At 43.4% G+C, this 243793-nt stretch overlaps 9 protein-coding genes and 1 pseudogene across 15 annotated transcripts; 6 read left to right on the plus strand and 4 right to left on the minus strand.

Moving 5' to 3' along the window:
- Positions 1–22506: 22506 nt before the first annotated feature.
- Positions 22507–29167, plus strand: Znf263 (zinc finger protein 263). The gene is made up of 6 exons (XM_051181295.1): positions 22507–22998; positions 24103–24283; positions 24725–24798; positions 25019–25142; positions 26647–26763; positions 27166–29167. Exons 1-6 carry the CDS (start codon positions 22618–22620, stop codon positions 28329–28331), a joined length of 2043 nt encoding a protein of 680 aa, XP_051037252.1. The 5' UTR covers positions 22507–22617; the 3' UTR covers positions 28332–29167.
- Positions 29168–94663: 65496 nt separating this feature from the next.
- LOC127219605 (olfactory receptor 15) lies at positions 94664–95752 on the plus strand. The gene has a single exon (XM_051181296.1). The coding sequence runs from the start codon at positions 94690–94692 to the stop codon at positions 95626–95628; it is 939 nt and encodes a 312-aa protein (XP_051037253.1). The 5' UTR covers positions 94664–94689; the 3' UTR covers positions 95629–95752.
- Positions 95753–101355: 5603 nt separating this feature from the next.
- Znf174 (zinc finger protein 174) lies at positions 101356–107207 on the plus strand. Its single transcript, XM_051181297.1, has 3 exons — positions 101356–101773; positions 102719–102941; positions 106392–107207. The coding sequence occupies exons 1-3, from the start codon at positions 101372–101374 to the stop codon at positions 106949–106951; spliced, it is 1185 nt and encodes a 394-aa protein (XP_051037254.1). The 5' UTR covers positions 101356–101371; the 3' UTR covers positions 106952–107207.
- An 11905-nt stretch (positions 107208–119112) lies between these two features.
- Positions 119113–123860, minus strand: Znf597 (zinc finger protein 597). The gene is made up of 3 exons (XM_051181298.1): positions 123712–123860; positions 122864–122990; positions 119113–120868 (listed from the first exon to the last, which is right to left on the minus strand). The coding sequence occupies exons 1-3, from the start codon at positions 123742–123744 to the stop codon at positions 119757–119759; spliced, it is 1272 nt and encodes a 423-aa protein (XP_051037255.1). The 5' UTR covers positions 123745–123860; the 3' UTR covers positions 119113–119756.
- Positions 123861–124143: 283 nt separating this feature from the next.
- Naa60 (N-alpha-acetyltransferase 60, NatF catalytic subunit) lies at positions 124144–152718 on the plus strand. 2 transcript variants are annotated; one of them, XM_051181300.1, is made up of 6 exons: positions 124144–124283; positions 143936–144051; positions 146577–146706; positions 148934–149030; positions 149726–149960; positions 150933–152718. In XM_051181300.1, exons 2-6 carry the CDS (start codon positions 143942–143944, stop codon positions 151087–151089), a joined length of 729 nt encoding a protein of 242 aa, XP_051037257.1. In that variant the 5' UTR covers positions 124144–124283; positions 143936–143941; the 3' UTR covers positions 151090–152718. The 2 variants fall into 2 exon arrangements, with proteins under 2 accessions (XP_051037257.1, XP_051037256.1); XM_051181299.1 differs by lacking the exon at positions 124144–124283 and adding an exon at positions 134435–134602.
- A 1895-nt stretch (positions 152719–154613) lies between these two features.
- On the minus strand, positions 154614–157472 carry CUNH16orf90 (chromosome unknown C16orf90 homolog). 5 transcript variants are annotated; one of them, XM_051181308.1, is made up of 4 exons: positions 157456–157472; positions 156421–156608; positions 155671–156024; positions 154614–155112 (listed from the first exon to the last, which is right to left on the minus strand). In XM_051181308.1, exons 2-4 carry the CDS (start codon positions 156464–156466, stop codon positions 154955–154957), a joined length of 558 nt encoding a protein of 185 aa, XP_051037265.1. In that variant the 5' UTR covers positions 156467–156608; positions 157456–157472; the 3' UTR covers positions 154614–154954. The 5 variants fall into 5 exon arrangements, with proteins under 5 accessions (XP_051037265.1, XP_051037266.1, XP_051037262.1 ...); XM_051181309.1 differs by lacking the exon at positions 157456–157472 and adding an exon at positions 157299–157410; XM_051181305.1 differs by lacking the exons at positions 156421–156608; positions 157456–157472 and adding an exon at positions 157299–157426.
- A 407-nt stretch (positions 157473–157879) lies between these two features.
- Positions 157880–188862, plus strand: Cluap1 (clusterin associated protein 1). 2 transcript variants are annotated; one of them, XM_051181302.1, is made up of 13 exons: positions 157880–157994; positions 160091–160202; positions 162174–162258; positions 163272–163451; positions 166343–166438; positions 168203–168286; positions 172222–172355; positions 176188–176329; positions 177632–177704; positions 180911–181018; positions 185123–185178; positions 185454–185510; positions 188427–188862. In XM_051181302.1, exons 1-13 carry the CDS (start codon positions 157973–157975, stop codon positions 188574–188576), a joined length of 1299 nt encoding a protein of 432 aa, XP_051037259.1. In that variant the 5' UTR covers positions 157880–157972; the 3' UTR covers positions 188577–188862. The 2 variants fall into 2 exon arrangements, with proteins under 2 accessions (XP_051037259.1, XP_051037260.1); XM_051181303.1 differs by lacking the exon at positions 185454–185510.
- On the plus strand, positions 173687–173777 carry LOC127219920 (uncharacterized; annotated as a pseudogene).
- Positions 188863–189420: 558 nt separating the features above from the next.
- Nlrc3 (NLR family CARD domain containing 3) lies at positions 189421–219814 on the minus strand. The gene is made up of 19 exons (XM_051181301.1): positions 219691–219814; positions 211100–211245; positions 209716–209908; positions 207880–209629; positions 207094–207180; positions 204363–204446; positions 203814–203897; positions 202284–202367; positions 200815–200898; positions 200131–200214; positions 199538–199621; positions 198987–199070; positions 198409–198492; positions 197933–198016; positions 194758–194841; positions 194072–194155; positions 193429–193512; positions 192999–193082; positions 189421–192755 (listed from the first exon to the last, which is right to left on the minus strand). The coding sequence occupies exons 3-19, from the start codon at positions 209882–209884 to the stop codon at positions 192665–192667; spliced, it is 3189 nt and encodes a 1062-aa protein (XP_051037258.1). The 5' UTR covers positions 209885–209908; positions 211100–211245; positions 219691–219814; the 3' UTR covers positions 189421–192664.
- A 2996-nt stretch (positions 219815–222810) lies between these two features.
- Slx4 (SLX4 structure-specific endonuclease subunit) lies at positions 222811–242802 on the minus strand. Its single transcript, XM_051181310.1, has 15 exons — positions 242350–242802; positions 240443–240670; positions 237071–237260; positions 236058–236270; positions 233963–234165; positions 233512–233834; positions 232712–232919; positions 232264–232349; positions 231288–231437; positions 230046–230212; positions 227457–229651; positions 225298–225400; positions 224530–224703; positions 224287–224400; positions 222811–223908 (listed from the first exon to the last, which is right to left on the minus strand). The coding sequence occupies exons 1-15, from the start codon at positions 242693–242695 to the stop codon at positions 223557–223559; spliced, it is 5052 nt and encodes a 1683-aa protein (XP_051037267.1). The 5' UTR covers positions 242696–242802; the 3' UTR covers positions 222811–223556.
- Between the last annotated feature and the right edge of the window lie 991 nt (positions 242803–243793).

A 243793-nucleotide genomic window follows, 5' to 3' on the forward strand; every position in this document is an offset into this window, starting at 1 on the left:
GCCCATATGAAGAAAACGGAGGATAGTCACATTAGAGAATTAACAGCACAACTGAAAGCCTTAGAATAAAAAGAAGCAAACTCACCCCAGAGGAGTAGATGCCATAAATAATCAATTTGAGGGCTGATGATTTCTACTTAATTGATTATTAAGTAGAAACCAGGAAAGCAATACCAAAAAAAAAAAAAAAAAATCAATGCAAGAAAGATTTGGTTTTTCAAGAAAATCAACAAGATAGACAAACCTTTATCCAAACTAAAAAAAAAAAAAAAAAAACCACAGAGAGAGAGAACATGCAAATTAACAAAATTAGAAACAAAATGGGGGACATAACAACGGACACAGAGGAAATCCAGACAACTTTCAAGTCATACTTTGAAAACCTGTACTCCACAAAATTTGAAAGTTCAAATGGAATGGACAAATTTCTGGATAACTACACTTACCAAAATTAAATCAAGAACAGATAAGAAACTTAAACAGACCTATAACCCCTAATGACATAGAAGCAGTCATCAAAAGCCTCCCAACCAAAAAGAGCCCAGGGCCAGATGGTTTCAGTGCAGAATTCTACCAGAAATTCAAGGAAGAGCTAATACCAATACTCTTCAAATTGTTCCACACAATAGAAACAGAAGGTTCATTACCAAACTCTTTTTACGAGGCCACAATTACCTTGGTATCCAAGCCACACAAAGACACAACTAAGAAAAAGAACTACAGACAAATATCCCTCATGAACATAGATGCAAGAAAAAAAAACAAAAACAAACAAAACAAAAAATAATAAAATACTGGGAATTGAATCCAAGAATACATCAGAGAAATCATCCACCATGACCAAGTAGGCTTCATCCCTGGGTTGCAGGGATGGTTCAACATACAAAAATCTATCAATGTGATCCACCATATAAACAAACTGAAAAAGAAAAACCACATGGTTGGTCATTTCACTAGATGCTGAAAAAGCCTTTGACAAAATTCAACACCCTTTCATGATAAAGGTCTAGGAGAGATCAGGGATAACAGGAACTTACCTAAACATAATATAAGCAATATATAGTAAACCAACAGCCAACATCAATCTGAATGGAGAAAAGCTTAAGGCGACTTCCCTAATTCAGGAGCAAGACAAGTCTGCTCTCTCCATATCTCTTCAATAATGTACTTGAAGTTCTAGATAAATCAATAAGACAACAAAAGGAGATCAAGGGGATACAAATTGGAAAGAAGTCAAACTGTCACTGTTTGCAGATGATATGATAGTTTACATAAGCGACCCAAAAAACTCTACCAGGGAACTCCTACAGCTGATAAACACCTTTAGCAAACAAAAGGATACAAAATAAACTAAAAAAAAAATCAGTACCTCTACTATATACAGATGGCAAACAGGCTGAGAAAGAAATCAGAGAAACATCACCCTTTATAATAGCCACAAAATATCTTGGGGTAACACTAACCAAAGAAGTGAAAGACCTATATAGCAAGAACTTTGTGTCATTAAAGAAACAAGTTAGATCCAGAAAATGGAAAGATCTCCCATGATCTTGGATAGGTAGAATAAACATAGTAAAAATGGCAGTCTTGCCAAAAGCAATCTACAGAGTCAATGCAATCCCCATCAAAATCCTAGCACAATTCTTCACTGACCTTGAAAGGATAATACTCAACTTTATATGGAAAAACAAAAGACCCAGGATAGCCAAAACAACCCTGTACAATAAAGGAACTTTAGGAGACATCACCATCCCAGACTTCAAGCTCTACTATAGAGCTATTGTCCTGAAAACAGCTTGGTATTGGCACAAAAATAGACAGGTAGACCAATGGAATCGAATCAAAAATCCTGATATTAATCCATACACATTCGAACATTTTTTTTTTTTTTTTTTACAAAACAGCTAAAAGTATACAATGGAAGGAGGAAAGAATGTTCAACAAATGGTGCTGGCACAACTGGATGATGGTGTGTAGAAGACAGCAGATAGACCTATGTCTATCTCCATGCACAAAACTCAAGTCCAAATGGATCAATGACCTCAACATAAATCCAACCACATTGAACCTCTTAGAAGAGAAAGTGGGAGGTACCCTTGAACAAATTAGTATAAGAGACCACTTCCTGAACATAACTCCAGTAGCACAGACACTAAGATTGACCATATATAAATGGGACCTCCTCAAACTGAGAAGTTTCTGTAAAGCAAAGGACACAGTTGACCAAAAGGCAAAGCACAGACTGGGAAAAGATCTTCACAAACCCTACATCTGACAGGGCTGATTTCCAAAATATACAAAGAACTCAAGGAACTAGTCACCACAACACCAAATAACCCTATTAAAAAATGGGGCACAGAACTGAAGAGAGAATTCTCAATAGAAGAAATCAAAAAGGCAGAAAGACACTTAAGAAAGTGCTCAGCACCCTTAGCTATTAGGGAAATGCAAATCAAAACAACTCTGAGATACCATCTTACTCCTGCCATAATGGCTAAAATTAGAAACACCAATGACGACTTATGCTGGAGAGGATGTGGAGAAAGGCACTGCTCCACTGCTGGTGGTAGTGCAAACTTGTACAGCCATTTTGGAGATCAAAATGGCAGTTCCTCAGGAAAATGGGAATCAGTCTACTACAGGACCCGGCAATCCCCTTCATATCCATGCAACAAAGACATCTGTTCAACTATGTTCATAGCAGCATTATTTGTAATAGCAAGAACATAGAAGCAACCTAGATACCTCTCAACTGAAGAATGGATAAAGAAGATGCGGCACATTTACACAATGGAATACTACTCTGCAAGTGGGGGGGGGGGGAAACAATGGAATCTTGAAATTCGCAGGCATGGATGGAACTTGAAGAAACCATCCTGAATGAGGTAAACCAGTCACAAAAAGAGGAAATGGTATGTACTTCACTTATATATGGATTTTAGATACAGAGCAAAGGATCACCAGCCAATAATTCACACTGCCAGAGAAACTAGGATACAAGGAGGAATCTAAGAGATTCATACAAGGTTCCTCACAGAATGGGAAAGGGACAAGATCTCCTGAGCATATTGGGAGTGGGGGGGCCAGTGAGTGGAGAGGAGGCTAGGAGAAAGAGAAGGGGATGAGAGGAAAGCACATGGAACTAGGAAGATTGAGTCAGGGGAGGAATAGACAAGAGAAGAGAGAGAGAGAGAGGTACCATAAAAGAGGGAGCCATTATAGGTTTGAAGAGAAAACTGACTCTAGAGAAATTTCCAGAGACCTATAAAACTGACCCCAACTAACAATTTGAGCAACAGTGGGAGGGCTTCTATAAATGCCTTCCCCTGGTAATGAGATTGATGACTAACTTATCCACTATCATAGAGCTCTCATCTAGTAGCTGATGGAAACAGAAGCAGACACCCACAACTAAACACTGAACCAACCTCCTGGAATCCAGATGCAGAGAGGTAGGAGTGATAAGAAAATGGGGACAAGACCAGGTTACAGAAACCCACAGAGACAGCTGACCTGAACAAGGGGGAGCTCAGTAACCCCCAGACTGATAGCTGGAAAACTAGCATTTGACCGACTTAGACCCCCTAAACATGGGTCTCAGTTAGGAGGCCTGGGCAGTCTAAGGAACCTCTGATAGTGGAACCAGGATGTATCCCTGGTGCATGAAAGGACTTCAGGAGCACATTCCCCATGGAGGGATACTCCTCTAACCTAGAGGCAGAAGGGAGGGCCTAAACCCTACTCCAAATGACTTGACAGATTTTGATGCTCTCTTCTGAAGGCATCACCCTCCCTGTGGAGTGGGGGTGGTGGTGAATGGGATGGGAGGGTGGTCAGGGAAGAGATAACTGGGATCAATATGTAAGGTAAGAAGAAGAATATATAAAAAAAGAATAAAATAATACTTTATTGGGTGAGTTTCTATACATTAAGTGGAAAAAGTGTGTGGGAGTGAACCTTCTGTATACAATCCTTGCATGGAGGCTGAAGTCACATGTATGGAGATTTCCCTGAGTAAAGATGGATGCTTTCCTTGCTCCCTCAGAGTTCAAGTCCTAATCATGGAGGACAGGCATTACCATAGGACTGAATTCAGTAATTTGAGTTATTTATTCTGAGGAAAGTCATATAATGGCAGAAACAGGCACAACCATGAGCCTGGAGTTGTCAGTGGTGGTTTCTGGCCTGTTTGGTTGAGGCAGATCCTCATTTAGGACAGGTACATCTGGAATTTGTTATGTGGTGAAGATGACCTTGAACTCGTGATCCTCCTGCCTCTATCTTTCAAGTGCTGAGACTAGTGCTTGGGTCACATCACCACTTTTGATAGGTTGTTATAGGTTTTCATACAGCCCGGGTTCTCCTTGAACCTGTTATCCACTGAAGGATGGCCTTAAGCTATGACCCTCCTATGCCTCCTAAATGTTGGGATTACAGTGAACACTGCCACTTCAGGCTTATTGACTTTGTTAAAGGGATGGTTTCTTTATTTTGAAACAGGTTCTCAAAAACTGGGAGAGTGGGGAGTAACTCCCAGTCTTGAAATGCTGGAAAATTACACTTTGCAAGAAACTTTTCTGTAGGTTTACATTACTCAGAGAAAATATCTCCCCTTGCAAAATAAACTAAGTGAAACCAACCAGAACTTTTCCAAGCCCTTATTGAAAAATATTGAGTTTAGTCAGGAGGTCAAACAGGACAAAAAAGATTATCCAACATCCTACCCTCTCTTACGTAGGGTTCCATTGCTGTGATAAACACCATGACCAAAGCAGGTTGGGAAAGAAAGGGTTTATCTGGCTGACACTTCCACATCGCAGTCCGCCATCAAAGGAACTTGACGCAGGAACTGAAAAAGCCATGGAGAAACACTGCTTTCTGGTTAGTTTACTCAGCCCGCTTTGTTATACCCCAGGACCACCTGCCCTGGGATGACACTGGCCCACAATGAGCTGGAACCTTGCACATTGATTATTGGTCAAGAAAATGCCCCTCACCCCTCATGCCCACAGGCCAATCTGGTAGCGCCATTTTTTTTTCATTTGAGGTTCCTCTTTCCAAATGACTCTAGCTGTGTCAAATTGACATAAAACTTAGCACACCACATCCTCCCAACAGTCCCTTAATGGTTTTCATATTATCTGCAAGTCCACTTTCAAAACACACCTCTACCAATTGGCATTTTTAAAACTATAGGCATTGTCCCTTAGTGTAGACTTGTATGGCTGGTTCTTGGTGAGTAGATTGCAAGTAATATTCAACTATCCTCGTGATCTCTTTAGTGTCAAAGGATATCTTTCCTTTGTAGTTACCAATTGACCTGAGAGTTTGATAATATCTTTCACCCAGTGGTTCTAAGAATTCATTGATGAGTCTTTGAGTCTTTCCTAAATAAATTACTTCAAGTGATTGAGAAACATTGATATTTCCATTTTGTGTTTGTATTATTTGCATATCTTGGATTAGACTTCTGTTTTTTGTCTTTTGGTTTTTTTTTTTTTTTATTGTTGTTGTTGTTGTTCCCATCAAAGTTTTGGCTTAAAGTTGTTTTGTGAATAATACAGTAAACCCTTCAACAGCATTTATTTTATTACAGGCATACTGCTTGCTCTGTTTTACTCTCTCTGTCTCTGTCTGTCTTCCCTCCTTCCATCCCTCTCTCCTTCCCTCCCTCTCTCATCCCTTCCCTTCTTTCCTCCCTTTCTCCCTTCCTCTCTCCTTCCCTCCCTCTCTCCATTTTTTTTGTGGGAATGCAATTGCACCCCTGCCAGGGCACTCATTGTGATCAGAGGTCAGACAAGGTCTCATCACCACTTTACATGCCAGAAGGGCTGGTGCTGCAGTTTTGGTGGGTTGTTCTGTGTCTTCCATCTCTTCATAGGAACTGGGGGATTACAGACAGGCATGCTGCTGTAGCCAGATGATGGCCGATATGTACAAATTCTCAGGTTATGCCAGAAGGGTACTGAGGGAAGTCTCACTGGGAATAGGACCTAACTAGACTCTAGGAGGCTGCTACCCACCCTCTGATGCCAGGCACTTCCTGCTTCTGGTGGAGAAGTGGCGAGCTTTTGTGGTGTGCAGGGTATTGCAGGTTCCTAGGATCTGTGACTCCTTCTTGACTCATTATACAGAACTCCTTGGAGAACTAGCCACAGAAGCAGGCTCACTTTGGGGATTTCCAGCCTGTGTTTTGCAATTGTAACCACTTGGTTTGTAACAGGCAATTCTGAGTCAGACTCCTGAAAGGCAAGTTGTTTTGATGCCGCAGGGTCTTCCTAGGTCAAGAGCCTCCCAAACATTTCATTTTCAGGGGCTTCTAATAAAATGTTAAAATATGATTAAACTTTGGTGATATATTTTAAGTGTTTAATTTAAAAATGAAAATGGAATGGTAATGAGTTCTTTATTTTTAGTAGTATTTTAATTATTCTTTGGTAATTTTATACATGTATACAACATTTCTTGATCGTAACTACCCCTTCTACTTATTCAAGATACTCCCCAATACATCATCCTCCTATCTTCCTCTCTCTCTCTCTCCTCTCTCTCTCTCTCTCTCTCTGTGTGTGTGTGTGTGTGTGTGTGTGTGTATGTGTGTGTGTCCCTCCCTCCCTCTCTCCCTCCCTGCCTCTTTACTGAGTCCATTTGGTGCTGCCTGCTGGAATGTTGACTAAGCTTGTTGGCTTGATCTTGTTTAGATCTTGAGTTCATGAATGCAATGGGTATGTCCTGATCAGAATACAGCATTTCACAGCATGCCTCCCACCATCCAGCTCTTTCATTCTTTCCTCCTCTTCTCCAGAATGCTCTCTAAGTTACCTGGAGTTGATATAGATGTCAGGTTAGGGCTGAGCAATGAGGTTTTCTTTCCTGACCTTCTGAAACCAGATGTGTGATCTTATTTGGTGTCAACAATAAATGTAAACCTAACTCATGTGCCTAAAGGGTTCACCCTCGGCACTTACCCCACAGTAATGCACACCTAAGCTGCTTGGGCCCTCACTCCTCCACTCCTAGCCACCAGATGTTTCACAGTCTGCAATGCAGAGGATCAATCACACCCTGAGCCATATGCATATAAAGAAATAATGCTTCAGAGGTAAAAAGAAAATAGTCAAGTATTACTTGTATAGTAAGAAAAAGAGTCTTTTGAAACATTTTATTTTATTCATGTTTGTGTTTGATTGTATTCATGCATATCCTGAGTGTTGGGGTGCTCAAAGAGAGGTCAGAAGAGGCTATCAGATCCCCTGGAGCTACAGGTGGTTGTGAATTGCTCCATGTAAGTCCTGGGAACCAAACTTGGTTCCTCTCGAAGAGCTTCGAGTGCTCTTCACTGCTGGTTCATCTCTCCAGCTCCAAAGGGTAGTCTTCAAATAATTTCTAATTAGCTGAGCCTCTAAAGGAATATCTAGCCTGGCCTCCAAAACATCAGGATAAAGGATGCTACTTAAATACATCTGTAATTGAGTCAATAGAAAGAAGGGCTGGGAAGGTCTTGGAAGATTTCTTAGGTTTTTCTGGAGCCAAAGATAAATGGGTCTCATTGTGAGTCAAACGTCCACTCTCCTCCTCCCATTATATTTTTAACCTTTTATTTTATTTTGTTTTGTTTTTGAGCAGGGTCCTAAGTAGTCCAGGCTTGAAATCACTAAGTAGCCAAAATAAACTTAAACTTCTGGTCTTCCTATCTGCTCTTCCTGTGTGTGAAGATTATGGCAGTGTGTTGTCATGCCTCTTTGTTCCCAGTATATTAATTTTAAGGAACACATCTGTGACACTGAGAGGACAATCATTCACATTTGAAGTGAGATTCCAGGCTTTGCTTGGTTGCTTAGCAGCATTACCAGGGTAAGGAATCTGGCAAATGTTCTATGATCATTAATAGTTTGTCCACCAGCTGAATCCCAGCCCCAAATGTAGTTCTCAACTTTAGTATTGAGATTGTGCTTTCTAGAGTACTTTATAAATAGAAATTTATGAATTTGGAACCTGCAAGGTTCGTGCGTGTGTGCGTGCGTGCGTGCGTGTGTGTGTGTGTGTGTGTGTGTGTGTGTGTGTGTGTGTGTAGTTTTTTGAGCTCTGTGTGTAGCCCTGGCTGTCCTAGAACTCTCTCTGTAGACCAGGCTGGTCTACAAGATCCATCTGCCTCTTCCTCTTAAGTGCTGGGATTGAAGGTATGCACCACCTCTGCTGCTGGGCCACCTAATGATATTTTAGGAAGCCAAATATAAATGTATCTGTGACAAATGAGATTTGTCAAAAGTCACAACATATTTGGTATACCCAAACAACTGTATCAAAATGACCAGAATGGGGTGTTTACTGCTCTATAGGTGGTGAGACTGGAGAATGGAGCCTATAAATGAGTTGGGTTGAAGTCTTGTGCAATAGAAAATTTATTCAGAGCATCAGACAATTGATTTGTATACTCTGAGGGTTAAGAAGAGTCACAGAAGTCAAGTATATAATCAGAAGGTAAGCCACCCATGATGGGCAAAAGCCAAACATGGCAAAAGCATGTTTTTCCATAAAGGCAAATGATAGAAGCCAGGCAGGAGTCAGATACACCCCTTACTCCTACTGTTGGGAGTTCCACAAGAACACCAAACCACACAACCATAGCTTATATGAGGAAGACCTTGCTCAGACCCATGCTCCTCTATCAGCACTACCTGGGAGGAGCAGGAGAGCATAATCCAAGAACAGTTCCGTGTTCTAGAAGAAACAAGTCACAATCTAGTCTTGGTTTCTTGGCGTTTTCTCATAAGCACTCAGAAAGCTCCTTATACAACTCCATTCTCCGACCGTGTTTCAAGGGACCTGCAGTTGGCTTGCCGCACCAACGTTCAGCAGCTTCTAAATGCCTGTAACCAGCTCCAAGAGAAATCTTGCTCTCTCGGCCTTCACAATACCTACTGTTATGATAATGTGAGTGGGGAACCTTGGCAGATTCCATAGCAGGCAAGGGTGACTGAAGCAGAGGGACAAACTGACAGAGCTTAGTGAGAAGTTTTATTAGAAAAGGAAAGGGGGGAGGGGGAAGAGAAAAGAGGTAAAAAGACACAGAGACAGAGAGAGGACAGAAGAGAAGAGGGAGACAGGGAAAGTCTTGTCTGCCCCAGGGGAACCATGGAGGAAAGAGAGAGGGAAAAGGGGGGTGTATAAATGGGGAAGGTCTTTCTTTTAAAGGGTCCTTTGCACCTGTGTCATGGAACCCTGCGCTGACCAGAGTACAGTCTGGGTGCATTCTGCCAGGTGACAGGGCAGGCCAGTATAATGCCTGAATCCTTGCTCCTACACATATTGTATGTAGCAGATACACATATATACATAAATAAAAATCTTTTTAAATAACAACAACGAAATGGTGACTTGAATTTCTAGACTGAATGATGGGCACAAGTGTGGATCTGGAATCAGGAGGTAATGCAGGCTGTCTGTCAAAACACACAGTTCACTCTGACAAAACCTGGGATGTGATATTTTATACATGTGTTTTTTTCTTTGATCATCACCCAATTTCATGAGGAAGACACTTTTTTCTTTTTCTTATTTATTTTTGTGGTGTAGGTATCAATAAGGAACCATACAGTACTACTTAATACTCTACCATTGAGCTACAAGCTTTTGGTGGCTTTTGTTTTGGGGGGATTGTTTGTTGGCTCTCTCTCTCTCTCTCTCTCTCTCTCTCTCTCTCTCTCTCTCTGTGTGTGTGTGTGTGTGTGTGTGTGGTGTTGTTTTGCTTTTTCTTTTGAAATAAGGTCTCATTTAGTCCGTGCTACCTCAAACTTGCTAAGTAGTTAAGAATGAACTTGAATTTCTGACCCTCCTGCCTTCACTTCCCAAATGCTGTAATTACAGGTACAAGGAACCATACCTACTTTTCCTTGTTTTTTATAGATGAGGAAATCTTGATCTAGAGGGAAGATGACAGAAATGTTTGTGGGACCAAAACACAGTTTGCTTAGTTTAGCATGGGAAGTTCTCAAGTAAGGTATTCTTAGAACACCTTCTGTTCTGGGAAAACTTTAGAAGAGTTATTTGACATGTTGAAAACTTAGCAAGGAAGAGATATCCTGAGACCACATAGTTACTGAGAACTTGGCACACACTGAGTATCATTCTAGGTACTATGGGCACAAATACAAATAAAGCCAAGATCCTCACAGAGTTCACATTGTTATAGGGAAGTGTGGACAGACAGTAAACAAAAACACTTGCATGACTGTGATAAGGAAGTTCACCAAACCACAGCAGAATACAAGCTTTGTGAGTGCAGGGGATGGCTTGGTATTCTGGGCAAGTGTTCTGCAAACATTGAGCTATATATCCCCAGCCCCTGGCATTTTCAAGATACTGTAGAGAAAGGCCTTTATGCTTCAACAGATCCCACAGGAAGTGTAGGGAAGAGGAGGATGAGGAGGCTTTGTCTACTCACAATGAGTGCAAAGGCACTGGGGTGACTGTGCTTAGTGTCTGAGAGGAAAAGTGCAGCTCGAGCATCGTGAAGGAATGTGGAGGGACAACTGGATATGGCTGAGCACTTAGTAATCACTTTGGAAGATGATCCTGGAGCATCACTAGCAAAGTCAAGGGCATCCTGGGCTACATAATAAATTCTAGATAGCTTCAGAAGCATCATGGCATCCTGTTTCCCAAAACAAAACAAGAGAGAACCTGGTGCTAGATCAAATAGGGCTTCTGAATTGTGGCAAAAAAATGCTATTATTTCCTGAGATGAGGGGATACTGGAGGATTTAAACAGCTACAGGAGCTGACTTTTTGTTTTTTGATATTATTATGAATGGCTCACCAGAGATGACCATTCAGACACAGTTTATAGCTAACTGAAAATCTTTGTTGCAGCCAACTGGGACTATACCTTGGTGTAGCCCTGAGTATCCACTTTTTTTTAAAAAGGCAAAAACCACATTCTGGTATCTCACTCAGCAGTGTGAGCTGGAGGGGGAGGTTTGCACAAGCAGGCAGCTTAACAGAAGCTAAGATAAATTAGCTAAGACAGCCTGACCTTGGGTTCCTTGAACAGAGTTGGGTAATTTCCTATGGGATTCTCCATCAGGGAGATCAAGTTCTAGTAAACCCTGAAATGGCCTCAGCAAGAGTATAAGATGGAGAAAACTCTGTAGTGTTGTCCCCTGTCATAACATAGAAACTCACATAACCCACAGTGGCCTTCAACTCTGCATGCAGTTGACGTTGACCTCCAATGCTTGATCCTCTAGTAACTGGCTTGGTAGAAATAAAAATGTTCTAAAGAAACACTTGTGTCTCTCAACTAGACTATTGAAACAATGGACCCCAAAGAAATTGGAATTTCCCTAGGAATCTTCTGTCAAGAGGAGGAAATGGTGTTAGCCAGAGTCCTGGAAGGAAATTTACAGTATTAGAACTCTAGGAAATCTCTTTCCAAGTGGTTATATCACCTCATAGGATATGCTTGAAGCCAAGACAGTGAGGGGTCAGCAGTGGGTGGGACCACATCTTGATGGTGGCTGCTTAGAGGTGTACATTTAAACTATAAACTCACTTCCGTTCTGAAAAGTAGACTGAATCTCATTCCCTCTTCTCATTGCCACCATACTGAATACATCTCCCCTCTCTACTTTTTACTATTAATTTGGCTGTTTTAATTGGGTTAAGACCAGGTAGCTGAACTTGGCTTCCTGTGTTAGACTGTGACTCCCCCCAATTTAGTAGCACTTCAGTCTCCATGTCTCAAATGCTAGAATAATAGACATGTGCCACCATTGTGGAGAATTCACCAGAGAAGACTGCTTGCACATGGACGTGCTGGTGCCAACACTGAGTTTTCAGTTTACCAGCATAGCCTTAAGGTTTTCTTGGGGTAGGATTTTCAAGCCTAATAACCATACCCTGGGTTGTCATACTTCAATTAACAAGAATAGTTAGCCAGAAACAGAACTACAAAAGCCAGAAAACATGGTTAGTCCATTTAGAGATTTTTCCCAGAACTATGAACTTTGATGGGTTAGATCTTTGCTTTTGTTTTAGCAAGTGGTGCTGTCTACATACCAAGTTGTATAGCCTGAATGGTACTTCCATCATAGAGTCAGTTGTGCCTGAATGTAGGGGCCTGTTACACCATCACACCTGACATGATCTGACTTATGCTTTAAAACTTTATCTTCTAAGATGGGTATAGCAGTACATATCTTTAATATTAGCATTTGGAAGGTATAGGCAGTTGGATCTCTATGAGTTCTAGGCCAGTCTGACCTGTACTTTGAGTTCCTAGCAAGCCAAGGCTACATAGTGTGACCTTGTCTCAAAAGACAAAAACAAACAAACAAGCCCCCCCCTAAAAGAAAACCCATGGCTTCTGAGGCTGGAAGATGACTCTGGAGGTAAGAAAACTTGTTGCTCTTGCAGAGGACTCAGGTTCAGTTCTCAGCACCTAAATGGTGGCTCACAACTATTGGTAACTCCAGTTCTAGGTGATCAACAGTCTTTGCTGATTTCCTTGGGTACCAGGCATGTACGAAATGCACATACATGCATGCAGCTAGCACACACATAAATCTAAAAGAGGTCACATATGGCTTCTGTATGAAGAAAAGACAGCAGAGGAGGAACTGAATACAATTTGTTAATTTAGGGTTGCTTAATGAACTTATAATAGTGAGTCTTCCATTTAGGACTATGGAATATTTCTTTAAAAATTGCTTTGGTTCTGAGATGAGGTAAAGAGCTCATGACAGAGGTTTCTCATGTCATGATGACTAGAAAGCAGATATTCTGATAGAGAAGAGCCCAGGATGAGATAGGGACCTGATACTTTCCCAGCTTCCCTTTCAGACTGTGTATGTCACCTCTGCTCCTATAAGGGGCCATATCCCATCTTCTGTGGGCATTTTGGCCTTCTACACATATGAATGACAAAAAAATGCCCTTCACCATGAACAAACACGGTCCTACTTAAGGTCAGACCAAGGTTCTCTTTCTTTCTACTGCCGTCTCTCTACAGCTACTTTTAACAATCTATCAGTCTCTTCCTTTAACTAGGCTCCACCTCTAAAAGGATCCATGAACTCCCAATAATGCTATCAAATTATAAATCAACTAGTAGATTAATACATTGATTTCTTCAGAGTGCTCATGATCAATCACCACTCAATGATTAGATCTACCAGCTGGAAGTCAAGATTTTCATATCTGAGTCTTAGGGGTTGTTTATCAAATTTTTTTCATACCATATATTTTGATCATGATTACCCATTTCCAGATTTCTCCCAGATTCTCTCCACCTCCCTATCCACCCAAGTTTGTTCCTTCTCCCTCTCTTTAAAACAAACACTACCAACAAAATCCCAAAGAAACAAAACATAGAAACCAAGGGGATGCATTTTAACCAAACCTTAACAATATATATATTTACTTTATACAAAAGATGACTTTTAAAAGATAAAGAGAAGGAAGGTTAGTTTGTAAATGTTGTTGGGACTATTGATGATCTATTAAGAAAGAGACACTTCGGTGTCATGACTGTCTTAGGATTTCTATTGCTGTGAAGAAAAACCATGACCATGCAACTCTTGTAAAGGGAAACATTTAATTGGGGCTGGCTTACACTTCAGAGGTTTAGTCCATTGTCATCTTGGCAGGAAGCATGGTGGCATGCAGGCAGGCATAACTGAAAATTCTACATGTGGATAGGAAGGCATGAGGAAGAGAAAGTGACAGTGGGCCTTACTTGAGCATTTGAAACCTTGACATCTTCCTCCAACAAGGCCACACCTCCTAATAGTGCCACTACCCATGAGCTTATGGGGGACTTTTTTATTCAAACCACCACACACCATGTACACAGATAAACAAATAGATAAATTCAAGATGAGTCAGAACAAAGCAATGTTATCAACTGCTATGGGATACTACCCACTTCAGATTTCCACAAATTCATGGTACACACACACACACACACACACACACACACACACACACACGCACACACACACAGGCACACACACATAGACACGTATGCACATACACAGAGGCACATACACACATACACACAGGCACATACATATACACACATACACAGAAGCACATATACATAGGAGTAGGGAGGAGAAGAAAGGAGGGAAATAGATGATAGATACCCATAAGACTATATGCTGAGTCCTGTATGGCTCCAGAGATTGACTTGATTATGGAGGTGATGGAATGAAGAAAAGACAAGAAACAGACACACAGAAAAGCCTAAGCAGGTGGATCATAGAGAAGCTGAAGCACTCTGGAAGCTCAGTGTGTTTATTATACATATTTGAACAGGAAGGAAACAAAAAGGAAGTTGGGTCCTTACATGCAAACATGGAGGTAGGGTTATTTATACAGCTGAACAAGGAGATAGATTTGGATAATCTTAGTCTCTGTAAGGGAGCTGTCTTTAGGCTGTAAGCATCTAGTGTGGGGATGAGGTGGAGGAAGTTCTAGTAGAGATTTTCTGCACACATTGTCAACATTAACAGTTGGACCAAAGGATGGCTTTGCTGCTCCCATGAGTCTGAAGCAGTGGGATCTTTGGCATGGCCATGCCAAACAATACACTTTGTTCACTCCTTAAAATTATGAATAGGTTTTCTTGGCCTTAGCACCATAATTCTTTTCGAAATTCCTGTGCCATGAAAGCAAAGAGGAGAAAAAAAAAGTGTTTTGCAGGGTGAAGCAAAAGGGAAGAGACAGAGAGACAGGCCAACTAACTAAGCTTGTGTGTCCCTGGGAGCCACAGGAGCAAACATAAGGAAGGCTTGGTGTGCGAAGTGATAGTGTCACAGACTGCTGCACACACGCCACTGCTGGCAGTTTTTCTCAGTGGGTCTGCAGTGTCCAGCACTGTGTGACTACTGAGGCCACCTCTGACCTGCTGAGTTGATATCCCAAACAGTTCCTGTTGCTTCTGCATTCAGGACTAGTTCTGTTTTCAGTTCTGTCTAGATGTAACGTGTACAAATCATCTCTTTTAATGTTTCACATGAAGAAGTGAAAAAAAAGACAACAATATGCACTCAAGATGGGTGTGAGCATCTCATGAGAATTGTGCAGTGTTCTGACAACAGCTATATATGATATTGTGGTTTTCTAAGTTATTTTGTTCAAATGATATAATTTACAGTAGGATTTAAAAACCAAGCGAAACTTTAAAAATGTATGAAACATGGTGCTATATATTTATTTTTAGACATGGTCTTTTTTTCTAACTTTTTTAAAGATTTATTTATTTATTATACACACAGCATTCTGTCTGCATGTCTCCCTGCACACCAGAAGAGGGCACCAGATCTCACTATAGATGGTTGTGAGCCACCACGTGGTTGCTGGAAATTGAACTCAGGACCCCTGGAAAAACAGCCATTGCTCTTAGCCATCTCTCTAGCCATCTGTAGCCCTTAGACAGGGTCTTATGTAGCTTGTTTCCTGTGTGTTAGGATGAGTTAATGGCATGTGCCATCATGGCCAGCTTCTGTAAATTTTTGTTTTATTCTGTTTTGGTTTTTTTTTTTGTTTTTCAAGACTGGGTTTCTCTCTAATGCTTTGGAGCCTGTCCTAGAACTAGCCTCGAACTCAGAGATCTGCCTGCCTCTGCCTCCCGAGTACTGGGATTAAAGGTGTGCGCCACCAATGCCTAGCTTGCTTCCTTTCTTCCTTTCTTCCTTTTTTTATCAGCTGTGTTGAGTTTTCTGACTTCTATCCAGATCCCAGTATGAGAACTTCTCCCCTCCTTATGACCCCTCACTTTCCCATCTGTTTTTAGTCCTGATTCAAGACCACTGTTCCATGAGCCACAGATCTATTAGCACTTTGTTTAATCTTTACCCCCATGCCAGGAGGTGGTATAATATTACTCCAGAACAGGAGAGAAAACTGAGGTTTATTATCCTAGTGAGAGTAAATGCATTGCCTGAGATCACATGGAAGATGCTAAGGAGAAAAACAGCTTCTAATTTAAAATCTATAGTCCACTGAAAAGGGAATATCTAAAAATACATGAAAATGATCATAGGGGTTGCTTGACTTCACAGGTCTTTTCTTAAAAATAAGATGTATTTTTATGTATATGATTATTTTTGTTAGACCAAGATTGACTGAGGCAGCACAGAAATAAAAAGGAGACCAACCTCAATAGAGTCAGAATTGTCCTCTGCTCACAGTTGAAAGCCAGCAGTCCCTCCTCAGGAGTGGAGACCGTGCTCAGGAGTGGAGGCAACAGGTTTTATAGGGCAGGGAAAGGACCTTTGATGGTGGAAGATTGTATCTGCAGGTCAGTTGGCCCCACAGTCTGAAAGTGGTAAATGTAAGGGTTACAGGTCTGATGAAAAGGCATCCTGGCAGTCAGGAGCCAAGGAATGTCGCAAAGTCACACTGTTGGAAACCAGCAGTCTGCTGACCCCGCCCCCTAATGATGGGCAGAACACGCATGGCCATGTCATCGTTACATCACTCATTAAGGGGCTGCTTAGGGGACTCAGTCATGCTCGAGTTTCTCTTTTAAAGCAAGCCCCCCTTGCTCTCTCTCTTGCTTTCAGTTGGCCACAGCTACCCCCCTCTTCTCTTCCCCTCTCTCCTCCCCTCTCTCCTCTTCTGTTTCCAGTGCCTCTATGTCTCTTCCCTTCTCCCTCACTCCCCTTTCTAAATAAACTCCTCATTTAAGCTCTATCTGCCTGGCATGTTATTCCCTCCCGCTTTGGTCACCCTCACCTGCTATGGAACTTGCTATGCTCTACCACGTGGTCCCTTACCTTGGGACCCCACACTCACTTGGGACCCTCACTCGGGACCACCCCCACCCCCTTCTCCGGCTTTTATTCTTATAACTGTAACAAGAGAACAACACACACCACACAACAAACCTCACACAAAAGATTTATTGGGAGGGAAAACCAAGGAGGGGGCTGCCTCTGCTCCAGTGAGACAGCAGAGAACTGAGAAGGCAGGGCTTATACAGAGTTCCTTGTGGAGGGGGATAAACTTCAAGGTGAAGCTTTCCAGGGTAGGCATTGGTGCTGTTGTTCTTTGCTGTAGCTTTGAGTGATGAAACATGATCCACCAAACTCAACAAATCCACATGGAGTTTACTGGGAAAGGGAGCAAAGAGAGGGGTAGGTGTTAACTGATCGGGAGCAGAAATGGAAAGAGAGAACAGGCCGGAGGTGCTTGCTTATAAAGGGAATAGGAGTGGTTTAGAACAAGGCTGAGCAGTTGGGGTCCTTGAAACTGGAGTTATGGAGCTGCTGTTGGCCTAAGCTCCACATGGTTTCTGCATGCAGAGTCCTTATGCAGTCACCTAATGCATGCACAACACAGCCATGCAACCTTTGACAGCCTTTGGGCTGTCAGTGAGGAGTGATCACCCATCAAAGATGGATCTCTGTGTGAGGGAAGGTAGCCAGGAGAAGACTGATCCCAGGGCAGGGAGAGAACCTGAGGACCAGGAAAGGCTCTCTAAGGAGAACACAGGCCCAGGAGAGGGCTGAAAACAGAGTGACAGGTGGGTGCCAAGGAGAAACCACGGGGCAGGAGGAGAGGAGTTGGGAGCAGAACAGAGCCAGGTTGCCCAGGACCAGCAGGGAGGGAGAAGCCAGGATATCAACAGGTGGGATTTCACATCCAGAGCTTGGGCTTTCTACTTTATAGGGTGGGAGCAGGGTCTAGCCATTAGGGCAGTTAGTGTGTTCTGTGGGTAGCATCTGGCAGTTGGAGGTGGGAGGGGGCTGGCCACTTGTATGGCGCAAGGGGCTCACTTTCCCCACTTTTTGGTTTATTATTGATAAATAATCCAGATATGTGAAAGAGGAGTGATGTTATCGTTAGACTACTTCTTGCTAGATTGGGTTATTAAAGTCCTTTGGGTGAACTTGACCTTCACCATCAGGGTATAATTGGGAGTCACTGGCTTTTGGCTTTGTAGCTAGGGACTGGTAAACCTGTAATAGCAACTGTTTAGTCTTGTTAGAAATATTTTGGAACTGTCTGGTTAGAAATCTTTTTGAATCTGTCTGGTTTGAAGTCTATACAAGAAGTTTACAAGGCAGGATGTGACCAGCATGATTTAAGAAAAGGAGAAGGGGATTAAGAAGGATAATAGATGTTGGAGACCATCACCATCCTCACAACCTCAGGTCTCTTAGAAAATTAATGCTTCTTAAAGAAATAAACAGAATGTTCAGCAGAACATTCCAAGGTAAGGCTTGCAGTTTCACAGCCAGTTAAAGAACAGCTCAGGGCTATCTCTCCTGCTGCAGTTTAATAGTCAGCTAAATAATAGCTAACCAGCTCAGGGCTATCTCTCCTGCTGTAATTATAGCCAATTACAGGTTAGCTAAACAACTTAGGGCATTCTTTTTACCGACCTTCTCACTCTGCCTACGTGCCAGTGCCCATGCCCTGGCTGCGTGCAAACCCTGCTCATATCCTGCCCACGGTCCTATATAACCTCCCCCGAGAAAATAAAATCTGTCAGCTTGATCAAAATACTGTCTTGCTGTCCTCCTTTGTATCCCCTTGTTCTCCATTCCCTCCTAGGTGTTCACTTGTTTGTGGTTGACTGCCCTGCAGGTCAAGGCAGCCAATTCCATATTGAACTGTCAATGAGCCCTTGTCGAGAGGCATCCAATTGTTTCTTACATTTTTTTTTTTTAAGATCTGTCTGGAGTTGTTAGATTTTGTCTTTCACTATACCTGATTGGTTAACACAGAAGCAGCAATGTTCCTCCCCAAGGAAGAGACAAACTTCTCTGCTATTGGTAAATCTAATCCTCACTGATTTTGTAGCATTATGGTAGCCAGCAAGTCTACTTGGCCCTGCAGTATAAGGATGGTCTGAGCCATCCAATGGAGAGGCTGGATGAATTTAGAGGAAAACTGATGGTAAATAGCAGTCCTGCTGCTTGGCCTAGCTTAGGCTCATTTCTGGCTAGCTCTTTTAATTTAACCTGTTTCTCTTTATCTACTTTTTGCCTCTGGGCTGTTTATTTTTCTTTCTGTATATTTTACTCTGTGTTTGTTGGCTGATGGCTGCCTGGCTTCTCTCCTCTCTTCTTCCTCATTCTTCCTCCTGAGTGATGGGGAATGGTTTTCTGTACATACGTTTCTCTTATTGGTTGATAAATAAAACACTGATTGGTCAGTAGTGAGACAGGAAGTATAGGTGGGGCTACCAGATGAGAATTCTGGGGGAGAGTTCTGGGGAGAGGACACGGAGAGTAGTGGCAGGGAGATGCCATGTAGCTACGGGGAAGATAGGATATGCTGGATGTTCTCTGGTAGGATAAGGCCATTTAGAAATACATGGATTAATAGTTATGGGCTAATAATAAAGACAGAGCTGGCCAGTAAGAAGCCAACAGCCAAACAGCTTATAATTAATATAAGTCTTTTGTAACGAGTACAGTTTTTCCGCCTGCCGCCGCCCGGTCTTGTCCCACTGCCATGCCGCCAGCCCCAAATAACACACAGAGACTCTGTATTTGGTACAATACTGTTGGCCCTGTTACTTGTTTCTTATCGGCTAGCTCTGCCTTAATTATTAACCCATTTCTGCTGATCTATGTATTTCTCTTACCGGGGGAGCCGGCGACATACTGCTTTCTCCAGACTCTCCATCTTGGCTCCTCCCTACTACTTCCTATTTCCTCCTTGTCTCCTAGTCCCTCCTATCTTCCTTTCCTATTGGCCAACAGTGCTTTATTATTAACCAGATGAGAAACATATATACATAATGGCATCTCCCATCAGTCTTTGTGTGTTTATTTGGGCAAAGTGGTTGCACCTACTTATTCCCTTTGCCTGCCAGTCCCACCTAGCTATTTCCAATTCAGCTTTTTATTAGACCAATCGGGTATCTTAGGCAGTCAAGCCAGTATCTGTGGCTGTTCCCATGATGCAGGGAGGACCGAAAGAGGACCAGGCTGTTTTGTGGGTCCACACTCATGGGGGTCAGGGCATAGCTTGGCTAAACCAGAGGACAGGGCTCTCGTAGAGGCCAGAAGGTGAGGACAAAATCCTGAGAGCATCTCATCCATAGGAAAGGGTCAGGAATGGGGTGGAAGAAGTCACAAGGGCCTAAAGGAGCTATGGGATTATGGGCAGCTCCAAACTGGGAAGGTGGGATAAGAGGGAAGGAAGGGGTTTAATAGCCCAGTTGGACCTAAGGAAACCACAAGATTGCAGTTCCAAGGTTTGGAGATTAGGTCAGGTGAAGAGGGTCAACTGTAGCATTAATGACTATGGCTGAGGATACCTCCACCTTCAAGAGTACCAAAGGGGTGATGGCTACTCAATAGTCACTTCTTCAGACTCATAGAAACATTTACACCGATCAAAGGGAAAACTTACCTAATTGCTGCTAGTGGATGGGATGCTAAGCAATTGGTGAATCAGGTGAGTCTGTTGCGGGTGAACTAGAAATGAGGGAGAAAAGAGTCCCAGTGCAGCTTAGGCCTCCAAAGGAAAGGCAAGCACAGGAGAGCGTAACCAAATGTAAGGGTTAGATCTTAGATAGAAAGGCATCCTGGCAGTTGGGAGCCAAGGAATACCAGAGTCACATGGCACAGCACATCTCACACTCTCACACAAGAGATTTGCTGGGAGGGGAAAAAGACAGGAGGGTGGCTGCCTTTGCTCAGTTGACAAACATCAGAGAACTGAGCAGAAGGCAGGGCTTTATTTCTTGGGGAGAAGGGGTGTGGAACTTTTCAGGGTGGGGATTGGTAGGATTTCAAGTCTAGAGCTAGAGCTTTTAACTTAGTAGGGTGCTAAGTAGTCCAGCTGTTAGGGCAGTTAAGAGTATTCTGTGGGCAGCTGGAGGTCCTCAGGGGAATAGCCTGGCTACTTGTGGAGGGTTTACAATAAATACCAAAGGTAGTTGATCTTAACAGGTCTCTGGATCCTAACAGCCTACAGGTGGGGTGTTATCAGCCTAGTCAACTATCCTGTCTGAAGCTTTCTGGTTATTAACCTTTCAGTTTGGGTTGCAACAGCATATATATATATATATGCTTAGCATGCACCAGTGCCTTTGGAGGCTAGAAGAGGGTGTCAGATCCCTGGAACTAAAGCTATAGAAGGCTGAGAGCCACGTGATTGCTGGGAGCGGAATCCAGGTGCCCTACAAGGGCAGGTTAAGTGTTCTTAACCACTGAGCCATCTCTCTAGCTCAACTTTACAAGCTTTAACAAGGTTTTCCTGAATGAACCTATACCTGCCCTTCTGTGTCTGGATAAGCATGTGCCATGGTAGCCTGTGGGCCTTTGTACCTGTGATGAAATCAGGAAATACTCAGGACTCTACAGTCATCCAAAACAGGTGATTTTTATTTCCACAGTCTAAGTTTTTGCGATAGAATAGCTGTGTGATCTTGGGCAAAAGGCTTTTAACTGACACTCGATGCCACAATCACATATCTTATAATAAAGCCTACTTAACACAATATTGTTTTATGTAAGCATGTGTTCAATAAACAATTACTGGTTTTCGCCACACACTCCTAGGATCTGCGGACTCCATGAGCTGTAACAGACACGCTCCGGTCTCAGGCCTAGGCAGTCCTCTCTTCAAAAGAGAAGAGGGTCCGCCCTGGTGTTTCCTTTAGCTTTTTCGCTCAGGATGACAAGTCACAGCTCTTGCAGAGCTCGGCTATAGGCCTGCTCTGGGAGAGTAGCAAGAGAACAAGTCATACCCAGTGCGTTCCTCTGGGTCGACCAGCCACCTAAAGTTGGAGGGTGAGGGTTAGGGACCACTGCTAAAAAGGAAGCTAACGAACAAGCACCTAAACACGGTTTATTGTGGTAGCTGGAACTCTAGCTGCTTTGGGATGCTTGGATCCACGGCGCAGGCGCAGGAACAAGGGCGTGCCAATGACTACATTTCCCAGCAGTCACCGCGCAGCTCGAGCCCTGTTAGCTCAAGGCTTCTACCTCTGCTTCAGAGGCCGTAGTTCTCTCGGGGTGGGATCGACCTTCAGGAAGGTTTTCTTTATGGAGCTGTTAACAACGGACATTTCTGGGTCCCAACATGACACTCTAACGCAGCTGGATTCTAGTTCCAGCGCAGCTCAGAAACTTAGCTTTTGGCAAATCTAAGAAAACCTGACCCAGGTGATGCCCGGCCAGACCCGCCCAGGGATTACCACTCCTACGGCTTTCCACGTGCTACCACGCCCACTCTGTAGCCCCGCCTCTTATCAACAAGTGGACAGTTTCTCCTCCCGCTCTTTAATGCAAATTTTCCCTTGTCGTTGGCCAGCAGTGAGTACGTGGCGAGACTGGACCCAATGGGAGACAGAATAAGCAAGACGTGAATCGGAAGTCCGTCTCGACTAGGCCGTTGGCTTATGACGCATAACTCACGCGCTGAAACTTCCGCCACGGGCGCCGAGGGCTAAGTTCTGTGCGGGCCTGAGGAGCCGGTCAGGTGGAGACGCTGCAGAGCCATTATTGCCTAGTTGGGTTTTTCCGGCAGTATTTGGAGCCCGGGGCCTCTCGACTACTGCAGTCGTACTCTGCTGTTGCACGCAACCTAGGACTTCTTTCAAGGCGGACGTGGCTGATTTCGGGACCTAGGCACTCTGGGGGCATGACCATGGCTGCTGGCCCGGGCTCCCAGGAGCCGGAAGGGCTCCTGATAGTGAAACTGGAGGAGGACTGCACCTGGAGCCAGGAGGTTCCCCCGCCGGACCCAGAGGCCTCCCACCTGCGTTTTCGACGGTTCCGCTTTCAAGAGGCCGCTGGACCCCGAGAGGCCCTTAGCCAGCTTCAGGAGCTTTGCCATGGGTGGCTACGACCGGAGATGCGCACTAAGGAGCAGATACTGGAGCTATTGGTGCTAGAACAGTTCTTGACAATTCTTCCCCAGGAGATTCAGAGCAGGGTGCAGGAGCTGCGCCCAGAGAGCGGCGAAGAAGCAGTAACCCTTGTGGAACGAATGCAGAGAGAACTTGGGAAACTGAGGCAACAGGTGACAGAAAGAGCTGTTTTATTTGTGGTTTGGCCCAGAAGACTAGGTCATTTTGCTAGTCTAGTTTTGTAGTCGAATATACTTGATTCCCCTGAGTAGACTTTACATGAGGAAGAGGGATTTTTGTGGTTTATCTGAAACATTTTCCTTCCATATTTTTCCCATATGACGGTAGTGGGCACGAGGAGGACTTTATTTCAACTTGTAGGCGTCTCTCCACCAGTAGCTAGCCCTGTTGTTAGTACTATCTTTGTGACTTTGGGCAGACAAATTTATTTTTTCCTGTTTTTCTGTTGGTAAAATGAAGATGCAAAAGTGCTGTCTGGGAACAATTTCAGGGGTCAGGAGAACAGTATGTTTGGATGACACTACTGCCACTCTTTGAGGGTTTTTTGTCCGTTTATTTTGTGACAAGGTCCTATATCCCAAGCTGACTGTGACTCAATATGTAGCACAGCTTGGCTCCAGACCCGTGGTGATCCTCCAGCTTTAGTTTCCCAGAATTCGCAGTTCCAGGGTTACAGGTGTGCGCCATTGAACTTGGTGCTGCTCTTTTCTTGTTAAAGGCAGATTCTAGCTAGGTAACCTAAGCTTAAACTCGAGGCAATCCTGCTTCAACCTCCCTAGGTCTGGGATGACCACAGGCATATGCCATCACCCCAGGCTTATACTTAGTGGTTAATACCCAATATTTTAGTCAGCAGTCTCCGATGCAGCGTTAGATCTCTGTTAATTGAACTTTGAAAGACAGCTAAGCACTGAGGCTTTGTGGTCTTTGCCTGATAAATTCACCTTATCTAGTAGTGAAAAATGGACATATCTAGGAAAAGAGCGAGCGAGCAGAAGTGAGGTATCAGAAGAGTATATTGCACTGGCAGTAGATCCTCTTTTTTTTTTTTTTTTTTTTTTTTTTGTTTGCTCCTATCCCTCCCATTTTCTCTATTTCACACAATCTAAAAAGCCTTTAAGCATTAACTATCCTCTTGGCCAAGACCAAAGGGATGGTCTGTGTTTCTCTGTTGAAGGCTTGTCCTAAGAATCCTGTACTGATTTCTGTTTCTGTCAGCCCTGTTGTGATGATGAGTGATGTGGGTTGGTTCTCAGGTCACAAACCAAGGGCGGGGAGCAGAAGTGCTTTTGGAGGAGCCTTTGCCACTGGAAACAGCAGGAGAGTCACCGAGCTTCAAGCTGGAGCCAATGGAGACTGAGCGAAGCCCTGGCCCCAGGCTGCAGGAGCTGCTAGACCCCAGCCCCAAAAGGGACCCCCAGGCTGTAAAGGAGAGGGGTGAGGGGAAGTTACCTGGGCAGGCGGGATGGAGGAGGGGTTTTGGGGTTGTCTCTGACCCTAGTAGAATGTAGTACAGGTGCTAAGGAGAAAGAATTTCTGAAGATAAGGTTCTCAGGTGTGGGCTCTATGAGGGTTGGTGGGGAGGAAAAGGGCAATCTTAGTAAAGAAAGCCCTTCTGTGTACAAAACTGGCAGTCTATAGTTACATGATTGATGGGGATGTGTGTGGTTAGAACTGTTGACTGGGATGAAAGACCGCTTACATACCTTTACTGTGGCCCCGTTACTTTAATCACCTTATTACATCTTCTGCTACCTTTTGTTTAATGTCAATCCTAAAAGCTGAGACTGGGTATTGGGGAATGCATATTGTGTTGTAATAATCTGTGGGTTGCCAAGATAATGTTACTGTTCTCATTATGATTTCTGTCATCTTCAGCATTATCTGCTCCCTGGCTCTCTCTCTTTCCTCCTGAAGGGAATATGGAAGATAAGGATATGACTGGGTCCCAGGTGATGTGGACGTTCTCATTGCCTCTCCCCAGATCCACCTTTTCTCCTCTCCTTTTGGGGTGGGAGGTACCCATGCTACCAGGAGGATCTTTTTCTCCCTTAGCGTCTTTGTGTTTCCCCCTGTGACGTGTTCTTGGCACTCCTAGTTTTCCTCCTTTAACCATAACTCCGAATTGTTCTTGTTACATTTGATGCTAAAGGAGATCTTGTGTTATTTCAGTTGCCTGAGAACTTCGAGGACGTGGCAATGTATATCTCTCAGGAGTGGGGCCATCAGGATCCTAGTAAGAGAGCTCTCTCAAGGGATATGGTGCAAGATAGTTATGAGAACGTGGGCACACTAGGTAAGAACTTCTCTTTCTGGGATGATGGCATTTATGACCATAGTGTCCTCCTTGGAATACATATTTCTTCTGGACATGAACTCTTGAGTTTTGTCAAGAGACACCCTGACACCCCACCCCCTTTGCTCTAAAGTTCTCCTACTATGGTCAGTTAAACATCTGCCAAGTGGCACAGTTGATAGACTTAATGGCATCCTTAGACTTTATTTCCGTTGCTGGAATTTAAGGCAGAGTCTGGGCTGTAGAGAATGTCCAAGGGCAGGTGCTGCCCTTGGACCGTATGCAATGACCACAGGCCCACATCACACATGTTCAGTGCTCTGCACTCCTACTTGCATTCTTATTTCTGCCCTCTGTGCTCCTTTGTATTTCTAGACTTTTTTACCAAAGACAGAAAAGCCAGGGGTGCTGGCATTAATATGCCAGTTTATTAGCTCTCTTAGCCTGTAAAGATCCAGGAAGGGAAGGGGAACTTGTACAGTTGGAACACCATGCAGTCACAAAGTAAGCTAGACAATACATTGATTAAAGTGCATCTGTGTGTTGAATAATTGTTCGAAGGTTAAAAATGATGCCAATAAAAAAAGGCAAACTAATAGCTGAATTAAATGAGATATATGTAAATATTACATAGTTTCTCAGTTTTTCTGTGTATATGAAAATTCTCATAAAAAATTGGAGGCACCAGGCAATGATGGTACACCTTTGATCCCAGTACTCCAGAGACAGAGGCAGGTAGATCTCTGCATTTGAGGCCAGCTTGGACTACAGAGTGAGTTCCTGTAACGGGGGCTGTGCACAGTAGGATTGGTGATGCTGAAGCACACACCAGGAAGGCATTGCATTGCAGCTGTTTTCATACACCATGTTTGCATAAAGCCAGTTAGGACTGTGAACTCACTGGGACTGCTTGTGCGGCATTATTTTGCTTTTGATTTCCTTCATCGGGAGCCCCCTCCTGGCTTTGCACCACTTTCCATTGTTTTGCCTACTGAGAAGACATTGGTTTGTTGGAAATAAGCTCCTGGTTAAGTCTGTCTGTTTTGCTGGAGACAGAGTGAGCTGTTTGCTTTTCTCTTTAGCACAGCACAGGAGGATTTACATGTTTTAATCTCATTGTTTTCTAAGAGCTTGGGTCCTTTTCCTGTTGATTTCATGTTTTCTTCTAGAGTTTTACAGTTAAGTTTAGCTTAACTGTAGTTAAGTAGCCAACTTTGATTCTCAAAGAAGTGGTCATCTTGTGTTTATTTTGTAGTTACTTGAATTGCAAATTTATATTTGCATTTAAAAAAATTCAGGTTCTTTGAAAATATTTTTAAAAAACCCTATAGTCTTCTCTAATTTCTTTTTTCTATAGAGTAACTACTGGGAATGGTTTGGTGTATTTCCTGGGTAATATATGTCAGGCTTTGGACAAGTTTGTTTCTCTGCTGCTGGCAGGAAACAAGACTTGTTTTCTCTGCATGGTAGAAGAATGTAGTAATGTTTCTCTCATTGTGAACAGAGTCTTGCATTCCTGGCCAGGAGGTCTTAAGCACCCAGGCAGAACAAGGAGGAAAGCCATGGGACCCTAGTGTGCCAAGCTGCAAGGGAGGCAGGAGCCCCAGAGACCCATTTCCAGGTGAGAAGTGAAGATAAACAGGGCTCAAGAGGGCTTCCAAGGTGTGTGTGACATTTGGGGACCCGAGTACACAGCCAGCAGCACACTGGGGACAACTAACTGCTCTGTCTCCTGCATACCCAGCAAGGCAAGTGAGGAATGTATGCTGTAAATTTGAGGAGGTTCTAAATCTCGGACTGACTCATACCAGAAGAGTAAAAGCTAGTTGGAAAGCAGGGCGGGGCCTACAAAAGGGAGTTCTGAGATTAGCCTGAGCTCCACAGGCTTCTCCTCTGGCATGCTTTGCTGACGAGGACAGGGTGGGAAACTGACCTAGAACTCTTCTCAGGGCCTCCCACGTGAAAAGCATGTAGAGATTTTTTTCCACTGTAAAATAAGGGTTTGCTTTCTCTCTCTTCCTAGGGGTAGAAAAGTTTGAGAACTCAAAAAGAAGTGTTGAGTCTGTTTCTCCTGAAAGTGCCCATCCTCCCGTACTGCTGCCTGGCCAGGCCAGAAGGGAGGTGCCCTGGAGCCCTGAGCAGGGAAGACCTGATGACAGAGAAGAAGGACACTGGGAATGTCCTCCAGAGGACAAAATAGAGGAGTCCTTAGTGGGAACCACAAATTGTAGAGGACTGGTACAACCAAAGGAACAGCCCAAGAAACTCCATTTGTGTCCCTTGTGTGGCAAGAATTTTTCTAATAACTCAAACCTCATTAGGCACCAGAGAATACATGCAGCAGAAAAGCTGTGTATGGATGTAGAGTGTGGCGAAGTCTTTGGTGGGCACCCACATTTCCTGTCACTGCACAGAACACACATAGGCGAGGAAGCCCATAAGTGCCTTGAATGTGGGAAATGCTTCAGCCAAAATACCCACCTCACACGCCACCAGCGCACCCACACAGGTGAAAAGCCCTATCAGTGCAATGTTTGTGGAAAAAGCTTCTCCTGCAACTCCAACCTCCACAGACACCAGAGGACACACACCGGGGAGAAGCCCTACAAGTGCCCTGAATGTGGGGAAATCTTTGCTCACAGCTCCAATCTGCTTCGGCACCAGAGGATCCACACTGGAGAGAGGCCCTATCGGTGTAGTGAGTGTGGGAAAAGTTTCTCCCGAAGTTCACATCTTGTCATTCATGAAAGAACTCATGAGAAAGAGAGACTTGACCCTTTCCCTGAGTGTGGGCAAGGAGTTAATGATAGTGCCTCCTTTCTTACAAACCACGGAGCCCACAGAGTGGAGAAGAAACTCTTTGAGTGTTCGACTTGTGGGAAAAGTTTCCGGCAGGGCATGCACCTTACCAGACATCAGAGGATACACACAGGGGAAAAACCATATAAGTGCACCCTTTGTGGGGAAAACTTCTCTCATAGATCAAACTTAATCAGGCACCAGAGAATTCACACGGGAGAAAAACCCTACACCTGTCACGAGTGTGGAGACAGTTTCTCTCATAGTTCCAACCGGATTCGTCACCTGAGAACCCATACAGGAGAAAGACCATATAAGTGTTCTGAATGTGGAGAAAGTTTCTCTCGGAGTTCACGCCTTACAAGTCATCAGAGAACTCACACCGGTTAGAAACAGTGGGGTTTCTTTTTGCTCCAGAGTGGCAGAAACTTGTCTTATCCGGAGCTGGTATTCTTTGTCCATGTAGTGTATTTTGCTGGAAATTAATATAAAGAGAAAGTGAACTTATTTTTAGGGAGGTGCGGAGGTGAAGAACTAGCTTAAAACTGAAAAGTTGAGTCTCCAGAAGTAAGAATTGAAGTAGCTTGATCTACCGTGCTCAGGGCCACTTTCTATGAAGTCCACCTGCTTTCAGGTGCACCTTCTTTATTGTTTGACTAAGGTAGGGTTTTGGGTACTGTACTGATTCTAGTATTCCAACAGTTTTTACATGTGACTTCAATTCCCTCCTTATTTGTGACATTTAGCAGGAGAGTTTGGACTCCTGAGGCCCTCGAGATGGAAGAAGGGCTAGGTCTCCTGGGAGACCAGTTGAAGGTCAATAAGACTGATTTTAAGTTGCTTCTTTTTGAAAGGCCCTAGCTGGGAAGTCCAGGGCAGTCTAGTTCTGCCACTACAATACCCCTGTGAGTAGTTTGGCAGGGGTGCACATTGACATATAAAGTGACCTCAGAAAAAAAGGGAACAAGAGACATAGGAAGTCATAGGTAGAATCTGCAGATGAGCCCAGGATTTTACAGATTAGATGGGTATGTGGCTACAGTCCACCTTTCCAGATACCAAGATTCTTCCACCTGTCAAAAGGTGCATAGAGCTCTAGAGACATGTTTCTGGGTGGAGGGTTCCATGATTCCTCAAAAACAAAAAGCAGATCCTAAAAAAATTAGGAATTATGTCTTTCCCTGTTGAAAATGTTTGAAAGGTTATAATAAATATCTCCCAGGAAACGTGGTATGTATGAGTCTTCATTGAGGACCTTTGTGTTGGTACGTTTCAGACTAAGTGCTATTTCCTTGTGTAGGTTAGACTGTTCTTTGCTAACATGGTGAGGCTGAAATGAATGGTGGCTGGGGTAATGAAGGGTCTTCAAAGATTATTCTTTCCCTTTCTTTTTATAGTATGGATCTTTGCAGCTCTGTTTAGGATGCTGTATTCCTGTGAAGTGGGTTGTTGGTTGTTTTGTTTTGTTTTAATGTTTTAGATTAGCATGCAAAAATAATGATTTCACCATAGGAACTTAATAGATTGGGCTTTTTAAAGACAGACTGTGTCTTGCAAAACTGGTTCCCAGGAGGGAATCGAATAATGGTCTTGATACAACAGCCATTGATCATTAATAAAATAGAAGGGCAGAATTATTCAGAAGTAAGCATGTTTTAGACAGGGGCTTGGGATAGGAACCATAAGCCTGTTTATCTTTTGAGAGAATTAGATCCCAACACTCTGGGAGTAGGAAATCAGATACCAAGAAGCCTTCATATCCTCTCCAGAGGAAGCTATTAGACTAGCTGTTCTTTGGAGGACAAGATGATTGAACAGTCTTTTAGCAAGAGTCTGTCAGAGAAATCCTTATTCTCACCCCAGCTCTTGGCTATATTAGAGTGTACAAAAGCTTGGCTTTCTGGACCAAATTTTAGAAAATCATTTTTGTGTTTCTCTTTATCTTTCAGGACTTTTCCGCTGGAGGTGAGCAGTGGTAGTTTGAAGGGAAAGTGAGGGAAGTAATGTGTCTAGAGATTAATGATCTACCGTGGAGCAGGGTCCTGGTCCTGTGGAATAGGACAGCACTGATAAGGTGGACCCCTGGGGTTTTCTGGCCAATCAGCCAGCCAGCCTGCCTAGCCTAAATGGTAGGTAAGCTCCAGGCCCCCGTGAGAGTCTCAAAGTGGGGGGGGGAGAGTTGGATGGCTCCTGAAGTATGACATCATAGGGCCTCTGGCCTCTAAATCCCCATACAATGTTGAGAAAACTAGGCTCAGGAAACTTCACTGACTCACCAATCTTGACATGGGTTGAATTCTTTCTTTAGTCTGCCATTGGTACCCATCTGGGTGACAGACATTTTGTTTGCATCTGTCCAGGAAAAGGTACACAGTACATCAACACCAGTTAGACCATGTAGTATCTGCATGGGTGATTTTATGGGTGGGTGTGTCTGTCTGTCTGTCTTGTCTATGAGTCAGTTCTGTCCTTATGCTTTGTAAATCTTGGGGATCAAACTCTGGTTGTCAGCTTTGACAGCAAGTACCTTTATTCACTGAGCTATCTCCCAGCCCTTTTTTTTCTTTGAGAATTCCAAACATGTATACAATATATTTTGATCACATCTAGCCCTCATTCTCCCCATATACCCTCCTCAGCATGCCCCCACCCCAAATATAATTCCTTTTTTTTTTTTTTTTTTTATAACACTCCAAGTACAGCTAGTGCTGCCTGTATGTGCATAGATTTGGGGTCATCCAACTGGAGCATGGCCAGCCACATCCAGCCACATCCCCTCCAAATATCTCCCTGCCAGTGGCTGGGTATCACTAGTACCTTCTAGCCATACTGGAATTTAACCATAGCCACAGTGAGTGCATGAGTGAGTTTCATCCACAAGACAGCATCTTACAGCATTCATTCCTACCCTTCAGCTCTAACTTTCTTTCTACCCTGAATCTGGGAAGGGGGGTTGACAGCAGATGGCCTGTTTAGGGCTGGGCACTCACAGGTGATATAAGATCTTTCAAGTTCAATTGGGGAGTAGGTAGGCCAAGAATGTTGAGTCTTGAATCAGTGCAATGAGTAAGCAATCACTTAGCCTAGCAGTACTCAACCTGTGGGTCACACATTAGACATCCTGCATATATTTACGTCTTGATTCATAATGGTAGCAAAATTACAGTTAGGAAGTAGTTACGGAACAATTTTAGGGTTGGTAGTCACTGTAATGTAGATTGTATTAAAAGAGCTGCAGCATTAGGAAGGGTGAGTCCCATTGGATTAGCCCCTTTAACCTTTCTGAAACATTGAGTGTCAGGCCACATGGAGATAATTTTAAGATCTTTACTTGTCAAGTAATGCTCAAAATGACAGCCAGGGTGTAATAAAACTATATAGACTGGGCTGGGTGGTGGTGGCGCACACCTTTAATCCCAGCATTTGGGGAGCAGAAGCAGGAGGTTTTTATTAGTTTGAAGCCAGCGTAGTTTACAGAGTTGAGTTCCAGGACAGCTAAGGCTACACAGAGAAACCCTGTCTCAGAAACAAAAACAAAAACAGTATGAACTGAGGGAGCTTGAGATGAATATTAGGACAGTGACTACCTTTGGAACCCTGTCTATTTTAGCGGCAGAATGCCTCTATCCACTGGTTAAGGCACTAGGAGTAGATGTTTGAGTCCCTTATATGGAGATACGAAGTCTATTTGTCAGTCTTCCCCAGCATAGTTACTCTATGCTGGACAGTCTGTAAAATAGGAAGGGGTTTCACTTACATTCTTTTCATTCACTCTCCTAGAGTGCTCCCCCAGCCTTGAAGTAGGGTGTATTCTTTCAGAAAGAGATTCAGTGAGGATTTGGGGGCACTTGAAACCCCCAAATATGTGGTTGGATAAAACTTGTCAAGGATCCAGGGAGCAACAGCTTGTGTCCTGAGCTTTCCAACCATCCCTGTAGTAGGTGGCCTAGTGAAGTCCAACCTGCTGAGTTCCCTGGGGGAAAATATAGCTAGGACAAAGGAGAGTGTTGAGGATTAACACAGGCCAAGCTGCCTGTGTGGCTTGTTGGTCAAACAAGTTTGGTTGTTACCCAGAGTAACAGAGTATCTTTTTGGTGGGCCTTGCCACCCGGATTAGATGCCAGGTGGCTTCTTGGCATGCTTAAATGAGGTACTATGAGCAGTAAAGAGGCCTCTGTCTCCAGGTAGCTATATGGGTGTTAGTCACGTGGAAATGGTGAAGCTGAAATTAAGAGGGGGAAGAGAGAGGGAGAGAAGGGGGGGGAAAGAGAGAGTGGGGAAGGGAGGGAGAGAAAGACAATATGTTTTTGATGTGCACCATGTGATACCTGTACCCAAGGAAGCCAGAAGACAGCGTCAGATCCCTTGGGACTGGAGTTACAGATGATTGTAAACTGCCATGTGAATACTGGGAATTGAACCCGGGTTACCTAAGAGCAAGCAGCCAGTATTCTTAAGCACTGAGCCATCTCTCAAGCTATTTTTATAATACTTTAAATATCTTTGGCTGTACTTTCCTATTGGGTGTTAAGACTATGTAGGTGGCTAGAAATTAATCTGATTATGGTCTATTTAGGCTCCTTGGGAACCTTTTTACGGGCTTAAGTCTTTTGCTCATTTAGATTTCTTTTGCCAGCTATGTTACCTAGAGGGATGGATCAGGGTTTTGATGACCATATGGCTTTCCCTCTGTAATGACCCCTTCCTTTGTAGAATGCACATCATACAATCTAGGTTCCCATGGCCTTACTAATCAAGAGGGTAGGTGTCTTACTGGAGCCATAACTTCTGGAGTTGTCTCATTGTCCAGATTCTCCTAGAACATAGCTGACCTTGGAGTCATAGCAAGGACTACTTGGAGTGCAAGGGCCAGCATATTGTGTGCCATCTTTGCCCCTTTGTCCTTACTGATTTTGGTTTCTAGTATGGTTGTTGAACACCCAGGTCAGTTACCAGGTCTCAAAGAACAGTTTAGAATCCAGTTGTATAACAGAAAATTTGAAAATAAATCTTGAGTGTTTAAAAGTAGCTAGGAACATGGCAAACTCAGTAGAAACTACAGGGAATTATCTGTTCTAAAAGCATCTTTAAAAAACTCACCAGGCACACATCTTTAATCCAAGCACTCAAGAAGCAGAGACATGCAGACATCTGTGAACCGAAGGGCAGCCAGGTCTACACAGGAAGACCCTGTTCAAACACAGTCAAAGGAACAAGCTTCATGCCTGTTTAAAGCCAACTTTCACCAACTAGATTCTTGTGATATATGTTAACTTTCTAGTTTTGCCCTGTTCTCTAATTTTTAAACTATTCTTTAGGGACAAACTAACTTAACTTGCAAATTTCTTGCTTGTAAGCATTCCCTTTTTATTAGAAATATGTTTCTACACCTATAACCTTTCATATTTCTCACATTTGCTGGTTCCTTTCTTTTGTGAAATGTTTGTTGTGAATGGGCTTTGATGGGAGGATGTCCTTCTGTATGTATTTCTCTTATTGGTTGATGAATAAAACATTGTTTGGCCAATAGAGACAGTAAGATAAGCAGTACTAGGAGACTAGGAGAATTCTGGGAAAGAGACAGAGAGGCCCCACAAGGGGATGCCATGTAGCCACAAAGGGAATAACAGGTCCAGGCATTCTCCAGTAAGCCAAGACAATGTGAAAATACATAGATTTATAAAAATGGGTTAATATTAAGTGATAGCTAGCCAATAAGAAGCCCTAGCCATTGGCCAACAGTTTTATAATTAATATAGCATCTGTGTGCTTATTTAGGGCTAAAAGAGCAGCAATGGGAACTGGCAGGACAAGTAAAACTCCAGCAACAGGGTTTTGTGCTTTAAAGGCACAAAACACTGGACAGACACCAATTCTGATCAATTTTTTTTTTGTGTTTTACAAAGCATGGTATTACAGCTTAAATTGTTATTGGTTGGTTAAAAAAAATGTTTTTCTTGACACAGGTCTCTCATATTCCCAGCCTGGGATGCATACAACAGCTGTTTTTAAAAACATTTTTTTTAAATTTATATTACAAACAATCTTGTTTTATATGTCATTCCAGTTCCCTCTTCCTCTCCTCCTTCCCTGCCCTCCACTGCCCTCCTATTTCATCCCCTTTCTGCTCCTCAGGGAGGGTAAGGCCTTCCATGGGATGTCTTCAAAGTCTGCCATTTGGAGCAGGGCCTAGGCCCTCCCCCATGTGTCTGGGCTGAGAGAGTATCCCTCTATGTAAAATTGACTCCCAAAGTCCCATTTGTACACGAAGGATAAATACTACCAAAGGCCCCATAGACTGCCCAGTCCTCCTAACTGACACCCACATTCAGGGAATTTGGGTCGGTCCTGTGCTGGTTTCCCCCTTGTTCAGGTCAGCTGTTTCTGAGGGTTTCTCAGCCTGGTCTTGACCCCTTTGCTATATACAACAGCTTTTATGTTTTATGTGGCATACATTCTTTTAAATTCTGGAGAGTGAAACTGGAGATCTTGGTTCATACTAAATATGTGCACTACTAGTCAACTACATGGTTAAATTTGAACTAATATTGTCCACATAGCCATTACAATTTAGATAATTTGGGGTGATAATTCCTCATTATTCAGATCCTTGTCTTCATAAATACAAAAAATTCAATATTCATACATTTAAAGAAATGTAAGTTTATTTTTTTTCAAACCAGTATATAAGTTGGCATTGATATGAAGAATTATGTGTTTGATTAAAAACAATGTCAATTAATAGTATGTTTGCATCATATAATTACAACTGTCTTTGCATAAACTAATTAGTAGAACCAGAAGTTGCAGGCATATTGGAAGTATCCTTAGTATTATGAGGCCTGTTTTTCAAAAACCTACCAATTCTCTTAGGGATTTTACTCTTGAATTCTTTCTTGGCTATATTTTGTTGCATCTCTTTTAGTGTGAAATGAAATCTTTGACACTTAGGTGTTGTTAAAGGGTAGTTCAAACCGTCTTTCACAATTGATAACTCACCAGTCTGCTTTTCAGCTCCCCTGTTTTAGACAGCTTCCTTTGTTATCTAGCCTTATGTCTTAGGGAAACAACCTTTTTCTTTATCACCTATGTTTAACCATACCCTGTCATATCCAGCTTCTTTCTTACTCTGCACTCTTCTCAAGAATTTCCCTAAAATCTCCATTTTATAATCCTTGAAGGTCAAGACAGGTTCTTTTTTTATAAAGGTTTTCTCATGCATTTGCTAATGTTATTTGTGTTACTTCACCCCAACTTTTTGCCCAGTTAGAAATTGCACTTTTGTGGCTGGAGAGAAAGCTCAGCAGGTAAGAGCACTAGCTGCTCTTCCAGAAGACACAGGTTCAGTTCCCAGCACCCACATGGTAGCTAGTAAATAACTGTTGATAACTCCAAGATCTGACACCTTCACACAGACATACATGCAGGCAAAACTCTGATGCATATAAAATAAAAATAAATTCAAAGAGAGCCACAAAACCAAAAAAAAGTTTAAAAAGCGCACTTTTCACATTTTAAATCTTAATCTTAGAAATCCCATTTTCTCTTTTAAACTGTTCATCTTCACTTTCTCAAAAAATTGCAAGCCTCTCTTCAAACTGTTTCCATCCATAAAGTCACTTGCAGTTCAAGATCACACCTTGATTCACTGGGTAAATCAAAATTAAGTATTGGGGGCAAGATCATGCATTTTATTCCTCCATCCCCATCAACTAATGGTTCAGCAGGGAGGTGAACTGGAGAACTGCCCAGAAGTGACAATGTCCTGAGTCTTCATGAAGTGTTAAAACATTTAGTTGAAAATGCTGGACCTCTGGAACAAAAATTTTGAAAGAACCACTCTGAAAACCATTCTCTCATGAACCAAACATCTTTACTAGGTTTATATATCACAGACAATGGACCTGTGTCCTCTTTTACACTTTTGGGTACCTTAGCTCTTCCAATAATGACTGACTTTAGTTTATAAGATCCATCTGCATTTGCAGATGAGGGCAGACAACCATTCTTTGTTTTCCTCCCTGGTAGGCAGCTATGCCTGGGTGTTCTCTGGCATTGACTTCCAAAGGAGGACAGTCTCATCCTCAATGTACACCTGGGCTAGTTTTCCTCTTTCATCATCACAGACAATTTTTGTCAAAATGGCTCTGTGCGTTTTGACGCTGAACCTAGGACATATCCCATGCTTTTTGGTTCCTTCTGTAGAATATTCCTTTTGTACACTGTAAAGATGTTTTGCTCTCATTGTTTTAATTAGGAGCCAAGTGGCCTATAGCCAGCAGAAAGAGGTTAGGCAGGAGAACCAGACCAAGAAGCTGCTGGGAAGAAAGAGGGTAAAATTGGTAGCCAGAAGGGGAGGAAGCAGGAGATGAACATGCCATGCAGGAAAAGGTACCGCCACATGGTGGAACATGGACAAGAAATATGAGGCCGAGCAGTGGTAGTGCACGCCTTTAATCCCAGCACTCTGGAGGCAGAGGCAGACAGATCTCTGTGAGTTTGAAGCCAGCCCGGGCTACAGAGCTAGTTCCAGGACAGGCTCCAAAATAATACAGAGAAATCCTGTCTCAAAAAACAAAAACAAACCAAACAAAAAAAGAAACACAAGTTACACAAGGGCATTTGCTCAACTATGTTCATAGCAGCATTATTTGTAACAGCAAGAACCTGGAAACAACCTAAATACCCCTCAACTGACGAATGGATAAAGAAAACGTGGTACATTTACACAATGGCGTATTACTCAGTGGTTAAAAAAAAAAAAAAAAGACATTTTGAAATTTGCAGGCAAATGGGTGGATCTAGAAAAAACCATCCTGAGTGAGGTAACACAGACCCAGAAAGGCAAACATGGTATAATGTGGACATAAGGGAAAGGATAACCAGGCTACAATCCACAGCCCCAGAGAAGCTAGGTAAAAAGGAGGACCCTAAGAGGCACACACAAGGAGGGCCCCGAGTAGGGGGAAATAGTTAAGATCTCCTGGGTAAACTGGGAGGGGAATAAAAGGGAGGAAATGGAGATGGGAACATGAGGGATCGAGATGCCCAAGATGGAGGGACTGAGAGGGAGAACAATGAAAGATATATCATGGTAGAAGGATATTATGGGGTTATGGAGAAACCTGGTGCTAGGGAAACTCCTAGAAATCCACAAGGGTTACTGACCCCAGCTAAGACTCCTACAATAGTGGAGAGGATGCCTGAACTGGCCTTCCCCTGTAATTAGATTAGTGACCAACCTAACTCCAATCATAGAACCTACGTGTACCTCTCCCAGGTACATGAACTGGCTGTTTGAATCCCATTACCTATGGTGGGATACCTTGCCCAGCCTAACTAGAGGGGAGGGGCTTGGGCCTGCTTCAACTTGGTATCCCAGACCTTGTTGACTTCCCAAGGGAGACCTTATCCATTCTGAGGAGTAGATGGGGGAAGGTGGGAAGAGGGATAAGGGCAAGGAGAATGGATTGAGATGTAAAAATAATAAATAAAAAAGAGTTCATTTAAATTGAAAGCCAGTTAGTAACAAACCTATCAGCCAAGCATGTATAATTAATATAAAATATCTGTGTGATTATTGGTGGGGAGCTGGTGGCCCCAACGAAAAACCCACTCTGCCCACAGGTCCCCAATTGTACATCTATTTCAAAATCTAAAGAGCCAACCCATACAGGCCTTAAAGTCTGTTTGTCCAAGCACGGCAGATCTTTCTGCAGCAGCCTGCAGCCCCACACCTTTAACAGGGATACCAGACAAGCACTTCTATTGGTACCACATGTAAACTGCATCATCTACATCACCATATTTGCCTCCTATCATCCTCTTTCTCTTTTCAATCCCTACTAATGGCATATCCTGTTTCAGCACAAAATCCAAGATAAATGTTTGCTCTTTTTAATGTCGTAAAATGTTGGTGTACTGATACCAAATTTATCCACCACACTTTCAAGATGTAGCCCAGATTCAGTCCTACTTAGAACCTTTGTTTTCTCCTCCCAATTCTGTGTAGCATATTTCCCTCTCCTAATTATTCTGAATTTGACTACAGACAACAAAAAGGAAAAATGGGAAACAGCCTTAGAAAACAGAGGGAAAGATTTGTTTTGAACAAGAAATCAAAACTCACAAAGGCCTTTTGCAGAAGAAAAGTAATGTCTAAATTGCAAGCTAGAGAGGTAAGGACCTGCTCAAAGCTGCCATTGTCCAAGAACTGTCTGGTTCTAACTATTGCAAGGCAGAGGAAGTCAGTCTTTGGAGCTCTGTGCTTATTCCCCCAGTCAGGAATAACAGGGATACCTGCATGTTTTCCCTAACTCAACACAGGGAAAGTGACAAAGCAAAGAAGGAAGCGACCAAGAGGCAGGCATTCCCACAAGAACGGATGAGGATGGGATGCAATGCTTGAGAAAAGTGTGGGAGACTCAGAGACAATGATGGAGTTATTGTGTTTAGCAGAGCTGCAGTGTCATTCTACCTCTTCCAAAACCTGATCTTACCTCACTGTTAGAAAAGATAATGGTGAGCTGGGCAGTGGTGGTGCACGCCTTTAATCCCAGCACTCTGGAGGCAGAAGCAGGCAGATTTCTGTGAGTTCGAGACCAGCCTGATCTACAAGAGCTAGTTCCAGGACAGTTTCCAAAGCTACACAAAGAAACCCTGTCTCCGAAAAAATAAATAAAAAGGTGTTTGTGTTGCTCTAAACAGCATTTTCCGAGCAAGCTTATCTATTTAGTGAGACTACAAACCTGAGGATCCTGGCACTGGAAATCTGAAGAGCAGGAACTTGGTTGGAAATAGTGTGGAATCCTTTAAGTGAAGACAGGTTAGTAGTTGTACACATGACTGTAATCTAACTTTCCTTTCAGTCAAGATAGCTGTGTTTCCAAAGCAACCTGTAAAAGGCACTTAGCATTTACTGGCACTTTTCCATTCTCAGATCCTCTTCCTTGAGTATTCCAGATATATTTTCATGAAATGGATTCATATTTGGGATCTCATCTAATATTCAAAATTGTGCAATTCTTACATAGAATCTATAAGGCTTGCAAAATATTTTACTAGAATTAAATAAAAAAATCTGCCCTTTTATTTGTTTTTCTGAATTTACTGAATTTCTGAATTTACTGAATTTTCTGAATTTCAGGGTACTACATGACATGTTTTATATTTCAGAGTTTAATTTTTCTTCAGTGTAAATTTTACTTAAACCAAGATTCAACTGCCTGAAGAATTCAAACATTGGTGTTTCTGATCAACTTATCTCATAAGTTCTTTTTTAATTATATAAACTTTATTGTTAAAAATTTACAAACAAATAATACCCCACACCAAAATTAACCAGACCCTAAGCCTATACAACTCAAGGAACTTCTTGATGATCCCCTTTAAGTTCTTCAGAAGGAAAATTCTTCTATAGCTCTGTGGAGGTTTGAAAGAAAATGGACCTCAAAGGGAGTGGAGAGGAGAAAGGGGGCACCAGGAAGTAGAACGGAGCTAAGTCCCATGTGCAGGGAGAGAAAATAAACATTAGGAAGTGGAATAAAGGGATTGGTGACCCCAGGGCAAGATCCTACCCAGCCAAAATTCCAATTAGTGAAAGAGAATTAAAGAAATGCTTAGAGCCAGTTGTGGTGGTGGTATATGCCTTTAATCTCAGCACTAGGAAGGCAGAGGCTGGTGGATCTCTGAGTTTAAGGTCAGCCTTGTCTACAGAGCAAGTTCCAGAACCATCAAGCTTAGGAAGTAAAGGAAACCATGGAAAAAAGAAAATTGGTGAAGGTGTAATTGAACAAGGGGCCATGTTCTAGACCCAGCAAGCAGCATTGGTCATGTGGTTCTGGAGTTAAGGATAGAAGAAAGGGGCTATGGAATTTGTCTCAGCCACTAAGGAAAGCCTCTGAGGCCAGGGCTGTGTCAGGGGTGTCCCTAAATGGAGGCCTAGTAGAGGGGCCATTGCATGAAGCTGTGAAAGTGAAGCCTGAATTGCCAGGGTCTTGGTTACCTGCTGAGGAAAGCTGCTAACAGGGAATGGAACCAGCTCAAGAGAGAAGTGTGCTGCATTCAACAAAGCTGAAAGGAATTGGAGATCTGACGACATCAGTTTTGACATCAGTCATGGAGATGCAGAGTTTAAAGTTTGCCCAGCTGGGTTTTGGTCTTGCTTTGTTCTATTTCCTGACTATGCTCCCTTCCCTACATTTTGGAATGGTAATGTATATTCTGTACCATTATATGCTGGAAGTATGTGATCTGGTTTTTGATTTTGATTTTTACAAGGGATTACAGTTAAGAGACTGCATGGATCTCAGAAGAGACTTGGAACTTCAGACTTTTAAATATTGTTAAGACTGTTACATACTATGGGACTTTTGAAGTTGGATTGAATGCATTTTTGTGTTATCATATGGCTACAAGCCTTTGAGGGCCAGGGAGTGTAATGTGGTGGTTTGAAAGAAAATGGCCCCCAAAGCCAGTGGCACTATTAGGAGGTGTGGCCTTATTGGACTAGGTGTGGCCTTATTGGAGAAAGTGTGTCACTGTGGAGGTGGGCTTTGAGGTCTCATATATGCTCAAGCCATGTCCAGTGATACAGACCACTTCCTGTGGCCTGCAAGTGAAGATGCTCCTCTTCCAGTACCATGTCTGCCAGCATGCTACCATGTTGCACTGGGAGGATAATGGGTTAAAGCTATGAAAATGAAAGCCATCCCAATCAAATGTTTTTCCTTTGTAAGAGTTGCCATGCTTGTGGTGTCTCTTCACAGCAATAGAAACCCTAAGACAAGTTCTGTGCCTTCAACATTCCTTTTCAGGTTCTCCAGATGATGCTGAGAGCCACTAAAGGTCTTCTGAAATGCCTGATTTAGATGTCATGGTTTTCATTCCAGATACACAACTTCATGGGATGCACAACTATCACTATAATCCATTCTAGGTGCTATAGAAAAAAAAATGACAGAAAAATAAGGAAAATGATTAGTAACTCAGTTATTTCTCCTTTAGGTCAGTCTGACTGTCCCATTTATGTCCTTAACTACATGAAATCCTTCATTTGTCACATCTACAGACTCAGGAGAGGCCATCATTGGTCTTACTCTAACTCTGCGCTGTGGAGCATTACGGTGATCATACAAGAATGATGGTATGGAGCTCTTTAGTAGGTAAGGGTAAAGCTCCCCCTTCCTTTTGAGATAGGGTTTCACTGTGCAGTTGAGGCTGGTCCTGAACACATGACAGCCACCTTGCCTCAACTATCCAGATGTTGTGATTACAAGTATGAACCACCATGTCCAGCTTACAAAACAACTTTTTTTTTTAAATCCCAGCTTTCTAGAGGCAGAGACAGGCAGATCTCCCTGAGTTTGAGGCCAGCCTGCTTTACACAGTGAGTTCCAGGACAGCCAGGGCTGCATAATGAGAACCTGTCATAAAAAGAAAGAAATAAGGAAAAGTAATTATAGTTGGAACAATTAAGTAACATCTATTATAAACAGGAAGAGAAAAAAGAGCACTTGTTAGCCAATAGCAGTACCAATAACTCTGGACAGTCTGCATGTGATCCAATATGAATTCTGTGGGTCTTTCAGAATTAACTCAAGGTGTTTGCTTTCACTGTTTCCCAGCTGCACATAAGTTACTTTTAAAGCAGAGCCCAAACAAGGGAAGGTGAGTTCAAAAGGTGCAACTTTTGTAGCCCCACAGGAAGGATAAGCAACTATGACACCAGACTTTATGCCAGGAAAACTATCATTGGTCTTATTTGCCATTTGTGCCCTGCTTTGCTTCTTCCCCACAGGTCCCTTTAACCAGAATTCCCCTTATGTTATCACTAAGGCTTATTAGAGATATCTAAGCACAATACTGGGAGCATTTCATTCATTCAGTTAATAGTGTTTTTTAAAACTTGTTTGGTTTTTTGGTTTGTTTGAGACAGGATTTCTCTTTGTAGTCCTGGCTGTCCTGGGACTTACTCTGTAGACCAGACTGGCCTCAAACTCAGAGATCCACCTTCCTCTGCCCCACTGAGTGCTGGGATAGAGGGTGTGTGCCACCACTGCCTGGCTTAATGGTTTTAATTAGATGCTCAACACTGGACAAAGCAACCTGCATCTTAATACTAAAGGCTTTACTGTCCACTGGTTCTGAGATTAGCATTAAGAAAGTAAGTTGCAAATAGATTGAGATTCTAAGGAGAGTGTTTTTTGTCTGTTTAATTGTAATGTTTAAAAAAGGATCAGGAGCTATGTCTCAGAGTCATATAACGCCCTATCCCAGAGCAAAAAGGAAACAGCATCTCATTTCATTCTCAGCTTCAGCTCACCTCCAGAAAAACGTCCCTAGAAAGCTCACAAGCAAAACAAAACCTTATTTCCTTTCTTTTTTTTCCAGTTTTCCTAATTTCTTTTTTTATTAGTTTTTTTTTACATTCCAACCCCAGTTCCCATTCCCTCCTCTCCTCCTGTTCCCCCTTCCCATCTGCTCCACAGAGAGGGTAGGACCAAGGCACCTCTCCCCCCCAACACTCCTGTGTCTAGGTTGAGCAAGGTGTCTCTCCATATAGAATGGGCTCCACTAAGTCAGTTTGTGCATTAGTGTTATTTCCTTTCTTAAATGCAATTTTCTCTTCCCATTCTAGACTCCAAAATAAGAATCGCATAATTTTTTAAAAATTCATAAACTCCTTCTTCCTTTCAATGTAGTCCATCCAGCTCAAGGAAAGCATACTCCAAGTCTTACAAACTCCTAAGTTTTCTTTATGGTTGGCATGTGTCCTGAGTCTGCTGCCTATGATAATTCCCGAAACCCCAAATCAGCTTTTTCCTTTGAGTTCTCAACAGGGTTATTTATGCCTTTTTATTGCCTTGTGTTCTCCATAGGAGTGAACTGGGCAATTCCTTTAACTACACTGTTGAAGTACAGGCTTATTGGACATTGATCTGGCTACATACAATTCATTTAATAAGTAATCCCTTTACTGGTATACAAACATTTGGAGATCAACAAGAATCCAAAGCATATGACAGGTACACATTTAGGGATAACTTCTCTTGCGCAGTTGACTATACTTAGGGATTGCTAGAGAACACGAAGACAATGTTTTCACCTTCAGGGAAGTACGATGATGGAAAACTGCAGACCTTATGACAACAGGAAGCCTCAGTCACCCTTGCCTGCCATGGAATCCATGCAAGGTTCCCTTCAAGCTTTATTATAACAGTAGGTGTTAACCAATTTGGAGCAGGAATGGAAAAAGAGAGAACAGGCCGGAGGTGCTTGCTTATAAAGGGAAAGATTAGAACGAGTCTCAGCAGTTGGGGCGGTTGAAACTGGAGTCATGGAGCTGCCCTTGTTCCCAGCTTCTCTCTGTCTCAGCTCCACCTGGTTTCTGCATGCAGAGTCCTTATGCAGTCACCGAACACATGCAGGACACAGCCATACAACCTTTGACAGATCCCAGGGTGAGGGAAGGTCGCCCAGAGAAGAGTGATCCCAGGGCAGGAAGAGAGCCAAGGATTAGAGAGGCCCCTGACCAAGAGAGGTTCCCTAAGGAAAAGGCCCAGGCCCAGGAGAGGGCTGGAGCAGAGTGACAGGCGGGTGCTAAGGAGCGGGACAGGAGAAGGAGAGGAATTGGGAGCAGGAACAGGTCCAGGTTACCCAAGACCCAGGGAGAGGGAGAAGCCAGGATATCAACAACCTCCACTGATAAATGTGTGGCTTTGAGCAAATCACTTATTAGGTCTCAGTTTCTTTGTCAAGGAAAATATGAAAAATCTATTTAACAGATTAAATCCTATCTACAAAAAAATGTAAATAAATAAAATTCAAAACAAAAACTAACAGTTGACTCGGTAGGCATTCAAAACCCTCACAGTCCCAAAGGAAGGTTGGAAGGGCTCCCTTGGCACAGCTGGAGCATGAAGAAGGGTCCAGGCAGTGAGCACAGCATACAGAGGGGCAGGCACCATACCACGGGATGACCCCAGACACTATCAGTTCAAATATCTGCTGGGATGGCCGGGAGGCGAAAGGGCAATGTCTTACTGTCCATCCGCACTATATGGCCACTCTAGGCTCCCGCAGGCCCGGAAAGTAGGGGGCGTTAACCCCCAGGATGCTCGCACAAGCACAGACTCATAAGCGCAGGCTTCACTCCTTGGTGAAAGGGCCAGGGGAGACAAACCGAAACCTCGAAACCTTGAAAACATTTTTGCTCTCCATAGAGCGCGCGCTCTAACTCACTCGAAGAAAGGGAGACAACTGTCTCCGGGAAGCCGAGCGAGCACGGTGGTGTGCTGTGCTGCACTGACACCTCCCTCCTCCGCCCCCACCCCACCCCATCCCCGCCGCTCAGTTCGCTCGGTTCTCACGCTGCCTCCGGCTGGTTTTCGTGAAAAGCTGTGCAACTGAGGGTGGTGGCCCGCTGGCGAGCAAGCCAGAAGCAGCTTCCCATGCAGGGCTCTCGAAGATAACCAGGATGCTGACTCTCTGGCCGCCTCTGCTAAGAGTGTAAGCCGGTACTGGGAGGCAGCTGACCCTAGGCTGCTGCGTTTTTACCCGTGGAGGAAGTGTCTGAAGCGAGGCAGTGGTCAAGCCCGGAAGCCCAGCGTTGGCATCCTCTTGCAGGGGAAACTAAGGGCCCAGGCCTTTGATCTCATGGACCTGCATCTTCACCTACACCTGCAATGGGCCGACGTGGGGACCGCAGGGCAGCATCCACCGTGACCCTAGAGAAACATCCCTGCCTTCCCTGATGCTTTTATGCCTGGCCACTGTTAGCATGAGAAAACTGGCCAGTGTAGTCTGAGAAGTAGCTTATGCTGATGCAAAGGCAGGAATGGCTCGCGCCTCCAGAACCACAGTGGACAACAAGAAACTGACCATTTATTTGAATGCTTGTGGCATGTTGGGCAACATTTCAGTTTACCTCAAGGAAAGAAAGCCCACTAAACCTCACTTACAGGTCTAAATAGCGCTCGAAGAAATATGTAAAATCAGTAAAATGACACCTTAATCATCAGCTCTGATCTCTCTTGCTTTCTCTCTTTTTCTTCCACCGAACATCCCCATCTGACAATGTCTCACTGTGTAGCTCTGGCTGGCCTGGATTCGATTCCCAGCATCCACAAAGCGGCTCGCAATCATCTATAACTGGTTCCACTGGGATCTGACACCCTCTGTGGGCACCACGTACGCAAGCGATAGAGACATACATGGAAGCAAAATACCCATAGACACAGAAAAGAAACCAAATCTCATAATTAAATTGTTTTGTTGTTTTTTTTAAGATTTGCCTATACAAGTGTGTGTATGCCACCTGCGTGCCAGTGAGGTTAGAAGACGGCATCAGATCCCCTAGAATTGGATTCACAGACAGTTGTGAGCTACTCTGTGACTGGTAACTCTGGGCCCTTCTGCTATCGCCGCAAGTGCTCTTAACTGCTGAACCATCTCTTTAATTCATAGTTGTTTACATTAAAAGGGGGGGAGCAAGTCAGAACCTTTTCTGTTTTCTTCTGTTAAGTAGCAAATCTTCAGATCATCATGACTTTTTATTGACGTGTGCTTCCCTTACCCTCACCATCCTGTCTTAGGTGCCTTCAGGAAGAAGATTCTTTCATTGAGTTTTATGCCAGACCAGCTTGTGCTTCCGCTGTCAAGGGTGTCACCTGTATAGCGTCCAGCATAGGAGCACATCTGGTAAAAGAGCAGAATGGTGATGGTGAAACTGGAAGTGGTTGAGTATCTGGACCCTCGGATCAAAGCTTTATGGTATCCCAAGGAGCCTGACACAAAGAGGGTCAAAGTATAAAATCCGTTCCACAAAAAGGCAGCCCTAAACCTAAGAGCTTTGGCTGGCAATTCTAGAACTTTAGTTTTCACAAAGCAGCTGGCCTCCCCGAGGCTGTCAGCCAGCTTCGAGAATTATGCCATCTGTGGCTAATACCAGAGATCCAATCGAAAGAGCAAATTCTGGAACTGCTTGTGTCAGAACAGTTTCTGACCATTCTGCCGAGGGAGGTACAGTCTCAGGTGGAGAAACAGGGTCTGCAGAGCATGGAAGAGACCGTGACCCTGGCTGAGCTCCTGCAGAGGACCCTGAGCAAGTGAGGGACCGGGTGAGAAGAAACATTGCTGTCATGTACCATGAAATGAGACGAAATGGAAATCATGGGGATAGGGAAAGTTAGTTTAAATTATAGGTTAAATCACTTCTGTTGTTCTTTAGGGCACTTAAGGTAGAATCTGAAGTATAAGCATATAGGAAAAGTCAATCTACTGTTTTAGAGATAGTGAAGGACGGAACACACTTTAGGAAAAAGTTGCATTTTGTCTTTGGAGCTATGGTGAATGAAGAGTAATGGTGTTGTCTAAGAAGATAGAAAGCAAATTTTCTTTTTCAGTGCTAGAGATTGCAGCTAGGGTGGAACTAGGCCCTTGGGTTTGCTGGGCAAGAGTTCTGCCAGGAGTGTGTGTGTGTGTGTGTGTGTGTGTGTGTGTGTGTGTGTGTGCGCGTGCGTGCATGTGCACACACATCATGTGTGTTCTAGCACCCAGCTGTTCTTGTTGAGATCAGATATCAACTTCAGATGTCTTCCTCTATTGCTTTCCATCAGAGTCCCTCACTGATCTTTACTGAACCTGGAGCTCCCCATGTTTCTCCAGACTGGCTAGCCAGTGAGCCTTCCACCATCCTTCATTAGACTATAGGCAAGAGCTGCCTGGCTGTTATGGATGTGCTGGGTATGGAACTCAGGTTCTCAGGCTTGCACAACATACACGCCACTAAATGAGCTACCTGTCCTACTTTTAAATTTGCAATTATTTTTATTAATTAAATCTTTGACAATTTCTTATAATACATTCTGATTATCCTCATCCCCAAACCTCTCACTCTGTCAACTCTCCCTAAAACTCTCTTTCCCACATTCATGTCTTCTTGTTTCGAACCCTGTTAAGTGAAATCAGGGCTGTGTGTGTAGACATGGAGTTGGGACTATATACTGGGACCTTCAGAGTTGATACAGGAGTTCACTGTATAGTCCACATATCCCTTGAATGTGTAATTCCCATGCCAAGCCTTTCAAGTTACTGGGATTGTAGGACTGTGCCACCATACTAAACAGAACCTAAATTCTTACAATAAAAGGCAGTGAAGGGGAGGAGGAATATACAAACTAAAAGACTGTCTTAGTTATGATTTCTATTGCTGTGATGAGAAACCATGACTATAAGCAAATTGAAGAGGAAAGGGTTTATTTTGCTTACATTTATTTTCACATCATAGTCCATCACAAAGGGAAGCTTGGGCAGGAACCTGGAGGCAGGAACTGATGCAGAAGCTATGGAGGAGTGTTGCTTACTGGCTTGCTCTCCATGACTTGCTCAGTCTGCTTTCTTATACCGTCCAGGACCACCAGCCCAAGGAAGGCATCACCCTCCTACATAGTTATCAATCAAGGAAGTGCACTACAGGCTTGTCCATAGGCCAGACTGGTGAAGGTATTTTATCAATAGAGACTCTCCCTTCCAAAATGATTCTAGTTTGTGTCAACTTGACATAGGTCTAGCCAGCACAAAGACTTAAAGATGAAAGGAGAGAAAGAGCAGTAAAGAAAAGCAGAAATCATACAACTAGGTGAAGACTGCATAGGAAAAGAAAAACTAGAAGAAAAGGCTAATGGTGCTGGAAAGAAGACAAGTCCCAACGGCTATGAGAGGAAAGGGAGCGCTAGTGTTCTCTTCCCTTCCCGGGGTTTAGTCCCCTGCTTTGCTGCCCAGAGCTACAGTATTTCTATGGGCAGGTGATAGACATCTGCTAGCCTGAGGTCTATTATGAAGAATAAAGAATGTGTTAAAATAATTGGCACGTGCATTAGCAACATTCTCTTTTTTATTCTCTATTCTATCTGCATTCTTGGAATAGCTTATCCTACACTAAAGAAAACATGGCCAACAGGAGAAATTTTATTTAGTTCCTTAGTTTTTGGAGAAAATTAAACATACTATGGAGAGAAGGCCCTCATACAATCCTTCCTTTAGGATTTCTCCACAGTTAATTTTCTTTTTTCTTTTTTCTTTTCTCTTTTTTTTTTTTTTTTTTTTTTTTTTTTTTTTTTTGAGACTTGCTCTCATTATTTACCCCTGGCTGGCCTACAACTAGCTATAAAAATGTAGACCAAGATGACATCAAACTCTGTTTCCAGAGTGTTGGGGTTAAAGGTGTGTGTCACTACACTAGGCTTCTACAGTTAATATTTAATGGAGGAGAGAGACATTTTTTTCAGTGGTATAGCCATTGGCAAGATGCCCATGTACCTGTGACTCTTAGGAAACTTGTTGGTCATTTAAAAAGACATGAAAGCCAAGAGGGACAAGAACGTGTAATGGAGAGGAACGTTGAATGTGATCAAAGTACATCATGCACATCTATTAAAATATAATAATGAAACCCACTAATAAAGACCTGTAAGAGTCTGCCAGACAAGCAGTGTGAGAACAGGTTATTGCCCAACCTCGCCAATGGCCTGAAGTAGACCATATACAGTGGTGAAGGCTGTGTTGAGAAATAGAAAAATGCCAGCTTTTTTCCATTTTAATTTCCCAGATTTCTTCACAGCTTCCCTTCTTCTCTTCCTTCTTTGCTTGTTTTGAAACATTGATGGCCAAATATTAAGGTCTTGTTATTATTTTTTTTCAGTGTCTTATGCTTACTATAGTTTGGGTGCACGTTTGTTCCTCCTCCCAACTCTACTTCTCCATCTAAATTAAATATCATATTAAGGATAGGGATTATGTCTAGGTTGCAATTCATGCCCCCAGGGAAAGATGCAATGCTCTTGGGAGAAACAGAAGGCAGCAGAGTCTGAACCACAAGGTGTGTCTTGGGATGAAGCATTGTGGAATATATACAGGATCTACCAGAACAGCTGAACAGAAGCACTTATAGACAAACAGACTCGTCACATGAGAGGGGTAAGGGACTTCAGGAAAATGTCTTTCTGAGAACCCATAGTAATTTTTGAACCAAAGTGTCATAGGCAATTTTTGATACCCAGCTCTGTGGAGCTATAGAAACAGCTGTGATGACAGGTATGATGTTTCACAGATGCTGTATCAACTGCAGTTGATTTGGCCTAGGGCAGAGAAACATCTGTATCATAGAACTCTGAAAACAACATCAGGAATTCTGTTCCTTAGAAAAGTGGAGAGGAAGGGAAGGAATGAAGCAAGGAGATTTGTGGCCACCTCATTCTCACAGAAATATTCACAAAATTCTCACAGTGTAAGGAACTGGGATCTGAATTGGCCACTAGAGACATGAAATACTCTAGGTGTTTAATGAAGGGAAATATTGTGTGTTAGTGAGGACAATTATTTCTTGGGAGTGGGGTGGGTAGAAGATTTTGTTTTCTAACAGAAATAAAGAGTTCATTTACTAAAGTATACTAGAGTCCTCAAGTACTTCAATTTGATATCTTTTTTATTTTTGTCTAAGAAAAAAATATGAGAAAAAAATGAAAAGGATTTACAGACACTCCCCCATGCCAGCAACTAAGGAAACAACTAGGGAACTGGCTCTACCAGATACTTTGTTCTTAATTACAAGAAGACGCTATGAGCACAGCCTGATAACTTGTAAGAATGTCAAACCTCTACTGACAAAACCAGGACCCGTGTTTTATAAGTGAGCTCAGGGCATTGATAGGAATGAGAACTTTCCTCTGATTCTTCTACGCTACCCACAGCCATGTCTAGCCAACAGATTCTAGCCTTTTCTGAGCAGACAAGCACCAAAGACTGGATATTGGTACCTGAGCTCATTTTGCCCGAGTCCCAGGTGAGCTGTGCTTTCTACATGCTTTGGCCTCATTTCTCTATTGCCCATGGTTCAGATTGCCCAAGGTGGGCTCCGAAGTGTGTTAGACCCAGTTTTTCTAACCTGGGTACTATGTACCTCCTAAGCTAATCCCTTATTCCTTTTGGCCTTGTTGCTTTTTAAGATGCACTCATCCCTTAGGGGATATTTTCTGGGAAATTATTTTGCTTTTTTTCTTATAGTATAAACATAAATTATACCACAGGAAGAGTGGTTGTGAGTAATTTGATGAAGCTAAGATTGTGTTTATATACGCGTAGGTGGTAGAAGTCAGTTTCTTGGGAGGAATTTAAGGTAATAAAATTAGTATAGTATAGTATATATGTAAACCAGAAACCATCATTTAAGGATCATACGCTGGATGTAACTGTACTTATATAGCACTAATGTCACAGGCTTGTTTACGCCAGAATGAAACATGAGAAATACATTCTAAGTTAAGTCACTAGGCAGTTAGAGTTGTAGCTCCTTGGTGATCTTATGGGCCTTGAGGACTGTTGTTGAGAAAACATTTTTATGCAGTATGTGACTGCCGTTGCATGCTGTTATCTCTTCTGTGTCTGTTTCAGGTTGTAGCCAGGTAGTTGAACTGCTTATGTAGGGTTCAAGTTCTGAGTTGAAATCCATTCTCTTCATTAGAGCATGTTAAAAATGAAAAATGTAGGTGTGTATTTTTCCCAGGAAGAGTGGCAGCTACTGAATCTCCTTCATAAGGTTCTCTACAATGGTGTGATGCAGGAGAACTATGAGACTGCCATTTGTCTAGGTAAAGATTTTTTTCTCTTCATTTTGTAAAGTTTAATAATCTGTCCTCTTGCTTACTAAGAATGAAATCCCATGGATCTCACTTTCAGTAGCTTGTTGGCTGGTTCAGACCTAGATGGGAGGTGTGATGTGCAGCTATACCCAGGTCCCTGAGAGCATGCTTCAAAATCACATGCTCACTTCTTACACTGAAATTCTTTATCCCTTCTAGACTCCTATATATGTACTCTTCCATGTCTTTCCATCTTGATAAAGGACACCACCCCTTAATGCCATAGGCTGCTACCCTTTACTTTGATCTTGCCATCTTTCACCAATCACAACCAATTAAAAGATATGTTCTTAATTCTACCTTCAAAATACAGCATAAAGTGGAGGGAGGAATGGGATGGGAGGGTGGTGGGAGGGTATGGGAGGGAGGGAGAGGGAACTGGTATCGATATGTAAAATAACAAAAATAAAATAAAATAAATACATCATGAATTCAACCATGTCTTGGCCTCTTGCACTATTAACATTTTGGTCAAAGCCAGCAATTCCTTGAACCAGGTAGCTTTCTGGCCAGCACTCCTAATCCCATTCTTATCCTATTATAGCTTTATTTTTTTAACTTTATCATATTCTATGCATTGATAAAGTGGATAAGTCCTGTTGCGATTTTTTTATATTGACAGTAAAATCCCAGGCCTTTTCATGACCCTCACAGCCTTCACGATCCTGCTCCCCTCCACCTTATCTGCTCCTTGTGACCCTGTGTTCCTGTCATTGCTTGCACTTGCTGTGCTCATGTCTACCTCCTAGTTCCTATACTCAACAGTCTGGAGCCCCTTATTGCTTCACTTTCAGACACCTTTAAATTTTGCCCTATTCAGAACAACACTCAACGGGGAAAATGCTACCATATCGTTTATTAATTCACAAATTCATGGAAACGGATTATAGTTACCTGGGAAACTAACAATTCTAGGGACCGATAGGTTCTTGATTCTTATTTACAATAAGAAAGCCATTTCTGGGAGCATATTTGCAAAGGTGTCCCTTCTCTAATGAGAGAATAAATATGTTCTATATTTTAGGAATGTTCATAAGCAAAACAAGAAATTTCCCCTGGCTCTTTTCTGCCCACTCTGCCTGCTCAACATACTTAGCCTTTACTGAGCTGACAAGCTCTAAAGACTAGAGACTGGCATCTCTGATAGTCTTGCCTGAGTCCCAGGAGAACTGTGTAATGATCACTCTTTCCCACCAGCCTGGTCCCATAGCTGCCTTGCCCCAAATGAACACACAGATGCTATATTAATTATGAAACTGTTGGTTGGTAACTAGGGCTTCTTATTGGATAGCTCTGTCTTAATTTTTAACCCACAACTACTAATCTATATATTTCCACATGGTCTTGGCTTGCCAGAGAATGCTGGACCTGCAACTCCTTAGCCTGCTACTTTGAGACTGTTCTCTGCCTACACTTTCCCAGACTTCTCCTCTCCTAGTTCTGCCTATCTTCCTGCCTCATTGGCCCAACAGTGTTTTGTTCATCAACCAATAAGAGATGCAGAACAGCATTTCCCATCAGAACTGTGCTTTTCAGTTATGTAGGGTTCCCTGAGCTTGACCTTATCTTTTCTTGGAGCTCAGTCAGTCAGTTGCTTAAGTCTAGTTAGTAATGAGTTGAGTTGGTTTTTGCAAACTATCCCAGGAAGAATGGGAGCTATTGAATCCCATCTAAGGCTCTCCTCTACCATGATGTAATGCAGACAAGTGTGAGGTTGTCATCTGTGTAGACAGAAGCTCTTCTTTCTTTAGTGAAGTTTCATAACCTATCATCTGGTTTTAGCTTATTGAGAATATCCCCTGTCAGAGCCCCACCCTACCATTAGCTGGCTGTTTCCTTAGGTAGGAAACTGAAGAGGAGGGAGAAAGATGTATCCACGTGATCTGGGGAGCTTTTTCCAGATTTGCATATTTATCGATCACTCTCTGTAAAATTATTGATCTATTCTGCTAATAGTTCTTTTTAATAGGAATTACCAAGTATACATAAAGGCAGTATAAGTAATTTTCTGCATATCTCAAAAATTACATTGACATTACACCCTGTCTCAAAATTATCAACGTTTTGCAGTCATGTTTAATTTATCCCCTTCAATGCTATGGTTAGTTTTAGTTTGTTGTAAGAATGTTGTTTGCTTTGTGGTATTTAAAGCAAACCTCAGACATTACACTGACCTGTCAATAGTTCCATTTATAATTGAGAAAGTAGTGTTGGCAACCCCTTCCTAAACAGTCTTTGAGAAAGAGTTCCCACTAGGCAGAGCCATCTTTCCCAAAGGGACAAGATTGAGAACAAAGGCAGCCTTTCTCTACCCTAGAGTGCAACAAAACTTGACCTGCAACTTCTCAAGATGGCTTTGTAAGAGGACCCTCTTGGCCTCCTGTCTGAGGTATTCATTTATGAGACATCTGGGATGCCTCATAATGAGGGTTTCCCAGAAGGGATACTAACTGTGTAATGATCACCAAAGTAACTTATTAATGACTTGAAACTACATGATCTACTGTTGTACTTTTAATGAGCCCCGGAGTGATTCATTCATTAAGACTTCAGTAGCATTGGATAATTGTTGGTTTCCTGGAAGCCTAAAGAACAAAATAATGACATTCACCCTCCAGTGTACATAGAGCAAGTCTCCAAGAACTTAGCATATACTCAGAATAATTTCTCATTATCCACTTACATTGGCTTTAAGTATTGTTTAAAAAATAATGTATAAATGAATATTCAAAAATTAAAATTTCACTGCAATTCACCTCCATCTTTATACTCCCCCCCCCATTTTTTCTTTCTACTATCCCCATTTTTACATTTGTCTGTCATGTTTGTGTGACTTCTTAGAAGTAAGATGCCCTGGAAATTTAGTATCTTCATTCTCAATGAGGAACTCCCCTATCCTTTAGAGTTACTGTGAATTTCAGCCCTTAATCCTCTTTCTGGAATTACTCTGAATTAGTCTGTACTTTAGCACCCAGTACCCTGCTAGTCAAGAATCAACACACGAACAATTCTAGAAGATTATTTATGCCCAGTCAGTACTTACTATAGTTTATGATTTACCATTTTAAAAACCCTACTTAACCAACTAAGAGTTCATTGCATCCTGAATTCCTGGTGTGAGGATTCTATATCCCCTGGAGCTGCAGTTATGGACAGTTGTGAGCGGCCATGTGGGTGCTGGGAATTGAACCTTGGTCCTCTGGAATAGCAGCTAGTGCTCTTAACTACTGAACCATCTCTCCAGCCCCACAAAGCAAACTCTTAAGAAAATTGTAGGCAGTTCAGCTGACTAGTAGTTACAATCTCTCGTCTTCTAACAGTGGAGATAGGTTCTAAGAAATGCATTGTTAGATTACTTCTCATTGTGCGGGACTTAAAGGTGGCTGTGATGTGCCTAGATTGTATAATCTTATGGGACCACAATCATGCAAGTGCTCTGTGATTGGCCGAAGTACCATGTGCTGCATGGCTGTGACTCTACACTATGATTCAAGTGTTAGTTCCAAAAGTTACACGTGCCACTGGTTGTTCTGAGGCAGGAGCTAATTAGAGATAATGAGACCACAAAATCATCAGGTCTTAGCCTCCTGCCTTCCCTTTATGTGAGGATAAGGTGTTCCCTCCCTCTCAAGCATGAATCATGAAGGCAGCATCTTGGAAGCAGAAAGATACCCTCATCAGATGACTCAACTTGTTGGCACTTTGATCTTGTGCTTTCCAGCCTTGCAGAACTGTGAGAACATCTGATTATGTTGTTTGTATATTAAAAACAAAAGATAAAAATATACTTCTCACTGAAAGGTAACATATATTTATTTTTCCTATGTTCAAGTAAAATATTTAAAACGCTATGACGGGCAGAGGATGTCATTCAGTGGTGGAATGGTTGCTTGGAGTGTGCAAGGCTCTGAATTAAATATCTAGCACCCTAAACAAAAAAGACCCAGTATGAACTAGTCTCAGTAGTGCACACTCTCAGCTTGGGAAGCTGAGTAAGGAGAATCACAAGCTCCAGTCCTACCTGCTACAAAATTCAGTCCATGTTGGATAATCTGACAACATCTTGCCTCAAAGGGGGATGGGGTAGAAGGGACACAAGGTATAGTAATTCATTGGAAGAGCACCTGCCTAGTGTGCTGAAGGCCCTAGTACCAAAAAAAAATAAGCAGAAACTATATGAAGAAGCCCAATAACAATAGGCAAACCAATTTTCGACAGAACATAATATTCAAATGATTAAAAATAATACATAAAACTGCTCATCATCACACAGAAAGACTCAAAATCATTAGCTACCAGAAAAATGCAAGCCAAGTCATTGAAACTTCACAGAAACTAGACTAGTATAATAAAAAGATAATAGAGTGTTGGAGAAATTAGAACCTTCATACACTGCTAACCGGAATGTAAAAATGGTGGAAAACAGTCTAGAAGCTTAAAAGGCTAAATATAGGGGTTAAGGGATGTGTGGCTTCAAAGTGAAACCCTTGTCTATTGTGTGTGAGCCTCTGGGCTCCATCCCTAGCACCGGGGTGGGGAGGAAGCCATTAAATAAGAACATCCTTGTCGGCTAGCCCGACTATTCCACTCCTCTCCTCAAACTAAAACATATCTTCATGTTGGTCATTGTGGCTTACACCTATAACCCCAGCACTCATGAGGCTTAGGTAGAGACTTCTGTGATTTCAAGGTCAGCCTGGGTTATAGAGTGGTAGTATGTCTCAAAGAAAAAACAAAATTATTTTGTCCCAAAACGTAAGCAGCATTATTCACACTAGGCCAAAATTAAGTATCCCTCAAATGTTCATTGATTGCTGAATGGATAAATAAAATGTAGCATATCACATACAGTGGAACATTATTCAGTAGCTACTGCCATGAATTTGAGATGCATGCAGTGTTTTCTACTTAATGAATAAAATGATATGCTATGTGTCACATTCTGAAATTGTTTTGCCTGTTACTTTTTTTTTTAGATTAATCATACTGATACCTACAAAGTTTATCAAGGACACAATTTTTATACACTACAACTTAATCATTTCCCATTAACTTGACTATGTCTACGTTGTTGTTATTGTTTTGAGACTATGTAGCTTGGATTTGTCTCTTTTTCCTCCATGATCCTCCTGCCTCAGCCTCCTGCTGCTGTAACTTTTTTCTTTATAACCATGCAGTGATGTTTGCCCAAACCTTCCCAGGCAGATCCAAAGTAGTGAACTGAGTGAGTCTGAGCATTGCTTAAATTCTGGATCCAGTTTCCTCAGCTGTAAGACAAAGGTATGTTATGTGCCTCATTCCATTCTATTCTTAAGGTTAAATGAGGTAACATAGTGAGGTGCTTCAAATATGCCTTATAAACCTTAACTTAGATTTATGATAGCATATAGCTAAGCATCAATTTTAGCTTATACTTGAATACACCTAACATATCTCTTGCATTCCATGTGTAAACTTGCAACTTAGCCTTGGATAACTTTGACCTTCCGTGTATCTTGGATTGAACTGGCTTTCCTCCCCTCTTTCTAACCTATTATTGTCTTCCCTCCTGCATTTGCTATTTCACTGATGCTACATTTCAGTTCTTCCAGTTGAGAGTCCAGGACCACTAAAACAGTCATCCCATTGCCAAGAGTTACAGCCATGCAACTCTCCCAGCTGCCTTCAACACAACATCCAGCAGCAACACAGTATCCACAGTCTGCTTCAGCGGTCGGGACATCTGTGGTGTAGGAGAGACCTGTGCTACCGATGTTAGTGTTACCTTGTGGTTTAATGTTAGCTGTGGTCCCTGCTTCCTCAGTTTCTTTGTCCTGCATCTTTTCCAATTCAGATTTCCATCAGTGAGCAATTATATTCTCCAAAAAACATTTCTTTTCTACTTATTTCAACCAAAGTTGTTTTAGAACTTAAATCAGTTTATACGCCAAGTACTGTGATGCCCTTGTGTATTTGTAATGGATGCTCAAGACTGTGGAGAAATGCCATTTACTAACTTGTTCAGCCTGTGTCTTAGTTAGGGTTTCTGTTGTTGCAATGAAACACCATGGCAAAAAAAGCAAGTTGGGGAGGAAAGGGTTTATTTGGCTTATACTTTAGCATCACTGAAGGAAATCAGGAAAGGAACTCAAACAGGGCAGAATTCTGGAGGCCATGGAATGGTACTGTCCACTGTTGTGTTTAGCCTACTTTCTTGTAGAACCCAGGTCTAACAGCCCAGGGATGGTACCATCTACCATGGGCTGAACCCTCCCCAATTGATCACTAAATAAGAAAATGTTTTACAGTGGATCTCAAGGAGGTATTTCCTCAGCTGAGGCTCCTTCCTCTGATGACGCTAGCTTGTGTTAACTTGAGACAAAACCAGCAGTACAGACTGCTTTTTTATACACTTCAGGACCACCTGCCCAGGGGTGACGTCACACACAGTGGGCTGGACCTTCCTACATCAATTATCAATCAAGAAAATGTCCTACAGGTCTGTCTTATGGGGGCATTTGCTGGGAATCATGGAATTGGTTTGGTCTAGATACCTTATGAGACATCAAAGGTTTTCCAAGTTAGAGTAATGGCTTCTGGGGCACTGTGTGTCTTTCAGTTCCTGAGAAGCCAAGACACTTCTCCAAGTAGTGGAGCATTCAGGCCACTGGTGTATCTCTATATTCCCTAGAAGTCATAGAGACTTGGCAGGACAATTAGTCTTCTACATTAATCTTGTGTACCCTGTATGGCTTGCGAACATCCATATATTCTGACAACTGCAACGTGTTCACCCTGGCAACAGCCATTGTACTCTGTTTCTCATAAGGGTGTAAAAAGTTCATTGCTTACAATAAACCTGTCTCAGCTTCAGTGTTGCTGAGGCCCCTCCAACACAGTCTGGTCTTAATTCCCACCGGTCATATCAGAAGACCTTGGTTCAGTAAGTAAGCTCTAGTGCTTACAGGCATTTTATCAGCTGATTGTCCCTCTTCCCAAAGACCTAGCTTGTGTCAAGTTGATCAAAAGACCAAACCAAACAACAACAACAACAACAAAAAAACAAAAAAAAAAAAAAAAAAAAAAAAAAAACCTAGGGGCTGGAGAGATAGCTCAGTGGTTAAGAGCACTGACTGCTCTTCCAGAGATCCTGAGTTAATTCCCAGCAACCACATGGTAGCTCACAACTATCTATAATGAGATCTGGTGCCCCCTTCTGGCCTGCAGGAACACATGCAGGCAGACTACTGTATACACAATATGTAAATAAATAAACCTTAAAAAAAAAAAAAAAGTATCACAAACATCAACCTCAAAGTAGTAAAGCTATCAGAAAGGTGTAAGTAAAAGCTTGTAGCAATGGCAAACCTTTCTTTTCATGTGCCTTGTAAATATTAACTTTTGGTGAAAATTAATCACTTTTTAGAATAGAGGGAATAAGAAATCATGCCTTTAAAGGCTTAGTATGATGTGATATGTATGACTGCTATTTGCTGAATGGTCATTATCACTCACTATGTACATGGGTTAGGTACCTATCCAATATTCACCTTTTTTTTTTTTTTTTTTTTTTTTTGGCCTCCTTTGAACAGAACCCTGACTTTTTTCAGCTTCTTGGAAGAACTAATTATATATTTTTTAGTTATGCAGGAAGGACATATGGACCAATCACCACAAGTAAGAGTGTGTAAAAGCTTCTGGGGAAAATTCTTCCTTAAAGACAAGCCTATGGAAAACACACTCCCTCTTTATTCAGACCTGAGCATGCACCTGCGTGAGTCTGGGGCCGCTGTAGCCCTGGTACTATTGCTGCGTGAGCATGGAGAAGAGCAATAGAATCAGAAAACAGTGGCTGCAAAACAGGTCCTGAACTGACTCAGCCTTCCTCTACCCAGGTCTCCCATCATGTAAAATAATGTATTTCTTTGTGGTTTAAGCTAATCTGAGTTGGGGTTTATGTGACTTGCTTCTGAAAAAAATCTTAATGAATTCACACTCCAAGACCATTATGTTGATCCTAATTTTAGTGATAAACAAGCTGACTTACTGAGGTTACATAACTGACCTTCACTCACTAAAATAAATAGAAGAGGGAGTAGGGCTAGGATTCAAATTCACCATTCTACTTCCAATTCATTCTCTTTCCCTACCTAACGCAACACTATTAGGCAGAATTAAGTGTGTTCGCTTACTGCTTCCATACCACTTACATGTATGCATGTATTTATTTATTTATGTGGGGGGGTAGGTGTGTGCAAGTATGCTCACATGAAGTTCAAAAGACAACTTGCAGGAGTCAGTTCTTTCCTTACACTATGTGTGTCCTCAGGGACTCTTATTACCAAGCCATTTCACTGGCCCGCAATGGCATTTAATATCACTCAGCTAGATGAGAAAAGTGACCCCAGGAAATTGAAGTCCTGTCATAAGCCCCACTAAGATCAGCATGTTTTTAAAATTTCAATCCAACCTGTCACCTGGTAAAGATTCTGTGTCTGAGAGGCTCCAACTCTTCTATCACACCATCAAGTGTGTGGAGGTATGCATTGTTGGTGTGTTTATCAAGGTTCTAACTACTCCCTTCCTTCTAGGTGACAACAGCCTAGTATCTAGTTAAGTAATAACTGAATTCAACCAATGACCTAACTCCAGATGTTCATGCCCCAGTGTAAAACACAAATAATATGAAAAACCAAGCCAACCTAACTCCTCTGAAAGTTACTAATACATCAGTATTATTTAATTCTAATGAGAGTGAATTAGGTAAAATTCCAGAAAATAAATTAAAGTTAATAATTATAAATAAGTTCAAAGAAACCAAATGAGAAATTAAACTCTTGAAAGACTCTCAAGAGGATGTGAATAGCTGAATGCAATAAGGATATTGATACAAGATATGAAATAAGAATCCAATAAAGAGGTAGGAATACCAAAGAAAAGCCTTGTGCAACTCCTGGAAATGAAAAACATGAATCGGATTTTAAAAACCTGTGGGAAGTGTCAGCAACATAATGAATGAAGGGAAGAAAGAATACCTGATCGTGAAAATGATTTGGAGGAACTGGATCATTCCAACAAAGATAGAGATAAGGTATGCCCTGAACTTTCAAGATAGTCAGGACACTATGAACAGATCACATTGAAGATCTGTGAGCATAAAGAAGGATAATAGTTCCATTACAAAGGTATAGAAAACATTTTCAGTGAAATCATAACATAAATCTCTAATTTAGGGAAGGAGATTGCATAGATGCAGGATCATTTGAAACACCAAGTAGACAAGACCAGAAAAAAAGCTCCTGCTTTATATTATAATTAAACTAGCAAATATTAGAACGAAGAAAATATACTGAAGGTGGTAAGAGAGAAACACCAAGTGACATCGAAGGCAGGCCTGCCATAATAACAGATCTCTCCACAGAAACTGTTTTGATCTGCTTTTCATGGCTAAACACCATGACCAAAAGCAACTTGGGGAAGACAGGGTTTATGTATGTAGGGTAAAAGAGCCGGCCAAAGAAACCCACTTTGGCCCTGACATCAGAGCCAACTCTACTCTGCCCCTGACCAACTGAAACAGGAAACCAATCAGTCCCTGAGGCCCTGACTCTGAACTCAGAGCTGGTGAAAGAAACAAACCCAGGATCTGAGACCTGAGACACTGGAGGAAACACTTTATCCCTGAGCCCAGAACCAAAGACTAATATCCCGACTTTGAATCCAGTGCCAAAGAAACACACTTTGTCCCTAGAATCAGAGCCAGTGAGAGAAATACAATCTGGCCCTAAAATTAGAGTCAAGAGGCAAAAAAGGACCAGTGAAAAATATAGGAAAAGTAATCAATTCCTGAGCAGAAAAACTCCCTGGAAAAACTGTCCCTAAAAGGCCCTATATAAACCCCTCTGTTGATATCCTCTCCCTTGGTCCTGGGCAATCTGGCCGTTTCTGCTCCCAGCTCCTCTCCTGCTGCCCTGGTGGTTTCTGCTCAGCACCTGCCTGTCACTCTGAGCCAGCCCTCTCCTGGGCCTGGGCCTGGGCCTCCTTAAGGAACCTTCCCTGGTCTCAGGCCCTCTCTAATTCCCGGGTCCTCTCCCCACTCTGGGATCACTCTTCTCCGGGCTACCTTCCCTTGCCCAGGGATCTATCTTTGACACGGGATCTTTCCCTGCTGATAGCTCAAAGGCTGTCAAAGATTGTGTGACTATGTCGTGCATGCATTAGGTGGCTGAATAAGGACTCTACCTGCAGAGGCTGTGTGGACCTTGGGCCAATAGCAGCTCCATGACTCCAGTTTGAACAGCCTCAACTGCTGAGCCTCTTTTCCCTTTATAAGAAAGCGCCTCCTGCCTGTTCCTTTTACATTTCTGCTCCTGATTGATCCATCAATTAACACCTACCCCTTCCTTCACTCCCTTTCCCAATAAACTCCATGTGGGTTTGTAGAGTTTGGTAGACCGTGTTTCATCGCCCAAAGCTGCAGCAAAGAACATTTTTGGTGCTGCAAAACTCGCTCAGGCTCTCTCTGTAACTTCTCCTGCAGCCTACTGGCGGGCAGCTGGAGACAGCCCACTTTCCATCTACCCATTTGCTGGGATCCCTCATCACACCAGTACAGCATAAACATTTCCTTGGACCTGTGGGAGTGACTATTGATCATCCACTACCCTTCTGGTGTTCCTAGAAGTGGGGGCACTCCCAGCCACAGCCTTCAAGGCCACAGCTGCCACAGCTGATCCCTCTCGCTGACAATCACCTCCGGTAAACTTCCCACAGGGAAACAGTGCCTTGGACTTTTGACTTCACACCTTCAGCGGTTATAGATTACTGCTTTTGCTCAGACAATGGTGTTCTATCAGGCACTATTTTGCTCTCTGCCTCTCCCATGGGGAGTAAACCCCATCCGCTCCACTGGGATGCCTGTTAGAAAATCTAAAACTAATGTCGTTTGTGAAGGCACCCAGACTCACTTACCTCAGTACCTAAATACCCGCTAGATAATAAGTCAAATTGGCCATGTAATGGCTCTTTAGATCCTAATGTTTTACAGGACCTTTCAAACTACTGCCAGTGGACAGGTAAATGGAAGGAGTTGCCATATATCCAAGCCTTCTTCTACCTCTCTGCTAAGCATTCTCTTTCTCTTCTCCATCTCATGTCCTTCTAGCTATGAAAGCTGAACCAGAGAAGCCCCGATGGTAGATCCTGCTGATGAACCTCCATGATTTCATCTTCAACATCCAACTACATCTCCTGCCCCTCCTGCCCCTCCTGCCCCTCCTGCCCCTGCTCCTCCTGCCCCTCCTGCCCCTCCTGCCCCTCCTGCCCCTCCTGCCCCTCCTGCCTCTTCTCCCTCTCCAGCGTCTTCCTCCCCAGGACTGGGCCACTCCAGCCACCCAACTCTTGTACCTACTATCACCCCCCACTCCTGTTACCTGCTCATGTGCTGCTATGTGCCACAACCTACCAAAGCCCACCCGGCTACAGTTCTCCCCATTTAAGAAGTGGCTGGAGTAGATGGCCTGGTTGAAGTGCATGTCCCCTTCTCACTATCAGAACTTTCTCAAATAGAAAAGAAACTGGGTTCCTGTACCTCTAACTCCACTGCTTTCATGAAAGAATTCCAGTACATCACCAGTCTTATAGCCTCACCTTTCATGATATATACATGATTTTGATCAACAGCCTACTACCTGAGGAATGCAGACAAGTTTGGGAGCAGGCTAGAGCCCAGGCAGACATAGTTCATCAGACTACAGGAGCCCCATTGGGATTATAATACCCTAGGGGGCATTCTAGCTAGGGATCAGTTTACAACCTGCCTCACGGCTTGTCTTCCCAAGGCTGCCCTCAAGCCAGTCAACTATGATAAACTTTTGGAGATAGTTCAGGACAAACAGGAAAATCCCTCTCAGTTTCTAGAATGCCTTACAAAGGCCTTCTTACAGTGTACTAACCTAGACCTTGAGAACCCAGAGGGCGAAAGACCTGCAGAGCGTGGACCTTCACGCTCCCACACAGGAAAAGTGACTCCCGGAATCACTCACGAGAAGCGGTCTTGATGCAAATAGCATGAGGAGTTTTCTATTCCAAGTGCACTGGGGTCCAGTTATATGCCACGCAGGGCTAGAGAACTGAGGACCTCGAGGGCAGAATTGAGACAATTTTTATAGGGCTTACAACAAAGCCCACACATAGGTCACTGGGGAGGGGTTTCACAAGCAGTTTACAAAGTCGGATAAGCGGTTAGCCAGCTCATTTTCTGTTATCTTACTAGGCTAAGATTAGTACTCAAGGGCCTGTCTGCTGTAAACAGCAAGGAGTGTGACCTTGCCTATTTACTGGCAGAGGACAGGGTCTGGAATTTGAGGTTTTGGGGGCTTTTTAGATAATGTTTCTAAACTTTTAGCTTCCTGGGGTCATTGCAGAGTTAGGCTGTATTTTTCCATCCTTACAAGGGAAGACAACTCCTTATGACATATTTTCTCAGAGTTCCCCTGACATTAGGGTTAAGCTTAGGCATCTGGAGAGAGGACCACTAACCTCACAGGCAGAAGTCTTAAGGGTGGCTTTTAAGGTGTACCATGAGAGAGAGGAGAAAGCCCTTAAACACAAATACCAAATGCTGGCCAAGGCCATTCAACCAGCCTCTGAGTTTGCCTGGGATCCCTTGCCCTCTAAGGCTCAAGGACCACAGCGTCCATGTTTTAAATGTGGTCAGGATGGGCACTGGGGTGGATGGAGCTTGTCTTAATCCCTGTGTGCCACTCAAACTGTGTCCAAAATGCCAGGAAGAGCAGCACTGGTCAGGGGACCTGGTCATTGCCATCTCTGAAAGGGAACCCCAGGTGGACATCAAGGTATCAGGGTGATCCATCTCCTTCCTCTTGGACACCAGTGTCACACACGCTGTCCTGAGGGAGTTTGGGGACCCAACTCTCCTTGTCTCCTATTGTCAGGGTAGGGGGAACAGCCTTATCTACCTCATCAGACCCCACCACTCAATTGCATGTTCAGGGGGATTTCCTTCACTATTCATTTCTGGTTATCCCAGCCTGCCCTGTGCCCTTACTATGAATCTTTTAGCCAAAATAGGAGCTTCTATTTCTTTTGACCCCCCCCCCATTTGCTTAACTCCAGACTCACCATCGGCTCCTCTTCTCTCTCTCTCCTAGCTACCCATACCACTGGTTCCAACATGTCATTTTCTTTGCCAGCCTCTCAGGTGGACCCCCAAGTCTGGGACACCCAAAACCCTTCTGTGGCTAGACACCATTCCCTCATTGTCATTCAATTACAAGAATCCTTATGGTACATCACCAAAGTCCACTACCTACTCCCACTCCAGAGCCTCGGGGGACTTAAATCTAACATCTCTGACCTCCTATGAAAAAAACCTACTACATCCTACATCCTCTCCCTTTAACACCCCTATACTGGCAGTTAAAAATCCTATTGGGACCTACCACCTAGTTCAAGACCTCTGGCTCATTAATTTGGCAGTGGTCCACCTCCATCCTGTGGCACATACTTCTGTCCTTACGCACTTTTGTCCATTATCCCCTCAGGAATCTCTCAATTCTCAGTTTTTAATCTTAAGGACACCTTTTTCTCTATCCCTATGTTATGAGCACTTTCCTGCCAGCCTGGCACCCGTGCCACATCAGTCCCAAATAACACACAGAGACACTGTATTAAATATAAAGCTGTTGGCCGGTTACTAGCATTTCTTATGGGCTAGCTCTGTCTAAATACTAACCCATTTCTATTAATCTAAGTGTTTCCACGTGGTCTTATCTTACTGGAGAGAGGGTCCAGACCTCTTCTCTCAAGTGCCTACATCTTTAATCTTCTCTACTACATCTTCCAGCATCCTCCTTGTCTCCTAGTCCTGCCTTTCTTGCCTTCCTGTTTACCAATAGTGCTTTATTCATTAACCAATAAGAGAAGCATATTTACAGAATGACATCTCCCATCATCTCCTCTTTTTTGTCTAAATAAAAAGAAGGGTTTTAACTTTGACATAGTAAAATACATAACAAAACAAATAAGAATTATAGTTAACAATATTTAGTCCATTATCATTTAGCAAGATTTAAAGAAAATATTCCATCATCTATCCTATCTTTGTGAGTCTAAAGTCTTATATGTAACTTAATCCTAAGGAAAACTATAATCATAATTATCTGTCTTCAATTCAATCAAAGACCACAGAAGAATAATATACAAACTCTAGAAATGACAGAGACATCTTGCTATGTGGTCAGTTATCTGACTGTAAATGTTTCATCTTCAGCCCATAGGCCATAGTGTGTCTGTCAGACTCTTCAGCAAAGCAGGAAACTTTAAACTGTTCACCTGTATTGGCAGTTTGTCAATCATTTTTCTCTGTGTCCTGCATAATGTCTGGCAGGCTTCTTCATGAAGCAGGAACCCTTCAGGACTGTCTATCGTGTTCTGCAAGTTCAACAGTCGCTTTTCTGTGGGTCCTGCATGTCTAGTTTATACAGCAACAGTCTAACAGTCCAGGCAAGAACAGTATCTTGCCCAAATGGCTAGTTTTGCCACATAGGAAGTAAATTCCATAACAAGTTTTTCGATGCCCATTTTCCTCTCAGACGTAATTGGTTTTGCCAGGAGCAGTTGTGTCTCATAGTCATGAAAAACCCTAAACCATTTTAAATGGCATTTTTCTGAAAGTCTTTGAAAGTTTTGAAGACTATCCATTTCAGTATATCTCCGTATATCTAGAAATCCTAACTAACGTAACTATAAGTTTTGACTATTATAGGTGATTATGTAAATCTGTATTTAATTATGCATTACATTTTTAAAAGATCTATATAAACAAAATACCTAAACAAGAGGAGAATTTTACATATCACAAAATTAACCTTAAATTTGAATCAGTAAATGAAAATCCATACCAATGCAAAGTCCTTTTTTTCCTTTAAAAAAAATTAACTGTGATCATTACTGTTTATAATGAACTACTTTTAAATGAAAACACATTTATAGACAATATTTGGGAATTTGGATAGACAATATTTGGGAATTTAGGCGCCGTTCTTTCCAGACTGCTTCCTGTGGTAGGGGGCGCTATCATGGGGATTCTAAGAAGATGTAGAAATCCTGGCTGTAGTCTGCAAGGCTGCCTTGTGCCAGCTGTTTTAAATGTTGGATCACCTGGGACGCTGTTTCAGGGGGTATGGCTTGATCAAACCACGTTAGTCTGGAAGGAATCCATAGCTTTTCATTTTCTATAGAAACAAAAATAGAAATCCTTTTCCTCAGTAACCTGTCCTTAGACTTAAATTTTGAAGTCAACTCATTTTTAAAATATATAAATTGGATTAATTCAGCAGCATTGACAATCCAGTGCATTTTAGTAGTTATTCTTCCTTCCTTAGCTATTGAGCAATTCAAAGACAACACAATAGCATACAGTATCCAGACTCTCTGTGTATTTTCCATTTTTATGTAGCTTTTTATTACTCTATTTCTTTTACTTCTGTTTTGTTTTTTGTTTTTTGTTTTTTGTTTTTTTTTCATTTATTGAGACAGGGTTTCTCTGTGTAACTTTGGCTGCCCTGGAATTTACTCTGTATACCAGGTTCACTTTGAAATCACAGAGATCTGTTTGCCTCTGCCTCCCAAGTGCTGGAATTAAAGGTGTGTGCCAACACACCCAGCTACTCTCTTTCTTTTGATTTTTTAAAACCATTCTATCCTGTTTCTTTTTCTCTCCCAAGCCTACGTATATTTTAAAACACACTGTAAACCTTTAGAGGTTTTTCCTTATCTGAAACTGCACTGAGAGCTGTGCTCACCACCTTGGTCTATTCTGCCGGCTTGTAGATGTGGTCACTGTCACTGCCAGTACACACCATTCAATTGTTAGCAGGGTCTCTTAAAAAAGAGCCATGAGATTTTTTTTTCCACTTATGCCAAGTCAGGAAGCCACCCTTAAAGGAGCCGCGTGAGTCTCTGTTTACAGTCTGTAGCAAAACAGAGTCCAACCTAAAAAATGTTGCTACCAAGAAGACTTCCTTGTCTCTGTTCTTTTATTTCTAAAATCCCTTTTTATGCTTTTGTCAAGTTTAAGTGGAAGTTCTTGGTACCCACATTGTAGGCACCATTTTGTTACGAACACTTTCCCACCAGCCTGGTCCCAGTGCCACATCAGCCCCAAATAACAAAGAGAGATGCTATTTCAGATATAAAGATGTTGGCTGGTTACTATCATTTCTTATTGGCTAGCTCTGTCTAAATATTAACCCATTTCTATAAATCTAAATGTTTCCGGACATCTTCTCTCAAGTTTCTACATCTTGAATCTCCTCTACTACATCTCCTCCTTGCCTCCTGGTCCCGCCTATCTTGCCTTCCTATTTACCAAAAGTGCTTTACTTGTTAACCAATAAGAGATACATATTTACAGAATGATATTTCCCATCATCCCTCTCAATGTTGAATCTCAAAGTATCTTTGCTTTCACCTGGACTGACCATGACACTCATGCCCTCCACACAGCTCACCTGGACCATCCATCCTCAGGAATTCCAGGACAGCCCACATCTATTTGGCCAGGCTCTGGCTTCTGGCCTGCCCTCTCTGTGTCTCCAAATCTAAACTCATGTAGTATGTAGATGATATTTTACTTTGCAGCCCATCCTTAAAAGTTAGCCAAACTGAACCTCTGCTCTTCTAAATTTCATGTTCAACAGGGATTATAGATTCTCACCTTCCAAGGTCAAACTGTTCACTCCTCAGGTCACCCCATTACCTTAGACAGAAAAAAACCTAATCCAGTCTCTTACAGCCTTGCTCCAAACCACCCCCTTTCCCTTATAAGCAAGCACCTCCTGTCGGTTCTTTCTCTTTCTACTTCTGCTCCTGATCAGTTAAAATCTACCCCTCCCTTTGCTCCCTTTCCCAATAAGCTCCACGCTGGTTTATTGAGTTTGATGGATCATGTTTCATTGCCCGAAATTGCAGCAAAGATCAACAACTGTAGACACATCAAGTTGACAAAAAACAAACAAATAAACAACAACAAAAATTCCAAAGCTAACCAGGACAGAAACTTAAAGTCAGGAGGGTCTGGAATGGTGTTTTGCAAATTTTGAAAGACAACAGCTACCAACATAAACTACACCCAGCAATGCTATTTGACATAACTGGAAATAAAAGGAAACATTTCCATGATAAATACAGGCTTAAGGAATTTATAACTACTAAGTCAGCTCTATAAATTCTTCAGGCAGAATAGAAAGACAAATATATCCATGGAGGCACAGGGGAAAGTAAACCACTCTTTACTAGTCAAACCAGAAGAGAGAATAGAAAACCACCAAGCATTACAAAACCAACAGTGACTACCTTTCAATAGTAACTTTGAATATTATGGCCTCAATGCTCTAATCAAAAGATACAGACCAATTGATTGGATTAAAAGGCAAGATGCACCTATTTGTTGTGTTCAAGAAACACCTCAACATAAACAATTGAAATATATTTTTAAAAAATGGAACTATGGCCGGGCATTAGTGGCGCACACCTTTAGTCCCAGCACTCAGGAGACAGAGGCAGGCAGCCTGGTGTACAGAGTAAGTTCCAGGACAGGCTCCAAAGCAATATAGAGAAATCCTGCCTCAAAAAACAAAAACAAACAAACAAACAAACATAAAAAGAACTATGAAATAAGCAGAAGTCTGTTCTAAATTCTGACCAAATAGACTTTAAACCAAAAGTAGGCAGAGAGATAAAGGCAGGTAGATCTCTGTGAGTTCAAGACCAGCCTGATTACAGAGTGAGTACCAGGACAGTCAAGACTTTGCAGAGAGACCCTGTCTCCAAGCCACAAATAAATAAATAAATAAAAATGAAGGTTCCATAAGAAAACTCTTAGAACTTTGATAATCACTTTGAGCAAAGTGGCAATATATAAAATCAATGTGCAAAATCCTATAGCTTTCCTTTCTATATACACATGCAATACTGACTTAAGAAAAAAAGCCTTTGAAATAATTCTAGCCAAGGAAGTAAACAACTTGAATGAAAACGTTGAAAAACCAAAGAGAGGGGGCTAGAGAGATGGCTTAGTGGTTAAGAGTACTGGCTGCTTTTTCCAGAGGGCTGGAGTTCAGTTCCCAGCTCCCACATGGCAGCTCACAACTATCTAAAATTCCAATTGCAGGAGATCTGACTCCCCCATGTAGACATGCATGCAAGCAAAACACCAATGCACATAAAACACAAATAAATAATAAATTAAAACACAATAACAAAGAGAGACCTTGAAGATGACAGAAAGCCCCCCCCCCATGCTTTAGGTTGGAAGAATCAATATTATGAAAATGGCTGTCTTACCAAAAACGACCTATGGATTAAATGTAACACCCACCAAAATACTAACATCATTTCCATCAACAAAGAGCAAACAATCTTAAACTTCATTTGGAAGGACAAGAGGCCTTGAATAGCCAAAAATGCTAAGCAGAAGACTAATGCTAGGGTGATCATTATACCCAATTTCAAGCTATATACAAAGCCATGGTAATAAAAAATAGCCTTAGTCCTACATTAAAATAGATATAGTGATTAGGGGAACACAATAGAAGAACCAAACATAAACTTTCACATCTATAGCTACTTGATTTGGCAATGACACTGAAAACAGTCACTGGAGGAAAAAAGCGACTCTTTAATAAGTCATTTTCCATTGGGGGTTAAACTTTCCCCCTCAGAGCCACAACACCTCCACTGGGGAAGCCTTTCCCCTCAGAGCTATAAACCTCCACTGGGGAAGCTTTTCCCCTCAGAGCTGTAATACTTACAAAGGTAGCTTAGCAATCATGAGCCAAGAAATACCATAAAGTCACACCATGCAACAAACCTCACACAAGAGATTTATTGGGGAGAAACACAAGGTGGTGGCTGCCTCTGAACTGGAAAAGAGACAGCAGAGGGCTGTGCAGAGAAGGTGGGCGCTTATAGACTTTTTGGAACATGTACAGCATAGCCAAACATATTGTTTGGTCATTAAAGCTGAGTCGCAGGGGCAAAAATTTCCAAGTCTGGGGCATTCAGGGTTTCTTTCCCTGGCCCTTTTCCATACACACATGGCACACACAATCACACACACACACACACACACCAAACTTTTAAAAAGTAAAATCTAATTTAAAGGGAAGGGGGCTAGAGAGATGACTCAGAGGTCAGGAGTGCTTTTAATTCTTCCAGAAGATCCAGTTCGGTTTCCAGTGCCCACAGTGCATAGATCACAAACGATTGTAATTCTGCTACAGAGCAGTCCTCTCTTGCCTTCTGGCCTCTGTGGGCTTCCACACACCCATAGCAAACATTCACATAGACATATACATACCCATTAATAGAAATAAAAAGTAAAATCTAAAAGAAAAAGAAATTAGATCTAATTAGACAGTAGTGACAATAAAGGCAGATAGGCTTCTGTTGACAAGACAACAGAAATCTTAAGCTAACACTAATTTTAAAATAAGAGCTATGACTTCTGTCTTTTTGCATGTATATGTGGTGTGTGTGTGTGCTTGAGCACGTGTGTGTACAAGCATGCATTTGGAAGGCAGAAGTTTGTTTCTGGTGCTGTTTATCTTCTATTTTGAGTCAGGTTCTCTTTTTGCACCTGGAGACTAAGCAGGTCTGGCCAGCTAGCTCCAGAGCTCTTTGGCCTGCAGGATAAGTACTTTATTAGCTAAGCTGTCTCCCAACCTCAGATCCATGGTCTCTTGTTTCCATTGCTGTGTAACAGTTTTCATCTGTGACCAAATACCCAGAATAATTTAGAGAAAGAACAGATTCTGCCTTAGAATTCCAGAAGTTTCCATCCTTGGCTAGCAGCCACTATTGTTTTCAGGCTCATGGCACAACAAAATATCAGGGTGGCAGAGCATCGAGCAGTAAAGACGTTCACTTCATGTCAGTTAGGGAGCAGAGCCAGGAAACTGCAGGGGAGGTTAAAAAAAAAACTGACCTACTTACCCCACCTTCCAATAATACCGTCATATTATAAACCCTTCAAGGGATTAGGACATTGATTAGGTCAGAGGCCTTGGATCCATACATTTTTGAAAACCCTCAACCCATGAGCTTTTTGAAGGACATCTCAGATTCAAACTATAATAATGCTGTGACAAAATACATTAGCAAATCAGCTTATAAAATAAGGCTGTTATTTGGTTTCATGTTGTCATAGGTTTCTATTTGTGGTGATGTAAAGTGTCACTTTAGACCTACGATGAAGCAGAACATCATGGCGTGAACAAGAAGCAGAAAGATGAAGAAGGAAAGGGAGTTCCAGAATTCCCTAAGGATGCCATTTATTTGGGGGCATAGGGAGCTCAGCCAGAGGTTTCAGGCATGCTGGTCAGGCACTCAACTTCTGAGCCACAGGCCTGATCCAAATAACCTCTTTAGAGGAATACTTCAATATCCCTAGTTCCGTTTTATCACCGTCTGTTTATTTGGGGGAGGTATGGTGGTGTGAATAAAAATGCATCCCCCTAAGCTCATATATTTGGTGGAATTGTTGGGAAGGATTAAGAGGTGTGGCCTTGCAAGAAGAGGTGTGTCACTGGGGTGGGATTTGAGGTTTTAAAAGCCCATGCCATCACACACACACACACACACACACACCCCCGTGTGTAATTTATCTCTACTGGTGGTTTTGTCTCAAGATGTCTCTCAGTAACTTTGTCTCTCAGCTACTGCTCAGTGCCATGCCTGACCACCTGCTGCCATGCTCCCCACCATCATGGTCTTGGACTCTAACACTATGGAGTCATAAGTTCCAAATTAAATATTCTCATTACAAGATGCTTTAGCCATGATGTTTTATCATAGCAATAGAAAAGTAACTAAGACAGTAGTGGGGTATACAATCAGAGGAGAACTGTTTGGAGTAATTTCTCTCCTTCCACCATGTGGTCTCAAGGAAACAACTCAGATTGTCAGTAATGACAGTCTTCTTCCTAACCCCTTCTACTAAAGTTCCCCCACTTAGACTTTCCCAATGGTGGTATTACAGGTGCTCAAAGTAGGTTCTCAGTCAACATTATTGGATGTTCTAGCTAGTATACTACAACATGAAAACAAATACAATATGTATGGAATGGAAAAGCGAGGTGGGGGTATTGAAGTTTGAGTTCTGGGTAAGAGAGAGTGCATGCTTCCATTGTCTTTGCCCATACAATAAAAATAGCTATAACATATAGACAACATGCAGCATATCACTAATCTGTCAGCTAAGTCTGAAAAGACACTCAGTGATTATTGGAAGAACATCACAATTCACCTCATCTTAACACAAATCTCAGAAAGGATGTAGTGAAGGAAGAAGAAAAGAACAGCTTTTATCTAAATTAAATTGATTATAACTTTCAACAAGGGCCTAGAAAGAAGATTCAGAGGTTAAGAGCACTTTCTGCTCTTTCGAAGACTCAGGTTCAGTTCCCAGCACCATATTGTGAATTGCAACCATTTGTTAACCCTAGTACCAGGGGATCCAATACCCTCTTCTAGTTTCTATGGGCACTGAATTCACATGATGCAAGTACATACATGCAGGCAAACACATGCATGCAGCAGACAAATAAATAAATAAATAGATTTAAAAAAGTACTTGAAGTAACCTCAGAATAGAATGGAACATTTCCAACCTATAAAAGATCTTCTATGTCCAGACTAATGTGGTTTGATCACACCAGACCGCCTGAAACAGAGTACAAGCTGAGCCTACATTCAAAACAGCTGGACAAAACAGCCCTACAGACTACAGCTAGGATATCTGAATCTTCTTGGAATCCCCCAAGACAGCACCCCTTACCAGCAGGAAGTAGTTTGGAAAGAACGACGCCCAAATTCCCAAATATTGTGTATAAATGTTTGTTTTCATTTAATTGGACTTTGTTATATAAAATTAAATAAAAAATTATAAATAAAAAAAGGATCTTCTATGAAAAGCTGTAGCTGACATACTTTAGATCAAAGATTTGTGTATCCTCTCTGATAGCAAAACCCAACCTTATTTATTCTTATCATGGTGCTAGATGTCTTAGATAATTCAAGGAGAAGCAAAACCAGATTTTAAGGGGAAAAGCTAAGAATGTATCTTTTTACAAATGACATGGTTGTCAAGGTCTTTAGACCCTACAAAGATTGCTATAGTCACATTAGCCAGAATATAGAATGCATGGGTAAAAAAAATACAGTTAATTTCTGTATACTAGAAATAGTATATCTGTAATTGTTTCCAAAAGAAGAGAGTCATAACTATAACATGAGAATGGATCCAGCAAGAACTATGAAATACTGATCAGGGAAAGCAAAGAGGCTGTGAATAAACAGAGATATAGATCATATTCAGAAATGGGAAAGACCCAACATTGTATACATCAGTTCTCTCAAGAGTGATCAATATATTAACAGCAAGGTGAAAAGTTGAAATAACAAAAATAGCCTAAATAGTTTTGACAAATAAGAATTGATTATAAGGAAACCTATTACTTAATGATACTACTTTTTTTTTTTTTGGTTTTTCCGGACAGGGTTTCTCTAAGTAGCCCTGGCTGTTCTGGAACTTGCTCTGTAGACCAAGCAGAGATTCACTTATATCTGCCTCCTGAGAGCTGCCATTAAAGGTGTGTGCCATCACCATCCAACACCACTCCCATCACAATCCCCTTCTGGCTTCTCTAATGCTACCTTAATCAAAGCACTGTGGTATTGTTTAGGCAGACAGGAATTGAATTGAAAAACAGGTCATTGGAGCAATCTGAATAAAGGGTCTAGAAACAGACTTGCATATATATGGTCAATTGATTTCTTTTTTATTTTATTTTATTTTATTTATTTATTTTTTATAACTAAGTCCATTTAAATGAAACAAACATTTATAGACAATATTAGGGAATTTGGGCGTTGTTCTTTCCAAACTACTTCCTGCTGGTAAGGGGCACTGTCATGGGGGATTCTAAGAAGATGCAGAAATCCTGGCTGTAGTCTGTAGGGCTGCTTTGTCCAGCTGTTTTGAATGTAGGATCACCTGGTACTCTGTTTCAGGTGGTCTGGCTTGATCAATCCACATTAGTCTGGAAGGAATCCACAGCTTTTCATTTTCTGTGGAAACAAAAATAGAAATCCTTTTCCCCAGTAAGTTGTCCTTCAACTTAAATTTTTGAGTCAGAGCATTTTTTTTAATTTATTATTTTACATGTTGATCCCAGTTCCCTCTCCCTCCCTCCCTTCGTCCCTCCCTCCTTCCCTTCCTTTTACCCTCTCTGCCTTCTCACATGCACTCTAACCACCCTCCCCTCCCATCCCCCACCCCAATTCCATCTGTAGGGGAATGCCATCCAGTTGGGGTCATGTAGATCTGACAGGTCATGTGAATGAAGTAGGGACTAGGGCTTCTCTCCTGTCTCTAGATTAAGGCAGTTATCCCTGCATGGGGGATATGTTTGCAAAGTCCTTTTGTGCACCAGGGATACATCCTGGCTCCACTGTCTGAGATCCTTTAGACTCCTCAGTCCTTCTGCCTGAGACCCATATTCAGGAGGGCCTGAGTCAGTCCCATGCTGGCTTCCCAGCTATCAGTCTAGTGGCCATTAGCTCCTCCTGGTTCAGGTAAGCTGTCTGTATGTGTTTCTGCCGCCTGGTCTTGTCCTCTCCATCTGCATATGAGTTCTACTTCAACTCAGTGATTATGTATGGGTGTTTGATCCTGTTTCCAACAGGCATTAGTTGAGGGCTCCATGGATAAGTTAGTTGTTGATCTCACTCTCCGGGAAGGGCATTTATGGTAGCCTTTCCATGGAAGCTCAAATTGTTAGTTGGCAGCAGTCTTATAGTTCTCTAGACCTTTCTTTGTGTTCAATTTTATCTTCAAACCAATATTGGCTCCCTCTTTTATGCTCTCTCTCTCTCTCTCTCTCTCTCTCTCTCTCTCTCTCTCTCTCTCTTTCCTGTCTTCTATCCCTAACCAGGCTCAATCTTCCTGGTCGCACATGTTTTCCTTTCCTCCCCATCGTTTTCTCCTACTTCTCTCTCCATTCGCTGCCCCCCCACTTCCCCTGAGCTCTGGGGGACTTGTCCCTTCCCAGTTCTGTGAGGGACTTTATATGAATCTCTTAGAATACACCTTGCATCTTAGTTCCTCTGGTGGTGTGAATTATAGGCTGGTGATCCTTTGATCTAGGTCTAAAATCCATATATGAGTGAGTACATACTGTGTTCCTCTTTTTGTGACTGGGTTACCTCATTCAGGATGGTTTCTTCAAGTGCCATCCACTTGCCTGTGAATTTCAAGATACCATTATTTTTTTCTGCAGAGTAGTATTCCATTGTGTAGATGTGCCACATCTTCATTAACCATTCTTCAATTGAGGGGCATCTAGGTTGCTTCCAGGTTCTTGCTATTACAAATAGTGCTGCTATGAACATAGTTGAACAGATGTCTTTGTTGCATGGATGTGAATCCTTTGGGTATATGCCTAAGAGGGGGATTGCCGGGTCCTGTGGTAAACTAATTCCCATTTTCCTGAGGAACCGCCATTCTGATCTCCAAAATGGTTGCATGAGTTTGCACTCCCACCAGCAGTGGAGGAGTGTTCCCCTTTCTCCACATCCTCTCCAACATGAGTCATCATTGGAGTTTCTAATTTTAGCCATTCTGGCAGGAGTAAGATGGTATCTCAAAGTTGTTTTGATTTGCATTTCCCTGATAGCTAAGGATGTAGAGCATTTTCTTAAGTGTCTTTCAGCCTTTTTGATTTCCTCTATTGAGAATTCTTTCTTCAGTTCTGTACCCCTTTTTTAATAGGGTTATTTGGTGTTTTGTTGACTACATTCTTGAGTTCTTTGTATATTTTGGAGATCAGCCCTTTGTCAGGTATAGGATTGGTGAAAATCTTTTCCCAGTCTGTGGGCTGCCGTTTGGTCTTGTCCACTGTGTCTTTTGCCTTACAGAAGCTTCTAAGTTTGAAGAGGTCCCATTTATTAATTGTTTCTCTCAGTGTCTGTGCCCCTGGAGTTATGTTCAGGAAGCGATCTCCTATACCAATTTGTTCAAGGGTACCTCCTACTTTCTCTTCTAAGAGGTTCAATGTGGCTGGATTTATGTTGAGGTCTTTGATCCATTTGGACTTGAGTTTTTTGCATGGCAACAGACATGGGTCTATCAGCAGTCTTCTACACACCCTCATCCAGTTGTGCCAGCACCATTTGTTGAAGATGCTGTCTTCGCCCCATTGTATAATTTTAGCTGTTTTGTCGAAAATCAGGTGTTCATAGGTGTGTGGGTTAATATCAGGATTTTCAATTCGATTCCATTGATCTACCTGTCTATTTTTATGCCAATACCAGGCTGTTTTCAGAACTATAGCTCTGTAGTAGAGCTTAAAGTCAGGAATGGTGATGCCTCCTGAAGTTCTTTTATTGTATAGGGTTGTCTTGGGTCTTTTGTTTTTCCATATAAAGTTGATTATTATCCTTTCAAGGTCGGTGAAGAATTGTGGTGGGATTTTAATGGGGATTGCATTGCTTGCTTTTAGCAAGATTGCCATTTTTACTATGTTTATCCTACCTATCCAAGAGCATGGGAGATCTTTCCATTTTCTGGTATCTTCTTTAATTTCTTTCTTTAGAGCCACAAAGTTCTTATTATATAAGTCTTTTACTTGTTTGGTAAGCATTACACCAAGATACTTTATGTTGCTTGTGGCTATTGTAAAGGGTGATGTTTCTCTGATTTCTTTCTCTGTCTCTTTGTCGTCTGAAAAAAGTAGGACTACTGATTTTTTTGAGTTTATCTTGTATCCTGCTAGTTTGCTGAAGGTGTTTATCAGTTGTAGGAGTTCTCTGGTAGAGTTTATTGGGTCACTTATGTAAACTATCATATCATCTGCAAATAGAGACAGTTTGACTTCTTCCTTTCCAATTTGGATCCCCTTTTGTTGTCTTATAGCATTAGCTAGAATTTCTAGTACAATATTGAAAAGATATGGAGAGAGGGCAGCCTTGTCTTGTTCCTGATTTTAGTCAAATTGGCTTAAGTTTCTCTCCATTCAGTTTGATGTTGGCAGTTGGTTTGCTGTATATTGCTCTTATTATGTTTAGGTATATTCCTGTTACCCCTGACCTCTCCAAGACCTTTATCATGAAAGGGTGTTGAATTTTGTTGAAGGCTTTTTCCACATCTAGGGAGATAATCATATGGTTTTTCTTTTTCTGTTTGTTTATATGGTGGATCACGTTGATAGATTTTCGTATGTTAAACCATCCCTGCATTCCAGGGATGAAGCCTACTTGGTCATGGTGGATGATTTCTCTGATGTATTCTTAAATTCGGTTTGCCAGTATTTTATTGAGTATTTTTGCATCGATGTTCATCAGGGATATTGGTCTGTAGTTTTCTTTCTTAGTTGTGTCTTTGTGAGGCTTGGGTACCAAGGTTATTGTGGCCTCATAAAAAGAGTTTGGCAATGAACCTTCTGTTTCTATCTTGTGGAACAGTTTGAGGAGTAGTGGTATTAGTTCTTCCTTGAATGTCTGGTAGAATCTTCATTGAATCCATCTGGCCCTGGACTTTTTTTTGGTTGGAAGGCTTTCGATGAATGCTTCTATTTCAATGCGGGTTATAGGTCTATTTAAGCTGTTTGTCTGTTCTTGATTTAATTTTGGTAAGTGGTAGTTACCCAGAAATTTGTCCATTTCCTTTGAATTTTCAATTTTTGTGGAATACAGATTTTCAAAGTATGACCTGAAAATTGTCTGGATTTCCTCTGTGTCCATTGTTATGTTCCCCTTTTTGTTTCTGATTTTGTTAATTTGCATGTTCTCTCTGTGCTTTTTCATAATTTGGATAAAGGTTTGTCTATCTTGTTGATTTTCTCAAAAAACCAATTCTTTGTTGCATTGATTTTTTGTATTGTTTTCCTGGTTTCTATTTTGTTTATTTCAGCCCTCAAGTTGATTATTTCCTGGCGTCTACTCCTATGGGGTGAGTTCGCTTCTCTCTGTTCTAAGGCTTTCAGTTGCGCTGTTAATTCTCTTATATGACTATCCTCTGTTTTCTTCATATGGGCACTTGGTGCAATGAACTTCCCTCGTAGCACTGCTTTCAAGGTGTCCCATAAGTTCGAGTATGTTGTGTCCTCATTCTCGTTGAATATTAGAAATTCCTTAATTTCTTTCTTTATTTCTTCTTTGACCCAGGAGTGGTGCAATTGCACATTGTTCAGTTTCCATGAGTTTGCAGGCTTTCTGCTATTTGTGTTGTTGTTGAATTCCAATTTTAAAGCATGGTGGTCCGATAAGATACAGAGGACTATTCCTATTCTCTTGTATCTGTTGAGGTTTGTTATGCCACCTAGTATGTGGTCGATTTTAGAGAAGGTTCCATGTGGAGCAGAGAAGAAGGTATATTCTTTTGTGTTTGGATGGACTGTTCTATAGATGTCTCTTAACCCCAGTTGAGACATAACTTCTGTTAGTTCTTTTGTTTCTTTTTTGAGTTTCTGATTTGTGGTCCTGTCTAGTGTTGAGAGTGGTGTATTGAAGTCTCCCACTATAAGTGTGTGAGGTTTTATATGAGCTTTGAGTTTTAGTAGTGTTTCTTTTACGAATGTGGGTGACTTTGTATTAGGGGCATAGATGTTCAGAACTGAGACTTTGTGTTGATCGATTTCTCCTGCGATGAATATGAAATGACCGTCTTCATCTCTTTTGATTAATTTTGGTTTGAAGTCTAACTTGTTAGATATTAGGATAGCTATGCCTGCTTGCTTCTTATTTCCATTTGATTGGAAAATCTTTTCCCAACCCTTTACCCTGAGGTAATGTCTATCTTTGAAGCTTAGATGTGTTTCTTGTATGCAGCAGAAGGATGGATTCTGTCTTCGTATCCCTTCTGTTAGCCTGTCTCTTTTTATATGTGAGTTAAGACCATTAATGTTGAGGGTGAGTAAGGACCATTGATTGTTGATGCTTGTTTGATTTAGGTTTGTTGCTGGCAGTGGTATTGTGAATATATTAGTTCGGCTTTACCCTTGGTTTCTGGTGTAGTTGGATTATCTGTTGCCTACATTTTTGTGGGCATAGTTACCTTCCTTGGGTTGGAGTTTTCCTTCCAATACTTTCTGTAGGGCTGGATTTGTAGATACGTATTGGGAAAATCTGGTTTTGTCATTAAATATCTTGTTTTCTCCATCTATAGTGATTGAGAATTTTGCTGGATATAGTAGCCTAGGCTGGCATCCGTGTTCTCTTAATACTTTTAGAACATCTATCCAGGACCTTCTGGCCTTGAGGGTTTCCATGGAGAAGTCAGGTGTAATTTTGATAGGTCTGCCTTTATATGTTACCTGTCCTTTTTCCTTCACTGCTCTTAATATTCTTTCTTTATTCCGTATGCTAGGTGTTTTGATTATTATATGTCGAGGGGTCCTTTTTCTTTTGTCCAGCCTATTTGGGGTTCGGTATGCTTCTTGTACTTTCATGGGCATGTCCTTCTTCAGATTTGGAAAGTTTTCCTCGATGATTTTGTTGAATATGATTTTGGCACCTTTGAGCTGGGCTTCCTCACCTTCCTCTATGCCTATTATTCTTAGGTTTGGCCTTTTCATGGTGTCCCACATTTCCTGGATGTTTTGTGTTAAGGATTTGTTGGATTTATGATTTTCTTTGGTCGATGAATCTATTTCTTCTAGTTTATCTTCTGCACCTGAGATTCTCTCTTCCATCTCTTGAATTCTGTTGGTTATGCTTGTGTCTGTAGTTCCTGATCGTTTGCCCAGTTTTTCTAAGAATTTCCAGCATTCCTTCGGTTTGTGTTGCCTTTCTCTATTTCAGTTTTCAAGTCTTGAACCGTTTCCTTCACCTGCTTGATTGTTTTCTCTTGGCTTTCTGTACTTTCCTTAAGGAATTTGTTTATTTCTTCCACTTTTTTGTTTGTTTTTTTTTTCCTCCATTTCTTTAAGGGATTTTTTCACATCTCCTTTGAGGGCCTCTATCATTTTTATGATGGTAATTTTTAAGTTGTTCCCTTCTGCTTCCTCTGCTTTGTTGTTGTGTTCCGTTCTAATTGGTGTAGATTCCCTAGATTCTGATGGTGTCATGCTTGTCTTTCTGTTGTTAGGTGTTTTCTTGTATTGCCTTCTTCCCATAGCTTCTTCCAGTAGGTGTTGGTGGGGTCTCTCCTTCTCTCTATGTTACTTCCCCGGTGGGCTTATGTGGGTCAGAGATTCAATATCTGTATCTCTGTGTGGTCCAAGCTCTCTAGGAGGTCTCTCCGCAGATAGGGACCCAAGGATGGGATCAGGGCTGAGGATCCAGTAGAAGATGCCAAGAGCCAATGGCTCTAGCCAATGGCTGGCAGAAGAAGACAAAGGCTGAACTGAAACTTGGGAAGGTTTTGCAGGATAGTGGGATCTCACTGGAAACTGGAACTCTACAGCTGAGGCCTCTTTCTTTATCAGAGGCCCGGGTTTGGGGGTCAAGGATTTTGCAAGCAGGAACTCAGAGTGGACCTGCAGAGATAGGCGGATCTCTGGGAGGGGCCCGGGACTCCAGCAGAGGACTGGAGGTGGGGTCAGAGACCAAGCAGGTGGAAATTATGGGTGGTCCCACGTGGATAGGCAGGTCTCCTTTGTTCAGATTTGCTCCGAGAAGTCTCCGAAGTAGGGTGGACTGTTGGCTCCACCCTCTGTCCCAGTGCTCAACCGAAGCAGCAAGACCTTGGGGCAGGGTAGGGCACAGGGTGGGGGGGGGGCTCACGGTGGGGATGGGTGGGGGTGTCAGAGCTCCAAGGGTGCTCTCCATGGGGACAGGACACAGGAGCAGCAGGATCAGGGGACAACCCAGGGAGTTCGGGGGGGGGGGGTGTAGTAGGGGAGAGGCAGCCCTGATTGGTCCCAGACTCACCTCTGGCCAATAGCTGGCAGAAGAGGACAAAGGCTGAACTGAAACTTGGGAAGGTTTTGCAGGATAGTTGGATCTCACTGGAAACTGGAACTCTCCAGCTGAGGCCTCTTTATTTAGCAAAGGCCCAGATTTGGGGGTCAAGAATCTTGCCGGTAGGAACTCAGAGTCGTCAATTGATTTCTATATGGAACTTTTTATGAGATGGATTGACATAAAACAAAAGTAACTATTTCAAAGTAAACAATTTAATGACCTTATATTCAATATGTTGTGTGACCATCTAATTCCCAAACATTTTAATAATCTGTAAAGAAAATTCCATGCTCACTAGAATTACCCCACACCTTCAGTCATAGTTGGCATTGGTAACTGGAAATCTCTTATTATTCAAATGGACAGATATGACATTTCTTGTTCCAGGTTCTTTCTCTTAGTGCTGTGTTTGTGAGGTTCATCCACATTGTAGAATGTGACAGCAGTATTCCACCCTATTGATGTAACATAATTCGATTATCCTTCACCTATTGATACATTTTCAATTGTTTCCATCTTGTAGCTATTATTTATGGCATTTCCATAATCATGCTTGTGGGAGTATTTACAATTTGTTTAACTACATGTAACAATTCCATGCAAAAAAAAAAACAAAAAACAAAAAACAAAAAAACTGCTGAACTGTTTTATAGTCCCACCAACCATGGATGAGGTTTATGATTTCTCTATAGTCCTGGTAGTTATTGTTTTCTTATTTTGTGTTTTTTATACCATTTTATGTGACTTTTCTGTTTTATTTCCTCATTCCCGGTGATGTTGGACATCTTTGCAGTGTCTGATGGCTGTTTTTCTCAGTTTGAAGAGATTTCTATCTAAATCAAAATCAGTTGCCCATTTCTAATTTTTATTACTGTCATGTTTATGAGTGTTTTGTGTACATGCATGTCTTTGCACCATTTGTAGGCCTAGTACACTTAGAGGTCAAAAATGGGCATGAGATACACTGGGACTGGAGTTACAGGTAGTTATGAGCCTCTATGTGGGTGATGGAAACTAAACCTGGGTCCTCTGCAAGAGTATTTATTGAGCATCATAATCATTGATCCATATTTCCAACTCCTACATTGCTTAAAGGAAGGAAGAGAGAGAGAAAGAAGGAGGGAGGGAGAAAGGAAGAGAGGAAGGGAGAGACAGAAGGAGGGGGAGGGAGTCAGGGGAGGATGGAGCAAGGGAGGGACAGAGGAACAGAGGGGCAGAGGAAGTTCATGTATTCCAGTCTGGCCTTGAAATCACTAGGTAGCTGAGGATGGCCTTGAACATTTGATCCTTCCATCTCTACCTTGTAGGGAGTACCCCCCCCACCGCTGGTCTTGTCCCGCCGCCCCAATCCCAATTAACACACAGAGACTCTGTATTAGATATAATGCTGTTGGCCTGTTACTTGTTTATTTTTAGCTAGCTGTCTTAATTATTAACCCATTTCTATTAATCTAAGTATTTCCATGTGGTCTCATCTTACCGGAGAGGGGCTGGCATTGTGCTCTCCCCAGTCTCTCCATGCTGACTCCTCCTTACTACTTCCTCTTTCCTCCTTGTCTCCTAGTCCCACCTATCTTGCTTTCCTATTGGCCAACAGTGCTTTATTTATTAACCAGTATGAGAAACATATTTACAGAATGACGTCTCCCATCACTACCTCCCAAGTAAAGGATAAACCTGGGCTATATCACCAGTCACTTTGCTAATTTTTAAGTTGAATTTCACTTTACATTTTAAGGAAAATATTTTCTGGATTTTTTTTTTTTTAGAAACAATCATTTTACCTATAAATCTCCCCCTTCCCTCTCACTCCTTCCTCCCATGTCCCCTACCAACCTCCCCAACCTACTCCCCAAAGACGGTGAGGTCTTCCATGGGGAATCATCAAAGTCTGTCACATCATTTGGGGGAGAGTCTAGGCCCTACTCCGTGTATCTGGGCAGAAATAGTATCCCTCCATAGAGAATGGGTTCCCAAAGTCCTTTTGTGCACTGAGGATAAATGCTGGTTCTACTATTTGAGGCCTCATAGACTGCCCAGGCCTTGTAACTGATACCCACATTCACAGGGTTTGGTTCAGTCCGATGCTGGTTCCGCAGCTTTACAACTGAGGTCCGTGTACTCTCACTAGGTCAGTTCAACTGGTTCTGTAGGTTTCTCCAGCATGGTCGTGACTTCTTTGCGCTCATCTCTTCTCCTCTCTACAGCTGGATTCCCGGAGTATGGCTCAGTGCTTAGCTATGGATGCCCGTTTCTGCTTCCATCAGCTACTGGATGAAGGCGCATGCTTGTCTTTCTGTGACTGGCCTTATCTCATTTAGGATGGTTTCTTCCAGTTCCATCAATTAGCATATTTCAAGATTCCATTGTTTTTTTTTCCTGCTGATGTACTCCATTGTGTAAATGTACCACATTTTCTCCATCCATTCTTCAGTTGAGGAGCATCTAGGTTGCTTCCATGTTCTGGTTATTAAAAACAATGCTGCTATGAACATAGTTGAACTTACGTCCTTATTGTATGAATGTGCATCCTTTGGGTATGTGCTCAAGAGTGGAATTACTGGATCATGAGGTTGACTGATTCCAATTTTCCTGAGAAAGATCCATACTGATTTCCAAAGTGGTTGTACAAGTTTGCACTCCCACCAGCAATGGAGGTGTGTTTCCCTCTCTTCACATCCTCTCCAGCACAAACTATCATTGGTGTTTTTTATTTTAGCTATTCTGGCCTGTGTAAAATGATATCTCAGAGTTGTTTTGATTTGTACTTCCCTGATGGCTAATGATGTTGAACATTTCCTCTATTTTAAATGTATTTTGTAGTCAGGAACCCAGGGCTTTACATATGCTACACCAGCACTCTACCACAAAGATAAACCCCCATTTATTTGTTTGTTTGTTTATTTATTTATTTATTTATTTATTTATTTATAGGGACAAAGAGCCCAATAAGTTATTCATGATGACTTTGAACCTTCTCCAAGGTTCCAGCTGGTCTTGAACTTGTGATGCTCTTGCCTCATTCTTCAAGCTTCTGGGATGAAAAGTGTGTGCCAAGAAAACTATGTTCCACACTTCTAATTAAAGGCTTGGCCTTTCTTTGTGTCTTAGCTACTGCTTGATTGCTCTGAAGAGACATCATGATCAAGCAACTTATAAAGTAAAGTTAAAAGTTTAAGCTACATGAGACCTAGTCAAAAATTTAAAATAAGGTGAAATTCCTGACAGACAATTCACCAAAATGAGTGTGGTGAAATAAATAGGCACACAATAGCTTGTACCATATCATCAGTAATTGTGCAAATGTAAACTTAAAACAGGATGAACTATCTGTTATGAGCACTAAGATTAAAAACTGCAATACCAGATGGTAGAGAACATGCAGAACAGTTGGGAATGTTGTACACCTCTGGCCGGCTATAGAATGACACCCCTCATGGGAACCAGGTTACCAAGTCTCCCATACAGTGAGTCATACACCTGCAGTGACCTCTGCTGTCCATCAAGGCCTTTCTGTTAAGGGCTTGTTGCCAGTTGATGGGTTTGGGGAGATGAGTGGAACTTGAGGATGCCAAACCCATCAACAACCTCATAGGTGAATAGGCTTAACTCCAGCTCTGAGGATCTGAGATCCTCCTCTAGGCTCTGTGGAACAGCACTAATATGTGAGCACTGCCCTCATCCCAAGTACATGTAACTAAATGTTTAAAAACATTTTAGAAGAAAATATTAACCATTACAGCATAATTGTTTTTTAAAACAAAATGAAAAAGTGATGGAAAGGGCGTTTGAAGGTGGGAAGCAGAAGGGAAGCAATGACTCAGTACTGTTCTGATAAATAAAAACATTTGCAAACACAGAACATTATACATTTTACCACAGTACATGTTGAGATAGGACCTTCTTGTTAGACCTTATTTTTCCAAAAAATGACCCTGAGAATTTTTATTAATTATGAAAGTGTGGCCTTTAGCTTAGGCTTGTTCCCAACTAGCTCTTCTAAATTAACCAACCTGTGTCTATTAATCTACACTTTGCCATGTGACTTTTTACTTTCCTATCTATATTCTGTATGTCCAACTCCCTCTGTGTCTCAATGGTATCTCTTTCTGGTGCTGGATTCATCCCCCTGAGTTCCTCTCTCTCCAGGAAGTCCTGCCCATACTCACCTGGCTGTTCAGTTTTTTTATTAAATCAATCACAACTTCACACAGTGTAAACAAATATCCAACAACAACATATGTATTGAAATACTGATATGCCAAACACATGCCATGGAGTAGATATCCAAGAGTGAATACAGAAGAATGAGAGTAGGAATTGGGAATAAGGCTGAAAAAATGGCATTATTATTCCCTAATAAATGCCCTATCTTGCAGAGAATAATGGCAGTGTGCACAAGATTATGTACAAGTGTCATATTTTAATTTCCTCATAATGGACATAGACATTTGCCAGTTTCTTCTCAGTATGGACTCTCCAATCAAATGGATCTACTATTTTGTTTTTCATCAGAGTCTTGCATTGAAGCCCAGGCTGACTGAAAGCTTACATTCTTTTTGCCTCAGCTCTCTGGGTGCTGGCAATATAATGTGAACCATCAATGTATGTATGTGTGCATGTACTGTATGGTGTGTGTTCATATATACATGCATATACAAATGTAGTGGACTGACTTCATGTGTCTTCCTTGATGGATCTTCACCTTACATTCTGAGATAGTCTCTCATTGAATCTGGTCCTCACCAATTGGTCAGGGCTCCCAGGATCTACGTATCTCCACAATCCTTCCCCCCAGGGTTATAGCTGCATGTAACCATTGAATTTTTTTTAACTTGAAACTTTATTATTATTATTATTATTATTTTAGTTTGGAAACAAGCTCTATCTTTGTAGCCCTGGCTGTCCTAGAACTTGCTTTGTAGGCCAGGCTGACCTCTAACTAATAGAGACCCACTTGCCTCTGCCTCATGAGTGTAGGGATTAAAGGTGTGTGCCACCATGCTCGGTTTGACATTTTAAATGGATTTTTAAATATATTTCTTTTATTTCTTGTGTATATGAGTGTTTTACCTGCATGTCTGGTGTGTTTTTCCCATGTGTGTCTGGTGTCCATAGAGTCCAGAAGAAGCATCAGGTCCCTTGGATCTGGTGTTGCAGATGCTTGTGAGCCACAATGTAGGTGCTAGGAACTGAACATTGGTATTCTGGAAGAACAGCTGCTCTTGGCCTAAACTCATGAACTATCTCTCCATCCTCCACATTTGGCTTTCTTTCTTGAGTTTTTTTTTTTTTTTTTTTTTTTTTTTTTCTGTTTGGTTTTTCAAGACAGGGCTTCTCTGCATAGTCCTGGGACTTGCTCTATGGACCAGGGTGGTCTCGAACTCACAGAGATCCACCTACCTCTGCCTCACCAGTGTTGGGATCAAAGTCTGTGCCTTGCCACCCTGCCACACTTGGATTTTAACATGGGTACTGAGGATATGAACTTAAGTCCTCATGCTTGCATGGCTGGCACTTGTCAAAGGAACCATATCCCCAGCCCTACAGACCTTCTTTTAGTAACTCTGTCACTAGCCATTTGCCTTTAGACGAGTTATATACAACTGCCCAGATTTGGTTCCTCTTTTGCACAAAAGGCTGAATGATGCTTATCTGGTAATGTGTAATTGTGATCATGCTTGCCAGCTGCTGAGCACATTTGACAGTGACAGCTAACAGATATTGTGTAGGATCCTGAAATGCTGCAGACTGCCACAGGGCAGTGATCCCACTGGGCATGCATCAGGCTATTCCTGCTTAGGCTGTAACTCTCCCACTGTATATTCAATATTCTTAGCATTGCCCCCTCCAGCATAGTGTTGGGATTGTCTCCAAAACCTTCCAAAGTCAGGGTAAGTCTGTGTCAATAGCCTGCATCCTCAGCCATCTGTCCTGTCCATTTCTTGAATGAATGAGGTTTCTCTACTGTTTGTGGAGTAACTCAATTTTTATAACATCTAATGTTCTATCCATGTTCCCAGTTACACCCCAAATGTTTCTGTGTTGGTGGTATTAAGTTATTGCTTTTCCATGGCACAGTATACAAGTGTAAGTTTCCTGGCCCTGACTGATCTCAAAAGTGCCTCACAGACATGAAGGCTTGTTGTAAGACAAGCTTGCACTGAGTAGCACCTATTTAACACCAGTCAGGCACATGCTTACTTTATGCTTTATCTGTTTCTCTGCAGTGGGATTGGATACCTGCCTCCCTTTGCCATATAGAGTGTTTTTAAGTATTAGCATGAAAAACAGAAAACAAACACTACAAATCACTAATCATTTACAGGACACAGTTAGTCTTCCTTGGGCTCAATTAGTTCTCTGTGTTTGGGGAGAGAGGTCAGAATAAAGACTAAGCTGGTTCTTCAGGGACCCTTGTTTCCTGTGTTCTGGCCACACAGGCCCTATGTGCTAATTGCCTGAGGTGGGGGTTGCATGGATGAGAGGGGACTAAGGCACTGGCCCCTGGGTCCTTCAGGATCAGCCCCATGAGTCAGTCCTCTGGGTAGAGATCCAGGCTGCTCAGAAGGTCAAGACAAGTGTCAGGTTAAAAGGCAAGGGCTCAGTGTAGAGCACAGTGGACAACCCACACTGTGCTCTGGACTCACGCACTGGTCCTCTCTGTCCACTGAGCCCCAGGCAGAAGAATGGGGGATCCTGAAGGCACAGGTATAGTTCCACAGACAGTCTCTCATTGTTTATTATTAGAGAGCCAGAGTATAAGAGAGCAAAGAGACAAAAGGGAAGGAGGAGGAACAGGGAAAACTGGATGAGAGAGGGCAAGATTGATGAAGGCTTTTAAACAGGCTGTGTTGTTTCCTTTAGGAGAAGGCTAGAGGTATAGTGGTACATAACCTCTATCAACTAGGAGAGACATGAAAGACAAATATTTGAACTGAAAAGGAAAATTTTTAACATGGCTCTATTCAAAACCCTTTAGCAAAATTCATCTGTAGAAACCAGGAAACAAACAAAAAATAATAGCAATTTAAAACAAAAAAGAAAGAAAGAAAAGAAAAACACACAGTAGTCATCCACGTCCCCTCTGATTGTAAACCCCCGCCCTTGGTATAGAGTCCTCTGGCAGCAAAGAATCCAGGGCAGGGTACAGCACCTCCTGGCAGGCCTGTGACTGAGCAAAAAGAATGTCTGCTCTGTTAGCAAGTGGAACCTCAGAATGTCCAATCACAGATTCTCCTGATTCTCAATGTGTTGTTGTTACAAAACAGGAAGGCAGTGCTCAGCAAGCTTGGGTCTTTGAATCACCATCATAATAGTGAAGACATTCCCAGGACAAGGAGAAAACAAAACCCTCAATGGGCACCTAACAAACCTTAACATCTGGCCTCTCTTCCAGGGCTGTTCTTCCTCCTCTCACTTCTCTTAGAAGAGCATTCTCCATGCCCCCTCCCAAATGGCAAACCCAACATGACCCTCTGAATAAGGCAGTGCCAAAGCAACACACAGTAGACACTCCCAAGGAACAATCCTGGTTTTCTTTGGGGACACCCTTTGCAACCTGCTTACAGTTTAACCTGGAGACCTGTTCCTGAAGAGGCAAGATTTTCCCGGCTTTGCAGAGCTGAATGTCCCTAGTTATCTGGTGCACTGCTGCGCATTTAATCCTTCTACCATTAAAAACCCCATGTTCTTTGGACCACTATGGGGGCTAGCTCATGGTCTCTTCAAATACAATTTTAAAAACCTGACCTTTATTTTATGTATATGGGTGTTTTTCTTGCATTTAAGTACGTACACCACATGCACCCACGGTGCCTGCAGCAACCAAAAAAGTATGTTTGATCTTCTGGAATGGAAGTTATAGTTGGTTGGGAGCCACCATATAGGTGTTGGGAATTGAACCTAGGTCCTTTGGAAGAAGAGACAGTCCTCTTAACCACTGAGCCATCTCTTTAGGCCCAACTTTTATTTATCTATCTATTTATTTGGGGGAACACATTCTACTGTGTGCATGCATAAGTCAGAGGACAACTTGTGGGAGTAGATTCTTTTTACTATATGGGTCCTAGGGATCAAACTCAGGTTACCAGGGTTGGCAGCAAGCCCCTATATCCACTGAGCCATCTTGCTGACATCATGGGTTTTATCATCCACAGTAGAATAAAAATATGAATTTGAATGGAAGTTCACTAGTTTTCTCCACCAAACAGGCTGACTCCCTTAACTACTCATTGTAACTACTGCTTAAGTTTAAATATTAAAATGGAATGTTTCTAGTGAGGCTTCACTTCTATGAGTTTACTATTAATAATGAACTTTATTTTCTTGTATTGGTCTAAACTGGTCTAAGACCCAGAGTCTCCCTTCTCTAAGATTTAGGTAAGAAAATTCATGTTTACTCTGTTTAATATCTAAAATCTTTATTTATAGAGTGATTGGTATATAAAGTGAGGACATCACGGCTCCGAGATATGGTTGAGAGTGTAGCCAGAGGCATCTGGGGAGGGGGTTCAGAGCAGGGAGAGAAAGTACACTAACAGTGGCCAGAAGAATAAAGGAGGGTTGCAAGCAGAGAGATGGGGGAAGGAAGGAAAGAGAGGGAGGGACGGAGGGAGGGACAGAGGGAGGTAGGGATGGTGGGCAAAGAGAGGGGAGGACTAAGAAGGAGGATCACGAGGGCCAAGAGAACACATGGCTGAAATGGCAGGGTTATATAGGAATGAGAAGGTGGGGAAAGCAGCCAGGGAGCTGGAGAAGTTTAAGGTAAGGGCAGGGTGAGAAGAGCTGAGAGGAACCACTAACACTGAGTGAGCCTGGAGGCCAGCATGCTATGCTAATAGGTACCAAGGTTAGACATTTTCCCCAGGTTCCTTTTGGACCTGAAAATTGGTTGCATTCTAATGAAGACTTCATTCTTCTAGAAAAAAAAAAATATTTTGTTTTGTTTTGTGATTCTTACCTGCCTTTCTATCATTATAGGAATGTATTTGAAAGACGTATTCATTCTGATTTAGACTATTTTATTAAAAATAGGTGCAAGTAAGTTATTTGAAACTATCACCACCATCCATTTCTTAAATAAATAAAATATTTAAAAATAAGGCATGCTTTAAAACTCTAGTGGTCCTAGGAGTACAGATTAGGTTGCTTGGTTATGTGTTTGGTTTTGGTTGTTCCCTTTCTTATGCAAGGTCTCTACAGCAAGGTCTAGCCTTGACCTCGCAAGGTAGATACAGATGACCTTGAACATCTGACCCTTCTGCTGACACCTACCTAGTACTGGGATTACAGGCATTTGCCACAACAGCTGCCTATGGTTTTTTCTCATTTTTTATTTCTATGATTTCATCACCTTTCGCTCAGGACAATGTCAGTGCAAAGTCAGAACTTTAATACCATCCTACATTCAGGAAATGCTCACAGGCCACAAACAGCCTCTGCATATCATATAAGAAAGCTATGCCTAAAAGTCAGGCCTAAATGTCAGACTTGTAGGTAGCTAATCCATAGGTGGGCAAAAGAGAGTTGTAAAGTTTAGAGAAAGAAATAGGTGGGAAGCTGGGGAACAATTATCCCCTGCTATTCTGGGAATAGCATCCAGAGATTTGTGCATGTTAGGCAAGTACTCTACTACTGAGCTACATTCCCAGCCCCAAAATTCTCTTGAAGAAGCAAATCTTGACTGCTTTTCTCAGCACATGGCACTTTTCTTATTTTAGTTTCATTTCTATTTTTAATTGTTTGTGTGTATGTGTGCACATGTGTGTGTTTGTACATGCCTAAATGTGTGTGTGTGTGTGTGTGTTGATATGTTCATATCCATGCAGGTGGCCTCAGATGCTAGAGAGGACATTGGACCCTCTGGAGCTAGAGTTGGGAACAATTGTGTACTATACTCAGTATATGACAGAGTATGTGACCTTTTGAAACTAAATTTACAAACAGGGACATCTGTGTTCCATGTAAGCTATTATATATCTACCCTGATAGGGTCCTAGGATGTATATCTGTTGATAGGATGTTTTTTTAGCATGCATGAAACTCTGAGTCCAAGCCACAGCACTGCATAAGACCATAAATGGTAATACATGCCTGTGATCCCAGCACTCAGAAGGTAGAACAAGATTTCAAAGCCATCTGTGATTATATAGAGAGTTTTAGGCCAAACTGGGCTATATAAGACATTGTCTGTACTGGTTGTGGTGGTCCATGCCTTTAATCCCAGCATTTGGGAGGCAACCTGGTCCACATAGTGAGTTCTGGGACAGCCAGGGTTACACAGAGAAATCCTGTCTCAAAAAACAAGCACAAAAGAGGACTGTCTTAAATACAAAACAAAATGAAAACACCTGTAGAACATCCTTTTCTGGATGGAGAGTTCACTATTATCCTCTCTAGGCTCTTCCTAAATGCAAATAAGTCTGGATTAATTTAACACATCCAGATAAGAACCACGCATAGGAGTCCATGCCTATAATCCAAGTACTGGGAGCTAGAAGCAGAAGGACCTAGAATTCAAGGCCAACATTGGCTCTACGATAAAGTGTGGACAACCTGTGCTACATAAAACAATCTCAAAAACAAAAAAACAAACAAACAAAAAAACAAAAAAACCACTCCCAAATTGGAAGGAAACCAAGAACCAAAAGAAAATACCCCTGATGGAGAGGGAAAGGCCCTGAAGAAAAAGCCCCCAGATGCAGCCCTGGAGGCTCCTTCCCTAGCTTGAGCCTTTGTCCAACTCAGGCCAGGAATCCAGCCAGTCCAGTATTTCCTTTTGAACTTGAGTAGCTTCTCCACTCCATCAATAGCCTTTCCTTTTTGTCTCTTTATCCTGAGGCTGAAACTGCTCAGTAGGAGAAGAGTAGAGACTGGAAGGAGCTATTATGACAATTCCTGAGCAGCCACAGTCCCCACAGACTGAGTAGCAGAGCAATGGCAGGGAGCAGGGCCCGTGGGTTCCTCTCCTGGGATGTTGGGATATTCAACTTGAAAAGTGTAGGGAAGGAAGCCTCAGGAAGAACTACCAAACAGAGAATCAGGATAACTTAACCCCTCAGTTCTCTTAGCCATCTTTTTTTCTAGATGTAAGCACAAAGGAAGATGCTCTGACATCCTGCCATCCCTGACCTTCCTCTGCTCACCTGGAAAGCAGTTTTACAAACAGTCCTTCCCTGAGGCTCAGTAAAGTGCTCACTGCACAAACATGAGAACTGGCTCTGTGAGTGTAGAGGCAGGTGGCTCCCTGGGATTTGCTGATAACCAAACCTAATCTTACCAGTAAGCCCTGGGTCGAGAAGGAATGATACGTAAGGTTGTCCTCTGGCCTCTGGATACATGCTCACATGCTCTAGCACACACACACACACACACACACACACACACCCTGCATGTACACACAAATTTACAAATTTCTCTTTGACTCCTGGGAGGATTCTAACACCAGGATTACCAATATTTTTTGATATATGTTTGATTTTTTAAAAATCATTTATTATTGACATTACTAAAATGAATCAATACTGAATACCTAACATTATTTCTGATTTGATCTTTGTTTCCTTCTTTACCTTTTCTTGGTTAGGCTATGTGGAGGCACAACAAATGGGAAAATAATGAACTCAATTTTGTCATGTTTTGTACAAAGAATCAGATCTAGGAAAAACTTCAGTCACATCTCAGAATTCCAGTAAGGGCATCTGCAATCATTTTGTTTCCAGACACACATGATAATCCAGTTCTTTGCAACTGATCTTAATATAATGCTCCATGTGAAATTTTCTTTCTTTCTTTCTTCCTTTTTTGGCACTATTTTTATTAGTTTATTTATTTATTTATTTATTTATTTTTGCAATCCAATCTCAGTTCCCCCTCCTTCCTCTCCTCCTGCTCCCCACCCCTAATTCCAGGGTCTTTACTCCAGTGGCCCTTGCCTCTTACAATAACAGCAGCTAAGCACACCTGCACACTTCCCTTAAATAATGTCTCTTCTGGTTGGGCCAGTAGCTGAGGCTCCCGTGGAACAGGAAGGTCACAGTCCATGGAAAAGAATTCTCTCCCAGTGCTTGGTTTCCAGGTGGCCAAAGGATTGCTTCTGTTTCCTTTTTGCTCTGTTTACTTGGCAGGCAAAAGAAGAGAAAGGCTCTTGGTTTGTTATTTTCAGAAATGATGGTATCTCGGAACTGGAGAGAGAGTTCAGTTGGTAAAGTGCTTGTCAGCCAATCATGAGGACCTGAGTTCAAGCCCCATTACCCAAAGAAAAAAATCAGCTGTGGTGGTGGGAAGAGGCCAAGTGTAATAGCACACCTGCAATGCAGTACAGGGAGGGGGCGAAGGGGGTATCCCTAAGGCCAACCAGCCTAACCTAATCAACAAGCCCCTGGTCTCAATAGGAGACATTGTTAAAAAAAGAAAGAAAAACGAAGGAGGACCACTACTGAGGAATGACACCTAAGGCTGATTTCCGGCCGTCACATTCACGGGTACACACATAGTCCAAAGAAAGAAGAGATTAATTGGCCAGTTACTGACAAGACTTTGTCTGTGTTCTGTTCTGAGATATTAAGAACTATTCCTCACTTTAGCAGTTACCATAGCAATGGTATACCAGGGGCAGCTTCCAGTATATCTTAGTTTCTCTTACTGTGGACACATGGAAACTGATTTAACACCTGTTTAGAAAACCTACTGCTAAGAGCTGGAGAGAAGGCTCAAAGGTCAGAGCACTGGCTATTCTTCCAGAGGTCCTGAGTTCTATTCCCAGCAACCACATGGTGGCTCACAATCATCTATAGTGGGGTCTGATGCCGTCTTCTGTGGTGCAGATAGAGCACTCATATACATAAATAAGTGAATCCTGTAAAAATAATCCTCTTTTTATATTTTGAAGATGTTTTACCTGACCTTTTGGGGCATGTATTGAGTTTTGTTTGTTCTATATTCAGTTACTCTTCACTGATAAATTCTTATTTTTTTGTATATGGAGAAAAATTAGTCTTCTCATTCTTTTTCAAAAATTATTTTGCTGGGCAGTGGTGTCATACATCTTAAATCACAGCACAAGGCAGGCAGAGGCAGGTGGATGTCTCTGTGAGGCCAGCCTGGTCTACAGAGTGAGTTCCAGGGTAGCCAAGGCTACACAGAAAAAACCTGTCTCAAAAACAAAACAAAACAAAACAAAACAAAACAAAACAAAACTATTTTGTTTGTGTACGTGTTTTGTCTGCATAGAGTGCCCATGGGAGGCAGAAGTAGGCATCAGATCAACTGGAACTTGAGTTTCAAACAGTTGAGAAACTACCAGGTGGGTGCTAGGAATTGAACTCTAGTCCATTGGAAGAACAATCAGTGCTTTAACTGCTGAGCCATCTCTCCAGCTCCCAGTCATCTCATTGCTTTTGTATTTGATTGACAGGTGATGGTCTTTACAGACTAAGAGTTTTAACTTGAGAAGGGAGGACTATCAAAGAGAGAGAAAATAAAAATTTTAAAGATTTGATGTATTTATTATTTTTGATGGACAGTTGCTATAAGAGGATGTCAGATATCCTGGAGCTGCATTTATAGGTTATTGTGAAGTGAGGGTACTCCAAACCTAACCTGTCACCTAAAGAGCAGTATGATCTCTTACCTGCTGAGCCATCTCTCCAGCCTGAAATAGAAAATTATCAGAAACGTCTGGGGAAGATTTTCCAAATTCAGTGTGTTTTCCCTGACTCAGACCATGTAAAAACTTTGCAGAAGGAATTTATGTTTTGGGAATGTTTGGGATTCTAACTTGCCAGTTCCTTTCTGTCCCATCATACTGTTTCTCCAATCTACAGAGCCCTAACCATTGCCTTCACAAAAGACTCCCTTCATCTCTGTTATAGGTTCCTTATGACATCCCAACTATGACATCCCAACTCATCTGACAACCAGGGATCGCATGAGAGCTGTGCCCATGAGAGCTGGATTGGTATCAAACCTGGAGCTTGAAGAAAATTCTGAATGCAGATTGCCCAGTAGCTGTCTCTTCCTTTATTCCCCCTCCCCCCCAGCAGTTTTCCGGATCAGGCTTCCAGTGACAGAGGCAACCAGCGATGGAAGCAGACAGCAACAGCTCCTCTGGGAGCTTCATTCTGATGGGTATATCTGACCATCCCCAGCTGGAGATGGTCTTTTTTGTAGTCATCCTCCTCTCCTATGTGTTGACTGTGCTTGGGAACTCAACCATCATCCTGCTTTCCCGTCTCGACGCACGGCTCCACACACCCATGTATTTCTTCCTTAGCAACCTCTCTTCCCTGGACCTTGCCTTTACTACCAGTTCAGTCCCCCAAATGCTAAAAAATCTATGGGGCCCAGACAAGACAATCAGCTACGGTGGATGTGTAACTCAGCTCTATGTTTTCCTTTGGCTGGGAGCCACTGAGTGCATACTACTTGTGGTGATGGCATTTGATCGATACGTGGCTGTTTGCCGGCCCCTGCATTACATGACCATCATGAATCCACGGCTCTGTTGGCTGCTGGCTGCTATCAGCTGGTTGGGGGGTTTAGGTAACTCTGTGATTCAGTCGACGTTCACTGTGCAGCTCCCATTTTGTGGGCACCGGAAGGTGGACAACTTCCTGTGTGAGGTGCCCGCCATGATTAAATTGGCCTGTGGAGACACGAGTCTCAACGAGGCTGTGCTCAATGGTGTCTGTACTTTCTTCACTGCCGTCCCACTCAGCACTATCCTGATCTCCTACTGCTTCATTGCTCGGGCAGTAATGAGAATCCGTTCTGTGGAGGGACGACGGAAGGCCTTCAACACATGCCTCTCCCATTTGGTTGTGGTGTTCCTCTTCTATGGCTCGGCTATCTATGGGTATCTGCTTCCAGCTAAGAGCAGTAACCAGGACCAGGGGAAATTCATTTCTCTCTTCTACTCTGTGGTCACACCCATGGTGAATCCTCTCATCTACACTCTGAGGAACAAAGAGGTGAAGGGGGCACTGGGAAGGTTGCTGGGGAAAGGAACACAAGCCAGATGAGGAAAAACAATCTTCTTTCTTCCTTACTGCCTCTTTGCCCTGCATAATTTTTCTTATGAGAAGCTCTGTCCCCAGTGAAGTCAAGGAATGTTCCTGACAATATCACACTTTTGGAAGATGGTTAGTGTTATTGAGATATTCTGTGATTATTTATGATAAATACCACTGGGAGCGATAGATAACAGGGCAGGTATGTACTGCTAGGGTCAGAAGGTTATTGATCTAGCACAGCCCTATTTCACTGTCTCTGTCTCTGATGTCCATGCTAATTATCATGACATGTTTCTACTGAATTTTTTATTTTTAAAGGAAAGAAACAGGAAGTTTCTTGGATAATTTTACTAAACTCCATGAATTTGGCCTGCATTGTCAACTGCAGACGAAAAGAGGATTCATCTTTATATCTTAGGCATCCATCGTCTTGGTCCAGTGCTCTTCTCAATACTACAGGCTAATTACCCATGCTTCCCACCTCTGGCACCTGATTACCCTCTTGTGCATGTCCGTTTACAAATTTCCCTTCTTCCTTTATAATGATTAGTGAGAAAACCTAGGCAAGGCCACTTGCTCTTCCATGCTAGCCCCAAATGCCTTAATTAGTCTTTATCTAAATCATTCCAGCTAACAGACAGAGCCATCAGATTTGCTACCAGTCTCCTCAGTGGATTGTGGACTATGCCATGATTCCTCAAGCAAGTTTAGGAGCCCAAGGGGAGTCCATCCATAAAGCATGTCCTATGCTTGGAGTTTCAGTCTCCTAGCACCACTGTTACAGGAGCCCAGTGATTGGTTTAGGACAAAACTTATCTCAAGACACTTGTGAATTGGAAACAGCACCATATGGTTCTTCCCATTATCAGAGTGGTCAAAAGAATGCTCATCTCTCAACACCATTCACACACCCTGTACCCAGACAGAAGCCAGGATGATATGGAACAGTTGTTTAGCAGCCACATTACCAGGAAAAAAGGAAATCAGTCGGTCTAGAAGTCGTTTCAAAGTGTCTTTGGCTTTGTTTCCACCTGTGAAACACACACCTGTGACAAAGTCTGTGCTCAGTAAGTGCTCAGTGAATGAACTTAGATTATGACTGTCAATTTCCTTTTTATGATAAGAACTAAATTTTCCATGCAGACCATTTTCACAATTTATGGTTTGGGTTATCTTGTCCCTTGGATATAATGGAACAATCGGTGATACATTTTTCCTTTCCACATTTTCGTAATTTCCCTAAAGAAACTCACAATATTATCCTGTCCTAAACTTGTGTTTCTAGCCAAGATCAAAGCCACAAGCTGATTTTTTTTATTCTGTCCATAACAATAGTCACTATGTCTGCAGAATGAGCCAACTAATATTATTTGGTGACTTTATCAAGCTATGTCATCTTGAAGGCATAAAATATTAATTGGCACACTGGAGCAGATCACATTCTCAGAGAGGAGCTTACAGTGTCCATGCTCCTAAAGTGAATCTACGAAGCAGAATGTGGCTGATACATGGGAGTATTAACACTAAGGAGACAGGGAGTAATGTTCTCTGGCCAGTATGGGATGTATAGGGAGAAGACAGAGCAATTCTTCAAATGTTTTGGAGTTCTGCAGAACTTCCTTCTGGAAAGGATGGGGCACCTTAAAACTGACTTGGAGGTAGGCAGTGGGAAGACACAGGATTGGGGGAGAAAAACTTAACTGGATATAATTGGGAAGTGAAGTCATCATGGGTCTCTGTTTTAAAGAATTCCTAATGATTTTGTCCTTTTGTTGTTGTGGTTTTGAGATGGGGGTCTCACACTGTAGGTCATGGTGGCCTTAAACACATGGAATCCTACCTACTGCCTCAGCCTTCAAACATATGGATTAGAGGTGTGCTCCATTATGCCCAGTTGTTCTCCTCCCTTTAAAAATGATTGGCAAGTGAATATGATCATGTTTCATTGTCCACAGTAAGAAGTTATTAACACTAGGGTTGAAGAGCTGGCTCAGCAGTTAAGGAGCTGCTCTTCCACAGGACCTGGGTTTGGCTCCTAGCAGCCACATGGTGACTCAAAATTATCTTTAACCCTAGTCCCTCAGGATTCAGTGACTTCTTCTGGTCTCCAAAGGCATCAGGCATAGATGTGATGCACAGACATAAGTGCAGACAAATCACCTGAATATGTAAAAAGTATTTAATTAAAATAAAAAGAAATTCTCAACTAAGTAGTGTAGGGCAGTGCCTTTAATCCTAGCTCTCAAGATTCATAAGCAGGTGAATTTCTTGATTCAAGGCCAGCTTGGCGTACAGAGCCAGTTCTAGGACTGCTAGGGCTACCCAGAGCAACCCTAAGTTGAAAAACCAAAACATATGAATATATCCTAAAGAAAAATATTATTAAAGTATAAAATGATTGAAGTTGGGTATAAAGCTCAGTGGTATAATAGAACACTTGCTTGGAATGCATGGGGCTTTGGCTTCAAACTGTAGTTCTGCAATAAATAAATAAATAACATTGTAGTTGCCTTTTGGGCTAGTGTTTGATTGCCAGCTTCAAACCCCTCCATCATAGCCTCTGTGCCTGTTTTGATAGAACCCCACAACTATGGGGGGGGGTGAGTTGGTGGGGGGTTGTAAACATTATTGCAGCAGCTCTTCCTGAAGATCCTGCAGCAACTATAACTCCAGTATCCTATTTGCACTGAGAGTGAGGCAGCTTACTAAGTCAGCATTAAATGACCCCACCTAAGAACATCATAGCTGTCCCTGCTTGGGAGCAACACCTTTCAGAGCCACAGGGTCCCTGGAACAGCCACAACTAAAGCAGTGTCTCCCAGGGTAAAGAGAGACTGCGGCTGTCTGTGGTGGTGACAGCAGGGCAATGTCTAGCTGTAATGAAGTCTTTTCTGAACATCTGAAACTCAATGGAAGCTTCCATGGATGGTCCTTGACTGGTTTGGAGATTTCAGAGCATTTGTGAGGTGTTGCTGTCAAGAAAGTTATGGCTGTCATGTTGACAACTGGAAGAAGTAGCTATTTGATTGGCAGCTGCCTCACATTTTAGTTCCATGAGGTTCCATTTGTCAATAATGAATTTCCCGAGCAACTGGGGTGTTCTCAGAAACTGTGGCACCTATGCCTACATCTTGGCATATCTTCCCTTTCTTTTCCTCTAGCATTGTCAGTTTCAGTTCTTATGTTAAGGTCTTTGGTCCATTTGCAGTTGATTTTTTCTGAGAAGTGAGAAGTAAGGATTTATTCTTATTCCTCTACATCTGAATTCAGGATTTACTTAGCAACCAACAGAGACATTTTTCAATTAAGTAGGTAAGTCAGGAATGGGGCTTTAAGGCTGCCTAGAAAGATATCCAATCAAATTGCTTCCTGGAAAAAGATATACATGTATAGAAACATAGAACTTTGTTCTACCCATACAATGGAATGTTATGAGAGGACAGGTAAATTCAAACAGAATGGAATCAGATACAGTACAAACTTTTCTTTTAGGGCAATGAGAATGTCTTATAACTAGATAAAGTGGTTACATACCATTGCAAATAATGCTGTAATTGTTCACTCAATATTTGTTCATTTTATGTTATATGAATTTTTAGGCAAAACTTTCTGTGTGTGTCTGGATTTGAAGAGTTCCTGTGGTTCACCTGCTTTCCCTCTACTTGCCCCAGCACTGGGATTATAACAGCTCACTATCACATCCCGTTGATTCACAAGGGTCCTCATGCTTGTGTGAAAATCACTATACTGACTGAACTATCTCCCATCCTCACGTAGAAAAAAAATTAAAACAAAATTGAAATGTTTTCTAGCACATCCTGGCATGTGCCTATAATCCCAGCACTGGGGAAGCTGAGACAGGAGGATTATAAACTGGGCTACCTTTGAGATCTTTTCTTAAAACAACAACAAAAAGCTTTTTATTAAAAAAGTAAAAAAAAAAAAAAAAGGAACTGGAGATGGCTCAGCTATTAAGAACACTGGCTAGTCTTCCAGAGGACCTGGGTTTGATCCCCGGTACCCAAGTGGCAGCTCACAACCATCTGTAACTCTAGTTCAGGGGATTTCAGTGTTCTCTTCTGGATTTCATGGGCACCAGGCATACATGTGGTGCACAGACATACATGCAGGCAAGACACATACATAAAAATAAATTTAAAATAACAGAGAACTGTGTAAGAAAGCCCCTCCCCCCAAAAATCATAGGAGAAATGCATTTTGGAAAGTTTAAGCTGTTAATATGTGAGGAGAAAGTCTAATGTCTTCAAACATATGAAGAAGTTTGTAAAAAAAGGTAATGTTGACCTTCAATAATAGAATTAAATTATAGTTGCCTTACACCTTCTCGCATATCCTATGCCTGTGGAAATGTAATAAATGCTCTACTGGTTTAATAACTCCCCTTGACCCCTTATGTTCCTTTCATCACTAACTTATTTGATTATTTGGTTGTGGAGACAAGGATTGAAATCATGCCTTTGCATATCGTAGATGTTGCCAGGTTGTTGGCCTTTACCCCACACCAAGAAGACAGTCCTCGCAATGAGCACACTACTTTGTTTTCCACTATTAATCACTCACTGTGTCAGTGTTAGAGTTAGGACACAGAGAGTAGGAAAAACCCTAGAGGTGACGTCAAAGAAGGTCAAGGTCTTGCTCTGGAGTGAGAGTTTCATTCGTTTCAACAACAGAGTCCAGCTTCCCAGCACCCCAAACACAGGTCCTGAGAGGGAGGGCCTCCTGGTCATTGTGAGACCTGACCTGAAGCTTTCCACACCGCGAACAAGCAGGCAGAGGATTCGCTGTCCCTCCCCATTCCCCCCTCAACCCCCCCACACTTCCTGCTCCCAATTCCCCCAACCAAGTGTTACAAAGTCAACTGTCCAACCAAGTGTTACAAAGTCAACTGTCTGGGCATTAAGCAGAACATTGCTTTGCCTGGACGATCTACTGGACTACGACTCCCGGGAGGCACTGCGTTCAGGCGGCCCAATCCGGTAGGGTAGAGGCGGGTTTTCCCGTTGTGGTTCTCGCAGCCAGTGGGCGTCTCCGCGGCCCCGCCCCCAGCCCTGCTCTAAGGTTCCCGGTCTCCAGTCTCTGGAGAGGTGGGTCTCCTGCCGGCGGTGGCTCCTTGCCTCAGTTCGTGGTGTTGCAGGTGGCTACTGCTGCCGACACTCAGCACTGCGGTGGAGCTGCGCGTCCCCTTGCTGCAGCATCGCCAGAACTGACTGGGCCGCGGGGCCTTTAGCGCGTGGTGGCCTCGCTTGGCTCTGAGCTTGTGCTCTCAGAGGTACTGGGGGTCGGAGTCGGCAGGGTGCTGGAGAGTTGGTGCGAGCCACTGACAGGGACAGTTTGAACTTTCCTGGGGATTCCTCTACCAGCTCATTAGATCGTGTCGGGCATTTCTCCAGATACCAAAGTAAAATTTTCCTTCCAGTGCCCTTTTGGAAATATTATGACTTCTTAAAAACGGACGAAAAGACCAACTCTTCCCACTGTCTGGAACTATCTTGTCTTCAGAATCTGAGATAAAGGCTAGCAAATGAGAAAGTTAAGTCTTTGCGGACACTTCCATCCTTAACACTCCCAGAGGAGCTTCCTTTCTATCCTTTTTTTTTTTTTTTTTTTTTTTTTTTTTTTTTTTTTTTTCTTTTTTTCTTTTCCCTTAGTCTTCGGAGAGGTTTCTCCAGAGCAATGACTCAGAGGACTTGATCAGTTTACGATTAGTGACATTGTTTCCCGAGCCCCCGAAATGGCAGCTAAAATGGAGATAACTTTGAGTACCTACCCCGAGGATTGTGGCAAACAAGAGAAACATATAATAATGGAGCTGGAAGAGAAACGTGGCCCCCCTCAGCAAAAAGCCTGCCCGGATCCGGAGCTTTCCCGTCAGAGCTTCAGACACTTTTGTTACCAGGAAGTATCTGGACCCCAGGAAGCACTCTCGCGCCTTCGACAGCTCTGCAGACAGTGGCTGCAACCCGAACTACACACTAAGGAGCAGATTTTGGAGCTCCTAGTGATGGAGCAGTTTCTGGTCATCCTACCTTCAGAGATCCAGGCGCAGGTCAGGCATCGATATCCAATGAACAGCAAGGAGATTATGACTCTGGTGGAAGATTTGCACAGAGCATCCAAAAAACCAAAGCAGTGGGTAAGGAGGATCCTTTTTCTGTGGGTCCCAAGATTTCTCTGTAGTCTTTTGAGGTAATGTTTTGTCTCATGGTCCCTAGCTAGTTAGAGATTCCAGAGGAATGGATGACTTCAAAAGTTGCCTCCAACCTCCAGGGACTCCCCTACCCCCTAAAAAAATTGTAACAGGGTTTTAGAAAACCCAACCACTGGCATCTAGTGAAGAGGTAGAAGACTACAGTGTTCATTCCTTCATAGGTCTCAAGACCTTAGAAAAGGAGTTTTATGGTTCTGAAATCTCTGTCAGATCTTCCCAGACCCAAGTTTGCCACAATCAGGGTTCTTGGCTAAGAGGTGTAGCCTGTTGGATAGGAAACTAGTTTTGGCTGAAGTTTCGTGAACTTCGGTCCATTAAAGAGTCTACCATATTATCTTTGAATGGGGCAGTTTCCGCTCAATTCCCCTGCTGTTGCTGACCACCCCCATCCCATTCCCAAAGCCCAAAGTCAGATGTCCTTTGGAAAGTGGCGCTGTGAGGCAACAGGTGGGTTCTTTTTAGAACTGAGTACCTTGGACAGAAAAACCTACCAAGTTGGAATGTTTTTAGAGGCTCTTTACCTACTGTAGCAGAAGCAGAGAGGGTTAGGGTGTGGGGTGGGAACGGTGGGGGGGGGCCTGGGGAGGACGACATTGTCATCACTGATTCTGATAGTTTTGCCAGCTCTCTTCTGATGGTATGAAGAGCCCCAGCTTTGGACACCTACTTGGGAAGTACAGGCTGACTGAAGCAGCCCCTTTCCTATCATTCCCCATGTCAATTCCTTCATCTCCTCTGAAGGTCTTGGTGGTATCTATAAAAGTTGAACGCCAGGTTGTTACCAGGACTTCCCAGGGTAAAGAGGTCACTGTAATAGTGTTCCTCCAGTCTGTCAAGGAATGGAGAATTAATGGATAGCCCTTTTCTTAGGTGGCCGTTTGTATGCAAGGGCAAAAGGTGCTCTTGGAGAAAACAGGGGCTCAGCTTGTAGAACAAGAATTTCCAGATTTTCAACCCCAAACTCCTAGCAGAGATACTCAAGAGAACTCCCTGGAAGAGCCTTCCTGGGAAGGATCTCGTGACAAGCTGAGTCCCCATCATTGGGAAAAATACCCCTTCTACCAGGAGCCAGTCCCCAAATTGACTGAGACAGGTAAACACTCTTTATCCTTGGACCCTTTCATTAGTCCTTTATTTCTATCATAATATCTCATGGTTCTGCAAATGCAAGTTATGTTACATATGACCACCTTTTAATTATTTTTGTGTGTGTATGATATGTGTAGGGGCCTGTGTGCCACAGTGTACATGTGGATGTCAAAGGACAACTTTGTGAAGTCAAGCTCCAGGTGCTGAGCTTGAGTAATAAGTACCTTTACTTACCCAGTCATTTTCCTGGCCAGTTTCCACCTTTTAACATTATATTTAATAACTAATTTATTATTTTTTTTGAGACAGGGTCTCATTGTGCAGCTCAGGCCGGTCTGGAGCTCATTATGTAGGCTGCATTAGCCTTGAGCTCACACAGATCCACCTGCCGCTGCTTCCCAAATGCTGGGAGTAAAAGCCTGCGTGACCATGCCCAGTCTGTTTGGTTTTTTACTTGCTTGTTTGTTTTTGAACAATGACTGGATTAGTTTGCAAAGTGGCTGTACCAGTTGAGACTCCTATCAAAGAGTGTGAGTGTGCTTGTCCATGTCCTTGCAAGCACTTATTCCCAGTACTTTTTATTATGATGATGTAATATCACCTGAGGTTCTGATTGTCATCTCCTTAATGATTTATGATGTTCAGCATTAATCACATTTATTAAATTATATATCTTGGCCAGTGAGCTGGCTCAGTAGGTAAAAAAGCACTTGCCACCAAGCTTGACAACCCAAGCTCAATATGTAAGGTCCACATGATAAAGGAGAGATTCACTCCTACAAGCTGTCCTCAGACTACTGCACATACTTCGTCATATAAGCAGCCACCCCTAACACACACACAATAAATATAATACATTTTTTAAAGGAAATTGTATATCTTTTGTTGGTTTTCGGGTGTCATGTAGCCTAGGCTGGTTTCAAAGCATTACTTAGCTGATGCTGAACTTGAACTCCTACTATAGTCTCCAGTCTTCACTTCATAAACCTTGTGATGACATACCTTTGCCATCACTCTCAGCTTATAGAAAAATTTTAGTCATATACTTTGCCAATTTCATTTTGGGCTATTTGTATTTTTATTATTGGGGTTTAAGAGTTAAAATACGTATTCTGGATCCTAGACTTCACAGATGATAATTCATGGATGTTTTCTCTCTCATTTTGTAAATTATCCTTTCAGTTCTTTAATGATGTTCCATGACGCACAAATGTTCTTTAAAAATGTTCCTACATTTTTATTTACTTTGTGTGTATCTGTATGCATGTGGAGTGCACATGCCCTGTGCACCTGGAGAAGTCAGAAGAAACTTTGGATACTTGGGTCTCTCCTACTGTGTGGGTCCTGTGGGTCACACTCAGGTCATCAGGCTTGGCCACAGCTGCCTTAACCCACTGAGCTGAAGAGTTAAGTTTAGCTCTTGTGTTTAGGTCTTTTGTTCATTTTGAGTTAGTTTTTTATATGTGACATTTTGTATATGTTACTGAGGTTATTATAACAAAATCCCTTAGGCTGGGCAATAAATAACGAATCTATTGTTAACTGTTTCAAAAATTAAGGCCAAGGTTGCTGAGGAGTTGACTTAGTGGGTAGGAATGTTTGCTGAGTTCAAATCCCCAGAACCTTCCCCCCAAAAATCAGGCCTGGTTGTGTGCTCCTGTAATGCCAGTGCTTTGGGGATGGAAGGAGAGAGGAGGATTTAGACCCATGGCCTGACAGTGATGAACAAGACACAACATCTTCTGGTCTCTTTATTTGTGCTTTACAAAGTGAAACACACAAACATCTGTACCATACTCACACACTGTAACAAACATACAAACAAAAAGAAGTCCAAAGTTGGTACCAACAGATACAGTGTCTGAGGATGACCTGTAGCACCTGCCATGTGTCCCCACATTACTGAAAAGAAAAACGGGAAACACGTTTTTTGTCTGTTTGACAAGGGCAATAATTCCATTCATGATTGCTCCATCTTTATGGCCCAGTTACTTCCCAGTTCTACTATGCTGGGGATTGTCAACACATAAAGTTAGGGGTAGGCACCCAATCAGACTGGAATCTAACTTCAATCCTTGAAACTTAAGAGAATCCAGTGATTCCAGGGTCATATACTGAAAAATGACTCTTTTCTTATTGAATGGTTCTTCAGAACCTCAATGAAGCCAGGCATGGTGATTCAGGCCTGTAATCTCAGCACTGGGGAGGTGGAGACAGATGAGCACCCTACAATCATCTCAGTTATGTAGTGAGTTTGAGACCAGCTTGGGCTAAATGAAGTCCTGTCTCAAAAAAATGAGCATGTCAAAACCTTGATGAAAATCAGTTGGCAATACCTGTTTGAGCTCCTTATTAAATTATAAATGAATTAAAATTCAAAATTAAGTTCCTCAGCCACATTAGCTCTGTTTCAAACACTCAACAGTCACATCTGCCTGGTGGGTACCATGTTAAATGGTGTATGCAGTTCATGAAAACAAATTTTCCATTTTAAGTTCCTGCTGGATAGTGATGTTGCTGATTCTCCAGTTTCCCTGGTCTGTTCCAGCTCACATCCATATTGATCCTCAGTCCTGCCAGAAGGTGGACAGTTTCTTTAATTAGGGTACATATCTACTTTATTTCAGTTTCTAAACCCTGTAATGAGAAAAACACCATAGTCACTGGATTTATCATTCTTTTGAAGTGAAGGAGGTTGTCAGTCCCATGTAAGGAAGGGAAAATTTTCAAATAATTACTTTAAGTATTGGAATTTTACCCTTCAGCCAAGTGCACCAGTACATGTATGTGGTCCCAGTTACTGGGAGGGTCACTTAAGAGTTTAAAATCAACCTAAGCAATACAATAGACCCTGTCAATAAGTAAATAAATATATCAGCTGTCTTCCTTCTTCATTGTTGACACTTCATTCTGATGCCTTTTGTTCATTCCTTTGTTCTTTCTATTCCTGTTTTCCTACACCATTTTCTAAAGATAGGAAGGACAGAAGGAGAATTTGGTTCCTAACTCTACTATAAATTTATTCTCAGGAACTAGTTGCAGATTACCAGCCTAACCCTTGGAATTCTGATTCACTAATGTCAGAGGTGAGGAACCCCTTGTTTATGGGTCCAGAGGAGTCTGATGCTTATACATTACCAGCAGAAGGCTACCTGCCCTGACAACCCTCACAACATACTTCATACAGAGGCTGCCAACCCCAACAACTCTCACAACATACTTCATACAGAGACCGCCGACCCCGACAACCCTCACAACATACTTCATAGAGAGGCTGCCAACCCCAACAACCCTCATAGCATACTTCATATAGAGAGCACTGACCCTAACCCTCACAATATACTTCATACAGAGGCCGCCGACCCTGACAACCCTCACAACATACTTCATACTTCTTTTACTGAAGCTCTTTCTTCTAAGTACAGAAAATGAAGCACATTATTTCTAATTATAGAGGCCTGCAGGATGAGAAGTGACAAGGAAAACCCACAACAGGAGGGGGCCAAAGGAGCAGAGACACATACAGTGTCATCCAGGAGATCTAAAGTGAGTGAACCCGAATTGTCACAGAGGCAGGCCAGTCCCCCAAATGCTCAGAAGGCATTTGCTCACTACCAGAGACATTGCAGAGAACTGGAATATATCAGCAACCCCTGCAGAGGCCACCCGCTGAGAGAGTTAAAGAAAAGCCAAGGAGGCAGAAGCAGCCTGAGCAGTCCCCAGCAATGTCTTAGTCAGCAGGCAGCCCACTCAGCAGAGAGATTGTATAAATGTGATGACTGTGGGAAAAGCTTCACGTGGAATTCAGAGTTGAAACGACATAAGAGAGTACACACAGGAGAGAGACCCTACATCTGTGGGGAGTGCGGAAACTGCTTTGGGAGGCAGTCAACTCTGAAACTGCACCAGAGAATCCACACTGGAGAGAAACCATACCAGTGCAGCCAGTGTGGCAAAAGCTTTCGCCAAAGCTCAAATCTTCACCAGCACCACAGGCTCCACCATGGGGACTAAACAGATGTTAGATCCCAGGGAAAGCTTCCTGTCTCTATTTCCCTTACTTGCATGTAAATCACAGAGTGTCTTTTTGATTTACAAAGGAGCAAGTGGCCCTTGGGGAGTAATGGGTGAATATTCAACTGGTAAGGAGCTCAAAAGGTGGCTGTCTGCAAAGATGGCTGATCTGGGTGTGGGGCAAAGAGAACTGCAATCTCTGCAGAGTGGGGACTAGTTACTGAGGAATAGTTAGGATGAGCCACAAGTGGTTTTAATTAATGCTTAAATCTTCTTGGTGCTTTGTTTTATAACATATGTGTTTTCATGCATACACTTGAGCAGTTCACCAGAATTCCAAGGAAACTCACTAGGGAGATCTCTAATAGTCTTTCTGCCACTAACTTTTTTGTTGTTAGTGTTGTTGGTGGTGGTTTTTAATTGATTTTTATTTTTGAGACAGGCTTTTTTCTGTGTATCCCTGGCTGTCCTGGAACTCACTCTGTAGACAGACCTTAAACTCAGAGAAACTGCCTGCTTCTGCTTCCTGAGTGCCAGAATTAAAGCTGCCAGGCTGTAGATGGCACTTTTATTTAAAAAGTTGTGTTTGAGGGAACTTTTTATATCAAAGTACTTTTGATTTACAAAAGTTGTTGCAATTCTAGCTCAAGATATAAGGAAAAACTACAGGGAGAAGTAAATACTGCTCTGGTAGATAGGGGAATTCTGCTTGTTCTTTCTCAAATAAGCCATTGGCTTTAAGACCTGTGACTGACATTTTCCCAGTGTTTACAGTTGAATTATAGTGATGGTTACACAACTCAGTGACTCCAGGAAAATTACTGAAACAGGTTAATTTATGATAAGTAAATTGTACCTCCATAACATTTTTTTCCCAATGACAGAATGCTATATTTATCTAAAATATTAGGGTTTCAGAACTGGATCTGGAATCCTATGCCAAACTCTTGTTTTTTCAAAGTAGAAAGTAGGACCCAATCAGTATCACTATAGGCAAGGTGTCCTCTTTCTCAGTTTAGGCAGATAAGATGTATGACCTTGTGTACAAATAGTGGGAGGTGGTCATTCTCCTGAAGGCATCAGTACTGTCTTTATTTTCAGTATTCAGCCTGTCCTTATCTCTTCCCCAGCCTAGATCCTTTATAATTCTCACCCCACCACCACCAAACACACATGCCCTTCCTTCTAGGCCAACTTCACAGTGGTCTCTTGGTAACTTCTGAGTCTTAGTTGTTTGTGTCTGTATCTGTTTCCTATTGGTGCTGTAACAAATGACTGAAAACTTGGTGACTTGTCATAAAACTTCTGTTACACCACTGGAAGTTAAAATCTGAAATCAGTTTCACTCAGCCAGAATAGCCAGAATTACCTTGGGTGGGACTTTCCTTTTGGAGACTCTGAGAGATAGATCAGTTTCCTTGACTTTTAGCTTCTAGCAGCTTCTTGCTTTCTTGGACTCATGGCCCCTTCATCCTCAAAGTACATTCTTTGACTATCCATCTTGCATAATCTTGTTTAACCTTGGTCCTCTTCAATTTCTCTTAGAAGGATGCTTGTATTGGACCTAGCAGGATAATCTCCCCATCTCGGGATCCTTAATAACACCCACCAAAAATTCCTTTTGCCATTTAAGGTGACATTTGCTGGTTCTAGGGATTAGAATGTAAATGTATGTGGAAGACCACCATTTGACCTACCTATCATGTCCTGTGTATCTTGGGTCAACTTGGTCACCCAAAGGGGAATTACCAAAAGAAAAGGAACATGGAGTTATTTATTAGGGTTGGCAAAGGGACACTTGCTAGAGTTTTGTTACTTGAGATATTTCATAGACCTAGTATGTTTCCTCTCTTCAGATTACACATTAGTGATTATTTGGTGTCTTTGGGTACCTGTTGGACTATAGACTTTGTATGACAGACTCACAGTCGACATTATTCTTTTCCAAAGGGTATCAAGACCATGATGCCACCTTTCCTCTGTGCCTCTAGTTGAGTTTTCCTTTGCATAAGGTTACCTCCAGACAACTAATGACAGAAAGAGTCCAATGGCACAGAAGGCCATTGGATGCTGTGTTCAAATGTAGGGGTTCCCTCATCTCCTTTGCCTCTGCATGCTTCACCAGAGCCTCGGCATAAAGTCTTGACCTATTTTCCTTGCATCCAGCTTCCCAAATAAGAAAATTACTTTTCTCCTTTCACATGCAACTCTTGATCCTATGCATTCCATTGGTCCTCCCTCATATCTGCCTAGCACATATTGGTATCAATGTTTGATTTCAATGTTTGAACCCCAAGTTACCCCCCCAGGGAAACCCAAGGAGAAAGGAAGCATTGAAAGATAGTGGGGGTCTATATTAGCTAAAGAGCATTTCCTATCTATAGCAGATAAGGTGTAAACAAATCCCACAATACAACTGTCCCTCTCAGTAAAATTGGCAGTGACTCCTCACAGTATAGTAGACTGCAAAAAAAAAAAAAAAAAATACTTCCTTTTTATTGCTTCATTGAAGTATTGCACATACCAGAGAACGTGTGCATTTATATATAAAGTTTATAGTTCAGTGGTTAACAATATGGTATTCAAAGCTGTGCAACTGTCATCACAATCTCATTTTAGGGCATTATATCATTAAGTACTCTTAAATACTAGCAATCATTTCCTGTTCCTATCACACCTTGTGCCTCTGGAGTATAGTATCATAGGATCTATACACATTGTATCACATATCAGGGCATTATTCTTTTTATTTCCTAGTAATTCTGGCATTCAGTTCATTTACTAATTGTGTACTTGTACTTTAGCTATTGTGGATAGAAATGCTGCTATGAACATTGATATTTAAGTTTTTACATTTCATTCCTCTTGGGTACATGCCTAAAGACTGAATTGCTAGGTCATGTGATAATTTTCTGTTTAACTTTTCTAGGAAACACCAAATTGTTTTCCAAAGTGGAGGCACCACATTTTACATTTCAACCAGCAGTGTACAAGGGTTCCAGTTTTTCCACACCTTCAACGTAATCTGTTACTTTGTTTTTTGAGACAGGCTCTCATGGCTGGCTTAGAACTCACAACCCTACCTGAAGATGATTTTGAATTCTTGATCCTTCTGTCTCCACCTCTCAAGTGTCAAGATTACAGGCATGTATCACCATGTCCAGTGTTTTTGGTATTTGCCATTTGATTATTGATGTCCTGTCAATGAGAAGTGGTGTATCATGATCTTCATTTTCTGTTCTCCACTGACTAATGATGTATTTGTGTATTGTATGTATATTTGCTTTGAAGAAATGGCTATTCACAACTTCCCTCCCCCATGGTGTTTTGAGACAGGGTCTTGCTGTATGGCCCTGGCTGACTTAGAACTATGTAGATTAGGCTGGCCATGAATTTGAGATAATGCTGCCTCTGTTTCCCAAACCCTTTGATTTTTGTTGTTTTTGAGACAGTCTTGCTCTGTAGCTGGGCCAGCTAGGCTTATCTTGAATTTGTAGCAATCTTCTTGCCTTAGTCTTGAGTCATGGGTGAGTGAGTCACCATGACTTGCTCTGTGGCCCTTTTAAAATGGATTGTCATTTTTGTGGCTGAATTTTAAGAATTCTTTAAATATTCTGGAATGATATCCTTATCAGATATATGCCTCGCAAACAGTTTCTCTCATTGTTTTGTAATATATATATATATATATATATTTTTTTTTTTTTTTTTTTTGTTTGCTTGGTTTTTGTTTTTTGAGACTTTGTGTAGCCCTGGATGTCCTGTCTGTAGACCAGGCTGGCCTTGAACTCAGTAATCAACCTGTCTCTGCCCCACTACTACCCAGCTTATAATACACTCTTGAACAATTGTTGTTGTTGCAGTTGGTTGATACAAACTCCTGTGTCACTCAGGATAGCCTTAAACTTGCAATCCTCGTGTCTTAACCAGTGGAATGCTGGGATTACTAGTGTACATTCATGCCCAGCAGTACACATCTGTAATGAAGCAACTGTCACTTGCCAAAATCCAAGGGACCAAATTCTCAGTTTCCTAATTGCTAGGAAAAACAGCCTGACATTCCTGTGAATTAAGAAGTTTAGGATCCTTGGAGCACAATTTATACCAGTTCCTCAGACTTCCCTGTGCCAACCCTGTGTGGCTCCCAGTTCCTAAGGGAAATTTAAGTATCTGTTGAAATAGTTCTGTTTAGGCTTTAGAATAAACATGTTCCCACTGAAATAAAGATGGTATTGGTTACTTCTTAAGCAACAGACGTTGGTAAGTACTTGAGATTTTTTTTCTCAGTTACGGGGATTGAACTCATTTAATCTAGCAGATTTGGAGACTATTTTAGGGAGAAGAAAGCCACAATGTTCAGAATTCAAATTCTAGACCACATCTCATAGCCTTCCAGACAATTAGGAGTAGGTCTGAGTTTGTTTCTTTACTTTATTGGGTCTTTGGTTAGAATGGCGTGATGTTTTGAGATGGGGTCTCTTTGCATTCCCTAGACTGATCCCAAAATCTTGGGCTCAAGCAGTCCTTTTGCTTCAGCCTCTTGAGTATCTGGACAACAAAACACTTGTTACTTTATATTTCTCTTGGGTTTCTGTCTTAGTTACTGTTCTATTGCCATCAGGAGACACTATGATCAAGGAAAGTTATAAAAGAAAGCATTTATGGGCAGTGATGGCCTTTAATCCCAGCACTCAGGAGGCAGAGACAGGCAGAGCTCTGTGAGTTTGAGGCCAGCTTGGTCAGCAGAGCTAGTTCCAGGACAGGCTCCAAAGCTACAGAGAAATCCGGTCATGAAGGAAGGAAAAAGAAGAAAGGAAGGCCTGGTGTTGGTGACACACGCCTTTAATCCTAGCACTAAGGAGGCAGAGGCAGTCAGATCTCTGTGAGTTCAAGGCCAGCCTGGTCTACAGAACTAGTTTCAGGACAGGCTCCAAAGCAATACAGAGAAACCCTGTCTTGAAAAACAAAAAACAAAACAAAAAACAGAAAGAAAGGAGAGAGGGAGAAGGAGAGAGAGGAGAGAGACAGAGGCAGAGACAGAGAGAATGAGAATTTAATTGGGGGTTTGTGTGGAGTTTCAAAAGGTTGGTCCATTTTCTGCATGGGGGGAAGCATGGTAGCAGGCAGACATGGCCTGGAGCAGTAGCCGAGTTTACTTCTAATCTAAAGGCAGCAGCAGAGAGACAGAGGCAGTCAGAGAAGAGTGGACCTGGTGTGGGCATTTGAAACCTCAAACCCACTACCAGTGACACACCTTCTTCACAAGGCAACACCTCCTAATCCTTCTAAACAGCCTGCCAGTTGGAAACCAAATATATTCAAATATATGAAAGTTTGGGGGCCATTCTTATTCAAACCATAACAGATTTTTAAACAATCTCATATAATCCAGATGGGCTTTGAACTATGTAGCCTAGGATGATTCTGAATTCCTGATTCTTCTTTAACTCATAAACCAATTACAGGTGTGTGGCACTGTACCTGGCAATTTTTAAAACACTGTGCATTAGGTAATGTTCTCAGTGAAGCTGCTGAAACCCTGAATACAGAAGATGCCTCTAAGAAGCACATCAGAGGAGTTGACTGAGGTACTCTGGGATGGAGGAGTGTCTAGAAATCAGATGCTGATTCTAGGTGGGCTTTTCTGACTTAGGTCTGTATTGAATAATGCCACTTGCAGCTTGACTCTTCCAAGCTGTATCATCACATAAAGATTTACAGGGTACATAGTACATACCCCAAGAGAACACAGAGAGAATGAATAGACAAAATGTGGCCCTTCCAGGGAGGAGTATATTCAGCCATGAGAAAGGAAGTACTGATACACTACACCGTGTATCAGTGATAGAAGCCAAGGGACAAAGCTTGCACACGTATGATTTCCTGTATGTGGGATGTCTGGTTAGGCAGATACTAAAGACAAAAATAATTAGTGATTGCCAAAGGCTATGGTGAGGTGGGCTTTGGGGGGGGTTGTTGTTGCACAACCTTGTGAATATTAAAAGAAAAAACAAACCTTAATGGGTACTTTAAAGGATGAATTTTATTATGTGAACTATAATTCAAAGATGAAACAACTTCACAGTTAAGTCTCTACTATAGGCCCCAGAGCCTGCTGATCCAGTGCCCAGCACCAGGATTGTAGCTCCTCCAACTTTGGGTATTGAAGAATATCCAAAAGTGAAAGTTACACATAAGGCTACCAGAGATAGTAGGGATGAATGAGGACATGTGCATGTCTGTTGACCTAGGCTTGTCCTGAAGCATTCCTCCAAAAGGAGCAGACTTGCACCGTTGATCCTCCATTTCAACTCTTTTGAGTTTGGGTACAGGGTCTTATGTAGCTGAGGATAATCTTGAGTTTCTGATATTCCTGCCTCCATTTCTCTGTGTTGTGTGCATGTGGAAGTTAGAGGACAACTTTGTGGAGTCCATTCTTTCCCTCCTTATTAATGTGGGTTATGGGAATCAAACTTGGGTCTTCAGGCTTTCACAGTAAGCACCTTTACATACTAAGCTATCATTTGGCCCCTTTTGTTTTCTGTATCCAATGAAACTCTCATGCTCAACTCTGTGAGACTAACTTCCCTTTGACATGTGGTTTCTATAAATAGTGCTTGAACTGAGAATGCCTGCCTAGCTATGTATGAGGTCCCCAGCACTGCCCAACCTCTCCTCCCCTAAGATATGTACAATTCCCAAGGAAGAAATTGGTGCTGGCAAGGAAGTAACAGGAATGGTTGTATTGAAAACCTTATATGTTATCCTAAGGACAGCAGAATGTCAATGGGAAGTGTTAAGTTGAATGGTGACATAATCAGATGTTACTAGACTATTTTAGTTAATTAATGGATAAAGTTCACTGGATGGATTTAGTTACTGTTGGAGAAAGGTGAGGGCAGTTAAGTGGAGAAACAGGTTTGGGAAATATTTGGGGGTCTTCTTTGGTTTGGTTATTGCTTTGTAATTCTAGGACCCAACACAGGGCCTCCCATATGCTAAATAATCATTCTAGCACATGGTTATATCCCCAGCACATTATGAGAAATATTTTTGAGGTATCATTCACAGAAACTCATACCAGAATGGATGAAGAGTTGGGGCAGCTTATAAATAACAGATTTGTTTTTCATATTGCTAGTGCTGGGAAGTCCAAGACTAGTTAGTGTGCTGGCAGGTCCCATATCTAGAAAGGGACATTTTATAGATAATGCCTCCTTCCCCCACTGACCCCCCATACAAGGCTTCTCTGTGTATCTCTGGCTGTCCTGGAACTCACTCTGTAGACCAGGCTGGTCTCGAACTCAGAGATCAGCCTGCCTATGCCTCCTGAGTGCTGGGATTAAAGGCATGCACCACCACCGCTGGGCAGATAGTGCCCACTTGATGGTTCCTCATATGGTGGAAAGTGCTGACTAGTTCTCTAGTTTTTTTTGTAAGGGAAGTACATAAGGGTTCTGTATTCATGACCTAGTCACTTTCCAAAGTTCCTCACCTTCTAATACTATCCCCTTAAAGCTAAGATTCTAGCATATGAATTTTGAGAGAAAAACATTGGAACCATAGTGGGAGGGAAGAAAAGGTGTAATTGTGTGGATGGAGAACCATATACTGGAGGCAAACGGGCCAAAGGCATGTGCTGTTTTGGACAGGTATTTGGATTTCTCAAAACTGTTCAAAGGAGGACATCTCAGGTACTTGACTATGGGGATTGAGTCTAAAAGAGAGGAGAAACCTGGACTAACATCAAATAAGTCAGTGCAGTCATAAACGTGACTTGGGAAACCATTACCCAAGGTAAGCCAAGAACACACTATGACTACCCAGCAGCACATTAGATAGAAAAATGCTGCAAGGAGCTGTGCTTCTAGTCTCAGGTACTCCGGAGGGGGGATTTGGGAAGATCAGTACTCCTTAAGGACAAGAGGTAAAGGATAGTATGTGCAACATATCAAAACAATCAGAGTCAGTGAGAGTCAGTGAATCAGCAGAGTACTTCAAAAGTAAGCTGCTGAAAGGTTCCAGAGGAAATGCTCTACACAGGGCAAGCAAGAGACAACACAGCTTCCTCTGGTCGAGCACGGTCGGTGCCTCCATCACTGGAGAGGTCTTCATAGCCTCAACGCACTACTCTCGAACAGATACACTTAAGACTCAGTCTGGAGTAACAGGGCACACAGCCCATAGCCCAGTTTCTGCTGAGACCCTAGAGGTAGCCATGGGACAGATGATGCCTCACCAAACTCCACCGCTAGATACACAGCTGCAACAGCCAGAGCAGTGCACAAAGCACAGATGGAAACGGACACACCGGAAGTGGCCTCAGCTTCCGGCTTCCTGCACGGCTGCCAAAGCAAACTGTACGACTGGTGACTGACTGGCCAGCCTACAATCATTCTGAGGCCACGGGAAACCATAAAGAACTACTTACCATATTACTTCCCAGATGGGCCCATCTGGTAAATAACCGCTGCCCGGTGGAGCTAGAGGTCCTTGGTCCTGTACTGCTACTCTGCAGCTAAGCCTGGCAGGTAGGTAGATATCTAGTGCTGTCTTGGAGTAATGCTGGAATTTTATACTGAATTCCGGGGAACAAGACATGTATGTATGTGATTTCCTTTATCAATTTGGGTAAAGTAATCCATTCTCATTCTCTAAACTATTATCCAATTAGCTTTTTTGAACTTCAGTGATACCTAGAATCATTGACGTACATTTTAAAAGTTCACAACCTTGCCATCTTAAAATAACATTTATTGGATAATAAATTGCACATCAGATACACACAATTACAGTTGAGAGTTCAATCTAGAGCTAAGACCAATGAGAATGGTAAAGGTGAAACGTTAAACAGAAGTGCATACGGAAAACATTAACTAGGCATCAAGATAACTAGACATGGTAGAATATTTTTAGGTTCATATAAATAAATATTTTGTATTCCCTTTTCCCCTACACTGTTCTTGCAGACAAGGATCTCAATTCAAAGAGACAAAACACATGTAGTTAGCCTTGGAAAGATAGATAATAGTCATTTTTGAATCACATAAATATCTAATATACAAAACTAAAACAGTTAAAAATGCACACTTAAATAAAATTATCTTTTTAACAAAATCAAAGCAAAAGCAGTTTCCTAAGAAGATCCCTGCAACATTCAAAATAGATTATTTTTAATAGAAGCTATAGCCTAGACCTCCCTTTGAATACATATATAATAAATTAGAGATTTAAAAGAAAATCTATCATTTCATATTGTTTGGCATCTTACATTATAGTCACCAGAACACTGCTACTTAATTTTATGGAACTTCAGGTGTCAAAACCAAAAATATCATTTAACTGCCTCAGTTACTGGGCCAGCTGTCTTCAGGGTTACAGGGACCTATGAAGAGATTGTTAATCGTAGCAGCACAATTCTAAACAAAATATTTGAGCTCAACTTCAGCAACAAAATCTAACACCACTTACATACAAAGTGCAAACACTAGTATCTAAATTCCACTGGGAAATACTGTGTCATCATGATGACAGTTTATCAGTCATGCTAAAGAACTGCTTTATTCCCATTTCATTCTCAATACCAAGTTTCCACACTTCTCGGTGTCATCATCCCCCCTACCATTCATGGTAATACACTCTTACATTCCACTTTTTAATCCCTATATTGACTATATCCAATATTTTTATTAGCACCTAACATGACTTGCTAATATCCTGGATTAAGAACAATCTATGGAATTTATTCTAGTTTGCAGTATAGTTAGGAGGATGAAAAGGTCATTATCATAAAAGTAGCCCAAATACCACTGGCAGACACAGCTCTTCATTCAACTCCTTAGGGACACAGCAGCTTGAGGATAACATATACTGATGTTTTTAGGATCAAGTACACAATAACTAAGAATATGCCTATTTCACAGTAGCATTCAGTTTTTTTCCTTTTTTTCTGTATACCAGTCACCAATAATATACCGCGAGCCATTTAATTACTCTCACATATATATTATATAGTAATGATTTTTGTAAAAGTGCCTTTTTCCTAATCCTTTGTGGGTAATCTTTCAAAATCTGGAGAATGCAGAAAACTACAAACACCGAGAGGTAAATTGTGAATCGAGCCCCAACTAGAAATGTGACTTTCCATGTTCAGATGTGCAGCACGACTGCAGTACAAACTTACCGTCTCTATTTCCTTAGAAGCAACTTCATCTTTTATGTCAGCCACATTTTGTCCAAGTACCTTCTGACACATTTCCCTTTTATTCTTTCTGTACCAACCTTATTAGTACGCTTCTTTTCCACTTTCATTCCCCATTCTGTAACACTTCAGTCTTCACTGAAATATTAGAGCATTAGAGGCACTATACCATTTCCCACCTCTGAGAAGAGTAGGAAACTAGTGCTCTTGTTGCTGTTTAACAACAACCATTGTATCTCAGAGGTAAAGACTCGAGACTACCGTTCTATACAATTCAAAGCCATCTCTGACAAAGGGCTGAAGAGACCAGAATGCCATTTCAAATGTGATACCCCAACTCCCTGACAGAATGACCCTTTATATCCTAAATGTGCAGAACAGCCAAGTCTGACCTTGACATACATATTACAGTCTGAACTGTGGACAAGTTGAAATAGTGATCTCCAGAAGAGGGCAACAGATGAGGCAAGGCTGTCGACTTCAGTTTTTCTCAGCAACAGTGCTCTTCCTGTCTATAGTAAATATTAAGAGTTTAGTGGCAGAGCTGTTACCTTTTTGTACATAAAATCCTCACCTGCTCTTCTGTAGAAAGAATAATTCCCAGGTACTGTCTTTTAGACCCTGTCCCTCAAGAGGGCTTTATTTTTGTGCATAAAATTCCCTAGCAGTAATTCCATTTTAGTAAATATTCTATTTTTACAATCCATTTACACAAAATGAAATCATTATTTGCATACTAGCCAAAAGACCATGTAGATAGGTTTACTGATAGGTATATAATCAGTTTGGTTGTAAAGTGTAGTTCTGTAAGAATGTGTAATTACAACATTCTTTGGTTCTTTTAATAACCACACTATGGAAATATTTTGTTCTAATATTTATCTGTAATACCAGTACCTAAAGGCATATTTGTCATCAACTATTTTGGTTAAAAACTCAGTAATCCTATATGTATTTTTCTTTGGAAATGGACATGAAATGTTAAAATTTAATTAAAAAAAATATCTCTAGCTGGTTGGTGGGGGTGTATGCCTTTAATTCCAGCACTCAGGAGGAAGAGGCAGGCAGATGAGTTCGAGGACAGCCTGGTCTACAAAAAGAGTTCCAGGACAGCCAGAGCTACATAGTGAAACCCTATTTCAAAATGGAAAAAAAAAATCTCTGATTTGATATAGTGACAAGAAATTCAAGCATGAACCATAGTCTTCTGTGGCCTTTTAAGAGTAATGAAATCAAGCTTTGGATGAAAATAAGGATATATATATATATGTATATATATATATATTACACACACATACATACATACATACATACATACATACATACATACATATCATGGGCTTCAGGTAATTAGTAAGTGCCAGGGTAGCCTCCACGATGACTGTTGTTCGCCTTCCTCTCCCAGCATCCTTGTCTCCTAGTGTTAACTTGTAGCACAAATTCCAACAGACAATGAAGTATCATAAAATGCAAAGCCTTAAGAATTACAACACACCTGAATGTAGATGTCAACCTCATCACAGTGTGGTGTTTTGTGTGCTTAGCAAAGTATTGATTTTACCTGAAGAGTCCTTTTTCTCAGAATTTTTGGAAAACTAAAATAATATACCCACACTATTTAGCACACTCTCTAAAACATAGTTCTAACTATTCATACTAACCAGGAATGTGCTTCAGAGGAGATCTAGAGACATTTCCTTAGAGAGGAACAAGTACTTTCCTTAAAATCTAACTGTTAGAAAATGTCAGGACCTTCCCCTGCCATCAGGTCTGAAAATGGGCTCCACAAATACTGTCTTCCAGCTGTTAACTAGCTGGATATGATGGTATATAGCAGTAATATTACCACCTGGGAGATGGAAACAGAAAAATAATGATTTTGAGGCCAGCCTGAGCTACATAGCAAGAACACACTCACACACACACACTTTAAAAAAACAAAAAACAAAAAAAAAAAAAAAAGTTGGCTCATTTGGTAGCTTTATATGGAGTCCTGAACTAGAAATTCACATTAAAACAAATATTCTATACAAACATTACACTGAAATAGTTTTAACAAAAGTATAAAAAGAAATATAAATACATTCATTTTCCTAGATACTACATGTACAAAACTGACAAAAAATAGTTTCTTCTTCCTAAAAAAAAAAATTAGCAATAACCTTCATTTTAACAAAAACTAAATTATTTTGGTTTTTGAGACAGGATTCTACTATGTAGCCCTGGCTATCCTGGAACTCATTATGTAGACCAGGCTGGCCTTGAACTCACAGATATCCTCCTGTTTCTGCTGCTTAATTTCTGAAATTAAAGGTGTGTGCCATTGCATCCAGCAGTCAAAAGCAGAATTGTAAAGTTTCATGTTACTCTGGCTCATATAAATGGAATTTGATCAAGTAACTGGGTTCAAATCCTGGCTTCACATGCTATCTATGTAACATTGATTATGTCTCCTCTGTTCTAAATCAGATGTAATAAATAATACTGCCTGCATTACATGGAATGTGTGTAAAGTGCTTGCTTATCCTGGTGCCCCACACATAAGCAGTGTTTCCCATCATAGATATACTGAAAAGCCCACACAGTAGCAGCAAAAGCTTGTATTTACTTGGTGTTTCTCCTATGGGTTCGTTTATGAGTGATGAGATGCATATTCACTCTAAAGCTCTTCCCACATACTGTACATTTAAAAGGTTCTTCTCTTATGTGGGTCTTCTCATGGGATGAAAGTTCTGATTCTAAAGCAAAAGTTTTTGAACATGTTTTACATTTATGAGGTTTTTCCATGTCATGAATGGTTTGATGAGAAACAAGCTCCGAGAAACAAGGAAAGGTCATGTCACAATCAAGACATTGTAAGGGTTTGAATCTGGAGAATGAAAAAAAGTCTTCATCATCAATACTGCAGTTCTTAGACTCATCCTTATGGTCCTTCTCAGGGAGAGCAGGGTATGAGGGCTGCTCCAAGCTCTTCACACACTGTGTGTGCTGGTATGGGGTGTCTGATGAGCCTGTTCTTTCAGGCAAAGCCAGATTTGTTTCTGGACAATAACGTTGATCACGGTCAGCACACTGATAAGAATTTTTATCAGTATGACTCTTCTGATGTTCTGCCAATCCTGGGAGCCACATAAAACTTCTCCCACATACATAACATGTATATGGTTTTTCCTTTATATGGCTTTTCATGTGTCGGGACAGGTGTGACTGTTGCCGGAAGCTGGCAGCACACTTGGTACACTTGTAAGGCTTCTCACCAGTGTGGATTCTCTTATGTGTCCTGAGGTTGGTTCTGTGACTGAAGGTCTTCTCACAGGTACTACATTTGTACTTTTTCTCTCTTGAATGAATTTTCTGATGCAAAACAAGGTATGTATTATCACTGAAACTTTGGTCACAGTCAGGACACTTGTACACATTTTTGGCTTCTTCCCATGGAACTTCAATAATATCAGAAAGTGTTTTGACTCCTAAACATTGAGATAATTCTACTAGTGGGGTTTGGTTTTCAATGGTAACCAAGAGGCTTATAACCTTAGTCTTGCAAGTGAAAGTTCCACCTGACATTTGGCTTTCATGTGTTCCAACATCATCCTCAGATTTTTCAGAGAAATGGACAAGGGGTGCAGCAATGGAGTACGTTTCTAGGGACAGCTCTTCAAGTTCCATAGACTTTAGGCTTAACTGCTGATTGGTCTCAGTCTTGTCTTCCCCTCCTGTTGATAAAAGCAAAACAAAGGAAAACACAGACACCACCTTTAGCTAACACTAGAGAAAGAACAAGTTAAAGTAGTTACACTGAAGACCAGAAACTGAAAATGGGTTAGCTTATTACCCAGACACTAATAAATATACAAAAATCAGGAGCCAACAGGCTCTCTTGACTTCCCCAAATCAAAAGTCTATCCGTGTGGGTGGACTGCAAGGTTCCAGGTCAATCTGCAAAGAGAAGGAGCAGAGAATGACTCTAAGACAGGGTTTGGTGAGATGGGTACTGAGGATAATCTTGGTAGGCAGTGCCTAGAAAGGTAGTTTTTCTGTTTAGCCTATTTAAGTTTTAGGAATATTTTGTTATCTCAAATGAGAGTCAAGTAGTCAAAACCACAATGGAGATTAGACATACTTATCAGAAAACTATTTTTATACTCTAATATCCAAATTATTAAAAAATAGTTCTATATCCTAGAGTGTCTCTAAAACTTCATCCTTTGTAGAAGAATGATCATGATAAAGGTGTTGTGTATACACTACAGACAAATGTTGACTGTCTTATCTCAAGGGCTAACAAAACCTAAACCTAGCATAAAGAATTCCTTTTAAATATTTTTCCTAATATAGCCATCACTAAATACCCATAGGTGAACAGCTGCAGACTCAACTAATTGCAAGTTAAAGATTTTCTTTCCTTTTTAAGTCACATCTATAGCGCCTAGAGAGATGCAGAGGATCTGGGTTTAATTCCCAGCCATATGGCAGCTCACAAGCATTTGTAACTTCAGCTCCAAGGGACCCAACACCCTCTTATGATGTTCTCAGGCACCAGGAATGCACATGGTGCACAGACACATGAAGACAAATGTTCATATACACAAAAGTAAATTTTTATTTACTTTGCAAAGCATGTAAGGAATAGTAATTCACAACTCATAACAAGGAGAAAAAAAATCAATCAATAGAAAAAGATCTAGAAATGCCTTAGGTTATTGTAATTAGCATGTCCACATGCCTTTAATCCCAGCAATCGGGAGGCAAAGGTAGGTGGATCTCTTAAGTTCAAAGCTAGCCTGGTCTACAGAGTGAGTTCCAGGACACTCAGGGCTGTTACACAGAGAAACTCTGTCTACAAAAACTAAAACAAATATACTATATGTTTATTTATACTATAATACATTTATAAATATAAGTATATATAAATAAACATACTCAAGAGAAGGTGGAGAAGAACATGAACATGGCAGAAGTGGAAAATATGAGTCATGAGTTATGAAAAATAGTTTAGGTACCCAACTCTGGACAAGACAATGTCTATTCAGGCATAGGGATACTGCATATGGTTACCCTTAAGTGAGAGAAGTCAGGATACCCCCTTAAGAGAAAATATATTCCCAATATTTAGCAAATGACAATAATCTATACTAATGAAGTTTTTCAAATAAAACTAATTTGACTCCCAACAAATATTTCAGGAGATTACAAGGTATTAGTACATAGTGTATGAGACCATTGTCACAATTGTAGACTGGGTTGCTTTTAAGAAATCATTTCAAGGCTCAGGAGATGGCTCAGCAGATAAAATGTTTGCTGTGTAAACTAATGACAAGAGTTTGGATCCCAGCACCCAACAAAAGCCAAATAGATGTTGTGGTCCACCTGTTACCCCAGCACTCAGGATGTGGAAATAGGGGATCCCAAGGCAAGCTGGCTAGCCAGACTTCAGTGAATAGTTGAGAGTGATTGAGAAAGAACACTTGACATCAACCTCTGGCCTACATGCACGCACACTAACACTCATATGCTCACACACAGGAAAAAAAAAATCAAATCATAGACTTTGAAACTTGTCTCATCCAAATTCTTGCTATAGTCATATAAAATCATATTATACATACATATACATACACACAAACATAAATCACACAACCAATGTGGATAAGTAATAAAACTTCACCCTAGAACTGATGAAAGTTCCATACGCAGGAGAACTGTCATACCTGTCAAGTCCAAATCCTCAACACACTCCAGTGGGGCGTCTCTGCTGTTGGTCTTCTGGGCAGGATGTAGACTCACACATTCCTCTTGAGAAAAATACACGTCCAGATCTTCAAACAACAGTGGTCCCTGAAACAGGACAGCCCTATTAGTACAAGAAGCTAGCAGGTCCATTCTAGTGTTAATATAGGAACGCTGCAAAAAGCTAAAACCTTTCACATAGCAAAAAAGAAAAGGCTTGGTGTAAATATTCCTCAGCGAGGGATTCTATGAGTAAGGTCAGGAGGGAAAACATAAATTTTGAAACAGTGGTGTGAGAAGACAGTACACCGTGAGAATGTAGCCTTTCCTGAAAAGATGAGTGAACAATTCTTGGGGAGTTGGGGAGAGAGAAGAAAAAAAAAAAAAAAAAAAAAAAGGACTGGCCAGCCCAATAAGAATCCTGAGATAGCTTTAGGAGTTCCCTACAACCTTTGTCTGTCTTCCTCATCACCATGTTTGCTCAGCATCTCCTATCGCCTAAGTTTATCGTTCCATTATAAACCCTAGAGCTTTTCCTGTGATTAAAAATCACCTGGGCTTTATTAACATTATTCAACAGGTGTAGAGCCTAGAAACCTGCCACTTGGAGAAGCATTCCAGTAAGACACTTTAAGAAAGTGTTACAGACCCCCTTGCCAAGGGCTCTCCTCCCCATCTGGTAATTGTGAAAAGAGGAAGTTGGTAAGCCTAGGAACGAAGACAGCTTGGTGAAGGGCTTATGTGAGGAGGCACACGCGAGTGATGACCTGCGTGTCTAACCCTCCTGCGAGAAGGTAGGGCACGTGTAGGAAACGGCGACCGAATTCACCTGGTCATCTGATGTGGGGAGCGTGGACGCCATCTGGGAGAGCGAAGGGGCCCTTCTTCAGGTCCCCACGATGGGACAACACTTCGAGTGGAGATAATAGTCTCTAGAATCTCCGACTCGGCTGCCAGGCCTTTCCACTGCCCCCTCAGGTCCCTCGAAACCCTCAAGCTCCTTTGAGAATCTGAGGTGACGGCTTCTTTCTCCAAAACAGCTTTGAAATGGACCCACTCACCAGCCCGGGATCACTGACAGTCTCGCCCTACTCGGCTGAAGCGGCACGAAGCCACGCCCAGCCGAGACGCGACAAAGGAGGCGGAGGCCTCCACAAAACTCCCACGCTCCCATGCTCCCCCACGCAGTAGCTGTGGGGGAAACCGCCGGAAGCGACGCGCCCTCCGGCTCGACCATCCTGCATTCTGATTGGCCAGCGTGCTCCCAAGGCGGCGGTCCCTCTTCAATGGGCCAATTGAGCAGCTTCCTGAGGACAGAATCGCACCTAGCAAATGAGAGACATAGTTATTCCTGAGCTTCGAAAAGCGGCTACTTCCGGTTCCGCTGGCTGGGTCTCAGTGGTGAGTGCCCAGCCTGTTGATGGGGTCAATTGGAGCAGTAGAATGGCCTCCGAGGTACATGATGATTTCAAAACTGAGGCGGGAGCAACCTGGCTGGAGTCGGTCATGGAATGCGGGAACACACAGGTGCTGTGGCCCTGAGGTTCTTATCGGACGGGCTGAGGTGAAATGAGAGGCCTAACTTGGGCCCAGCCCTGTGTCTCAGATTGTGGGACTATGGTATGTAAGAGGTTGTGTTGTGCAATCGCAAGTTCAGGCCAGGTTAGCCTGGTTGCTTGTTTCTGACCAAAAGTATTCTAGGGGCGTGAGGGTAAGTGTACCCCACAGGTGCAGTTCAATAGAATGATTGGGACCCATAGCTGATACCGAGATGATTTCCTTCACTGGACGTCCATTGTTTTGTACCTCACACTGGACCTGCACCTGCATGGCAGATGTAACCATCACGAGAGGCAAATTGTACATTCAAAATAAAAAGGTTGAGTTCTTTCCAGAACTGTCACTTATAGGATGATTGTGCCAAAATTTTTCCTTTGTTACTGAAGGGTACTATGGCTTCACACATAGACGCTCTACCACTGAGCTGTATCCAGGCCGGCCCACCTTTCTTTTTGAACTTTTTGTAAAACAGAGGTTGACCCAGGCTAATCTTGAACTCACTCTGAAGCCCCAGCAGGCCTTGCACTTAGGAGCTTCTTGCTTCAGTAGTTATCACCCACCGAGACTGGACAGCTTTTAATTTTGGTTTCCTCAGCTGCAGAGAGGCCAAAATGTTTAGCTTTGATAATTTAGAGGATAATTTAAAATATAAAGTGTCAAACGAATTGCCAATTTGAAGGAGTTCTGGGGAGGGGGGTGACAAACAGGATTAGTACCTTGAAAATTCTGAATAAAGCCAATTCTCACTTTATTTCTTACTCTATGGCCTTGACTGCTCTGAAACTTGCTATGTAGACCAGGCTGCCTCCCAAATTGCTGGGATTAAAAGAGTGCACCACCATGCCCAGTGCCAACAACATAATTTCTTTTCTTTTTTTTTTTTTGGTTTGCTTGTTTTTTTGAGTCAGGATTTCTCTGTGTAATAGCTGAACTCACAGAGATCCACCTGCCTCCGCCTCCCAAGTGTTGGGATTGAAGGTACAGAGCCATCACCTCCTGGCAGCCAACATAATTCCAGTTAGCATGCTGATAATGGCAATGGAATACAGATAATCCATGCTAACTTTTATTGTGTCATGTACCCACCCCAAGCTTATCAAGAATTAAGATCCATTAGGGTTTGCCCTAACATGTTTCAGTACAGTGCTCTGGCACAAGAGAAGGATCTATATATACCATGCTTTGGGAAAACTAAAAATTGGAAGTAGAAAACTTTACAAATCACTAACATTTATTACAAAGGCCATCTGTCTGCTGGTAGCCAAGCTGTCTGGAAATGGATCAGTAGAGAGACTACCTAAGGGACCCAAGATAAGAGAGAAATGTTTTAGTGACAGGCAAAAGAATAAGAACTAACTTTCCTATAGATCATTTCAAAAGACACTTATTGAAGAAGAGCAGTGTGAGGAGCTCTAAAGCAAAGGTGTGTTTAGCATGTCTTCATGTGACTCATGTGACCATTTTTCTCATCTTGTTTTGTGCTTGCCATTTTTCTTTTTTTTTTTTTTTTAAGGATGTCTCATTTGGGCTAAGAATCTTGCTACAGAGCCATGATTCTTTACATTGAACCTTTTTTCAATTATTACAAAGATATAAGCAAGTTCCAATAACCAGGAACTAAGTAATAACTTAGTATCTAACCAGAGAAAAGGTCAGCCCTGAAGTGGGTAAATCAAAATTATCCTCAGCCTTCCTGGGTGGTGGTGGCATACATCTTTAATCCCAGTTCTTGAGAAGCAGAGGCAGGCAGAACTCTGTGAGTCTGAGGTCAGCCTGGTCTACAGAGTGAATTCCAGGACAGGTAAGGCTACACAGAAAAACCCTGTCTCAGAAAAAAAAAAAAAAAAAAATTCCCCCTCAGCCTTGTAGGTGTTAAGTACCAAGCAAACAAATGGACCATGAAACATGAAAGCTTGGGACTTTCTTAAAGAGCTGAGATAAAGGTCTACGGTAAACAAAGATGAGAGTGAGTTAATAGACTACTGGCCTAGTATAGTTTGAGCCCCAGCACCACATATATATATACTGGTGTAGTGTTGTGCACGTCCTCCACTAACTGAAGCATCACAAACTGAGGTGGAGGCAGAAAAACCAGGAGTTCAAAGTCACCCTTGGTTCTATAGCTTGAGGACAGCCTGGGTTATAAGAGATCTGTCTTAAAAACAAAACAAGCATTACTTCTTGATACTTTTCACTATTACCTGACATTTGTAGTGTTAGTTACTACTTACTGCTTGTCTTGCTTTTTTCTACCACAATTTTCTGCCTTGTTTGTATTAATTAAATATATTAATCATTTTCTTCTTTCCCCATTATGAATTATGTTTCCTTCATAAACTTTTTCCTGGCTACCTAGTATATATGATTAAAAATGAATCCAAATTTACTTCCCATAACACCGTATTTCTCTTGAGATGCCCAATACATTGTAATGGGAAAATACTCTTGTTCTGCTGAGTTTTTATTATAAATGGACATTGAATTTTTCTCTTTTTAATATGATTGTGTTCTTTAATAAAGTATTAAGTAACTGTGACATAAAATGTTAACCCAAGTTTATAATTCCTGAAACAAAACAAATAAACCCTTAAACATCCTTCCATGTATATATGCACTCACACAGACACATATACAAAATCTGAAAGAGTCCCATCATTTGCAAGATTTTCCATTTTCACCTTTAATGGTAATATCAATGGCAAAAGTAAAATCTATATGAATGGAAGTTTTCTCTCTAGCTAAGTGTCTTCTTTCTGAAGATATTAAGATCACATCCTATTTAGTTAAAAATAACTTAAGACTGGTGTGGTCTGGCATTGTGGCATAGGCCTTTCATCTAGCACTCAGAAAGCAGAGGCAGGCAGATCTCTGAATCTGAGGCTAACCCAGTTTTTCATATTGAATTCCAGGCCAGCCAGTGCTGCATACTGAAACCCATCAAAAAAAAAAAAAAAAGAGAGAGAGAGAGAGAGAGAGAGAGAGAGAGAGAGAGAGAGAGATAAGAGACTGGTATGGTGGTATATACCTATGACCCCAGCACTCAGAAGAATGAGTTTGAGGCAAACTGAAGGTATATATCAAGAGCCAACCTCTCTCTCTCTCTCTCTCTCTCTCTCTCTCTCTCTCTCTCTCACACACACACACACACACACACACACCTTTTCAATTATAAAAGTAGTTCATGTGTTATTTTTTAAATTGTTATTACTGGAAATAAAGGGGGTTTTAAAGACTATTGGAGGTTAATGAGTATATCCCTTTGTTGAATAAAACCATTATCTGAGTATTCTAGTTACTCTGTCTATTAAGAAATAAACAAGTATTTAATATATGCATCATCTTCTGTCCAATTGTCAGGCGGTCTCAATGTTAATCAAGAACCAGAATGCCCTAACATTCTGACACTAGACACTCTGTGGTCACACAGTCAGCTTATTCCACCTTTGGCCTTGACTCTAAAAAGTGGTATTGTCCATGGTGATCCATCTTATATGTATGAATGCTTTGCCTGCACATCTGTCTGTATACCACATACATGCCTGGTGCTCAAGGAGGTCAGAAGAGGGTGTCAGATCCCCTGCAACTGGAGTCACAGTGGTTGTTAACCACTGGAAGTGCTAGCAACTGAACTGCTAAGCCATCTCTCCAGTCCTACTTGTATTATTTCATAACAGAAGTTTTTCTTTGGATTTTGGAAGTACAATATGTGGCTCCTGTTTTTCCAGGATTGGATTTTTTTCTTTTAATGAACCTATGGTTGTGTTTGTGCACTCATAAACATATTCATGTGTGCATGAATGCATATGCCCATGGAGGCCAGACAATAATTTTGAAGTGTTACCTTTAGGACCACTGTCCACCTCCTTTGAGATTGTCTCTTATTGGCTGGAGCTCATCAATTAGTCTAGACTGATCAGGAATGCCCAGGGATCCTGCTATCGTTGCCTCCCTAGTCCTGGGATTACAAGGACCTAGCATTTTCATGTGAGTTCAAGGACTGAATTCATGTTCTCACACTTGCAAATACTTTACTGATTGAGCTGTGTTCTCAGACCTGTCCTGGTTTTGATCAATGCCGATACTAATAAACCTTTAGAAATACAAGCCTGGCCAATCTTCTCTTACCTCATGACAGACTTGTGGAGCCATTCTTCTCTTCTGAGTACTTCCAACATCCAAGTAGATGCTGATCAACAAACTGTCTGCTAAGTTTACCATGAAGCGGCTTATTCTTTAAATCTTGTTTACAAGGTTCTAGAAAGGATGTGTTTGGTGTTTCACTAGAAAACCCATGATTTTCCTCCAGTGTGCCAGGTAAATTGTGATCCAAATGAAGAACTTGTGGCTTTTAATGGTGACCCACTTGGTGTCATTGAAACCAATTTGTTTGTTAGCTTTTGTCCTCAACAGTTGGCATACTATAAAGGCTGTGGGTGGATGTTTCATTGTAAAATGAGGACAGTACCTTTCAGTGTTGTTGAGAAAATAAAATAATATATTTGAAGGACTAACAGATTATTTAACATGGCAACTATATATTCACTCATACTCAATTCTAAAAATTGTTTCCACAATAAACATGTGTTGAAATCCTTCTCTCTCTCTCTCTTTCTCTCTCTCTCTATCTATCTATCTATCTATCTATCTATCTATCTATCTATCTATCTAACAGACACACACACAATCAAATCTTCAAAGCAGTGTGTTCTGAATCCATAGTGCCTGGTTCCTCTGTAAGTGAGGAAAAGAACTGAACTTCAAAGTTTGACCCTTGTACTTTGTTTAGTGTGTCTACACTTGTGTGTTGGAGTAAATATGAATATGGAGGGCAGAGGACAACCTTGGATGTTATTCCTCAACTGCTGTCCATTGTTTTGTTTAGACAGGATCCTTTACTGACTTGGAACTTGTAAAGATACCTAAGCTGGCTGGGCATCAAGTCTATAGAGATCTACCTTTCTCTGCTCCCCAGTGCTGGTATTATGGGCATACCACACCTTTCTTTTTGGTTTTTGTTTGTTTTCTGTGACTTCTAAGGGTCAAATTCAGGTTCTTGTGCTTTATATTGGTCCATTTCCCCAGCTCCACTGTTTTTGAAATATGGTCTCATGGTCTTCCAGGCTTAAGCCTAGAACTTATTATTAAGCTGAGGCTGGTCTCAAATTCCTGGTTACCCTGACTCAGAAGTCCTGGAATTACAAGTGTTTGTCATCCCAGTCAAGTACACACTTGGATTTTATTTCTGAACAGACTGTTTTACTCTGAGAATAAGATCCCTGAAAAGATGCCAGGAAACTGGTAAACATTACCTGAGACTTTTAGTACTAGAGTCAGATAGAGGAAAATTTTTCACTAGGAATCTCTTAATTCTATCTAAAATGTTTGTCACAGATATGCATTGCTACTTTCTAAAAAATGGTTTAGTGTCAGAAAATCACTTTGTGGGAAGTCAGACTCAAGACATCTTGGACATGTTAGTAGAAAGGTTAAGTTTAAATATGATGGTTCTTCTAAACTGAAAAAAAATGGAGCTGGACACATTAGCAACTATATAATACTAATACTTAGGAGATAGAGGCAGGAGGATCAGGAATTCAAAGCCAGCCTTGGCTAGATGACAGCTCAAGGCCAGCCTAGGTTGCATGAGAACCTGTCTCAAGAAGAAACTGAGAAAAATGATCAAACATACTAAGGCTGTACACAAAAGTAATGTGGTCCTTTCCACCTCAGTTGTCTAGGCAAGGGATTGGCCATGTGCCCTGGTGGAGCCTTCTCATTCTTAGAACCTACCTAGCAGGCAATTAGGTTTGTTTCCAAAGCTAAAATGTGGCGAATTAAAAACAATTTTAACCAACATTCTAGGAATTTTTCCTAAAGAAATATGCATGGTTCCCAACTTAGCATACCTCCACATAATAGTTTTCCAGCTTTCCAATAATAGATCATTACACATTTAGTGGGAACCATACTTCAACTTTTAATAGTTTTCAAAGCTAGCAATATGTGGTACAATACATTCCTGAGGTGTTGGGCAGTTGGTGCTACAGCACCCAGTCAACCCTATGAGCTGAGCAATCAATCATCCAGCACTCTACAGTAAACTATGTTGCCAGGATTGTTTGAATATAGGTGGCCAACAAATTACATGAAATGTCAATATTCTATTATAACACAGGTTTTGTGTTAGTTGGTTTTTGCAAAATTAAGAGGCCTATGTAAGTGTTCTAAGCACATTTAGAGTAGGCAAAGCAATGATGTTTTGGAGATTAATAATAGTAATTCCATTTTTTTATTTTTTGAGAGAGGGTCTCATGTAACCCAAGCTGGCCTCAAATTCACTATGCAGCTAAGGATTGCCTTAAATTCTTGATTCTCCTGCTTCCAATTCCTAAAGTTCTGGAATAATAGATATGCACCACCACAGACAGCTTTTAGTGGTGTGTGTGTGTGTGTGTGTGTGTGTGTGTGTGTACAGATGAGTACATGCATGCTTGTGGAGACTAGACTCTCTACCCTTTTTTGTTTTGGGTTTTTTGTTTGTTTGTTTTTTGAGACAGGGTCTCTCACTGAACCTAGAGTTTGTCTGCCTGTCTCAGAACCCCCAATGCTGTGGCTATAGGTTTGACACTGCACCAAGTTATGTGGGTGCCAGGAATCTGAAAGGCCTTTATCCTTGCACAGCAAGCAATTTACTGACCAAACTTCTCCCCAGCCCTTAATGCATTTTTAGCTTGTGATATTTTATCTTATGGTGGGTTTATCAGTGTATCATTGTGTGTGGAGCAGCCTCAGTAATCAGAGTATGTAGATGTCTTCTGACTTTCAGTATTCCTCATCATTGCCTAAATAGTATTAGGGTAACATGATCATCTGTCTCTGCTCTATAGTCCATCTACTGACTCCCTTCCTCAGACAGGTCAGAGGTAAAGCCATGGGCTGGTTCCCTCCAAAAGAGGTTTAGTATCACATAGGGATGGAGTAAGAGACCAATGTGGGACTCTTCTGGTAGGGTCTGGATAGAGCATGAAGATCATAAAGATGACTACAGTGAGTATTAAAATGCCTCAATTTCTGGAAAGATTCTGACTTTGGAGATTCTTGGTACTTCAAGAAGAAGGAAAGAGCCTACACATGTAGTTGAAAGCTTGTTGCTGGTCCTGGGCTAGAGAAGCCTGATTCCATCCTTGTCTCCAAGGCTAGGGAAGCGCTAGGGAGCTAAGGCAGAATGAAGAGTTTCTCTCTGAGGGCCATGCCTGGCAGCTTGCTTCTGCCAGCTTGCCCTCACTGTAGTACCTTTAGCAGTCTGACCCAAAGCCAGAGGAAAACAATCAATATGCCTGATAAAGTCCTTAGGAGCCAAAGGGAAAAGAAACAGAACTCAGCATTTAACGGCTCCTGATAAGAAATCAACAGAGGGAGATGGCAGCTTTGTTCAAACTGAAACAGACTCAATTCCGTAGACTGCTGGAGGGGGTGGTCAATACAAAGCTAGTAGCCTGTTGAATTGAAGTGGAGGAGATACATTAAAACACATCAGAAGATAGTCTTGGATGCTTAGTACTGCACTGTGCTGACTCAGATTAATTCCAATGACCAGAAGACAGCCCCTTATCCTGCTTAGCTTAACTAACCAGTGAGCCAAGGGAGAACAAAATGACATTAACTAATTAAAACTTGTAGATGACTTCGAAATGGAGGCTCAGGTTAAGAATTGCTTTTTAGGGGTTAGCTATCTTTACTGTCATTGTAGTATCACAGTGCTGAACTTGTCCTGAGGATAAATGAGACTTGCTTAACACAACATCTAGTAATAGGAAGCTCTAAGAAAATAATAATCACTTTCTCATCTCATTTGTGTTTAAAAATAGTGGTTTCAGGGCTGGGAGATGACCTAGTGAATAAAACACTTGCTGCAGAAGCATGAGAAATTTAGGTCTCTGGAGCTCACAATTAAGCTGGGCAGGTATTGCAGCCTCCTGTAATCCCAGCACAAGGGAAGTGGAGATGGAATCCCTTTGACAAGCTGGCCGGCTGGCTTATCTGGGATTGGTGAACTCCAGTTTCCTCAAAGGACCCTGCTTCAGTAAAATGGAGATGCATCAAGGAAGATAGCTATCTGACATCAACTCTGAGCCTATACACACACACATCTGCACACATGTGCCCACACACATTCACACATGTATGTTTATGACACATGACCTTATCAGACACCTTTGAATTTCTCAAATTTTTGCAATCAAGGCTTTGTCAGTTTATTTTAGAACCTTGGAAGTCAAAGAATGTCTTTACTCTTGTCATCACCCAGGATGTGTTCAACCCTTTCCATTCACCCGTGAATCCTGTTGGATGCCACTTCTGACACTTAAATACAAATTCTTACTGAGACAGTCTGAGAGGGTCTTTATTTTTAACAAGTTCTAAGGTGATGCTGATGCCGAACCCCAGCCCAGATAAAGTAATGAGGATGCAGGTAGGGTTTGCCTCTCCTCTGCCACTGAATGAGTTTACCACTAATTTCTAGCAGGTAGAAAATGGGAAGGGGGTAGAGGTGAAAGGAGAGTAGGCAATTTCCTTTTCATAGTTTCACCTGTTTACTTCAAATCTGAATACTAAGAGATGGAGTGTACATTTAACACAGTTTTATCATTGATATTTTAGCAACATTATTTCAGGACTGTGACAGGAGTTGCATACATCCCATTCCCTCTTGCTCCAGCCTTCCCTGCGCTGGCATTACAGGTATGTGCCAAGATCACATCAAGATCAATCTTAAATATTTTTCTGCAGCAAGTTTAATTAGAAATACTTTCAGTAATGACACACCATGCATAATTGTATTGAAGGCTCAAAATGACCTGAATGGGTCCAAACATTCTTATCACCACTGTTGTACACAGTAGCATGTTTGTGATACTTCAAAGTTGTAAGTTTAAAGTCTTCATTTTGTCCGAGTGATTTTCGATTTCTCCTTTAAAATTAACAATTTATACTGTCATAAAAAAGAAAATACAAATACAGGCTGCTTACATAAATTCTGACAGCCATATTCAACATACTACACGGGCAAGATAACTAGTCGTACTTGACTTTTATCATCTTGGTCTTGTGTGTTGGTTAGGGTTAGGCCTTGTGTGTGTGTGTGTGTGTGTGTGTGTGTGTGTGTGTGTGTGTGTGTGTGTGTGTTGCAGAGGATGGAACCCAGCCCCATACATAAGGTAGGTAGCCTTCTACTATTTAGATACAGATGCCACCCCCAAATTATAAAATCCTGAGGAACACCTTACTTTTCAAAAATGTCAAAAGAATACGGCTTTGATATTTCAAAGAGGGTGCTGTTTTACACAGTTGAGACACGAAAGGTTCTGATGTGTTATCTTGGATATTTACAACGCTTTTCAGGGCTATTTTAGCCCTTGGCTGCAAAGTTTCTGTTCTTGCTTTTGTTGTGTGGGTCACTGTAGTTATCTGAAAGCGAAGGATAAACTTTGTCAGCACGGGTTTCCTGATAACGAGAACTGAATTATCTTTGGATTACATCTGGATATAGAATCCTCACACCCCCACCCTGTCCTGAAAGCCTATTGCAGTGGCAGCACTTCCCTTCTGAGGCCGTCAGCGCGAGTGCAAGGCGGTGCCATAGAATCAGGGCTTCTGAAATCACGGCCGCTGGCGTCTACTAACCTCCAGGGAGGGAAGAACAGGCCAGCGGCGGGCCCTGCGGTTCAGCGTCTGGGAGGCCTTCTGGCTTCTCTGACCTGCTTGATCGCGGAAGGGCACAGAAATCCGGGACCGCCACCTGCGTCCACGCACTCAAACCACAGCAGCTAGCAGCTGTCTCGCGCTTCCGCAGACGGTGCGGCCAGCTTTGGGATCACGCAAGCCTGGGACAGCTGCCGAGGCCCACTCCCAAGATGGTGGCGTCAGCGTCAGGGAGGGTGGCACCACGTGGTGCAGCGGCCAATGATCTTCCGGGCTGAGCCACCGGCAGGGCACGAGAGGCGGAAGTGCCGCGGGGCCGCCTTCTCCATCCCGGCTGCGGCCCCTGCCGGTTACATAACCCGTCGCGGGGTCCCCGCAGTTCCACGTCCGGCTTCTCGGCTCTTCCAGGATGCGCTGAACCCCGCGACGCCGTCCCCTGCCACCGGCTCCCGTCCGAGGTGAGGCAGCCGGGGCCTCGGTGGGTGCAAGTCGGGGCGGTGGGAAGGTCGCAGCCGCGACCCGAGGGCTATAGCCAGCCGTGAGAGGCCGTGAGAGCGCGTCCTTCTACAGACCTCTGCGCGGCCGCGCTTCTTAGAAGCGCCCAGTGGTTCCGTGGGGCGGCGAGGGGCATGGAGGGGCGTCGGCAATTGGCCTTTCCAGGGACCCTCAGTCAGTGATCGCAGGCATTGGAAATGGAAAGGTGGCATTCTATGGGTTTGCTGGAAGTGAGGGGTCTGGTTGTCTCGTCTAGCTCCCGCTTCTCTTTGGGGACTTGTTGCGCCCGTGGTAGTTGCCGACTTGATGTCCTCGTGAAAGCCGAGGACCCTGCTTGGGATTCTTCGGTGTCTTTTCATTCCTGTAGTACTTTTGGTATTCCGGCAAATGGAAATCTTCCATTTCTGTCTACTAGCCAAGCTGACCCCCTATAATCGACTCTGTCTTGTCTCTTCTGAGTTGGAAGAAACACTTGCCAAGGAGAAGAGTGGATCTATGGCCAGTACTGTTTGTTTTCTGGGAAAATTGGAGCGCTGTTGTGGAGTGGGTACTCTGCCTTTCCTGAATCTCCAGCAAATACCTACTTGCCCCACTGTTGTCAAAACCCAAGGCTTGGGGAGCGCAGGCTGCAATAAACATAAACTTTGGCTGTTTTATTGATCTGTTAACTCTGCCAAGTCCTTGAGCCATGTGCTTTTGGGTCATTCTTGTCACCCTTTGGACTTGAAAGAAAAGAATAACAACATCCTAACAATGTGGCTAACTGTGGTGCCTAGAGTGCTGCTAATCGAGAGAGAGTTGCCAGTTACAGGTTTCCTTTGTCAAGGTACTGTAAACATAAAACCCCATTTAGTGTTTGTCTGACCCAGCAGGCAAAGTCATATTGCTCCAGAAATCATTTATGCAAATACTTGATTCCACCACATAGCCATGTGACATGGAGGAAAGTTTTAGAAGTCCTGTGACCATGTTAGCAGTTGAAACGCCATGAAGAGGGGGGTTTGAAACAAACAAACAAAAAAAAAAGTAAGCACACACACACAAGCATACCTACTCAGCAGTAAACTGCTTACTTAGTAGAGGAATCTAAAGGGCTATAGTTCCAAAGTGAGTGATAGACTAGTCATGACAGTAAGCATAAGTCTTCCCACCTCCCCCTTTAGTTGTGTGTGTGTGTGTGTGTGTGTGTGTGTGTGTGTGTGTGTATAAGCCTCTTGCAAATGGGGTATGTATTGGTTCTTCCAACAGTTTGTGGTTTGCTAGAATTTCAACTCACAGACATAGACAGTTCAGGCTTCCCTGGATGAGTTTCTATGAAAATTGTTAAAACTTGTCTCAAAATCAGGCCTGGTCTGGTGTCAGCACACCAGGACCAGCCTAAAACACAAAATTGTGTTTTTTAAAGTCTTGTGTGTCCTGTCTTTAGTTTAGCCTCTTTTAGTTGTAACTTGAAGAGACTTTGTCACTGTTTATTTCACCCATGAGTATCTTTAGATTTGACTTGTCCAAGTTGCATAGCAACGTGCTTCTGACAGGAATGGGAGATGATTTCTGGATGTCAGATCTGAGGGATTAAGGAGTCCTGAGCCAAGGCCAGGAAGCAGAGGTTATTCATGACCAGGGAGGTGCTAATGATTAGAAACTGTGGGTGTCTCAGTGTGGCTGCCTAGGTAGTAGCACAGATGAATGTGTTCCCTGTTCCACAGGGAACAGACAGATGGAGACAGGAGTCTTTAGAACTTGAGTTCAGGCCCAGTTCAAACAGAATTTCATTCAGCAAGTGGTAAATAACTTTGGTAACATCAGAGCAGATTTCCATTCCTGTACATCATTCTTAACATGGCCTCTGATAGAGCCTGGCTGGCAGGCCAGATATTCAGCTCACTGGCCCATGTGTTTACATGGCAAACACAAATATACAAGAGTTCCTTCTCTTCTCTGAGCACTAAGGGGGTTGCTCAGTGCTTATGTGGTGACAACTAGGACTTCCTGCAGAAAGTGGTTTGGGATCTGGAGTAATGCCGAGCAGTGCTTTAAGTAGCTAGAGTGCCTCAGCCCAGATGTTGGCAGGGGCATAACTATAACCCTGACGTATGGTTCAGGCTAACACAGGAAAGTGACAGCAAATGAAAGTTAGCTTTGTCCTGTGTTTCAGCTCAGACTCATTTCCATGTCTTTACCTCAGTCAGAGTCCACCTGGCCAGGAGATAAATTACCCTCAAAATGGTGTGAGGTGGTACATGCCTGGATCCCAGTATTCAAAGAGCAGAGACAGGGGGATCTCTGTAAGTTTGAGACCAGGTCTACAAGAGCCTTTTAAAGCCAGCATCCTAGCATGATATTTGGGGCACTGATGTTAGAAATAAATGTTAAAACACAGATGCAAAGTTCCAAGGCAGAGAAGGTAGTTATGAATAGAGACAAAGAACAAATAGTGGAGAAAGTTGTTGTTGCCTTTGTTTCCATAAGAAGACAAAGGTATTTTTGCTTTTTAAAAGACTTTTTAGGGCATAATATCACAGACTTCTAATCTCAACATTCAGGAGGTGGAGGCAAGAAGATTGTTACAAGTTTGAAGCCAGCTTGAGATATATAATGAGTTCTCAAGTAAGCATGAGCTACATAGAATAGATTGGTTTTAAAAGCTCCTAGCTTTATAGCCAGGTGTTGTTGATGGCGCACACCTTTAATCCCAGCACTCGGGAGGCAGAGGCAGGTGGATCTCTGTCAGTTTGAGGACAGGCTCCAAAGCAATACAGAGAAACCCTGGAAAAACTTTTTAAAAAAAAAAGCTGCTCCTAGCTTTATTTATTTATTTGTTTGTTTTTTGTGGAGTAGTTATTGTTACCAAAAAAATAAATAAATAAATAAAATGAGAAGACTGGAGAGATAGCTCACAGTTAAGAATTCTTTTGTTTCACAGGACTTGGGTTTGGTTCCTCACAGCCACCTACAACTCCAGCTCTAGGGGATCTGCTGCTGCCCTCTTCTGGCCTCCATGGGCACTGAGGCATACATAAACACCTGCAGGTATACACACAATAATAAATAAATCTTTAAAATAAACAAAATGACGCTGGGGTGATGGCTCCTGCCTGTAATCCCAGCCCTCGTGGGGTCAGGCTGAAGCTGGAGGATCAACAGTTTGATACTGGGGTTACGGGTTGGAGAAATGGCTCAGTAGATACAAGTGTTTGCTCTTCTTGCAGAGGACCCCTTTAGATTCGGATTCCAGGCACTTGCATGGCAACTCACATAGTCATCTATAACTCCAGGTCCAGGGGTTCCAATGCCCTTTTCTGGCTTCAGACAGTAGGCACCCTCAGAGTACGCAAACATACTTGACGGCAAAAAATAAAATAAAAACGAATCCTTTTCCCATTTCTTTTCAAAATTTGATGCCAACCTATGCTAACAGACTGCTAGCAAGATTGTGACTTAAAAAGACACTTTTCCCATTTGTTCCTGAAATAGGGTTGATTTGGGCACAAGAGCTGGGAAATAGGTGGGTCCTTTTTTTCTTTAAGGAAAGGGGTTCTTTTCTGGGAAATATGTTAATACCATAGGGTTTCTGTCATTCCTGTGGTGTTCAGAAAGTGCTGTGGAAGCCAGGTGGTGGTGTATGCCTTTAATCCCAGCACTCAGGAGGCAGAGGCAGGCAGATCTCTGAGTCTGAGGCCAGCCTGGGCTACAGGGTGAGTTTCAGGACAGCCAAGGCTGTTACACAAATAAACCCTGTCTAAAAAAATAAAGTGCTGTGGAGTACTGCTTGAATTTCTTTCTCTGGAACTGCAGTTGTAACCTGTTCCTAAGTGGCTCACCTGTGTGCTCTGATATCCAGCACTTCTGGGTTAGACATTTGCTGCTGCTTTCCTGAGTTTCGAGTTACTTGGCTTGTCCTCTGGCCTCTCCTTTTAACCTTTCTCCCTTTCTCTGAAGTGTGTAAAAATGCACTGCCTAGCAAATGAACAGAGTGTAGGCACACATGCGCCCAGCAGCTGCTTACCAGGCAAGCCCACTCCTTATGGAAAACCATTCCCCTCATAGGACCTGAAAGAAACTAGTGACAGTTGTATGGGGATGGGATGAACACATGATTTTAATTTCTGCCTTCTGTTGTACTTTTTTCTTTTCTTAAAAAAATATTTTATCTTGTATGTATGTGTGTGTATGCTTGACATGTGTGCAGTGCCAGCAGAGGTTAAAAGAGGACATCAGAACCCCTGGAAATGGAATTAAGTAAGGGTGGTTGTGAGTCAGCTGGGACCTGAACCTGGGTCCTCTGGAAGACCAGTCAGTGCTCCTAACCACTGAGCCAACTCTCTAGTCCCTGCACTTGTTTTATTTTGCAGTGGTAAGGATTGAACCCAGGGCCTTGTTCACACTAGGCAAATGCTTCACCAATGGACTACATCTGCAACCCATGCATTTTCACATGCATTTCATATGTAGTTTAAGAGCATCCTTCCCCTCCTAAAACTAGGAAAGGTTTTGTTTATGTTTTGATTTTTTGAGATAGAGTTTCTGTGTAGCTTTGTAAATCCACCTGCCTCTGCTGGTACTAAAGGCATGCTTCACCACTGCCCCACAAGAGAGATATTTCTAAGCCTTTTGTAAAATGGTAACCTTAAAACTTGTTAAAGCTTTTAATTTTGGATTTTGTATAAGCACTAGTGTTCATTCTTTGTTGTTTACATAGGAGCCCTTTAAGAAGATTTTGCAAGGCTGCTCAGCAGTCCAAGTGCCTCCTTGTTGCTTTAAGCTGTGTTTAGAACAGTTATTTCTGCATCAGTGCACAGATGTCTTGAGGAGGTGAACAGGCTTTAAAAGGCAGCTCCTTGGCTGCAGCACTTAGTAGGTCTTAATTCTACTGGTAATTTGAAGACACTGTAAGGTTTCCTTGTCGTTAATTAAAACAACCCACAAGATTATTTTAATATAAAACATGTTCACAGTTTTCACGCTGTATCTAAAAGTCTTTGTTTTTGATAACAAAATAACCCAAGCTCATTGCAGAAGGCTCAGATAATATGAAAGTGAGTAGCAGAAAACATAAACATCTGTCATAATCGTTGAGGAAAATTCAGACAGGGCTTGATGATCCTTTAAGATCTGCTGGTACTTCTGCTTAGTGGTGAGTGGGTACCTAGGGTGCCTGAGGCCTGGGTTTGATTATGAGTGCCAAAACAAGTTGACTTCATGATCAGGTATGTTTTATTTTGTTTTGTTTGGTTTTTGGTTTTTCAAGACAGGGTGTCTGTGTAGCTTTGGAGCCTGACCAGGGCTGGCCTTAAACTCACAGCAGTACTAAAGGTGTACACCACCACCGCCCTTTGTGATTAGGTGGTAATTTATACAAAATTTTACACTGTCATATATTTGTTTTATTCTGGAGGAATGTGGGTGGAAACAACAGAGGAGAAAGAAAACACTTTTTAAGAACAACTCCCATTAGAGATGGAAAGATTGCTGAGGCAGGGGGCTGGCCTGCTGCAGGGAGGGTGCTTTCTCCCTTAAACTGAGGTAGGTGCCTCCATCAGATTGTCTGTAGGCAAATCTGTAGGGCTTTTTCTTGATTAATGATTGGTGTTGGAGGGCCCAGCTGACTGGGAGTGATGCCACACATGGGTAGGTGGTCCCAGTTGTATAAGAGAATCATCGGAGCACACTGTGAAGGGATAGCCAGTAAGCAGCACCCCTCCATGGTCTCTAGTTCCTAGGTTCCTGGCTTGACTCCTGCCTTGACTTCCCTCAGTCATGAACTATGATCAAAATGTGTCATCTAAATTAGCCTTTTCCTCTCCAGATTGCATTTGGTCAGAATGGTTGATCATAGCAAAAGAAAGCAAACTAAGACAGGAGACTTACCTAAAGCTCTTCGGTGATACAACCATAGGGTTTGGTCTCCGCCATATCTTCGCCTCAGTCTTGTCTTCTCTTTTCCACCTATGTCCCTGTTCTTTCTGCTCATCCAGCCTGATGTTGAACATGAAAAGAGCTGCTGACTAGCCAAACAGACACCATTTAGACCTCTCGTACACTTCTGGAGAGGATGCTGCAGAGGGGTTTCTGCTGTTGGTCTCTATGGTTGGAGGAGGAAGGGGCACCCCTCCCCGGATCATTTGGGGGCATCTCTCACATTGACTAATTACCTTTTTGTCATGGAATTCCTCTAGCAAGCTGTAGTTTAGTGTATAGTAAATGGGATTCCAATGTGCCACAGTCCTCAGTGCAGTGCAGCCAACAATTTCTCAACTCTGCTCATCACTGTGACTCTAGTCTCCTGAGCAAAGCTTGACTTTGTCATACAAATTTGATAAATTAATGATTGGATAGATTTTTAATTTGAAATGTAGAGAATTTTTGACTCAAAGGTAAAAGATTGGGTCTGGACTCTGGATCTTACCATCTGATGCCATTTTTACATGAAATGTGGCCAAATATGCAGCTTAACAAACTAGATCTATGTGGATTGGGGGAGTGACAGGGGCTGGTTGGTACTGTCTCAGACTCATATTACCCTGCCTGAGCTGCTTTAAACCTGGGGTCACAGATATACATGAGCATATCTGGTTTCCATATGTGTTGCTTTTTAAACTGTCTTGTGTATTCCACACTGTCCTCAAACTCACCCTGTTGCCAAGAGTGATTTTGAACACCAGATTGTCCTGTCTTCGCCTCCTAAGTGCCATGATTAGAGTTAGTGTTCCTCACCAGACCCAGTTCATGTAGTACTAAAGATTGGACCCCTGGGCTTTGTACTTCATAGTCAAGCACTCTACTGAGCCAGACTGTCAGCCACATTCTGTATGGTTTTTATAACCCTTAAGCCCCTCTTCAATCCTTCCTTGGTAACCACTTTTTGATTGCTAGTACCATTAACTTTTAGCCAGTTCTGGAATCTCCAAGTGGTATCCTCCTGTATCATTATTTTGCATTTGAAGAGATGTCTCAAATCATACGTGCTTAGTCTATATGATATTGGCTACCTTCAGAACATGAACATTTGGGTTTTAAGAGGGATGCTGTTTGGAAATAGAGAGGTGGGTGTTTGTTTCTTGTCTGAAAATTATTCATTTTTTTCCACTCTGTAGTTTTGGAAGCAGCACAGGCAGCTATGGAGATGGCTTCTCACCCACAAGCAGCTGCTCACTTGAACAGACGAGCTTTGAATAGTGTTTGTTGCTTCCTTCACCGTCCACTTCAGGCTCCAAGCCCGTACTGCTGATCTACTTCCTGTGTCTATCACTAGTGTGTGTTTCCTTTTCTTTTCCATCTTTCCTAAAGGAAGGAGCTTAAATTTCATTTTTGTTGGCTTTTTCAAATCAGTAAACCTTGTGTGTGTGGAATCTCACAGGGACCCCTTAGGCCTTTGGTTCCTGCCTTACACGCAGGGGAGCTTTGAGTAACATGCTTCATGCTTTGATGAGGGAAGGCTGTGACTGCTTGCCTCTGTTGTAAAGTGAAGAGAAGTGAGGGTCTGAGAAAGTGCTGGACCGAGCAGGGAGCAGCACAGATGTGAGAGGATTCCTGAGGAAAGGGGAGAAAAATGGGCATGGTGAGCAGGAAGGGCTGTTGGAGGGAAGCAGGAGGCAGCAGACACAGGTCCGTAAGTTGAAGGCAATGCTGGGTGAGGGAGGTGGCACACACTTTGCATTTATAGTCTGTCAGAGAGGAGTTTGCATGAAAGATGCTGTTGACAAATGTCAGAGGAGCATGCCTAGCCCAGAGAGAAACATGTGGAACTGATCTTGTAGAAGTTTCCAGCTTGTATCATAGCTGGAAGGTTTTTAAATCTTCCTGCAGGCATGGCTGAGAAGTTGGAGCCCAGAGCTGCCTTGAGGCCCAGGGCTCCCAGGGTTGACCCAGGATTGTTGCAATTCCACCACATATAAAAACAATCAGAACAAAACAAACAACAACAAAAACCAGGAAGTAGAAACCAGGATACCTTGCTCGAAAATGTTTCAGCAAGGAAGACCTTGTCCTGTGGGACCTCTACCTCATCAAGAAAATTAACAGTTGTTTCCTAATACCTTCCATCTACCAGCCAGCCTGTGTTTAAGGGTCACTAAATGTTTTGATTTTCTTTTTCATGGTACAGGGTTAGGCATTACATTTGATTCTAGATCCCCTTGTGTCTTTTCATTTTTTAAATTTTTTTCTTTGATTTACTTTTATATCTTTAATGTCATTGGCCTTAAGAGAAGATCTGATGCAAAAGGTTGAGTGTCTGTCATTTGGGTGCCACTTCCCTTACTGCTGTGTGCTAGGTCTAGCAGTTTTCAGAACTCCCAAAGGCTTGGTGGTGCCCTGCTGGTCATAGCCAGAGGCACAGGACACTGGAGAGATTGGCCTGTTGGCTTGGGGCCTACCCTTGTTTGTACACACTGAGTCCTGGGTGCTAAGTACTTTGTGTCTGTGCCTGTACCTGCCCCTCAGCAGCTCTCCCCTGATGATCTTATACTCTTTGAGGAGTTTTATTGGACTTGGATTTCCTCTTGATCATCCACAGTGATGACCCTGAATCTGTCAGCATTTCTACTTTAACCTGGTCATTCTGTAAAGCCATGGGAGGTGAACAACACAGTTCCTCCCAAAAAGATAGGATAAATGTATCCTCCTTTTGTTTTGAATTACCTGCTTCCAACTTAAAGAAAAAGAGTGGCTGTTTTCTCTTATGGCAGAGTTCAGGACTTGACTTCCCTAGGCTTAGGCCACACAGACTAGCCTGGACAACTTAAAGAGACCTTGTGTCAAACTTAAGACAGGGCTGGCAGCTTAGCCATGGGTGTGATCCTCCCCCCACCTCACCCCCACCCCGAAATCTGAATACTCTCAATGTCTGAAAGTTTCTATTGCTAGACATGGAGGAGAGGCAGTATGTGACTTTCTGGTAGTGAAGCCAGTGCCATTTGCCCTAATAGTCTGGTCATTCACTAGGTCCTATCCACCAGACTGCTGGAAGGGGTTTGCTAAGCCCACATTGTCTTTGACACAGCCAGAGTCAGACTTGCTAGAATCATTTGCCTCCTCCAAGTGAAGGGGCAGCAGTTAAGAGATAAAAGACCAGCCAGGCAGGAGCTGTGGTCACTCTGGGGGAAAGCTCAAGCAGAGAAGAGACATGGATCAGAGACAAACAGCTCTTCATCTGCAGAGTGGAGGCAACCACACAAGAACATTCTCTCCATCATGGGAAGCTCTTAGCAATCTCCTATCTCACCCACCTCCTGGGTTAGTTTAGAGAAGGAACAGGTAAGCAAGCCTCCAGGTGATGCTGTCTCCTCTCCCCACAGGTGTGAATGACAGAGGTGGTGCCTTCCAGTGCCCTCAGCGAGGTCAGCCTGCGCCTCCTCTGCCACGATGACATAGATACTGTGAAGAACCTGTGTGGCGACTGGTTCCCCATTGAGTGAGTGTTGGGCACTGTATTCCCAGTGGCTGGGATGCACAGATCTGGTTCCCGAGCCTGGAAGAAGCAGCAGTGGGTCTGGCAGGACAATAATGGTCCATAGTTGCTATCTAAAGTTGACCAACCATGTAGTGGGCCTCAGACCTCCATATTGGGCCACTGCTCACCTTCTTTAAAAGGCCCTGTGAGAAATTTAACTTACAAAGACGTCCAATGCTGCCTGTAACCAGGAAATTTAGGACCAACTTCAGTGTAAGAAATTGGTTAGATACATTAGGATATGTATGTATAAAAATGCAGTGTTGCTGGTATAGTGGCATATACCTAGAATGCTAGAATTCAGGATGTGGAAGCAGAAAAAGGTCTCGTTCAAGGCCAGCCTGAGCTACATAGTACATTTTAAGCCAGTGTGGGCTGTATGGGAACACCCTGCATTTACAAAGGTCATAGTTGTGCAGGAACAAAATCTGTTAAAGTAGTGTATTTTTTGACAAAATTCCTTCCCTCCCTTCCTCTTTGTTTTTACCAAATATTAAGTGAAAGCAGACCAGAGAGCAAATGCATACCATATTCTACTTTCATTTAAAAAATATGTCTAGGATAACCCCCCCCCCCCCCCCGTGTACTGTGGAGGAAGGAAGACAACCCTGCCCTTCATGAGAATCATGACCAACATTTTAACAAAAGACATGTTAGCAGGAGAAGAGAATAACACATTTGTTCGACCTTTATATTAAGAATCTAAAGGCCAGTGGTGAGTTCTCCATTTCTGTGCTTAGGTTCAAAGAAGCATGGACTGTCATATAGAGATTATTAGACAGAGTATCCATACCTAATAGATTGAAGGTGGAGCGCACAGTGAGGCCGTCTGCTTAGATTCCACTCAGACTCTCTGTAGCTGTCCCTCTTTAGGTATAAGGTAGGACCCTCCTGGAACAAGGATGTGTTTGTTTTATCATTGCTGTCACCAAAATTCCTGACAGAAACAACTTAAGGCTGACAAGGTTTATTTTCCACACCATTTCAGAGCTTTCAGACCATTGTGGCAGAGAGGCTTGGGGGGTGGGGGAAGGGCAGCTCCCATTACAGTGGGCAGGGAATAAAGGAAGTAGTAACCTAGAAGGCCACACAAGTAAGCTATTGCCCCTACAATCATGCTCTGAGTGACCTGCTTCCTCCAGCTGAGCCCCACCTGCTGTGATTCTACACTTCCCAGTAGTTTGCAGTTCCCCTCAGTCACAGACACACTCAGAAATTTGTTGTACTAATCTCATAGGCTCTTATCAATCTAATCAAGCTGACAATCAAGATTAATAAAAATATTAGACCTACTATCAGACAAGATAGGACAAAGAATTTCTTCATGGCTACCTCCTGCACAGAAAATCAGATTGGCTTACCTTAGGGGAGAGAATGAGAAACAAGAGACAGGAGGCTCAAAAGGTTCGACTGTAGACCTGCACTGTGGGGATTATTTACTGAGCCCCTACAGTACTACTAAATTAAGTACTTTCAGCATTTTGGGGTAGAGTGAATTATTAGTACCTGTGGGTTTCTGTGTTTTTACTTGTTTTATTTCTTGACTATTGTATATGAAAAAGTTTTTTAGTGAGAAAAACAGAAACAAGTTTTGAAATGTTAAAGCTCAGTAGGATCTTTTAAGTCATTGGTATTTCGTGACTCCTCGCCTTAACACCTGTTACTCCATGACAGCAGAGAAGAGACACCATATGTCTCTGTTGAAATATGAATTACCAACTTCTTAGGAATGTTGGCTAACAGTGCATTATAAGATAAAACATAAACTATCCTTCAAGTTAGCAATGCCACTACTGGAAGTAATTCCAAGAAATAAGAGTGCCAGGAAGTACAGCGATAAGGCCCTGCTGAGGACTATCTGGGGTTGTAAGTAGCCACACTGAGTTGTGCCTGTACACTGCTCAAGTACCTGGCTGCTAGCCTGTTAGCCTCTCTTATCCCTTAGCCATGTGTCATGTCCCTACCCATGTCTAGAAAGATACTGTAAACTCTACGCTACATACTCATGAACTTTGGCTCATCCTTGAATCACCTTGCCTGGTCTTTGGTGCTGAAATGTCTCACAGAGGATTATTTGCAGGAATCAGTTCACTCCTCCCACTTTGTGGGTCCTGGGTATTGAACTCAAGTTTTGAGCCTTAGCTGCAAGCATCTGCACCTGCTGAGCCATCTCACCAGTCCTCACAGAATTCTTCATAGGCTACCCAAGTCACTGAGGGCCCTAGGATCTCAGCTCACACTGAGGAGCAGGCTGCCTTGTTCTGTCCCTCCAGGAACTATCTGTGGAGATAGTTTCATTGGAGGGTTTCCCCCCTTCTACATTAGAAAAAAAAATGCATGTTTTATACACCTTTTACATAAAAAAAATTCCCATGTAGACAGATGGCTACTTTGAGAAGACAGCAGTGGGGCTCCTAGAGACTAGAAGTGATAGGCAGAGCAGCCCAGGGTCCCTGTGACTCACTGGAGTATGCTCTTTCCTTCAGGTACCCAGACTCATGGTATCGTGATATCACATCCAACAAGAAGTTTTTCTCTCTTGCTGCAACCTACAGAGGTGCCATTGTGGGAATGATAGTAGCTGAAATAAAGAACAGGACCAAAATACATAAAGAGGTACGTCTGTGCCACGACGACTTGAACCTTGTGGCAACTGAAAAGGGATGTTGCAATGAGGTCACATTGCCAGCTCTGGCCTGTATCTCAGCACCTTATGACTTAAGGAATCAAAGCAGTGAACGACACTCTTATCTAGTTGGTTTATTTGTATGTAGGTGTGAATACATGGACTTTTTTTCTAAAGATGTTACTAGTATTTATGTATATGTCAAGAATCTGGGTGACCGCATTCAGTGCAGACGGCAAGGCCATGGCTGTAAACCATGATTGTGGTTGATTTCCATTAGCCATGTCCTGGTGATTTTGGTCATGGCAATAGAGCAATATTGTTTACTTAAGGAAAGGGGATCCCATCAACCAGCAAAGAATTGTATTTGGCTTGAGGTTATTCTTGTTTTTTTCTCTTTCTCCTTTCTGCCTGCCTGCTTTCCTTCCATTTGTTTATTATCCATCCATCTGGAGACAGGGTTTCATTGTGTACTAGCTGGCCTGAAACTCAGATCCACTTGACTCTGCCACTCAAGTGCTGGAGTCCAAGGTGTGCACCCCACACCCAGTTTGCTTGGGGTTATTTCTTTAAAAATGCAGGAAGTGAGATTGGAGCTGCAGCACAGTGGCAGACTGCTTGCCTAATATTCAGGAGGCCCTGAGTCCCATTCCTAGTAGAAGAAACATGTCTTCTAAGAACCCAGACTACTAAAGGTTACCCCATTTCACATAAGTTTATCTTGGCACATTGTTTGTTGGTTGTTTTGTCTAGCCCAGCTTCCTCCTGAGATACTGCCTCATATTATTCATTGCTGAGAAAGCAAGGACCAGTATCCCTTGGGTCTGCTATCTTGTATTGGATAGTTTCACCTGCCCAGACCTTGTGATCTCTCCTTGGGGCTTTTTCTTAGTGATTGTCCACTTCCACCATGCACATTAGCTGAGAGTCTTTTGACTATCTATGCTTACCCTTTCCACAGACTTGGGGGCCCTTCTTTTGTCTAGCATTTTGACTAGCATCGTTAGTCTAGGAGCTTCTGTTAACTAGAGCAGTGAGTTTATTCCCTCCCCAAGTTGGCTGTGTCCAGGTTCACTGTAGTATGGAGTGGTAAGCAGAGTCTGGGAGCAGGGCCTGGTCCAGCACATGCCTAACATATAGGACTACTTGGTAAATGGAAAATAGTAAAGTCCAGTTGCCCAGTATCCTTTCTTGGAAGGAAAAAAAAAAAAAAAAAAAAACCTTACAAATGGCAGGTATTTCTTGTTACTAAGAGGTTGGAATAACAGGAGTATGATTCATGGGGTGTTTGTGTCTATAACAAGAAATATTCGTGGAGCACAGTGCAGCAGTACATCACAATGTACCACTCTGCCCAGCATGGGCAGCAGAGCAGGATAGATAGCTGTCTTAACCTGCTTTGCATGGTCATCAGGGACAGCATGTTTTTCTTTATAAAACTTTGCCCTTGGACTGGTGATGTGGTTCAGTAGTAAAAACCTGAGTTCCCAGCACCCACATGGAACAGGGAGAAAACCAACTCTTAAAAGTTGTCTTCTGGGCATTACCCTCCCTGTGGAGTGCGGGGAGGAATGGGTTGAGAGGGGGTTTGGGAGGTATGGGAGGGAGGGAGGGAGGGGGAGAGGGAGGAAGGAAGGGAGGGAGAGGGAACTGGGATCGACATGTAAAATAAGAAAAAATATAAAAGTTGTCTTCTGACCTCCCCACAGCGATGTTGCACCTGTACGCCCTGACACAAATAAATGGAATGCAGCTTTTCACTTGTCAGCTGTCTCACATCATGGTGACTGTCACTACTTGTTGACAGCCTATATGTGACTACTCTGGACAGTCATATTCTTTTTGTTTTTCTTTTGTGGTGGGATCAGACCAATGGCCTGTGTTTGCCAGACATGCACTCTACTATTTAGCTACGTCCCCATTACCAGCCATTGTCTTAACCTATTGGAATGGTTCTGGCATAAAGTACTCATCCAACCCACCATCCCCAAGAGCAGCTCCTCATGGGTGTGTTCTCACTGTAGCAGCATTCTGCCAGCAGGGCCTAAATCTTGTTTCTGCAGGTGAGGGGGTGTCCTTTGTTCTCTTTGTTCTATCCCTCCCACTTTGTGGCTATACATGTCAGGATATGGAAAGTGGACTCAAAACCCAGGCAGCTTCTGCTTTGAGCCTATATACTCCATGTTGCCCTGACTTTATCTCTAACTTTGCCTTTAGGATGGAGATATTCTAGCCTCCAGCTTCTCTGTGGATACACAAGTTGCATACATTCTAAGTCTGGGCGTAGTGAAAGAATTCAGAAAACACGGCATAGGTAAGAGGCAGAAAGCTCATGGTTTGAACTGCTGCTGCCCTCCCTCAAAGTCCCCCCCCCCCCAATCAGTTACTTCTGAGGTCTTCAGTTCCTTTCCCGAATTTTGGGACAGATAAATGTCCTCCTAGTGCATCTCCCCACCCCACTAGCCTTCATCTTTTTACATCCCTCCCAAATCTGTCATGAGCAGATCAGCAACAACTGCGAGGACAGCCTCAGGAAGGGCTAGACTTCCCTTACCTCTCCTGTGTTGTCAGACATAGTCATGTATATTGGCAAGATGTTCTCAGTTTAGAATAAGAACCATAGACAAATGAAGAATTAGCAGTTTCCAGCATTCATCAGATATAGTCCTCAAACTCTCACCCTACTCCACACCACACAGCAGTGAGAAGTCAACCCAGGGTGTCTTTCTCACATCCTCTGGGTTCTGGTTTACACTTGTTGTTGTCTGAAAGGTTGGTAAGTATCCCCCACGGACCCATAGCACCTCCAGGATACATCTGTGGTTCACAGTAGTTTGCAGTTCATGGTTCTGTTTGGCTAGGACCTTTTAGGAGCTTTGACAGTGGGAGGTGACCAGAGGCTGGTTTCAGACCTGGGTGCATATTCCTCTAGGCTCCTGCAGAAGCTGTGGCTTTATCTACACCCTCTTAACTGCCCTGCTGTGGGAAACCTTCCTCTCCTTTCCCCAGGTTCCCTTTTACTAGAAAGTTTAAAGGATCATATTTCAACCACTGCCCAGGACCACTGCAAAGCCATCTATCTACATGTCCTCACCACCAATAATACAGCAATAAACTTCTATGAAAACAGAGACTTTAAGCAGCATCACTATCTGCCCTATTACTACTCCATCCGAGGGGTCCTCAAAGATGGCTTCACCTATGTTCTCTACATCAATGGCGGCCACCCTCCCTGGACCATCTTATATCCTTTACTGCTGGAAGAGAATAGGAGAAGGCTTTGTGGTTTCCTGGCTAGAGGGTTAGAAGAACTGAGGGTCAGCTGAAACTGTGGCGACCTTCAGGTGACAGTCACTGGCTTAGCTTTGCAGTGTTGTTCCTTGAGTAGCTCAGGGTATGGGGTGGGTCTAATAGTCTAATGCACCTGGTTACATATATTAGGAAAACTGGCACTCCCTGGCAGCTTTATCCTAGCAGGGAGGTTAGGTTTTAACTCTTTGGACCCAGGATCGATACGTCCACTTAAGAAATATGGAAAGTCTCCTATTCTAGGGGTCAACAGTAAACATAGCAGATTCAAATCCCACCCACCGTAAGCCTGTGATGCAAACAATGGCAGAATACACTTGTGTTAAGACCTTCCTCATGGAGTTGCATCCACCCCCAATTCTCTCCTCTAATCGTGTCCTTGTTAGGTGGAAAGGAAACCAGATGTCCTAGCTGCCATGAGGTAATAACCAGAATATACCACATGTACCCATGGGTGTTTTGAAGGAATGATTCAGTTTAGAGGGAAGTAGAACAGGAAAGAGGTTACCCTAAGCTCCATAGGCCTAGCTTACATGAAGTCAGGCATGTATGAGCACCCAGGGGTTAGCAGTGTTGAAACATCTCCTTGTTGGGGTGGGCTCTGTCCCTCTGGAGAACTAGGAACACTTCTGTAGGTCCTCCCTGTCTTTGTTAATTACCTTATGGTGATTATCGTATTATCGTGATTGTCTCAAATGGCTCTACTCTGTGTTATTTTCCAAATTGATGGTCTACTTAATGGGCTTTTCTAGTATTTTCTAAGGTCTAATAGGCCCCTGCCCTCTAGGTGAGTTATTGTGCCATGTGGGAACAATGCTGTAGGTCATTGGTTAGACTCCAAGGATGCTGCATGCAGGCAAGGCCAGGCAGATAGCAGCGCGACTGTATCTTCTTTGACAGAACCCACAGACTACATCCAGCACCTGGGCTCAGCACTAGCCAACCTGAGTCCCTGCTCCATCCCACACAGGATCTACCGCCAGGCCCACAGCCTGCTTTGCAGCTTTCTGCCATGGTCCAGTATCTCCACCAAAGGTGGCATCGAATACAGCCGTACCATGTGATGCCACTGGGGCAGCCTCCCCGAGGCCTCTGTCCTTAGCACTCTGTGAAGCCTATTTTCCTGTCTGTCTGACTTCTGCTGTCCTTTGCAAGGAGCTGGTGGCCACCTGCCAGCCCATCAGCCTGCCCCAGCTGCAGGCCCGGTGCTATGCTGGCTCAGGAGCAGAGTGTATGCCTGGTCTTGAACAGGTAGGAACAGATGGTAGGGCCTGGGGAGTCCGGCACTACAAGAAGTCTCTAGGCAGGTACTTGTGAGAAGTACACAGTGGGTCCAGAAGCATCCTGAAGAGCGAGGGACCAAAGACCGTGAACCACTTGACAGAGCTCTTTACTCCCTAGACTGTGTGTGTGTACACATGTGCACATTTGTGGAGCACAGGACTCAGCGTGGACTGTCTTCCTCAGTTATTCTCCACCTTACTCTGAGACAGGGTTTCTCCTGGAACTTGTAGCTCACTGATTTAACTGCACTGGCTAGCTAGTGAGCCTCAGACAACTCTAGTCTCTGTCTCTCAGCTTCCTACCCAGGCTTTTTATGTGGGTGCTAGAGCTCAGTCTCAGGTCCTTATGTTTATGTAGCATCACTTTTCCAATGGAGCCATCTCTCCAGCCTCTGAGTGGCTTTTTATTTTTTTTTCTTTTAATGTTATTTCTCTTTTGAGATAAATTTGAGGGCATTGGATTCTCTGGAACGGGAGGTATAGGCATTTGTGCCATGTAGATCCTGGGAATTGAACCCTGGTCCTCTGGAAAGAGCAGCAAATGCTCTTAACCACTGAGCCATCTCCCCCAGGGCCTGAACAAAGTTTTCTTTGCCTTTTTGTTAAAATGATGGATTCATATGATTCAAACCTTGGAAATGTACAGAAAGCCCAAGCAGCTGGAGCTCACAGTTACTTCCTTTTTCCTTACAAGAGGCACTCAGTGATCTGTGATCCATGTCTGCTTCTCCTCAGAACTGTACCCAGACTTCCACTCTTAGCACCAGTATTGTTACCTGTGCGTCTCCAGGTGGCATTGTCCAAAGCCCTCTATGGGTTTCCCCTGCTGACAGCTTGTAAGAATAAGATTATGCCTGGATGATGCAACCATTTTGGTTGCTGAGAGCTGGTCTCCCAATCCAAGGGAACAAAGAATTCCAGACATAGAAGAAGTGTGGGTACTGCAGAGCCCATTCCATTGACCATCCACATTAAGGTTTGATACACACATCCAGGTGTGAATCTGACAGTGCTGGCATCTGTAAAGTTCCAGGGAGTCTGCTGGCCACTCATAGATTGTGAGGCGGACAAGGGTTCCTGACTCAGCGAAAGCAAATAGGCCAGAGAGTGCAGTAGATAAGCATCTTGTAGTACCTTCACGTGCCCTGCTTTCTTCCCTGCAGGCTCTCCTTCCTGCTTCTGGAAACTTCCACCTGGAGCCCTTGTTCTGCCTCTATGCACAGGCACCATCCCAATGGCCTGGCAGGTGTTGGCTACATTCACTGGAATAGGGCTTGCCAGGCCTGTCCTCTGCCTCCTGCTCCTTCATCTTTCCTACAAAATGGACTGAACTTTGCTGTGAAAAGAATGTGGATGTCTTTGACCCTGAAGACACAGGAATGTTAGAATAAAGAGGCACAGAAAAGCGAATGCCAGGTTTTTGTATAGGAATGCCCTAAAGAAACTTGTTCTCCTCCATGAAAGGCTGGTGACTGGGGAGGAAGAGTGGGGCTGGCCCTTCAGGAGAACTTAAAACTCCAGGAATCAGCCCTCACCATAGATAGTTAGATGGACAGTTCCCTGTTCTCAGGCCTCCTGCTACCCACTTCCTACTGCCCAGAAGGATCATCCTGCCTGTTGAATCCTGGCATGCTCCATATAGCTGACCTACACTGGGAGCTGGACCAGGGACAGGTAGCTGTTGGCTTCTGGGTTCCTTCCTTGCTCATCCTTCTAGAACCTGAAAGCTTCAAGGCCTGGCCACATGCAGACAGGAGGAGGCTGAGCTCTGCATTGGGTATCTCTGCTACTGTTGACCCATGGGACTTGGGAGCAGAAGGCAGTTTGTGCCTGTGGACCTTGAGCCTCTGAGGCAGAGGCTCTTGTCAGTACCGTGAATTATACTTGCAGCATCCCTTCCCTTCCGCCCCCAAATGTTTGTTGCCAGAGTCCTGCCCAACATTGCTGCACAGAAGCCCTAACGGGGCTCCCTCACAGCCCCTCACTGTGCCAGACTGATTAGGAACAGCTCTATTGACAGGCCTCATTACTGAGTGCTTCCCTCCCGAAGCATCTCCTGGCTTGGGACCTTCAGGCCCCAGAGCCAGCCCATGGCTGCTTGGCCTCAGAGAATGGTCCTCACAAAGCAGTGAGGCCAAGGCAGGAAAAACATTTCCCTTCCTCAACAGAACTGGCCGGCAGGTGGCCAGTGCCCTGACTGGTTTCAGTTGTGTGCTGAGGCCCCATCCCTGTGTTCCCTTTTCAGTCAGCGGTGATCATGTGATTTTCATTTCTGCCCTGTGTGGTCAAGCAAGAGCCTTCCAGGAGGTTCTGACTTGGACATTTCTTAAATCCAACTCAAAAGCCTCAACCTGTCTGCCCCCCCTCCTGTCCCATAATTACTGCAGTGTCCAGCCCAGTGTTGAACAAATTGTAGTGTGTAGTCTCGTTACAAACAAATAAATAATTTCACTGGTCTCAGCCTGTGTCTAGTAACTGGCTCTCTACACTTTGTGTTTTGCCCTTGAGGGCTGAGGGCTGGGGATTTTGCTTGCTGCTGTCTTCCTGGTGGCTCAGGCATTCAGGCAACTGTCCTGGGCTGTTTCTTAAAGATCTTAGCAGGTACCTGTCAGTTCCTACCAGCACCCTGGCTCTCAGCTTTGAACTAGGACTTGGTCCAAGTGGGAAACTATCATTCCTTCCCCCACCCTTCTGTCCTCCATCTCCATCAGAACTTAGAGAATGCTCCAAGGGTAATGTAGGCACATGGTCAGCAGAGGCCTTGGCTCTGCTCCCATCCAGAGTGGGTATGTCTCCAGTGGATGTTGTCTGGAGACAATTTGTGGTCACAACGTGGAGGAGGGTACTGCTGACATCCTAGGAGGCTACAAAACATCCTCCAGGGCACAGAATGGGCCAAAAAAGACAATCTAGTCCCAAATATTAACACCAAAGGCTGTCAACACCCAGGTACCAGGAAGTCTAGTCCAGGTAGAAAAAGGCCAGTGGTGGTGCAGATGGGCTCCTTTGGGGCCATAAATTCATCTAATTCCTCCATGGGGCAGTGTCAGGTCCAGCCCAGCATACCTGCCTACTGGTTCTCTGTTTAAACCAAATCCACATTTCATCTCTTTGTCCATGGAATGTCATGCCCTGTGTTCAGGCCTAATGAGATCCTGCCTGCCTTCTGGAGCTACCATGTTCAGCATCTCCTCACCCACAAACCTTCCTTGAACCTGGCTCATGACTCTCCGTGTAACCAGGAAAGCCGGAATGGATGCAGGGTGGTTTGACTGGATTGACTTGATAACAAATAGACAAGAAGGTGCAGGCCTTGGCTTTTACTGAGATTAGACCTGAGGACTACCTAGTCTCTCAGGAACCAGATTCTCTGCTCGGCCTGGCCTCCCAGGTACAAGTGGCTGACCGGAGTTTGGGCAGGCTGCAAGGGCACAGGCATGCTTCCATTTCTTCTGTCCCCCCCATGGGACGACTTCCTCCCTCCCTCATACTTTCCCCAGACTAACCCAGGTCTGGTGCTGGGCAACTATGGGGGCCATCTCAGTGGGAGGGTGGCTGCTGGGACTGAACCCTTCCTCAGTAAACCTGGCCTCCTCCTCCTCGGCCATCCTTCCCCTACTATCCCCAGCCCTGGCACTTTGGATCCTTATGTCCTCTCCAAGGCCCCAGAGCGGGTTCTCTTGCACAAGGGACACATGGTCTCCTCCAAGGCTCTCCAGGACCTCTTGGGCCTGAGTCCCAAGCCCTCAGGGGGACCAGACTGGGAGGGGACACCCTTGGCTGGGTCCATGCTGGAACTGGAAGCTGAGGAAAAAGGAAAGAGAAGTCACTCAGGGACCCAATCTGAAACCCTACCTTGGTGTCCTCGGACCTTATAACCTTCAAGACAATGGAAGAATTTGGTGCTACATCCTTGACAGAACTAGTGGGGTAGGGGGAAAAAAGTGACATCATGGATCAAGCTGAAAATGTCATGAACCCTTCATTTGTAAAATGAACTGAGGGAGAGTTGCCCAAGGCCCATCAAAATACAGAACGAGGATTGGAACCCAGGACCCTTGGTCCCAGATTGTCTCTGCCTTACACCCCTCATCCCAGCAGGCTCCAGCTGTGGTCCAGTTGCACACTACCACCCCTGATATTTCATAGAACTCAGAGTGTACATCCATGGTGCGAAATCAATAGTGGGGCACACAGCTGGAAAAATTCAACAAGATATGGCCCCTGGAGCATGACATTACTTTAGTGTGTCCTGGCCACTGTGTCCTTTCCTAGTTCTTGGCAAAGGCTGGGGACTGGAAGAGGCCCGTCTGAGTTCCCATGAGTCTTTCCCTCATGTCTGTAGTCCTTAACAGAGCTCACCTGTATTTCCCAGGCTGTCCCTGGGCAGTTGGGCTTCCAGAAGGGTTGAGCAATGGCTGTTACCTGGACCCAGGGTCCCCTGTGGCAGGTCCAGGGGCCAGGCCAAGCCTTCAGGCCGTGGCAGGCTGCCTCCAGCCATGAGCCGGCCTAGCCAGTGGCTTCCACATTGACCAGCAGGCTGCATGTGGCCTGGCAGGTAGAGAGCGAGGCTCCTGAGGTGACGCAATCGGAAGTTCTTAGGCTTGCTTCCCTGGGCACCAGGGCCCTGCTGCTGCTGGGCCCCCAGCCCTCCCTCATAGATGTTGGGTGGTGTGTCAGGGTGGCTGGGGCGTCCTGGGGCCCAGCTCACTGCATCTGCAGGACAGAGAGTAGGAGGGTGGTGGCCAGTGGGCCCAGTATCTGGGTAAAAAATGCAGGTACCAGCTTATATGATAGGCTCCACCCCTAGGCTATCCAACCTCAGTTCTTGTCTATTCTCATTTCTCCTCTCTGCTCCCCTAACAAAGGAGCTTAAGAAGCTCAGGACTTAGGCACTGAGCTCTTTCAGAACTTCAAGCCCCTTTTTGTGCCCTCTATCCTAGAAAGAGTATGCTGGAGCCAGTATAAGCAAAGTGGGTACAAGAGTCGTACAGCCTAGGTCGGAAATTGCTCCCCTCCCAGGCATGCGTGTCTCTGGGATCTCCCGTAGCCTTGGGCCCAGGTTAGGACAGAGTGTCATCTCTGCTATTGCTCCTCCCTGCAGCCAGGCACCTTCTCTTATTCGAAGCTCAGAGAATGCACAGACCAAGGCTTCCATGGAGGGCCAGTATGATGGGGGAGGAGTGGCCAGGCCTTGTGTGCAGCAGGGCCTGCTCTCCCCTGCCTAGGAGGTGGGTCTGCAGGTCTCCCAAGGCAACTGTTCTTATGATGTCACAGTAAAGACTAATCTTCTTGGATCCCTTAGTTTGGGAGAGGAAGTTATCAGGTCAGGGGCAGGGAGGGAGGAGGGAAAGGGGAGGTGTTAGAAACCTACAATAAATTCACTGGTTCTCAGATTCAGGGCAAGGCACATAAAAATGTATAGCTCTAGCATAATTTAAAGTTATTTTATGGGGTGATCTTTAGGGGGCCTCAGCTTCCTCATCTGTGTTTGGGAGAAAGGGTTTGGGGTACAAACCTGGAGGGATTGGAATCATGCTGAGGAGGTGGTTCTGGGTGACACTTGTGTAATTGTCCATTTTCTCACAAGTTATTAGGCAGTATGTAGATGACCCCCACCCTTTTTCCCCTAAGCATATGGACAAACTGAAACTTGTCTTGATGGTGGAAATATAAAACAACTACTTTGGAATCAACTCAGTCACAAAACTTTCAGATTTCATTATAAAAAATTTAGTCCATGTTTTACATCTAGGTTTATGAACCATTTTATTATATATAGATAATAGTGGAGTTTCATTTATTTGCTGTGGATTTCTCATTGTCCCAAAACCATTTGTTGCAAAGATGATTCTGTCCAAATGCATTATAACCTATGTTGGGCTAGCCACAAATGTGTGGCCCTATTCCACACACTAAGTCCTTAAGCTTCTTCTCCTAGTCTGCACTACAATGTCCAGGTCAAGGGCACCTTTACATCCTGTGCCTACCTATCTTGGGTCTTTGCCTTTCTCTTCGCCCACCCTTCTTGGCTTTGCTCATTTCTTCTCTTCCCAGTCCTCTATCGTGGCTGTCCCCATAGCAGCCACCATTTCCTGCTGAGCGTGGGCTGTCCCCCCACCCCACAACACACACTGGGGTACACACACTGGGGTATGATACACCCGCGCTACCGCTCCAGCCCTAGACATAGCGAAGTTTCAGGACAACTGCTGGCGCAAGGGTATGGAAACTGATTTCCGGCCTGTACGAGTATGAAATCCCTCCGGGTGCAGTTCTCCAATTCTGCCGAGGGTAGCACACCTTCGTTCCCGTCATTTTATGGCTACTTAATCCGCTTCGCCCGTGGGGTCTGGCTATGTTTTTACAAATACGAAGGAGAATCGGTTACATAAGGTGATAGTTCTCTCTAAAGAAATGAGACAATGAGAGTCACAACAGGAGCGGAGCCAAAAGAGCTCAATGAACGGTGCGAGGCGCCACCTGCTGGTCAGTGCCATGCGCGTGCGCGCACTGCACCTCATAGCTTCCGGTCTTGTTTGTCCCTGACCGGACGCTGTCCAAGAGCACTACGGGTTGCTATAGAGACCGGCGAGCGCTGGGCCTGCGAACTCCAAAGAGGCGAGCAGCCGCACCCCAGTGGACTCTTGGGGCCCAAAGCACCATGTCTTTCCGCGACCTCCGCAGTAAGGCTACACCCGGCTTTCCCGTGGGCTTCCCAGAAACTCAGGGCTCCCCTGCCTGAGCCATTGGCTCAGTCAGACCAATGGTCCCCAGCCCTAGACTAGCTAGGCCTGACAGAACTTTATAGCACCTTTGGAAAGTTCTGTCAGTCACAGGCCGCGTGTGGCTAGAACACTTAGAATGTGTCTCGCGGCTGAGGAACTGAATGTGTTTAATTTTACTTCATTTTATCTTAGTTTGTCACAGCCACATTCGCAGCCGCATTAGAAAGGTCATAAGAAATGGCAAAGTTTCTGTGTTAGACTCTTTGTAGAAAGAAACAATAACACCAAGAAGGTGATTGGATGAATGGCTGTAGCTCCTAGTTTTTTGTCGTTGGATGTTGTTCATTTTTGAGGATTTGTTTGTTTGTTTGTTTGTTTTTACGATCTGTCACATACAGTTTTCTTTGTGGGCATTATTTCGTTTACTCCTAGGCAATTCTTGTGCCCTGTGTCCAGAGATGAGGAAACAGGCAACAAGAGGCCAAAGTAATTTGGACAGGTAATAGCTAGAACAAGCAGCTTTGGAGGTAGAAAGCCAAATACGGAGAGAGAACTTTGCCGGAGAGTGGGAAAGTGGAATGTCTATATTAGCCACTACTCTTTGGAGAACATCTGTTACATTTCACCCTTTTTGGTTCACACAGTTAGGAAGAGTGACAGGAAGGACTGTGTGACCCAAAATCTTGCCTCACTTGGAGAAAAGTAGCAGCTACTAGGATCAACCTGGAGTGAATCGTGTCTTCTGGAGTTTGAGAATATTTGGTGAACTGAAAAAGTATTCAAGGAGAGCATTTCAGAATGTTTACCCTAAATAAATATTGAATAGCTGTGTAATGTATGAGACTCTGTCCCCATCTAACAATGGAGAATGTGACAGGTTCTGCTTAATGTAAGGAAGTGTTTGGGCAAAGCCTGACTGGATCGGGAGACTACCACTTGTTTTCTACCATCTTTTTCTCCCACGATCTAGTGCAGTCCACCCTGTTTTATTGCCTGAGTAGATTATTTGGAATTGTCAACAGGACGTTTTGAATAGCTGTCTTCAAGAAACATGAGTAGGCATTGCACAGCCAGGAAACATGTTCAAGAGCACAGCATATTATGGGGACTCGTTTTGATTTTTTGAGACAGCGTTTCTCTGTTTAACAACAGCCTTAGCTATACTGGAACTTGCTTTGTAAACCAGATTAGCCTTGAACCCACAGAGATCCAACTGCCTCTGCTTGGTTGTGTTCTTTTTCTGACACAGGGTTTCTCTATATAGCCCTGGCTGTCCTGGAACTCACTCTATAGAGGAGGCTGGCTTTGAACTCCCAGAGATCCTCCTGCCTCTGCCTCCTAAGTGATGAGATTAAAGGTGTGTGCCACCAACACCCAGCAGTGTGTTCATTTCTAAGTCATTTTTGTTTTTGTCTGCTTCCTTCCAAGCAGTGTAACTTGTTTTTCAGGTGCCCCCAATTTATAATATTACCTTTTACTAGTCTGCTTTTACATTAAATCCAAATAATGTATTATAATTCAACCATTCTCTTAATGTTTCTCTGAATATGAAGTAACTGATCTTTGAAATTTATGTCATGAAAATCGTATATGCTCACTTGGAAAAACCACACACACACACACACACACACACACACACACACACACACTGTATAATCTTGAATTTCACCCTACCCTGGGCCTGCCCATAAATAATGATTAGCATTTTTTTTTTCTCGTGATGTTTAACGAGGCTAGGTAGTTTTTATTTGGGATAGAAAAGATATCAGAAAGAAATTACAGTCTCAGATATCCCCTAAGCCCCATTTCCTTGGGAAAAATTTTACTGTATTGAACTTAGGTGTCTTTCAGGTGATGGACTAGATGCTGTAACTTCTTATTTCAGCCCCACAACCTTGCCTTTCTTCTTACAGAGTTGATGGATTTAGTACCTGGAGCTGTCACTAAGTTGGGAAGACCCAATAAGAAGGGAAAGCAGAGACAATAAGATTAACTACTCTCCAAAGAGTTGCCATTTAACAAAGACTGACCAAATTGTGTTTTATATTGGACAGATTTCACAGAGATGATGAGAGCCTTGGGATACCCACGACATATTTCTATGGAAAATTTCCGCTCACCCAACTTTGGGCTTGTCTCTGAAGTGCTTCTGTGGCTTGTGAAAAGGTTAGAATGCATTTTATTCCTGTCTCAGCATGAATCATTGGTCACATTCATTAGCTAACTGGGAACTGACAATTTTTGTGATGCATAAGGAAGAATATAGTTCAATCTACATAGGATGGACATAGTTGTAACTTGTAAAAATTCACCACAGTTGCCAGACATGATAGTGCAAGTAGATCTCTGTGAGTTCAGGGTAAACCTGGCCTATATATCAAGTTCCAGGCCAGCCAGACTACATTGGGAGAGACCCTCTCTCAAATTTAAAAAAAAAAAAAATGAAAGGAAGGAAGGAAGGAAGGAAGGAAGGAAGGAAGGAAGGACGGAAGGAAAAAAGAAATCACCAGAGTTGAAAGAGCATGGAAGAAATTGACTATCCTCATTAGAGTGCTGGCACAGGCTCCTCTTCACTTCTCACCACAAAATGACAGGGTCCTGCTTGCACACTCAGAATATACTGCATTAAAAATATTATAGATGTGGCTGGAGAGCTGGCTGAGGTAGGAGCATATACTGCTCTTGCGGAGGACCCGAGTTTGATTCTCAGCACTCATGTTGGATGACTCACAACTCCGGCTCTGGGAGGACCTCACACCTCTGATGTCAGGGACTAATGTGCACATGCTTACACACATAATTAAAACTAAAACAGGAAATAATATACTTTTCATTGTGTTAAAAAGCCTTATGATTAGGATTGGCAACCTTTTGTGTTAAGAACCACAGAGTAAATATTGTGTTTTGTTACACATAAAATTAAGTCTACATGAGATGTCTGTTGATTATTCTGTAGCTACAGGCAGTTGTAACCCATCTGACATTGGTGCTAGGAACTGAATGCAGGTCCTCTGGAAGAACAGTATATGCTCTTAAACCTCAAAGCCACCTCTCCAGCCCCTTTGCTTTGCTTCTAAAATGTAAAAACTATTCTTATCTTTCAGACTATACAAATACATGCTGAGAGTCACAGTCAATTCTCAGTAAACAAGTAATTTCAACAACTCTGGCACTTCTTAGAGTGAATTGTTTAGCCCTCGTGTCTATCTTGGGCCAAGGGCTACCAGCCTGAGTCAAAATCTTGGTTATTTCCATAAAAATTGGAAGTTTGAGATGGATTTAGTTTGTAATCTGAGTCCCATATTTGGTTTGTTTATACTTTATTACTTATTTATCTCCACACTTGTATCATGGCACACATGTCTAAGGTGGAGGCAGAGGACAAGGCTGTTGAGTTGATTCTCTCCTTCCATCTTTATACAGGTTCTGACATTTGAACTTGGGTTTCTAGGCTTATACAGCAAATCCCTTTACCTGCTAAGCATGGGTAAATATATGTATGTGTTTGGGTTCATGGTAGCCACAGCATGCAAGAGGAGGTTAGAGAACTGGTTAGTTCTCCTCTGTGTAAGTCCTGGAGACTGAACTCTGATTTCTAGGCTTGGTGGTAAACCTGTTTACCCACTGAGCCATCGTGTGTTCTGTCACTTAGCCTCATTCTTAAAGATTTTGCTTAATTGTATTGCCTTGGATGGGGCCTGGAAAACCTTGTATTAGCAATACTCAATCACGTAGTTTCCCATTAATTTACCTTTTTTGTTTTGTTTGTTTGGTGGCTTTGTTATATTTTAGTTAGGGTTTCACTATATGGACCAGGCTGGTACCCCTACAACCTGACTCTGAGATTATAGGGGTGCACCTCCACACATGACTTTAAGGGACTTTCTCTTGGATTGGCTCATGCTTGTTCTTTCCCTTTACTTTCCTTTTCTTTTTCTTTTCTTCCTTCCTTTCTTTTCTTTTCTTTTCTTTTCTTTTTTTTTTTTTTATTTTTGTTGGGTTTCTCTGTATTGCTTTAGAGCCTGTTCTGGAACTCATTCTGTAAACCAGGCTGGCCTTGAACTCACAGAGATCCACCTGCCTCTGCCTCCCGAGTGCTGGGATTAAAGGCATATGTATGCTTGTTCTTTCTGACAGATATGAGCCACAGACTGACATCCCTTCTGACATTGAGACAGAACAAGACCGCGTTTTCTTCATTAAGGCAATTGCCCAGTTCATGGTTAGTTCAGTCATTTTATAGAATTGTCAAATAAATTGGAAAAAGATGAATCCTACTCCATACTGTTTTTAATTTAGCATCATGTACACTTTCTAAACCCACCCACTGCCAGATCTCTGTGGAGCCATGTCACCAATGTTTGTTTGTTGATTCATTGCTTGTATAGCTTTATTTGTTTATTTTTGGATGAGTAATATGTTTTATAGTTCAAAATTTTTTAGATCATGAACATATACAGAATAAAATGACTTTCTGCCATGTCTGCTTTGGGCTGAGTTCCAATCATAATAACCACTATTTAAAACTGAGCCCAGAGTTTGTTTATGCATATTCAAACAATCAAAATACATAGATATATTGATATTACTTACATGTTAATTATATGCAAATGGTAATGATATACATATATATTCCCCGTTATACGTGCTATGTAGCATCTTGCTTTCTTAGTAGTATATTTTGAAGAACTTTTCAAATGCATATAGAATTTTCTTCCTTACACTTGAGTTAATATTGCTTACATAAATATCCTACAATTATGTATAGTTATTTAGGTAGTTTATAACATTTGCTGTTTGAAACAGTTCTTTTATGAATAGCCTGTGCATTTCATTCTGTCTGTAAGTTTATGCTTAGAGTTAGTTCTTAGAATTGGAATTACTGGGTCAAACATACATGCATTTGTAGTTTTGGTCTTTTCCCAGGTTGCTCTTTATCACAATGTGAAATACTTACACTGTGTTTTATCCTTAATCACTGACTTGTATCAGTTGCTGGCACAGGCATTTTCAAAGCACCTACATGGGATTTGGACACAACATGAAAAGGGCCTTAAATTTTGGAGCAGGTTATGGTAGGGCACATTGTAATTCCAGTGCTTAGAAGTCTAAGATGGGAGAATTGAGTTTGAATCTACCCTAAACAGCTGCATAGTGAGTTTCAGGCCAGCCTGGGTTACATAATAAGATCCTGTCTGAAGAAAACAAAACAGAAATGTGTTTGTCTCAAAACAGGCCACAAAGGCACATATAAAACTCAACACTAAGAAGCTTTATCAGGCAGATGGGTATGCTGTGAAAGAGCTGTTGAAGGTCACATCCGTTCTTTATAATGCCATGAAGACCAAAGGCATGGAAGGTTCTAAAGTAGGAGAGGAAGATATCAGCAAATTCAAGTTTGATCTTGGCTCTAAGGTAAGGATGGTGAAGTCTGTGTCTAGGGAATGTTCAAACGTTCCTCAAATTGGCATAGAATACGTCTGACTTGCAGCACCCCTTTCTTTGGCAGTGGACTCAGGGCATCTATCTAGTCTATGATAACAGTTTGTTCTCATTATTGTGGAGATGAAATCAAAGTCACAATAAATCCAATTGTTTTAAAGCCTAATTTTATCAGACCATTTTCAAGCACTGGGGATACAGGTATAAACAAAGAGGACAAAATTCTAGTTCCTGTTGTTCAGTTGGAGGAAGCAGAGTGTAAACAACAATGATAAAGTTGTGGAAGGTCCGATGCAGCCAGTGCCCTGGAGAAGAGCAGAGCAGTGTGGGAATGGAGTGTGTGAGGGGCAGGGCTGTCCTACACAGGGCCAGCAGTGGGGCCTCCAGGGGAAGGTAATGATCCCTTCCCTCTCACTTCTGCCAAGAAGGAATAGGCCATGAAAGTGTGGAATGGGGACTAGTGTCCCAAGATGAAAGTGTACTTTGGATATTTGAGAAAAAAGAGCAGAAGCCCTCTGGTGGAGGCTAAGAGGAAATATAGCAAATCCTCTGGCTTCAAGAAAGCCTTTGACTTTTACTCTGAGGTAGGCAATGGGGTTTTCAGCAGAGTTGTATAGGCTTTGGATTTCCTCTCAGCCAAACAAGATGGCATGCGCCTGCATTCTCAGCTGCTCAGGAGGCTGAGACTGGAAGGCCCCTTGAGCCAAGAGTTTAAGCCAGTCTTGGGAATTAGAAAGTCCCCATCTCAGAAAAGGTAAGGCCTGGTGGGACTCACTTAGTGTTGAGCTGCCCGCCCACTGAGCAGCTTATAGAAGTAACAAGCCAAAGAGAGCTAACTTGTTATTATTCACTTACCGTGCTGATATATGGAGACTTCAGACTAGGGGAAATAGCAACTGCTCATTTCCTCTCTGCCCATGGAATGGACACCAGTCCATTTAGGACCAGAGTCCCCAGAAAAAGGCTCTAGAAATTCCACAGACCTGAGATGGGGAAAAGGTCAAGAATGGAAAACTAAGCCAGGTAGTAATGTTGCAGGCCTTCAATTCTGAGGCAGAGGCAGAGGCAGAGGCAGAGGCAGGTGGATCTCTCTGAATAAGAGGCCAGCCTGACCTACAGAGTGAGTTCCAGACAGCCAGGGATACACAGAGAAACCCTGTCTTAAACAAATAAGAACAAAAAACAACAAAGTGGAAAACTACTAGGTTACCATATAAGGGTGGGAAAGCTATCTACAGAGTTTTCTCACATCTTGCCATAAAAAGGCCTCATCAGAGACAACTAAAGAGGTTCTCAGCCCAAGGCTCAGATGGGAAATGGGGTCTTTGGGGGCACAAGCCCCTCAGACCCCTTCAGGGTCCAGCTAATGTTCTACAGAAGTTGAGAGAAATGTCTAAGGGTAAAGGAAACAGTCAGCTCACAGGAAACTTCCCTTCAGCATCTCTTTATTGTCCTACCTTTTTTCTTCTGTCTCTCTCCTCATTCTTCTGTCCTAACTATCTATAATTTCTAGGCTCTAATTCTCTGTCTCAATTCTGATCCCAGTTTTAATTCTCTGCTACATTCTTTTTCTTCTTCATTTTTCTATGTTTACTAATTTCAGCCAGGTTCTGCCCCAGCTTCTGCTCTTGCTCTTTGCTCTCCCCAGATTATAAAGACCTATGGAATCTTGCAGGTCTCCATCTGAAGGCCACATACCATTTACCATTTAAGTAAATGGTAAGAAACAGAGTCATCCCAGCAGCTCACGGTGCAGTCATTCCAAATGTGAGGAAAGAGTACTTTCTTTCCCTAACTAGTGGGCTGCAAACGGCAGCTTAAAAGGAGAAGTCTCTTCTGCTATCTATAGAGGTAGCCGTATAGGACCAAACTAATAAGAGAAATAAGGAAAGTGTGTGTTATATCCTGTACTTTTGAGTGTATAAAACATCTTAAACATTTTGTGGTTGGTGGTCATAAATGCCGGGCTTTCTTGGACTGGAGATTTGTCTGTTTACAAATGTGTCCTCAGTGTAAGTGTCAGGGACAAGGGACAGAGGAGCCCATGCAGCATTTGCCAAAGCACAGTGACATTAAAAGCATTTTAAATCTTAAGATACATTTTTCTGTCCAGCCTGTACCCCTACCAAAGAAAGAGAAGTTTGAACAATGGCCATAAAACGGAGGTTAGGAATCTGTGCCAAGAGTTAATTATTGTCACTAGTACTGCAATTAGGTTACTCTGCACTATTTACCGTGGCTCAATAAGTCATACACCTGGCTACATGGCCTAGTAACAACATTGTATTATTTTGGTAATAGTTTAAAATCCTAAATTTGATGTTATCAATATACCCCAAATGCATAGGGGAAATTGTGCCCAATAAATGATCTAATAGTGCTGAACTGTGGGAAATAGATCCCAAGTTTGTAACAGAAGAGGATAAGCTAAAGCAAGAAATTTACAAGAAACAGCCACTTTATTCACAAGGCAATAATTCCAACATAGCAGCTTTGTGGAGGGAAGGCTAAGGCTCTGGCCTTGGATGCTGCAGAAGAATGTCTCTCAGGTTGCCCCTTTGGTCATTCTGTTAGAGACCAATTAGAGGCATGTCAGCTTTCTGTTGCTTATACTGCCTAGTTGTGAATTTAGTTTGACTTCACATTTGGCTTTCTGAGAGACCAGATGTCCTGAAATTGATCCCATTTGAGCTTAGTGTTCCCTAAGTTAGCGTCCTAGGAGCTGTGTTCTACAGCAGTAAATAGGGCTGCAGAAACATGTGCTCTGTAGTTATATACCTGTCTGAAGGAAGTGATGGAGGTCCAGAGAGTGAGCTGAATGCCTGTTGAAAAATGAAGTTCTGCATTTGCAATTTTCCTTCCAGATTGCAGACTTGAAGGCAGCCAGACAGCTTGCTTCTGAAATTACTGCCAAAGGAGCATCTCTATATGACCTGCTGGGCAAAGAGATTGAGCTGAGGGTAAGTAGTGTTCAGTTTTGGAATGAGTTTTCCCTTGCTTATAATTCTTCCAATCTTTACTCAACTGTATCTGATTGAGTGGATTAATGTATGGGAAACTGGTATAGGATATGAACCTTTTCCTGATTCTAATGGACGCTGGCCCACAGATTTTAATCTTTTTAATTAAAAATATTTTTTCATACAGTATATTTTAATCATATTCCTTCCCCTCCTCCAACTTCTCCCAGATCTCCTTTCCTTTACATACCCAACTTCATGGTTTTTTCCCCTCTCTAAAATACAAAAGACAACCAAAATAAAACAAAATGCATAGAGTCCGTTTGTGTTGGCCAACTATTTATGAGCACGAGGCTTGCCCTGGAGCATGGTTAATACACAGTGTCATTTCACTGAAGAAAACTGATTTTCCTTCTCCTAGTAGCTATCAATTGCAAATATCTCCTTGGTTAGGAGTGGGACTTTATGTCTACTTCCCCTTTTCCATGCAGTGATTGCGAATATCTTTAGCTTCTAGGTCAGGACTGGCAAATATACGGTGTGAAGCTGTGACTTTCTTCCTTGTACCTCTTCTCTGCATTGCTCCAATGGTGTAACTCTTACTCCCTGGCTCCTAGTACTCACTGCCCCCCCACAGACTTCCCCAGCTTTCCTGCTGGTATCACTGTCACGGGATATGACCTGGGCATTAGGAGTTTCAGATGTTCCCCAGGTGATTATAACAAAAGTGTGTGGCCAGTGATCTAAGTAGCACTTCCAGGTAGTCAGAGGAAGATGTTGCTATTAAACTTGGCCTGCTGTCCAGTGCCAGTCATGCAACATTCTCCATCTGTTCCATTGAAAACAGCTGTTCAAGCACGGTTCCCAAGCCTGGCTGAACATTGAACACAAACCCCATGCCCAGGCTAATTTAATACAAGTCAGCATCAGGTTCAACAAAACAGCAGTTTGGGAAGCACTGGATTTAGAAGAAAAGCATTATGGAGTCCTTATGTGTGCACACTGAAGGTGTTTAAAGCACTCGTTCTCAGTCTAACTTTTTTTTTTTTTTTTTAACTTTAAACACACTTCATTTCCTTACCCTCTCTCAAATGTGTCAGCCTTCATTGCTCCCCCACTGTTCTGCCATTTCATTGTGGAACCTAACCTCCATTCCTACTCTAGGCACAAGCAGAAGTGGAAGCTTAGCTCTAGGGGATAATGATAAACAGATAGCTTTAACAGTGGTTAATTTTTATGGGGTGGGTCATCTAAACAGAAGCAAATTTAGGAGTAAAGGTAATGGATATTAATTTCATGTTTGCCATTTGAGTTGGGGGCACACAGAGTCTTGAGCTAAAAATGAAGACTTTAAATATGAGGAGAGCCCACGTAGGCATTGGAGGATATTTATAGAAGGTTATGACAAGAGATATTTTGTACAGAGATATACACTAGTATAAAATTTTGCTTTTTATTTTCTTATGATGTCAGAGATTGAATTCCAGGCCTCATATTTGGTGAGCCATAGTCTCTACCACTGTGTTAAACATTGGAGAATTAGTATAATATATATGTCACACGTTTTGGGGGGGGGTCATTAGTGGACATGAAGGTGAACATCTGAAATCCAGCAGTTTGGAGTCTGAGGATGGGGAGATTCACATTCAAGCATGTCTTAGGAAACAACAGGGCTCTCAAGGAAAAAAAAAAAAATGGCAGCTAATAGAAATTAAAAACTGAACTCTTCACTGCAAACTGTGTAAGTTATTTTATCTCTCCTAGGAACTGAGAACAGAAGCCATTGCTAGACCTCTAGAAATAAATGAGACTGAAAAAGTGATGAGAATTGCAATAAAAGATATCTTGGTAAGATTATATTGCTATTATTTGTTGTTTTTACACCTGGGACTCAAAAAAGTATTTTCTCTGTGTATCAGAAAAAGAGGAGCCTAGAAACAAGAGATATTTTAGGGAATAGTTAGAGACTATTTTAGGATTTCTATATTATAGTTACTACTCCCTTCAGAAGTAAAAGTAGTTTCTCAAGTTGTTAAAAATTCACTTTTTTTTCTTATTTTATGTATCGATCCCAGTTCCCTCTCCCTCTCTCCTTCCCTCCCTCCTCCCTCTCTCCCTCCCTCCTTCTCTTCCACTCTTACATCCCACCCCCCCCCACATTCCACAGGTAGGGTGATGCCTTCCAGGAGGGGTCAACAAAATCTGTCATTTGGAGTAGGGACTAGTCCCTCCCTTCTGCCTCTAGGTTAAGGGAGGGCCTAGTGGCACAATGTCTACTACAGATCAGAAAATTCACCACTTTTAAAGTAATTAAATAGTCCTATTTCAATATTTTGGAGAATATTATCCTATTTTATTCAGCCAACTCCTTACTGCTGGGCATTTAAATGATTTCCAGGCTTTCTTTTTGTCTCTATGTAGAGAAGGGTTTTGAACTCAGGGCCTTGTATATACCAGACAAGTACTTTACCACTGAGCTAATTGCAGCCCTTCATTCTAAGCTGCACTCTCCAACAATGAATACTCACCATCTTTTCCCACTCACTCACGGTCAGTTAAGTTTTGTTAGAGATGCATACACCTGTAGATGCATCATGTGTTTATATATGTATATATCTACCATCACACTTTGCTAAGCTCTGGCTAAACCTAGCACCTGGATCTTGGCCTTTAAATACCATTCTCCACTAATGGGAGCCAGAGAACCCAGGAAAAATGGCTTATTCCAGAGCTGATTATTGTGCCAGGAGGAAGAGAGGTGTTCAAAGATTATAAAGAGTCTGCAGAAGAGACATAGTGCCAACTTGATGGGCTTCCCCTGACTAAACCAGCGACTGTTTACACATCAACATAAATGAATTACAATCGTTTATAGTATAGATCAGTGAAATAGGAAACAATCAATTCTCAAATTAAATAGCACTTCAAGGAAGCTACCAGTACAATATTTTGTTGTTGTTGTTGTTGTTTGGAGACAGGGTTTCTCTGTATAGTTCTGGCTGCCCTGGAACCTGCTCTGTAGACCAGGCTGACCTCAGACTTTCAGAGATCTGCCTTCCTCTGTCTCCAGAGTGCTTTACAATACTTACTATTACAAAGAGAAAAAGAGTAAGTTCTTAAGTAGAAACCTAGCATCACCCCACAATAAAGTGAGTAAGTGAAGCATCATAATTAAATAATTTGAAATTATGGCACCTCATAGCATAAAGCGTTTTCTGTGGTACTCCTGCCAAAGATGCTTAACCTGAATATATTAGACTGGAAGCATTCTATCAAATGACTGGCTGATGCTTTCCAAAAAGTAGGGTCTTGAAATCCAAGGAAAGCTGAAGAGCACATATGACTGTAGAACACCACAGAAACATGACAGCAGACTGCCATGTTGGTTCCTGTCTGCTGTGGATAACTTCCCAAGTGCAAGCAGGAAGACAGGAATGAGCCTGAGATGGTATGATGGCCATGTGCTGTGCTCATGTCTGGTTTTCATGTACTTAATAGGAAATCCAAAGGGATTGGAGGTGAATGAACATCAGTCACTGGCAGTTTCCTCTCACCTAGGTCAGGGGAAAATGCTTTATATTATAGTCTATCTTTTCTTGAAAGGTATGACTTAAAAATCTATAAATAGCCATATTTTGTGCATGCCAGCATTCTGAATCAAGTGAACATGACCAAACATGCTATCAGCACTGAATGTTAAAAGCTGGTCCTGGGCAGCTCTTATGAGCTCCGAATTGTCATAAAGTCTTTACCTCTGATGCTTGGTAATTCTAAAAGCAAAGGGCAAAACAACAGTACAGTGCTCAGACAGGATCATGGAGTATAGGCCAGTTATTTCAGAAATCGGCAAATGTTTGTTTCTTACATGAGGAACAGATAGATAAAAGACTAAAAGCTCAGATAAATTCCCTAAGCTGCAATATGACCTTGAATCAGAAAATAGTCATTATCAGTAAGGTTGCTGATTGAGGGTACTGGAGAGATGGCCCTGCAGTTAAGAGACCCAAATTCAGTTCCCAGCACCCACATGGCAACTCAAAACTACCTGAAACTCCACCTCCAGGATATCTGATGCTTTTCTGTTCTGGTTTCTGTGGGCACCGCACTCACATGTTCATAGACATACACATATACAATGTGCATAATTTTTCTTTAATCTTAAAAAAAAGAGTTGTTGAATAAGGCCCACCTTCCTATTGGAATAAATTTACATTTGTATTGGAATATTTAATGCATTTGCAATAAATGAATTTTTTTTTTTTGCTTTTTAAAATTTTGTGTGTATGAGTGTTTGCTCCTGTCACTTGGGTTTTGTTTGTTTGTCATTGTTATTTTCTTTTAAGACAGGGTTTCATTATGTAGCTCTGTATGGCCTGGAACTCACTATGTAGACCAATCTAGTCTCAAACTGAGAGATCTGCCTGTCCTTACCTTCTGAGGGTTAAGAGTAAATACATGCACCATTGTGCCTGGCTCTGTAGTGATTTTTAAAGGAAGAAACTGAGAAAGAGTGAGCTGAGCTGGAGGTGCAGCTCAGTGATAGCATGCTTGTCTAGCTATGCCAGGGTTTTGAGACTAATCCCTAGGCACACACACAAAAAAAAATTCCACAGAAACGATTAGTTTACTTACACCAAAGGGGAAAAAAGAAGCCATATATTCACTGGCAATAATTATATTTTCAAAAGATGCCCTGTCTTTGAGATTCTTAGAGAGTGTCTAGTCTTATGGCTTCTTTGTGGATCCCATGGTTTGCAGAGACCTACGTGTAAACAGCCAGGAAACCTTTATGGCATGGTGTATGTGCAGAGTACCAGAATGGAATCCCACCCTGCTGTCAAGAACTTCATGCAGGGTTGGGCAGTCAGACCTGGTTCATACACACCCAGGCTGTGCTTCCAACTCCTGTGGGGTTCACTCAGTGCTCTGCACCATGAGGCTCCCAACACCCAGCTTCTCATAGTGTAAATATGAAACCAACACATTTATTGTCGCCGTGCTCACTTCACTCAAACTTAAAAAGATAGGAATGCTTGTGTATATAGCCAGTGGTCTTTGACCCCTTTATGCCAGCAGCCCAGAATCTAGACCCTTTTCCAAAGCTGCATCTCACCAGAATGGCTAATTGCTTCTGCACTGACTTTACTAATAAAGCAGTTTCTTCACTTATTTTTAGTTTTTGGTTGAGTTACTTTACCATAGAAGGAAAAGGAATCTTCTTTGTCCATCAAAACAGACAGTGCTTAGGCTAGTCCATGAGAGTTTTGTTTTTGGTCCCCTCCTAAGCCAACCGTGTGTGTGTGTGTGTGTGTGTGTGTGTGTGTGTTGGTCCCCTCCTAAGCCAACCGTGTGTGTGTGTGTGTGTGTGTGTGTGTGTGTGTATTAAGGCAGGCTGACAGTGCAAGTTGCAAATTGATCAGTGCCCACTCCTAACCAAGCAGGCTGGCTACAGATCCTAGACCTCTCTGTCTTTATTAGGACACTCTTCTTTCCATGAACAGAAGCATCCACTTTTCTTGAAAAGAATGGTAATTTTTTCTATCTGTCATCCTTCTTTCACTCCTGTCTCTGGAAATAGTTTTTTAGATAAATTGCAATAGGGGAGGGGTAGTGTTTTGTTGTATGTTGTGTTTTATGATTTGTGTTTTAATGTACGGTTTGTGTGATGTTGCTTTGCCCAAAGTATTAAGGAGTTCTGTGCCCAGAGTCAGGTGACAGCTCCCCCCCCCCATCTCCATCCCCACCCCCTGGCACTTTATCTCACTATTTCCTATTCAATGTAGGCACAGGTTCAGAAGACTAAAGACCTGCTCAATAATGTGGCCTCTGATGAAGCTAACTTAGAAGCCAAAATTGAAAAGAGAAAATTAGAACTGGAAAGAAATCGGAAGCGACTGCAGACCCTACAGAGTGTCAGGTAGAGTGAGTAGCCAGTGTCTGTGAAAGGTGGAAATAAGGTTGAACGAACGTAAGTGGCATTAGCTGTTCAAGCATCAAAATGCAGTCTTATGCACCGAGACCCCATGTCACAGTTTCTTTGCTGCCTGTCCTAAAAGCAGACTGCTACACTGGCTCGCTCTCTGCACTGCTTTCAATATGTCTGCAACATGACTTAACTCAGGAGTTCTCTTCAAAGTTTTTGTGGTCTCTTTGAACATGAGACAAAATAAATGCAAATGATGACTTATACCAGGCTTGCCCTTCTAAAATCTTGTCATAAATTATTGAAACAATACACGTCCATCTTTTGGTTTGAATAGATTTTAGACTTTTCAATTTGACAATTCCTCACCAGTTACCAATTTATCTTTCTTATGATTTTGACTCTGGAAAACAGTCCCAGGAAATAGAGAAGTGCAACGGTGGCCCAGAACATTGCCTGTGTCAGTGGAACCTTTCATGCATTCCTCATATTTGCCTTGTGCTCTTCTCTTTACTTGGTTTATATCTTCCCCCGTTGGCCTCAGTAGTTTTTGCTTTTCTTTCCACAATTTGGGAGTGAGCATTGGCAAACAGAAGGCACCCAGGGTCCTCCCATTCGTGCCAGGGCCTTGCTCTTTCCTCTGCTGAAGTCACTGCCATGAGACTCCTTGGATTCACTAGCAAAGTCATCTCTAAAGCATAATTAATTCTAGTTAAGCCCTAAATGATGTCTGTTTGGTTGGTTTTTCAAAACAGGATCTCACTATGTATCTCTGGGTGTCCTGGAACTCATTATATAGTCTAGGCTAGCCTCATACTCACATTGATCTGTCTGCCTTTGCCATCCAAGTGCTGGAACTAAAGGCATGCACCACCACTATACCCTGCAAGCCCTTTTTAATAGGTAAGTTGCTTTATTCTAGTTTAAAAGATTAATGTTCTCTTTCCATCTCTGTTTTATCCTCTGTCTTAAGTTATTTTCTATTGCTGTGACAAAAGTTACCAGGACCAAGGTAACTTATGAAAGAAAGCATTTAGCTGATCTTATGGCTTCAGAGGTTAGAGTCTGTGATGGAACAAAGTCATGGAAGCAGAAACAACTAAGAATTCACATCTTAATCTACAAGCAGGAGAAATAGAACAAGTCTTTTGAAACCTCAAAGCTTGCCCCTGGCACACCTTCTCCAGCTAGGCCATAACTTCTAATCCTTTCCAAGCAATCTTACCAACTAGGGACCACGTATGCAAATATGTGAGTTATGGGGGTCATTCTTATTCAAACCACTACATTCCCTATTTCTTGGGTTATTTTAAAAATTGTTTTAGGTGTTTGCTTCAGCAGCACATATACTAAATAGAATTAGCATGGCCCCTGCACAAGGATGATTCACCAATTCATGAAGTGTTCCATATTTTTGGTATGTACTCTCTTAATACCATGGACAAGCAAGCTCAGCAGCCAGAACTGATATTTCAGTGAAATTGCCAAATTAAAGTGGCCCAAAGAGTTTGGAGGGATGTGTAGGACAAAGGGTGTGTCCACAAGTTTGTGCCTTACTTGATTGCTGGCATCCAACATTCCCATCAGGACATTGGTACCAAGAGCTTAACCCAAGCCCAGGCTTTGATGTAGTCAGGGGAACTTAAATTTGAGAAGAGAATATACTCAGCTCAGGTGGAAGGTGGTGTCCAAAGCCTTCAGGATATACCTTGAATTTTTCAGGAAGTTTCAGTCTCCCAGCTCCTGGGCTAAAGGGACCCTTATGTCTTAGCATCTCAGCCACTAGAGGAGATGGGACTATAGCCACATTCCTCTACAGCTAAATCATTTTTAAAAATTTATAGCCGGGTGGTAGTGGCACATGTCTTTAATCCCAGGACTCAGGAGGCAGAGGCAAGTGGATCTCAGTGAGTTTGAGGTCAGCCTGGTCTACAAAGCAAGTTCCAGGACAACCAGGGCTATTACACAGAGAACCCCTGTCTCAAAACACCAAAACAAACAAACAAACAAACAAACAAATATCTATATGCAGGGATGGTCTACCTACATGTATTCCTGTGTACCATGTGCGCACCTGGTGCATGTGGAACCCAGAAGAAGGTACTAGATCCCATTGAACTGGAGTTCTAAGCTGCTAAGTGGGTGGTGGGAACTGATCTCTTATCCTTTGGAAAATCAGCCAGTGCCCTTAATTGCTAAGACATCTCTCCAGCCCCTCATAGTTTTTAAGAGCAGAGTTTTCCCATTAAGATCAATAACAAAATCAGGCATGATATTTTATGCCTATAATCCTGGCACTTGGGAGGAGCAGGGAGGAAAGGAAAGGAGAAAGGGATGGTAAAATTAATGCTAATAGGAAAAAAGAAAATGTAGTCAACCAGTTGAAATAGCATTTTTTCACAGGTTTTGAATTTTATTTTGTTTTAAAACAGCTCTCATTTGCCGTAGCCTCTTTACCTGTTTGGAAGATGTTGATGGAAGTTTCTGTCTCACCTGGTCCTGCAACTCTTTAGTCCCAAATAAACACACAGGGGCTTATATTAACTATAAACTGTTGGGCCAATGGCTCAGGCTTCTTATTGGCTAGCTTTTAATTATTAACCCATTTCTATTAATCTATGTATCTCGATGTGGCCTTGGCTTACCAGATAATGCCCAGGCATCCTATCTTCCCAGCAGCTACATGGCACCCCATTACAACTCATTCTCTGCTTTCCTCTTCCCAGCATTCTCCTTGTCTGGTAGCCCCACCTATCCATCCTGCCTGTCCATTGGCCAAAACAGCTTTATTCATCAACCAATAAAAGAAACATATATTCACAGTATACAGAAGGATATCCCCCATCAGGAAGACTGTTTTGTATTATACCAGCAAAGATAACACATATGTTTAATTTACTGATTTTGAGCTGGGCAGTGGTGGTACACATCTTTAATCACAACACTCAGAAGGCAGAGGTAGGCAGATCTCTGTGAGTTTGAGCACAGCCTAATATACAGAACAAGTTCCAGGGTAGTCAAAGCTATACAGAGAAACCCTACCTCAAAAATAAATAAACAAACAAACAAATAAATAAATAACATTGATTTTCAGAGATGCGTATGGCACATGACTATGTTAACCCTTTTGGACCCTGTGATCCATTGAACTGAAATCCACAAAACTACTTGCTAATAGATTTACTTTTTAATTTTTTTTTTAAAAAAATATATTCCTGGCTGGGTGTAATGACATATGTCTCTAATACCAGTGCTTGGAAGACAGATAGATCTTTGTGAGTTCAAGGCCAGCCTGGTCTATATAGAGAATTCCAGACTAGTTGGAGTGAGATAGTAAAACCCTGTCTCAAAAAATGCGCGCACACACACACACATACACACACACACACACACTCCTGTCTATAGCTAATTTAGGGAAGTCTGGAAAGGGCTTACATGGTGGCACACATGTAAAATCCCAAGACTCAGGAACCTGAAAAGGAATTCACCAGTTCAAGAACAACCTAGGCTACATGAGATCCTATCTTAAAAGAGAGAGAGAGAGAATATGTATTGCATGCAATGCATGTAGTTGGTGGTTTATAAGTAGCATTTTACTTAATCTTCCTATTTTTTGGTGGGGAGGGGTTATAAAGAAACCATGGGTAAAAACATAACTTCATTTGGTGGGTAGAGAGGAGAATAGGCAAATTACTTTTAAGCAATTATCAGAGTGGGGACCTTATATAATCAGAGGTTTAATAATGATGGAAGTTGGAACTTAAATACAAATTTCGAACTACTGTAGATTGACTAACTTATTCTTTATTTCACTTGCTCACTTTAGGCCAGCCTTTATGGATGAATATGAGAAGATTGAGGAAGAATTGCAAAAGCAGTATGACATTTATCTAGAGAAATTCCGGAACTTGGCTTACCTGGAGCAGCAACTTGAGGATCATCACCGAATGGAGCAGGAGAGGTTTGAAGTAAGTCTTTCTGGGGTTACTCTATACTTTGAGACACATCAGTTTGTATATATCATGGTGTGAGAATGCAGGTCTATAAGCCACTAGAGTGGCTCCTCTGCCTTGCTGACTACACAGCATGGATTCTTGGTTGTTGAGTATTTGATGTGTTATCAGGGTTTGGGCAGTGAGAAGTGGATATGGGTCAACTGTAACCTGTGAAGTAACCTGGAAGGCCTGTGTTTGCTTTGCCCTTTTCCATGCCCAATACAAGGGCACTTTTTAATGCTTACAATACTAAACAAAATTTAAAAGTAAGGTTTTTAGTTTTATTGGTGTTTAGCACTTGTACATGTTTGTGTGTTATGTGCATTTTCACATGTGTGTGGGTGCATGTGCATATGGAGGTCAGAAGTGTACATCTGGCATCTTCCCTTTCTGCCTTGTTCATTGAGGCAGAGTCAATATTTGCATAATGGGTGTGTCTTGCTTTGTTGTTCAGCCCAACCTCTTGCTTCAGCCTCCTAAATGCAGGGACTATAACATACATTAAGCCCAGCTTAATCGGGGCTCCATTTGACAACTTACTTAACATTTTGCTTCCTTCTGGCCATACACCAGGAACTAAGACCAGTATTTCTTTGCTATCTTGCCATCATGATCTGCCATTAACATTTTTCGATTGGAGTGGTGACTCAGTACAGCAGAAACATGGAGACAGCTCTGCTTTATTTTGTTCTGAGCAGAGAGCTGTGCCTGTCTGTGTTAGACACATTTCCTGTTTCCACTACCCTTGTAGTCACACCTAGTGAACTTCTGTTGTCACTCATTTCTTTCAGAGTTCTAGTGATAGTAGGAAGAGAGTATGGGGCTAGAGCATCAAATGCCTAGGCCATTCCTACAGGCTGCTGGGTAGTTGGCAGAGAAAGTGCACAGGTGTGTGGACCTCATAGGTTACTTAGGTAAATTTTTTAAAAAGATTATGAATGCCTGTTTTCTGTATTGGTATTTTTCCTGCATGTATATCTGTGCACCATGTGCAGTGCCCTCAGAGACCAAAATAGGACATTCGATTCTCTACATTGGTGTTATAGATGGTTGCAAGCCACTATGTGGGTACAGGGAATTGAACCAGGGTCCTCTGGAAGAGCTGCCAGTGCCATAAACCACTGAGCCATGTCTCCAACCCACTTAAGCAACCTCCTAAAGTCTCTGTTGTTGTTGTTGTCCTGTATGACAAGCACTGCAGTATTCACACAGTGGTGTAGAATCAGATCATCCACCAAAGGTCATCATTCTCAGTCTGGTCTTGCTCCTCCACAGGAAGCTGAAAATACTCTCCGTCTAATGCAGAATAAGCTAAAGGAAGAGGAAAAGCGGCTGCTCAAGAGTGGAAGTAAGTCTGCTAGTTCTGACAAGTATCTTCAGCTTTAAGAAAGTTACTTGTGGATTTAAGGTGTGTGTGTGTGTGTGTGTGTGTGTGTGTGTGTGTGTTTGCAGTGGAACACATGTTGAGGTCAGAGGACAACTTTGTGATAGGTTCTTTTTCCTTCCCTTTATATGAATTCCTGAGAACCAAACTCAGGTCATCAGGTTGTTGACAGATATGCAATGACTTACCTTTCTCTAGCAGAGTTACTTACATTTTAAGAAATATTTTATTTTCTTTATATTTTTCTTCTCAAATTTTAATTGTAATAAGAACATAGATGATATTTGCCCTCTTAAACATTAACAGGCCTGTCATTGTTGACTAGAAGTGCAAAAGTATTTCCTGAAAGCAATTTTCTCAAAGAGACTGAAACGGCAAGCACAGGGCCTGCATAGGTCTGTACTAGGCCCTCTGTGTAGATGTTGTATGTCATGTAGTTTGGTGTTTTTGTGAGACTCTTAACAGTGGGAGCTGGGTGTATCTCTGACTCTTTTGCCTGCTTTTGAGACTCTTTCTCCTACTGGGTTGCTTTGTCTGGCCCTGATATGAGGCTTTCACCTTGTCTTACTGTAACTGTCTTGTTTTGTCCTGTTTGGCTGTCGTCTCTTGGAGACCTGCTCTTTTCTAAAGAGGAAATGAAGGTGGAATGAATAGATCTGGGGGTGGGCTAGGAGGAGTGGAGGGAGGGAAACTATGGTTAGGATATATTGTATGAGAGAAGAATCTATTTTCTTCTGTGTTTTTGTTTATGCTTTTTGTTTTTGTCTTTCAAGACAGGGTTTCTCTGTGTAGCTCTGGCTATTCTGGGACTTACTCTGTAGATCAGGCTGGCATCAAACTCAGAGATCTGCCTGCCTCTGCCTCCCAAGTGCTAGGATTAAAGGTGTGTGCCACCACCGCCAGGCTAGAATCTATTTTTCAATAATAATAATAATAATATCAAAGCTTGCTTCCAATTACATAGCATCTAACTAACATTTATTTCTTACGATATCACATTTTTGTCTGTTACTGCTACAGTTAGCTTGAATTTTATGTAATAAATAATTATGAAAGACAAAATGTTCCTAGTATGAATGGTCCCATTGTAGGGCAGGCTAATTGTTGCATGCAGTATCAGTGAAGAGACCACTTGCTTGGCAGATCCCATACAGTCATCCAGGCATGCTCAGCAAGGTTCTCACCTATAGAACAATGCACTAAACTTGAGGCCTAGATTCTGGGATTCCATGATAAGCTAGCATTGCTCACCAGTACAACACCAAGGCATCCATTCAACGTTGGGAGCCATAGCAGTGTGTGGTCTTACTGCTTCTCCACCGTTGTATTACCCTGACTCACTTCTCTTGCTGTTTCTCTGTTTTCATGATAACATGTCTTTATTCTCATGGTCAAGACAATATATCTGACCATCTCGCTCTTCCCCCAACCTGCCCGTTCCCTTTGTGTTTGTCTTTTTTTGTATCTGTTCTCAGAGAGCTCTCAAAAGAGAGCAGGGATTTCTGGGAATCCTCTAAGAGCAGGTTTAGAAAACCTGAAAAGTGTCTCTAGCCAAGCCACACCTGCTGCTTTAGTTCAGGGTTAGTCAAGACAGAAATCAAGTGGTATAGTCATCTATATTTCATTGAATATCATAATTTTTGTGGATGAAGTAAGAAGGAAACTAAACAGGGTGATTTTGTGTTATAGTTATTAAATTATGTTAATATGGATCCATCTTCTGTATAAAGATTTTTAGAAGACTGTGTTGGTGATCTTGAAGGATCCCTTTGTGACAGTGTCACCAGCTCTAGGCATTCCTTCATGAGCTCAAGAACACAGCTCTTCCTTTGGCTAAAGGAAGCAAGTTACCTTCCCTAGTGCCTGAGTGGATACAGTTATCAGTTATCTCATACTAGCACAAAGCGAAGCCTTTTGGAAAACCAGCAACTGCTGGATTTTCAGGCTGACTTCTAAGTCAGTGTCAGACCAGCAACTGCAAACCCTTCCAAGTCCCTCCTTCCCAAACCCCTGTCACTCCCTGGGCTTAGTAAGGCATGAGGCAATGAGAGCTTTTTCTCCCCATTATAGTCTCTCTCTTTTGGTTCTGTCTATAAAATGTTCAGCTTACAGGCACAAAGTCTATGAACAAGTATTTTCTTAACGTATATAGAGTGATTTCAGGGCTAGAAACGATGACTTGGTGAATAAGAACACTTGGTACTCTTCCAGAAGACCTTAGATCGGTTTCCAGCACACATACAAGGTACCCCACAACTGCCTTTATCATCAACTCCAGGGGATCCCAACATCCTCTTCTGGTCTCTACAGGCCTTCCCCACACATGTGGCATACAAGCACACACACACACACACACACACACACACACAGAGAGAGAGAGAGAGAGAGAGAGAGAGAGAGAGAGAGAATTTAATTTTAAAAAAGTGATTGTTCTTGAAAAAAAAAAAAAACCAAAAAAGCAATTGCACTGAAAATACCTTTTATAGAGTTCATGCATGAACACCCCCAAAAATAAATAAAATTTATTTTAAAAATAGCTTTCCTAATTAGATTTGTGTGTGTGATATTAAGGATTAGACCCAGAGTTTTACAGAAGATAAGCACATGCTCTAGCACTGAGCCATAACCCGGGGACCCAATGTAGCCTTTACTAGAACTTTCCCCAGTGAAGAAAGTCATGTGTGCTACTGCACTTTTTTTCTCAGGACAGCCCGCTCTGCTGCTCAAGCATGGGTTCTGTGCTTGCCTCCACCTTGCTTTATTCTTTCTCATCTCGCTCCACTTCTTTATCTTTGTTATGGTCAGGACTCTTAGTGACAGCCTGGCATAGGACAAAGTGGCTTCCCCCCTTAACCCCTGAGCCCTGGTTAGCCAAGGGCTTCCAGCTACCTTGACAGCCAGCTACTCAGGTTGTGAAGAATTCAGTCTGCCATAATAAGATCCACATTCTTTTTTGCTTTGAAATTTTGCTCTAAGCAAGTACAGCATATTATGAACTTCATTAACACTTCACTAGTACCTGAGAAAATTCAGGAGGTCTCATAAGATCTTATAGCTGAAAAGGGGCCAAGAAAGGCAGATGCTTTTGCACTGAAGCCTTAATAGACAGGAGACATTTGGCTGTAATGCAAGAACTGCTCCTTTATTCTGCCTTCTCTTGTTCTGGTCAGGTAATGATGACTCAGACATAGACATCCAAGAGGACGATGAATCTGATAGTGAGCTAGAGGAGAGACGGCTATCTAAGCCTCGGACGGCCATGGAGGTGCTCATGCAAGGTAGTGTAACTCCTTCTGTTGCCCAGCTTCCTTGCCTGTTTCTCAGAACATCAAGGGCAAAGTTGGATGAGTGCTGTTAGCATTGAGATCCATGGATCCACAGAGATCCGTGAAGCCATTCCTGCCTCAGTTTATATTATTCTTTAGGCTCTGTCTGTCATACTGCTCATTGGTAATCAGTGTCTCTAACAGTTCTTTTGTTCAATTTCATGTAGCTAAACTTCCCTTTAATTTACAGTGTACCTCAAGATGACCTTGAACCTGGTCCTCCTGCTCTACCTCTTAGGTTTTGGGATTATGGCATGCACCACCATGCCCAGCACATGTAATGTTCTTTCTTCTCTGTGGCCCTGGGAATTGCTGATTCACAGATAACCTCAGAAATGGCCTCTGCAACTAAGCTCTGTATTCTACTCATTTGGGGTCAGTGCAATTACATCCCTGTGGCCAAGGGATTAACATAGAGTAAAGGGATCACATGAGTACCTCTAATAAAAAATAAATAAATACCTGAAAATTCCTTAACTTAAGTGGGACCAGATTATATCATTATTCTATGACTTTTATTCTGGCAATTAAATACATTGGGGCTGGAGAGAGGCTGAGTCAGTAAATTGCTTACTGTGCAAGCATAAAATATGGGTTTAGATTCCCAGAACCCATGTAAAATGCCAAATGCTGCAGTGCCTGTCTGAAACCCTCGTACTGGGGGTGGGGGGGGTGAAGACAGGAGGATCCCTGAGGCTTGCTGACCTGTCCTCCTGAATCAAGTCTCAAAAAAATAATATGGAGCTATGCAGTGGTGGCACACACCTTTAATTCTAGCACTTGGAAGACAAGTAGATCTCTAAATTAGAGGCCATCCTGATCTTCATAATGAGTTCCAGGTCAGCCAGGGCCACATGGTGAAACCCTATCTCAACAAAAGCACAAGCATATCCTTACATAAAGGCATCTGTCTAAATTTTTCTCTCTTTAAAACTATTGACTTGCTGGTTGGCAGAGGTGCACACCTTTAATGCCAGCACTCAAGAGGCAGAGGCAGATGGATTTCTTGAGTTTGAGGCCAGCCTGGTCTACAGAGTAAGTTCCAGGACAACCAGGGCTACACAGAGAAACCCTGTCTCAGAAAAAAAAAAAAAAAAAAATACGGAGGGTAATATAGGAAGATACTGATATCAACCTGGCCTTCCCATATACACACACATGAATATGTATGCACACATATGCTACACTCACACCCAAATTAAATATGTTGTAACTGTTGTGGAATATTCACCAGAGAGGACTGCTTGGACATGAGTTTAAGCCAATAGAAAATTTTTATTAGCTAGCTTGAGACTACACTGGGTATTTGGGATCCCATTGTAGCCCCGAGCCTTTCTCAGGGTGAGCTTTTATGCACAAAAACCATGTTCTGACCTGACATACTTCAGTTATAAGAACAGTTAGCTAGAAGTAGTACTACATAAGCCAAAAAGCTTGGTATATTAGAGACTTTCCCATAATGATGGATTAGGTCTTTGTTTTAGTTTTGGCAGGTGGTGCTACCTACATGCTGAGTTTTACGGCCTGAATGGTACTTCCATCATGGAGTCAGTTGTGCTGAGGTCTGGGACTCTGTTGTAGTAACTGTCCCTATATCAGTAAATAGAGATGTGCTTTATTCTTTTTAATGGATACTTCATATTCCATTGCATAACTGTACCCTTAATTTATTTGGCTATATACTGAGATATTTAATTTCACTATTTTTCTTGTATATACTTCTTTCTACATATATGCAAGTGTTTCTTTAGTGTTCATCATTTCAAATGGTATTCTTTTTTTTTTTTAAGAAAGGACCAATTTATTACTTATCTTGAAAGGTAATCTTATAAGAAATTTTAAAGGAATCAAAAACCTAAACGTTTGTATATGAAAAAGAATCAGTCAGCTCTACCTTTAAACTTAGGGAGCATACCCACTCATTAAGGAGATTGAAAGAAGAAATGGGTTTAAGGAATTAATTATCACCTTGGTCATCAAGCAATCCTAGCAAGAAAGTCATGTCTGCTAATGATAATTGGGCTGCTCAACTATGTGCCTTTCTAAAACTTTAGATTGCCTTCTTGTTTTTGTTTTGTTTTTTTTTTTTTTTACTTCAAAGCTATTTAAACAAAAATATCTTAGTCTAACTTTGTTATCAAATGTGATTCTTCTGTTAAAACTTCTGTTAACTTTAATTTTTGTTTTTGGTACAGGGTCATGCTATATAGCACAGGATGGCCTCAAATTCAGAGTCCTTGCACTACAAAGGCCTGAGTGCTCAGACTCTCAAACTGCAGGTGCCACCATGCCCAACTGTAAACCCTAATTTTGATAGCTACTCAGTTTCCCTATATTTACATTTCTTACCCATCACCCAGCTAATGTTTAGCACACAGGTACTGTATTGGTCTTTTGAGACAGGTTCTCATTTTGTAACTCAGACTGGGCTCAAACTCTAAAGCATTGGTACTGACTCCAGCCTCAGCCTCTAGAGCATTGGTACTGTAGAGAGTTGTTTATACCTCATAAGTTTCAGAGGTGTTGTCATCATCTTTTCATCATTTTATGTTAAGTTTGTTGTTAGCAGCTTCTGTTTATGCTGGGCCCAGCTGTCTTCATTCCTCATGTGCACTTCCCATTGGATGATTAATTGCTTTGCTTTCTTTTGTAACCTTTCACTTTTTCACAGCTTCATGACATAAACAGAGGCTAACGGTATGTCTCCCATTTGATGGATGGGAGCCAACACTAGAAAAAGGTATATAACTGACTCAGTGTTAATCTAAGGCAACAATTCATTCAAATCCTGCTTAAGTACTTAATTTGCAGAGTAAGTTCATATAGTCCAGTTCCAAAAACTATGGCAAGGGCCTTCAAATGCCATAAAGCTTTGTACCTTGTGTGGCCCAGTGCTCAGTTGTCTATCTGGACCTGCCATGAGCAACCTTCTGCTCTGCCTGGACCCAGCCAGCAGTGACCCTACTATCATTTTCAATTGGAAACTTAAGCCTAGATCCAAGTACAGGAGACACTAGTTCATAAAAGAATATTTTCTTTTTCAACAGATACCATGATACTAATAATAGAATGTAAACTAATAATAGAATTCAGTGATTCCCCCCCCCAAGGATGTGTTTTAAAAATACTCTTGATTGCTGGGTGGTGGTGGTACATACATTTAATTCCAACACTCAGGAGGCATAGGTGGGCAGATCTTTGTGAGTTTGAGACCAGCCTGGTCTACAGAGCAAGTTCCAGGACAGTCAAGGCTACACAGAGAAACCCTGCCTCAAAACAAACAAGTACTCTTGATTCCTGGTTGTTTTGTGGTGCTGTAGACTAAATCCATGGCCTTAAACATATGGATAAATATTCTACAACTTACCCATACCCCCAGCCTTCATGTATAATTTTTTGTATGTAAATTTTCATTACATTCATTTATGTGTGCACACATGGGCACACATCCAAAGAAAACTTTTGGAACTCAGTTTTTTCCTTCTACCATGTAAATTCTGGAGATGGAACTCAGGTCAATAGGCTTAGTGGCAAGTACCTTTACCTACTGAACCATCTTGCCAGTCCATGTTAACTTTATTGGGTTTGTTGTTGTTGTTGTTGTTGTTAGTTTTTTATTGTTGTTACTGAGACTTAGTACAGCTCACTATGTACCTCAAGCTAGCTTTGAGCTCCCAGCAATCCTCCTGCCTCAGTCTCCTGAGTGCTGAGATTACAGATGTACCCTATCACATGCTGAATTTTATTGCCCTTTTTTCATCTTTCAAAGAAGAATTGCAGAGCAGGGCATGGCAGCACAAACTTGTAATGCCAGCACTCTAGAAGTTGTGGAAGGATCAAGAGTTCAAGGCCAGCCTCAGCTATATTCTCAAAATAGAAGGGATGGGGGATATAGGAAATGGATGATTATTTGTTGATAATCCTACTTAGTTGGAGCTTAAGTACATTTTTAGTAAGAACTTTAGTATTTTCTAGTTTTTCAAGGGAAAGCAAGTCTTAAATGTCATTTCCTGCCATATTTTCCAATTTATAATTTCATGCTTTTGTTGTTCTCAGGAAGGCCAAGCAAACGCATCGTGGGCACAATGCAAGGTGGAGACTCTGATGAAGATGTGAGTCCTAGTACCCTCTCTCCACTCCTGTGCCTCCTGGTCTTGGGGCTGTCCTTCTAGATTAGCTCAGGTGCTGCCAGAAGTCAGGGACTACCTGTTCCCAGCACATTGCTTGAATGTGACGGAGTTTATCAATAGCTTGTTTCTCATTTCACACAAATATGCTTGCCCTTTTTGGTTTTTTTTGTTTTGTTTTGTTTTGTTTGTTTGTTTGTTTGTTTTGTTTTGTTTTTCCTTTGCCTTCTCACTGTTCTTTCCATTCTCGCTTTCCAAAGATGGAAGCAGCACCAGTCCTCTTAGGTAAATGCAAGACTCCCAGCTCCAGGAAGCAGGTTGGTTTTCTTTTCTTGCCTCATCTGTTTGTTGGTGTGTGTCAGCCTGCTCAGGGCCAGCAGAGCCTCTCTCCTCCAGGGTGATGCTTCCTCTCTGAGGCAAGAAATCCTCAGAATAGATGCCATGGAGAGAAAGGCAGAGTGGTCTCTTGCACCACCAAACTCAGGAGGGTCAAGCACCAAGACAGTCATCAGGCCCTGAATTATAACAGAGATGAAGTGCTGATGCCAAGGGCCATGGTCCAGCACCAGCCTTTCTTCAGCACCATCCTATGATTCTGGAGCAGGAATATAAAAAAGATGTCCTCCTAGACCAGGGCCTTAGAGAGGCCCAACAGGAGATTGAGGTCTGGCAGCTAGTACCTTGAACTCCACCAGGTAGATAACTAACTAGAGAACTTAACCAGAAAGGGAAATCTGGGTTTCAAAGTGGCAGGCTGAACATACACTGCCGGACCCTCTGAGCCTTCCTGCTGTTGTATTCCCTGCCAGTGCTACTTGGTCCATTTCACAAAGGTTGCTGGAGAGACATCAATCCCAGGTCAGTTTGTAAGGTATAAGCCTATCTGGGGTGTGGCACTGGTGCCTGCTTGCACAGGGACTAAACAGGACCATATGCTCTTGTTTGAAGCTTGGCTTACTAAGTGCCTCAATGCAATGTTGCTTAAATCCATAAAGCAAGCTGGCCCTTGTCTTTCTGGTCAGGAACAGAGAAGCTTGTACCTTGAATTTTAGAGGACTCAATGGAAAGTCAGGGAAATCACTCAACAATAACTTTCTTCTTAACAGAGAGGGTACTTATGATAAGGTAGCGCTCATCCACTCCTGTCCACCTGAGTCTGAAACAGGGAGGATCTGGCCTAAAGCAACCAGTGCTTCCTGGGAAGTGGTGTCTGTTCTGTTTTATTTGCTTACATGCTTTAAGAATGAATGCATCTGCAGTGGCTTGGGTCTTCCCTCTTGTTTATTTCATGGAGACTGTTCACACAGCTCCTGTCACACTTGCACTTTATGCTTTTTATGTGCTTGTTCAACATGAATTTGTTGGATCCTATCAGTGTTGGGTCTGGAATGCAGCAGGAGGTGAAAAATCAGTCCTTGCCCTTGGAATATATATGTTCTAGTAACAATCAAGTAGACGTACCACAGTCATAGGTATTAGGGAATAAATAAAGTAGATTTAGGAGACAAGAAATGATAGAGACAAGGGATCTTTTTACATGTTCATGTTGGGCCTCTCTAGTGAGAAACTGAAGCAGAGACCTGAATGAGGGAAAGGGTGAGCCATGTTGGGGTGGGCAGAACCCCTGGGCCTAGGGAGTGTGGACACCTACAGTGAGGCAGTGGCAGGATGGCGGGAACTTGGATGCAAGTGGTGAGAGACAGCTGGGACAGAACTGTGCAGGGTGTATTGTAGACCCAGTGAGATAGGAGATGTTGGAGAATTGTCGGGAGTAGGGTGGGGGGGGTGAGATTCAGAGGTGGCAAGTGCAAGTGTGTAAGTTGTAGGTGAGGATGTCTTAGCCTGAGGCCGTAATGGTGTTGGTATTGAGAAGCAGATAGATTCTGGGTGATTCTGAGGTTTGATCATCTTGTTTTGTTAGTTGATTGCACCAGGGTGATAAAGAAGAGGAATGCAGAATGCTTCAATGGTGGAACTCACTGAAAGCCTAGGGTTTTAGCTGATTGAGACAGAAGTGACTTGAGAAGGCAGTCAGGAAAAATTTAGAATTTAAGAAACAGGGCTGGGCCAGAAGTAGAACTTGGGAGCAGTCCATATTTAGATGGAAGCCATGATAAAGATGTGATTTCACTATTTGGAGAGCAAGAAAAGAGGAGATCTGCAGTACCTCTGTATTGCAGAGGCCAGAGAATTAAAGAGGATCGGGTGAAGGAGTTGGAGTGCACTATACAGAGAGCTAGGGACAGAGGGCAGACTAGAATGTTAGCCATGGAGGGTGGGGAGGTGGACTTCAGGAAAGAAGGGTGTGTCAGTGACAGATGTGGCAAGGACTGAGGATCCAATCCACTGGATTGGAATCCTTTCAGTCTTGACAAGAGTGGTTTGGGGTTATGGGATAGAGCCTGTTGTACTTACGTAATGGGAGGGGGACACTTGATAAAGCAATTTGCCCAAGGAGTTCATTCTTTATTTTTTTCATTGTGAAACAAGATCTTTATATGAGCTCAGGCTGGCCTCATTCATAATCACCCACCTGTCCTAGCCTCTAGTGTGCTGGCATTGTAGGCTTGTACTACCATAGGCCTGGCTTTCACAGGGATTTCTGCTGGGAAGGAAGCAGACAGAGCAGGGTAGCTGGAGAAGGTGGTAGTAAGAAGAGAATTCGAACATGTATGTACTACTTGGAAATAATAATCTAGACTGGGTGGCTAGCCATCTGATGTACACGGAACATAGGACTTGCTATTAAAAAAAAAAAAAAAAAAAAAAAAAAAAAAGACAACTCGAGTTGGTGCTTCCTGGATCCAGACCATGACGGAGCTGGGGCTCCCTTCACCTTGCCTTCTTACCCACATTTGTGCCACTTTCTATCTCCATCTGGAATAGGCCTCCCTTTCCTGCCCTTCTTGCTGTCTTTCTGTCTGCTGGGTCTCTAGACTGCAGGAGCCATTCAGCATCTAGGTCTCTCAGCATGTGTTAAGGGTATTCCCAAGACATCCATGGAAAGCCAACTCCTCTCAACAACCCCAGTAAAGGCTGGTGTTTGAGTTACTAGTTATGTCCTCAATCTAGAGGAGTTGTTCAGCTGGCAGCATGCTGTGGCCCCACAACCTTCCACTGTAGGGGTATTGCTGGTTATTGCACTGTCCTTGAGAGAGTAAAGTGGGGTCTCTAAGTACAAGATATTATAGTGAGCTAGCACCTCAGTTGCATTTGCCACCCTTTTGCTTCAGGAAGACTCAGAGGACAGTGAGATTGACATGGAAGATGATGAAGAGGATGATGACGATCTGGAAGATGAGAGCATTGCTCTCTCCCCAGCTAAGCCCAGTCGAAGGGGCCGTAAACCTGAGCCTCTGGATGAAAGTGACAATGACTTCTGACCTTCTTGCCAAGGGACACAGGCAGATTAAGAGCCTCAGATTTCTAGGTAAACAGGGAATCAGCAGGCTGGAAAGGTAATATGTATTTTCTTCACTACACCATCTGGGCTTAACCATTACTGAAACAAACCCCAAACGAGATTTTCTTTTGTCTTATTTCCTACCATTTGGGAAATTCATGTGTTCTACATAATTCAAATCCATAAGAAAAGAGAAATATAAACCGACACCTTGTAAGTCTTGGCTGCTGTTGTTATTAAATTAATTTTCTGTGATGTTCAGGCCACGGAGAGGCTCCAGATTAAGTTTTGTTCCTCTCAGAGGGCTGGTATTCTTCTGGGAGGCAGTCTCTTCACAGTCCCCAGTCTGAACTGTTTGGGAACTACTAGCTGGGATATCTCAGCAAATCAGCTCCAACTCCTACTGCTATCTACTCCTGCTAGCAGGCATCCATGTGAGTGTGTGTGTACATGAGTGTTACATGTGCACATGTTCATATGTGAGCAGGTATAAATGTTTATGCTGGTATGTGTGCATGTCAGTGTGAAAGCCAGAAGACCTCTGTGATTGTTCTCAGGAACTGACCACCTTTTGGGGAGTAGGGGTGGGTCTGTTTGGGACCTGGAACCTCACCAATTAGCCTAGACTGACTAGGCAGTCAGCTCTAGGTATCTATGTTATTTCTGCCTTCCCAGGGCCAGAATTCTGAGAACACACCATGGCACCTGGAATTTTTGTGAGGGTTTGGACTCAGAACCTCATGCTTGCATGGCAAGCATTCTATCAACTGAACTATATCCTCAGCCTGATTGGTATTTACTTTGTCTCATTTTTGAGACAGGGACTTACACACAAACACACACACAGAGTTAAAAGTAAATCTTTTTTAAAAGATCGGGTAGGACAGAACTACAGAAGCATAGCGGTAACAGAAGACATGGTCTGTTCATGAAATGTAGACACAGAAGGCCGAAATGCTTGGAGAGTAGTAAGAGAATAGCAAAGTGAACTTCATATGTTTTGCTAAGGAATTACTTAAGTTTTGCTCCATGAGTAAATAGCAACCACCAGAAATAAAGTTTAAAAAAATAAATCAAAAGCTGCACATTGGTGGTGCATGTCTTTAATCCCAGTACTCAAGAGGCAGAGACAGGCAGATCTCTGAGTTCAAGGCCAGTCTGGTCTACAAGACCTATAAGAGCTAGTTCCAGGACAGGTTCCAAAGCCACAGAGAAACCCCGTCTCAAAAAACAAAAACAAAAAAAGAATAAGAAAGAAAGGATGGAAGGAGAGAGAGAGAGAGAGAGAGAGAGAGAGAGAGGAGAGAGAGAAATCACTCTGAGCTGAGCATGGTACTGCACATCTTTAATCCTAGCACTCTGAAGACAGTGACAGGTCGATCTCTGTGAGCTCAAGACTAGCTTGGTCTACATAGAAATCTGAGGGGCCAGCCCAGGCTTAGTGTTATAGGAAGAGCTCAGGCAATGACCTTGAACTAGATTCAAGTGTCTGAAGAAAAGTTCCTAGAGGTGATGCAAATCAGGGGTGTGAGTAGCAGGCAGTGGAGGCATTTTGGGAATGTACACACCTAACGTCTGCATAATGATGTACAATAATGGCTTATAAATAAACAGACTTGGGGGGCCTCAGATAAACCTATGAACAGAATGTGTTCATTTCTCTCTATATGCTCCTAAAATTCCAGTAAAACCTGAGTAAGGAAGGGAGGCAAAGAGGGAAGAATGAAGAAAAGGGGAGAGGAGAAGTAAGAAGAAGAAATTCTCATATCAGTAAATCCACAGACACCAAGAATCAGAGAAGAGGGCAGAGTGAATGACAGCAGTTTCTCAGTGCTGTGGAAAACAGATGGAAGTGGCAAAGCTGGAGAAACTGAGACTGAAGTGCCATCCTAAACAGATAGAAACAGTCTGAGATGAAGAGTAGCAAGGTGCACTTAACAGCAGAGGGTGTGCTGCAGGGAAGGATGCACAAGACAGCAACAGAGACTGTCCAGACAAAACAACAAACATAAAAACACTAGGAAGAGAACCAAACCACTGTTGTGGGTATCGGCCTGTCTCAGTTCCACACTCACATTCTGGCTTGCTTTGTGGTGATGCAGCTAGACCCAGTAAACCTTTCTCCTTGCTCCCAGAGTGCTGTGAAGCCTCGCCAGTGGGGTCTGGACAGAACTTCTGGAAGGGGACCTTCTAGGCATGGTGGGACTTGCTCTCAGCATCCTTGGAGAGTGTCCTCTGTCCTCACAGTGTTTGGGCCTCAGACTTCCATACTAGACTATCCAAGCATTTGTCTACTGACTGACTGATGTCTTTCTGTCTGCTGAGCTTCTGCTAGAAACAATGTAAGCCAGAAACCTATAGCAAAGTTGCTGTTGGCAGTGCAGGGGATAGAACCCAGGACCTACTCCACTGAGCTGGATGTAGCCCCAGTCAGAGAGCAACATCATAAAAGTACCAAAAGAAAGAGAGTAGCATTCTATACCCACAAACAGTACCCTTCAAAACCAAATTGATACAGCTTCAATTTCCAAGTACCATTCTTTGAAGATTATATTTTTCCTCCAGCCTAAGTGCCCATCAAGGACTGTTAGGTCCTTTTCATTTGTTTAGTTTAAAACCATCTCCAGACTGTTGTAATATTTTTCAGCAGTCAAGCCAGCTTTGTAAAAAGTCCTTCCATTTGGAGTTGCCACACCTCTGCAATTAGGCTTGGGTAAGCACTTGTGGCAGAAATGCTCTGTCAGTGCCGTGTCTACAGTCATGCATGATATTCATTTGCCCCATGGCTGTCAGGTTATTTTCTTCTGTTTTTCTTGAGACAGGATCTCATGCAGCAGAAACTGATCTTGAACTCACCATGTATCCAAAGACAACCTTGAACTCCTAATCCTCCTGCTTCCTCCAAGTGCTGGAATTACAGGTACATAACACTGTGTCTGGCTTAAGTTTAATCCCTTTGTTACAACAGCATTTGTCACCTTACTTGCTAAGATACTTCTTTTCTTACATAATCGGGTTAACACCGCTCCTTATTAGCCTCCATGATAATTCATCTGAATGTTTATTTTTATATTTTTGTTTTGGTTTTGAGAACCTCTCAATGTAGTTTAAGCTAGCCTCAAAGTCATGATCCTTCTTTCTCAGCCTCTCAAGTACTAGAATTACAAGTGTGTGCCTCCACACATTTGTGTGCACCACCCAACTGGACTCACTTTGTGGCCTTTATAAGCACTTATCTTAGTGGCTTAGTTGAGATCTATGAAGGTCATTTAGGTTTTCCTATTTCAATCAGACAATGGAGGGAATTTGCCACATGGAAGCATAGCTTATTTGTCTCCAAGGGAAAGTCATTGCCACTGTAGAGGTTTTAGATGCCTAAATAGGATAATGGCATCAAAGTATCAACACTTAATTTGCAATGGATAACCAGTGTGCTGGACTCCAAATATGGCAGACCATTCTACATGTCTGAGAGATCTTACAGAACGCAGAGCCTTTGGAGACTTAAACTCCAGAAACTTAGAATTAACCTTTCATTTATCTTCACAAATTTCTCATATTTTCTCCATATGTATCTAAGGGTCACAGCCCAAACCTTTTTTCTTCTCTTGAGAAAAGAAAAATTGAGCCCATTATCACCTTTGCCAAGCTGAGGTGCTTACTGAGCTTGAAGACTGCACCTGGATTCAAAAGACTGAAGATGTTAGCCATGTGAGTGCACAAGAGCAGAAACACATTTGGTTTTGTTGTTGCTGTTTTGTAACTTGGGGCTATGAAGACCCCAGGGTATGAATAAGCCAGAACCAGCTTCCTACTTTGTGGAGCTTTGAGATTTTGTCCCTGAGTGCCCCTTGGCAGCAGCTCCTTCTCTTCTGTGTGCTGTCACAGAGTATCCATCTTCCCTCTGACTGACACATGAAAGACATGTGTGGCCTCTGTCCAGGAAACCAGCTTGAGAGCTGGCTCAGCAGCATTCAGGTTCCAGGAAGATATGCAGAAACAGAGGTAGGTCACTGATGAAAAGCTTCCAGTTGAGTCTCTGCGTGGTCCACCAGGAACTTGCTTTCCTTACATTTCCACAGTGCATGTGGGAGCATTTGTTTTGATAGCATCTGAGATCATCCTGGCACCAGATTCACCAATGGGATTTCCCTGGAGACTAGAATAGAAGAATTAGGGCAGAACTTAGCACCTGCAAGTTGTCTTTACAGGTATTATTGCTATAATAAATTTAGGACCCCCTTGAGCCTTTGCCCTTCTGGGGCCCATTTTGTCATGTTCCTTCTTAGACCTAGTTTCCCTATGGAAACTTCATGTCACCTGGCTCCCAGAATAGGGCTAAAGGCAGAACCTGATCTGGGAGCAGTTCTGAGACTCAGCAGTAGCCACTGTGTGTACTCACTTAATATGATGCAGACCGTGGTTCTCAGACAGCGCAGCAGCGACATATATGGCCGCGTCCATCCCCAGTGAGTTCTCTTGGAGACTGGGCAGAGAAGAGATGGAGGCACCATGATGAGCCATCAGGGCAGAAGACACTTAAGGAGGCAACTGCCTTGTTGCGATGTGGATAAAGTAAGTAGTTCTGGGCTGATTGTCCACAGGCACCATAGCAACTGTAGCCAGGTACTCTACTCAAGACCATAAATTCGATTTTTAAGTAAAGAACTTTAAGGAGAATGAATAACGCTAACTTCATTGAATGTGGACAGTAATGGGCAGGACATTATGGATGTTTAACAACCAGAAGGAAGCAACTAGAGGAAACTGTTCTATCCCAAAAGTGCTGGCAGAATTGCACTGTGTTGCACATGACTCACACAATCACTTACTTGAGTCTTCGGAGACTGGAGTTTAACTTCAGAGCATTTGCCAAGGCCTTGGCACCAGCTACCCCGATGTCATTTCCTCGTAAGCTGTCAGGGCAAGCAAGAAGCCTTAGGTACAGGGATAGGCTGAGTGATGACACTGATGTCTCCCCAGATGGGTGTGGGGTTGTGCGACATTTCAATCACAGAAGTCCTAAGCACTTAGGGAAGGAAGCCTATTCTTTTTTTCTACTCCAGAGAAGGAAAACCTAGGCTGAGATGGGAGGGGAATCTCTCCATCCAGGGGTTCTGGGGAGGAGGAATGGCAGGGGCATGCTGAGAGCCTCATAGAGCTTGAACCCTAACCCCAACCCCACTCCAGGAGATGGCTACTGGTTTCTATGATGTGGGAGGAGGGAAGGGAGTCTATTAAATAGATCCTTTGGTTGTGTTTGTCTGGAGCAGGCCCAATCCAGAACATAGTGCCATAGTGACTTCAGGGAAGGACATAAAGTGGGGACAGGGAAGATGGAACATATAACGAAAAACAGTCATGAAAATTATCTGTGTCTATGTAAATGGATATTTGTCTTCATGGTTATTTGTTTTGAATCTGTAGCTTGATTTCTTCGAGCAAAAGTCTTTCAACAGACACTGGTATACTCACTCGAGAATCTCCAAGGTTCTGTTCACAGCCAGTGCCTCCCCAAGTGCCTGGGCCCCTTGGGTGCCAATGGAGGCCACCTGTAGGCTATGAGCGGGAGTGCAATCAACATGGGTAATTGGACCCCTGTGCTCCTGGCTCCTCCCTGCCCTGGGCTAGGCTCCCCATCATATTCTACACCCCTTAGCTAGGGCTAGAAGTTAAGAAATAGCACTAAGGATTGATTTATTTTTCTTTTTTGTTGTTTTTTTTTGTTTGTTTGTTTTGTTTTGTTTTGTTTTGAGACAGGGTTTCTCTGTGTAACAGTCCTGGCTATCCTGGAACTTGCTTTGTAGACCAAGCTGGTCTCCAACTCACTGAGGTCCGCCTGCCTCTGCCTCCAGAGTGCTGGGATTAAAGGTGTGTGCAACCAGCACCCGGCGCTAGGAGTGGTTTCTTATGATTCTTCCAAGAACACTGCATCTCCTATCTATACTTTAACACCTAAGGACAAGATCTAGACAGAGGATGGGAAGTAAAGGTGGTCTTCCAGAAGGGCTGGGGTGAATGCTGTCTCTACCTTCAGTCCTTCCTAGATGTTTGATTACCCATCACTAATATTAGAAAAACCAAACAACTTTCCTAGACTGACAAAGAAAGGCAGCTGTGCCATGAGAGGGTAGTGAATGGGTGATCTACTGGGGACTTACTAGAGAGCAGTGAGGGTTGTGTTCACCTTCAGGGCCCTGGCCACTGCAGAAGCTCCTTCATCCCCTATGGCATTCTCCTGTAAACTGAACACAGTATGGTCCATTGGCACACAGGTGCACAAGCCAACACTCTGACCAAGGCCTATGGGGTTTAGGTCCTTTACACACACCAGACCTACATCCAGTCACCTACACCTTAGATAATTGTCCTTCTGGAAAGCCATTGTGCCTTTGGCCTCATATTAATACACAGAAGAATCCGAAAGTTTGTGTGAATCTGAACAAAGCGTCAAAGTGAGACAAGGGGCATGGGAATTACTGCCAACAAGGCTTGAGACCAAAAGGTATGATTTCAAAACCAGTGGGAAGAGATAAATGGGCATTGACATGTGTAAGGAAGCATTTTGTTCATTAGCAAACATCTGAGTGTGTCCCATATGTTGGGAGTGCCAAACAACAGGCACTGCTGTGCCTTGTGCTGGCTGGGTTTTCTGTCAAGTTGACACAGCCAGAGTCCTCTGAGACCATGAACATCAATTGAGAAAATGCCTCCATAAGATTAGCCTATAGGCATCTCTGTTTGAGGCCAGCATGGGCTACAAAGTGAGTTCCAGGACTATAACACAGGACTATTACACAGAGAAACCCTGTCTTGAAAAAACAAAATATAAGTTAAAAAAAAAAAAAAGAATAGCCGATGGGCAAGCCTGTGGGCTGTTTTATGTTCTGATGATTGAAGTAGGAGGGCTCATTGAATTGTGGGTAGAACTAACCTTGGATAGGTAGTCCTGGGATACATAAGAAAGTAAACTGAGCAAGTTAGGAAGAGTGAGCCAATAATCAGCGTTCCTTGGGGGTCTCTGCTCCAGTGCCTGCCCTGGCCTCTCTCAGTGATGGACTTAGAAGCTGTAAGGTGAAATAAACTCTTCCTCCCAAAGTCCCAAAGTTTGCTTTTGGTCATAGTATTTTATCACAACAATAGATGGGTAACTTATTAATGCCCTCTCAGAACTCAGCTACAAATGAGCAAATCGATGTACCTGATCTATGTTGCCGGAAAGGTCAGCAGAGTGTCTATCCCAGTATGGTACCCAGAAGGAATAAACTAAGCCAGAATCAGGGAATGGGAGACAAAGAAGGCTGGTACATCTAAAGAAACCTGGGAGACTGCTGAAGTCATGGAGTGATTGATGAGGCTGAAGCCTGGAGGTGTGAGGGAGGCAGACCTTTGGGGACCTTGGAATCCAGGTTTTAGGGTTACACTCAACTCTGCAGGTCATTTAAGGATCTCACCCATAATGAAGAATGATGGATGTTTCAGAAAGATCGCAGGCCAACTGTTTAAAGGGATGGACTAGATGTGGATGGAGGTCACCTAGTATGGCAGGTGAGTGGTGATATGGCCTGGATGGTGGCAGCTGATGGAAACCGTGTGAAGTGGGCAGTGAAAAAGAGGGCCCACAGGACATGGAAATGAGCTGGGAGTGGAGGCAGTGCCTCCAGCTGCACAATTGGTTGGTCCAAGGGTCAGATGGAGAACTAAGAAGCCAGCTTGTGGGCAAGAAAATGCAGCAGCTTGCAATACCTGTGAGACATTGAGGGCACAAGGCATCAGAGGTGTGGATATATGGGCTGATGTTCAAGAGACAGTTACTTTCCTGTTGCTGATAAGACACCTTGACCAAGGCAACTTATAGAAGAAAGAGTTTACTTGGGGTTTATAGTTTCAGAGGGTTAGAGTCCTTGACCCTCATGGTGGGGAGCATGGCAGCAGGCACCAGACAGACACGGTCCTGGAACAGTAGCTAAGAGCTTACATCTGGATCCACAGGCAAAAGGCAGGGAGAGCACACCGGGAATGCTTTGGGCTTTTGGAACCTCAAAGCCCACCCCCAATGACACACCTCCTCCTCCTTCCCATAGAATTTCACCAACAGGTCACCAAGTATTCAAATTTATGAGCCTATGGGGTCTATTCTCATTAAAACCACCCTATATCACTAATGTAGGAGTTATCAGTAGTTTGGAAACTAGAATCCTGGGAGAGGAAGAGCTCCCAGAAAAGTTCAAGGCAAGAAGCTCAAGGGCAGAACTCTGAGGAGCTCCAGTCTCTAGGAGGAAAACAACAGGAAAGAGGGAGAAGCAGAAGCTGGTGAAGTGATGGACTGACAGAAGGAGAAAACCGCACTGTGATGCCAAGAAAGTTCAAAAGGCTGTGCTCCAGGCTGGGGAGGTGACTCTAGCTTAAGTGCTTAACTCATAAGCAGAGGGAGCTGAGTAAGTTGCCCCCAAAGTTGGCTGCAGTATCACTGTAACCGCAGCTCTCCTGCAGGGAGAGTGCAAGCCTGGCATACACAGCAAGGCGGTGCTCAGACAAGGTGGAAGGCACCTGGGGAGATCCACTTACCTCCATATATACGCCATGGCGTGTGTACACCCTCACTATCACACATTAGTACATGCACTCACATATGTGCACACACAAAAATTTTTAAAAAGGGACAAGTTTGGGGTTAGTAAGAGCTCAGAAGGTAAGGTGCTTGCCACCAACCCTAATGACCTGAGTGTGATCCTTGAAACTCAGAGTGGAAGGAGAGAACCAGCCCTTGGAAGGTGTCCTCTGACCTCCACACATATGCCAAGGCAAGTGCATACACACATGCACACACACTTCTTTAAGACAAAAAAGAAAGTACCAACATGTTACCAGGAAAAAACAAAAAACAAACAAACAAAAAAAAAAAAACCCCAAAACCCTGCTGCTCTTCTGGGGTGTAGCTCTGCCATAGAGCACGTGATTAAGATTCTTGTGGCCCTAGTTTCAACCTCTGGCATTTATATGCACACACAAGCTATAGATCACAAAAGACCACATGAATTTACTCATGTAAAATGTCCAGAATGACTAATGCTTTGCAAGGATGGAAGTGAGAATGGAAAGCAGCTACAACACACAGCATCTCTGGGGTTAGGAAATGTTCTAAAATTGGTTGCTGTGATGGTTGCACAGCTGGTTCTTGTGTGTGGATTATATTAGTAAAGTTATTGCACACATGCCTTGTTTCAGTGAGGACTGACCCTACTCTGTGGTCTCACGTAGAGGAGGCTGTTGCTGAGGGTCATCAGGCCAGCCCTGTGCCTGGAAACTGGCCCTCATTCCTATAGGCACACTTACTCTAAGGTTGTCAGGGTCCTGTTCAGCTGGAGTGCTTGTCCCAGAGCCCTAGCTGCACCAGCCTGGATGAAGTTCCACTGCAGGCTATAAAGACACAGACACATGACCATAAGGCCCAAGAATGGATCTAGAGACTCTAAGGCATCCAGGATGGTCTGGTGGCTGGGTGAATCTATGCAGGATATGGTGTCCCCAGAGGACTAGTGTTTACTAGTGGTAGCCATGTGAGCAAGCTCAAATATTCTCCATAAAGCATACATCATGCCAAGTGACAGCCATGACACTTGCCTCATAATCTAGATTTGAGCATAACCTCAGGAATCCAAACCCAGGATGGGGTATACTTGCTGGAGGCAGGTAGCCTGAGAAGACTTCAGGCATGGCCCAAATCAGACTCCATCTTCCACAGTTGGTTTGTGGGTAGCTCCGAAACTGGGAGAATGGAGATTGGGGAGGGGTAGGGATAGTAGACTTACTGAAGGTGTGTGAGACATTGGTTTTCTCCTACTGCTACTGCAATGGCCTGGGCACCTTGGTCATGGAGGAGGTTGGCTGTCAGACTTGGAAAAAAGGAACAAGAGCAAGTAGGAGCCACTGTGAAACCCCCCATTCTGGTCACTAGGGGATCCCAGTCATTCCACATCCTTCCAAGGGACACACTGATGTTAGGCTTGTGTAGCTCATGCTTATGGAGAACTCTGGTGTGCCAAGCACACTAGAGACTATCCCATGTTTAACTTTGAGTGGTCACAGGCCATGCGACCAGAGTACAGCCCTGTGAACAGGATTTACTGCCTATTGGCATGGCCCCATGCCAACTCTTAGGGACCTCTCTCATGTGCTTGTCTTCTCCAGGCACAAGGCTGGAAAGTTCTTGTGTCAGGGTTGCCAGTAGGTATCAGGTCTCCTAGCTGCCCTAGTCCAACCTTGTGAACTGTGAAGATTCCAAGGGTCTAACCCATCATTATGGTGGCCACCAACCCTGGTGTCTGATTAGGTGAGGAAGCACAATCTCCCTTTGACCTCCATCCCTCCAGACCCAACTATTACATACTCCAAGTGCTTTAGAGTGTTGTTCATGCAGAGAGCTTGAACGAGGGCCTGGGCTCCCTCTGGGCTGATGGAGTTTTCTCGTAGGCTGAGGAAAGATGAGACTCTGAACATCCAATCATGCAAGTGAGGCTTCTGACACAGCAAGCCCAGATGTCTAGGCTGCCCAGACCACAAGAAACCACAGACAGGCCATGGGCTTCCTGGGCCATCTGGGCTGAAATGTGAAAGAGCCTGTTGTAGCCAGCCAGGGCTCTAGTCAGTGTCCCACCCAGGACTACAACCAGTGTAGGAATACACAGGAGGAAAAGGACAAGGCCTGGGTTATGATGGGTGAGTGGCTCCTGAAGGGCTTGTATGTAGAAGGGAGCTTCCCACTGGGGCCACACTCACAAAGTAGGGAAAGGGGTAGGACCAAGACCATACCAACTACAGATTTTTCTACAAGTAGTTTTCTCAGTCCCAGCCTTTTTTCCCCCAAGTCCCAAAGGCCCTGTATTCCCACTGGTCAAAAGGGCAACACCCTGGTTATGAGGGTTGGGGGTCAGGACTTACTTGAGACTGGAGAGTTTCTGGTTAACACAGAGGGCTCGCATCAACACTGCCGCTCCAGTGTTACTGATAGCATTGCTCTGTAGGCTACACATAAAGGACAAAACACTGCTGATGTGCCTGTCCCAGAACCCCCTGGGTTCAACAAGAGAATTGGGGAGTTGGGAATTTCCCTCCTCATCCCTCTTTCCCCTCCCATCACTCTTTCTAGCTCCTTCCAGGTAAAGGCAATGTGGTTTAGCATAAGCCCTGAGGCTTAAACTGCCTTGACTTGGGGGCTGCACACATCCTCAAGGAAGTGCTCCAGAGAAAGTGATGCAGCAAAACCACTCTACTATGGTGGCAGTGTCCAGCCCACCCTTGCCCATCTTTCAAGGTTTTTCTTCAGCCACGGGTGCTTGCTTATGGCAAGGCATTGACCATGTTATTCTAAAACCTGCAAAGAAGTGGAGCTGGTAGGTAGAATAGGACAAAAGGTGGCTGGAGAGACAGAAGCAGCACTGTCAGGGTGAGGGTTGGTAGGGTTCTCTTATGGAAATGGATTCTGCCATGGTAAAATATCATCCATGGGGGGGGGGGTTCTACAGCAGACTCACTCTAGGTTCTCCAGGCCCTGGTTCACCTTCAGGGCCTCAGCCAGAGCCATGGCACCTCTATCCCCAATGGTATTACTGGAAAACCTGCAAGAGACAGATGGTGGTGGGCTGGGTCCAGGGCTTAGAGCTCAGGGAAGACCACCTATGTCTCAAGGGTGTCCAGTGCATTTCATTTGGCATGAGCTGTGTTCATCTGTAGTCTCTGAAGGTAACCCCTATCTTCCTTAACTCTTTGGAAAGAACTAAGGTTCAACCGTGCAAGGTGTTTGTGGGACTTTATATGAAAATGGCCAAGAAATGATGTTTCCTTCTGAGAACAGGGAAGCAATAATGTAAACGAGCCCATGACATTTGGGGCTCACCCAGTTCTGAGAGGCTGGGTTTCAACTCTCCTTGTCCAGCTAACCTGCATTCACTCACCCATCAGTTTATCTAAATCTCCTATATACCCCTCTTTCCATCTAGCCATCAGTCTAGCCACTCATCCATCCACCTACTTACCCATCAATCTACTCCTCCATCCATCCAACCATCTATCACCTCCTACTCATCCAGTCATCCATGCATACATCTTCTTGTCCCTTCATCCATCCAACTATCCCACCATCCATTCCTCTATTCACAAATATGTAGGGTGTGCTGGCCTTGTGAAGAATACCAGTTTTGCCCCTTGGCCTTTCTCACATGAGTTCCTTCAGAGTCTTGTTCAGTTTCAGGGCATCTGCCATCCGCTGGGCTCCTGTAGGCCCAATTAGGTTCTTCTGTAGTCTGTGGAGATGAGATTGGTCCATCAACAAAGCCATCCACAGTCATTCTCAGGCCAAAGCTAGTCTGGGTTTTGGGTGAGAGGTCAGGGGCATAAAGGTACTATCTCCATTTACACAGCAATTGAAAGGGGAGAATTAAGGGGAAGGCTGGGAGCAGAGGCTGGTGAGTCTCCTGTATGTGAGACCTCCACACACAAGTCTGCCAGGTAGCAAATATACTTCTATCTGGGCCGGCACTCCACCTCCACCTGAAGAAACTTCCCTGGGAAGAGGTATAGAAGGATAGATGAAGAAGGACCTTTCCTGTGTAAAATACCTTCCATTTAAAAGAAAGACACAGATGCCTGGCTCAGCAGGTAAAAGTGCTTGCCACTAAGCCTGGAGACTAGAGTCAATCCCTAGGTTCCATGTGATGGAAAGAGGAAACTGACTCAGTTGTCCTCTAACTTCCATGGCATGTGATGTGTGTACACACACACAATAAAGAAATAAAACATAAAATAATGTACCTGTACTGTACATGTCCACACATCTTTTTTTTTTTTAGAGGAAAAAGACATCTCCCTTTTTCTAGAATATTTTCTTGAGGAAGCTATAGATTGTAAATCTGTATTCTGTCTCCTTGCAAACTCCATCACCTGCCTCTGGCTTCACAGCCCAAGGGTGTGTTTCTCTGTGTTTGTTTGGGTTTTTGAGACAGGGCCTCTTTATGTAGATCAGGCTGGCCTTGAACTCACTATGCCAGGCTGGCCCCAAACTCACAGAGATCTTCCTGTGCTGGGATTAAAGATGTGTGTCCCCATATCATACCCCCTGGGGTCTTTCTAAGGACCTTCCACCAAGGTAGTGCCCCATCTCCCTGCTGCTATGGGAATTAGCCTGGACACGTGGCTCCAAGTTGGGAAGTACCAGGTTGTCACAAATGTTGTAGAAACTTTGCTGGGGCAAAAGCAGCTAAGGAGCACCTGTGACCTTTCTAGCTGGTGCACCTAGGACAAGCTGCTGAAAAGTGGCATCTCCAGCTCCTCATACTTGAAGACAAGTTGTCGTTGGCCTTGGGAGCACACATGGGATGGTTGCCTCTGCTGGGCTGTAGGGACCTCTATCTTTGCAACCTCACTGCCAGGTTATCTGTGATACTGCCTTATAGTCAGATTAGAGAACCATATGCTCTTTTTCTATATCTGTGGACATGATTTCCTGGGTGGCAGGAGTTTATTTTCAATAATTTTGTGAAGAAGTTTCTCTGGAGAAACAGGTGACATCATGTTTTCCAGGGACCATACAGGTGGGTCAGAAAGCCTCAGGACCACCTCCTGTTTTCTCTACCAGGGACAAGGCAGAAGCTCAGAGGAGAGAAGAGAAGCAATAAGTTTGTCTACTCACTGTAGTATGGAGATTGTCTGGTTGGAGGCCAGGGCCTCAGCCATGCACATGACACCATTATCCTTGATCACATTGCTTTGGAGACTACAAAGGTAAAAAGAGGTGTGTCACCAGTGGCCTAGATTTGGGACATTTGCCTTAGAGACCCTAGACAAGAATCAGCTGACTTCCATGAAAGAATTTACTGATGATTATGTGCCCTCCGAGTGATCCACTACTCAGGAAAGACTGTTAGCCCCCCTGTATTGAGTCTCTAAGTAGCTGCCTGCCAACTAAGAACAAGGTGTCCATGCTATCTACATCAATTAAAATAAGGTCATCATTAGTCCTCATCACAATCAAGAGCCAGAGTACCCAAATATCAATGAAGATGTGGAGAAACTAGAAGCCTTACACTATTGACCACAATGTAAAGGGCCTAACCTCTGTGGAAGACAGTCTGGCAGTTCTCAACCTAGACTTGGCACATGACCTAGCAATTCCATTTCTAGATATATTCCCGCAAAGAATTAAAGACAGGTACTTGAATATTTCTACACAAACGTGGCCAGCAGCATTATTCAGACAGAAGCCCACTGAATATCTGTCTGTGCATGAGTGCATAAGCAGACTTGCTCCACCCATACAGTGACGTACTATTCGGCTATTAAATGCAAAATAACAACAAAAAAGTATGCTATGCTATGTATGAATCTTGAAAATGTGCTAGTTGAGGAAGACAGACATAAAGTTCTTATTGTATAATTCCATTTACATGAGATGTCCAGAAAAAAAAAAAGGAAAAGCAAATACTAAGAGTCAAAAACATTTTGAAACTAGACAGAGGTTGTGGATGCACAACATTGTGAATATAAAAAATGCCAGGTGTTGGTGCACACCTTTAATCCTAGCACTGGGGAGGCAGAGGCAGGCAGATCTCTGAGTTCAAGACCACCCTGGTCTACAGAGAAAGTTCCAGGACAGCCAGGAACTTGCTATCTCAAAACCGCAGAGAAACCATGTCTCAAAAAAGCCAAAAATAAAATGAAACAAATGCCAATGAACTATATACTTCACAATGGCAAATTTTATATTATTAAATTTCACCTGGTTATGGGTGTGGTGGTGCACACACTTAATACTTGGGAAGCAGAGGCAGGTGGATCTCTGAGTTCAAGACCAGCCTGGTCTACGTAGTGAGCTCCAGGCCAGCCAAGGCTACATAACCAGACCCTGTTTTAAAACAACAACAACAAAATTTTCACTTGAATAATAAAAGTAGAAAACCAGAACAGTAGTATACCCCCAACTAGATGGACACAGCCACAGGCTCCTAAAAGGGACACAGCAAGCCATGCCCAAGCAGTCATCTCCTGGAAGGCAGGCTTTTCATTGTCCTGAGAAACTGGAGTCTAACAGAAGCACTCGAGTTAGGGCAATATGAAAGCCGAAGCTCGCTGGATTCCAAAGCTTCCATTTTTAATCCTCTCCCACTCCACAGCGGTTTTGTTTTCTGGGCCCTCTCCTGAGCCCAGGAGTGAAGCCACATACCTCAGTGAGGTTAGAGTTCGGTTTTTCTTCAGAGCATCTGCCAGCGCCTTAGCCCCCTGTGGTCCAATGGTGTTACTCCGGAGGCTGGTAAAAGCAAGCAAAAAAAAAAAAAAAAAAAAAAAAAAAAAAGTTGACTGGGGTAGGGAGAAGAATCAAAAGAATCAAAATAGCACTGACATTGTAAGTCTACAATTCTTAAAGGGATGAACTGTTTGATATATGGCAGAGATCGTATGCATGCATGCATGTATGTATGTATATGTGAATAAGGGAGTTCCCCAAAGTGGCCCCACACGACGAGGAAAGGGAAGGGGATGTGGTGGTCTAGTGGACCAAGTGTGGAGATGATAACAATGGCTATAGGTCAGGGCCAAAAATCAAGTGTTTTGTGAGAAAAAGTTCAAGAGACAAAAGAAGTGGTGGCTTGGTTTGCTCAGCTGTCCTTCCAGTCAGCCAGAAGGACATGTAGTCAGCAGGACCCACTCTGGGGAGCTGGGGAAAAGATGGGGAGACCTCAAGACATTTCATAGACAGGCCTGTCCAACTTACTCTAGTGTGATGAGACTTCTGTTCACCAGGAGGGATCTGGCCAGAGCTTTGGCCCCTTTGTTACCAATCTGGTTCTCAGTCAGGCTGCCAAGAAAAGGGAAAGTGGTTATTTCAAGTCCATGCCTCTTATAGCCTCTTCTGTGGTATTAGGCTCATGATTACTTCTTGCTTGCCCAGCATCACCCATGAGAATGTAAGCAGAAAAGCAGGAACAGGAAGACCCTGGACCTGGGAAGCTAGAGTTGGCTTGATGACCTTCGCTCTGACAAAGGGTCCCAAGGAAACCATGGCTAATTTCCAAATGTGCAGCCATGTTTAAGAGGTAGAAGTCTTTCATATGGGGCCAGCAAGGTGGCTCAGAGCATAAAAGAACTTACCACCAAGGCTGACAACCCAAATTTGGTTTCCAAAACCCAAATGATGGAAGGGGAGAACTTACTTACACACTGTCCTCTGACCCCCACATGTGTGTGTGCTGTGGTCTGTGCATTTACATATATGCACTAGCACAGATAAAATAAATGCAGTAAATGTGTATATTGGATTTGCTGATATTAAGAAAATTTTTCCATTCAGATCCCATCTGGTGGCATAATGTTCATGTGACTCTCAAGGAAAAGCAAAACACCAAACACTGCTGCTGGTTTCTATGGTGCAAATGCCCCAAACCATGGCTAATTTCAAGCATCCTCAGCTTGTGAAATTCCTGAAACTCACAGCACTCAGAAACCTGTACAAACTATTGAACACACCACTGGTCCTAGCCTTTCTCTAGTACAAAACAGCAAACGATAGAACTATCACAAAATTAAGTTTAAAAAAGATTTATCTTCATGTGCCTGGAGAGGTGGTTGCCAGAGCATGCTGGTGGGTCCACTCAGTGTTGCTTCCTGTGTCCAGTGTCAGAAGTGGGTGCTTGAGATCTTTTTGGTTTTATAAGCAGCACCCCATAGGACAGAGTGGTCCATTAGAATCCAAGAGCACTTTGGGATCCTGGTACCAGGGGCCAACAGGAAGATGAGGAAAGCCAAGTGTCAAGGCTCCCCATTGTCCATTTTATTAATTGGGGCTCTGATTGACACACCACTTTTCAAATGAGTTCTGTTGCTTAAAAATAAATTTGAGCCAGGTGTAGTGGTGCACATCTTTAATCCCAAAACTTGGGAAACAGAGGCAAGCAGAAATCTGTGGGTCAGAAGCTAACCTGTTTCACACATTAGTTCTAGGTTAGCTGGGACTGCCTAGTAATACCCTGCCTCAAAAATAAGTAAATATACAAGTAAATAAATTTGAATACTAGCCAGATGTAGTGGTACACACCTGTTGTTATAGAACTTGGAAGATTGGGGATCTTGAGTTCAAGGCCAATCTGCATTACAGGCGATCTTGTTTCCCTGCCCTCCATCATCAAAATATTTGAAGACCAGCCCACTTTTGCTGCCACAGAATTTATATAATGTCATATAAATAATATCTCACAAGCAGCCTTATGTGTTTTTGGCAGGCTTGGACATTGTAAACAAGAGTCACTGAGAACCAGAGAGAAAATACTTGTGAGCACACAAGAGATGTATGACTTTCTTCAAGATCATTTTTTGAGCCCCATTGTAAGCAAAACTAAATTATTTTGTCATGTGCTAAAAGGCCTGCCTGTGAAAGACAAAACACTGACAATGAGAAGTTGGCAAGATCATTTTTCTTTCAAAAGAGCTTATATTTCATTAACCAAGCAAAGCGCTCACTACGCCTCATTCCTAATCCTACATTCCAAATGACTTCAGAGTTCTACAGACCTTCCTGACATCACACCCTACAAACCAAGGGTTACTTACATCAAGTGTAGACATCTCATATGAAGTCAGCATACAGACTTTTCTCTAATATAAATAATGGTTTTATTTGAGATAGGATCTCACTGTGTGTAGCCCAGGCAATCCTCCTTTTTCAGCCTCTAGAGTGCTGGGATTAGAGGCATGTACATTACTTAAGTTTTGGAGAATAGGACTGAGGATGTAGCTCAAGTAGGGAAAGGGCTTGCCTAGCATGCCTGACACCATGGGCTCCATCCCCAAAATGGCATAACCTGGGTATAATGGCACATTGCTGCAATCCCAGCACTCAGGAGTTTGAGGCAAATCTGAACTACACAAGACCCTGTGTCCAAACAAAAAAAAAAAAAATGAGGCTGGAGAGAAAGCTCAGCTGTCAAGAGCACTTGTTCCTAGCAGAGGACCTGGGTTCAATTCCCAGCACCCACATGGTGACTCACAACCATCCATAATTCTCATTCCAGGGGATCTGACACTGTCTTCTGACATCTGTGGACACAAAAAGCAAGCCATGGCACATATACACATGTAAGAAGCAAAGTATTCAGACACATAAATCTAATAACATTTTTAAAATTCACCTTAAATTGTATTTAAATTAAACTTTTAAATATTTTAGTTTAAGATGTAATCCTGGCATCACGAAGATAATGCCTGGGCCAGGGCAATACGTGAGCACTGGAGCACATCTCCAAGTCCAGGACAGAATCTGAGCCTTATCCATCACTTCCCTTTTCCTATAGACCAGGTGCCTGAGCCTTTGGAACTTTCTAGAAGAACAGACTGCATCCTGAGCCACACCCTGAAAAGATGCATGTTCCTGGGGTGCCTTGGTTAGCTGAGTAGAGTGGGAAGAGACCCCCCATCCCATGTGACAGGTCAGTACACAGTGGCTGTGTTACCTGATGTTTTGAATGCGACAGTCCTTCCCACTCAGCACACTGCCCAGCAATTCCATCACAGGATCCTGGAACTGGTTGTTGTCCAGCCTGGCCAGGGGAAGCCGTGACAATGAGTAGTCTTGCAGCCCATGAGCAGGGTGGGGCCTCCACCACCTCTCATTCCTGCTGTGGTCCACTGTCTCAGCTTGGAGCTCCAGACTCACAATGCTCAGACTTCCCTGTGGGAGTAACTCAGGTGGTTCCTGTGAGCTGTGCTGTTCTTTCTAAGTGGCATCTTACAGAGTGTTGGCTAGCTTTGCTTCTGAGGATGCCAAAACCACTCTCAGGTCTTGACTGACCTGTGTCCTACATTTTTTTCTTTTTGTTTGCTAAGTTCAGAGTATGGCTGAGGGTGTAGCTTCTGTGAACACTGACTGGCTTTGTGTGTGTGTATATATGTATGTATGTGTATGTACATAATGTGTGTGTATATAATGCATACATACATATGTGAGTGTATACACTCACACACACACACACACACATATATATAATACATATACATATATAATCTTGCTATGTAGCCTAGGCTGTCCCAAAACTCTGCAGTCTTCTTGATTGCTAGGATTACAGGTATGAGTCTCAATACCTGGCTCTCAGAGGGTTTCATGAATTGGATTGTATTTCCATGTTGAAATTCTAATCTTGCTGTTACAGCAGACTACAGGGAAGGGGGCATGATGAAACAAGAGACCATCTTGAGTCTTTCTCCTGTACCCTTACCCCCTGCATGGACCCCATACTCACCTGAGGCTCTGGCAATAAAGCAGCTGTGGAAGCAGGCTCTGGAGGACACTCTGGCTCAGGCACAGGGATAAGTTGGCCTCCTGGGAGCAGATATCAGACAGCTGCAGGAGGTAGGCCAGAGCAGTGCGATGTGAGGGGCCAGTCAACCCAGCCAAGGTGCCACTCTGCATGGCCTCCTCCACACTGCAGGCCAGTTCTGTGTGCTGCAGCTCATGCAGGCAGTACAAGACATTGATAGCACGTGCACAAACTGCAGTGTCAGGACGTAGCAAGCCTTGTAGGACCTCAGCTGCCTGGGCTCGATAATTCTGATGCTCGCCTTGGGCCAGCAGGGAGCCAGCCAGCAGAGTATTAACCCTTGGAGATAGGAGGCCAGAGAGGAAGCGCAGGAACACGTCCAGCCTCCCATCCTTAGCTTGTGTGGCCCTCTGGGCTGCACACCTGAAATGTGTAAGAAAACCAAGCCTGGGCCAAGACATACCACTCTCAGTGAAGAGGTCAAAGATGGCTCTCTTGGATGCACTGTAGTAATATGTGGCTGCCACAAATTCTTGCAGAGATAAGTGAGTAAAGCAATAAGCTGCTGAGGAGGCCAGAGTCTCTTCCCGTTGCAGAAGCCAGCTACACAGAGCACTCTGCAACAAAGCCAGGTCCACGCCAAATGCCTTCATGTCTTGCTCATAAAACACGTATTTCTTCTTGACCAGCCCATGGAAAGCCAGGCGGCCCAATGTCCCCATCATTTTGCGGGCTCCCTGGGCCACCTGCTCAATCCTAGAACTTATCTTTCCCTTGTCCTGCCCCTCCCCACTTAGGGCCATCCTAAAATACCAAGAGTAGAGCTCACACAGGGTCTGAGGCAGCGGCAGCTCAGTGTCTTGGACAGCCAGCTTGCTGTGGTACAAGTGACCCAGTGCCAGCCCCATGAGCCTACAAAAGGCTGGCACAGTGCACATCAGATACAGAGCCCTGTTGGCCCTCACTTGACTCAACACTTGGCCTAAGAGATTCTGGTCCTCAGGAAATATCTGCTCCAGACACACTTTTATCTCTTCCTCAGTAAGACCCCGAATCTCAGTCATTCGGTCCACTAGACCCCCAGGGACCTGACCAGCAGCACTGGGACGGGAGGTGATCCAGACGGAAATGTCTGGAAAGAGGTTGCCTCTGATGATGTTAGTGATCAGGTGGTCTACCTGGATCTCCTTCTTTGGGTCTGTGCAGGCCATGGTATTGGAGAACTCCAGGGGTGTCTTACACTCGTCCAAGCCATCTAGGACCAGGAGGACTCGGTCTGGGGCTGTTGCCACCAGATTACCTTCACCAGTGTTTGGGAAGATGGAGTGGATGAGTTTGTCGGCAGACAGCTTCTCATAGGTGTTAAGATCCCGAAAGGTCAGGGGCAGCACCAATGAGAAGTTCTTGCCCACTTGTCCCCTGGCCCAGCAATGAACAAAGTGCCTCACCAGAGTAGTCTTGCCAATGCCAGCCACTCCAATGGTGACAGAGATGCGAGGTGGGATGGACACCCGGGACAGAGGCAGGAAGAGCCTATCCAGGGTGATGGCCCTGGCAGAGTGCCAGACCCCACGTGTGGCTTCTACCTGTGTGAAGTCATGCTCCCTTAGCTGCAGGTCTGTCAGGCCCTCTACCAGCAGGAGGCTGGCCAGCCTATGTGAGGGGCTGCTCGGTTCTGGGTCATTCCCCACCCTGCTCAGCAGGGCCTCACAGTACCTCCGTATCCTTGAGTCTGCAGGACACAGGGCAAAACAGGTAAGGTCCCAGGGCGAAGTGAGAGGGTTCAGGTACCCCCTGCCCCACCACGGGGAGACTTACCGTTGCTTTGGGATCCCAGGGGGGAGTCTGGCATTTTGTCAGGGGCCTGCAGTAGCCCACCACCCTTCCTGGTCAGCAGATCCACAAGGGCCTTCACCTGCTCAGCTGGGGATCCAACATTGTAGGCCAGGCATGTTTCTCTGTCTGTCCTCGCCTCCTGCTTCCTCATGGAGTCAGTGACTGCAGCCAGGGGCTGTGAAGATATAGGCCTCTGTTGTTTCTTGGCCCATGAAAACAATCACAAAGATGCAGGAGCCAAGGGAACGGGCTTGGCGTTCTGAACTTGGACTCTGGCTCTGCCACTTCCTAACTGGGTGGCCGTGGGCAGGCTGTGTCACCTCTCTATACCTTGGATTTCTCATTTGTGACCTGGCAATGGTGATGCTGTTATGAGCAAGGAGACCCAAAGGAGGGAGGAGTGAAGTAGCCTATGTAGAAAGGAAACAGGGCATGATCGCATCCAGCTAACACCCTGGGAAAGGCAGAGACTGGAGACAGGAAAACAGTGGTGAGGTTGGTGGGTGTCAGGGTTGAGGATATGTAGGCAGTGACACTGCTCTGTGTGACACTGTAATCATGGCCCTCTACCAGCTGGGTGTCACTGTATGCATGCAAGCAGGCATGCATACATGTACACTGGACTTCTGTGATCACATTGCTTCAGCTAAGCACCCAAGATCCCTCGCTATAACAAATGTAGCCTTGTTATATGCTGATAGCAGAGTCTAGTGGGGCAGACAGAAGTGTGTGGGAACTCCATACTTAACCATCATTCTTCTCTAAGCCTAGACAGTAGTGTTTTAATTTGTCAAAAAGGAAAGGGAAGAAGGAGAGGGAAGGGAAGGCAGATGGCTCTCAGAGCAATAGCACAGTGACCTGTTGAAAGACCTTAAATAAATAACCCCCAGATGGATCAACACCCGGCCAAAAACATTTTGTGGTTTTTCTTGGAACATAAACAACCCTTACCCCAGTTTAACCTTACCCCAATTTGACCTTATGCTAATGAAAGAATGTCAATATAGCCAATCATGTTATGCCTAATGTATCTATGCTAATTTGTGGTTTTGCCCTATAAAAGGAGCCTTGATACTTTGTTGGGCACCAGCCTTCCCTGGAGTTCCCAGGAGAACGCTGATGCCTACCTGATTGCGGATTACACATTTGCTCAATAAAAGCCTCTTGCTGATTGCATCTCCTGGACTGGCCATTGAGTTGAGGGGCTTGCCCACCTGCATCTTTAGACCCCGAACTTTGGGTCTAACACTGTCTTAGCTTTCCTGGCCTTCCTGGAAGCTCAGGAGCTCTGGGCTGCTGGAAGTACTATTTCTGCTGAGGACCGAGATACAGAGATGGCAAGAGCTAAAGCCACCGTACATCCCACCTGCTCACACCCTTTCGCCAAAGCTGCGGCCTCTCTGAAGCTCTCCTACAGCCCATCCCATTTATGTCCCTCCTCATCAGGCACAGGGGTCACAGCAGTCTCTTATGGACTTGTAGGTAGAGATAAGTCACTCATTGTTGACAGTTCTAGAAGAGAAAAAAATAGGGAGAGGGGTTAGCAGAGGTCATGGTCCATTTCTGCAAGCAGCTTCCCTGTTTAAGACTGCCCCAGCAGTCATCACTGCCAAGAATCTGGCAAGTCCTGGCCGCCCTGGGTTCTCTGGCTCAGTGATTGGTTAACTGAAGAGGAGGTTGCTGCTATCCCTGGACCCCTGGTTTTGAAACTGCATTGGGGATTGCTGTCAGTTTAACTTGGCACAAAAATTTTCATACAGAAAATGCTGAAGTTTAGCAGTAAGAAAAACAACCTTTCTGTTCATAGCCGTGTGGAAGCATCAATAAAGGCAACACATTTAAGGTTTAAGTTTAATGGGCTGGACTAACCTGGGAATGCTGAGAGCGGTGAGGCCACTCTAACTCCTTTGAAATCATGCTGGCTTTTCTCTTTTCATTTTTGAAATGTTCGGACCAAAGGGGAAAGCAAGTGAGATGATGAATGATGCTGTGGCATGTTTCCGTTTGTGCTCATATTTACCTATCCGTTTATAGATTATCTAGTAAACCTGATTTTTTTTTCTCATCTACAGCTTCTTACTTGCACCTTGTTGACCTGGAGAGGTGGCTCAGTGGTTAAGAGTACTGGCTCCTCTTCCAGAGGACCAGGGTTTAATTCCCAGCACCAACATGGTGGCTCACAGCCATCTGTGACTCCATTTCCAAGGGGAATATTCTCTTCTGGCCTCTGTAAGCATCAGGCATGAAAGTGGAACACAGATGCACATTCAGGCAAAACACCCAAACATATGAGATAAAATAAAATCATAATGATAATAATAATAAAATAGTGTTGTCATTCTGAATAGTGTTGGTGCAAAAGGCTAATTTTGTATTTCATCATATTTCAATGAACTATGCATTTTTGTTGATTCATCACTCTTCTGTTCGTTTTCTTCAAGCTAACTTCAGGGGGTGGGGGCTGCCTCTGATTCTTCTGCCTACTTGTATGACCCTTCTCCTACCAGTTGCTTCATCCAGCCTTGAAGTGATGGTATGTGCCTCGTCTTATTGTAGATTGTATCGTTGTTTGGTGGGTGTGGAAGTCTCTGGGAGACCTGCTCTTTTCTGAGGGGAAGAAGAGGGGGACTGGCGGGGGAAAGGGGAAGTAGGGGGGAGAAACTGGGGAGAGGAGAGGGGGGGAACCAGATGAGATGCAATATGTGAGAAAATAGTTAAAAACAAATTTTTCTCGGTAGGAATAATTTTATATTTTAAAATAAGATGCATATTTTGTTTATATGTATGTTCATGTCTCTGTAGGTTTGTACACATGTGTGTGTGTATCCACAGAGGCCAGAAGAGGGTGTCAGATCTGCTGGAGCTGGCACTGTAGACCGTTGGGACCAAACTTTGGTTTGATGTAAGGATAGTTTGTACTTAAAAAAAAATATTTATTTTATGTATATGAGTGCTGGATCTGCAGGCCAGAAGAGGGCATCAGATTTCAGATGGTTGTGAGCCACCATGTGGTTGCTGGGAATTGAACTCAAGACCCCTAGATGAGCAGCCATCTCTCCAGCCTCATAATTTCATCTTTTTATTTCTGAATTGTTACTCACTTTGAACAGTTTGGCAGCCAGTCACCTTTTCCCTGAAGCAGTGCAGGCTAGCAGCCTTGTTGTACTGTGTGTGCACCAGGAGTAGCTCTGTGTAGAACTATTGGGTATAATATTTGGACAGATTTCTAGTTAAGTTTTTTTCTTCTTGGGGACAACTCCCCATCCCTATCACCATTCAGCTAACGTTGCATGGTGTTTCCCAAAGGCATACTACATCCCACACATCCTGTTGAGCTCCGTGTTTGAATCATTTAATTTACTTATCAGGATGAGCCTCACCAGAGCAGTGAGGTCAGGTGACTCCCAAGGACATGTGGCTGGGAAGCAATGGGACCTGAGCTGGAAACCAAGGCCTCACTGCTCCCAGCACCTGGACTGTGTTCCTGCTTCTGGATCAATGGTTCAAAAACCTGGTCACTGGGCATGGTGGCAAATGACTTTAATCCTGGCACTTTGGAGGCAGGGCCAGGAGGAATACAAATTTGAGGAGACCCCAAACTATGTAGCAAGACCTGGTATTAAAAAAAATAGAGAAATGTCTTTTGGGAGTTTCTCTGTGGCTTTAGAGGCTGTCCTGGAACTCGCTCTGTAGACCAGGCTGGTTTCAAACTCAGAGATCCGCCTGCCTCTGCCTCCTAAGTGCTGGGATTAAAGGTGTGTGCCACCACCGCCCTGCTATAAAATTTTTTTTATTCATCCATTTATTCAACCAGTAAAACTTTAAAGTCTGTATGTGAATGTGTGGGATGGTGTATGTGTGGTATGCTCCCAGGTGTGTGTGATAGTGCACACACAGAGAGGCCAAGGGAGGGTATCATTTGTCTTGCTGTACCACATTCTGCATCATTCCATTAACACAACCTGGACCTGTGCTGGCAATCAGAAAGCTCCAGAGACCCTCCTGTCTCTGCCCACTGCAGTACTGGGAATATAGACACACATGGCCATGGCCAGCTGTTACATGTGTGCTAAGGATTTGAACTTGGGTCCCTGTGCTTGTTCAGCAAGTGTCTTTGCCCTCTGAAACTTCTCCCCAGCCTCTAACTGAAACTTTTTGCATGTTTGTTTGTTTATGAGATGTCTTAGAGTGTGGCCCTGGCTGGCCTAGTTCTTGCTTTGTAGCCCAGACTTGCCTGAAACTCAGGTCATTCTCCTGCCTCACCCTTCCAAGTGCTGAAATTACAGGCATGTGCTACCAAGAAACATTGACTGACAGTGTCTTATGTGTTGTAGACACAGGGAATATGAAAGTAAAAAACTTGGGCAAAGTCCTTCTTTCGTGGGAAAGGAGAAGTGGGATAATGATAATAAAGGAGAAGGAAGAGGGGCTTCTAAGATGACGAGTGACATCTCAACAGGGTGCCAAGAGTTGGCTGGCTGTGTGGTGGAGTGGAGGGATGCTTTAGCCACGGAGGCTTCTCTGACCTCTGGGAGACTGCTGCCTAAAGTAGAAGGGTAAAGGTCTGGGGAGGGGGCTCAGGGCATAAAGTGCTTGCTGCCCAAGCATAAGGACCTGAGTTCAGGTTTCCAGCACCCATGTAAAGGCCAGGATGTAGTGATATTGCCTGTAAGTTCAGTGCTGGCACAGAGACAAGCAGATCCCTTAGCCCACTGGCTAGCCATTGTACCCAAACCGGCTCAGTGTCTCAAAAGGAAAGCAATCAGGAGGACACAGCGTCCACTTCTGTTCTCTGTAATTCATATGCAGGCATGTGCACCTGCGCACACACATCAAACAAACATGAATAAACTCAGAGACACAAATTAGGATTAGACAGTAATGAAAAAGCATTATAGACAAAGCCAAAAGCAAAAGAAAAGACGGGGCTTGTTCAGTGCTTAAGATGAGTTCAGCTCTCAGTATCCCAGCTGGCCTCTGGGGTCACCTGCACACAGCTGTCTGTAACCCCAGCTGGCCTCTGGGGTCACCTGCACACAGCTGTCTGTAACCCCAGCTGGCCTCTGGGGTCACCTGCACACAGCTGTCTGTAACCCCAGCTGGCCTCTGGGGTCACCTGCACACAGCTGTCTGTAACCCCAGCTGGCCTCTGGGGTCACCTGCACACAGCTGTCTGTAACTCCAGCTGGCCACTGGGGTCACCTGCACAAATGGCCTATACTCACATAGACATATACACATAAATACAAATAAAATAATATTTTTAAATTGTATTTTTATGTGTATAGGTGTTTTGCCTGCATATGTGCATGGAGACCATTAGCAAGCTTCAGATCCCCTGTAACTAGAGTTACTGGTGGCTTTGAACTGCTATGTGGGTATTAGGTAGAATCCTCTAGAAGAGCAGCCAATACCCTTAACCACTGAGCCATGTCTCCAGCCCCCCAAATAAATCTTTAAAAATAAACAAACAGACTATGGTGGCTCGCACCTTTAATCCCAGCACTCAGGAGGCAGATGCAAGTGAGTTCCAGAATAGCCAGAGCTACATAGAGAAACCTTGTCTCAAAAAAAAAAAAATCAATAAAAATAAATATAAAAATGAATGGTATAATTCATAGAAATATGTGACTAAGATGTTGAAAAGAAACAATCTGTGGATCATGAAAGAAAAACCCTGAACTATTAGTTTCATCTAACTGGCAAATATGAACCCATAACATGTTCCTGACAAGAATATGGCAGTATTAGGAATCTTTTTCTTAAGATGTATTTATTTTTATTTTAAGTGTTATGAGTATTTTCCTGCATGATTGACCACCATGTGTGTGCCACACATGTGGAGGCCAGAAGAGGCTGTCATGTGCCCTGGAACTGGAGTTATGAATGGATGTGAGTCATCCCTGTGTGGGTGCTGGAAGCAAATCTTGAGTCCTCTGCAAGAACAGCAAATACTCTTAGCTGATAAGCCACCTCTCCAGCCCCAAAAAATCTTAACACATTGGTGATAGAAACACAATTCCATATAAAAATGATGTTTTTTTGTTTTTATTTTTTTTGTGATGCTGAGGTGGGTCCCCTTGTCCATGATAGACAAGCATTACCATGGTGACCACATCCCCAGCCCAAACTATAGATTTTAATTTGTCCACACAAATTCTACTTATGGGAATTAAACTTTGTGTGTGTGTGTTATGTATGTGGTGTATGCACAAACATGTATGAGTATAAATGCCTGTACATGTGTGGAGATCAAAGAAAGACATCAGATGTCCTGCTCAATCTTCTCCTTATCCCTTTGACACATGGTTTCTCATCGAATCTGGAACTAAGCTGGTGGCCAGCCAGCCCCAGACATCTCCTTCTCCATCCAGCACAGCACTGGGTTAGGTAAGCACAGCCACACCTAGCTTTTTAATTGGGTGCTGAGAATTTGAACTCATGTTCTCAAATGCTCTTGCTCTCACTAAGCCATCTCCCTAGCCCCCGCTTGTGGGAATTTATCATAAATAAATAATTAGACAGATACTCAAAGATACAACCACAAGAATGCTCATAAAACATTCACAACAGGAAGAAGGTGAAGGGCAAAACACTAATTTCTATCCAACAATAGATTGATAAACATAAATTCAAAATACTGTAAGTAGAGTAAAGTAAGGCTAACAATGTGTCAAACTAGAATAATGCACACAGTGTAGTCTTTATTTTGAGACAGGGTCTTATTATATAACCATGGCTGTCCTAGAACTCATTATATAGACCAGGTTGGCCTCCAAGTCACAGAGATCTGCATGCTTCTGCCTCCTTAGTGCTGGGATTTAAAGATGTGTGCTGCCATGACAGGCTTCACAGTGTACTTTTTATCTCTTAATGTCATAAAGGGTTTCTTGTTGTTGTTGTTGTTTTTGAGACAGGGTTTCTCTGTGTAGCTTTGGAGCCTGTCCTGGAACTCACTCTGTAGACCAAGCTGGCCTAGAATACAGAGATCCCCCTGCCTCCTGTGTGCTGGGATTAAACCCTGTCTCAAACACTGTCTGCCTAATGTCATAAACTTTTAAAACACCATATTTTAATGTATAATTTATGCAAATGCATAATTTTGAGTGTATTTAAATGCCAGTCCTTTTTGTGGTGGCGGGGAGTTAAGTTAGAGTCTTGATCATGGCAGGCAAAGACCTGAGCTAAAGCTTCAGATCTACACTACATTTTTATGTTGAAAAAGTTGAAGTACAGAATGCAGGGGCTGGAGAGAAGTTCGGTGGTTAAGAGTGTTTGCTGCTCTTGCACAAGAGCCCAGTTCAGTTCCCAGCACCCACATCAAGTGGCTCATAGCCACTGTAACTACAGCTCCAAGGAATCCATTTCCCCTCTCTGGACATCTACAGGCACTTGCAAGTACATGTGCATACATACACTCAGACACATATGTGCACATACATTTAAAAATTATGTTACTTTGAAAATTAAAAATTAGCCAGATGGTGTTGGCACATGACCTTAATCCCAGCACTCGGGAGGCAGAGGCAGGTGGATCTCTGTGAGTTCGAGGCCAGCCTGGTTTATTGAGTGAGTTCCAGGACAGGCTCCAAAGCTACACAGAGAAACCCTGTCTGAAATACCAAAACATAAAAAGTGCTTGCTGCACAAACATGACAACCAGAGTTCTATCCCTAGATCAAAGGAGAGAACCTACTCCTGAAAATTGTTCTCTGATCTCCATATGCAAGCAATGCTATACAAATGTGAGTGCATACAACACAACATATACATAATAATAATATATTGTATAACATTAAACAATATAATATCAAATTAAAATTGAGATGACAGATTGGACATGCACATACAGAATAAAGTATCACAATGATGAAAATATGTCTCATCATTTACAGTTTGATTGTATACACAGAAAATTCAAAACAATTTATAAACAAACAATTTAGAGATGGTGTATGAGCTTGACAAGGTTCCAGACACAGAGCCAGTGCTCACAAACAATCAATTCTATCTCTACTTACTAGCAACAACCAAATCAAACCTGATAAGTTAAGATATCATGAAAATCAAATACTGGGAATGAATTTAGCAAAAAGTCTGCAGCTTCTACACTAACCCTGTAGAACGTCAATGGAGGAGATGAGAAAATACCTGCTAGAGAGACCTAGGTTCCTAGGCACTTATTTCCACCAGCACACAGGTACTAGGATGGTTTCGGCAGCTTTATTCATAATTATTTAAAGTAGTAAAACTCAACCAACATCCATCAACAATAGCATGGGAAACTTGAGGAAGATGAGAAGGCACAAACTGCTCATCCAGCCTCACACAGATGACCTCACAGCTTGCCACAAAAGAATATGCTCTGGAATTCCATTCTAGAGAGCTTAAAACCAGGCCAAACCAATCTGGAAGGATAGATGCTAAAATAATCACTCTTGTGGTGATTGCTTCTGCCTGAGAGGGGGCCTAACATATGTCTTAGGTACCAGTTTCTACCCATTAATCTGAGTGGTGATATAAACATATACACCGAGCCATTGAGCTCACTTTCCTTTGTGTAAAGTATATCTTGACTTTTAAAATTGAAGTTGGCAACCGTGTAAAAATATAAATGTACCCCTCTCTCTCTCTCTCTCTCTCTCTCTCTCTCTCACACACACACACACACACACACACACACACACACTTACACACACAGGTAGTTGGACCAAATGAAGTGATGCATTGTCATCCTGCCCATGTCAAAGGCCAGGGTACTAGGGAGCACTGCCATGCTTTCATGTGGGGTGCTGTCAGGGCATGGACCAGGGCTAGACACTGCTTACTGTAACCAGACACCCACAGATGCTACCTTATTGCACTACTGACCAACAGGATGAGGAAGCCATGCTTTGGGAGGCCTGGGTTATTGCTTCTTGGCTCTAACAGAACATTATGTCTGGTGGAGCCTATCCTGTTTCATGCTTCTCTCCCAGGGTTGCAGTCCTGGCCCGGGCCTGCTGATTCCCTTCCAGATGGCTGCCCTGCCTCCCTTGGCTTGGAAACCTGGTGGGGATTACTGTAATGGCTGCCACCTGGGATGCTCAGCTCTCTGGCCACAGTACCCACAGTACCTTAGCCTCTCTGTATTACCAACCCCTCACCCTCATCCAGTTCCCAAGGCCTGACCTAGCACCATGGCAACTATCTAGCTCCTGAGATCAGCACCCTGATGGAGGAAGTAGCCCCTGGCCTCCTAAGGAGACAGTTACTTTCGCTGTCCTGGAGTTCCAGCATGGGAGTAGATACAGCCTTTGTGGGGTGGCTGAGGTAAGTTTCTAGTGTCAGGATTGAAGAGACAGGTCTAGGAGCCTGCCCATGGGGTGGATACTATAGCTAACACTCCCCATGCCCAATATGCAGCTGGCCCCACAGCAGCACCTCTTACAGAAGGTCTCCCATGGTTACCAGTCTCACAACAAGTTTCAACTACCCACAGGGTGTGGCTAGGAGTGGCCCTGGTGTGTGTGTGGGGGGTACTTATGGGAGCTATGTATACCACCTCCTTGAGCTTTGGGGCAGGTGCTGGCGTTGTTACTCCGCTTACAGATGGGAATTGAACACCAAGAAGAGGGTCACCTACTTGGGATGTGCAGCCCAGGAGGGGCAGGGTTCCAACAGTATTGCTGCTCACTTGTGGCAACCTGCAGTGCATCCTCCTCCTCCCATGCCACCACCAAGACAGGGGATCTGGGCTTTCTCCCCTAGAACCTGTCCTAGACCATTATCCTAGGGCACATGTGAGTTCATTCTACACGAAGCATCCAGCCCCAGCAGCTCCCAGCATCCAGGGGGTCAGCACTCTGGAGTCTCCCATGCCCAGAACAGTTCAGGCCTTGAGAGCCCCTGTTGCTCCTACCAGCCGTTCCCCCTCCTGCCCGGCTCCTGCACTGATGTGCTCTGGGCTCTACTTACCTCCCAGCCTTTGTTGCTGCTCCAGGGTGCTAAAGCAGGTACCCAGAGGGCTCTATCTGCACGCTCCTGGGCGGCAGGCCAACCGAGTGTGGAGCCTTGTTCTGTCCAGAGCTGAAGAAACCTTCTCTGAAGGGAACAGGAGAGCTTACCACACTGATCACACCAGGACAAGGGGTGACAGACCCACCACATCCTGCAGTCCCCAGGCGCTCCTCACCCACTGTCACTGCAGCTCAGCTCCTCAGCTCTTCCTGTGTGTGGTTCCACCTCAACCTTCCTTCCTGTCTGGTTTTAAAAGCCAACAGCCTTGCTGACAAATCAGTGAGCTGATTGGCCCCAGGCTCGCCTCATCGGTTTGGTCAGAGCCCCCAGCAGTCTGAAGTGTGGGGAAATGGTGTTGGGTCTCCATTCGGGGCCTGAGTAGCCAGCCCTATAGCATGTGCTCAGGAGGTGGGGCAGCGCCAAGACTGTTGCCATGTCCCAGGCCATCCACCGAAAGCACAGGACTCCATCGATGGTGGTAGCTCTGAGGTGGGTGGTGGGAAACCAAGTGAGCAGGGAGGAAGTCTGCACCCAGCTTTAGGTCATGCTCGGAGGCAACTAGAGGGCTGCAATGGCTGTACATTTGCAGGCTTTGATACCCTGTGACCCTCCTTTTACCAAACCTCTTCCTTTTCTCCCAAGGTAAGGACATGACTCAGAAGGAGAAAAGCTGCAGTGACTGAACTGTGTAGAGCATGCAGTGACAGGCAGCAGGCCATTTAACGTGAAGCCACTGAGGTGAGTTAGGTGACAAGGTGGTAGCCAAGGGACAGGGGCCTTGGACTCTTCAGCAAGTCCTTGGAGTCTGTTGGGTTCAGGCTGGCAAGGACCTGTAAGGCCCTGTGGTTGTGACTTGTCCGTTTCCCATTGGGAGGGGAGGGACTTTGGTGGTAGGTTAGAAATGCTGTTTCAGGACACCCGCTCTTCTTCTTCCTTTCTGAGCGCACAGGAACATGCCAGGCACTGGAGGGACACAAGGGTTAGGCTCCAGGCAGACAGCATAGAATTGGTGGCTACAGTCCTGGCCAAACAGGGACAGCAAAGGTACCTGAAACCAAGTACGTACAGGATGTTAACAACACAGGGGCCTTGTGGGCCTCTGACTCCCAGCTGCCTCCTCTAGGGATCCAGCAGGAGAGGAAATAACCTCCTCTCTGAGGGTCATAGGGAGCATCCCAGTGCTAGCTCCCTCCTCACTTCCCAGTAATGGTCACAGCCCATACATGAGCTATTCTGTAGTGTGTGTGTGGCATCTTCTTTGAGACTTTCTGTCTCCTGGGAGCAGGACAGCAGTACAGAAAATGGTCTCAGTTCTTCCTAATTTGGCGAGTGTGAAACTTCCTATCTGCAGGTCCAGGGCCTTTTCCGGTGAGCTCCCTTACCTGGGCCAGTGGCCATCTATTCAAGCTGGGCTGTGGCTCCACACAGGCTGCTTTAAGTAGACAAGCCTAGGCCATGGCAAGGGCTGGACCATATTGTGACTGTTTCATTTGTGTTCAGTGAACATTGTTGTGGGGCTAAGTGCTTTCTTCTTGTGATAATCCTATGCAAGAAGTGATTTCTGAAAGGGAGCTCCTCCTGCCCCCAGTTTATTCAACAAGGGGCCCCTGTATCCATGTAGCTTCAGCTTCACTGGAGGTATGAGGCAGCCCTGTGTCTTGGCTTTCTCTTCGAGCAGCTGGCCCAGTGGTGTGATCCCAGAGCCAGTGTTTTTTTTATTGTGTGTGTGTGAGGAGGTGGAGTTTTTTCCCCCAAGTCCCTGTTCACCTACTACTAGTTCTGGCCACATCTTCTCTGCAGTGGTTCATTTAAACCTTCCTCCAGAAACAGCAATTGTTCACTCTTGTTTTAGAACAAGTAAATGATGCTAAATCCATAGGTTCAGGGGTTAGAGGCTGTCATCTGACTACCCATGGCACACACATGTGCAGCCTTAGCCAACTGCTCAGCACTGCTGCTGCCAGGAGCCATGTGAACCCAGCCCGGAAACTGGGGGAGGAGGGTGACTCAACCACTGGCTGTCTCCCTGCTTTTAGCCACCCACAGGCTTTTTAACTTGACCTTTGAATTTCCCTAAACTCTTCCCTCAATATGGACAACCTGGCTTCTTCACTTCCTGTGGGTCATGGACATCCTTTGAGGACAGCAGGGGCCCTGCTTCTTCTAGGAGGGATGGACCTCTTCTGAGGACAGCAGGGCCCTGCTTCTTCTAGGAGGGATGGACCTCTTCTGACAGCAGGGGCCCTGCTTCTTCCCAGGAGGGACACACAGAGCACATCCCAACCACAAGCCTGTTGAGGTCGTAAGACCCCATGTCTGTCTTGTCTTGGTAACTCTACCTCACTTTCCTCCAACCTCCTTCTGTCCTGGGGGTGACCCCATCACGTTCTTTACAGAAGAAACATAGCACCTTTAAATATGCCAGTTTACCCAAAGGACGTCCAGGATATCAGAGGCCAGGACTGGTTTCTCTCTGCCTGGTCATGGCCAGGACACACATTCCACAGACACGAAGGTTCGTTTTCACCTTCCCAAACACTGCTGGCCCCATAGGTCAGCTCACAGACCTTTTCTAGGAATCTGTCCTCCGTGTCACCCTAAGGGCCCAAAAGTACTTCTTTCTTGTTACAGTACCGGATACTGAGCACAGAGCTTTAGGTATGCCAGACAGGTGCTCGATCACCAAGCCACACTCCAGGTCCCAAAAGAATGTCTGGCCAATCTTCCCTGTGGCCAGGCAGAGTTCTATATCAGCGCCAAACAAGCACTGTGCTAACAAGGCAAAGCTGACTCAATAGGCCTGTCGGGACCAGCCTGGCACCTGTGATACTGCAGATGAGACTCAAGCTGTCCCTGGTGCTTCCCTGAGCAGCTGCGATTGAGTGCTGGTGAGGGCACTATTAGTGTGAACACTGGGACACTGAGTGTGCAAATGAGTATATCTGTCATCTAGGAACCACAGAAAAGTGGGCAATAAGCAGCCCTAGCACCCTAAGATAAGAACACGTGTATAGCCATTGGTGGGCGGCAGGGTAGTGGGGCTCAAGTCACCGTGTTTTCCATAAATTTCCCAGAGAGGAACATCTAGATTTATTTGTTTGTTTATTTTAAATAAAGCCTTGTTTTTTATTGCACTCATATAAAACAACTTCACTGTATTTAAAACAGACAAGGATATTTGCAGGCTATGGAAACCCAAACTTCTTTTCTGGCCCTCCCCAGGATCCACACTGCTCCCGGGTCAAGGAGGCTTAACACACATGGGAGGAGCCCACAAACAGCAATGCTTACTTTTGGAGGTGGGAAGGGGGTCTTCATAGCTGTGCTGGGCCTTATTCATAGTCCTGCTTAGAAAATGCTGGTGACGGTGACAAGTATCTGGGCAGGCACTAGGTCAGAAGAGCACCTGTGAAGGAGTGGTGCAGGCTGCCCTGGGGTGGCTGGGGTGGCTCAAATGCTGAGAAGGCAGGCTGGGCCTTATGATCATCTCACAATATACTACTAGGACAGCTGTGCTTGGGTGTAGTAGACACAGAATGGCAAGTGAAGAAGGCTTGGCTCTTGCCCTGGTCAGCTGGTATGGCCCACTGCCTCTCAGAACACATAAGACAGGATCCTGCTTGGGCCAAGGTGGGGGGGACTGGCACTGACTGGGGGGGGGGACCTGGATGGAAATCCAGGGGTGACACATAGAGTTGGTAGAGCCCAGGACAGAAAGAGTATGCTGGGGATGTTGTCCTTTACAGAGACGCAGGCTGATATTGAGACATACCCACAGAGGCCTGACTTGCACTGGGTGTCCAGGCCCTCTGGCAGAAAGCCTGTCATTTCTGGTCCTTTTTCTTTCTGCCCAGGGGCTGCCGTCTCTTCTGTTTCTGCTTCTCCTTTCGGGCTGCAGCAGTTGTAAAGGTGACACACTGTGCATCGAGGATGTCCAGCAGCTTGCCCATGGCCACAGGGATGCCCTCCTGCTTCAGCTCTGCCTGTAGCTCGGCCAGCTCAAGAGGCTGGTACGTCAGTACCTTCCTATACAGGGCAGGCTGGGAGCAGACGTAGCGTCTCACGGCCTCCTCCGTGTCTGCGGCCTGGAGGGCAACTTGTGACGCACTGACCCCCTCCTCTTCGTCCTTCTCTCCACCTGCAGACTCTAAGGCAGCTCCAAACTCACAGGAGGAACTGAAAAGGATGATGATGTCTGTAACACCCTTTGTCTACAGCCCTCAAGACCAGGGGCCCCTCTGTGGGAATGAGTGCTTCCAGGGCTCTGTTGGGCTTCCCATGTGACAAGACTCCTAGGTGTCCCACAGGTCTGTGGTTCCTACCTAGTTCCCGGGTTGGGCTAGTCTAGGTGGGACCCCCCCTCAGCCAGAAAGCTCCCATATATAAGGAAGCTACAGAGTTTCAAAGCCCTGTAGGGACTTGGAAAGTGAACCTTTAAACCATGTGGGCTTCCTAAAGAGCCCAGAAATTTTATGGGTTTTGGACATTAGTAGTGGACATCAGACCCACTACTCAGAGGACACATGATATGACTGGCCCTGCTGCTTCTGTTACCTTTGAGAGCTAAAGGATTTGTCACTGCCATCCACAGAGGTAGCCAAGGATTCCTGGGAGGCTGGGAGTGAGGCATCCCCATCAGGGCCTGAAGGCGGCTCCCCAGCTGGCAACCTGCTCGAGTGGAAAACACTTTCACCGTGCTGTGTCTTTTGATGTTGAGGGCCCTTGCTCTTAGTGGGACCCTTGGCTCTTTGAGTCCCAAGATCTGCAATGGCCTTGAGCTGGGTGTAGCCTCCTAACCTTGAAGGCTTGAAGGTCTCAATGGGAGGGGCCTGGCTGCAAGGTACCTCCGGGGGCACCTGGGAGGACTGGATCTCATTCTCCGAGTCTGACTCCATAGTCTGGTGAGTGTACTGGAAAATCTCCTTCAGTTTTAGTACCATCTGGCGTTTGGGCAGAGCACGGACTCCAAACCTGCATGTGGAAACAGGTGGACGTCAGGGTTCAACCGTGCAGCTATTTCTGTGGAGGAGCGCATGGCTTTATCAGATGGAAATCTTAGAACCCGACTTTCGGGCACATTCAAAGCTGACCATCTGGCCACATGCCAACTAAGCTTGGAGGTCTATGCCAGAATCCCATAGCATTCTGAGAAATGGTGGAAACAGTGACTTCACCAAACACTCAAGCTGAAGAGCAGTATTGTTGGAATGTGACAGTTTTCACATTATTAAAAAAAAAAAAAAAATGAAGTCTCCTTACTTGGATGGCATGGCTAGGGTCCCCCCATGTCTACCAGTATGGAACATGGAGACCTATTTCCTAGGAGTAACCCACAGGAGCCTCATGAGTTAGCTTCTTGAGCTCAGATCTGATAGAAGCAAAGAAAAGCCCAGCATCCACCCTACTTAAGCAACCACACCCTCTGTTCAGCAACCTGCAGGACTTCCCGCCCAGGCTCAGGCCAGCTCGTCTCCAAGACCTGAAAGGTGCTGGGTCAGTCTCCTTCCTGGGCCTGGTTATTCCCAATAGACCGCCTGAGAGGAAGCCTGGAGGAACACGACCAACCTGTCCAGTTCTTTCTTCAGCACTGGGGTCTCCATGATTGAATACCTTGGCATTGGAGTTATAGGCACTTTAGGAGGCAAGTTCTTTTTCCGGTTAGCACCTTCTGGATAAAACACGAGAAGCACAGGTCTTAGCATGAGGGGCATGGATTTGCTACCACTTCTTGCCCTGGAAGTGTCACATGGGAATTGATAGACCCCAATCAACACCATGGCCAAGGAGAACGAGCATTAATGGCCACCTTCACCATCTGAGTTGAATCTTCCCATTGGGAGGAGTGTGAGGAAAAATTAATAACTAAAAGTATGTATAGGGCTTATGGCAAGAAGGGAAAACTAGAGAGAACAAGAATTTCTGCCAGTGGATAACTCCCTGACTGCAGAGTACTGAGCCCACATGCTGTTCTCAGGAGCTAAAGAAGAAAGCAGGAGCTAGGAGCTCACACCAGCTGTGCAGACAACCCCCTGTCCCATTATCTTGAGCCCACCAGCATGCTGTAGAGAAAAAAAACAAACGAACATAAAACTCCTGCAGGTGTGCTAAACAATCCGGCCTTGTAATAACTTTGTACTCTGTGAAACCTCTGTAATCTCGGAAACCTTGTGAGCTAAGCCTCCCTTTCCCTTTTAAAAATGCTTTGAAATTGTAAGCAGGTGCCTTACTCTTCCCATAGAGTGAAGTCCCAGCCGGTTTGGTTCTTAGCAATAAGAAACCTTTTTCTTTTGCAGTCGGGAGTCACTTCCTTGGAGGCTGAGAGGATTTCCGGCAGGCACAACAAGGAGTACCCAGCAATTGTGAAGAACCATGTACACAACGCTAATGCCTGGTGAACAGGCTCTGGGGCCTCTTACAACAGCAGCCCAGCACATGACCTAACCTAAGGTTAAAGAGTGGCCTGGTGAGCAGTGATAGCACCTGACAACTGGCAGCATTAGACATCAGAACTTCCTAGATCAACAAGAAAAAGACAATGCAGGCTGTTGACATGGTTTGGTGCCTGTTCAGGTAACGGTGCCTACCCACCAGCCTGATAACCTGAGTTCTATCCCTGGGAGCCACATAGTGAAAAGAGAGGACCAACACCCAGAGTTGTCTCCTGACCTCTGCATGCACATGCGCACACACAATAAGTAAATGAAAGAAAAAGTACAATATAATTCTAAATAAACAAAGGACTGGGGCAAGCATCTCTCCAAAGAACATGCACAAATGGCCACTAAAAAAATACAAAGATGCTCAGCATCATCAGCCATCAGGTAGCAAAAATACAGTGCAATACCACTTCACAGCCATTAGAGGGGAGAATTGGAACCCTCACCTCACACATTGCTTGGTAGGGGTGAAAATGAAGCAGTATCTTGGGGGGAAAGTGTGGCAGTTCCTCAAGACGCTAGCCACAGTTACCCTATGACCCAGCAATCCTGAACCTAACTGCCAGAAATGAAGTCACGGAGATCCGCCTGCTTCTGCCTCCTGAATGCTAGGATTAAAGGTGTGTGGCACTATACTCAGCTTTTTTCTTTCTTTCTTTCTTTCTTTCTTTATTTCTTTCTTTCTTTCTTTTTTTTTTTTTAAATACAGGGTCTCACATAGCCTAGACATGAAAAGCTTACTATATTGCTGATGATGACTTTGAACTTCTGATCCTCCTGCCTCTATCTCCCAAGTATTATAGGCATGTGTCATCACACCCAGGTTCGTATATTTAAATTCTTTATATCTTTATACACCTGGTGCTGGGATTGAATTTAAGGGTCCCGTGTTTGCTACCACTGAGCCTTAGCCCATTACTGAACTTTTTAAGGAACCACACTTTGCCATCTTAAGGTACAACTGTGATGTCTGTTGACAGCTATAACCTCTGGCTACTGGGTCAGTGTTCTGGAGGTGGGTTCACAGAAAGGAACTTTTAATCAGTGCATCAGTTGAGATACGGGCAGGCTTAGGAGATGCTGACTTGCTGGTTCTGAAGTATATCCTAGGGACCCAGCCACTTCTTCTACTTCACAAGAGAGTCTGGGGGGGGGGGATAAAAGAGAAGGTCTTGTCCAGATGAGCAAGTCCTTCAGCACTGCTAGCCCAGCTTTCACCCTAGACCTCCACACCCCATTAGTGTAAACAATAAAGGACAAGACCTCTCAGGCCCCACAGCCACTCACTTGGTGTCTCTGGGCTGCCTGGCTTGCAAGCTCTGGTGCTCAGAATTTGGGCCACAGGTGGAGCCTCTGGAGAGTGTTGCTCTTCCTCACCCCAGTCGTCCCACAGAGCCCGGCTCATGAAGCTCAGCTTGCTGTTCCCTGGAGAGGCAGTGTGTGAAGACTGCTCAGGAGACCCTCTCAGGGCACCATAGCGCCCTCGGATCGGAGTGGTGCCCAGGAGTCCTGGGGAGTGGCAATCACGACTATGAAGAGCCTCCTGGGACTGACGGCCGGGGCTGCTTGTGGTCAGGGGGCCAGTCCGCTCTAGATTCAAGTGGTCAATTGGAATTGGTGAGAGGGGCTCATCATGCCAACAGCAGTCACCCATGGGAACTGGGGGGTCACCATCTAGCACAGGGCTGCTGGTTCCTTGATGGGAAGCCACCTCCTGCTCATCATCACTGTCCCCAACTTCTACTACTTCATCAGCTGCAGCCTGGTCTGGCAGGCATGGCCCAGGCGATGAGATTTTCGGGGGCAACCTGGCAAAATTGGGGGTAGGACATGGCTGTAGAGAAGAATGTTTGTGGCACCTAGGATAAGGATGGGAAGGGCTTCTGTAGGCCAGTCTCCCACTGTCGGGAGGTCCTTGAGTAACAGGCAGTTTATGTGGCATGATCACTGAGAGATTCTGGGATGCTTCTTGCACAGTCCTGCAATCTATGGAAGGCCTGGGTGTGTGCTGGACAGTCTCGTCTGGTGGGCTCCTGGCCTTAAGGCTTAAGATTTGGGTCTGTGATGAGCAATCACGGCTCTGGCAGGGCCCCGGAGTGGCAGGCACCAGCCAGGAGGTGTCTGTAGTGCTGTCCTCCTCCAGGCTGTTCTTCTGGCTGCAGAACAGCCAGGGGATCGCTCTGCTTTGCAGGGTGGCCTGGCTTTCCAGCTGTTCCTCCTCTTCCCTCTGTAGCCCGGCTTCTCTCTTTGGTGGGCTTTGGAAATGCTCTTCATCAACATCGATGACTGAAAACAGTTCAGAGGAACTGGGGCTAACTTCTAGAATTCTCCTTCCTTCTGGGGACTCTTTAGAAATTAACTTTGTCTTGCTGTGCTCTAGTTCCAGCTCCTCATCTGAATCCAGTAAAAGGATAACCTCGTCCTCTTTCTTCACGTGACACAGAGGATTCTGGGACCTGGGACTCAAGTGATCAGGTACGGACTGGGTCAGGTCAATGGGTGGAGACTTTGCTGGGGAAGTCAGGATGCCCCTATTTCTGCTTCGTTTGCCTTTCTGGTGGCCTGGTTCTTTCAATGATGTGAGAACGCTACTGTCCCTTCTCTGCTTAGCTGGTGTGACCGGAGACAGTGAGCTTGGGGATGCCACCTTGGAAATGCTGCAGTGCGACTGGGACGCTGACGGGGACAAACCGCTTGTGTGATATAGATGAAGCTGTGACTGGCCGGGACTTCCACCTACAGGAGACTGTGGCAGGAGGAAGCAGGGTGCTTGCTCTAGGGCAGGGGAATGGGCTGCCTCTGCAGGCCTCTCACGGACAGTGTCACTCTGCTCTTCACGACCAATTGCTATTTTTGACAGTTCAGATGATTTTCTTTGAGCTGATGCAAAGAGCTGTTTGTAGTCATGGGCCTTGGTGGGATGCAAAGGAGAGCACCCCTCACTCACCTGGTGGCTCTCAGAAGGGCTACAGGAGCTGGGCTGGCTAGCTGCTTCCCTTAGCGCCTCCTGGGTGCCTGCTTTCTCTCCCCAGTCCGAGCGCTGGCCCTGGGGTGGAATGGAATCTCTTTCATTTTCCCAGCCGACCAGCCCAGATGACTCCATCTGCTCTGTACGTCTGTTACTCTGGGCACCTGCTAGGGAAGGCTCAGAGACTGTACTGACCTCCCCGAGCTGGTTAGCATCCTCATCTGTGTCTGCTGTGCTCCCCCCTTGGAGCAGCTTCCTCTGAGTGGCTGCAAATTCATAAATTTCTTCCATTTCTGCTTCATTCACCTTTTCTCTGTCTTCCTCACAGACCTCAGGTTTTAACAGCATCTCTGCTTCCTCCTCCTCATCTACCCACACTGACCTCAAGAGTTCTTGGAAATTCTCTGCTCTGCTTTCGCAATTCTCATTTTCCTTCTCCTCCTGTCGCTCTCCCTCCAAGTCCATCATGACAGGCACTTGTTCACATAGGTGAACAAGGTCACTCACACCAAATCTGCAATAGGAGGAGAAACTGTATTAACTGCTCTGTACAGAGGCACCTGCTGGCAGCTACAACTGGTGGCCAGAGCATATCTCATGAAGAGGAACAGGGTGTCTCTCTTGTGGCCTTTCCCCTTGTGTAGGGACCCCCTTGGTCATGGCACTAGATAGCAGCCATGGTGCCTAAACTCCACTACTAACAAAGTGAAGGTGTGTCAAGTGAGCTGGCAATCACAGCAGCCAGGAGGGCTATAAAACCAGGCAGTACTGACAGTTACTCAAGACCCTGTGCCTGAGAAAAGCCACAGTGGACAGCATTGTTGGCAGGCTAGCTAACTACCTATCAATCTCCCAATTCATGTCCCAACTCTAAAGATTGTGGAGTGTGTATAAAGTACAATCCCAACCTTAGGGCCAGGGAACGCAGATCAGGAGCCAGGCTGGGAGGTACGTCAGTGTCTGCCATGTAGAGATAGTTCAGAAATGCCTGGGCGGCCTCAGAGCTCACATCTCTCAGCAGGATGCGCTGGGTCAGATCCCCATCCTCCACAGCAGAGAAGCCTTCAGCATTTACCTAAAAGCAGGGACAACACATAAGGCTTATAATCTGGAGTGAACAATGATCCATCTTTAGCCTCTCAGACAGCCTGAGATCCTGGGGTTTTGGGAGAAGTCTTGTGTATTTTCTTAGCCAGATTCTATAGTCTAGACCTTTGTTTCCAAAAATCACATGGTGATGGATGTTTAAGGAATAGGTTATTTTTTCACTTGGCAGGTGTATCATGTATTCTAAGCATGTCTGGTTTTGTGTGGCAATATTTTGTTTATGATCTAAAATAAAGCTTACCTGAAGACCAGAGTACAGAGCTAGCCGCACTAGTTAGCAATAGAGGCCAGGCAGTTGTGGCACACACTTTTAATCCTAGCACTCGGTAAACAGAGGCAGGCAGATCTCTGAGAGTTCAAGGCCACCTTGGGCTACATGAAATTGATCCAGGCTAAAAGAGAAACAGAGCTCACACAAAGGTAATCCTAGCACTTGGGAGGTGGAAAAAGGAATGATATGGCTGGGTGAAGAGAGGAACATAAGGCTGGAGGACACAGGCGCTCAGTGCAATCTGAGCATCAGTCAGTCTGTGCAGTCTGAGGATTCATAGAGATGAGTGCAGTCTGAGCAGTCTGAGGATGCAGTCTGAGGTCAGGATGGCCCCTTTGGTCTGAGCATTGATAGAGGAGAACTCTAGTGGGTTGCCACTCTGCTTCTCATTCAGCTTTCACCCCCAGATAGCTGACTCTGAGTTTTTATTATTAAGACAAATTATAATTTGTGCTACATGTTTGGGTCTGTGGGTTGCATGAGTTCCAGTATAGAGATGAATATTATATTACAGTATTAAAAAGGTTAGACATGCTTAAGTCTAGAACTTTCTGACAAAGACTGAGCAGTCTGCTGGATTCCTACATGGTAGTTCAAGCTTGTAATCTCAGCACTTAGAATGGTTCTAAGTTCCAACAGAGATGGGGGAGGGGAGGGAAGGTTTGGGAGAGTCTGTGAAGATGCAAACACTAGTGAAGGAAGGAGGAAAACTTTCTTTCTGGAAAAAAAAAAAGGGAGGGGGAGGTAGGGCGCCAGCACCCTGTGTACTTACATGCTGAATAAGAAGTGGACATCGGGCATAGAGAACAAACTTGTGGGCATAAAACACCTCTCCGCTGTCAATCTGGAACTGAACATCACTCAGGTGTGGATTATTAACCATTGTCCCAAAGTCAGACACCAGCAAACCAAGCGAGGAGAGCTGTAATGGGAAGAGGAAAAGAGGATCTTCAGGTCCCTCATTGCTATGCTAACTACCCACAAGAGGGCATGCTAGAGAAGACCAAGGGCCAGAGCTACGGTTTCCTCTCCAGGGTGTGCACGTGAGGCATGAGGTTCTATCTCTGGGTCACTAACGTTAAGGACCCCATCAAACCAGAATGGAGAATGCTAGTTGCTTTCTTGGGTTCCCTATTAGGGTATGTTGCCCGATCCATGGTAGAAGGGACAATGGTGGATAAAGAAGTCTTCACAGCTCCTAAGCACTGCATGTACATAGCAGAATACCTGGTTCTCAGAGTAGCCTGATGCAAAGGACCAGACCCTGAGCCCAAGCTGTTCAGGAACCAAATACATCCTCGCTACACGCAGGGACATCACCAAGATGGTCCTCTGCATAGGATGGTCCTTATGGAATGACACCCACTTTATGGAATTCCCACCTTCCAATGCCACTCATTACCAACAGAGTACATTGGATTGTTAGTTGGAGCCCACCCCATAATCCACATACAGATGGGGCACAATGAATCCCTAATGGATGTAGGAAATCACTAAAGAAACAAACATACAGGACAGATGCCCAAATGAGGCAGTGATTTCTGGATTCCTCAACAAAGCTGGCTCTGAGGACTGGCTGCTGAGGAAACCTAGTGTCCAAGCACAGCAATGACCCAAGAGGGGAGAGAGGAGGCCGGGAACTCTCAGCTCCAGCAAGGGTTGTCAAGGTATGCCATTTGGGAAATAGACCACAAAGCCAGGGCAGAGCTGACACGCTAACCTGCGGCACAGACGTAGTTCACACTTACTGAGGCATGGTCACTCCTCTGAAGAGTCTTCTTAGATGGCAGGACAAACCCAGTCAGTGGAAGGCTGCTGGGATCCGAATCCAACCCTGACAGGAGGGTGCATAGATTAAAGGGTCATCACCTCCCAAGCAGGCAGTGCTAACCCTAGGCTGACACATTATCTTCACTTAAAGTAACCCTCTCCCAATTATTTCTACCCATTTCCATGACAGAAAGGTAAGACAAGATTAGCCCAGGAAGCTCTGTGTTTGTCTAAAGTTTAAGGAAGATTGTGAGACATATGAATGTGCTCCATCACAGTCATCTGTGAGGAAAAAACACAAAACACACCTTATACCATGTTCTCCACTGAACTGGGATGAGCACAGAGCCTCACAGCAGCCCATGCTCTACTCCCAACCCACCTCAGATTGCATGGGCAGGCCCAAGACGCCACCCAGTGTCTCACCTGCAAGTACTCCCAGACTGCTGGGCAATGGGCTGGCGCTCATCCCCTCCACTGCCAAGTCCACAAGATCTTGAAGAGCTTGATGCTCCCTCTGACTGGAGGACAGCAGCTGGTTCTTGGGGCTGCGGCTCATGGGAGGGCTGCTGTGGAAAGCAGGTGGCCTTTGTGTACTTGGCTCTTGCTGCTTGGGCAGTGACAGCTCCTGTTCCTGAAAGTAGGTGAAAAGCCAGTGACGATGTATTACTGTCACTGACACACTCTGCCGCAGCCACCCTACACATGCAAAGCTACATCTAAGATTGCAGATAAGTCAGGGCCCTCAAGGGAGGCCAGGAGCATCCAGGAGCAGCTCAGGCAGCCATTGGCAGCTTCTGTCATGGCTCAGGTTTACCTGATGCCCCCAAGTGTGAAGAAGAAGGGTCTGCAGCAGCCAGCAGCCCACTTCACGTTATTTAAATGGCCAAGGCTGCTGAACAGGACCATCTTTAGCAGAACTGTCTAAAGGACAGGACCTAGGTTCCAAGGCTCTATCTGACAGATTTAATAGCTGGACAGGAGTGGGCCTGGACTTCACATTTAAACAAGCTTTCTGGGAATATGCTAAATTTGGGGAACCAAAGTCCTTTTTTCCTTAGCATAAGTCCAAGTGAGGTGCTACGGATGTGAGGTATAGCCAATGCCTCTGTTGCTTCCTCCCTAGTCTACTTAATGGACTTTTCCTCATCCAGCCCTGGTATCTGGTTGCATTTCTAACTACCCACCTCTTTCCAAAGCCCATCCACATGTGTGTTAGGAGGAGCAGGGCTCACCTTGGGCCGTTGGGACACAATTGGAGGAACCAGGCCCACTGTATAGAAGGACTCCTCAGCCCAGGCTCCTGTGAGGGTGCTGCATTCCCACAGAAAATTCCGCTTTCCTTCAGGCAGCTGCAGATGCCAGCCTGCATGTTCTAATTCTTCCTTAAAAATCTTGCTGGCAGGAAGTGGCGGGGTGTGGGACAGCTCCACTTCTTCTGATAGTAGCTGGGCCACACGGTCCTCAATCTGTCTACTTGTGGTCTCAGAGTCCTGGGTTAACAACTGCGGGGGGGACACCAGGGGCTTCTTCCTGCGACCTTTCTTCTCTAGAGATAAACAGAAGTGGCTCAGTCAGAAGTGGCTCTGACCACTCATCCCAGCAGCTGCCATGATAACTCTCAGCCAGCAACCAGGCACCAAGCTCTCCCCAGGCTTCTGCTCCAACCACATGTACCTGCACCTAGCCTTATCTTCTCAGAAAAAGCACTTTCCAGCCTGAGTGGGGGCTCAGCTGGACACTGATCCATCTCGGAGCGAGACAGAGCCATGGCCACCAGCAGATCTTCAGACGGAGCCTCAGGCTTGTCGGCCTTCCACCTCTTCTGTGGTTTCTTCTTGATGGTGGCTCCTTTCCGTTTTAAACCTCCAACATGGTTGCTGAAGTTAAAAAGATAGCCACAGAGAGAGGTCAGCAAATGCCTTTGATTCTGGGCCTCTCCTACCTTCCAGAAAATAAAAGAGATGGTGTGTCTGCCCATTGCAATGGGCCAACAGTTGCTTGGGCTTTCACTGTGCCAAATCTATTCTCAGAGCACTCATTTGACCCAAACTAGAAATTTAGCACAGCCCAACAGTGGAGGGCCTGGGCTCGTTCTTGGCCCTCAGTGGTACCTACATACCTATATGTGGCTAAACCCTCATCTATAGCTCCAAGTAGGCTCTCTGTAGCCAACAAGTTCTGCCCACTGAAACTTCAGATACTCCCAAGGCAGTCCTGGCCACAATGGACCCTTCTGCAGGAGGACTACAGTAGCATTCTATACAAGGCCCAAATGACAGGGCTCCAGACTCTGCTGCTACATAAACAGACACGCTAGAGCTGACCTCTCTCTGCCTTACAGAAGGTTTGTATGATGTCCTTTGTGGCTGGGGAAAAAAAAATCTACTGTCTGAGTGAGCCCCAGCAGCTGGGCAAAGAGGAGGTGTGCTAGGAAGCAACTCAGATGTTTGCAAAAGCTCAAGCTCTCCCTACACAGGGAAGGTAGAAGAGTCTTAGGTGTGGTCTTGGAAAGTGTAAACAATCCCTAACTCAGACAAGACAATCGCTAACATAGGCAAGAGAGAGGGGCACCAGCCAGCAGCCAGGAGGCAGGAGTAAGAGCAGTGCTGGTACTACACTCTGGGACATAGGCAGGGTTCGGGCTTAGAGAAACCAAGTAAGGAGTGTGGAGGGCAACAACATACTCAGACCAGCATGGTGCTCTAACCACGAAATCTGGAATATTCTAAAGTCCAAATGCTTCAGCTTGGTCTCAGCAGAGAACATTCAAAACCCCCTTAGGGAAGGCCCAAAGCCCTTTGAGGATGATTGACTCCCATACTTTTCTACTCACCAGCCTTCTAGAAGGACCCATGTATACATCTAATTTCACTATTTGGAAGCCTTTTAAAAGTAAACAATTTTAATCTGTGAGATAAACAATAGATTAGATGTCTATGACCTCAAGGCCTCCTGCCCTACAATACTAGTATGGATACACTAAGTGTAGGGAGACTCCCTGGCTTGGAGACCCTCCTCTGCTCACTGTGGCCCAGTCCAGCAGCTGATAACCCACGTGCAAGGCAGTGATGAGGATAAACATTTTTCCACAGAAGTCTGGTACCCACGCTACCTCTGTTCCCTGTAAAGTTGGGGCCAACTTAGATGTACTCAGCTCAGGGACAGGGAACAGAGCTGAGCCTACATTGCTTGCATGTCTGGAGTCTGCATACTGAGGACTGCTTCCCAGTTGTTATGGGAGCCTCCTATTTTAATACATATGCATTAACTCATGCAATTAAAAAATACATTCTTAGGGGAAAGAGTGGGGGGTGAATATGAACAAAAATATTGTATGGGATACTCACAGAATATTATATAGTCTTATAGTTCTGCCTAGTCAACTCTTGGAACTGTGCTGAATAATTTGGCATTAATAGTATGAAAACAAAGCTACACAAGATAGGAGCATGCTGCACAACCAAGACAGAAAAGTAAAGCAAATAAGAAAAATGAGAAATTCTTAGATGCTCTAGAGTAGTCAATGCAGAATTATGGGACTGGCAATGTTGAAGGAAGGACCTCAAGGAAGCAGTGGCAATTCTTTGCATGGGTAGCCCCTCACACATGCAAAACCCTTGTGCTCCTTGATCCTTCTTCAACCATGAACAATTTCATCTCATGCCAGAATCCAAGAGAGAGCTAGTTCTCTCCAACACTATAACAAGCTTTCCAGGCAAAGTCTAACTGGAATGAAAATGCCATTATTTGGTTCCTTCATCTGTCTTACCTGGGTACTGGAGGGCTGCTGCCCACCTCAGGCTGAGCTGTCTGTAACCTCACAGCCTGGAGCAGGAGCTGGGGGCCTACTTCCATCTTCACTGCACACTGCTTCAAGTGACTGATTCTGCTCTTGGAGGTGAGGAATGGTTTGCCACATATTGGGCAATCAGGGATCTGAGGTGGAGCAGGACTCAGCGCCTTTTCCGCCTCATCAAGGCATCTGCAGGAAGTCAGTAATACAGAACAACCTTCTCAAGTAACAGGGACCACAGCAAATGCTTGATGGACATGTAAATGTTCCCCAAAAGCTGATCCCCTCACACCATCTGCATGTCTCCTGGAAGTCAGCCTCAGACACTAAATTTAGTTATGTGTTAGCAAAGGTGCCTAAGGAATTTGAGGACAGACTTTTACCTTACAATCCAACAATTCCACTCCCAAGTATGAGTCCCAAGGAAATGAAAAAAGTGTTCAAACAAATCCATAAAACACATGCTCACAGCAGCTCTACTATAAAATCCACAAGGTGGAAACCCAAGTGTCTGGCAATGGATGAAAGTGCAAGTATGAGGTCTAGCCACACAATGGGCTACTATTTAGCCATTAGAGTGGTTTGGGGGATGACATGCTGACACACGACACAGAAATGAGATCTGAAAACATGGATAAGTGGAGGACAGACACTGAAGGACAAATATTGTGTGATCCCACATCTGTGAGTGCATTCGAGGTAGTTGTCAGAATGAGGAAGGGACAACACACAGTGACTTCCAAGGAGGAAGGTGTCCCCTTTGGAGGTGATGAAAGTAATCCAAAACTGACAGTGGTGACAGGTGCACAAAAGCCAAGGGCTTGTGTCCTTTGAGTGGCTGAAATACCTCCGCGGGCTGTTCAGAAGAAGGGGTGTGTTAGTGACTGAGGTGCTACCCCAATGCAAGGTGTCAATATCCCCACTGGTGCTGTCAGGCCACTGGAATTTGGTCACTGACACAGAAAAGGGGGTGGCCTTGCTGCTCCTACCTGTTCACATGTTGCTCCCTCCGCGTCACATTCATTGCTGAGAGGTTTTTCTGACACATTTGGCAGAAGAACAACCCCTTCTCCTCCAAGCTGTCATGATGGGAAGATGCTTCCTCCCTTCTGAACTCCTGCTGTAAGGCCAGGGCCATAGCAGCATCACTGTCTGTAGCATGGAGCCTGGGCTTATACTCTGTGGAGTGGAGAAGCATCCAGATCCATGAGAACAGACAGGCTCCATGACCTTCTACCCTTCTGTTTTGTCTACAGCTCTAGCATCATGGGCATTAGGCAAAGAACAAAGAAACTAAAACGTAGCACCACTCTGCAAGTGTGTTTACAGAGGCACTGTCTAGGGAGAGTGGTCACAGGGCAGGGGGACTCTTGGAATAGCTCTTTCCACACTTTAGTGTGCACACAGATTACCTGAAGCTTTGATGTGTGGGATCCAGCTGGGGACTCGCATGTATAACAGTATAACAGCTCAGCCTCTTCTATGCTGACTTCTTACCAATTATAACAAAAGAATCAGGACAGTGTGAAATGCCTCTGACAATCAAGTCTCCTCTTATCAGCTGACTAAAGGATAGAGTGATTCTGGCCTTGAGATAGCTCAAAAGGTGGCCCTGGACTCAGAGAATATGCCTTTAGAACTTACAGCTCTCCAAGTTCTTGACTATTACTTTAGTCAACCACTCTTGTCATAGGCTCAAAAAACAGCACAACTTCATTTGGTGGCTTATTTCTTTTGGGTTTTAGAGATCAAACCAAAGACTTCACACATGATAAACTGCACCACTGAGCTACAGCCCCAACCCCAGCTCCTCTTTTTCCTAAACAGAGAGATGGTGTGTATTACTTCCTGCCACATGCCTGCCATAAGGACTGATGACTCAACAAGATGTCCAATCATTGCAGCCTGAGAATCCTTAGGGTTCTCAAAGTGAAGATAGCAAATACAGTACCCAGAGGTCCCATTATTAATTGGATGTGGATCCTCCACTAGTGTTTCTTCCTGTTGTTTACTTTAGAGCAAGCACACATGTGTACTTGTGTACGTGTGTGTGTGTGTGTGTGTGTGTGTGTGTGTGTGTGTGTGTGTGTGTGTAGGCCACAGGTTGACACTGGGTGTCTTCCTTGATCACTCTTCACTTCGTTTACTGGGGCAGGGTTTCTTCAGAACCTGGAGCTCATCAGTTCAGCTAGTCCAGCCAGGCAGTTAGCCCCAGGGATCTCCGGTATTAGTCTCCTGAGCCCTGGAATTATAGGTAGGCCCTTCATGCATGCTCAGCTTTGATGTGGGTGTTGAGGATCAAACTCCTCATGCTTGTGTGGCAAGTGCTTTACCCAGTGAGCCTTTCCCCAAAATCCCCTTCTTCTCCTTCTGAACACATTCATCAGAGATGAAGATCCACAATGCTTACAGGATCACCTGACATTATGAGCCTCTAGGAACACAAAGTTCACAGCCACTTTAAGAGAGGATGCCAAGCTGTTTAACTGAAGCTGGTCAGACCTCTAATTTACATAAAATTCACCACAAACAAATAATTAAGCAAATCCAAAATGTGCTAAATTATGAGCCAGTCTGGACTTTTCAAAAGTTAATGTAAAAAAAAAAAAAATGGGAACTATTCTACAATCTGCTGAACTAAAGAGATTTCATTCAAAATGGGGTATGACACTCAAGCCTATAATACTAATATGGGAATGGGGTTAGAGGCAGAAGGATTAACCCTTAATTCAAGGGCAGTTTGGTTTACATAGTGAATTCTAGAACTATATAGTAAAGTCTGAACCCCATCCCAAAAAGACTATTAGAGCTAAAACAATACATAGCATGTGAACTTTGTGCAGGAAAAAAAAGCAAGCTACAAAAGATAGCTTGGGCTGGACGGTGGTGGCACACGCCTTTAATCCCAGCACTTGGGAGGCAGAGGCAGGTGGATTTCTGTGAGTTCGAGACCAGCCTGGTCTATAGAGTGAGGTCCAGTACAGCTAAAAAGATAGCTTAGACAACTGGGGAACTGTTATGAAACTGGGTTGTGCTAATTTGAGAAATCTATGGGTTGCTCGTCAGTGACATCACACTATCACTGACATCATTAATGTGTGTGGAACACAAAATACATAAGGCAAGAGCATGTGGAACCATTTTGAGTCTAGTCTGCTGCCCAATTCCAGAATCATGAACAAAGCTAATTAAGATGTGGAAAAACAAGTCATGCAGGAGTGGCGCCAGGGCTACACAGAGAAATTCTGTCTTGAAAAATAAAACCAAAACAAACAGTGAAGGATGTGAAAAACTATACACAAAAAAGTATGTGTATGGCTAAATGTTACAACTGTTAACTCTAGATAGGGTACATGAAGCTACAGTTCTCAACCTGTGGGTCATGACCCCTTTGGGAGTTGTAGATCAGATATTTACATTATGATTTATAACTATAGTAAAATTAGTTATAAAATGACAACAAAGTAATTTTATGGTTGGGGTCACCATAACATACAGATCCTCAGCATTAGGAAGGTTGAGAACTTTTTCTTATTTTGTTTTGATTTTTGGTGTGTGTGTGTGTGTGTGTGTGTGTGTGTGTGTGTGTGTGTGTGTGTTAGGAAGGTTGAGAACTTTTTCTTATTTTGTTTTGATTTTTGGTGTGTGTGTGTGTGTGTGTGTGTGTGTGTGTGTGTGTGTGTAGGCCATTGCCAATGTCAGGTGTCTTCCCCTATCTCTTTCCACCTTCTCAGGAATCTGTCTGTCTTTTGAGTGTGAGAGTTACAGTGTGCACCACCATGTCCAGTTGGAGACGCTGGGGATTTGAATTCAAGTCCTTGTGCTTACTCAGAAAATACTTCACATACTAACCCATTTCTTCAGCCCTACTATGATTAAAACAACAACAACAAAACAAAAACTTTCTGTAAAAGAATAATTTCATAATAAGAATTGGGAGGGAGACTGGAAAGGGAGTAAGGAAAAAAACGGGGCAAGACCACGTAAGAAATCCAGTAAGAAAATTCAGCAGGGATGAGTGTGTCGTGCTCTTGCAGAGGACCAGAGTTTGGCATCCAGTACCCATGTCAGATAACTAGCTCACTACTGCCTGCAACTCTAGCTCCAAGGGATCCAACACACTCTTCTGGCCTCCACGGGCACCTGCACTTCCATGTACATACCCCACACAGACATATACATACATGTAATTAAAAATAATGAAACAAATAGATCTTATAGAGATATTCCATTCCTCCAACAAGGTGGTGAGATAAACATCAGACAAAGAACCTGTATAAAAAAAAAATGAGGCCAACAGGGTTCCTTCTGTTTCCCTTTTTTACACTGTCTTTCCTTAGAAAACAACATGCTCACCATACCGTTCTCTACTACCATCTCCTCTTGAGGGTTCCTTGGGACATTTTCTTCTAACGTGATCTTTAGGGAGGACTCTTCTGAAGCATGTCTCAAGCGCTCAGGGTCTGCTCTCTTGAACTGTTTCATCCGTTGGAGAACCAGCTCTGAGGCTCTGGGTTTGGAGGGACTTGGCACACCAGTCGTAGTGAAACAGGATGGAAGGGGCAGGGAGTCGCCATTGGGAGCACTCTCTGACAAGGAGGAAAATATTCACAGCATTTGTTCTACAAATGTCTTCCCAAAATGTCCTTTACCAGTCAGTTCACATCTGACCTGACTTGTGTGAACAGGACCTGTTCATGTGCTCACTGTAGCAAGGAGACAGACATATGCCAATGCAGGGGGGCACTGGCTTCAGCGAATGCTGATGAGTTTGTGGTTTGTTTGGGGGTCATAAAAACACTCTCAAGTTAGGTAGTAGTAGTGGTGGTGGTTGCACAACTCTAAATGTACTAAAAACACTAAACTGTACACTTTAAGAGTGAAATTATGGAATATGAGTAATACCTCAATAAAACTCATTAAAGAAATACTAATGGTAAGTGTTTCTTTCTAGACCAATTCTTTAACTTGAGATCCATCTATGGCCTTATGTGGAGATTCAAGAACCCCTGAAGCTATGAGCCAATTTCACACATATGCATGTACAAATGCTTTCAGCAGCTGCACAAAGGGAGCCTGAGTGCCCAGAGTACCCAGGCAGCATTACATAGTCCTTCAGCGGTCTCTAGCACTCAGACTCTGTACCCACGCTAGGGAAAAAAAAAAAAAAAAAATGTTCTTTAGGACAAAGGAGAGGTGAGGAAAATCAGAAACAGAAATCAGGAGCCTGAAGAGTGAATGCATCACCCGTGCAAGGCTGGTTTAAGTGCTGTGTGAAGAGGCTGAGGATGTCAAGGGTGACAGGGAAGGGAACTTGAACCTGTAGTGCACCCTCTGAAAGCCTCTTCAGCCTAACCAGATTGGCTGGCCATTCCAACTTACCTAACTTAGAATTAATTCACAAAAAAACAAAAAACAAACAAACAAACAAAAAAAAAAAAAACAAAAGTGCCATTATCTTTATGCTGACTGTCAACTATACAAACACTCATGGAAAGCAGAGCACATACTCATACAAAGTCACAAAGGAACACACACATAGAATTGAGCAAACTATGGTCCTAGGGCAGCCATGTTTCTATAAATTAAGTTCCACTGGCACAAGGCTATACCAACTCACTTCCATACCATCTATCTCTGCTTTCTCACTATAGCAGCCATTAAGCACAGTTGACCTCTGTATCTAGGGAAGATTAGTCTAATAGTCCCTACAAATTTCCAGTCCCTTTTATAAAGTATACTATCTGCATTTAACCTGTGTACCCCAATGTGCTTTAATTCAGCTACAGATTAATATAGTACCAAATACACAGTAAATGCTGTATAAATAGTTGCTACACTTTATTGTTAGGGAATAAAAAGAAAAAAGTCTGGACATATTAAGCACAGACTATTTCTTTTCTCACATGTTGAGCATGTGACAGAGGGTAAACCTATAGATTTGGAACCCCACAGACAAGGAGGGCCAATCATAGTTGCAGTACAAACTATATGATCTGTAAAAACATGGTATTTACTCTCTGGTCTTTTGTTTTGTTTTGTGTGAGATAGGATCTCTCTACATAGCCATGGCTGTCCCAGAACTCAGTATGTAGACCAGGCTGGCACAAGTCACAACCGCTGCTTCCTGAGTGCTGGGATTAGAGGTGTATGTTACCTGGCCTTTTATAGCAAGTTTTCTGAGCCCCAGTTTACAGCAGCACACATCGCTTAGTTCCCTCTCCATAACCAAATCTGGCAGTGGGTCACAGCGGGCCCTGCTGGTTACCTGTCTGAATGCTCTGTGCTCTTTCACGCAACACAGGCTGTGGGGTAGGAGCAAGGACAGCTCCCTTTCCATTCACAGGGAGAGCTGGGTCCCCTTCTTGGGATTTAGGTGCCCCTTGCTTTTTAGTCCTAGAGGCCTGGCTGCCTGAACGAGGTTTCTTGTCTTGAAGGGTTTTGCTCCTGGTGGCGGCTTGTGTGGCTTCTTTCAGCTTGCCTCTTTTCTGGGTGCTGCCAGCTGCCTTCTGCTTCCTTCTCTCTCCTGACACATCTTTGGCTCCATTTTTTTTCACCCTTTGGAAAAAGCTGGCACAGAGCTCTTTGAAATCATCATCTGACTCATCCATCATGTGACCCGTTTTAAGGTTTTTCAGGCTTGTCTTTAGGGGAATGAGGACCAATCTGGAAACATGTCCACAGAGGAGAAACTCATGAGAATGCCCACTTGGGCCTTGCCACACTCTGGTTTCACTAGGGCTTCTCTTCTCTGATTTACTTGGAGACTTTGCATAACTATGAACAAAGTACTATTTTCTTCTCCATAATGACTTAACTATCTTCCTTCACTTTGGACCCGTAGTTAAACATGTTTAAAAACTTTCCTCTGTTAATATTCACAAGGGAAGGGATATGTTGCTGTTCAACTGCTGCCACTGAGACAGAACACATGTGAGCTGATTCTCCAAGACCTCCATAGCGATAAAGGGTATGGGTTCATTTAATTTCGTATCTGTGGAAAACCAAAAGCATCTAAGAATAATTAGACAGCTATTGTTATTTTATGTAATTTCTTCCAGGAAGGAACAAGAGCATGTAGGGTATGGGGAAAGTCCCCAAGGTATGGTATAGTATAGTATAGTATAGTATAGTATAGTATAGTATAGTATAGTACAGTATGTCCTAGGACAGCGCACATGGCACACAACACATGCACACACATGTACTTCTAGAAGCCTGCCAATGCATAGTCTCCAGCAGGAAAAAATATGTATCTTGGGAGAGTATTTTTTATTGACATTTGGAGAAAAACATGAAGGCCAGCTGCCACTAAATAAATGTTCCCGAACTGCAGGGACCTTGTGTCCACACAGTGGCTCAGACATCCCAGTTATTGTGTTATCAGCTGATGAGGCTGAATAGAGATAAAGGGTATGTCCTTATATACACACGAGAGAGCAAATGCCACCCATATAAACTGCCTGCAGATAAAGGTTGGGCCTTAGGGGCATGAATATTTACTGGGGGTACACAGGGTATTAGGATTCAAAAATCAAAACTTAATAATCTAGGTCTGGGGAGATGGCTCAGTGGGTAAGAGTGCTTACTGTACAAGCACGGGGACATGAGTTCAGGTATCCAGCACCATGTTAAAAAAAAAATCCGGTGTGGTAGCACTCACTTGTAACCCTGGTGCTGGGCAGAGGGAAGGGGAGACAGAGAGAGACAAG

Source organism: Phodopus roborovskii, unplaced genomic scaffold, assembly GCF_943737965.1.
Source record: "Phodopus roborovskii unplaced genomic scaffold, PHOROB, whole genome shotgun sequence".
Taxonomy (NCBI): Eukaryota; Metazoa; Chordata; class Mammalia; order Rodentia; family Cricetidae; genus Phodopus; species Phodopus roborovskii.

Bases quoted from the DNA above. Each gene is read 5' to 3' on its own strand.
- Naa60 (XM_051181300.1), top strand. From the start codon at position 143,942: ATGACAGAGGTGGTGCCTTCCAGTGCCCTCAGCGAGGTCAGCCTGCGC. The intron at 146,707-148,933 runs GTACGTCTGTGC...CTTTGCCTTTAG, and splicing joins GGACCAAAATACATAAAGAG to GATGGAGATATTCTAGCCTC. The intron at 149,031-149,725 runs GTAAGAGGCAGA...TCCTTTCCCCAG, and splicing joins ATTCAGAAAACACGGCATAG to GTTCCCTTTTACTAGAAAGT.
- Slx4 (XM_051181310.1), bottom strand. From the start codon at position 242,695: ATGATGGATGAGTCAGATGATGATTTCAAAGAGCTCTGTGCCAGCTTT. The intron at 231,438-232,263 runs GTAAGTGTGAAC...TTCCCATTACAG, and splicing joins AGAGGAGTGACCATGCCTCA to CTCTCCTCGCTTGGTTTGCT. The intron at 229,652-230,045 runs GTTGGGATTGTA...CTCCTATTGCAG, and splicing joins CTGCGTTCCCTGGCCCTAAG to ATTTGGTGTGAGTGACCTTG.
- Znf174 (XM_051181297.1), top strand. From the start codon at position 101,372: ATGGCAGCTAAAATGGAGATAACTTTGAGTACCTACCCCGAGGATTGT. The intron at 101,774-102,718 runs GTAAGGAGGATC...CCCTTTTCTTAG, and splicing joins CCAAAAAACCAAAGCAGTGG to GTGGCCGTTTGTATGCAAGG. The intron at 102,942-106,391 runs GTAAACACTCTT...TTCTAATTATAG, and splicing joins CCCCAAATTGACTGAGACAG to AGGCCTGCAGGATGAGAAGT.
- Cluap1 (XM_051181302.1), top strand. From the start codon at position 157,973: ATGTCTTTCCGCGACCTCCGCA. The intron at 157,995-160,090 runs GTAAGGCTACAC...TATATTGGACAG, and splicing joins GTCTTTCCGCGACCTCCGCA to ATTTCACAGAGATGATGAGA. The intron at 168,287-172,221 runs GTAAGATTATAT...TATTCAATGTAG, and splicing joins TTGCAATAAAAGATATCTTG to GCACAGGTTCAGAAGACTAA.
- Nlrc3 (XM_051181301.1), bottom strand. From the start codon at position 209,884: ATGAGGAAGCAGGAGGCGAGGACAGACAGAGAAACATGCCTGGCCTAC. The intron at 199,071-199,537 runs GTAAGTCCTGAC...ATCTTTCCTCAG, and splicing joins CAGAAACTCTCCAGTCTCAA to CCTACGAGAAAACTCCATCA. The intron at 198,017-198,408 runs GTAAGTCTACTA...GTGTCTTTATAG, and splicing joins CAATGTCTCACACACCTTCA to CCTGCAGTGGAACTTCATCC.
- Znf263 (XM_051181295.1), top strand. From the start codon at position 22,618: ATGACCATGGCTGCTGGCCCGGGCTCCCAGGAGCCGGAAGGGCTCCTG. The intron at 24,799-25,018 runs GTGATGTGGACG...GTGTTATTTCAG, and splicing joins AGGATATGACTGGGTCCCAG to TTGCCTGAGAACTTCGAGGA. The intron at 25,143-26,646 runs GTAAGAACTTCT...CATTGTGAACAG, and splicing joins TGAGAACGTGGGCACACTAG to AGTCTTGCATTCCTGGCCAG.
- LOC127219605 (XM_051181296.1), top strand. From the start codon at position 94,690: ATGGAAGCAGACAGCAACAGCTCCTCTGGGAGCTTCATTCTGATGGGT.
- Znf597 (XM_051181298.1), bottom strand. From the start codon at position 123,744: ATGGCGTCCACGCTCCCCACATCAGATGACCAG. The intron at 122,991-123,711 runs GTGAATTCGGTC...GTCCTGTTTCAG, and splicing joins TCCCCACATCAGATGACCAG to GGACCACTGTTGTTTGAAGA. The intron at 120,869-122,863 runs GTATGACAGTTC...TTTTATCAACAG, and splicing joins TGAGGATTTGGACTTGACAG to GAGGGGAAGACAAGACTGAG.
- CUNH16orf90 (XM_051181304.1), bottom strand. From the start codon at position 156,887: ATGGACAATTACACAAGTGTCACCCAGAACCACCTCCTCAGCATGATT. The intron at 156,025-156,826 runs GTTTGTACCCCA...TCTGTCCTGCAG, and splicing joins CATGATTCCAATCCCTCCAG to ATGCAGTGAGCTGGGCCCCA. The intron at 155,113-155,670 runs GTGAGCTCTGTT...CTTTTTCCTCAG, and splicing joins GGACAGCCTGGGAAATACAG to CTTCCAGTTCCAGCATGGAC.